The sequence below is a fragment of the Homalodisca vitripennis genome, chromosome 2, assembly GCF_021130785.1.
Source record: "Homalodisca vitripennis isolate AUS2020 chromosome 2, UT_GWSS_2.1, whole genome shotgun sequence".
In the NCBI taxonomy this organism is placed as follows: domain Eukaryota; kingdom Metazoa; phylum Arthropoda; class Insecta; order Hemiptera; family Cicadellidae; genus Homalodisca; species Homalodisca vitripennis.
Genome location: NC_060208.1, coordinates 118,145,665 through 118,434,022, shown reverse-complemented (window position 1 = coordinate 118,434,022; position 288,358 = coordinate 118,145,665). Strand labels below are relative to the sequence as shown.

General features: G+C 33.1%; 7 protein-coding genes across 12 annotated transcripts; 3 read left to right on the top strand and 4 right to left on the bottom strand.

Moving 5' to 3' along the window:
• The first annotated feature begins 24,116 nt into the window (after positions 1 to 24,116).
• Positions 24,117 to 32,567, top strand: LOC124354648 (ADP-ribosylation factor 6). Its single transcript, XM_046805271.1, has 4 exons — positions 24,117 to 24,222; positions 26,190 to 26,293; positions 27,460 to 27,658; positions 30,951 to 32,567. The coding sequence occupies exons 1-4, from the start codon at positions 24,141 to 24,143 to the stop codon at positions 31,091 to 31,093; spliced, it is 528 nt and encodes a 175-aa protein (XP_046661227.1). The 5' UTR covers positions 24,117 to 24,140; the 3' UTR covers positions 31,094 to 32,567.
• A 10,655-nt stretch (positions 32,568 to 43,222) lies between these two features.
• On the bottom strand, positions 43,223 to 44,751 carry LOC124354647 (elongation factor Tu). The gene has a single exon (XM_046805270.1). It carries the CDS (start codon positions 44,664 to 44,666, stop codon positions 43,260 to 43,262), a length of 1,407 nt encoding a protein of 468 aa, XP_046661226.1. The 5' UTR covers positions 44,667 to 44,751; the 3' UTR covers positions 43,223 to 43,259.
• Positions 44,752 to 51,878: 7,127 nt separating this feature from the next.
• LOC124354646 (F-box only protein 33) lies at positions 51,879 to 101,801 on the top strand. The gene is made up of 7 exons (XM_046805268.1): positions 51,879 to 52,361; positions 57,401 to 57,638; positions 63,030 to 63,184; positions 68,191 to 68,311; positions 77,847 to 78,024; positions 80,457 to 80,599; positions 90,840 to 101,801. The coding sequence occupies exons 1-7, from the start codon at positions 51,958 to 51,960 to the stop codon at positions 90,972 to 90,974; spliced, it is 1,374 nt and encodes a 457-aa protein (XP_046661224.1). The 5' UTR covers positions 51,879 to 51,957; the 3' UTR covers positions 90,975 to 101,801.
• Positions 101,802 to 108,693: 6,892 nt separating this feature from the next.
• Positions 108,694 to 161,363, top strand: LOC124354644 (transcriptional repressor p66-beta). Of its 6 annotated transcripts, none has more exons than XM_046805263.1 (11): positions 108,694 to 109,017; positions 116,219 to 116,774; positions 127,511 to 127,570; positions 132,050 to 132,269; positions 136,106 to 136,378; positions 137,587 to 137,722; positions 137,856 to 137,959; positions 144,185 to 144,247; positions 144,333 to 144,428; positions 153,024 to 153,231; positions 159,496 to 161,363. In XM_046805263.1, exons 2-11 carry the CDS (start codon positions 116,491 to 116,493, stop codon positions 160,065 to 160,067), a joined length of 2,016 nt encoding a protein of 671 aa, XP_046661219.1. In that variant the 5' UTR covers positions 108,694 to 109,017; positions 116,219 to 116,490; the 3' UTR covers positions 160,068 to 161,363. The 6 variants fall into 6 exon arrangements, with proteins under 6 accessions (XP_046661219.1, XP_046661218.1, XP_046661220.1 ...); XM_046805262.1 differs by having other exon boundaries at positions 108,696 to 109,017; positions 137,584 to 137,722; XM_046805266.1 differs by lacking the exon at positions 116,219 to 116,774 and adding an exon at positions 114,246 to 114,441 and having other exon boundaries at positions 108,699 to 109,017; positions 137,584 to 137,722.
• Positions 161,364 to 173,836: 12,473 nt separating this feature from the next.
• On the bottom strand, positions 173,837 to 207,193 carry LOC124354643 (neuronal acetylcholine receptor subunit alpha-7-like). Its single transcript, XM_046805261.1, has 9 exons — positions 207,114 to 207,193; positions 200,651 to 200,814; positions 194,088 to 194,132; positions 185,806 to 185,915; positions 185,135 to 185,345; positions 183,057 to 183,246; positions 181,093 to 181,245; positions 180,326 to 180,498; positions 173,837 to 175,455 (listed from the first exon to the last, which is right to left on the bottom strand). Exons 1-9 carry the CDS (start codon positions 207,172 to 207,174, stop codon positions 175,270 to 175,272), a joined length of 1,293 nt encoding a protein of 430 aa, XP_046661217.1. The 5' UTR covers positions 207,175 to 207,193; the 3' UTR covers positions 173,837 to 175,269.
• A 4,068-nt stretch (positions 207,194 to 211,261) lies between these two features.
• On the bottom strand, positions 211,262 to 233,495 carry LOC124354641 (neuronal acetylcholine receptor subunit alpha-7-like). Its single transcript, XM_046805259.1, has 9 exons — positions 233,279 to 233,495; positions 229,423 to 229,586; positions 222,764 to 222,808; positions 219,970 to 220,079; positions 219,329 to 219,539; positions 218,143 to 218,332; positions 214,531 to 214,683; positions 213,634 to 213,806; positions 211,262 to 211,572 (listed from the first exon to the last, which is right to left on the bottom strand). Exons 1-9 carry the CDS (start codon positions 233,412 to 233,414, stop codon positions 211,387 to 211,389), a joined length of 1,368 nt encoding a protein of 455 aa, XP_046661215.1. The 5' UTR covers positions 233,415 to 233,495; the 3' UTR covers positions 211,262 to 211,386.
• A 1,532-nt stretch (positions 233,496 to 235,027) lies between these two features.
• On the bottom strand, positions 235,028 to 257,871 carry LOC124354642 (5-hydroxytryptamine receptor 3B-like). Its single transcript, XM_046805260.1, has 9 exons — positions 257,444 to 257,871; positions 254,897 to 255,066; positions 252,029 to 252,073; positions 245,753 to 245,862; positions 244,606 to 244,813; positions 238,869 to 239,058; positions 237,316 to 237,468; positions 236,447 to 236,619; positions 235,028 to 235,601 (listed from the first exon to the last, which is right to left on the bottom strand). The coding sequence occupies exons 1-9, from the start codon at positions 257,574 to 257,576 to the stop codon at positions 235,416 to 235,418; spliced, it is 1,368 nt and encodes a 455-aa protein (XP_046661216.1). The 5' UTR covers positions 257,577 to 257,871; the 3' UTR covers positions 235,028 to 235,415.
• Positions 257,872 to 288,358: the final 30,487 nt, after the last annotated feature.

Below are 288,358 nucleotides of genomic sequence, written 5' to 3'. Positions count from 1 at the left end.
AATAAGACTAACGTTTTATTTAGGAAATAAGATGACCTACAAAAAAAGGTCCAGTGACTTTTTACTATATTTCCCTTAGTTTGACCGCAAAACGCGATTAAGTGAAAATAATTGGACATTTTTCGCCTAAAAATTTACATTCCGGGCTTGATAGCGGCTAAACGGTTGGTCGTAACTCAAAACAAATTTTAAACGGGATTTAGGAAATCACGTGATCTACAGAAAAGGTTCAGTGACTTCGGGGTGGAGCAGGAGGTTGCTGAGCGTTAGCTAAGCGTCAATAGTAGATAGGGACAGAGGAATAATTTATTATGTTCACAGACACAATAACCCTCTAAAAAAGGCCCAAGTGTGTCATTAACCCCCGGTAATATTAACCCCCCCCCCGGGGATTTCCTGGTATGACCTGATAACCTCCTGTACTTTCAACCCCCTGATGTGTTAACCCCCCTGGTAACATTAAACCCCCCAGGGAATTTCCTGCCATGACCTCATTGTCCGAATTTTACCAGTCCACCAAATCTCTTAACCCCCCCCCCCCCCCCCCGGGAAGATCCTGGTATGACCAGATAACCCCCTGGAGACTTATCCCCCGGTAAACGTTAACCCCCCCTGGGAATTTGTTCATATGACCAGACAATATCCTGACGAAATTAAAACCCCGTCTTGTCCTTAACCTCCTTAACATTAATCACCCACCCAGGGAATTTCTCGCCTTGACTAGATAGTCTCCTGGTGATATTAAACCCCCTGTTCGACTTAAAATACTGCCTTGAGGTCGGTTTTTATTATGTTTATACTAAACAATTCAAGATAGCTGGACCCGTGCAGACTTTTCTCCCGAGCTCATTTCTGGCTAAACCATAGGTCGTAGATCAGATCTGAGGGCACAATCGAAAGACAGAATTTAATTTCCGACAAGAAAGGTCCAGTCACTTTTTGTCGTATCTCTAACGGTTAAGCCGTTAAAACGCTCTCAAAGTCAAAAGTTTGGGAGTGAATCCGGAAAATTAAACTATGATATACGCTGACTTTAGTTACCATCAAATTCTTCCCTTGTCTTCTAATTTCGCGAACACATGTCCTATTGATTATTATCATACACCACATATCAATTGGCTGAGCGTTTAGCGAAGCGATATGACCCGTACGATTCTCGGAATCGGATAGAGCAGGGGACATGAAACCTTATGTCCGAATTTAACCAATCTCCAAATCCATCTAATCCCCAAATATTTAAGCATCCACTTGGGGGCTTGGGCGTAGCCCCCAGCGAGCCGAAGGCGAGTCTAATATATATACAAACCGCATGTGTAACTGACTGACTGACTGACTCACTCACTCACGTATACTAATTCTAACCTACTTCCAGATGAGTTAGAGACTTGAAATTTGGTACACAGATAGCTTTCCACGTGTAACCACCAGGAAAATCCGAAAAGTGAGAATTTTTTCATTTTCAACCCCTCAAAAAAATTCCCAAAAAATCGCGCATTCTTCATCATCCAATGCAGGCATTTTTTGTAAGCCCGATAGCGGGCGAACCGTTGGAGCTAGCTCGGATCTGACGGAAAATTCATAGTCAGGAATGAAGTGAACTACAAAAAAGGTCTAATGACTTTTTGCTCTATCTTCCATGGTTTAAGCGACAAAACGCTCGAACATTTGAAATTCCAGAGATTTTTTCGATAAAAATAATGTTTCAAGCCCGATAGCGGCCGAACCGTTGGTCGTAGCTCAAATCTGATTGACCCATCAAATTAGCAAATTGCGCGATCTACAGAAAAAGGTCCAGTAATCTTTTGCCCTATCTCGATTGGTTTGGCCGAAAAACGTGATTATGTACACATTTATGTTGTAACTTTTACGCGAAACTTTTGTTTTTGGGGGTCGATAGCGGCGAAACCATTGGTCGGAGGTCAAAATAAGACTAACGTTTTATTTAGGAAATAAGATGACCTACAAAAAAGGTCCAGTGACTTTTTACTATATTTCCCTTAGTTTGACCGCAAAACGCGATTAAGTGAAAATATTGGACATTTTCGCCTAAAAATTTACATTCCGGGCTTGATAGCGGCTAAACGGTTGGTCGTAACTCAAAACAAATTTAAAACGGGATTTAGGAAATCACGTGATCTACAGAAAAGGTTCAGTGACTTCGGGGAAGTTGGCTGAGCGTTAGCTAAGCGTCAATAGTAGATAGGGACAGAGGAATATTTATTATGTTCACAAGACACAATACCCTCTAAAAAAGGCCCAAGTGTGTCATTAAACCCCCGTAATATTAACCCCCCCCCCGGGGATTTCCTGGTATGACCTGATAACCTCCTGTACATTCAACCCCCTGATGTGTTAACCCCCCTGGTAACATTAAACCCCCCCAGGGAATTTCCTGCCATGACCTCATGTCCGAATTTTACCAGTCACCAAATCTCTTAACCCCCCCCCCCCCGGGAAGATCCTGGTATGACCAGATAAAACCCCCTGGAGACTTATCCCCCGGTAACGTTAACCCCCCCTGGGAATTTGTATCATAATGACCAGACAATATCCTGACGAAATTAAACCCCCCTCTTGTCTTAACCTCCTTAACATTAATCACCCACCCAGGGAATTTCTCGCCTTGACTAGATAGTCTCCTGGTGATATTAAACCCCCTGTTCGACTTAAAATGCTGCCTTGAGGTCGGTTTTTATTATGTTTTATACTAAACAATTCAAGATAGCTGACCCCCGTGCAGGACTTTTCTCCCGAGCTCATTTCTGGCTAAACCATAGGTCGTAAGATCAGATCTGAGGGCACAATCGAAAGACAAAATTAAATTTCCAACAAGAAAGGTCCAGTCACTTTTTGTCATATCTCTAACGGTTTAACCGCAAAAATGCCCTCAAAGTCAAAAGTTTTTACGAATCCGGAAAAAAATCTATGAAAAAGGTCAATTTTTAAATCCCTTGTCATTTACTTAATGTCCGGACTTAACCAGTCACCGAATTCCGCTTATCCCCGAATTTGCAAGCGTTTACTTTGGGGGCCTGGGGCGTAGCCCCCAGCGAGCCGAAGGCGAGTCTTTGTATAAACCGTGAATCGGCAAAATGGTCTTTGAGCACAGGAAAAAATCACGTCTTCCATGCTTCTATTACTATTAAATGATATTAGAATTGCACTCATAATCACTGTCAAATAAAAAAGCAACAACAGAGTTGCACAGGTTGTATAACCATTATGATCAATCTATCATCTAAACAAAAACAAACAGCTCACTTAACCTAGCATGTAGTAGCTGACAAATCGAAAAACAATGACAAAGCACTCAAACATGTGATTAATTTAAGTGCCAGTAACAAAACTAAATAGAAATGCATTTTCCCTCTTAGTAAAAGAAGCAATGAAGACCGTAGCAACAATACCTAGGGAGTATTTTCAGAACTGGAACAACCAATAAACAATAAAGAGTGACTAAAACATAAGTGACAAGACCAGGTCATTGCTACTGCACTCATCCCAGACCGCTCGGTACGAAACCAGCTTGTCTGTCTTACCAAATGGGTTAACATTGTTTCATTGGGTAAATTCAAGATTCTTTCACTTGGGGTGGGGGGGGGGGGGGGTGGGGGGGGGGGGGGGTGGGGGGGGGGGGGGGTGGGGGGGGGGGGGGGTGGGGGGGGGGGGGGGTGGGGGGGGGGGGGGACATTGAAAGATGAGTATAAGACATGTTTTTTTGTGGCTTCATCATGTTGGACTCGTACCGAAAAAACCTATTATGTGAAATTTTGTGGGAGAAAACCAACTGTAAATTCTGTGAGAGGAGCAAATATGGTCGTCTTCAGTTTTCCTAATTTTTGGTTATAATAATTTTTATTTAAAAACATTATGATTGTTTATTGAGGACTATAGATACTTTTATATTGATTGATAGTCTAGGATTTGAGATGCAAATATTAGGTATTGATGGTTACATTCTTCGATATAAAAAAACCGGGTCCACTTATCGTACCCTACCCATGATCTCAAATACAATGTTGATGTACATGTTTATTTTTATCACAAGCTGTCAGACCCTCAAGAACGTTTTACCTTCAAAATGGTTTGTAGTATAATAAGTTGAAATTTTGACAAATAGTTTGAAGTGGTTAAAGTAAATATTTACCTAAGACACCACCACAACAAGTAAATCAGTTAACCAAATTGGGAGTTATTAATTTACAATGATTTCTATACTGCCTAGTTCTTCTGTATTTATTCAATACTGTTTATCCTTCAAAATAGTATTTTAAGAGGTAAGTTTTATATTCCTTTTTTATATGTAAAAAAACACATATAGCCTAGCCCTAGATAGCTTTTAATTCATCATTAAATTATTACTTTTTTAGATATAAAATAACAGCTGATCTATAACATACTATAATTAATTTGGAATACCTATAATGTAGTTTCTGTTTGACATTTTGGTTTTTATTGTTAGATAAACTTTCAAGAATATTCATCCCAATGACCCCATCATTAACTCATCAATGGAGTAAAATACCATTGAAACCAGGAAGGTATTTCAGATGAGCATTGAATTTGTTTTGAGATCAACTATATTTTTAAAATGTAGAATGCTAGCTCCAAATTACATGCCTCATTATTGCATGCTGGGTGTTTTAGTGATTAAAAAAACCATTAAACTAATTTAGAAATCAAAACTGGTATAGGCTACATAAGTAAAAAAATTGTTAAATGCCTGATTTCATTATGTTTTAACACTTTTACTTTTAAGTGACACAGTGTCTAATGTTGGTACACACAAAGTACAATGCTTAATAACCTTTGTTACTGAACATGTTAAAGAGAAACAGATTATTTTAAACATAACAACTTAGTGTAAACACATTTACAATCATTTTACAATGTTTAATTTGAAACATAGCAACTATCAATTAATGGTTATGTACAAATGTGCTACAATACTTAGTTTTCATTGATTGTACAGGACACCTTGCACTGTTGGAATGAGTATAATGGGATTTTTTTAAACAAGCCACTATCTTCTGTTTTGTCAGTACTCTTCGAACACAATACATTTTGTGCACATTATAGTTTTGAATTGTGTAACATCCTGATAGATATCACCGAGTAAGCAAAATCTGTGTAAATTTATGGATTATGCAATATAATCAGTAAAACTTCAGTTACATAAAAGTATGGGTATTCTTTGGGACTTTACAGTGCCGTACAAGGGGATTTGGCAGTGCAAGTCTAAGTTATTTTATTTAATTTCCGTCAGAATAAAGCATCTTGAGTAATCTGCTCTATGTAATCTATTTTTATACATTTTTAAAGTGACTCCAACTGCTCAAATCGCTCAAAATGCTTGGAAATTAAAAAAAATCTTTAGTCTACCCTACAACAGAATCAAAATTTGTTGATTGGAGCTCAGCTAAATGATCACTTCACTTCAGTGCACGATACAGAGATCATAATTTAACGTAAATCTGGATTTCATAGTCTTCATGTTACATCTAAGTTGATGAAGAGGAAAACAGATAATATCTTACATAGTTTTTTATAATGAATTTAGAATAGTATCAGTCACACAATAAACAAACGTGTTTGAGATTTTTGTTGGTGTCAGTTTAGACAGCGTCAACCAATCAATGTGTGAGTATGCCACTATTGGATTAATATATATTGACAGTTTTACTGTCTCAGGTTCCTCTCACAACTGAGCTCTTCATCATAAGTTTAATCTATAAGGCATCTGTTGCAGTCAATCTGTTATCTAGCTATACCTTCACTACTGGTGTATACTGAGTGAAACGAACTATTCTCATTGTGATTCTGTGTCGTAATGAATCTGCCACAGTCGAGATGTTAAAGGTCAACACTCAAAAATCGGGAGTTGGAACGAACTAGAAATAAGACCATAAGGACAAAGACTAGAAACCATTAATAATTTAGTAGGTAGGCATACTTTGCTCTTATAACAGAAAATCTATCCATGAGTGAAACTGCTGAAGAAAAACTCTTGGCTTCAAAAATAATTTTTTTTCATTATTTTATTGTACTCATATAGTATTGTCAATAAGTTACAATAAATATATTGAAATCAAATATTTAAAAAAAAAAATGTCACTTGTTAATAATAATAATATGGTCTACATAATTATGCACTGTTTCAATCAGCCCACTTTGCTGTTACGCCTAAGAGAACTGCTGCTCATGTAAATTAACTTTTCTTTTAACTCGTTCCTTTTTATTTTCCTTGGGGCGGCCTACTGCCATGCACTTAAGCCTCAAGGGCTTTTTGCGCACCCCGGAAACACACCATGAGGCCCACCAGTCTACAACTTCAGCAGTTCAACAAACCGCCGAAAACAATCTATCAAGTCCTCCTGGGAAAATTCACCTCCCCTGTCCAAACTACCAAAGATGGCATACCGCTCTCTTGCTATTGCAGGGCAATCAAAGAGCAGGTGCTCAGCAGTCTCCTCCTGCTCATTACACACCTTCCACAAAGCGGATCCTCCTGAAGGATGCCAACTCTGTGAAGATGCTTCCTCAGTTGACCATGCCCCGTAATGAGACCAATGACCTTAGAAGACATTGATCTGTTTAATGAGAGAAGGTCCGAAGCCACCTTGGAGGAAGGTGACTGTAATACCAGGTAATTCTAAGCAATGTATGGGTCAACCTCGATTTTTCTCATATTACAATATAATGTTCCAATAGTCAATTAGAAATGACTAGAATTTCTTGCCGGAAAGCAGTTATAGGGAACAGGCAAGCGCCAGACGATCATATATTGCTTAGAATTACCTATTAGTGATCAGGGGCACTGACGTGATCTGGGCTTCAAATTTGGAACTACTCGAGTTAATTTTTTTTTCTAAAAGAGCAAGCAGCGCAAAGCGCTGCGCAGCGGGCAGGCATCGTGCATGATCCTTTTTTTTTATTAAAAAATTACTGATAAATTGTTATTACATATTACAATATAATGTAGGTAATGTATGTAAAACAATTTTAAACACATAATTACATGCCGGAAAGCAAAGTAAAACCAACCAAAAACCAACAACTAACCTTAATAGTCGTCGGAGTTGGAGTCTGGCTCAATGGGTTTTTGTTCACAGAGCGGTCACCGTACGCTGTGACAACCGTTGTAGACATGTGAAATTGCCCAAAAGATGTTGTGTACTCTAGTTTTATAATCTGAATATTTTCTTTTAAACATAAACTCAGCTAAATGTCCAACAAGATGATGTTTTCTGTTGCCGTACCTTGGGATATTGCCTCTAACTTCCCGCCACAAACGTTCTATGGTTTGGGTGTGTGCGCCGGTATAGGGATCAATGAAATTGTAACTGTGGTTAACAGTAAGATGTTGGTAATTGTTATATTGTAAACAATTATAGCTTTTCCAACAATCACTGATTACTGTTGTTCCCGGCAACACATACTTTTGTATTATTATACGTTTCTTGGCCACGTGTTGGTACAGGAACGAAAAAACAAACATTTTTGTTTCACGCTCAATACCAGCGAAAACCCAATTCCCTTCAATAATACGGCCGCCGCGATTATATTTACGTTTACCGATTTTTGCCTCGTCAATCTCTACTGTTTTGCCCACCCTTCCAATAGGTTCTGATTTTTCAACTAGAATAATCACACAAACTTCTCTGAGATAGCTACTCCAATCTACTACAGCAACATGAGACAGGTCGAGTTCATGTCTTAGCAGGTCATGTTGTGGTGGTTTTAATAACACCCAATAAGCCACAAATCGGCACACTGGTTGCGTTGTGAGATTATGGTTTTTGAAAAAAGTTAATTTATACTGAGACACATACTTTTTGCACTGGACTTTCACTTTCTTCCGGTTACTATCAGTCTTTTCTATCCTGTTCCAACATCGAAACACGTGATCCGTTTCATTTAAGGTCATTTGACCCCCGCAACTCAGACATGTTTTATTACGTGGTAAAACTCCGTGGTCGTACAAAAAATTTCTTAAAGTTACACTATCCTCAGAACAAACTATAAATGATGCGTAAACTCACACGAATTACACAAAAAAGGATAACATCCGAACGGCTGAACATCACGATAGCAACTGATTAGGACCGGCCGCCAGTGACTGATAACGCCGAGATAACGCCACGCGGACTGAAATTAATTCAGTATATACCCAGATCACGCACGATGCCTGCCCGCTGCACAGCGCTTCGCGCTGCTTGCTCTCTTAGGAAAAAAATTAACTCGAGTAGTTCCAAATTTGAAGCCCAGATCACGTCGATGCCCCTGATCACTAATAGGTAATTCTAAGCAATATATGACCGTCTGGCGGTTGCCTGCTCCCTATAACTGCTTTCCGGCAAGAAATTCTAGTCATTTCCTTTTCTAATTGACTATTGGAACATTATATTGTAATATGAGAAAAATCGAGGTTGACCCATATATTGCTTAGAATTACCTAATACCATTCTACTCGCTCTCAAACCCGGATGCAACCTCCACCTTCTCCCATGCTCCGCGTGAATCCATTTCGAGACAACCCTAGAGGATTCACGCCTTGGAACACCGCAGAACGGTTGAGGGCCCGTCATAATTGTCGCTGAGCCCTGGTTGGTCAGGGCATCAGCTCTTTCATTCCCAAGAATCCCCTCATGACCAGGAACCCAACAAACGGTTACATTGTTGATTCTGGCAAGGGAGGAAACGGCCTGATAGCAATCCCAAACCAGTTTGGATTTGATCACGCAAGAATCCAGCGCAATCAGCGCTGCCTGACTGTCCGTGAAAATATTAATCGTCTTGCTCCTATATCGCAGACGAAGATTCTCACGAGCACATTCCATAATAGCTGCGACCTCCGCTTGAAAGACTGTCGGATACGGACCCATAGGGACCACCAGCTCCCTACATGGTCTCACTCCCAGAATTCCAGCGCCTGTGCCTCTTTTTGTTTTAGAGCCGTCTGTGAACCATTCGAGCTCCGCTGGTGGAAGAGGTTTCTTTCCCTCTGACCAATCATCCCTTGAGGGTAAAATAATCCTAAAGGGTTTGTCAAAGGAAAATTTGTGGCATCTGATCAGAGATCATGTGCAGAACATCCTCCTGTATCAGAGTGCTAATTCTCCAGTGCCCACCGCTGCAGCCCGACCAGAGTCCCATCTGCTGAAGACAGTAGGCACTCCTCCTGGCCATAGCCCGAATGACAATGTCCAGGGGGGCGAGGTTAAGACAACAATCCAGAGCCGCGCCTGGCGCACTAGAAAAAGCCCCAGTGATAGCAAGGCAGGCCATCCTTTGGATACCCGCCAGACGAGCTACCACCGTCTTGGCGTCCGTTTTTGGGCACCATACGACAGCTCCGTACATTAGTGCAGGTCTGACCACGGAAACATAAAGCCAGTACAAGAGCCTCGGCTTCAGTCCCCAGGGCCCACCTATCACACGTCTCCATTGCATTAGAGATCACTTACCCCTGGCAATGACCCTTTCTAGATGAGGTCCCCAGTTTAGAACTCTATCTAGGATCATGCCCAGGTACTTGACCTCAGACTTAAGCTCAACGGGTGAGCCTTTGAATAGAAAGGGACCAATGCCCTCCATCTGTCGCCTCCTGGTAAAGGCAACCACAACAGCCTAGGTGGGGTTGACAGTGAGGCCAACCTCATCACACCAATTTCCCACCATGTTCAGAGCAGCATTGGTCAGTTCTGTGATTGTTGTGTTGAACTTGTGTGCCACTCACAAGAATCACAATATCATCTGCGTACCCTTGTGCAAAGACACCGCTGATATTCAAAGAATTTAGCAGGTCATCCACAACCAGGTTCCACAGAAGAGGAGAGAGGACGCCGCCTTGCGGACAGGCCCTCGTAGTCTTCGCACTAACACTTGCTCCCATGAGGGTTGTAACAACAACCCTGTCCGTGAGCAAGGCCCCTATCCAGTCACACACCTGACCATCAACAACCACGTCTTGAGACCGCATTGATAATCGCCTGAGTGGCTGTATTGTCAAAGGCTCCTTCAATGTCTAAAAAGACTCCTATGGCTACCTCTTTTGCCGCCAGTGTCTTCTCAATCCTGCATACCAATTGATGCAGGGCCGAGTCGCATGACCTTCCTGGAGTGTAGCCATGCTGGTTAGGATGTAGAGGTCGCTCCAAAAGAGCTCCCTCCCAAACAAACCTGGCAACCATTTTCTCCATGGTTTTGAGAAGGAAGGAGGACAGGCATATCGGCCTGAAAGACTTCTGCCGATCCATGCCTGCCCTCCCCTGCTTCGGTATGAACACCACTCTGGACACTCTCCAGGATAGTGGGATGTACCTGAGAGCCACGGAGGCTCTGAACAGTCTGCACAGCTGGGGAAGGAGAATATCCAACCCCCGCTGCAAGCAAACCGGTCTCACCCCGTCACCCCCAGGAGCTTTGTAAGGACTGAAGAAGTTAATAGCCCATTCAATCCTTCTGAAGGTCACAATTTGGTGCGCCAGACTCCACTGCAAATGGGTGGTGCGGCCCGCATGTCTCCCCTCACTGTCGGGTGGTTGATCACCCTCAAACACAAATTTCCAAATGCTGATTACATTCACTTGTAGTGCAATACATTTTTGAGGAGTTTTGCAAGCATATATTGAAATAAATAATCAATACATAAAAATTAGTAAATTGTAACATTATATTTCTTTTTTATGGATGCTAAGTTGTTTTCCGTAAATGTCAACTTAACCTCACGTACTGTGATATTAGCACCACTAAGCAGCTCGCTGATATCATCAATAGCACAAGTCAGGCCGTGGAGAGTTAACATGTACCTTGGATTATAGAAATTGATACAATATAATTATAAATTTAAGAAAAAAATTAAACTACGAAACAAAAATAAAAAATTAAAGTAAATCAGCACAATTCACCTAATATTCACTTAATTATATAATTAAAATACAGAATGTAATCATTTATGAGGCTTAAAAACAACTAAGGAAATGAGTGAGTCTACTGTATAAGTGTAATATATGACACATGGTAGCCAGATTGGTCATTGCTTTATTTCACAACTCTTAACCATTTCAACTCCAAAAATAACGTAAAGGATGAATTTTATACTCTACTCAAGCTTAAACTTTCCCATGTAAATATAAGTTGATTTTTTTAGGCAAAAAGTATTTAAAAGTTTTAATTTATCAGCTTTTAAATGTTTATGTGCCTCTCTAAAATTTAATTTTTTAAATAATCATTTCTGGTTAATGAATATTTTTATTATAATATTATATTGAAATTTGAAATATTTTATCCACATAAAATTATCATTATTGATTTTATTTTGGTGTATACAGTATTTTAAATTAATTCTCCTCCCCACCACTAGGGGACTCAGCTGGTCAGTGCTAAGCTGCTGGTATACAGCAAATTGTTTATTATGTTAGCAGCTATTAATAGTCAAAAGCAATATGAGTTTTGTAAACACTGATCTCAGAAAATTGTGTACTAACAATAGAATTATTGTAGCACCACTTATTATTGTCATATGTGAGCTCATTGCAGCCTCTAGTTGCAATCTATCATCTTATCTTATCTCTTTGTAAGGATGAGTCATACAAACCTCTTAATTTGTATACTACAAGGCTCTCTCAGTTGATATAGTAACTCTGTCAAGTGTTTTGTCAGTTACTTGGTTTATTAAAAGGCAATTATTTATTGTTTTCCTATAATTGTATGCTTTCATTCTGTAAATGTACCCGTTCAGCTTTACATGAATACCGTATCGGATAGGGAGACTTATAGCAGTATGCTAACTAAACTTTCTAGGCCCAATAACATTATTACAAGTGGAAAGTGTTGGATACAACAACAGTAAGAGTTTTGGTTGGACCTAAGCTCCTCGTAAAGTTAGGATATTTATGGCCTGTCTAATTTTTTGTTCTGAATATAGTTGAAATTTTAGAGACTTTTACATACCCTATCAACTTAATTCTAACAGTAGGTGAATATAAAGATTGCCTTATATATGGTAAGATTATTCCTATTTTTAAAAAAGGTCAAAGGAATTGCCAGATAATTATTACCCTATTATAATTGTACCGATCCTTAGTAAAATAATTGAATCTTGTGTGTTTAAGCAATTATATGATTTTATCAGTTTGCAAGCAACGTAATTTATAGAATTAATTTGGGTTTAAGCCTAATCACTCAACCACAATGGATTAGAAAATAAGCTAGTGATAGGTTCCACCTTTATTGACCTACCAAAGGAATTCTTCAAACCATTGTATTCTTTTGAATAAACTGAATTATTATGATGTAAGGAAGAAAGAGTTAACATCAATAAAAAGTTACCTGCTAGATAGAAGGGAAATGGCCACTGTTAAAAATGTTTTTCATTCGAGTGTCAAAGATTTGTTGCAGTTGTACGTCAGGGCTCTGAGCTTGGCTCCTTTTAATTTTTACTTTTATTAATGATTTTAATTTTAGTATAACATCAATGTCTGCAGGTAACATCAATGTCTGCAGGTACTTTATGCAGACAACACAACCATTCTCTGTTCTAATACTGATCTTTGTGTACTCAAATTAAACTTGGATCATTTGCTTCAACTAGCTAAAAACTGGTACTCTGCTAATTGATAAGACTGATTTATAATTTTTACACATAGAAACAACTTGGACCTGGTTACATTTCTTAAACCTGTCAAGCTTGTGGGGATTTTTCTAGATAGTAAGCTTTTGTAAAGGCACATGTTGAAAATATCTGTATAAAGTTTTCTAGATTCCTTTTTCTGCTACCATGTACACCTTTGTAATAGTACTCAGTTAAGGGGCAACTCTGCTGCTGACAAAAAAGCATTTTTGGCAAAAAAGGCAGTTAGAGTAATAGTTGATCTTACATCTTGAGAATCGTGTGGATACACTTTTTCTAGTTTTAAAATTATGACAATTGCTTATACATACATTTTTCAAAATATAGTTTTTGTTGCAGAAAACTTTAATGATTTTTCTTCACACGAATCTTTGCATGATTATAACATCAGATTTAGACAAAATCTTTTAACACCCACTATAAGATTGGATAAGACATATAATACCTACAGTTTTCAGCATATAATATTCAGTAAGTTACCATTTTGTATAAGGGATTAGTCTATAAACTAGTTCAAATTAGTTATTTCAGCTTGGTTACAGCTCAAAGCCGTTTATTCAATTAATGAGTAAATAAAAAGTAATATGCTTGACTTGTCTATGGAATTAACGTAGACCAAAGACATTTTAATTTTAATTTAGTATCATTATTGTAATATAGGATTATTTTAATCTAGTGTAATTTTGTTGTATGTAATGTAAATTACTTTGATGAAGCCTATTGTAACAAAGTGTTATTTAATGGCTAATAATCTTGAATTATTGAGTAATGTTATAACACTGTTATCACCAATACTGAAAAGTTATAAGTCTATGTGCTAAAATATTATTTCATAACTAAAAGATATACTTTTCTTTCCATTATTAATATCGTCTAGATAAATTGAAATTTAATAGGAATTTTTATTATAAAAACACATGTTAATCGCTCAACAATTGTAATGTTCTGCAAATTTATAAAGTTTAGAAAACTTTTGTTTTTTTTTTAATTGTTAAGTTGTAAATAGCAGATTATTTTGTGTTAAAAAGTATTGCAGTAAATGCAGTTACACTTCTAATTTCAAATATTTTAGAGTATGAGATTGTTTAACATGCGAGCACACACAAACCCGTGGCAAATTGTTGCATTTAAAAAATATGTTATGCAGGAATTTTGTTTTTGTCAAATAAAGGATAGGTGGCTGGGTAATTCTCAGTCTCTCTGCGTGACTTAAACCGGATCAGTTGTTGACTGGCCGCAGGGATGTGCAGTGCCTTCCTTAACTATCTTAATCTTAAACTTAATACACTTGTTTAAAAATGTATTAAGTTTTTATATATTGCAAAAACGTAATTTTTCATATACTAATAGAAAATTAATCAAGAAGACCAAGATCAGAAAGGCCGTTGATACAGCTGACTCTTAGTCACATGTTCCTAGACCAGTGGTATCTGGAAAAAGTTTGTAAATTATCATGTTTAATTACACCTCAAACCCCTTAACACATCTTTTCTTCAACAAGAGGCATAATTTTTTTTATTGTAATTAATATTTATTTCACTGAATTGTATGTAAAAATAGTAATAATATACCAAAAGCAATAAGGAAACTTATATTTAATTATTTAAACTTTCATTTAATTTATAAAACTAGTCAATAAGTACTCCTGTGGAGATACAATAGTACTCTAGATGCAGACTTCATAACAAAAGCTGATAGTGAACACACTGGTACCGCCATTGTGTTCATACTGGAGTGGCAGCTTTAGAAAAGGGGGAGAAGACAGACACCCAAGGTCGCTAGAGTTGCCAACCCATAACGGCAGCAAAAACGATATAATGGCAATAAGACATGGCAGTTCGAGGAGGAGCGTTGGTACTGTCAGGGGTGAAGTAAATGTAAAAGCTATTGGTTTCTAATACTTTTGAATAAGAACAATAAACACTGTGTGATGTAAATATTAAAGTATTAGCACTTGAATTGATTTGAATATTTCACTTAAACTTAACGAAATCAAAATGAACTGTGAGCACAATTTCAAATACTACCTCTGACTCACAGTGACATAGGTGGAATGCATGATGTAAGCAGACAAAGATGTGTTCTTGCTCATGTAGGGCGGAGCCACTGGCGAGGAGTTGACTTCAGCCAGTTAGCAGATCTGAGGGGACTATACTGTTCCATGTGGTCGCTATTTAGTAAAATTTTTAACTGCCTAATTCGTTCAATTCAGTGATAATATATATATATATATATATATATATATTATTTAGAATTGAACACATAAATATTTACTTAAATTTATAACCTCTGGATTAGTGTTTAGTTTGCATATTGTCTACAAAAGAAATTGTTTAAAAGGTTCCTGAAAAATGAAAATAAAGCGATGCAATGAATTCAGTCTTGTCGTAGGATATATAAAGTAAATATCAAAGATCAGGATTTGTTCAGTTCGGTTTAGACAACTATTCTTTCAGCTATTGCATTAAAAGTTATTGCAACAATATTTGATAAATGTGAACTCTTAAAGGATTTTACTCAGTTAAAGGTATTTTGGCTTAGGAACAGTTGAAGCGTGTAAAAGAAAAATAAACAAGTTTTCATTACTTTTTCTAATGTTAAAAGAGGGGTTTTAGCAAATAAAGAAAAAGGTTGTTTAGTAATTTTGCCAAACATTAAAAAATGAATAAAAGAATTTTGGTTGAAAAGCTTTACTGCAAAAGATTGTACTGTAAACTAAAAAGTTTTAAAGATAAACTAAAGTATTTCTTCTCAAAATATAAAGGAGTGAATGAACGAAAAAGAAAACTAAGTGGAATTAAAAATATTAGTTGTATAATAACATTAAGAAAAGTAAAAGCTTGTCCCTATTTGAGTAAAATATTAAAGTATCTATTGTACGTTAAATTTCCTTGTGATGATAAGTTTTGTACTTTGAGTGTAAATTAGATTAGTGATAGAACTTGTTAAAAGAAAAATACAATACAAGTTTTGATTCATTATAAAATAAAAGTATTCTGTTTTGTATGATACTACTTCAATGCAATTTAAACTTATTTTAAGAAAAATATAAATTGTAAATGTATGGTATATGCATAGTATTTAGAAATTTAACAATGATGTGTTTTGGGATAAGAATATTAATCTAAAGACTTGTTATCAGAATGACTAACAATTCTTATTCATATAAAACAACAATATTGAATAACTAAATTTGTACAAAGGTTTTTTTTTCAGAGCGGAATAGTTTTGAAAAAATATATTGGTATATTGGTTGTTATAACCTGTTTTATTTAGAATAGTACACATTATTTTAAATCCTGTTACATTATTTACTGAGGTCCAACTGTTTCAGCGCTTTGTTTAATGTACTGGTAAACTTTTTAGTAAGGCGATAACTATGCTTTTTAATGATTAAAATATTATATAAATAACTAAACAATACAAAGTAAGATTTAAAAAATAATTATTTGTTTATCTTAGAAAAGGGATTTTACATTTTTCAGCATTAAGATTCACTATAATATGAAAAGTACATTAATATGGATATGGTGTCTGATTTACTTAAAAATTTCATCATCTAAGACTAATTTTATAAAAATCATAGTATTAAAATTATAACTCAGTGTAATAAAAATAGATTTTTGCGTGATAAAAATAAAATGGAGTGTCGTTGTTAACTGAGTGAACACATGCTCGCAGCCGACTTGTTTTAGTCCAGCATATGAGCACACCCCTGTCTCCTTATACAAGTGTGAGTTAAAAGTATGGATACACTCTGTTTAGTTTTGGATAGATGAAGATGGAGGGATGGAACTCTGGGACACCTTTCTAGGAAATAAAAGTGAACTTTTTAATCATTGGTACAACTATGCGCAATTCCCCAAACTGGAATTTTAGGGGAGCAGCTCAAATTTTTAAATGCTACCCATTTGAAAGGTCTTGATAAAAGAAAATCTGTGGAAACAAGAGCTTTCTATCTCAACACAGTACAAAATGACAGCTCATTGAAATTAATTAAGTTAAAAGCATGGAGGGATCCTGCTCAACCTTCATTGTACAAAGATAGAAAAATAAAACTCAGGACAACCCTCCGGGTAACAAAAGCAAATAATTTTCCCAAAATGGGCACTGTAGCACTAGTAATTACAATTATGTTAAGCAAAAAACTGCTAAAGCTTACTAACCTGTGTTTTTTTCTTATTAGGTGTTCAAACTGCTCTTCCAGGACAGTTTACAATGCCCAAGCGTGTTTTAGAAACTTGAAACGGCACCCTGTATGGATTCACACGGGATTTTTTTAATTTCCACTACTATTCTGTCCCTAAGGTTTTTTTAATGCACTGGGGTTTTGTTTTATACACGTTGTTTTTAATGTGACCCCACACAAAGTAGTCAAGTGGAGATATATCTGGCGATCTTGATGGCCACTTGATACTTTTTGTTCTGCCTATCCAGCGATTTGAAAAATATTGTTTAATTATTCGTGGACATGCAGGCCATAGTGTGGAGGTAATCCATCCTGCTGGAACCATACATCATTACAGTTGTTAGTTGTTAATTAGATAGCTGGTTAAACCTGGTTTTGTACCATTTCCTGGTATACCTCAGCATTAAGGTTTCCATCAATAAAAAAGGCCCAACAAACTGGTCCCTCACAATGCCAAGCAACAAATTCAATTTTTTCAGGGTGCTGGGTATGTTGCTCTCTCATCCAATGATCAAAATTGTCCTCACTTATCTCATTTACTAAACTAATTTTGTATGCTTTATAACCACTGTCATGTAAAACTTTACAAACTGATGTTTGAGATATATCTAATATTTGAGAAACATTTCTTGTTGAGGCATGAGGATCTACAACAGACTGTAAAACGTCAAGTAACAATGCTTCTTTTGTAGCTGATTTGGACCAGGTTTGGGGCAGTCTTTAATGATGCCTGTTTCCTGGAAAACGGTTGGATTGTTTTTTTAACTCCTGATTTAGATACAGAATTTCTATTGGGATAAGTGACATTAAATAAATTCCTTACTTTATCGTAAGATCTCACCTGGTCTCATTAACCTCACATCATCAGGATTATAATACGCTCTTGTTCTCATAAACACTCCATTTCATCGTAAATCATCACGAAAACGTCTTAACTTAATTAGTTCCAACCTGAAACTTAACATGATACTAGACTTCCTCAAAACTTGATAAGGTAGGCCTGCCCTGTAGCAGGTAATAACTGTAAAATAGGTTTGAGTTTGTAAGGAAAGTGGTTGTCTATTGAAGTTCTTCTGAATGTAGATGTTCACGTTTTGCCTCAATTAATTTTTAATTAATTTCAATGAGTTGCCATTTTGTATTTGGTTGAGATAGAAAGCTTAAGTTTCCACTGTTCTTCTTTTATCAAGACCTTTCAAATGAGGTGTCTTTTAATTGGTCTTTTTATTTAAAAAATGTGTGCCCCCCAATCCCATGTTGAGGAAATGGGCAAAGTTGTAACAGTGACTAAAAAAATCACTTTTATTTCTTAGAAAGGTGTTCTGAATTCCATCCCTCCATCTTTATCCACCAAAAACTAAACAGAGTGTATCCATACTTTTAACTCTAACTGTATAATGGGGTGCAATGCTAGATACTCGGACTGGAAAATGGTACGGATAGCGTTGCCACCTAGAATCGAACAAGTGATTCAAAGAAAATCAAATGTTCTCCGCCCTAAACTTGTCTGCTTTATATACGAAGTGTGCTCTCTACAATTTACATATTTATTTTACCCGGCGCATCCCTATGCGCTTGGAGTTCGTCGGGCCGACAATGCTCGTCAGCATCCCAGAGTGTTGATTACTTAACTTGATTGTTTTCCCGCCGTAATAACCTTCCCGTTTCCAAAAAAAGAATATCTATATAAAGTTTTGCGTTTTTATTCTCTTTGTATATCACCTTGGGTTAGATCAGAAAATTTCCGTTAATACGCCCAACATTGTCTCTAATAAACATAACCTAAAAAAGTCACGTTCCGACTTAGAGCGTGGTATCGTAGTACAAAATGTATTCTCTATCTAGACTACAAACACCTAACCTTTCCCCGGATTTGTACACTCAATTCACTATTCGCCGACAGTAATGTTTAGGTAGACGCACAGTTATCATGTCCAACATCGGTCCCGCTGCTAGCCTCCCGGCTTGTTAATTACTTCCTTGTTTGTTTCCCCGCGGTCCGTAACGTGCACAACAAACTAAATACCTGTATGAAACTCTACATATTTATTTATTCTGTTTGTATGTTTACCTCATAGTTAGTAATAGCCTTTATATTCATTTTAACTGCAATGTCACAATACAGACAATTTAATGGATACAAATATATCTTTAATAATAATTTCTTTCAATAGTTAAGTTGTATAAGAAGTAATAGGATATTTTGTTGGTTATAAAACGTATACCTATAAGAAGTAGGTATATTAAATGTATATTTTAAAAGTGTACTTGAAAAAGTTGTTAATTACAACGAAATATTGTATGAAAAAATTGTAGTTTTCTTTTGAAACTGCTATAAGAGACTATATATATATATATATATATATATATAAAATGAATAACACTTATTTCTTTCACCAGAATAGATAGTTTCAATGTAGATCTATAATCCAGCTAATTTTTCAACCATTATCACAAACCTTCGCTTGAAACTTTACATTCTACACAGCTTGTAAGCAGTTCATACAGCTTCCAAACTATCGAAGCCTAATTCAAAATTTAGAGTTTCAATTTCTTGGGAAGGGTCCGGGATTATTTTATAGGTGGCTTCATCTCGTCGTTCGCCGACAGTCTAGGTAGTCCGGCAATGTTACGTTCGTTACCTTGGCCAACGTCGGTCTCGCTGCTGCTAGCACCCCAGCATGCTGTTTACGTTCTCGTTTATATATGCACTTATAGACAAATTAACTCGTTTATAGAAATATATTTCTTAATTTTCTTGTTGACATCATCTCATAGTTTTCAGACAGTCGAGGTAAACGTGTAGCGTTGTATTATCCATGTCCTGTATCGTCCTCGCTGCTAGCATCGCAGCAAGTTATTTACTTTCTCGTTTATTTCCGTACTTATAAACAACACATTATTTTTATAAAACTATTTCATAGTTTTCTTGTTGACGTCATCTCATCTTTTACAGACAGTCTTGTCGCATTGATAGAAAAAACCTAAAATTTACTGTTTAAATTGCAATTTACAGTTGTTTTTATTAAACTGTATTAGAGTCATAAAATCGTTTTATTATTTTATTTTATTCTTTTGTGAAACGTGTAGATTTCAGGTGTTGAAAACCAACAATAAATAATATATCCTCACAAAAGACAACTTTCACGGAACAAAATAAAAAAAATTATGGTTGCCTGTAAAGTCGGTTTTACGGGCGAAGATTTTACGTGACAACGTCTTTTTCTCGGTAGAATATTTATTGATATGAATATTATTAAATTGCACAATAGGAACAAGGAATTGAATGAAAATAAGAATTGCACAAATTTTAACTATAGAAATATATTTTGTTTACTAAAACATTGTACATAATTTGAAATTAATTAAAATTTGTTATTGTAAATGGTAAAGTTGAATAAAACATTTACTAAAATTGGAATTTGAAATTCTTGCTAAACACAGTTAAATTCTAACTCCGCGCGTGGTGATTGGTCGGTTTAGTTCGTTTGTTTGGTCGCACTGTTATGACAGGTTAGAGGTTATAATTTGTTATTTTAAATGTTTGACTAGCAATACGCGCTGTTTCTTCTCAATCGACTGAATTACGATTGATTGCAGAGTGATTTAAACTAATAATTAACTTAACACTATCAACATTTGTCAATAGTATGACATAACCTATAAACTCAGTTCTCAACTTTTGTGTCAATCTAACAATTAATCAATCAATCATAGTTTACGATAATGAAATATCAGTGTACAATTATTTACCTTTATTGTTGTAGTTGTTGAAAATGACGAATCTAAGCACTCCACATTTTCACGAATAAACATAGTTATCTGCTTTATCCCGTGCGGCGGACCCACAGTTATCTGCTTTATCCCGTGCGGCGGACGCACTGGACGGGCATCGTAACGTTACCGGGCGTTACACTTTTTCATGAGTGACTCCGAGCCGCAACGTAATTTAAGACGTTGTCACGTCAAAAGTAAATAAAATTTTGATTACCTATTCAAAGTTTGTGTTAGAAAAATAAAATTGTCAGTTTTCGGTCACTTATGTTCATAGTGAATCTATTAAGCAATTTTAATCCAGAAACATTGTGTTATAGATTTTACAAAATATATATGGAAAATGTCCAAAACCCTGTTGTCCTTTCAAACCTACCATCGGTTGCGACTTAAAGCTTTCAAGTTTCTGTTGAAAATGTCTGTCTCATTTAAAGGTAGATATTAAATATTACCAACGGTATTTTTTATACTGCATCATTAACATTGGACATTGATATCTTGTGCATCAATACGTGTCTGATGAATAATTTTATATAAACGTTATACAAGTTCAAAACACGTTAGTAATTTAATACAGTCACAGCTGTTCCTATAGACTCCCTCTCCCTCCGCCGCGCCGTTTAGTACGTAATGCATGTTAGAGAGAATGTAGGCGCGAACGATCAGGCATAGTCCTTATAAGAGTATAACATCTTATAATACGTATATTGAGTTATTACAGGCTGTAGACAAGTGCGAGGGTGGTGTAACGTAACCTTCCATGTCCAGTGACAGTGACACTGCTCGCGCTCCTCGGAGCCGAGCGGACGCCTAGCGAACTGTGACCGAACCGAACCACTTTCTCCCGCCTTTCTTCTTACCGTCTCCGCGCCACATCCGACCTACTTCGCCACATCTTTTCATCCGAGTTTCCCGATCGCAGCGCTTTTCTCAAAACGTTTCAAGGAGTAAAATCGTCACACTTTCATTCTGTTTCATGCCCGTCTATTTATGGAAAATGCTTTCAAATTCCAATACTGTACTTTTTTCAACAGGCTGAAAACTTTTCATTTTACGTTTGATTTACAGTAATAGCTTTTTGATAATAAAGCGAAAAGAAATGTTATTACGTGGCTGACTCTAACTTTCTCCCATTCTTTATGCTTCACAAATAAAATATGTCTGGTAGAAATTCCTAGTACTTTGTATTATCTAGTAAGCCAATTTTTGTAAGAAATCACTTCCTTGTCAGCCTCATGCAAGCCAATATTATCTCACCAGTCTCAAGATAATATTGGGAAACAAAGCTTAGCTAGGTAACCCTGTCTTGCTAGGTTCAGTATTTTTTGTGAAACATGGACTTTTTCAGAAACCCCAACATGTCAGCCCACCAAGTGAAATTGAGAATTGTACTGTAAAAAGTCAAAACTTTTATTTTTGTATGCCAGGGATTTTTTATGTTGTACTACTGTTGAGTAGATCAAATAATTTATATATAATAAATGTAATATAAATAATATATATATATATATATATATATATATATGTGTGTATATATAAATTATTTATACTCATTTTTATCCAAACACTAAAAAAACTACTATGAAAAAATTCCAGGGATTTCGTAGAGAAATCAAAATCCCTAAAGTTGACTGAAACTGACAAACTGGTAAGTTTTGATGTCGAAAGTCTATTTACAAATGTACCAGTTCCAGAAACTCTCGGAATTATTAAATCACGTCTCAAAGAAGACCAAACATTAAAGGATAGAACTAAACTTCCCGTGCCAGTAATTATGGAACTGTTAGAACTATGCACTCAATGCAATTATTTTGAGTTAGAGGGTAAAATTTACCGTCAAGATGAGGGGATGGCAATGGGTTCTCCACTGTCTCCTATTTTCGCCAATATCTTTATGGAGGAATTCGAGCGAAAAGCTTTGGCTTCAGCTCAGTTCAAACCGAAGATTTGGTGGAGGTATGTGGATGATACCTTTGTTATTTTTTCTCATGGAGACATTGAATTAAATAATTTTTTGAATCACATTAATAGTATTTCTCCTTCCATCCGCCTCACAATGGAAGTGGAAGTCCAAAACAAGCTTCCTTTTTTGGATGTGTGTGTATTAAGAGATAGGGATGTCCTTAAGACAACTGTTTTTCGAAAGATAACACACACAGGAAAATATTTAAATTATCAATCCAACCATCAAAAATCTGTCAAAGAAGGAGTAGCCTACTCGTTGTTTGATAGAGCAAAGAGCTTGTGCTCAGATAAAGATGGACTAAAAGAAGAATTTAAGAAAATTGAATCGGATCTCAGAAGCAGTGGATACCCTCAATTAGTAATTAATAAGTGCAAACGAACCAGAAGAATCATTCCTGAGTCAGAAAAACAGAATTGTGATAAATTTGCGTTTATGTCAATCCCTTATGTGCCGGGATTATCGGAGAAAATTAGAAGAGTAGGTAGAAAGTACAACATTAGAACCGCGTTTAAAACAGACAACACTCTTAGACAAAGTCTCGTAAAAACAAAACCAAAAAATGGCACACAGGATTCCAAAAACTGTGTTTACAGTATAAAATGTAGTTGCAATAGGGAATACATAGGCGAGATAAAAAGACCACTAAACGTAAGGATAAAAGAACACAAAGAAAACACGAGAAAGGGTTTCACAGAAAAGTCAAAAATTGCACACCATTGTTGGTCCGAAGACCATCATATGAATTGGGATGAAGCCCACATAATACATCGGGAACCACATTTCTTCAAAAGGAAATTAATTGAGGCAACATACATTAAATTGGCAGACCAACCAATCAGTCAACCATCAGTCGAGATTAGGCCGCTTTGGTTGCCAATTCTAAAAAATGAACTAAACAGAAAACCAAAAGTATCAAACGGATCGGATATTTGTAATAAACCAATGCGGAGTCACAATATGGTTTTAAGAAGTTCATCTCGCATGAACCAATAATAACGAAAGGGCCCATTCCTGTTCCCCTTCCCTTGTATTTCCGCCATCTTGTTTTAGCCAGCCGTCACGATTGCCATTGGCTAGTCCCTCTGGTCAGTCGTAGGTGGTTAGTAGACGAGTGAAGACGTATTGTGACCTGTATTCCGTAGTTTAGTTTTAATGATTAGTGTTTTGTATAGTTTTGTATTAAGTGCATGTCTTTAGTGTTAGTGAAGTTGACAACAACATGTAGGTTGTGATTCATGACTTAGGCGTGCCACAACGCTTTAGTAAGATTTGTTTATTTTAACCTAGTTTGTAATTATGTATTAGGTTAGTTCTTTACCTGAAGAAGAGATCAGATTGCAGATCTCGAAACGTAGTGTTACTGTTTTCTTGTTTCACTGAACGATGGCAAATGTCCGGAAAAAATCCTGTTTCCTTCACAATCCTTCCATCGTCAAAAATAACCTTTAAACATGTTATACTACTTTTGCAGATGAGGTTTGATCATACCTTGTTTAATTTTTACAAGTGAAAATGTAGTGTATGGATATGTAACAAAATATTTTTTGTTCCAGATAACTTTCCGGTTTGGGAGCGAGATGGGGAAACTGCTCTCCAAGATCTTCGGCAACAAGGAGATGAGGATATTGATGTTAGGATTAGACGCTGCCGGCAAGACCAGTATCCTTTCACTCACAGTACAGTTATAGCGTTCATTCTTGGTTGTAAAATTATATTTGAGGTTGTTGATAAGAGTATAAATGTTGAACAGATACGACTTTTTATTTTACTTTAATTATTGAGGTTTTGATTGTTGGGATTTATTACATATGAATCGACATATGACTGAGAACAAATCTCCTTTGACTCAACACCAGAAAAAGTAGTCTTCTCCTACTCTAATTATAGTAATAACTGTATCTGGCGTCTCATTTCTTAATGCAGAATTTAACGTAGCACAATCAAATACTTGATCTTGGGTCCACATAGTTAATAGTATCACCTGGAAACAGACAAAATGTTCAATCTTTATAAAATAAACTTAGTTGTGTTACGTAACATTTTCCTATTTGGTAGTAGATATAAAACACTGTTAAAAGTATATTCTACATAAATATAACCCTACCCTATATAGTAGGCATTGCACTCTAGGATGATTTGGTAAACTTAAAGAGGCTGTTTTTCTCTAAAAAAAAAGAAGGAATTATGAAAAATAATTGTACAAAATTTGATGCATCAAGCATGTCCAGTTTCATAGTTTTGAAACTTCACAATCTTCAATCAATACAATTTTTATTTACCAGTCAGACACTAATTACGATTAAGAAAAACAGTTAATTTCAATTCCTTTTCCAACATACATAATTATTTTAGTAGAGACAATGCATTCTTATTTACCTGGTAGATGAAACGTACTATTTTTATAATATATAATGTTGATCATTTCCTGATTAATAATTATACTCATTATTTACTCTAGGTACTAATGTTTCAAAATTTTAATACTTGATACATTATAGCCATTACAAATTGTATTATATACTTGTTTTATATTTTAATATTATGTACTAGTTGTATTCCACTTATTGAAATCTGATCTACCACAAGGTAATATTTTTCTGTAATATGGTGTTATATGACGGTAAAATTTAAAATAAAATTGTTATGAGTAAAAAATGCACTGTCATCAACCCATTGAGGGAGACTCATGTTATTTATCTGGTCCATATTTGATCATATGTTGTTTAATTTTGCTGAATTTCCACTAAATGTTATCCAAATTTCCTTTTTTAAATATTTAGATAGATTTAGATTTAGTCAATTGCATGTAATGATGAATAATGTACAAAAACTTACGTTATTCTGAATTTTATAAGATGTTACATAGTGATTGTGAATATAATTCAAACATTTGTAATAAATGAAAGCTTTAATGAGTGTTCCACTTGCTGCTGCAACTTGAAGGCTAATGAATTACTTAAACAAATATACATTGTTAAACCTGTACGCAGTAACAGGTTTTAAAGTTAATAATAATATTTTATTTAACGTAATCTATAAATATAAATGTAAACAATACGTGGTTCATTTTTTTTGTGAAACAAAAACAAAAAAGTGAAAAATGCAAAAGTGTCTTTTTATTTTCAAGCTAGTACTTTTCACAAATGTTCTCTTGTAAAAACCATTATGAACTACCAAATAAATATATATAAATACTTAATTAAACTTACTTTACATTTTGTTTATTTTTTAATATAAATATAACTTTTTCAATTCAACTTACTTTTATTAAATACTTTTATATTATGTTGAAAAGTGTTTCTTTTTAACAATATTCTGAATGCCATAATTTTACAAATAGAAAAATAGTAGTAAAGGTAAATTCAAACTCATATTCTAATTTAAGTTGTCATCAGGTCTGCAGAGTGCTCATTAGGTTATTGAGATTCTTTAAATAATTAAAGAATTTAACAACATAATAAATATAATAACTACACATATTACTAAAAATTAGTAGGAAAAGTTTTTGATTTGTCTTCCCATTGGTTGGCTTCTTATTTGGTGAGAAGTACGTAATATAATACTGATATTTAAATGATTAGCTCTAAGATGTATGTTACATTGCCTTTTCCTTGACAGATTAACAGCAATACTTTACAAATTGAAACTAGGTCAATCAGTTACTACAATTCCCACTGTAGGGTTCAACGTAGAGACTGTCACTTACAAAAATGTTAAATTCAATGTGTGGGTAAGTGAAATGTAATTACAATACAATAACATCTAGGGAATTGTTTGATTGCATTACATATCAACATTAGCACTTAATTGGATACATTTCGTTGAAAAAACCTGTTTGAAAATTCATTCAGGAGAAACAAAGAGGACAATAAATTAAGTACAATGAACAACACGTATGATATAGTAATATTAGCAAGAAGTTAGCTAAAAGAAACAATAAAGTTAACATTTTGGTGTTTTTTTTTCTCCAGGTTGACTCACTAGGTGATGACATTATTCTACAATAGATGACATTATTTTCAATATTTCTTATGAATGTGCCTCTATGTACCAATATATTGTAATGTGCTTTTTATGGTAGAACATTATTCTATTGTTATTAAAATTCACAATTATTTTAGTTTAGTATTTTAACTACTGTATTTTTAATTTTTCTTGGGTCCAAATATTAAGGAAATGCCCATAATATCCATATTCCGAGTACATACATAAATAAGTTCATGGCCTTGAGAACTAAAATACAAGTAATATAGTTAATAGTCCACAGTAAATAGTTGTATTGTATATGTATACAGTATACTTGTTCCAATGAAACACTAAAATGTTAAACTATGTCAGTAATACTTACATTGATAAACTGTACAATTAATTTGTTTGGTTTGTAATTTTTTTTTAACAAAGTACTTGAAGACGTATGAGACAAAGTCAACAAGTTCCACAATGACTTTTTATTTTTAAGCAGGGATTTATCAAAAGATAAATGTTTTCTCCCACAGCTGGCTCTAAATAGTGGAAAAAAACTGAGTTTGCCAGTCTCTATGCTCTCCCTTCAAAACTATCTTGTTGTTAGTATTAAGGCACTGTGGTTATTAATTGTATTATGAAATTTTATGTATAGAGAGCAATGTCCAAATATAAGATCTTGTTTTTTTGCATGAAAAATCTCAATCTAAGACCTTTGATTTGCTGAAAAACCAAATTGAGAAGATTCAGTAAAAAAACCGCTTTGTACCAAGCGGCATGCAATTTTTAAATTGTGCACAAACATGAATATGGCATTCAGTGTGAGTGCCCCTCTACATTCCACACCACAAAATAAGAAATTAATTACATTGTGAAATTAGAATTTCTCATGGGAGTATCCACAGAATGCTTGATGACTGAACATTGTTACAGGATGTTGGAGGGCAGGATAAAATAAGGCCACTGTGGCGCCATTACTATACTGGCACACAGGGACTAATATTTGTGGTGGATTGTGCGGACAGAGACAGAATAGACGAGGCCAGGCAAGAGCTGCATCGCATCATCAACGACAGAGAGATGAGGGATGCAATTATCCTGATATTTGCCAACAAACAGGACCTGCCAGACGGTAAGACGGTTAGCACCTTCTTTCTTTAGGGAATTATATCCAATAACAACGACCCACGAGGGAAGAATGGGAATACTCTTTCACGTTGAAATTTTTGGATTTTTTAGAGAGAGAGACAGCTTTTTGTACTGACTAGACTTGTGAGTTTCACACAATAAGAACATTTTTTCATCCTTTATTTTATATTGCAAAGTTTTCAAATATTTATAGGTTTTTCATAATAGAATTTTCAAATAAAAACTAAAATATTTGATCAAAACGCACTTCTGACCGAAAGTGTATTCATTTATATTTTATATATATACATAACGTATTTGATTTAGTAACATATCCACATTTAGCTTATGAAAATATGTAATACTAATTACATTGGTAAACTGTAGAAGTGGATTAGTTGGTGTGATATTTTGAACACAGTAGGCTACTTTAAACATAGTTAGGTCTACATGAATTACTTGGGTTTTTTTTTCACTTCAAAACTGAACATTAACTAAAAACAAAAAAGTTGTTACTATAACAATAGCATATTGAACTGAATATAAAATTAAAAATGGACAAAAAGAAAATTTACTGTTGGACCTATGTACAAAATATACACATCATCCCACAGTTATGTTTAGGCTTAGGCATACTCTTTTAGTTTTTTTGTATTATGATACTCGTCAAAACACAGGTTTGGAAAGAGTCCGGGTTTGCGTGGGTCTAGGGTTAGACTTAACCCTACCTGGTGCTGGTTGTTTAGTCTCATTGTAATCTAAGTCGTGAAAAAAATCAGGATCAATACCATCGTTGTCACTATCAAAATCCAAATGTGCATCCTCAATGTCTTCATCATGAAAACATTTACATCACCGCCGCCTCGGCTCATTGACACCATTTCAGTTGAAAAGTAAAACTCACTTTGCATGTTTATTTGTTGACAACTTTATAATCATAATAAATCTGTATATATTCATAAACTAACGACTTCAAAACAAATGTTTAAGCAAAGAGCAGCAGACGCTCCAATTCATTGATCAGCTGAAAATAAACACTAAGTAGGTTTTCAACTACGCATCGCACTAATGCAATTAAACCATAGAGGAAAGTAACTTGTGACTGGTTACTTAAAACCGTTTCACTAGATCGACAGAGGCATTACATCAATCAAATACGAGTCTGAATGACTTTTTTGTTAGATATTCATGCTGCAACAGATGTCAGACTGAGATAGTGATATCGAACAGTTTGCCTGTGGAGCCCTAAAGTGTAAATATAGTCAGCCATATGTATACTTACACATAAAATTGTAAAGAATACAATGACATTAAGTTAAATCGTTCATAACATTTTGTTTTGGAAATATTTACAAAAGAAGTCTAAAATAAATTGTAACAACAAAAGATTTTGGATTTTGTGTCAAATATAGTGTAACTCCCCAACACCAACTGTCGCTTGTGTGCTGTATGTGAGTGTGAAAACTTGAAAATTAAAACCAATTCCTATTGTCCTGGATATAATGGGAATTCACCCTGGGTGCTACCATCTGCTCGAACATTATGTCAGACCAGTTCAACAGGGTAAGGTCGCAATGCAGGGTGAAATTCAGTAACTCTGAGTGAAAGATGAAACTTTGTATATATTGTACATATATAAATAAGATAACCTTAAAATTCAGTGTTTCATTTTATTTTTAACTCATCCTTGTATAATTATAAATTCAGTCTTAAGATTATTTTCATGCATGAAAGATATTAATTCTTTAAAGATCAACCTATTTCAAAACAAAGTAACCATACATGCTTTTTTGTACCTAAAGCAATGTAACAAACAAGTTTTAAGGTAAAAGTTAGGATAACTATATAGTTTGGGAATCATCATATTTAGAATAAGTTATATACTTGTAGTTTTGATGTAAAACTTATTGCTAAGCAGTTGCACAATAGAATATTTAAAAAAATAAATTCTAAAAATACTTTTTTTATTTAAAAAAATTTTATTTACATGGAAACAATAGATTATTGTTCTTATAGTATTCTCTAAATATTTTTGATAAATTGACATAAATGTTTACATTTCGGCTTACAGTTATGAAATGGGATACATTACAAAGAACATCTGCTTGGCTGTTGAAATGAAGCCACCAATAAAGAGAGTACCATTGCCAGTTCTAGGATTAAACTTTTGTTTCCTAGGAAATTTACATTTTTTATCCACTGTACACAAAATCGCTTTACAAATAATAAAACTACTGTAGCGCTGTAAAATAATCCAAATAACTTTCATCTCAACATTTAAGTTCTTAATCTTTGTATAAACCGTGAATCGGCAAATGGTCTTTGAGCACAGGAAAAATCACGTCTTCCATGCTTCTATTACTATTACTGATATTAGAATTGCACTCATAATCACTGTCAAATAAAAAAGCAACAACAGAGTTGCACAGGTTGTATAACCATTATGATCAATCTATCATCTAAACAAAAACAAACAGCTCACTTAACCTAGCATGTAGTAGCTGACAATCGAAAACAATGACAAAGCACTCAAACATGTGATTAATTTAGTGCCAGTAACAAAACTAAATGAAATGCATTTTCCTCTTAGTAAAAGAAGCAATGAAGACCGTAGCAACGATACCTAGGGAGTATTTTCAGAACTGGAACAACCAATAAACAATAAAGAGTGACTAAACATAAGTGACAAGACCAGGTCATTGCTCTGCACTCATCCCAGACCGCTCGGTACGAAACCAGCTTGTCTGTCTTACCAAATGGGTTAACATTGTTTCATTGGGTAAATTCAAGATTCTTTCACTGATGAGGTAAATAATAAACAATCCATATACATGGAACCAACAAATTCTAATGTTTAAAAATAAAAATAATTTTAGGACATCGTAGCTTTATGTATTCACATTTTAGTTATAAAGACTATTTTCCTGTTTCTCTCTCTTGTAACTTAATGTGCCAGTATCACTAATTTTGATATTTTTTCCTTCAGAAGTATTCTCTTATATACCAGTTCTTTGTCAAGTGCTATTTTTAAACAGGGAACTGGTATCTAGAGTCAAGCTCTTAGAAATATACATTAATGCAGTGTTATTAGCCAATCCCAGGCATAGGCAGCAATCACAAATAGTAACCTCACTCATGTCATTTAAGTATCATTTAGTGTCATTATTGACTGCCAAATCACATCAAACAATCTAAGATCAAGTGGGTTGAGCAAGGATCCGGGACAGGAACTGGTACGTTCAGCCGTCTTGTGCCACTCATGTCACTTGTATTTCATTTAATGTTTTTGTCCACAGCCATGAAACCACATGAAATCCAAGAGAAGTTAGGCCTAACAAGGATCCGGGACAGGAACTGGTACGTTCAGCCGTCTTGTGCCACTACAGGGGACGGGCTCTATGAGGGCCTCACATGGCTCACCAGCAATCACAAACTGTGACCTCACTCATGTCACTTGTGTATCATATTATTTTGTTACTCTTGTATTATATTTTTGTATACGTTGTGATGTTTGTTGATTAATTTACACTTTATCAATGGAATAAAACCTTTCCAATGAATTGTCCAAATTGATATTCTGTAAATTACACTAAAATTGAGATGTTGACCTAGTAGTAAAATGTATCCAGTTTATTGTTAATGAAGGACAGTTTTTATAGGGTTTGGTATGTAGAGTCTCTAAAACTATAATGAATGATTTAGAATAACCATAGTTTTGCTTTGGATGAAGTGGTGTTTTATTACACATGTTTTATATAGTATAAATAGTATTTTATTTAGTACAGAAATGTACATTATGAATTATAATGAAGTAAACTTAATAAGAAAACATGTTTTATGTTTACTTATATGTTTTTATGTCGAGAGAATCTCATCTTCATGCATTATCCAAAATGTAATAATTGAGCAGGTCCAAGCATAATTAGGCTCTTGAAAATAAAAATTATTTATAAAAATTAGTTTGTCAAACAACCATTTCAACAGAACATTATTTTGAAACTTAAGTTGCAAAATGTATGGTATTCTTTATCCTAAAGCTCTTTGAAGGTTTTTATTCCATTGATTGATTCGGAATTTCCAAAAGAAGAATGCTAGAGAATAATTTGTGTAAAAGGAAGCTTTGAAGCTATGTACATTTTTGTAAAGTTGTGTATTGCACTAATATTGAAATCTTAGTAAATAAATATTGTTGATTATTTAATTTATTAGGAACTATTTATTCATTCCGCAGTATATATTTAATAGGTGTAAGCTTTTTGAGATCCAAAAAATGTTAGCTTATAAATTATTTTATTTAAATTACATTTGTTATTTTAATACATTTTAAATGAAAATGTGTGTAAATATTACTGTGTCAAATTATTTATCTTTTTATCTATAAATTCTCAGTATATTATAATAACTTGTTTATTAAGCAATCATAAATAAATTGTTATTAACTTGTTATTTATTAAATTTAAATTAATTACTAATATTTTTTAAAATTTTACTACACATTGTTTGAAATGTCATTTGAAAGGACTTATGGTATTTATCATTTGACTGGTCATGGTATTTGCATGTTAGGTCAAGCTGGACCAAATTAAATTGCAAGGGCATTTTGTAGATTTAATTAAACATAATTTTTATTATAATATAGGTATGAAGCATAATTATATAATTTGTATGAAGAAACTTAGAACAATAAAATAAAATAATAATTACATGTTAGTATATGAGTTTTTTGTTTTTATCTAATTAATAGGAAAATTGTCTATCTTAATGTTTTAAGATGGTGTTAATCTTTGTAAATTTTAATTCAGAATTTATTTAGCTGAATCTAACAAATTATTAATATTCATACTTACTGAAGAATAATGATTTTAGAAATTGTAAACAAAATCAAAATGAAATAAACAATTATCTTTTAACCATGATTGAATTTTATTTGTATAAAACTTAAAAAAATAATATGCAGATGGTTGTAGATTACCAAATTGTAGATAAATGAACAAATAATAACAAGAATGATGTAAAGATAGGTACAAATCATACTAGTAAAGAGTATGTTAGCTTTATTGTTAACTTTGAAAATGTTACATATAAACAGTACCAGCATCTAATATGTACAGAACACAATGGGTAATGGCGGGCTGTAACATCTTTTTTTCTTTCCTTTCAGATTTGTAAGTGTAATTAACATATATTAAAATGCCCTGATTTCTCATATATAAATCTGCACTGAGCACAAAACGTAATGATGTTATATTCTCTGAGAACTGTGTACCAATTCATGTACATAGGTGAATTCTTTACAATAAGGATGAACTATTTTCAAATAAAAGAATTCTGTAACATAATTGTTTGTCAAACTATATTCGTACAGAGAGAAATACCAATATTGCTCCAATACAGTAGTACCAACTACTTTGTTCTCTAATTAAATTTACCATTTGTGTGTTTAGCACGGTTCATTACCATTTTGTTGGCATTTTGGTTAAAAACCTTTTAACTCAACTAGTTCAGCTAAAAGTTGAGTGTGTTGAATGAAATATTTTGACAATGTTTGATAACATATACATCAATCATCAGAAAGCAAATAACTAACAATTTGCCTTTGAGAATTAATACTTTTCTTAAGATGTTTGATCAATTGTGTTGGATTTCTGACCTTTTCACATTTTACATATATGTGATTGAACAATTCATTCTATTGCTAGTTGAATGTGACAATTATTGTGGATTGCTTAAATTCCCAATTCTGTATGTTTATGTTCAAATATATATTTTCCATTTTACCAATATTTTATATGATAACAAATATATAAATCAACTATTAAAGATTTTTCTGTTATCCCTACAGAAGACTATATGTATATTCTTACTAAAACATATAGGGAATAATTGATTTTTGGTATGAGTTAATTCTAGATCTGGTGTGAAAAAACTTTAAAAATATTGCCCTTGAAATATGCTAATTAAAATCACTCTAATAATCTATGACACTTAGACTTTTATTTTATTTGGACTAACTGAAAAAAGAGGCCATATTCGAGTGCTTGGAGTGCAGCACTAACGTGGAATAAAATTTACCAGTTTATTTTTTCAAAATTGCAATGAATTTTTATAATTTGTCAAAGATGAAACAAATTATTGTTACTCGCCATTTGGTAAGCAAATACATCAACACCTTCACTGCTACACAAGTCAAGTACCAACTTCTGGACAGACGGAATAGCAGTAATGTGTGTGCATATTATTCAATTTGTTTAATTGTGATACATCTCTAGCTACAGAATACGCTGTTAAAACCATCATTGCGACACCCGTCATGTACTTTAGGTAGTATTAGCAGTACTTACACAGAACATGGTCATGGACTAATAATCTCGGCTGTGACGGGTAGTATATCAATTTTTTACCTGCAACAGTCTAGTGTTGCCCTAATATAGACATTTTTAGGTGCAATACTTACACAGAGAATGATCATGAATTATATTCATCTCTGCTACATTTTTATTTTATAATTTTCCTGTAGCTAACTTTTATAATGATTCACATTTCTTAATTTTTGATAGCTCATACAGCATACTAATCTTATAAATAAAAATGAATCACTAATTGGTTGCCAAGTCCTAATCTTGAGAATGAGTGAACCAATTCAGCTAACTCTTTTTTTAACATTCGTTGAAGTCCAAGGATGGTTTATATGAAAAGAAAGATCAGTAAAGTTTTCCGTGATACTTTAAAATTTGGAAATGTAGTTAGATTATTTTGTTTTTCACAATCCAATTTAATTTAGCTGACACTGTCAGCTGAAGTTAGATTGCCAAAGAGGTGGAAATATTTGTTTACGTTTAAATTTCATAAAATATTAAGTATACAGTGATTAATCAGTAGTTCCAGTGACATTTAAAAAACTATGTAGGGTACTTGAAACTGGTTGGGTTTCTTAACATTGTGAATAGAGGAATGAACACTTGCATGCCTTAACGAGTTACTCTCTCCCAGGCTACAGCCCAAAAAATAATTAAATTTCTATAACGCAAAACCTACTATAAACAATTATTTTGAAATGTTGCATGAACTTAGTAAGGATTTCCCTCTTATACCAGGATAAATAGATACTTTTTGAACTTATAGGCTTCTCAGTTCTATGTATGTAGGTACATTTGTTTCATCGGCACAACAAGATAAACTCAACAATGGCACTGGGTAATATCTTAGACCGAAAGTAGATTACAAGACCGAGAAGAAGATGCCTGTTGACCAAAATAGGGTTTTTGGCCCTATTTAAATGTTTTCTTGATAAGGGCAACTAGGCAAACTCAACCGTGGTGTTGGAAATATATATTTTTTTTTAACAAGAAAGATTTTTGATTAATTATACAGGTTTATTAGAGAAATTTAGAAAATCATCTTGTTCATCCATGCTCAACTTCAAAAAACATTTTTCCACATTATTATTCAATCTGCATTACTTGGAAAAAACTTTGTATTAATACATAATATGGGTAAGTGATATATTTTACTTACTAAAAAAAAAAGAATTGAGAAGTTCAGAAGCAAGCTGGCTTGTTTGAATTTTCTTTATAGCACCAGATCTAGAATTAAGCATGTACCACATCAGACCTTATGGGATACAAATTAAACTATCCCTTACATTTCTTAGTGGATGAATACTGAACAAACCCAAACCTAACAAAGAAAAATTCAATTTTGAAACAAGTTTCTTCAACATTTACAGAATGTTTTCGGCTTACCACTTTTTAGAAAATTAATGAATATGATTAAAACCAATGTTTTAATTAATTGGTAGTTTACATAAAAATTTCTCTTTCTCTTTATAATTGATCTTTGTTTTTTTTTTTAGGGGAAACAAGTGTTTGTTTTTATTGTACTGTTAGTATTTACAAGTATTAGAACTTTTGTGTATTGTAATTTCTATTTACAATTTTGTTTGTTGTCATGACATCAGCTTATTCATACATTCCAGCAATATTAACAATATTAGTTATTCATAGGAGTTTTTCTGAGAAAAACTATATTTTTGTCTGTGAATGAACTAATAATGATGTGTTTATAAATGTCATTAATAAAAGAAATACAACAGAGACTAGTTAAATTCCTTGTTAATATATTTGAATATGTCTGTTTGTGAAGAAATGAGTCTCAGAGGTGTGTTCAATCATAATTCTTTTTCTTATCTTTTACTATTCCCGTTCCCAGCTTTTAGTAGTAAATGATGTAATTTTTATTCCAATATTTTTATTAGATTAATGTCACATTTAAACACAATTTGTGTTCAGTATCTTAGAATGTCATATTAGGATGTTAATTTGTTTTTTTTTTTTTTACTCTTACGCCTTTAAGCAGAAGTTTTTAATTAGTTTGTAATTAACTTGTATAAATTGCAGAAATATTTCAACACTTTAGTATTTTACCAAATACTAAGATATATATTATTAGGTTGTTGGAGTGACATCACTTCAGTTGGACAAAGAACAGGCTCAACTGTATAAATACTCTTGGGGTAAAGCTACAAGTGCATGTAACAATTATATCACTGCATCTACATCCTAATATTTTTGCTAATGAAAATTAAGACATTCATGTAAATAATTTGAAATACAGATAGTATTCATGCACATTTTATTTTTGTTAATACTGTAATTAAAAAAATACAAGTGCTGAATTATTTATGTCCAAGGTTAAGACTAAATGAAACGGTTTGCCACATTCAACTCCTCTCCTAAATTTCAAATCATAATGCAGATAATTTTAAAACAATGGTGACAATTTTAAAATGCCAAAATGTAGATAGAGGGAGGTTTTATCAAATATCTTTAAAATAAATATTTTCTTTAACAAATTCTTGTTTTTAGTTTCTAAATTATGGCATACAAATTTTTTCAAAGTTAAATAGTTTTATTTTGTAGAAATTGATTAACAATCTGTTGTGGCTCTTTTCACTATTGCTGGCTATAACTCTGTAATATAATATGTATAAGGTTCATAATTCATTTATAGCATGGTGGAAATTAACCCTTATCAATCTATTCATTGTTAAAAACACAAGAACATATTACAGTTATTGTTATTTGGGCTTCTTACTGAATTATTTATGAGCACTGGTGATATCACTCCAACTGACAGACTTGTGTCTTGTTTTGTGAGAATAGTTGCTTTTGTATTGTATTGTATAGTCCTGTGTGTTGAGGGGCTCCTAATTATATAAATAATAATTATTACATAGGGTAATTAACAAAACTACTAGCCATACATACCAGTTTTTAAATTGTACTCCAAATTTGGACCAAACATTATTCATTACTTTTTTGACCTAGTTACACAGTAAAATTGTAAAAGTCTCTCAAATTTTACAATAAACAAATTTACTGATACACTAAAATAACAATACTGTTAAAAACTAGTAGATGAACATATAATAATCACAGTTCAGTTTCTATTTTTTATTCAAAATATACATTTAATATTTTTTTAAGAGTATTTATGATATATGATGTTTGTTTGGTGTTTAATTGGCTGTAAACATTTTGAAGATTTAATCAGTTTGACCTTACAACATTTTGTATATTATGATTTTTCTTTCATATGCAACAGACATTTAGCTTCGACTTACTCAAATTTTTAACCTAGATTGTTTGGAAATAATTTATTTTGAAGTAATGTTCACTGTCAAATTACTTGTTGAGACAGTCTGCATTATTTGTTAATTTTGGGAAACGTGTTTTGTTATTATTTTTACCACTCTTCTTTTTAGTTTTTGTTCTAAATGCTATTATTTGACATTTTTCCTATTCAAAATTAAATTTGGTACAATTGTATATATGTTTATTAATTTATTTTGGAAAACATATATAGATCAAGCGTTTGGATAAACAAGATATTTTTACCACCAAGTTATAGGTACTACAAAGTTTTATATGTAATAAACATTTGATGTCTAATTTATAATATTATAAAATATTTTGCATTTTAAAAGTAACATTGAAGGAAGCGAAGTAATGTATTTGAAAATCACCCAGTATTTTGTGGTTTAATCAGCACTTGAAGGGTTAAGATGAAGTTTTGTTTACATATTTTCCTGACTTTTTATTAATTTTAAATACATTTAGTCTTAAAAAAAAAAGTATTATGCAATGACAACTCGGTCATTCACCGAGATGGGAGCCCCTCTCCTCTCTCGTAGTTTATGGTGATTGATTATTACACAGCTTACTTTATAATAGCAAACCTTATAAAATACAATATTTATTTATTTTATCTAAAATTGAGATATACCCTGCATTATTGATTGTTTTTATTTATAATTAATCTTATTTATTGTTATTATAACAAAACAATAGAGTAGGTAGATTTTATGTATTTTGCAGTAAAATGTTAATGCTATTATTTTGTTTACACTAACAAGAATATACTGTAGTAGACTAATGTAAACAGCTGTATATAAAATAGTTTCTTAAAGCTCTAAGGCAGGCACATTTTTTAGAAAAGAAAATCAAATTTCTTGTTGTCACAATATTGAACATTTTTATCTAATAAATTTCAGTTATTTGTTATTATAAAGGTTTTTGTTTGAAAAATAAAATTTTTCATAGTAAAGTTTGGACTTATTGCCTCATGTTAACTCAAAAGCTGCATTTCTTTTGGCGTGTGAAATTGTGAGAGAATTCATGCAACTGCTGTCGCAAGTACTTGTTATAGCTGCATCACTGGTTTTTGCGGGAGTCAATGTTAAATCTGTTTATGAACGACGATGATATCATCGTAATTTTTAGAATATGTCCGACACTGTTATCAGGCATTTTTATAATATTTCAGACACCAGTTACGACACTCCTCATGAGAGAGCTCTTGCTCTTATTTAGACTGGCAATCTTTACTGTCAAAAAAAAATTGGCACAATTTCTTGCCAGTGTGAATATAGCTTAAAGGATAAAGTATAGATATTAGACAGCATTTTCAGACAAATCAATGAGGCATATTCCTGAAGCAAAGAATGTTTGGGCATTACAAAACTTTTATTAATTTGAACACTCCTAATTTAGTAAAATTGAATTAAAATCAGGGAAATTGATAGTTGATATTTGTTTGGTTTAGTCCACAAACATAAATTTCCTCCTTGACTGTGTTCATATTTCTTGATTGTTGGATCAATAGTCTTAATTCACCCTCTTCCTACAAATGCTAAGAATCAAGAATAATTCTTAATCTTGAACCAAGACTCAAGCATACCAAATTCACTTAGAAGTGAAAACTTACTACATTTAAACCCTGTTAGTGTGGAAGCGCATTTCAGATGTGTTTCAGGGTTTTTTATACTAGTACTATTTATTTGCAAGATATCTAAACTACAAATTTATTTGTATATAATAGGTCTTTATCTGTAATGTAACAGTGAACGCTTTTCAAAAATATCATTGATAAAGTTTGCACCATCGGTCGTAAGAAACTAACAAATACTGCATTTCTAACCAATTACAGGACTGATTTGACATGATGTTATATTATTGTTATAATTTTAAGAGAAAATAATGAATAATATATAGGCCAGTACATATTATTTGTAAATAATAGCTTCATTTCATCAGTTATAAACTGCTTTTTAATCTGTCCAAGAAAAAGCTGTGTTTAGATTTCACATTAAATTAGTTTTTCAGCCATATCACAACACATTTTATATGTATTTATTCACACATATGTGTTCGAAGATAATATGATATAGAAAAATAAAGTAAGGCAGTCGCGGGTCTGACCGACAGAAGTGATTACTTATAACAGGATGTGAATATTATACATGCAAACTAAATGGCCCATAATTTTATAGTAATTGTACAGCTGTTTTGCTGTATTAAAAATGAAACAATGAAACTGACTGTTGAACTTTTAACATCTAATAAATCTAAACATAACTAAATTAACATGTTTATAAGATCAGTTTGCAATTGGTAGTGTTATGGAAAACATGTATTCTTTTCAAGAGATGACGGGACATGCACCTGATGTATGGCCTTGCAAACTGCAACCATGCTAATACTCATCGTTTGTATAAACAAAGGTTTCCAAATAGAAATTTACTAAATGAGAAAACATTTGTAAGACTTTATGATTGTCTTAGGGAGACTGGATCATTTGCACCCTTGATTCTTGTCTGCGGTAGGCCCAAACCACTACAGCATTGGACGTAGAAGAGCAAGTGTTGAAAGCAAGACCCTAGTGTGAGCACCAGAGGAATTGCGTCAGTAGGAGGTGTTGACCACATGTCTGTTTGGCTAATTTAGAAAAACAATAACTGCATCCATACCACATTCAAAGAGTCCAAGTACTTCTTCCGACTAACTTTCCAAACAGGCTTCCTTTTTGTACCATAATGTTAGAAAAATGTGCCCGCAACCCTTTATTCATGTCAACAATGATGTTTACCGATGAAGCTGGTTTCAACAGGTATGGAATTTTAAATTTCCACAATACACACGAATGGGTAGAAGAAAACCCTATTAGAACAGTGTAATCTAGGCATCAGCAAAACGTTTCATTGAATGTAAGGGCAGGTGTTATTAGTGATGTGTTGATTGGTCCTGTATTTCTACCACAAAGACTGAATGATGAAAATTATTTTAATTTCATCCAGAATGAGTTGTTTGAATTGTTGGAGGACTTGTCCGTTGCCACAAGACATCTTACGTAGTTTATGCACGATGGAGCTCCTACGCACTTTAGCATTAATGTATGTGCATTTTTGAACAGACAGTTTATAAATAAGTGGATTGGACGTAGTGGACCAGTAGCTTGGCCACCTAGGTCACCAGACTTAAATCTTGTTGGGAACATCTAAAATCCCTGGTATACACATGTCCAATTGATACAATTAAAGATTTACAAAAATAGATAGAAGAAGGTGTCAAAACACATTAAGGCTACACCAGAAATTGAACGAGTGAGAGAATTGTTAGTACATTGACTATGTGTTGTCAGCCATGGAGGACATATTGAACATATTTATAATTAGTAAATTGTTAATTATAAACGACAGCTTGCCCTCCACTGTTATATTAGAGCTAGCTTTTATTACAAATAAATTGGACCAGATGAAGCAGTCCATGTTAGAACTCGTAAGGAGCACGTTAAATAGCTCATCTGTTACAGATTTTAGACAAACTGATATGAAAAAATATGAGAAAGCAATTCCAATATAAAACTAACCCTTATATCACAAAATAAAAACTACCTAGAAAGACAAAGAAAGTCCCTAAGAAAATCCAATGTTTTCATTGTTTCACTACAGATACAAAAATTGAAGGAATCGCAAGTGACACGGCTCTTTGATCATGATTCTCCTCTGGCAACCCCAGGTCCCAACACAACAAGAGTGGGGGAGTCGAGAGTCAATCAAACCCCATCACAAAAACAGGAGAGAAGACAGATAAATATCTTGATAAAAATAATTGGTTACTAAAAAAAGGTTCCAACTTTTATTTGTTTTATACACTGTATAGTTCCGGAATTATTCTAAAGATATTTTGTAATAGAAGAATTTACAGTACATTTGCCTAATACATTTTTGACTGTCTTAGATGAAAAAAGATTAAAGAAATTAGTAAAAGAGATAACTTACACTTTGTTATCAGTCGATAAAAGACAATTAAAAATCCAAAAAATTGCAACAATTAACTTTGTACAATAACAATTTTTCATTGATTTTTAAGAGAATTTTCATTTGATTTTATTGTTTAAACTTCATAGAAGCATACAACTTTGGACAAGAAATTTACATTGAATTACTGTTGCACCCAAAAGCACGTTAGAACCGGCAAATACATATCTACTTATATGTTTTGAGAAACAGGTTTTGTTTATTTTCTTACTTTCAACATTAATTTTTAATGTTTCAAAAACTATTTGAAATTTGTTTGTATTGACCCCCTGAATTCCACTTTGTACCTTACTCAGAGTATTAAAAACAATGTGTATTGTATACATAAACACAACAACTCTGATGTATGGTATAAAATGTAATTCAGCAGTTAATGACATATCAAATAGTTTTTGAAACATTAAAATCTTTTTTAAAGTTAAAAAAAATAAAACAAATTTCTGTGTTTTTTTGTAAGAAAAATTATTCTATAATGTGTTGCATTAGCTGTTATAATAATTTGGAAAAACACTTCACTAACAGGTACCTTTTACAGTATGCCACTACTGGTAATTTGCATGCCACTTCTAGGGTTCAGGAAGTTTTAACTGCCAATTAGATGGTAAACACACCTTAACTAGTAGGCTAATAATAAGTTGCATTTGAAATATTTGTAATTACTTATAAAGTGCATGCTAACTTATTGTGTCAACAATGAACATGGCATAATGAACTATCTCTGATAACAAATATTCATACTGGCCTAATACACAAATATTGTTATAAATTGACTTTTTTTAATTACGTCTAACAAGAATCAACTGAAATTGATTTGATCAGCATGTTCTCAATGAATAATTCTGTTTACTCAAAAAGTATCTATTTTTTCTTCTTTTTATTATAAAATGTGATCAAAACCGACTCTACATCTTTATATTCAAATAACGGATAAATACAATGTTTAATAGGCATACATCTAGACCTACCTTGTTATAATACAAGCATTTAAAACAAGACTGATAATATTTCTATATATACTCGATATTTTCTTATCTCAACCCAAATAAAAAGTAAAAATTTTACCATAACTTTGATTCACAAAGACAAAACTGTGAGTCAGTTAACACAGGACATGTTCTGTTAGGTGCTTCTTATTTTTCAACAAAAATATAAAATCTAATTAATCCTAATCTGTTTTTTTATTCAAATACGAGGTAAATAGCTGTTGTTTTTAAATGTTCAGTTTGAACCATGAATTTAATTTAATTAATTATTAATTTGGAACAAACACATCATACACAACTTGAAATTTTGTTTAATTAATCTGAGTACAAGCAACTAAAAACCTAACCTTACAATCAGTTTATCTTCGAAGATCGGTAACTTTGAACATAAGCAAGCATGCCACATAAACAAGTTTTGAGTACACTCTCTTATAAATTTTATTTATTTCCCGTCTTCATCATAAATATGAAATAAAATAATATGTAAAAATAATGCTTGTTAAAAAATATTTCTTAAGTTGGAATTAAAACTCGTCAAGATCAATCTCTGCATTAAAGTGATCCTGTTGAGCACGACCTGTTTTTACTCTTGAACTTAAGTCCAACCCTTCGGAAGTTTGCTTAGGTAGTCTATATTGTTTCTTGTTTAATATAGTTTATTTATTTCACTAACAACTAAGTTAAACTACTTCTGCATACTATTTCAAGTAGACATTTTTGCTCTAAAAGAGGTATTTGATATTTCAAAAATCATCATTAATCACCAAATAATAGGCTTTATAATAGTGGCACAATGAGTTTGATGTAAATTACAGGTCATCTTAGGCTAAAATGCTAAAAACTACTTTCCTTAAAAAAAAAAGAATAATTTTCCGATTTAGCAATAGGAACTTGCCAAGGATGAAGGATAATTAAAACAGCTACAGCATGAAACTGAAGTTAAGTTTTTTAGTTAAAATAATAAATTACATTTGTACATCAGCTTTTAGACGGCAAACTTCCACTCTTACAAGTCCTTTTTTCTCTGGTAATGTCAAAGGTTGAAGAACTTTTGAAATAATACCTGTAGCTACAGTAACATTATTTTCCCTTATAGTAAATGACTGACCCGGGCTCATTACCATTTTGTAAAGCAGAGTTAATGTTACAGAAGAATGTTCTCCAGGCATAACCATTGAAGATCCTTCAACCAAATCAATGCGGCACGACACATTCCAAGTTTGACTAAACAGTTGTTGTATATATTTATTAGTTACTGGATGCCGTCTACCACCTTCACTTCGTGACAGGAAATATACTTGAGCAACATAATGATTACTGAATGTAACACTTCCTTTGGCACATAATATCATACCTCTGTTGACATCACTTACTTTAACGCCTCTCAACAAACAACCAATATTTTCTCCAGCAATGGCTTGTTGCACAGACTTCTGAAATACTTGTATATCTGACACTACAGTTTTAATATGTCTACTAAAACCAAGAAGATCAGCTTCAATTTGTTTCTTCATCACTCCTTTTCCAATTGTTCCAACTACAACGCTACCTCTTCCTGGTACGGATAAAACGTTATCAATGGGCATCAAAAAAGGAGATGTCAAATCCCTTGTAGGTGTAGGTATATAGTTATCAACTGCATCAATCAAATCGATAATAGACTTTTCGCCTATTTTAGAAGTATCTCCTTGCAATGCAAGTAATGCTGAACCTACTATTACTGGGCAGTTATCTCCATCAAATCCAAAATCTTTAAGCATTTCTCTCATTTCTAATTCAACTAGTTCAATAACTTCATTATCTACTAAATCAGCTTTATTGATATAAACTAATATCTTACTTAAGCCAATTTGTTTTGCGAGAAATAGATGTTCCCTCGTTTGAGGCATTTGTCCATCATCCGCAGCTACTACTACTATAGCACCATCCATTTGGGAGGCGCCAGATATCATATTTTTAACATAATCTGCATGGCCTGGGCAGTCAGTATGAGCATAGTGTCTTTTGGAACTCCAATATTCAATGTGAGCTGCATTGATTGTTATTCCTCTCGCTTTCTCTTCAGGTGCTTTATCAATTTGTTCAAACGGAATATATTTAGTATTCCCATATTTAGACATTACTTTCGTAATTGCAGCTGTCAAAGTTGTTTTCCCATGATCAACATGACCAATTGTTCCTATGTTACAGTGATTTTCCCCTTGAACAGAACTATAATTCCTATTTAGAGTTGTTAGGTTAGAACATTCTCTTGTTTTACACAAACTCAACACTGGTACAGCAATTGAAAACAAATTTCTTTTACATAAAATGTTGGTAACTTCAACTTTAATATGTTTGAAACTACGAAAACAAACGCAAGAATACAGCATTGTAAATAAAAACACAATTCAATAAATTTACGAAACACATAACCTATACTTTACCATGAAAACAACTAGATAAGGGTTTTGTTGAGGCTGTGACAGGCCATAAAATATTTTTATGCAGCCTCAAAGTACTCATGCTGGAATAGTTTATTAGCATGTTTTAACACATGCATGTTATTTTCTCTTTTTTTTAACAAATTGACTGCGGTGGATCAAAATTTAGCAAATATTCGAACAGTATTTTATTATTATCAGACACATCCAGAATTAACCATTTAATAAAACTTTATCTAAATTGTTAAGACGAGTTGTCATTATCCTTGTATGTCCTGGGATCCTGTAATAAGGAGTTCCGTCCTCTAGTAGGATCCCGAGAGTATTTTTGACTGCCGTGAAAGATAGTCTTATATCAATTAATATTTTGAAAATTCATTATCTCTGTAGGCTCTGGACTGCAGTCTTCGGTTCCGTTGTCTATTAGGATCCTACAGTACGTCTGAAACAAGTTCTAATGTTTTGTTAATATTAGCAGTATAGCCCAAGAATTACAAATACTAATTTCATTTGAGAATTAAATCTCACGCTTATACACGCCTACACTCCATATGTTGTAGAAATATAAATTGTGTAGTAGAAGTAGATTGTACACAATCCCTAATTATGAATTTAAATCTTGTTCCTCAAGAATCAGTTCCTGTGGCGGCACTGTTGTTATTAATAAGAAAGATGAATCGCTTGACTGTTAATCCAGACTTGCCTGTATTGAGGGCGTATTGAAGTACTTAGCTCTCTAAGTGTGAAAGGGAGAGTATTAGTTTACAATCCTAGTATATATTTGTAGAAATCTAAAGCCCAGAACTACAGACTTATTAAAAAGAATACAATCTTTGCTAAACCACATTCTGGAAACAAATTGTTGTTTAAAGTACTAGTTATTGCCGGAGGTTTGAATTTCATTTCATTTCAACTAATCGTGAAGTGGTGGAGTTCTGTGGTCTTGAAAGTAGTTTTTCTCAGGTAACAAGAAAGGAGTCCGCATCTTATATTGACAATAAGATGCCAATGGCGCAGTGTAGTGGGTACGGCGGTTATCGCAAGATAACCAGATCAAGCAACGCCGAGCGTGGCTGCTGCTTGGACAGGTGACCGCTGAGCGATCCTGTCCTTGCAAGCGGCCCGCCTGCCCGGCCATTGGTGGTGGTTCGGAAGTCACCTTTAAGCCGTTGGTCCCCAGGTTAAGTGTTAGAGAGGGCTTCTTAGCCCTAACTTCGCCTGGTAAAATAAGACATTCTTTACTTTACTTTACTTTTTACAATATACAAACCTCTTTAACTCCTAATTGTGTCTTTTTAGTAGAGCCTGTACTCTTTGATCATTATATGCTTGTAATTAAATATCGATTCTCCAACACAAAATAATCAACCTTTATATTCAATGAACAAAGAAACTATAATTTTTCTGCATAAAACATAACGCATTCTAACATGTCACAATCAAGAATTTAAAATATTTATATTTCTGAGATGACTAATTCCATCTGTTCTAACAAACTTTCGGTCTTTCTTTTGAAAAAGCTCAGAGCACCTCCAAATTTCGTTGCCTTATATATCTACTCTGAGGTATTGAAAAAGTAATTAATTGTGCTAAACGCATGGCGAATGACAGGCTTATCTCGGGTGCGTGAATACGTCAAATGGGAGGTCTTGTTTAGGGAAGCTGGTAAAAATATAAACTTATATAGTTGTATGTGGAAAAGAAATCATTGAGTCGTTACAAGTTGCTGAACAATTAAATACTTTTTCACAAGTATAGCTAAAACTATTACTCCAAATTAAGCAGACGTAAATTGATGTTTTATCTCGAACAGGTAATGCCAGACCTGCCCCGATGGTTTATATACTACAGATTCAGTTGAATTGGAAAAGGTATTTTTTTTTATTAAAAAACGTAAACTCCACAAGATGGAATGGTATATCCACAGATGTTATAAAAATTACCATGCATTTTATTTATCAGACCTCTGGCTGGTACAATCCAGGTTAAGTGTTAGAGAGGGCTTCTTAGCCCTAACTTCGCCTGGTAAAATAAGACATTCTTTACTTTTACAATAAATGTTTCTTTCGAAGGTGGCACTTTTCCACAAACTTTATGCTAAGTAAAAACCGTATTATAAAAACAAACTGCAAGATGGTAACTACCTTCCAACATCTCTTCTGTCTGTAAGATCCAATGTATTTTAATTTTTTAATTCGTTTAATTACTTACTTAAATATATTTGAAATTTTCGCATACATTCAATTCGGATTACGTTCTAAATCTTCAACAGTGGGTGAATGTTTTTATTTATTACAACAATTTTACAGTCTATCGAAAGAAAGGATCACGTAGCATCTGTTATGCGCGATGTTTCTAAAGCATTCGATTGCGTAAATCATAATATTCTCTTAAAGAAATTTCAGCATAATGGAGTATGCTGTAAAACTAATAATTGGTTGAATTCTTATTTTTTGGGAAAAAAACACAGCGGTTATGTTATGTAAATAGTGCTGGTATTACTTGTCAGTCTCCCCGGGAAGTCAAAGATCCTGGGGGTAACTCCAGTGATTAATATTCGGCCCCATCCATTCCTGATCTACCTAACGATCTCGCACGAGCCTTCACAGGGTTATACTGTGGTCCTCTTTGCCAATGACACGACACTAACTGTTTCAAACAAAAATGTACATGAGCTCAATACCTCGTTATACACATCGTTGTAGGAAGCTGAGAGTGTGTTTTTATCAAACGGCCTAGCTCTGAGCAAATAAAAAAGTCAACTCACAAAGTTTTCCACGAAAACAAACCAGATTTATGCACCTGCAAATATATGTGTTCCTGTGTTGTCGTCGGTGAGGTTCTTGGGTGTCATGGTGGACAGTACCTTGAAGTGGAATGATCATGTAGCACTATTGGCTTCATAATTAAGCTCATCTTGCTTTGCTATCAGGGTTATTTCTCAAGTCGTCAATCCTGAGACTTTATAGACTGCTTAATGTACCTACGTCTACTCGCACCTGAGGTATGGGATGCTCTTCTGGGAAAATTCGGTGGAATGTAATAAGATTTTCATAATTCAAAACATAATTATTCGGACCATGTTTTAGCTGAAATACAGGTAGTTCTGTAAACCTTTTTTTATCCATTTGAAAATTATGACTTTGTCTTTTCTATACATTTATTTAATTCCCTACCTGTACATACAATATTCAACAAAATTCAATAAACACCAATATGAACATAACTATGAGCTGAGACACTGAAATTAAAAGTATGCCTTCTATTTAATAGATTTCATACAATAGTTCAAACATTTCTCACGGACCGACAGTGGTGCCAAATGGTGTATTCAACGATTTCAGCCGTACAAAAACGTTTTGCACATTTTGAGAATCCTGAGTAAGCGATCCCTTTTATATAAGTAAGGTCCCAACTGGGGCTGGATGTGCATCTGGCCAGCAGCCATTCCGCTTGTTGCAGAGATGCTGCATCAGCAAGGGACAAGAGTCCCAACCTACCCACTGCCTGCCTGTGCCCTGTCGTCTTTGTTCTTAGAAACTTTATTGTGGATTCAATTTAATCTTTGAACAAGGACATATCTTGCACTAAAGTTAGTTAAAAGTATTATTGGATTCACAGGATAAATCTTCAAATATTCTGTAGAATTTTTTGTAGAACCATCTGTAAATGTTTTTGAAGTGGAGAATATGTTGCATATTAAAACTCTGGCTTTGTTGCAAAGATGTGATCTGGCTGTTTTGTTTTTATGCTTATTGAGTTCAGGTAATTTTGGGTGTACTTTTAAGATATGTCATACTTTTTTCAAAATGAGAAGTTATTTGAATACAGAGCTGTCATGAACAGTAGCGTAGCCAGAAATTTCGTTCGGGGGGGGGGTTGGAAACCGGGGGATCCGGGGGACGTTTTGTGTGTTATTTGCCAATGAATTCACTGGTAAAAGGTAAATACCAAAAATATGGAGCTTTAGTAACTACGCCTTATAGAAAGTGGAAAGATGTAATAGGCGAATTAAACTCTCACAGCAACTCTAGTACCACAATTTTTCTTGTATAGCTACAGAAATTTACGAAGTTAGATTCTAGCCGAGTAGAAGGCACCAAAGTGATGTTGGATTCACTGGATAAGAAAGAAAAAAAAACAAAACAGAGCTTCACTCGAGCGTATAATTGACACAACTATATTCTGTGGAGAAAATGAAATACCCCTTCAGGGACATTGGGCCACTGACGGTCGAAACCCCTTTAGAAAAGGAGGGCAGTTTTCGAGCGTTGCTCTGGTAGGCTACAGATCAAACTAACGGTCGAAATGCACCGGAAAAACTCTACTAATTAGAAGTTCGGCTACTTTGGATTTCACTGATTGAGGTATTTATAAATGAGTTATAATGACGATTTTTTGTATCATTACATTGTAGACGAGTATATAATTATCGGAAAAAATTTTAAAAAATCACTTTCGGTCGGAAATAAAATACACATAAAAAACTCTAATGATTAGAACTTCAACTACTTCGGTTATTGAGGTAAACGTGGTATTTTTGATTGAGTTAGGACGACGATTGTTTGTTATCATTAAACGTACTCGACTACCTATATAATTATGGAGAAATAAAACACTTCCGGTCGGTAAATACCGAAGAAAAGCTCTCTACTGGTTCAAGTTTTGACGATTTTGGATTTCACTGGTTGAGAGGTTGAGGTAAAAGTAGTACTTATAATTATGTTAGGAGATTGATTTTAGGTATTAATTCAACGCCGACTAATAAATATATAATTATCGAGAAAAAAAAACAAAAATAATCACTTCCGATCGGAATATACTAAGGAAAATGAAATAATACCTCAGTCAGTGAAATCCAAAGTAGTCGGAACTTCTTATCAGTAGAGTTTTTCCGGTGTATTAACCAACCGGAAGTGATTTTTTCAATTTTCCTTCTATAATTATATAGGTATTAGTCGGCGTTCAATTGATACCTAAAATCAATGTTCTAACATAATTCTAAGTACCACTTTTATCTCAACGACTCAACCAGTGAAATCCAAAATCGTCAAAATCTGAATCAGTAGAGCTTTTCTCGGTATTTTCCGATCGGAAGTGATTTAATTGTTTTTTCTCGATAATTATATATGTATTAGTCGGCGTTTAATTATTACCTAAAATCACCGTCCTAACATAATTATAAGTACCACTTTTATCTCAACCACTCAACCAGTGAAATCCAAAATCGTCAAAACTTGAATCTGTAGAGAGCTTTTCATCGGTATTTACCGACCGGAAGTGATTTTTTTTCTCTTAATTATATAGGTATAGTGTACAGTTTAATGATAACAAAAAAATTATGGTTGCCTGTAAAGTCGGTTTTACGGGCGAAGATTTTACGTGACAACGTCTTTTTCTCGGTAGAATATTTATTGATATGAATATTATTAAATTGCACAACAGGAACAAGGAATTGAATGAAAATAAGAATTGCACAAATTTTAACTATAGAAATATATTTAGTTTACTAAAACATTGTACATAATTTGAAATTAATTAAAAAATTTTATTGTAAATGGTAAAGTTGAATAAAACATTTACTAAAATTGGAATTTGAAATTCTTGCTAAACACAGTTAAATTCTAACTCCGCGCGTGGTGATTGGTCGGTTTAGTTCGTTCGTTTGGTCGCACTGTTATGACAGGTTAGAGGTTATAATTTGTTATTTTAAATGTTTGACTAGCAATACGCGCTGTTTCTTCTCAATCGACTGAATTACGATTGATTGCAGAGTGATTTAAACTAATAATTTACTTAACACTATCAACATTTGTCAATAGTATGACATAACCTATAAAATCAGTTTCTCAACTTTTGTGTCAATCTAACAATTAATCAATCAATCATAGTTTACGATAATGAAATATCAGTGTACAATTATGTACCTATATTGTTGTAGTTGTTGTAAATGACGAATCTAAGCACTCCACATTTTCACGAATAAACATAGTTATCTGCTTTATCCCGTGCGGATCCCGTGCGGCGGACCCACTGGACGGGCATCGTAACGTTACCGGGCGTTACACTTTTTCATGAGTGACTCCGAGCCGCAACCTAATTTAAGACGTTGTCACGTCAAAATCGTCGTTCTAACTCAATCGAAAAGACCACGTTTACCTCAATCACTGAAGTCCAAATTAGTTGAAGTTCTAATCAGTAGAGTTTTAAAGTGTATTTTCCGACCGAAAGTGATTTTTTTATATTTTTTTCGATAATTATTTACACGTTTACAGTTTAATGACACCTAAAATCAACGTCGTAACTTAATTATAAGCAGTCATTTTACGTCCCCAAGACGAATTTGAACGAAGTGGTCGTTAATTTAAACTGTTCGCCGTGTTACGGCTCAGGTTACTTTGCGACGTCACGTGACCGCGCCCTATAGACATACCGTGATTACAATATACTATCTGAAAGGCCGAGCCCAAAAGTATCGTTTGATACTTTATGATTTAACGAAAGGACAATTATATTTTTAACAACGGTCACTTTAATCAATTAAATCAATCAATTTAATGTTTGTGGACAAGAGTAATGATAACTCTCCTTTTTTCTCCTGTTCCATGCTTTACTTTTTAATATGTCTTAAAATTTAGGGGGGGGGGGGTACGGACCCCCTGGACCCCCCCTTCGCTACGCCACTGGTCATGAAATTATAAGCCATGGATGGTATTTTGTTAAAAACATCAGATCATCATTGTCAAATTCAGATTGATTTGTTCACATTGATATTGTTTTAATGTTTAATTTGATGTTTAGAAGTTTGCGTGGATAAGACCTGTTGAAAACGCTTGTAATAAATGTTTAACTGAATAACAAGTATCTTTTCTTATTAGTGTGTATTTAGAAAAAAAAATGAAAGGTTATCGTGTATTGTTGTATAGTTGTACATGTTTAAGCGATAAATAATTAAATTTCAGGTTACCTTTTTGGAGAATTTGTATAGTTCAATATATGGAAAATCACAAATATTTAAGCTATTAGATTCAAAGACATGTAACTTTGATTTTAATTTAATGGAGTTTGATGATGATAGCATTTTGACAGTTTAACGCTGTCAGGCATCAGCTGGGAAGTAGAGCAAGCAAACAGCAAGCAGCTGTTTCTGGCAAGGCAAAGCACAACAAACAAGAACAGAAACCAGACCAACATTGGAAATGGAACAGGATTAAGATGAAAGTTTAGGTTGAGGTAGATAATGGCTGGTGAGGTGTCATGGAATAATTTACCAAGTGTAATTTTGAACGAAGTTTTTTCATATCTTTCTCACAATGACAAAGTTCGTGCGTCTTCGACATGCAAAAACTGGCGACTTGCTTTGAGCCATCCTAGATGTTGGCGAAAAGTTCACTTTGTAATAAAACCTTCAGACAAATCAAATAACATAGAAAGAACAAGATACCTAGTTGATTTTGCAGCTAGAAAGTTACACCATGCAAGTGTTACTTTTGATTCAATGGATGTGGTCTGTGTTCAAGAAACTTCAAATGTAGTGGAAAGTTTATCTGAAAATTCTAATCTAAGAAGATTATTTTTTAAGCCTAGTAACTGTAGTTTAGTGTGCCCTGGAGAACAAGATGATTGGCCAAAATATGTTGAAAGGTAAGGGATTTTGAGAGTAATTTCACTATTTTAATAGGGATATGTGATACATTTAAAGCGTGGGTCAATTTAAGTTTTAGATTAAGACAATTCAGTATCCTCCTTGGCTCTTAACATAGAAGTCATTGATTCTATGGAAAGTCTCAAAAATGGAAATAAGTTATACTAAGTTAAGGATATGCCTAGCAAAATCCTACATGTAAACCTTGATTCAGTTCACTTTAAAAAATATTAGACTGCTATATGGACGAATCAAGCACACAAGAGCTAAGTACGATAAGTGGTCCTGGTTTTTATATTGCATAGTGTAATCATTGAAACTTCATATAGCCTATGGCACTACAGAATAATAATCATTGTCTAACTTAATCTGATCTCGGGTAAATACCAATCAGAAAAGCCTCTGCTCATCAGTGGGGATTTCGGTGCCACCTTTGCCGTCACCACGCCCTTCTGGCTGAAAAAGAAACAAATCCCTTGAGATCGTACCTAAATGGCTGCAGTATAATAAGAGGCCAACAACACAATGGAATCATGATTATCGATTATAAATATCGATACTATCGAATACAACATTTCACCTATAGATATTCATAATTAATCATTCCCAGCTGTTTTTATTTTCTTTATGTATTGAGTAGGCTAGTGACATCAGCAAGAACAATGGTGATGACTGTGCAATTAATTATTCTCTCAAAATGTATTTTTAAACATTAAACAATTTTTTTAATGGTTGCAATGGACTTTGCTCCTTTAAATACAAAGTATCCCGTTTATAGTGAGGAGATGAAAGCTAGAATTAAAGGTGGAAATAAAATAGTGTTTCTCTGCAAGAAAAGTCAGAACAACATGACGTTGCAAAAAACACAGTTGAGAAGACTTTTTGAACATTCTAAATTTGCTATTATGAATATTATACCAAAGTTCATGTACTATTTTAGTTGAAATCAAACAATCTATGACTTTTAATTAATGAATGTAGTTTTTATGGCACCAGCACCCTGCAGAAATACCATTTCAGATTGGCTAAAGTAATTGTAAGTACTAAGCTGCTCAAACAAATAGTTGAAATAAAGTTTAGTTATTTTCTGAAACGAATACATTTCTTTTATATTTAAAAGTTTTGCTTCACTATAATACAATTTTAAAAACCTGAAAAGTAATTCTGTATGACATTATCACTCAAAATTAATTCAAAGTAAAATCGTGTTTGAAAATTAATTTCAAGAGAAATCATGTGTTTTATTATTGATTAATGGAAGCAACAACAATGATGTTGTATGTGTGTTCTTTTTTTTTACAAGGAGTCAGACATGTTTATCCATAACAAAAATAAAATAAAATGTTATTAAAAAAAATAGTAAAATGTAAGTAAATGTTATTGTTTTGTTTGTGACATTTTATATATTTAGATACTTTTTATTTATCGATAATATATTTATTTTTAAGATTTAAAACTCGCAGAACTGTATTGTTATTGACAAATTTGTATTACGTAATTTGTTTCAACATTTTGTTTTCAGTATTTTTTTGATGGTTAATGATTCGATTGTGGTTGCTCATTATACTGCAGCCACCTAAATTCAAGGTCAGACATTTAAGTACTTATAATAAATGTTTTAAAACTTATTTATAAGTGTCACGTTACAACAAATAATAAATAGGAATAAAATAGTTCTTTGCTTCATTTGAATTTGAGCCAAGCTGCATGCCAAGGATTCAATGGAACCTCCTCTAAAGTCCCTCAAGTTGATTAATCTGATCCAATTGGTAGGGCGACCAGACCGGAGAATAGTAATCAAAGAGGAGATGAACTAGTCCTCAATGCTCCCTGAGAAAAACCATCTTTAGATGTTCTGATGATAAAACCAAGAGCTGAGTTTATCTTACGGCAGATAGCATCCAAGTAACTATTGTGATGACATAATGTATTATGTCATTGGACTCAATGTTGATGATATTATGGCTCCAAAGTCTTTAACCACTGAAGACCTGAGTGGTTTTCCTCCAAGTGAATAGTTGAATAGTTTATCATGCCGTCACGTCGGGTGAAAACTACATTTAGACACATTCAGCGCCATATCATTATCGAAGCACCATAACATTGGTTAGGTTAGGTTGCAGAGACCTGAAATCAAGTTTAGAAATCTCTTCAATATAAGGTTTAGTGTCATCTGAATAGAGTAAAATCTTAAGAGTGTTTGATGACAAGAACCGAATCATTTATAACATACACATGGGATAAACAATGCAAGACTCAAAAGAGAACCCTAGGGCACTTCAGATTGTGCAGGAAAGGCTGCTGATTAACTTCCATTGTATCTTACGATAAAATAACGCTCATTCAAATAGCTGCGAAACTATTCCAGGATGGGACCAGCAATGCCCAGAGTACACATTTTAGTCAGTAGGTGTTCGTAGTTTATCCTATTGAAGTCGACACACTGTCGACCTGGTTGCCTCTGGAAAGCAGAGAGGATATCATCTTGATAAAGCACCAGATTTGTTGCAACTGATGATTACCGCTAAAGAAACCGTGCTGGGTAGTCGTAATGTGGCTCCTAACAAAAAAAGATAGTCTGGTGAGCGCAAGTGATTCAAACACTTTGGCCAAAATAGGTTGGGTTGTAATTGGCATAACTTCTGACATCAGAGGTTTTCCCATTTTTAAATATTGAAACAAGAAAGCTTCTTTTAAGACAGCGAGAAAAAATTTCTAAACGCAGAAGAGTTGGATATGTGGAGCAAGATTGCTGCTGCAATATTTCAACATTAATGGTGGGATTCCGTCAGGACCCACTTTTTGTTTTCCAGAGTAGAATCTTTTAAATTTCTTCGAGTTAGCAAAGATATCAGTAAAAGAGGAAGAGCACGCCATTATGTCATTATAGAAAGGAAGTTTACTGGGTGGTCTAAATTCTCATAAAAAGTGCTCTTATGGGTTTTCAGCAATCCTATCAAGTGCTGGTTCCAGAAGTTCTCTTGGTGTGGGTAATATGAACCCAAAGCTTTCATGTTGCTCTGCATGGCTCCCTTGATCTGGTCGATGTAATGCTAGTAGCAGAGCTTGGTTTATTCCTTACATTCAGCTCTAACACAGCAAAATTCAATATAAACTTATACATTCAAAATGGCCTAAAATAGCTATAAAAAGACATTTCCTTCGTATTTTGAAGAATAAAATCAATATTTTGTTTGCACTTCTACTGATGCCATGAATGTAATTAATAATTCAGGATTCAATGAGGTGTCAACAAGACACAAATGTCCCTCATGTTATAGATCATGGTAAATGTCTCACCAAAAATATATAATTCAAGACTGTTGGTGATCAACATTGGTAGAAAGTTATGTCCTGACATTTCTTAGCATTCAGTTTATTTCTATTACTGTATCCAACCATCAGATGCTCAAATCAGATTAGTTTGAATTTCTAAGTAATTTTGTCTTGTTTTTAGAAACAAGAATGTTCAAGAATTCTGTACAAACATAATGAAATCTTGATTGTGCATAACATCTTGCAGATTATTATGTAAATAGGAAGAAGAGATAAGGTTCCAGTATAGTTCACCTGTGAATCAACAGATAAAGAGATAAATTCAGTAGAGAGTGATAAAGCAAATCTGACTGATAAATGGCAGTTTGAAAGATAAATTGTAAGTCAATTTATTGATGTGTTGTCCGATCCCTATATTACCATTCCTCAGTAGCAAGCCAAGATCTACTGAGTCAAATACCCTCGAGAAGACCAAGTAGAATACGTCTAGTAGTTTGTAATAATGTTGAATTAATTATTTTCATTAGTCTTGCACTAATAATACTATTGTGAATGAAAATTTTTATGCAAAATTACTGTAGTTACTGTCAATAAATCCTGAATTTGGATTTTGAAAATGCAAAAAATTAATGTTATAATTAATATATACAGTTCCAAATGTTATACACACTAACGAGATCTTGAAAACAATAAAAAATACATCAAAGATTAAATGGACAACGTTGTTCATAATAAGAAGACAAACAAATCAATGTGGTTAAGTTAACTTAATTGATTCATCATTCACTTGCTTTGATCAAAAAACTGTTTTGGTCAAAATGTTTACTGTCACAGCACCTAATGTGTACTGTATTAGTACCTTTAATAGTTGTTTATAGTTTTTCATCATTATAATGAAAAATGTTCAATACCAGCAAGCAGGAGGTGTAGGGTTCAAGTCAACTTTTTTAATGCAACGACCCAAGTTTTCAAAGAAAGTAGATTTTTTTTAATGATTTCAAAAACATCATATAGCCTATGTTATACTTTGCTTGTGGGTTTCATAAAATAATTCATAAAAACTTATTTTTTGTATGGCTGTTTGAAGGCAATTTGTATTGTACTATTCAGTTGGTTAGTAAACCTAATATATATTTCACTTCATCTATTGTTGGAATCAACTGTGTAATGAAACTCAGAAATTATATGCAGTCTAAAACTTACTGTTCCTGACATTTTTGTGACTGATATGATATGATATATATATATATATATATATGTTTAATTATATTATATATATATATATATATATATATATATATATATATAATATAATTAAACATCCTTATTAAATGTTTAAATGCAACTTATTTTACTATAACTAAAAAAGAATGTAATAGATAACTTAATTATTTTATGTAATAGAAATGTAAACGTGAAGACTCGGCTTTTAAATAGCTTTTAATTTACAAAGGTTTTCAATATGGTCCCTTCTCTGCATTATGCACATCATATGATTTCAATACAACACGTTGAACAAATGAACATTGTTGTTTATGTTGCACATGTAAGCTTTGTTAGCTTAGTTTGTTCCCCAAAAAATTCAAGGGTGTCAAGTCTTGTGACAGAGCGGGCCATCAGACATCTGTAGGCATTAATTTAGTCTATAGTCTTTTTAATTTAATACTTTTCAAATTAATAGTTCTTGTAGCCTATGTACTTTACAAGTAAACAAAATGAACAATGTGAGTTGTTGTCTAATTTTGTGTTGCATTTGTTTCAGACATTTTGGGAAACCTCTGATATCTGCTGTAAAAAAGAGCCACCATTTAGAAATGCTTAGCCTTGGATGTTTGGAGGAATTGGTTTCCTCACATGCCAAACCTCTTCTGGAGAATATTGCACATAAACATGCCAGTTCCATTACTGTTCTCGGCTTGGCTTCTATAAAAGACTATCCAGATGACTATTTTATCACGGATCTGAATATTACTTTGTTGAAGCCACTAAAGCATTTACAAGTAAGTGCATTTCTTATTGATTGAATAAATTTATTATGAATCTAAAACATTATCAGTTTGTATTTATGTTAGTTTAATGTCGTTTTGAATGGAAAAATTAGTGATTTCTTAATTTTAAATTATGAATATACATCTAAATAATTTATCTTATAGTTCACTTTTATCTTGTTTATCTCTTACTAGCTGACCCGGCGAACTTTGTCCCCGCCTTAAAGGCAATATCACATGATAACATTTTTTACTTTTTAAATTAGGATAATTGTAAATAAAAAAATATAATTATTCAATGATTCTTTATTTGCCATTTATTGTAGCACCTTGTGATCTACATTTTTTTTATTAGGCGCGAAAACAAATAACGCGGATGGTCTTCCGACCCGTGGACATGCCACATTTAATTGGCCATGGGGAAAAACATGGATGTTTGAGATTAAGACCACAAACTTTCAACGATTGGCCTTGTGACTTATTTACAGTCATGACGGATCGAAAATTGAAAACCGTTTAAACTCAAATGGCATGGTGGGATCATCGGGATCCTCGGAATGAGAATTTCCTCACCTTTTGAGTATTGTGGTGTAAATCAAATTGTTCATCAATTTTACTTACCAACAAACTTGTTCCGTTGCACAGTTTTGGTTGGTATAAGTTTTCGAAGCATGATTACTACAGAACCAATATTTAGTTGTAAATTGTGCCAGGTACATCCAAGGAGTTTAAACATTCAATTGGATAGTTTGGTGGCATCATCTTCATTTGTTACACAGTCAACAGATTTGAAAGAATGCATGTACCAATGATCTCATTCTGAATTATGTAGTTTAAGTCATCTACAATCTTTATTCTTAGCTGCCAAAATTGCTCGCTCACATCAACCATTCATTATTTTTGAGGTTAGTTATGATGTTTGGGAATACTTTGTTGATGAGTTCGTCTTTCGATGAGACAAAGTTACAGATATTCCGAGGAAATGAAATCAATCCGCTCGATTCGTCGACAGGTACTCGACCATTACCGATAGTCAACAATTACTCAGAGAAATCTTCATCAGATGTAATCGTTCAGCAATGCAACTCTCATGTTTTGTTGTCAGCTGAAGTTTCCTAACATAGCGCCATAGATTCGATGATTTGAGGCAAGCGTTTATTTAGTCGGCAGCAGTCGATCTGGAATTACTGGCAATGTTTTGGCGGAAATCGCCCAGACAGTAAAATAGTTGCGCCTCCAAAACATTTTGAGTCATTACGTAGATCTTGCAATGTTAGGTTAACTGCTTCCAATGCACGTTTATGCGCTATTGTGCATTCGTCCCAGATGATGATCTTCGATTCTGATAAAACTTTCGCCATAGCGGAGCGCTTTGTAATGTTGCACGTTGGTTCTTCAATATATTGAAGATTTAACGGCAATTTTTAATGCAGAATGTGCCGTACGACATCCTTCTACAATGTGGCTGCTATTCCAGAAGAAGCAACTGAAACTGCAATGTTGGATCTTGCACGAACAGTGGCTAAAAACTACTGACATGAGGAATGTCTTACCAGTTCCACCATGTAAATATAAACGACCGTTTCCATCATCAATTGCCTTTCATTAGTGTATCATAAACTTCCTTTTGTTGGGGATTGATCAGGGGTACATTCGTTTTTAAACTACTAAATCTAATTCCTGGTAATCATATTCACGTTCTCGTTCCAATTCTCGATTAAACGCGTCATTCATTTTCATGATTTGGCGCTGGCATTCCTAAACGTGACTAACAAACTATCGCACATGAAATAGCACATGTCTTCGATCAAGAGCAAGGCCCGATGATGTATCTTCTTATTCATTTGAAGATCGGAATTTCTTGAACTGACACGAATTTGATGTAAAATATCTTCTGCCCATATTATCCTTGTATTTGTGCCACAGGTTAGATGGGTTCGATGAAAGCATGTCGAAATGATGATAGCAAATAATGTACGTATCTGACTTGGAAATGCAGAAATAACTGCTTTGAATTGTAAAAAATTAAAATTTGATTTGTATTATCTGGATAGTAAAGTCTATGCTTAACAGTGATTGCAGAAACAGTTGAAACAAAATTTGCTGTTTCTCTTAAGCTTACTCTATGCTTTAAAACTATAAATGTAAAGAAATTTAAAATGGTAATTAAATGATATAAACATAAATTTCTTTTGTTGCATTATATATGTTTACAAAGAACAGCTGATTCAATTTGAACAGGCCCTTTCACTTAATAACATATGTTTGCTGTAATGCATTTCTTACGGTATTTCCGTAACTTTTAGAGACCAGTGGGGCGGAATCCTGAATCGGGAACGGGATAAAAAGTATCCTATGTGTTTCTCCCGTTCTTTAGCTACCTCCCTACCAATTTTCAGCCAAATCGGATCAGCCGTTCTTGACTTATAAATAGTGTAACTAACACGACTTTCTTTTATATATATAGAGATTTATCTTGTACACACTTTGGAATGTATATTCCAATATGAACATATCCTATGAAGCCATATTGATTTTTAATTTTGTTGGACTTTGGAAATTTAAGCACATGTTTAAAATTGAATCTATAATCCTTAATTAATAATTTAATTCCAGATTTTTGTTAAGCATATGTCTATCCTTAATTAGAGTATCGAATTAAAGTATTAATTTTCTTAAATCTATACATTTTGAAATTTTGAAAACCTTACAAATTGCAGTTACTGGAGCAAAAACAATGTCTTAAAGGTGGAATGTTATACAAGGCTTATACAATCAAATATATTATTACATTTTATTTATTTTCTAAATGTAACATATAAGGTTTTGAAAAAATAAAAAAATTGTACTTACCTGACTAAAAAATGTGCCTAACATTCTGTAAAGAATTTAAATGTTTAAAAATAATGGAATTTTGTATCAGAATTTAAAAAAATGTATTTTGAATTTGAAAAATCTTTCCAATTGCAATACATTGTTAACTTGAAATCAGTAGGGACTGAAAACACAAAAATACTTTTAAATACTTTTTGAAGAATTAAAATTATTTAACCCTAGAAGTGTGTCCATGTTACCAAAGATAAAACGCCAGTCCATTTTTGACGTGTTGCAAGGTTTTTTTAAAAAATTCGTAAAAAATACTTAATATCAAGAAAACATATATTGTTATATATCGTTTTTCTTCTCAGAAGTTGTACTATTTGAAATAAGAATAAATGTTTTGATATTATTTGGTTTAGTATATATTTTTATGAAAATAATGAGAAATTGCAAAAAGTTTTATATGAAAATTTCAAGTTTGGACCTCTGTAAGGTATTGAAATATTACAGTAAGGTCAAAATGTTAAATGTATAAAATGTAGAGAATTTTATGCCAAATTAAAAAGTATATTAAAAATTTCTATTAAACAAAAATTGTAATTTTGCCATTTTTCTTTTTACAAAAGCGAAAATGTACAAAAATGTACAAGGGTTTGGGCTTTTCATTTTTTTACCTCCAAATGTGACTATATATTTATATGAAAAACAGTTTTCTATTGTAAATTATACATGCTATTTGAAAACACTAAAAGTAAACAACAACAAAATAAACTGTTATTTTATTATAAGCTTACAAAAAAAATCTTTTGAAAAATGAAAATATTTTGTAACAAAATTCAGAAACAAGCTACAAATTTTCACTTATACTTTATGTTTATGTAGTTTTTGAATATACCCTTAGTAAGTATGTTTGTTTGGCTAAAATAAAATATAAGATATGTTCAAATACTTTGAGAAGGAACTGAGTTATGACATTTTTTGTTAACAGTCGAACGTTAAAGAATTTACTCATAAAAAATAATCTGGTTTGCAATGTAAAAAAATATGAAAACATTTTTTTACTTGTTATATTATGTTAGCACATAATGTTTGAAAGAAATACACTCAATAATTTTTGAAATTGAGTAAAAAATAAATGTTGTGCGTCAAATATTGTAAAACCTTGCATTGTAAAATTTTTGAGAATAGCCTATATAAACAATAGATATTATAGTTCAAAATAACATTGTTTTATAATGTTTTTGTCATTTCATATGCATTTATGCAGTAGAGTATTTCAACCTGAAAAAATAGAGACCTAAATTATGAAAATCGGTAAAAAAATAAGCTCGTGGTGAAGTAAAAAGGTCAACAATGGCCGACAGGGATGGGTTGGGTTGGTCTTGATGCGACGCCGTGATTCATCTCTTTCGTTTCGCACTGCCAGAAACCTACTGAACTAAATTTACCGCTGAAAGATTGTACCGTTAGATCGTTTCTTTCACTTTACACTGTTTTTTTTTTATTTTCTTTATTGACAATAAATAACTGTGTGAATGTTATTATACTAACCAGCATAAAATATGCTGGTTTACAACTTTAAAATTGTCCCTTTTTAGAATATTCATAGTAAATCAACTATTCATTCTAATGACTTTCTGTTTACACTGGAAGAAAGAATATTTCATTCCGCGTCTATTGACATATGACAGCACTGTTTGCAGGCAATACGTAACATGCTGTGATTGGTTGAAAATGACGTATTTCTTTGACCCGGCCACCCGCGAAATTCCACTCAAATGATGACGTCTTCAGAAAACGTTTCACCACGACCGTAATATTGATGTTAAAAAAAAAAACGTTTATATGAAAATTGTAGAGTGGAATCTCACAATTTCAATGATACCAAAAACATGGTGATTGTTTAAAGATAAATAATTATTTTTAATGAAAAACTGAACCGACATACAATATGCTGGTTCCACACTTCTAGGGTTAAGGGATGGATTAATGAAAAATCAAAATTATTATTATTTTCCTCCAAAACATGAAAATGTCCTAGGTTTTGGAAAGTGAAAAGTTTTACTTTTACAAATGTTTGATACTGAAATCATTAAAGAGGTTTTACTTTTGATGTTAAAAGATGGTTCATAAGTTTTAAACGAAAATAATATTGACTATTTTCATGAACTGTTATGGATTGGATAAATAACACGATCTACTTCTGGTGTCATACAAATACAAAAATACTCCCAAAATTCAGTTATTGTTATATAATATTAAAATTGTTTGTTACAATAACAATTCAGAATTACTGTTATGGTTAGATTAACGAACCTAAATGACATATATTCTTTCCTTTCTGTTAACTTTAAAATATCATTCAAAATATGGTCTGGAGACTATGATTATTACATATTTTACAATCATGGACTTTGATATAATTAAGAGGATGACTGCAGTAGCTCACGGACAATGTACACTGTGTAGATCCTTAGCTTGGACAGCCTGCTGTACTTACTGAGTGATGTCTGGAGACTGTCCAGGCTAGTTGTCCATGTCCACAGGATCAAGGAACACTCACTAACAATATGCATTGCGTAGATTCTTAGCCTGGACTACTGCCATGTCAATGACAACCTACTGTACATACTGAGTGATTCCTGCAGACTGACCAGGCTAGTGGTCCATGTTCATGGGATCATGGAGGAGCATCCTGGGACTACTGAAGCAGCTTGGACTACACTTACTCGCAACTTGTAAGTTTTAAAGATCTTAATGTATTTACCAGCTATTGAAACATGTATTCTGTTTAATTGATTCATTTTTTTTATTTCATATTGTAAACCATCTTTAGCAATGTCTAGAACATATGATTTCAAACCATTGTATAGAATACAATAAAAACATACCTGTATTTGAACATATTTTTTTGGATTCATAGTATACTATACATTTTTCTTCAAAGTAATATTCGTAAGCATACTACTATATTTTAGTTGGTAATAAACTAGAAAACATTGTAGTTGAGTCTTAATATAAAGAATTTCAAAGGTCTGTGGAATACTTGTTGTTACATCTGGCAATTCTTTACTAAGGGTTTAGTTGTATTTAGGGTAAAGCAGCTAATATTTGCTACAAAAATATTCTTAAAACTGAAGAAAAATCTCGGTGTATCGAATATATTACAGCTTAACGTTTTTTAGACCAGTCATAAAAAAGCAGGTTTTTATGCCTGGTAAAGTAGAAGAACCAACTGACGATATCACAACAGCATGTACTTTACCGCTCTAGACTGACCTTGGGCATATCGTTTGTTCAGCGCTTTAAAATTTTTACTACCATTTTGTGTGATATATTGTTAAAAAAAGCTGAGTGGTATTCAAATTTACTATTTATAAAAACTATGCAAATGCTGTTTTGTCTTTGTTTGTATTGAATATTTATTAACATACTGAGTGATTGCAATTATGTTGTCACCGACGTACTGTAACTTTGTATTCTTTTGTACATAGTGTAAAATAATAGTGAAGAGCATTTTGTAAAAGAGCAATTTATTCTGTTGTTCCATGATAGATATCTAACAGTTGTTGTCATGATCATGAAAATGTGTCAAACAGTGTACATTTATAACCATTGTAATTTGCTCTGGTCTTAGTATTTTTGGTTTCATAGTTAATTTTGCCTTGTTTTCCGATCATGAAATACATATATATATAAACTAGCTGTTACCCATGGCTTCGCACGCAATCTTTAGAACCGAAGTCCTTATATTACTTAGTAAAAGCACTTATTATGATGTAATATGATGGGAGTCCTGTGAAAATTTTAAAAAGTAATTAGGCATACATCAGATAGATGTTATTTAAGTTCATGGTAAATAGTATCAGAGTTTAACTTAATTATTATATCATGTTTTGCATGAAGAGCATTTCTGGTTCAAATTAATTATATTTCCAATATCAAAGCTGAGCCTGCATTGTTATCCTGATCAAGAAAATACAATACTCAGGTCTCGGAAACCTACTTCATTCAATAGGCATCTATTTCCAGTCCTTCTCATATATTTCCGGTCTGAGATATTTCCAGTACCATAGTAGAATTTGCCTTAATTTCCTGTCAAAGAAAAAAGTATATGTTAGTATTCATTTCTCTGTTTTTCCATAAGCCATTGTCAAAATGTAATATCATAATGTCAAGGAAGCCCAACAGTTTAAAGTAACTTATGTGAAAACGTTCATAACTTTGTTCATTAATGATAGATTTATAACAGTATTTAATGCATTAGATGATTTTAATTCGTCACTGGTGCAATCTGGAGTAAAATTTATATATTAATGTTTTATTTAATATCTGCATTACACTACCGATTAATCACTGTTTACTTATTATTGATAAAATTTAAATGTAAACAGATATTTCAGAAAGTTTGTCGAACTATAGCTGTCAACAGCAGCTGTTAAGTGCCAGTTTAATTTGAATTATGAAACGTACAAAACTACAATTTTTTCTATACTCTAAAATATTCCAGGTAACTTTTCTTAACTTTTTCTTCATGAAAACCTTCCTCGGATTTCAATGAACATTTTACAAAATGGAATTAACCGAATTGGTCCAGCCGTTATCAAGATTTGCGCTTACCAACACATTTTGCGATTCATTTTTATATTATAGATAAATATATATATGAAAGTCATAAAGTCCTTTAATAAGTCCATGCAAAAATAAAAACTGCTTAACTTTTTTGAATACACTTTTTTTTATTTTCAACATAGTTTTACTGTAAGCTTATAGTTAGGCATTGTCCAACGCTGCCAATTCTGCAAAATATCTATTTGTTTCTGCTATCACCTCCTCTTTTGTATGAAATTTTCCCACAAGCCATTTTTTCCTATTATGGAACAAATAATAGTCGATGGAGCAAAGTATGGAGGATAGGGGGAGATGTGGTACGATTTGGAACCCTAATTCCAATAGTTTTGCAGCTGCAACTTCTGAAGCCTTAACTAGTGCATTGTCATGATGGAAAAAGAGGACACTGATGAAACAATGTTTATAGTCCTGTGGGTTGTGCTGGAACAGCTGCAAACTGTATTTACAACACTTCACATGATTTTGTTTTTGGTAAATCGTGAGCAATCGCGGCACCCATCTTGAGTTTCTCATGTCCCAATATTGGTGCAGAGTATTATGTACCCATTCACTCGAGATGCCCACAGCACTAGCAATCTTAAACACCTTTACTCTTCTATTTTCATCACTATATTACAGGTTTTTTTATTGATTTCTAGAGTTGTGACTTCAACAGGGCTTCCATAATGTTCAGCGTCTTTTGTACTCATATGGCCTGTCCAAAAATGTTGAAACCACTTATAAACTATTCTTATCAAAGGTGAAAAGTCATCATAATGTTTATCAAACTTTTGTTTAGTTTCCTGAGGTGTTTTGCCTTTTATAAAGTAATGTTTTATCAACACAAAATTCTTCTTCGTCCATTTTTTTAAAATTACTTGACTTCTTTTGATTCTAACAAATGTCAAACAAAAAGAAATAGACCTATCAGGCTGAAACTTGGTGTGCGTTCTTCCAATAGATGCTGCCAACTAAACATAACATCAATACGCACCATTAGTGTTATCGCTTGGCTTTTGTACGGACTTACTGAAAGATCTGGATATATACATAGGTCTAAGAAGCCTACTTCTGTTAAAAGAAAACTAAGATGGATCTTATAAAAGTCTTTAAATTTATAATAAAAGGTAGATAGTAACTTTATCTTTGATATATGCATTACAGTACTGACCAAGGACTGCATATTTAATATTTGCTAAAATGTACAGTTAAAAGTTTATTTTTTACTAAAACTGTACTTGTAATACTGTAAAATATCTTACCTGGATACTTTTTTACTCTGTGCTCAACAGCAGTTTTAGAAAAGTTTGAAATAAGAAGTGTTGTTACTATAAACCTTACTCTATGCTTCAAAACTATAATTATAAACAAATTGAAGATTGTAGGTAAATTAATTAAACATATGGTTGTTCTGTCATAAAACAGTGTTTACGCAGAACAATTGATTACATCTAACACACTCTTTCAATTAATATTTTGTAACTTTAAAGACAAGTTGGGATTTTTCGCTACTTTAGAGACCAGTGGGGTGTAGCCTGGAGAGATTTTCAAAATAAGAATAGGTCTATATTCATACCAGGGACCCTAAGAATGTCCATGTAAAATTTAAACAAAATGGGTTGAATAGTTAATAAAATAGTTTCAAAGTTGTGAGAGCAAAACTAACAAACAAAGTCACTTTGGCATTTATAATATTATAGGAATACATATATATATATATATATATATATATATATATATATATATATATATATATATACTATTTATGTGTAATATGTATGATTTTTCATGTTTTTTTAGTAAAAAAAACAACTTAGTTATTTTTTATTGATTTCTTTGAAATTTGGTATAGTTATACTAAACAATATACATAACAAAATAAAAATAACACCGATAGTAAAAAGAGTAACTGTATTACCTTCAAACTAATTGTCTTATTTTGAATTAAAAACTGGTTTTTTAAATAAATTTTTAATGTTATAAATATTTTAAGAATGTTTTGAATTTTAAAATATTTTGTTGAAGGCAATTTGTTTTTGCATGTTTTGGTGCTAAAAATAGTTTTCTATTTTTATTGGTATTCTAGTAATTTCTTTACAATTCTAAGAAAAACACTAATAAGTCTATGCAGTTGTTACACACCACCAATATAGCTGTGTGTAATTTTGGAACATAGTAATCTTTTGATTGGGGTCTCAAAAGAGTTAACTTCTACATTACAAGTGATTTTACTTGGTTTTAGCCATTTTGCAAAGTTTAGGTAGTATACTTTGTAAAAAGTCTGTTCTTTGTATTCCTTGTGATTGAACCTAACTTGGAGCAAATATCATAATCCTTAGCAATGTTTAATTTCTTCTTCTTTGGTTATCTTGAACAACATATCACACCCAACATTTACATTCCATTGTGAGAGAACTCCTCATTGTTTTCTACAACATTAAACACTTAAATAGTCATTAAAAATACAAACTTTCAATTATTACAGTACATGATACTATGTTGGAGACAGGAATTACTCATAACTGTATAATGGTTTAAGGACAAAGTAAGTGAAACCAGGTGTTATTGGTTTAATTTTGAGATGTACTTTTGTCGCTGCACTTCATACAGTTTTGAACAACTAAGTTACGACGGAATAGGAAGCATAAGATATTCATTACTTTTGTTTTATTACGTAAATATCTTACTTTCTTTCTTTAAAGTGTGAAATTTTTTAAATCGAATAAATAAAGTTTAATCTAGTGGTTTTTTTAAATATTGAGTGTAATATATGTTTTTAGACATTTAAAGTACATTTGGATTTATGGAGAAAATCCCTTTAATTTTACATTTCACTTCAATACAAGAACAGTATATTGGGCTATCATTTAACATTTCTTTATTTCAAAAATGTTTAGTATTTGGCCCATGGGGCTTAAGATCTGGCAACTCTGACACTTAAACCAAAGCTGGTTTGATTTTAATCTTGTCTTGTTTTAGGTCATTTTGTAAATTGTTTAACATGTACATTTGAAAACATATTTTCAAAGGTTTATTGAATGTACTCTGTCTGAATTTTGGCCTTTTTACCTAGCATGGATTTAAAATTTTAAAACAATCTTTTATAAATAAGGTAAAATTACATTTGTTTCAGGCCTAACTGTGGGCTGCGACTGACTCTGATTCACTCTTATGACGGAGTAGATGTTCTTCACTCTAAAATTTTAAAGCGTGCCATGCCCTTGACACATCTGAAGGTTTTCTTTTGTGAAAAGGTGAATAATAATAATTTATCTTTAGAAAATATTATAGTCTGTGTTGTATTAGCTGATGTCAATTCTATCCAGCATTTGCCAATTGCATGAGTTGTTACAGAAAAATTTTTTTTGAATTTTAGATGTATAAAGTGTAGATGTACACATTTTTAGATAGCTAGCTCAAATCAAATTTTAATTATTTAAACAAAATAATCACTATGGTACAGACAGTTGAGAGTCATGTTTTAAATTGGGCAACTAAGATCAAACATTCTATTTCATTCTTTGTTTAGTTTGTTATTGATGAAAAAGGTTTGAAAGGATAATAGGATTTAGAATATTTGCCATTGTTATATGTTATATTACACACAAAATTTTAAGGGTTGGAATCTATCCTCTTCACCAGGTGGGTAGGTAATCAATACATAATCGAAATTCAAGAATCAAGAATTTTTATTGTCTTTAAACACATTGTGCAATTGACAAAGTCAGATTTACAATTTAACATTTGCTTAACATGCAAGAGATCGCGCCCGCGGCGGCAGTTTGCCGCGCTTTTTTGCTTTCTTTATATTTTCGTTTGCAGTGATGCCCCAGGATAACAGGGTCTCGTTTTATCCCTCCCAGTACATCCCTGCGCCTGACCTTGACAACCGTTAGTCTGTCGCTGGCTTTTTTTTGCGAGTAGCGGAATTTTTGTTGTAGCTCTGCACCTGCCGCGGCAATATGCCTTCGCGCGATCTCTCCCGTAGAGCATTCTGTTAAATCTGCGAATATTGGAAATATTTCTAAATCTTCAATATTTTAATGTTTTTGTGATGTTGTGATTTAGTTATATTGTGTAAAAATGAATTTTGAAGAACAGAGAAGAATTATGGACCTGTTAGAATCCGTTTCAGAGCCGAATTCAAGTGAATTAGGTGTGAATGACTTGGATGTAAGTGATATAGATGAAAATGAATTGGTAAGGGATTTCGAGATTGACAGTGATTCAGAACACAGTTTCAATGAAGAACTACCTGCAGACAGTGAAGTTGAAGGTGAACCGGATGTTGAAGACATCAGCAGAACTTACCAGTACCAGGTCAGATTATTACTAATCCTAAGTATAGTGGAAGGGATACTCCAAACCCTACCATTTGGTCTGACAGGCCACAGAATAGACCAACTCGCATTAGAAGGCGAAATATTGTTACCCAGCTTCCTGGGCCTGTTAAAAATGCCAGACATACTAAAACAGAATTAGAATGCTGGATGCTATTTTACCCTGTTGAAGTTATAGAAAATATTGTCACATATACTAACCAAAAAATAAGTGAGGTCAGAGGACAGTATAACCGGGAAAGGGATGCAAGGGAAACCAATGTAGTGGAAATGAAAGCAGTGATAGGCCTAATTTACCTAGCAGGCGTACTTCATTCTAGCCATCAGAACATTTTTGATTTGTGGAATATCGATGGTCTTGGAGTTGAAATATTCAGGCTAACCATGAGTTGTAGCAGATTTAAATTTTTGCTAAAATATGTTAGCTTTGATGACAGAGAGATAGAAGGTCGCCGACAAAGGAAATCGGTTGACAAATTTTATTGCATGAGAGACATATTTGATGAATTTGTACGCTTATGCCAAGCAAACTATAGCCATAGTGAATACGTCACCATTGACGAAATGTTACCCAACTTTCGATGTAAGTCTAGTTTCAGAGTGTATATGCCAAAAAAGCCTGGCAAGTTTGGCATAAAAGTGTGGGCAATGAGTGATTCCAAGACATTTTACACATCCAACTTGGAAGTATTTATTTCAAAACAAGAAAGAGGACCCTACGAACTAAACAACTCTGCTAGGGCCTTGTAAACAGGCTGACAACACCCATTGCAAATACGGGACGGAATGTGACATGTGATAATTTCTTTACGTCTCTGCCCCTAGCACAAGACTTACTCGAAAAAAATCTAACTATAGTTGGAACTATAAGAAAAAATAAAAAAGAGATTCCTAAAGAACTAACATCAGACCCAAAAGGAAACAAAAGACCTATCAACAGCTCGATGTTTGCATTTACAAAAAATGCAGCGTTAGTATCTTATAAGCCCTAGAAAAACAAATTTGTTCTTTTACTCTCGACCCTGCATGAGACAGATGAGATCGATCAAGACAGTGGAGAAGACCAAAAGCCTACTATAATCACCTTCTACAACAGATATAAATGTGGGGTAGATGTCTGTGATGCCATGCAAAAACAGTATAGTGTATCAAGAATATCAAATCGTTGGCCATTGACAATGTTTTTCTTCATGCTCAATGTTGGAGGTATAAACGCCTACATAATTCACAAAGCAAATAATATGACACTTGAAAAAGAAAAAGTTCTCCCTCGGCGATCATTTCTAATGAATTTGGGACGACAACTCATCCTTGACCAGGCTAAAACTCGGGCAAGTCCACAGTATAAACATTGGCTGATTGGTTTAAGTTGCTATAAACAACATTAGTTTAAGGTTATTTTTCTGACAAATAGTGTTACTTATTTTATTTCTACATGCAGAATTAAGTTTTTACACACGTCTAGCACACTGTCAAACAGCCGAAGGTGAACAGTTTGAACACCTGCTACATTAAAACAGATAACTGTTTTTAGAATTTGCGTTAGTGTTGACTCATGTTACGATAAACAGGACAAGACAGTTACTGATTTTATTATTGTAAATTTGTCATAAAATCTGTTAAAATAAACGTAGATACCTCTATAGTTGAATTGATTACAAAATAGGACTGGGACCGGTGGAGGGGGTGCGGTCGATGGCTGAGAGCAGCCAATCAGCTTCGAGTAAACCGCACAGCGTTGCCGTTTTCATATCCGCACGTCACCCCTCAGTCTCAGTCTCTGCCCAGTAACCGATTCGTGCGTTTCACTTTGTAGTCTCGTGTTCTGTGCAACTGTAGTGGTGTTACCGTTGTTTAACAGTCCTTTTCAGGACTTAGCTGTGACTTAGGCCTACAGTAGTGTAACAAACTATTTTGTACTTTCATAACCTTCGTACTAGCAGTTAATTTGTCACTGAGAAATTGAACGTAAATAAATTTTGTGAAGAATTACATTTTGAGGTGTGTGCTATCAGGCTGATTGAATTAAATGTCATTATTATTTCTCTGTACCGTTCCCCTGAAGGTAAAGTAAATGTCTTTCTGGACAAGTTAGATCAACTTCTGAGATTTTTAATCAGACTTAGGCCTAAATGTAAAGTAATAATTTGTGGAGATATTAATGCTGACTTTGATATCCGAAACACCTCAAAACCTAGTGTAAATGACTTTTTGAACTGTCTCCGGCAATATAATTTGTTTTGTGTAAATAATTTGCCTACTCGTGGAGAAGCCTGTTTGGACAATGTTATTACTGACCTCTGCCCTAAAAATTACGAGCTGCATATTTTTGAACCTTTGTTGTCAGATCATAAGGCTATTCAAATTATGGTTTGGTTGGCGGAGAATAGGCCTATCAATAAGAAGACTGATGGCCCCGGTAAAATAAATTCAAGTAGGCCTTCGATTCAATTTGCAAGAAGGTATACAACTGTGAACCTGGAGGGGTTTAAATACTGTTTAAGTAAGGTAGACTGGAATTTTATTGCTCCTCAGAATTGTAACTTAACAGCAGAAGAAACTTTTGATTTGTTTTATAATACATTTTTAGAAATTTTTAATCAATGCCATCCAATGCAAGAGATAAAGATTAATAAACCTAATAATAGAACTAAAAAGCAAAATTTAAATTGGTATACCCCAGAGCTAGAGAACATGAAAAAGCAAATTTTGTGTTGTCATGACATTTATAATAGAACGAATAATGATAATTTACTCAACTTGCTGAGAACTCTTAGAAGGCGCTATAGACTGGCTATTAAAGAAGCAAAGAGACAGAGTAATGAAGATTACATAGAAAATTCAGTCAATAAATGTAGAGCAGCATGGACAATCATTAACAAGGCATCGGGGAAGGAAACCCTACGCAGTCGGTCCAGTAATATTCTGCCTGATGAATTCAACTCACACTGTGTGACAGCTATTGAAGAGATCAGTGCCAAAGTGAAAAGTTCTGTGAATAGTGCAAATCAATGTCTTAATAAGTTATTGCCTCCATTTGAGGAGTGTGTTTTTTGTCCTGTCACTGTAGATGATGTTCGTAAAATTGTTTTATCTCTAAAAAATTCCCATTCTAAAGATGTGTATGGATTAAGTAGTATTTTAATTAAAGCTGTTATTGATTATATAATTGAGCCTTTGACATATTCTATTAATTGTTGTGTATTGGAAGGGATTTTTCCAACATGTTTAAAATTTTCAAAAGTTGTACCTGTGTATAAAAATGGCTCACTTGATTGTCCGAATAATTATAGGCCTATCTCATGTGTACCAGTCTTGTCTAAGGTAATTGAGAAATTACTTAAACATCAAATATGTATTCATTTTGAAAATCTCAAATTATTTAGTTCTAGTCAATTTGGTTACCGCACTGATTGTTCAACGGTTAAAGCTGTAAATACTCTTGTAAATAATGTTCTCTTAGCTTTGGAAAATAATTGTTGGGCTCAGATCACACTTTGTGATCTGAGCAAAGCATTTGATTGTGTTAGACCTGATATACTGGTGAACAAATTGGAATTCTATGGGTTTCGTGCAAAGAATTTGAACATGTTAAGGTCCTATCTTGCAAATCGCAAACAGGTTGTTATGGTTAATGGAGCTTATTCCCAAGTGGCTGATATAAATATAGGTGTGCCACAGGGATCTGTGTTGGGTCCTGTTTTGTTTATTATATTTATTAATGATTTAAGTTTTAATGTCTCTAGTTTTACTACTATATATGCTGATGATACCACTTTGTTAAATAGTCACACAAATTTGCTTTACTTAAACAACTTGGTAGAGACTACAATGAATGAAACTGTTAACTGGTTTGAATGTAAATGGTCTCTATTTAAACGCAGAAAAAACAAAACAAATGTTAATAACTCTTAAGAATATTAATAGGCCTATATTTGAATCTGAAGTTTTTGTTAAGTTATTTGGGATAATAGTGGACAACAGGCTATCTTGGAAACAACACATTGATTGTGTATGCAAGAGATTATCTAGGGTTATTTACTTATTGTGTAATTTAAAAAAAATAGTATCACAAAGGTATATAAAAATGGCCTACTTTGCATTTTTTGAAAGTATTATTAGATATGGTTTAATAATTTGGGGTAATGGTACAGGCATTGATCAGGTGCTAGTAATCCAAAAGAAGGCTGTGAGAATTTTAGCGGATGCACCTGTGTTAGATCATTGTAAACCTTTGTTTGTAAATATTGGTGTTTTAACTGTTATAAATCTGTATATTTATGAGGTATTAGTAGATGTAAGAAAAAAGTCACACATGGTTTTGAAAAGAAATGATGTTCATCACTATAATACAAGAAATAAAGATAAGTTAAATGTAGATAGAGCTAGATTAGGTAAAACCATGAATTACCATACAACCTTAGGCATTAAAATGTTCAATTTGTTACCTTATGCTGTTCAAACTTTACCATGTCAAGTTTTTAATAATAAATTGTATTCTTGGCTAAAAAATAGACCTTTCTATAATATTAATGAATATTTTAGCTGTGAGATCGTTCATAAGGATTTTTAACTTTAGATTAGGCTAGTAATTTAAGCCTTAATATTTGACGAAGCCTATTGTAATTTTATTGAAAATTATTAATGGCCAATAAATTGTCTATTGTCTATTGTCTATTGTCTATTGTCTATGATTATATTTACATCATGAATGCAGAAAATCAAACTGTGAATCGTCGTGGGCGTCCGCGCATTCATCTTAAGCGTTTACATTATCAGAACGTAGGGACATGGTGTACCTCTGCGCACTCAAGCCAGAAAACTTGTTTGCACTGCCAAAGAATATTTCCAGCAGGAAAAAACAAACAATGGGCCACTCTTACCCATTGCCAAAGTTGTACAAAGAACTGCAAAGGCCCTGGGCATAAATAAAAATACCGTTCTAAAAATTTGTTCAGAGAAGAAGAAAAACATGTATGAGGGAGGAAGTGGAGAAGTACATACCCCAAACAAAAAGAAACTTCCACGTCAGAAACGAGTTACAAACCTGGATAATTTCCAAAAAGATGCAATCCGTCGTCATGTGTATGCATACTAGAGACGAAAGGAATATCCAACTTTAAAAAAACTAATTCAATCATTGAAGGATGCCGATTTATTTAACGGTTGCAAATCTTCTCTTTCACTTGTTTTAAAACAACTTGGCTTCAAGTACAAGTCAGTTGGGAAACGGAAAGTACTTTTTGAAAGACCAGATGTAGTTGCATGGTGCTGTAGGTTTCTTCGTCAAAATGAAGAACTTAAATTTAGATGAAGTAGTCTGGATTGACGAGACAGGGGTTAACACAAACCACTCCCAAACAAACGCTTGGGCAGATGACTCTGTTCAAGGTACAATGTCCGTACCTCTCGGTAAAGGGGGAAGAATGATTTTGCTTCACGCTGGTAGTTCTAAAGGGTTTATTCCAAACAGCCTTCTACTTTTTTTCTTCGAAAAAAAAAACGAGTGATTACCATGAAGAAATGGACCACGAAAAGTTTTTAGGCTGGTTTGTAAACAATGTTCTTCCAAATTTGGAAAATCCTCAACCATAGTATTTGATAATGCTAGGTACTACTCAAAAGTATTGGACAAGGCCCCAACAATGGCTTCAAAAAAATGTTTGATGATGGAATGGCTACAGAAATTCAACATCCCATTTGAAGCAGACATTAAGAAAGCAAAAATAAACCGAATATATTTTGAATTCTATTTCCGCATGAAAATACGACAAAACTATACATTTAAAAACCACATTCTAAATCATTTTTATGAATACTGGTTTAAAATTACATCACAATTATTATCTACCCAATTGTAATGATATTTAAAATAAAATGTGCAACCAAATATTTATGTCATTATTTAAATTAATATTTACGTGAGTTTGTTTCATTTATGAACACCAAAATGAACAGTATGAGCAAACAAGTTCATACAAGGTCATGAGTGAACTTGATCATAATTTTGTGTAAATGACCAAAAGTCACTCAAAAATATTAACCATAATGAAGAAATTAATAAAATAATAATATAATCAATTGAAGACTCAATAAACGGTCAGTGAAAGGCGCGTGGCTAGCAGATCTGCTGTACCCTGTAACGCCAAGTGACGTAGACGTGGCAACGCCGCTCCCTCTCCTATGCCGAGCGCCAGTCCTATTTTGTAATCAATTCAACTATAGTTAGCATTATTGGATTTCTTTTTTTATTCCCTTTAAAATGAGGGGTCACATGGTAGGGGTTTGTATTTGAAAATGTTTAGTTGCCCCCCTTTAGAAAATGGGGGTAAAATTTTCAACAACTTGAAAAATTAAAAAAATATGTTATAATAGGTAGGGTCAAGGTTTTACATAGATATCTCGGGCCGTTTAAATTATATCCAGGTGTGCCAGGACATAAAACTCACTCTGTATATGACAAAGATTATTGTAGTCACAATTCCCTGTGTGAAATGTTCAACTATGAATAAACCATAATTTATTGATTGATTTTTTAGGAAACTTTATTGAACAGTCTGATCACTAAGTATCAGGAAGTAATTCTTCCGTTATTTTATTCTATTATAATCACATTACTTCTAGTATTTTCACTGTTCTATCTTTCTGCTTGAATTTATTAGACAGTTATCAAATACAATGATATGTTTGTGTTGTAATACAACTTGGATGTAATTGTTTTAAAATTTTCCCTTAGCAGTATACTTTTCTATTCTTTATGTCTCTATCTATGAGTTTTGTTTAAAAGCAGAATTTAAACTTTTATCATTCATCTTTATATTATTTTATTTTTGTTGTTTGCCTCAGACATGTGATCATCATGCCTCATAAATGATTCCTTTAAAACGTATATATATTTTATTTTATAAATATAAAATTTAAACTAAATTTTGTAAATACGTTGTAACTAATACTTAATTATTAAATATATAAGCAGCAGTCTAAAACTTACCAAACGGCAGGTTGATTTTGGTCTTCTTGCAAAGGTTTACCAATCCCCTTATTCAGGGTGAAGCAGACCACCCGTCTAAGATGTATAGCGGCTGAACCGAGAAAGCTACAAAAAATACACCAAAATGTCACTTTTGGGGGGTAGTGGTTATTAAAAATGATTTCAAATCCAAAGGTAGATCAAATAAAGGTTTTGTTGCATTACTGCATTTTGAACTCCTGTTTTTGCCTTAGGTACTTAGTGAATTAATTTTTTAATGATTTTTTTACCTTCTCTCTGTTAGATTTTGTTTTTTTAAGTAATTATTATTCCTACAATTATCTATGTTCTAACTATTTCAGTCCAACAATTATGTTATTCAACTAACCATACTGTAATCCGAACTAAAATGCTGTAAAAATACTTATTAGAAATAATTTATCCATACAAAACTGATTCCATAATGACAACAAGCATGCTCGAATAAACCAACACACCACCAAATACCTCGGTTTAAACATCGAAAATACTCTTTCTTGGACACCCCATATAGATCAACTTATTAAAATACTAAGCAGTAGCATATATGTCATCAGACGAATGAACCAAATAAGTGATTCCTATACAGCAAAGATCGCTTACTTTGCCCTGTTTGATTCGCACTTAAGATATTGGCGTAGTGGCCTGGAATGGAACAACGGCCCAGAACTTACAAAAAGTATTAGTCGTACCAAAAAGAGTTGTCAGGGTCCTCACCGAACTGAACTATAGGGAAAGCTGTAAGGAAGCCTTCGGAGAGCACAAATATTTATGGTAGCATTGTTTTATATCCTCGAGACCATCATGTATGCTGCCAGTTTAATCAAACAAGACTAGTGGACCAACACCAATACTGCACTAGAAACAGACATAACTTCCCTCTGGATCATCCCCATCTAAATCTTTATGAGAAAAAGCCTGCATACAAAGATGCAGCTTTATTTAACTGGCTACCTACCCACTTAAAGAGACTTCCTGTGAATAGACTGAAGACTGCTACCACAAACTGGCTCCTACAATACTCATTGTACTCAGTGAAGGATTTCTTGGACTGGGGGAGCAATACATCAACACTGATTTCATAAACCATGTTTTTTCTTTTCTTGTTTTGTTTTGTAAAATAATGACTGTATGCACACTTGCTCTATCCTAAATTTATACTATGATTTACTGTTATGTAAAAAATATGACACTATTGCTTTCCTCTAAGAAAATGTTAGTAAAAGATTGATTAATAAAAATAAAAGCTTAGAATATCCTATTTCCAATGGTATACTGTTGATTTTGGTTTGAAATTATGTTGAACATCGTCTCAAAAAGGACAATGTAATGTGTAAACCAACAGTATTTGTTTCTTACCATTGGAACCACTTTCAATCGACAAATTTTATTAATTACCACTTTTAGTGTTAATAATAGTTTAGCAATTAATGTCCGCAGCTAAACGTGGAGGCAGTAAACCAACTGAGCTTCTACTCAGAAACTCTCCGCTCTATTTGGTGGGTAGATTCCATGTCGTGTCAAGGCAACACAACTCTCCTGCAGCGACTGGACAACGTCAATCCCTTTATCATGTGCTGCTGGCGCTGTCACCACTTGGAGGAGCTCGTGTTTCTAGGTAATCCATCTATCTTGTGTGAACTTAAGTATTTTTTTGTGGTTTTGGTTGCATAAGTTAGGTTATGATTTAGAGTTGCCTGGAGTATTTTGTATGTGGCTCATAACTAGGCTGTCTCACAGACAAATCTACCTGCCATCTCCTAATCTCCATAGCTTTCTCAGGCAGTACTGAACAATACTCATGTAAGCTACATATAGAGCACGCTCAGTTACTCTTGTGTACATTTTAGGTGTGTCAAGTTATCCTTTTACGTAAATGTTTTGGAACATACGCTTAAAATAACTTTATTTAACTATTCAAGCGTTTCTCAAACACCCTGTTTTGAGCTCATGTAAAGTTTAGATTCTAAAATATGTAAACAATTCAAATAATAATTAATATAGAATAGAATGTTATTAATAAAACTGTTCACCTCTCACTCGGCCTCGGTAAGCCTCTCATTCAGGTTCCTTCTTTAGAGAAGGAACTGTATGGATCATGGAGCTTGTAAATATCTTACACCCTTCTGTACATAAAGAGCTGTTATTCTTTTATGCTTAAGGGAGAAACATCAGTCATTATTTTTTTTATTATTTAGTGGTGCCAGTAATATAAAAAAACATTCAGGCAAAGAGATATTATTAGGAGAGGAAAGGAATAATAGGAAAATCACTGGTTCTCATAACAGTGACCCCTTTTAATTCATTAACTCCCATAAGTAAGTTGGAGGGAACAAACTATCTGACCTGATTCAGCACCTGCAGCTGTGGTGGTTATCTTGTATCATCTTTTTTTTAAGTGTGAGGAAATTGTTTGAAATTGTCTAAATTTGAACGTGTAAGCGTAATTATTCTATTTGTGTTGCAACTGATTTACTTTATTATGGTGGGTATCACTTGTTAATATTATAATTTATATTTATAGTTTAGTAGGTATATTATTGCAGTCTTTCTGGTCAGCTGTTTCTATGTCATGTATTGTCAGCTATGCCATCTTATTGTGTCAAATTTGTTGTAAAATTATAATGGTTTACTGTTGGAAATAAATAAATACCTTTTGTAGCTGTCTCAAAGAATCCTAGTGATATATTCAAATTAATATATTGATTTAATTTAATTTATGAACATATTTACTAAAAGCAAGATAATGTATATTTACAAGGTCTATTTAACCACTAGAATTCTCTGAGACACTAATCTGGAATCCTTAAGTAGCCAAGATTCAAGACACTACTTTATCAAGTACTCAGCGATGTGAGACATCCAAAGTGTACAATATAAAACAATGTTTTAAAAATACACCTTGTAAATATACATTGATCTTGCTTTTAGTAAATGTGTTCATAAAAATTAATTCAATATATTAAAATAATCTAATAAATTTTATTATTTTATTTGTAGTGAGTGATGTTTTAAGGGAAACATTACGAGATAAATTATAAACTGGTTAAAAATATTAAGATATATATTTTGCACTTACATAACTTAGAATCATAACTATTTTTGACAGAGTTAGAAGATTCTCTTTTTGTATTTTCTTTGTTTGTGATAAAATATCGGAAAATATATTCTGCAAAATATATTGTTGCACCTTTTCAATATGATGAATTTATTAGTTTTGGATTTTCATGAATGCAGAAATTAGTAAAAAAACTGAAAAATCTTAAAATAGCGTAGGTGCTTTCAACCAAAGTCCCACAGATTATGAGTTAAAACTGAACCAAAGAATAAGAACTTACTCTTTATTTACTTCATATTTAATACTCAGCCCATGTGGCATTAAAATAAGATACAACTTTTAATAGGGTTAAATTTTGTTAGTTTTTATTTCATCAAACCAAACAACAGTTTTAAATGATATAGCAATAGCAATACCTCTCCTTTTATTTTATTGTTTAAAAAAAACAACTAAATTTAAAACAGGAAGTTTTTTCAACTACCCTGTATATGGTATTTCTACTTGTCCTTTAGGTGCAGCATTGGTTTCATTGGTGGAATGGCTTTCTATCTTTTTAACATTGAACATCATTTTATTTGACATAATTAAAGAAGTAACTTGATCACATCCAGCTCTTCATGATAAGTATCTATTGATATAGAGGTTGGCAAAGTATACTCTAGTGGTGCAAGTTTCCTCTCTCTGAGAGGAGCTGCCTGGTTATGAACAGAACCTACTATGAAGGTAAAACAATAGGCAAACACGTTTTGTTTTGTTTACTGTTATGAGTAAGAGCAAGAGTCTCAATATTTACCATCCTACAATCATGTCAGTGACCATGCATGCGTTTAAGAAAGATTTTATGGATAAGATATTGGACCAAAAGTCATTTTAGGAGTAAGTGCAATGATACAGGTTTCTCAGATTCTTGTCCTAAGAAAAGAACAAAAACAGTTAAATGTTTTTATTTTAATTGGGAATTATGGTTCTTCTGATTTTGCCCTATATTCCAGGTCACAAATATCAGTTCCTGGATGTGTATGCAGTAATACGCTTGCGCGGCACGACACTACGCCACCTATGCTTAGCAGCCGCAGACATAGCATTTCACCACCACCAGGAGTGTGTTCCTCAGTTGCTAGAAGAATTGGAACAGGTACGTGCTCAACACGGGAACAGTCAGAATTGATTAACCCTTTTAGTGCTACAGAGTCTACGTCGTAGGCGCAGCATATTTTTATATGTATTGGTTCAGTTTATCCAAAAGCGATAGAGTAACGATATTTGTATATTTGATTGCCGACGACCAGCTGTTTATACGTCTTCGACGTGAAATAAAAAGAAGGTCAGTTCGGATGTTTATGTTGCGAGCGAACTGACGCTGTGCTTTTTTTACTCTGTTTTATCTTATTTTATCCATTAAATTGTGTTATAATTGTGAAATACTACTTCATTAGTATTCCAAATCATTGCAACTTAGTTTTAATTTGTGTTTTCCGTGTGTATTATATTTTACTAAGTTACAAACTATGTCTAATAAGAACATTGCGGGTTATGATGAGTTACTACACTTTTTTTATAGTTTTTAGCATAAAACAATTATTTAGGTAAAAAACTGTTAACTGAGCTTGAATTTCTACTTTTATAAATAATACTAAAGTTAATAAAGTATTTATGCTAATAATAGTAAGTGTATTACATTTCTCTAGAGCGTTTCAAACATTGTTGCGTTGTAGGGCAAAATTTGGCACGGACAACATATTATATTTTTCATCCACACTTCTTATTTGTTGTGAAAAATAAAATAAAATATATGGAATTTGTTTAGTTTTAGTTGCTCTTTCCGATGGTAGCATCAGAAAAATAATATAAAATTGTATACGTACTAAAATTGTATGCCAAAGTAAAAAAAATTTACATAATAAAGAAAATTTCTTTTTTATAACAATCCAAATATGTACAAATGTACTTCTTTGTATTTATTTCTGTTTATTGGTTATTTATATTCAATACAAAAAAAGTAACAAGATATGACCTCAAATAAGGAAATAGGAAAGAATTTACTAAAACTCTGCATTTATGCCCTAAAATGCTTAGCATTCTTGGGTATGGCAATGCGCCAAACCCCTTAGCACTAAAAGGGTTAAGGTGTATTGAGATAGCAAATTAAAAAGTTTAATCATATTCTTTATTTAACTCTATAATCAACTGGTATATTGTCTTGTTTATTACTAAAATATCAAGTTCTGTACTTACTAAAAGATAATTGAATCCTGTAAAGATTAACAATTCTTAAAACTGGTTATTACATTTTGAAAATTAAAATTAAATCTGTAAAAATTAATTAAAAAGTGACTAAGATCTGCTGATTCACCGATGCCTACAAAATTCTTATTACCTTATACTTAAACAATGTTGTGTGTTCCATGTGACTCATCCCAAATTCACGATGATGTGTCCTGAAATTTAGTCAATGACTGACTGAGTGCCAATGTAATTAAGAAATTCCTCTCTCAAGGAATATTTCCCAACTGTCTAATAACTGAAAAATACACACAAAATGTAAAAGTGGCTTATACAAACCTAACGTACTATGGTCTCCCCAAATTTTGATACTATGCCCTGAAAAACCTGTTAAGTTACAAAGTTAACTTCTTACTCCTAGACAATATAGCTTGATGAAGCTGAGATTGATATCGGGAACTGTTTTGCAGCTTTGTTGAAATTATCATTGATACATAGAGAGAAAACTACATGGACAGTAAACTTTTCATAAACTTTATTAAAGCCATCAATTATTTGGAAAATGGTTTGATGAAATAGAAAATTCATTAAATGGAAATTAGTGTTAAAGAGATATTGATTAGTTTGAGAGGAATCTAAACAGTAGAAAATAACTAGTATAGATTACATCTGTGAACAACAAAATTCTAGATAAAGTAACATTTAAACAGTGACCAGAGTAAAGTTGTGCTCCTCATATCAGTCTTTAGATCAATACTTTATAAACTTGGAAAATTAAATAAAAGTAAACTTTATTCATGATTGGAAACATCAAGTAATGTATGGTAAGGTATCGGATTGGTCCAGTTGATAAATTCTTCAACAAGAACTCATCAGCCAGGCTACAAGGTGTTTCCTCTTCTATACCACTTCTGGATTCCCTGTACTGGAAAATGCATTCACCTTAGATTCACAAGTTCATGTCATTGAACACTTATATTATTAATGTTGGTAGGCCAATTTCATGGATTTGAGTTTATAATAAACAGTATGTGCCTTTGAAGCCAAAGAGGTTGGGGTTTATTAGAAAATCATATTTCATGTTTTTTTGTTAATTTTTAATAAAATAATTTGTTTATTCATGAGACTTTTAGTTTTTTTTTTAAACATCAAGATTCAGTAAGATTCCGTTACTGAACAAAATTTGTATTAATGTAGATGAGAAGACTTTTTCTTTGGATATAAAAATAATGAATTTCTTCATGAATAAAAAAATTACATCATTGATTGTTTAATTTAAAATTAATGAGAAATGTATTCAATAAAAAAGAAATATCTACATCATATATAATTCTGGTGATTTACTTAATAAGCAGATTAAAAAAAAAATTATTACAGATTATGATGCCAACTTTTTTCTCATATTGGGGACCAGTGAGTCCAAATGTGCCTCAACACTCTATTCTTGGCTCTTTGTTGTTATTTCGAGGGCCGTTTATTTTTTCAACTGCGATGTCACGCCATGATGGCCAGACATTTGGCATGTCTGCAGTATGCACAGTAGTTGATCGCACATCTTCCCTACTACAACATTTGTCACTGCAGAATTTAGGTAGCTAGTTTACGCTGATCTGCATTCACTTAATGGCAAAATGAACATGGCTGACATTCAACATTATATGTGACAGTGTCTCCATATAAAGTGAAGTTTTTAGTGGTTAAAACAACAGAAAACCAACTAACTACTCACCATTATCATACCCTAAAACATGTAAGTTGATATAATGATACAAACTCATGAACCAATCAAGCAAGCTAAGAAATCACTAGAAATAAACTGACACCTCTCAGATGACCTACTTCTCAAAGACAGCAATATTGACAATTTAACAATACTGTAATATAAATTGTATTACAATTTAGTAATATATTTTATTGAGACTCACCAAAAAGGAAAACAAGTTTCCTTAAAACCCAACATAAAATCCTGTTTTATATTAAGCCTGAGATAAATTACAATAAAACACTGGAGTGAGGTCATGCCTTCCAGATGTGCAACACACAAATAATTACAACCCAGCACCTGTGCTGACTGCATTGGCTCGCATTCCTACGGTGCCTACCTCAACCACAACCGGACTTCCTAAATTACAACCTCTGATTACAACTTTGAACATAGAGGAGACAGACAAACCTCTACATTCAAAACTGAAATTTATTTTTAACTTACTAAGTATAAATTCTGATAGTTAAATAGCAACACTGACTAAACCTAAGGAATCAGACAGACCTCCAATAAAAAAACTTAATCTATTCACTTAATATTTTAAAATCTGGAATTAAATGCACTGGCCCCTGTAGTAGGTGGCATCATGCCAGCTGCCAAAACATACTTGAGAAAACACTAAAGAAATTGACTGCTGAACAAATTAATGTATGGGAATACAGTATATGTTCAATATTTGACGAAAACACTCTGTAACCACTATTGAGTTGAAATGAAAACTGTTAAACTCAAGTGCCTTCAAGACAAATATGTTTCTTGCAATTCTCAAAACTCAACTCTAGACCTCAAGAATCAAGACAGGACAGAATGTGAAGGTGATATCAGCCAGCTGGATCTATTTCCAGCCAATCAGTCTTCCAAGAACATTAATTACTCCAGAACACAAAATTGAACGTCTTTTGGGCAGCTCATGTATTACTAAAGAAAACAACCCACTGCCTCAAGAAACAGCTGATGCTGTTGAAGCCAAAACCATAAGCCTAAAAGAATATCTAGAGAAATCTCTTACTTTCGCTGCAGAGGTGGGAAATGCCTTACAAGTTGAACATGGAAAATTGAAACAAGACCTAAATATCATGGTAATTAATAAGCTCAACTAGCTCAACATATTACTGGCTTTAAACAATTTTAGCGATACTAAGCTTGAAATAAAAATTGAAGAACTTAAAAATGAAAAAGAAGTTCTGATCAACAGAAATATGGCTTTAATAGGAACATTAAGCCAAGTGGAACATCACCTTTTTCGATTATAACTCAAGACTTTGAGGAGCAAGATAGAGAAAAAGAACAAACTATCACTTGCTATGACAATATAATTAAAGAACTACAAGAAGTAATGAAAAATCTGAAAGTCAATCGTGATGAAGTTAATCAAAGAGCACAATCTTTAAGAGCTTTTAAAACTACAGAAATACAAACCAGTACATTAGAGACTGCTCTCACGATACCTACATCACCTCTCCTCTTGAGTTAACAAGAATGAAAATTCTTCAAGATCACATGGATGAACAGATTTCAAGAACAACTGGACAATAAAATTATAAAGGCAGTTTCAATCACACGAAATATACCTGTAACAACAAAAGTGACATGTAGACAACTGTACAATTCGACAAAAACCACAAAAATTCAAACTGAAAGAGGGAAAAATCAGTTTAGGGTCTCCTCGTAAATGGCAAAAAACCTGAGCAAAACTCAAAGAAAATAAGAATAAATAGGAAACAAGTTCATCTGACCAGCTCACAGAAACAATAGAAATTCAAAACTCCAATAGGGTTTTAAATAAGGTAGGAACACCTCCTCACTCAACCAAACCACTGAGACCAGGGGAAACTGTTGAAGATATTTTCCAGAACAGTGTGGATGAATTTAAAGCAAGAGACAAACTGCATGTTAGGCATATAAAACTAAGTAAGGGAGCAGACCAAACTATGTCACAAACTCTGACTAAAACTTTAACAACTCAACCAGTTGAAGCACAGACACCAAACACCAACATATCCATTCACAAAACACTGACCAGCCATAACAAAGCCAAGTTTTAACACCTTTCAATTATTTTGGAGAGGACATTTTTATGACAAAAGAATCCATGATCCTAACACTCTCACGCTCATCAGCTGAAGATATTGGCCACAACTCATCGGAGTCTGAAAGTTTTTGAGGCATTCAAGATCAGAAGAAAGGCCGTGACAAAAAACAACCAGCAAAAGAACAATTTATATCAAGCAGGCAGGTTAAACAATAAAATAGAAAGATTAAACCACATATTAGCAGAAATTACTCCAGATATAAATCAAAATCAAAACATCCTTTAATAACATGTTCATTGAGAACAGAAATGGTCAATTATACATAGTCATAATTCAAATCACATAGAGAAACAAATTATACATTTGTAAATGAGACAGTGAAATGTTTTAACAGATAAAGCGTTCTTTGGGATCGTTTTAGTCGTGTTGAAGGAACTCGTTGATGGAGTAAAATGGACGTTCGGCCAACCAGCTGTGAAGTCTTGATTTCAGCTTGCTTCCACTTCCTGTTCTTATGTCCCTTGGTAGACGGTTGAAGAATTTAGCACCTTTATATGTGGTTTTTTTCTCATATTGAGTGAGGCGATGTGCTGGGAGGTTGTAGAGGTTGGCATTACGTGTGCAGTAGGTGTGTAGATCCGATCCTCTCAAGAGATCTTCTTCATCCACGTACATCACAACTTCTTTGATATAGAGTCCAACAATCGTTAAGATATTTAATGATTTAAATGCTTCCCTGCAGCTGTCAAGTCGTTGCAGTCCGGCTAAAGTTCTGACTGCCTTTTTTTGAATGACCAGGATTTTCTCGATGTTTTCTGCAGAAGCTGCACCCCAGACGGCAAGGCCATACCTTAAGTGTGTTTCGAAGAGTGGAAAATATGCAGTTCTTGCTGTTGCTAGGTCGCTAATGGCCTTAATTTGTTTAATTGCATAGACACTAGTGTTTAATTTTTTACAAAGATTATTGTGTATATATTGTGTAACAGAACATGTAACAGCAGATAAAATTGGAAAACACGCGGCTACTAAACTACGTTCTTGTCTATGTCTATAGCTACAGCAGAGAAGATCACAGGAAAGGGGGAGTTGTGATATATACGACAAACATCCTGGAAAATAAAATTGAAAATATTGACATAAATGGACACTGTATTGAATTGATATGTGAAGCAGCACTCATAACTGTTGAAAACGACTGATGGTAAGCTTTTGCATGTTTTGGGAATTTACAGACCATCAGGAGCACTCCTTAACTAAGACTGGCATCATTAGATAACATATTAACTGTGCTACCAACACGGAGAAATCCAATTATTATGATGGGCAATATCGACTCTCTAAAGAACTACAAAGATAACAAACTTGCTAGAAGAAACACTCTACATGCACAGAACACAATTACCACCAACAAGAGTAACACTACATTTTACGTCTTCTATTGACTGTGTATGTTCAAATATCTCCCCTACACTCATAGATGAAAAAGTGCTACATGAAGGAATCTCGGACCACGGTGCACAACTGACCACTATTAATTTAGACACAGTCAATCTTAACTATTACACAACAAGCAGAAATTTCAATCAAGAAAACATATCCCACTTAAAATCAATAGTAGCTGAGAAATGCTGGCAGGAGTTGTACAATACTTATGAAGTAGATGAAGCCTACAAAGTTTTTAGTGGGACTACCAACCTGGCATTAGATTTAGCATGTCCTAAATCCAAAGTAAAGGCAAAGAAGAAAAAACATAGAAACTTGTAATATGATGCTGACACTTTCACTTTAAAAAATTATTCTCCTGCCAAATGTGAATTGAGGAGTGTTATTCATTTCCTGTCAGCAGAAGGGAATAGTGCAGCAGAATTTCATCAGAGAATATGCTGTGTTTACAGAAAAAACATTATGAATGATGGTATTGTACGTGAATGATGTAGAAAGTTTAAAGATAGCTGAACTGACATGCATGATGAAGGAGGTCAAGGATACAAGTCTGTCGCTACAAACAGCCTTGTTGAACAAATTGAAAAGTGCTTAGAGAAAACCGGAATTTACAATAAAAGCTTTATCCAGAGGTGTCAAAATTTTCTCTTTGCTATATTGTTACAGAACATTCAGACTAAAAAGATTTGTGCTCGCTGGATCCTAAACATGTTAACTGACATCCACAAAACTCGCCGAATGGTTTCAGCATTGACATTCCTTTAATTGAATCTTTGAATTTGATATTCGGACATCTTTAAACTTTTGACGCGATTCATGCACAACACCATCACTCATTATGTTTTTCCTGTAAACACAGCATATTCTCTGATTAATTTCTGCTGCAGTATTCTCTTCAGCTTGTGGGAAATGAATAACACTCCTCAATTTACATTTGGCAGGAGAATCAATAGAGGCAGCCATGTTTATGTGAGTGCAGTTTTGCGTAAAACTGACTACGTAAACTCAGCAGTGTTTGTCAGTTGTTGTAGCTGAGAATACATTCATGTTATTTTGGTATAGGTGGCAGATCACTTTACAGATAAGTGATTAGCTAATGAGAATTGTTCTTTTAGTATTATAAGGATTTTAAAATTAAAATTAAATTAAATTCAAAATCAACAATCCAGTTGCTAGAAACGTCTTAAAAAACATTATAATAATACCAAATGTACTAAATATACCTATTTTAATTTAAAATATACACTTTACTTTTGAAAAATCTTATAATAGAGCTTCAATTATATGTAATTTTACTTGTTTATTTGTGTATTGATCAGAAAAGTGTTACCTTGTCACAAAACAGAGATTCAGTGAAGGAAAAATTTCTCTTAGTATGGTTGGTGGTAATTCTAGTGAAAGAGTAGAGCTATTTGTGGGATTTCTCCATTGCCACTGCCACTCCATTACCAAAAGCTATCGGTAGTTCTGGTGAGTAAAATGGGTATTGTAGTAGATTTTTTTAACCCTAGAATGGTAACGTCTATTTGCCACACATAAATGGTAACGCGTAGTCTCTCAGACTACTTTAGGGAAAAAATGATAAAAATTTAATTAAAATTAAATTTATTTACAAATGACATTATTTACATCTTAGAGGTCATGTTTCCTAATTTTTGTTGATTTAAGTCTTTATTGGAAACTTTACACACAGCATTCCTCGGTGCTCCAAGCAAATATGCTTATAACATTTTGTGCACTGGAATCGAGTCATTCTCCTTTTTTTCGCTGGGCAAACTGCACAAATCTTCCTTGTTCCTGCTTCTTCAATAACACTTTGAGCCTCAGATGTTGATGGGCCAACGACATCTTCAATGTTGCGTTTGAGATTCCTTGATAAATTTGGCAGTTTTTGTCTTCCCTGAATGTGTGGAGTTGTTAGTTCAACACATATTTCTTTAGCAAATGCCCTTCTTGTCATTGGCTTAATTTTTTTGACAATGCCTGATGGACATAAATAACAAATGAGTTGATTAAAAAATGATAAAAAAAAAAAACGTTTCATCATGATCACTTTCTTGCTCGTCACAATCACTTCGTTCAAGTTCAGATAGTATTTCTCTTATTTCAAAACTAGTGTTCAGTGCATCAGCCATGGTTACTTGACCATCTACGGTAAAAATTATCACAAAAACTAACACTACATTCGCACAAAACAACTTTTCATATATTTACTCAGGAACAAAAAAGTTACATAAACGGTAACGCGTAGTCTACCAGACGACTATGGACTCACTGAAATGAACTGAGTGAATGAAATAAAATGGAACCCTATCCAGCATTGACCTTGGCTGGCAGGGGGAAGGTATTGGTGATGGGGGGTTGGTCACGTCATGCACCTACCACCTGGACCGGTTTTTGTAGCTTGCGTCGTCTGAGAGACTACGCGTTACCATTCTAGGGTTAATATAGTCATTTGAGACGGTGTGCTAACATCAAAATCTGTGTTTTGTGGGAAAATCATCATCTGAGGCCTTTGGAATTTTAAACAAAGAGAACATAATTAAATAATAGCAGTATACAAATGTTTTCATGGAGGTCACACAAACATAGAATATTACCTTCAGCATGATAACCTCTACCTCAACTTCCAGTGTAGAAACACAGTGTTCATCATACAGAAGAAACTGTGAACAAATAATAATAATTGTGCAAATAAGTACTGATACTATTATACTATTATATTTAAACTCAGAATTTCACAAGGAAGTGAAAACAATTTTAAATAGTCATTTTAACATTGAACTTGTATTCTTTTCATGGTTTCAAAAATATTAGCTCCTGATCTATAAAAGAAGTCAGAGTAAACATTTTTGAGATGGCTGATGAACAAGACAAGTTTGTGATTAAAAAGGTGATAGATTATTAAATATGATGCTTCCTTTAAATTCCTTGACTAGCTGCTGCACTAAAAGTGATGTTTTAAAATCTGACAAATGAACAAAGTCCTTTCAACAGCAGTGACAGGAAAAGTTGCAGATGGCTCGGCACTTTCAAATCAATGTGTGTAACCATAGATAGAGAAATTTCAAATGTTTTCCAGCTTACTTACTTGTTAGTGGGCCTCTGTTAAATGTACATGGGTTGTGCAGAAAGTAAAAAACATTTAAAATAAATTGAAAAAATTGTATTACACAGGTGAAAGGTAAATTCTTAAAGCTATGTATGTATTACCATTCAGATTAAGGCATTTGTCATACATACATGTGGCAAATGTTATTCAATTCAGTCTCTGTAGAAATCTTCTGTCTGTGACTTGAACTACTACTTACACCAATATGCAGTTCTGAATAATTGTCAAAAGTTGTTCACCTCAATATTGTGTACAAAGTTTTCTGAAATTTGAAAAAAAAATGTTCTGAAAGTTTGTAATCATGGAATGATGTTTTTCACGAATCACAAATTACGTCAGTGATTATGATCAACACTTCATTAGTCACTGGGTCTACCACCATAATCCTCATTTTGAACATTTATGTAGCCTCTTTTTAAATCAGTACATTGTTGCCTAATTTAACTTTCACTCACTATGCTTTTCCTTTACACATAACAAAGTTGGCAATAACTTTCAGTTGGTTTATGGATTCTTGCCAGTTAAAACTTAATCACAGAACACATCTCACAAATGGCAGGATTTCCTATAACAGAGTACATTTTTACAAATTACAGAGAGCAAAGTAGAAGGGGTCAAGTCCGCACACTATTATTACAACTGGATGCGTAATGAATGTAGGAACATTTTGACAAGGTGGTAACTCCAGACTTGCCCACATCTGCGATAGACCAAAATGTCTGTTTCTTTCTGGACAGCCCTTGTAGTTGACAACACTAGGTATATGCACACTAATAAAAACAATCATTATGTACTGTAGGACACCAGTAACTGCTTGAAGAAGCCGTGGAGAGCACTGGTGGAACCCCAAATGCATTCTGTCATCTGGAACTCTGAGGCAGGCGATTCAGATGAGTTTGTGCTTCCGATTGTACTACAAGACATCGAGCCGTAACTGCCACCATACAGCAGCCACATAATATACTTGTGTTAGCTCTGAGAAGGTATTTTCAAATTATTAGCAGATGGTTCAACTATTACCACGTCACAATGGAAAGATGTAGAGAGAAGTTATACGCATAAGTATTTTAGACGTTTTTTCCTTGGAATTGTGATTTTAACGTACTTTCATCTTTAAAATTTCACTTTTAATATTTAAAATAGCCTTTTATAATTTAGATTATGTACCATAGACTAGCTGTGAACACATATAGCACAATGTTTTTGTAAATTCCACTTCCTAAAGTGCTCTCATTCTGTGATACCTTAACCTACATGTGCAACAACACAGTGTTGGATTGATGATTCAAAAATTTCTTTTGGATAAGTGCTGTATCAATAGATAGCAACATTCTGTTTAGTTTTGATGTTTATAATCTGTCTCTCAGATTTTGAACCAAATTAAGATAAGGAAACAGATATTGTGAAAAATTCATCATTGTGTTTGTAAAGTAGGCCTTTAAATGTTAACATACATAATTTCTATATAAATTAATTTTATATAATATTAAAATTATATCATTAACTTGACAACTATTTTAAATAATAATGAATAAAACAAATATTGGGAATGAAATATGCATAGTACGCTTTATTGTTAATAATTAATTCAAAATAATAGGTTATAATTATATTTCCAGTTACATAGTTAATGTAAACTCCCTAAGCATTGTAAGCTGTATTCTGTAAGTGTATAAAACTGTAATGATGCGTTGGGTTAATCTTAATCTAATGAAGAAGTAAGTAAATGAATTGTTCATACTACAAGTGTCATCAACTCATGGTGACCGTGACATAAGAGTGGTCACCCTCTCTGATCAAGATTTAATGTCTAAAGATCTAATGAGCAGGTGCATAGGTGTAACCAGGATTAAATAATTTGGAAATTGACATCATTATTTGATCACTATTATGACTATTTCATGTGTTTTTCACTCAGTATGTTACTTAGTTTTTACTAATACTACTATAGATATGTCTATATTTTCTTATTTATATAATGTGGTGGAATGAAGGGTTTGAAAACCCTAAACCTTCCTGGTTATACCTGTTGCCAAGAGTTAAATTTCGATGACTAACAACCTAATAGTTGATGACCAAGAGACTCAGATGAGGATTTATCCTGATGACTATCACTGAACGTGGGGATGTTATATATACAATGCTTATGATTAGTTTGCTATTGGATGCCATAAGTTTAAAGGCCTGATAAATGAGGCAGGATGTGATGAAGAGACAACAATGTTTCCAAGTCATGAGCATCGCTCATATTGCAAGTTCTGATATCACACTATTTAAGAATTCTCAATGATACTTTGTTTACTCGTGTGCTTGAGATAGCCAACAATTCCATCTCTGTGAAAGGGAATAGAGGCCATAGGATCAATTAAAATCGTATTGGTTGTGAAGTATCAAACATAATATTTTCAGTACTGTAGTGTGTAATTCCATTGATCAATCACTTAAATGATGAAGAACACGTGTAACCTTTCTAGTCAGCAGTTTGCTTGCTTGTCTAGCACAATATAAGGATTAACAACTTTCCTTAAGTCATCAGACTTGATTGGAATTTTATGAGGGTATACACAAAGGTTCCTGGAAAGATGTGAGGCTGTTGCTGGTAGTGCAATGGGATGATTTTGTAATCATGTGCGTTTACTTGATGTTTTGCAGTAATACTTCTCGTCATTATTCTTATAACATGTGCAGGAAAAAGTCATACCATATAACTTCAGTGGTCCTTAGTCAATTTTCAAGCACAAATGCAAAATTAATGTTTCAGCCTTCCTCATTAATGTTAAGTTGATGGACATCCATACTGCTATTTGTTATTAATTTACAAGGGAAAACTACAATTGAAATTTTTCTATAGAACTTCCCATGTTAGAGTATTACAACAGTTTTAGTGTGTTTTTGCAGCATGAAGAAAATTTGTAAAGCAGCGTCTTGTTCACTTACAGCATTAATTGATGTTTGTGATCAAATGTAATGTCCTGAGAAGAAAACAGTGATTAAACTACTCTTATAAGTTGCGTGAAACTCTGAGAAGAGGTGCATATGAGTTCTGCACAGGCACTATTTTGGAATTTTTCGACAGGGAAAGTAAATTTTAGATGTGTACCACATTTTATGATAATGTCTCTGAAGATCTACAGAGTAATTAATTTTTTGTCCATATTTTCTTAGGGACAGGATATTTTCTTGTTTAGATTCTGCCCACTCTCAAAAACTATTGGCATGCACTGAGAACTTAAAAAGCAGAGTAGGAGGCAGTTAAATGCAGTCCATGGTAGACAATATAGTTAATATCATGTTATTCTTTAGACACATTCTTTAGTAATTGAAGAGTTATTGATTTAAACACATATTAAAAATTAGTCTTTAACCATTTAAATTGTAATAAATCCTATGTTTCTTTTCCTTTAGTTATGAGATATAACACTTCAGCATAACTATTGACTTAAATCAAAATTTATTGCTGAACTCATTGCTATGTCAGCCACTACTGTCTTCTGATTATTTCTGATAACAGAACTAAACATATTGCTACGGCTAAAACTAGGTTATATACTAAAAAGAAGGTAACAACTCACCTTAGTTGGAATTATTACTTCATTAAGAAGGGAGAATGGTGAGCTGGGAATCTGGCATGGAGAATGTTGAAGTAAATTTATGTTGCCACAACCCTCCCCAACAAAGTGTTAGATTTTCTTCCCTACAAACAGAAAGATGCCTCCAATGAACTCCTTTAGGATATTCCTTTGTCTTAGACATTCGCTATTCTTTTTCCACCCCATAGCTTTCCCCACTCTTCCTGGGGAACTTTAATAGATTTTGAAGGACATGTCTAGCTCGCACTACAGAAGAGGAATCCTGTTGAACTTTTGATCATTGAGATTCATATATACATTATTTTGTTTGCAGACAATTGTCGAACAATAACTGGTTAATGTTTGTGTCTCACTTGCATCATCAAAATTGATCTCATCATCTGAAGCCTTTTAATTTAAACTAATGCAAGCCTATACCTTCTGAGATTTTCCCCAAAGTATACAGCACCTGCAGGTTTGCTTATGAAATTCAGAATTCCACATCTCTAACATCATTTAACAAATATTTTAATTGCTCAGAAGATTCAGTAAAAGATGCAATTTTACCTAAGTGACAAGATATCTTCAATCAAAATTACAGTTAGTAACGTTTAAAAAAATATTATAGTCGTTGGAAAAATATCACTCCCACCCCCATCATCAAATTTCCCCAGTGTGTCTTAGGATGTTTGAACTTAAAGTAGATTTTCTATTTTTGTTTCAAAATCTCTTTCTTTTGCCTTCCCAATACTGAAAATAACAAAAAAACTCAAAGTTTTTAAAGATTCCAGATGTTTTTAAAATGTTGAGAATTTTAAAATCGGAAAAATATTTTAATTTAGGGCAGTTAATATAGTTGCCATATTTAAAACTCGGCAACTATAAGATTATATGTATTCCATATTTAAATAAAAGTTTACACTAAAACTAATTTTCACAGTAAAGACTTGAATGAGTGCCTGCATGTGGAACCAAATATTTTGGAAATATTTTGTGTACATGCAGAAAACAAATAAATTTATTGAAAATTTTTCAATTTGTTTTTCAGTATCAGTAGGGTAAAATAAATAGATTTTGACAACAAAATTGAAAAATCTATTTGATAACCAAATTTGTTACTGTGTGAAAACCCTCATCTCCAATTCCGTATTGTGTTAATGCAAAAGGACCAGAAGGAGTAACACTTTCAGAAGCAACAGGTCATTATTGGAATTCAGTAATCTGGATAGGGAAATGCTCCTAATTTACCGTGTAGTCTGTAATTTACATTTTAGAGAAATTTCTGTTCTTGCTCCTAGCACTTTGCCTTGGAAGCTTATGGCCTCCGATAGGGGTGTCGGGAGTGTGAATCAATTGGCTAATGTCCCCTGAGATTATTGATGGTCCCAAATACTCAAACTTCAGAAATAATCAAAGGGGTTGACCTCATTTACTTCCATGCAGATCTTTTCTAATCTGTGAACAGATTAAAATCACATACAATCAATAAAAACAGTTTGGGCACATTAATAAACTCCCTTAATTCATAATCATTGCTGTCTTTCCTTTGTAATTGTTTCTGTAACCGTCATAAAAAAAAGTTATTGCCTTATTTTACACATTTCTATGACTCAGGAAACATTACAATAACTCGTCTAATATTAATGTCATATTAATACTGTACTTCACTGGAATTCGTAAAAAAAAATTAGATAGACATTATAGGAATTTTATGACTGTTTTATTTGTCTAGTTCAACATGTATTCTTGATACGGCAATTAATTACTATGGCTATACAATTTATTTGATAGCGAATTTTAGTTAGAATTTATTTGCTTCTGCATAAACACAAACATTAAAAAAATCTCTCTTTTATAGATGAATATATGTATATATTGCAAATGTCATAAAATCTTTTTAATCAACTAAGACTTTCATTACTTGTATACTTAATTATGTAACATTGATTTACATTGTTATTCATAATTATTGCTTTTAAAATGTAGCTAGCTATTATAATCAATATGTAGAATTCTGTTATGTTACTGTACCAATGATACAACTTAGTGGCCCCCCTACTGATACTTGCTTGCTGCCCGGATATACACCCTCAATTTTACACCTTTATTAATGAAGGCTAAAACCTTTATTATTTCATTATGCTTTATGTTATGTAATAAAAATATACTTGTTTATGGAATTATGATGCATTAAAAACCTTCTAGCCTTCATTGTTTAAACCTTTGCTAATATTCAATTTTCCTTGATACATAGTGATTCTAACATTGCATTATTTGTAATCTCAATAATAAATAGTATATTAATAAATTAAAAATAATTGTTTATATATGTAAATGTAAAATAATTGTTTGTATATCTCATATTTTATACTTTTTGCTTTCCAGTGGATTGTTTATTGTTATCACTATATAGGCAGAGTCTTTTGCTTTAGCAAATACTATTTTGTTATTGTTTAGAAAATATAAATTTATTTTGATACATATATTCTTGTTGGTCTGTCATTTAGTAAGTAAGATTTATTAATGAGTTCCTGTAAGTAATGTTTGATGTTTGTCACTTGTAAACAGCTATTTCCCAATGTGTCAAATGATGTATATGTCTAGTCTTACCTACGTAGAACTGCAATATTGAAATTAAAGAACATAGCATCGCATTATGAACTACACTGTAAACTCTATTATTTTCATTAAAGCTAAGTTACTCTCTGAGAGTTACTTAATGCACAGAATATCTTTACAGTATTGAGGTTATATTTGTATTTATCTATCATTTCCATGTTTGTTGCTATTTTAGAAGAGAAGCAACAAAAGTAGAATCAGGTTCCTGCTGGTCTATACTTATTCTGGCCAAGGATTACCATAGGTTTAAAACTAGTTGATGGTTAAAATTTATTTAATCTCAGGGTTGCTCATATTTGATCCATTGATCAGGCCAGAGTTGTACCTGGTTTAAACCTGATCTGGCCTATAGTTGCTGTTGGTCTACACCTAGCCTGCCCCAGAGCTGTTGCTGGTTTAAATTTAATCTGATCTAGGGTTGATGTTGGTCTATCCCTTATCTGACCCAGAGCTTTTGTTGGTTTAAATCTGATCTAGGGTTGCATTTGGTCTACACCTAGTCTAGGCCAGAGATGTTGCTGGTTTAAATTTAATCTGATCTAGGGTTGATGTTGGTCTATCCCTTGTCTGACCCAGAACTTTTGTTGGTTTAAATTTAATCCGATCTAGGTTTATTGTTGATCTATACCTAGTCTAGGCCAGAGCTGTTGCTGGTTTAAATTTAATCTGATCTAGGGTTGATGTTGGTCATAATATAAGTATCAACCACATATTTCCACCAGATTTTCAGTTTGTATTAAGTTCAAGCCAAGGCTTTTTGCTCAAAATTTCTCCATAGATCTTTAGGCAAAAGTAGAAGACAGTGGAGGAGGACCAAGTGCTATTCCCTCATCTTAACATTAAATTTAATCCTGTAACTAAAAATAGTTATATTGAGTGAGTAGTTGCAGCAGTTCCATAATTACTCGCACAGGAAAGTTTAGTCCTTTTTTTTAATGTTTGGTCTTCTTTGAGAGTGAGTTAATGATTCTGAGAGTTTCTAGAACGGGTACAGTTTACATTGATGATTGACGATTTTAACTTCTCTACAATGCAGGTGTAAAACAATTGTGAGAATTGGAAAACAGAATTTAATGAACATTATTGTAGTATCAGAACAGTATTATTTCCTGACCTCCCTAACACTATTTCTACACGTTATGTGTTTATTTGTGTAAAACGTAAAAAATTTACAAAATATCTTGAAATAAGTTGATATTGACTTATATTTGAACATTGACAATTGAAATTTTAAATGTATATTTTTACATTGTAAGGTGATTAATTATATGGATTCAAATACTATACTGCAAGGAATAGTATGAATCAACTTGATAAGGTTTGAATTTGAAGGTTGGATTTTTTGTTTTTTGTCTGGAAGAGACTGCAACAAAGCTAGCACCTCTTCTTCCAAGGTAACTTAATTGAAATTTAGTGGCCGCTATCACTTTTTGTGGTGGATATAGGATGTAACATGGGATCTCGACAGGAGGTGGCCCCTACCACCACCCCTCATTCTGAATTTCCTGTCACTCTATAAACAGCAGAAATGTCCTTTTAGGACTATGCAATGAGACTATGCCCTGCTTTTTATCCTAAGGGAATAGAAGGGAATCAATTATTGAACCAGAAGTCACCAACATAGGTTCTACTGTTTTCATATCCTCCAAGTTATCATTATTAGGGTTTTTAATAATTCTTTTTGAACATATTTAAAAGTAAAAACTTAAATCTGCAGTACTGAGATTATTTGCAAGTGGGTCTTTAAAGTTTTTTTTTTTTTTTTTAGGAGGAGGGGAGGGGAATTATGAAAATTATTGGATCACTTATTCTTCTATCCAAAATTGTACAAGAAGAATTGATCAGCACGGGAACCATATATTTAGTGAAACAAGGCTGGTAGAAGTTTGGATTTGAAACCAGGACTAGAGAGGTCTGTGATTAATTTGTCATATTTCAACATTTACTTTACCTCTCATTGTTTTCATCAGTGTAGATTCAGTTTAACAATACAGGAAACTATTAAGAGAGTATTTATATTTTCATTTTATGAACTTATTTCATAGTTTTCTTAATACATCTCCATAACTTTCTAGGAGACTCAGTGTTTACTGGCAGTCCTCTTTGCTCCAACATCCACTGAAATAAATTTGTGTAGATGTTCACATTTTCTCATTAAATATTAACTCTATATTTTCTTCTTACTTCTCAAGATACAGTAAGTTCCTGTAAAGGATCTGCTTTATATGAATAGAAAGGCATTTCTGATTTTACTGACAATAGCTGCAGGTTGTTTCTGACAAATGGCTGTGATTATTCATAAAATTTTTCATTGCACTTTTGATTTCTATTCAGACTACATGCGTTTTGTGTAAGGGCCACAATGAACGTATCACATTATTCCACATGTTTTGGAACAGTTTTCTTCAAGATGTCATTATCTTCTTCACCAACGTCAATTATGTTCTTGAAAATGTTTATTTCTTTTTGTTGAGGGATTGGTATTTTTAAAACAATGAATTTACAAGCACATGTATGTTTAAATCATCATGAACAATGGTTATTTGACTCTCTGTTCAGACAGTTTCTCCAACATGATCAATATTTACATCAGTGGTGGATGTTGAGAGTACCAACACCAAAGGTTATGTCCAATGTTTGGGTGATTTCATAAAACAATTTACAATGAGCATCTCTAGATCTTCAAAGGGTCAAAAATGAGAATTTGAAGCCAGTACACTGTCATAAAGGCAATATTTTGAATGTGTGACAAATAAACACAACTTTAAAGGTTTCAAAAGCAGCAGTAATGAAAAAATATCAGATGGCTTAGCACCTGCACCAGCATTGCTGCCAATAGAATGAAGAAAATTTCTTTTAGCACAGGTAACAATTCCATGAACATGAACCTATCTTGTATGATCATGTTATTAAATATATTATGTTTATCAGCTTTTTACCTGGTGGTAAGCAGTAGAAGAAGTGCTTGTTTTCTGGATGTACTTTGATTTATTAGCTTTAACAAAATGGATTATATCTGTACTGTTTTCTGCTATATATTTTATTATTCTAGAACTCTAGAAGTTACTGATTTCTGAATTAATTGTATAACTTGATCATGTCTGAAAGTGTACCTCCATTTGCCTACACTTTTTACTCGAACTAACTGCTGTTCAGTGTTCAGTATACTGGGTGTTTTTGCCAAGTTGTCTCCTTCATAAAACTTTTATCATCTTGTCAAATCTTTGAATAGGAAGAGGAACAGAGGAATTTGAGCAGAGAAGACCATTTATAAACTATAGAATAGTTAATGCGCTGCACAAAACTCACCAATACGAATACATTATCAATTGTAATGCTTTATAGCACAAAGGGAATAGAACATAAATCAAGCAAATCTCTGAATGAGTTAAAGATAACAACTAATGAGCGGAGGGAAATCGCATTGTATAATCTTAATAATTCATAAACAAAGAGCTTACTGGTACTTGACAGATACTGTGTTTTAGTATTGTAACTTGTATCAGGGCAGGATATATTGTATTTGTTAAGTAATGCTTATTTTTACTAACAGAATTTTCTTTATGATGTTTAATAATTAGTAAGTGATTTATTTTTATATATATGCATTCAATTGTTATCAAAGAGAACCATGCAATAAATAAATATGCCAAGACTGCTCGAAAACATGGAATCAATTAGTTTAGTTGATCAAACCGTAGAATTTGTAGTGTAAATGTTGTCTACTGGGGTTACAACACTATCTCAATAACTGCAGGCAGTCTAGGATCAATATTGTTTAGTTCATATATTCTGTACCAATAAATGTGGCTTGTATTAATGTGGTAATTGTCCATGCCTTTACTTTGTCCAAGCTGCGAAGATGGCTAGATAATTAGGTAGCCCCATTAAAAATTACAAGATCACCTAATTCTTCACTACTTGGACAAGCAAAGTCAAAACAGAAAAGTGTCAAGGGTTGGTACCACTTTGTAGCCAATCAAGAAATTTAAATCATAAACTGTTGTGTAATAATGGGATTGATATTTGGCTTTGAAATGTTGAAAGTGGTTTATTGCTTTGTACTGAATTCTATTGGTTGTTAAGTGTTAATAGGGTGAAAAGCCCTGATCTAATGTAGTACTGTACTATTCTTGTTATGTAATGACTACTTCTATTTTACTATTGTCTTAGTATTTTGTTATTATTCAGATTATTTTATATAATTGTGTTGGGGTGGAATATTGATTGTAATTTTATTATTTTATATTGACCTGCTACCTTGTGTACAACACTTAATTTGTGCATTTTAACTCAATAATCAGATTAATATTTCTGAAATTTAAGGTGATTATTTTGCTTTCTAATTGCATTATTCAAAATTTAATACACATTACGAGGAATTTATAGTATCGTTGGTTATAAAACTTACACATTTTTATTCAATTATTTATTTAAACTGCAACAGTGTGTAATTTCTGCCAGTATTTTCAGATTATGTTCTTTTTTCGAACTAATGAGTGAAGTACCATATTTTAAAAATTAGCTCACACAATTTAGCACATTTTCACTATTTTTAGTTTACTATAGACCAAATAAGGTTTTTCAAACTGTGTAAAAGAAAATTTTGATGTCAGTCCATTATGTAGTGAATGTTATGGTAGTTAAATCTTTATGCATATCCTTTGTTTAGCAATAAAGAAGTTTATTCATTGTCTTGCAAACATGTATGCAAAGTATGCATTTATCTGTAACAGATGCAATATGATTGGAATATGATTCTATTTAAAATGACACTAATGTATACACCAGAATTTGAATAGAAACAGTATATGGTAGTGTTTGATACAAGGTAGCAGCCAATATCACTGGGCCTAAGCGCTAACATTGGAGTTTTTCTGCTCTGATATGATGGTAGTACTAAAGCCCAGTGTTAAAGTGTGAGGCCGGTTTAAAGCATTTTTGCTATTGTTGACTTTATCTGAACTCAGTATTATATTGTGTATAACCAATGTACATGTACGTAATGTACATGATGAATGTTGAGAGAGAAAGAGAGAGAATGATGATAACAACTAAACCAAACATCTGTGATATCAAGTAGTTTAAGTGATTGTGTATCTCTACGTCATGGATCACAGCACATTATGTTTTACCTTTATCTGCAGCACATCATGTAGAAGATATTTTTACAATAAGTCCAACTATTTTGAATACTCAAACTCAATATATAAGTTTTGTTTTAAAACACAATGTATTCAACTATTTGAACTATCTCTTTGCTCAAATTAGGTTCAGTATAATTAAAGCAAAGTTCTGAGACCATATTCATAAATTGTTTTATTGCGCTTTATTTAATGTTCATTCTTGAATGATTTGGTTTTAAAAAAGGGGTGTAAAACAGTTAATTGCAGTATGTGTCCATGGCGTAGGGCTTCGGCACGGGTCAGCTGTAACAACAAAGTACCTGAACTAGCAACACCATCCTAGGTTAGACAAGATATCACCATCTCTCCACACTGGATTGTAATATCTTATTGTTAGATTTGGCCTGATAAAGTCACTAAATATATGTTATTTTTTCATTTATAATAGTCTTTGTGCATTATTGACTTCCTTCTCCTTCACTGGACAGTGGCAAGATTATTAATTGGTCAGTAAAATATATGTACAAGTTATATGTAGAGCTTAGATCGTCACTTAATTTTGTATGGTGTATGGTTTGTACTAGACAAAAATCAAAACAAATAAAAACAACAACAAATAAGGAAATAATTATCAGGAATAAGAAACAAAATATATAAACAGAAAAACCTTGGGGAAGTGTGTTAGGTAAAGAGTGACGAAGACTTTTGAAAAGAATACATTGATAATTTCATAAAATAACAGATGGGAGTACTTATTGACTTTAGTTTTTCAATTAGTATTAGCTTCCATAGTAGTAGTTACACAAGTATTAGTATCTCGTGGAGGAACTGACATTAATTTTAAGCTGTACTGGATTAACTAATGTGTTTAATACTTTGAAGGAAGCATATGGATCAAAGAGTCCAAAAAATTTCCATGGCCAGCCAGCCATACTGGAGATTTCTTCCTCTTGAACAAAACAATTTCTTTGTTTTGTTTTGTGATTCCATGTATGTTTGTTTATTTATTCATTTGTGTTACATGTCATTTTATTTATTTTGACGTGTTCGATTTTTAATTACTTGACAACATGATTTGATAATGGAACAGTGCTCCCAAAACTAGCCATCTTGACATAACAAGTTGGATTGTCGCTGGAAAGATACATAACCTTATTTAATTTAATATTCAAAAATTAATCCAGGAGGCAATCAATGTATAAATGTAATGTATACCTGAATATTTGACACAATTCGTCTTTCTGAAACAACTTGAATTGTTGATGATTGTTGTTATAGTTCATTGATTTAGTTATACACTAACCACAGAGTAATAGGTTGATTTAAAATTAGTGTCAGTTTCTCCAATAGGTTGTACCGATTGAAAATTCACTCAATAACATTCAAGTGTTTCCATCTGTCTGACACTGCATGCATTTATAAAAATGTGCCCCATAAGTCCTTCTGACAATGTAATATTTGGAGGCTGTTGTCTTTACTTTTGGCACAGTAATTGCCTGGGTAAAGATGGCTCAAATCAGTTTAAGAGTAAACCAATACGGGTATGCTGTAAGTCCTGATATTCAAGAGCCTCCTGGAACTGTGCAGCAATACACATTTTAGTTCACAGGATTTTACAGTGATGGTTTTGCTTTCTATATCTTATACAAGGAGTGCTGCAGATATTGTCCATTAATTAAAAACATATTGCTTTACTTCATCACCTTGAAAACTATGCATAGATAGTTCTAGAACCATCTACAAGTCCAAGTGTGAGGTAGCTGACGCAATACCTCACTATTAACTAAAAGGTATGTAGGTGTAGATAATTCGATAATGTAATGCTGATTTTTTAACATTGGAGCAATGTCAAACTAAAAATGGTTTTATTATTTAAAACTATTAAATTACATGCAATAATGATTTCTTACACAAAATTTCATTAATATAAAAAAACAGAAAATGTTATTGAATTTTGTACAAAATTAAAAAAATTACTAGAGCACATTTTCTAAATCCATGTGTTTGAAGCAAAAAAGTTCTTGGCAGTTTTGCATGTACCATACTAAAGCGTGTGTCAGGAAGCGTTAATCCACTACTAGACGTAAAACATAAAAATAAACATACAAGGTGTGTTGAAAAAGTATCATGAATTTTGAATTTTCACGGGTTACGTATATTCGAATTTCGATTTTTTTTGTGGCGTTATGTTGGTACATATGTCTCTCACTTATGTTGACAATTTCGGCCATTTTGAATGTTCAGTTAATTGTTGACAGCTGCTTTGCTTTTCTGTTTTGGTTCGTCTTCGATTTTTACCTATTCAAAAAATGGAACAAAGAATCTGTATCAAATTTTGTGTGAAAAACAAAATTAAGTGCGCGGATGCATTCCGAATGTTGACTGTGGTATACGGAGAAGCTACTTTGGACAAAAGCAATGTTTATCGGTGGTACAAAATGTTTTCAGAAGGCCGAGAAGATGTGAACGACGAAGAGTGTGCCGGACGCCCGAGCATTTCAACAACAGACGAAAAAATTGATGAAGTGAAGAAAATGGTATTGGCCAATCGTCGAATCACCGTTAGAGAAATTGCCGAGGACCTAGGCATATCGATTGGCTTGTGCCATTCGATTTTAATCGATAACTTGAGCATGAGACGGGTCGTACCAAAATTGCTCAATTTTGATCAAAAACAGCATCGCATGAACATTGCTAATGAGATGTTGGAATCTGTCCGCAACGACCCGAATTTGCTCCAGAGGGTTATAACTGGTGACGAATCGTGGGTTTATGGTTATGACGTGGAAACCAAAGCTCAATCATCTCAATGGAAGCTGCCGCACGAACCAAGACCGAAAAAAGCACGCCAAGTTCGGTTGAATGTGAAAGTTTTGCTTACAGTTTTCTTTGATTGCAGGGGCGTGGTGCATCATGAGTTCTTGCCACAAGGTAGAACGGTGAATAAGGAATATTACCTGCAAGTTATGCGCAATTTGCACGAAGCAATCCGCCAGAAATGCCCAAATTTGTGGAAAAACAAAAATTCGCTTTTGCACCACGATAACGCCCCTGCTCACACATCGCTGCTTGTACGCGACTTCTTGGCCAAAAACAACACACTAATGATACCGCAGCCACCGTATTCCCCAGATCTGGCCCCCTGTGACTTTTTCTTGTTTCCGAAACTGAAGAGGCCCATGAAAGGACGACGTTACACCACGATTGACGAGATAGAGACAGCATTGAAGGAGGAGCTGAACAAGATACGAAAAAATGATTTTTTGAAGTGCTTCGAAGATTGGAAAAAACGTTGGCACAAGTGTATAATATCCCAGGGGGATTACTTTGAAGGGGACAAAGTAGATATTCACGAATAAATAAATAATTTTTGAAAATACACAAAATTCGCAATACTTTTTGAACACACCTCGTACTTTGAACTGGAAGTATATATTCTAAGACATTTAAAATGAGGTTTCACATGATGTATGTTTTTTCCTTCCATTTACGTTTTTTTACTCATTTTGAATTTTTCAAAATTTTAAGTTTTTTTGGAGGTTGGAAAATTGTATTAAATATTTTCATGTGACGTATAATTTTAAAGGGTATTCATTGCAAATTAAGAATTTGTTAGATCTCACTGTTTAGTTTCAAATGTTGTACAAATATCAGGGTAATATTATGTGAAACCCAGTTTTGTCTTTTTTATCTGGAATTTTGAAGTAGTAAAATATTTTTTTAAACAAACCACCAAAATGTTTTTGTCAACACAGGTTTACATTTGAACATTTTGAGGCTCAAATCCAGGATCTTTAGGTTTGGCATACCTTGATTCTTAAATTTTAAAATATTTTAAATAAATTCCCTGCATGATGTTTAGAGGAGTTACATTTTGTTTCTTTGTTACAGCTCTAATCATTCACCTAATAAACATACATCTATTATCTCAGAAGACTCCCCCCTATTTAACTTACACAGTCGTATACATCTTCAACTCTTCCTTATCTTATTTTAGAAATTTCATTTTATGTTGAAACAAATGGCTTAGAGTATATAAAAGCTTTTCAATACTACTACACAAAACAATTTTGTTGAATAACAAGGAATGAATATTTTTCAGTAAACCTATGAATGCAGATCTTTGACATTGATCATTGTCATCTAAAATAAGAAATATAAAAAAAAACAAATCAAGAGTGAATTGAAGACATTCAAATCCAGAATAGTATTTACTGAGTGGAAAAACTTTCTTTAATTTCTTTTAGCCATAGTATTAAAATACCATGAAACTCTTTCTCAATCATTTCCTCCAAAGTATTATCACTTTCAAGGTGATCAGTGCATCAACATCTGCCAGCTGGCTACCACTGAAGTACCAAGTTAATAAGTGTGAATGTCACATGTACTGTTGAAAGAGATAAATATTGTTCTTGACAGCTGTGACATAGAAAGAATTAAACTTTGAAACTATTATATGATGAAAGAAATTTTCAATTAACTGATGAAATACGTGGCCACACCTTAAACTAATGTTTGAGATCTCTTTAACAACAGATAGAATGAGCTCAGAATACTTCTTAACAAATATATAAAAATTCAAGATTAACAGACACTTCAGACATTATTTTTTAAAATATTAACATTCAAAGTAGTCAAAAATTAAAATTTTACTAGATGTATTTAGAAAAGTTTAAAATAATTTGACATGAGGTTCTTGAAAATAAATAAAAACTGCACTATCACAAATTTTATTTTAATTTGGCTAAATGACAGTCATTAGGGCGATATAGCGATTAAATCCCATGAATTGGGACTTTTTAAAAGGAAAACAACTTGCATTAGTGCAAAATATTTAAATAATCTTCCTACATATATAAAAAATAAAGTGTTAAAAATTTGTAATATTATCTAAAAGATTACTTTATAACAAAACATTATATAATTTTGAAGATTTCGAAGCATAGCTGTGCATTGTTAATGAGAGTATAAGTATATTTTGTGATTATGAAATTGTAATTATTGCAAAATAGGGTTTAATTGAATTTGTTTTTGCTGCATTATTTAGGTTAATTACATATTGGTTAATACACAATTATTGTATGATTCTTAGTAATCATTTTTACTTCATAGTAAATAATTTACACCATTCATGTACTTTTATGTACGAATATGAATAAAGAATATTTCAATTCAATTCAATGAGTTTTAGCAAAAAATACAATGCAATTTATATTTATTGTTAGGAGCTTAGGTCCATCAAATAATTTGTGTTGGGGAGTTTCGCAAGTTCATAAGCAAGGCCAAGGATATCACCAGGTGGAACAACAGCTTGACAATAACAACATTATATCTTAAATATTTCAAGATGAAATCTAAAAGTTTTTCTTAGATGCTGAAAAATGACTTAATAACCAAGTAATTTTGTTTAACTTTAAACATGTTTACATATTATATAATATAAAAAATAATTTCCCTTAGAAAACCAATTTTAATTACTGTATCTATGACTTTCATAAAAAACTACTTGACTTATGGCAATTTATGTTAAACTTTGCATTTTTATAGTGATATATATATACCTTAAAATTTTAGCTAACTAACCTAAATATGGTCATTAACTAAAAGAGTTAATGGTTTTTAAAAATAAATACTTATACATTTTGTGTCTAGAACCTCAGGAGGAGGATTTAAATCTCTCCTATTATGAAACATTACAAGCAAGTGGACTTTGTAGTAGCTCTATAGGAAAAAACCTATTTAGATTTATTTTTTAACTATATATTTTTTATTTATATTTGTATAATGTATATAATTGTTATAATATAATACAATTTGTATATTGTATTCAATATATTGTATTTAATGTGTTACATAAATGACTTGGTCTACATTCAAAATATACCTGAGGCAAAGTAAGGGGGAAAGGATATAAAGACATTACCTCAGAACATTTGAATTTAATATATTTATTAATAAAATAACTATATTTGTTAATAAAATAAACATATTACTTAAAAGTCTGCTAACTTATAGTTAAATGTACCTGTAAATATAAATTCTTAATAAAAACATACACTTTAGCAAAAATCATATCCCCTTCCCACATAAATAAACTTCTGAGCTCTCCCCTGAATAAAAACTGGGGTGAACTTGGGTTCACTACTGGGTTTCTCCCCAAACATAAAACTAAATTCTGGATATGTCCCAAAATTAACTTCAAAATCACTATCCATAATGCAGTAGGTACAGAACAAACATGGTAAATAAATAACCAAACTAAGAATTTAAAGAGGATCAAATTATACAGAAATATAATCAAACTGAAGTGATATATTCAATGAAAGAAATCCAGTAATGTCAATATAAGTAGCACATTAATGATTCAATCAAAATTAAATTATGGAATATAAAGAAAAATGTGTATACACATAAATGTATCACCTATTTTATTGTTCTCATGACTGTTAATTTCAAAATGTAATGATATTGATCAATGAGAAAATATTCTTTAATAAAAAATAACTATAATATGTGGATATTTAAATCTAATTGTGGTACAATAACATACATTGAATGAAATAATACTTACTCTTGTAATCTATTTTAGAATAATTTAATAATAAAATTAATAGATTACAAGAACATTTGGTAGAAAAATATTTTATTTGTTCAGTACAATGATAAGTAAGATGGTTATCAGTACTGTAATCTTAGCTTGAATTTAATTTTAATCTAATAAATAATATTAAACACAAAAACACAATTACAGTATTAAAATATTATAAATGTTAAAAGCAATATGAATATCATACTTAAGAGTAATAAACAATATGTTAAATATAAAAAAAAAATTAGGGATGATTTCATGGAAATATATTTCATTGCTATTTTTTGAGTCTGTATAAAATAAACGAAGAAGAGTCCTGCTTTGTCTGGGACGGTAAATATTTGGGTCATAGAGTCTGTGTCTGCTATTCTCTCTCTTGGTTTTATTTTGCGTTTCACCTGATAAATTATTGATTTGGACACCGTATTTAACATTACTTTTCTCTTTGTTTTGACGCAAAACGTACTAAGATGACAATTAAATATGTTGTAGAAAATAATCGTATTTTATTTGATAATCGCGAGAATTAAACAATAATAGTCGAGCATTACAGTTATATTTTTTTATAATGGAAAATTATTTAGAATACATTATTTTATTTGTAGCAAAGCATTGGTTTTGAGCATCGCGGTATCAGCCAATCAGCAGTGTGCCTGGAGAGGTCACGTGCATTTGTTTATTGTCATTTCATCTTGTATACGGAATCCATGTAATGCATAAGGGGACCCCGTAGCTACCAGAGTGAGAGAGAGAGAGAGCATGTTGTGTGTGAGAGAGAGTGATAGACAAGGAAGAACTGGGGAGAATGAGAGAAAAACAAGGCCACGCCATATTGAATCAGTTGTTAATTTTTGCGTGAGCTGAAAAGTATTAAGTGATTGATACCTAATGTTTATTGTGTTAAATTACAGATATCGTTCAAATCTGTGAAAGTAAATTCATGATTAACTTCTTGAAAAACATGTAGTATGAACTTTCGTTACTTGAAATTTGTAATCAACACCTTGTCGGTACTTTTGTAATCGATTTGTCAACCAGTTAACAAATTGGGACGTCCTTGATTGACCTGCTCAGGTATGTTTGTAATTAAATCATAATAAAGTCAGTTTATAATTATTAAAAATTAAATTTTAACCATTATTTTACTGCCGCATAGTTGATTTTTTAGGTTATGTTTCCCGTATTTATCCTCAAATGGAACTTGTATTGCAGGATGCTGCTACAGTAATTAAACTAGCTTAAGCTTTCATTTTGTTGGCACAAAGATGTCGCGTTGCTCTGTCAATAATGAAAATAATCATTAGATTTTAAACTATTGAATAGATTTTAAATCTTCATATACAATATTTTAATACATTCATTCAGGTTAACTGCAATTTCTATCATAACAGTCCAACATTTAGAATTGCTATGAGTTTAATACATCAGAGTGCAGTGAACTTTTGTAGAACATAGACTGCTTGTTAAATGCACCAGGTAAGAATTTGTTTCACTGGAAATTGTGTGTGTAGGAAGATACTTTGACTTTAGCATATTCTTCAATATTAAATTTAATCATATATAATCTTAACCTAAATAGATTACAGACAGTACACACTTAAGTTATTGTTTGTAAAATTTAAGTAGGCCTACCTAAGATGTTCATTACAGTAATGATCACAGTTTAGACTAATATGTAAAGAAAAACTTATTCAAATTTACCTTGGCCAAGTGCAATTATAGTTGACAAAGCCTGTTAATAAGTTACAGTACTTGTTTAATAGATCACTATTAAGACAACACAAGTGTAAAAATAGGTTAACTACACATAGACTAGGACGGTATACCTTGAACTGTAGGCTACATTGTTTTTAAATTCTTCTGATTATTAATTTGTCTTGGATGCAAGTGAAAACTGAATTATTGTAAGTTAGTTTGTTCTAATCATTGATTATCATAATTATGGAAACATCAATATTCATGAGTATCAAAAGGTAAATATTAAGGGTAATTCTAAGCAATTAATGGGTCAAACCTCGATTTTTCTCATATTACAATATAATGTTCCAATAGTCAATTAGAAAAGGAAATGACTAGAATTTCTTGCCGGAAAGCAGTTATAGGGAGGCAGGCAACTCATATTACAATATAATGTTCCAATAGTCAATTAGAGAAGGAAATGACTAGAATTTCTTGCTGGAAAGCAGTTATAGGGAGCAGGCAAACCGTGAGAATTACCTATTAGTGATCAGGGGGCACTGACATGATCTGGGCTTCAAATTTGGAACTACTCGAGTTAATGTTTTTTTTTCTAAAAGAGCAAGCAGCGCGAAGCGTTGTGCAAGCGGGCAAGCATCGTGCGTGATCTTCGTATATACTGAATTGATTCAGGCCAAAGGAATGACACAGATTCCTTTACCAGATTTTTACGGAGATTTTGTATTGGCGGATTATATTGGTTTACTTTGCTTTCCAGCATGTAATTATGTGTTTAAAATTGTTTTACATACAATACCTACATTATATTGTAATATGTAATAACAATTTATCAGAAATTTTTAATAAAAAAAAGGATCATGGACGATGCCTGCCCGCTACGCAGCGCTTCGCGCTGCTTGCTCTTTAGAAAAAAAAATTAACTCGAGTAGTTCCAAATTTTGAAGCCCAGATCACGTCAGTGCCCCTGATCACTAATAGGTAACTCTAAGCAATATATGACCGTCTGGCGGTTGCCCTGCTCCCTATAAACTGCTTTCCGGCAAGAAATTTCTAGTCATTTCCTTTTCTAATTGACTATTGGAACATTATATTTGTAATATTGAGAAAAATCGAGGTTGACCCCATATATTGCTTAGAATTACCATATTAAGATCAGCGACTACCGCTCCGATCGCTGTACAGGTTTTTCGTACTAACACAGGTTAACGTAATTTCACCGAAAAAAATAGTCCCGATTATCGCTAACATATAAAAAACCAGTTTTATGGCAGTACAATGTTGGCAATACAAAACACATAAATAACAAGATTTTCGACTATCAAACTAAAAACAATGGCCGACCATGGACGTTTTGATGAATTGACAGTAGCCACGTGACAAACAGGAAGGTTTCCGATTGGCCGGGACGGGTCACGTGACCTATAGGACGGCTTCGATTGACCGCCAGACGTACACAAACGAACCCACATGGACAAGGAATAATTAGTGAAGTTATTGACATGGCTTGCGATGGTTTCTTGTCACACGCTAAAAAAGACCCTAGCTTGCCTATTCAAAAATTCAGATCACGCGATGCTTGCCCGCTGCGCAGCGCTTCGCGCTGCTTGCTCTTTTAGAAAAAAAATTAACTCGAGCTTGCAAAGTCCAAGCCCAGATCACGCATAACTGCTTACACACACAACACTCAGACAGAACTAAACGCAGGTTTCATTACAGGCAAAAGATAAGCGACGCGCGTTTATTACTGATAAGATAAGACGAGTTTATATACTAGAATTAGTACATGGACTACTACCCTATACGAACTAATAACACCAAAAAAAACGAATAAATGCATTGTCAGTCAGGTTTTTCAAATTTTATTTTATCCAAAATTTTTTTTGGGGGGGGAGTAAACGGCTACGGCGATAATCGGGACTACTTTTTTCGGTGAAATTACGTGCCCTACGAACTAATAACACCAAAAAAACGAATAAATGCACTGTCAGTCAGGTTTTTTTTAATTTTATTTTTTCCAAAAATTTTTTTGGGGGGGGGGGATTAAACGGCTACGGCGATGATCGGGACTATTTTTTTCGGGTGAAATTACGTTAACCTGTGTTAGAATGCAAAAAATTACGGCGATCGGAGCGGTAGTCGCTGAGCTTAAGATTTACCAATAGGTTAACTACACATAGACTAGGACGGTATACCTGAACTGTAGGCTACATTGTTTTTAAATTCTTCTGATTATTAATTTGTCTTGGATGCAAGTGAAAACTGAATTATTGTAAGTTAGTTGTTCTAATCATTGATTATCATAATTATGGAATCATCAATATTCATGAGTATCAAATCTTTGATATTCATTTTTATTTTTTGTTATAGGCTATATATACATACATATATTATAAATATAAAAAGTTAAAAGTCGACAAATTACGAGGACTTGCGTTATCTGAGCTTGAATTTACATTGCCCAACGTGATCTGACATTGGAAAAGTACCGATCACTCATATATGTTATATCTAACTTTGGTACTTCTAGTAACATATTTATATCTAAATCTGCAACATCACGTTATAACAAAATGTAGATAGGGATAGAGTGGCCTAATTCTCACTGACAATGCTTTCTTTTAGGTGGCAGAAAACAAGAACCGATCGTCATAATGACATGTAATTTTCACAGTAACTCAAATTAATACTTTAATTTTGTCTTTACTTCATTTTTACAAGCAAAAATTTGGAAAAATTAAAGTCTACATTTTTATGTGCCAAGGTGTTGGTGTTGTATCAAGTCTGTTTTATCTCAAAGATTGACTAACTTTATTTAACTTGCTGTGAACATTACATGTCATTACGTAAATCGGTTCTTTTTTTCTGCATACCGAAAGGGAGCAATGTTGGTGAGAAGTCAGTCCCTGTCCCTGTTATTACTTGTTATTAACGCGATATGAGAAGGTTTGGATTAATCAATCAATCAATCATCTTTATTCATATTTGCACAGTAAATACAAGAATAGTATCATATTTTATCTTATTTCTACATATTATTATTTTTTCTTAGTAGTACACTATCACTACAATACAGAATTTTAAACAATCTAAAGATAGAACAATGCAGTTACACACTCATTTATACTTAATTACAATTTTTTATTACCACCAAACTAACATATTTTATTGCTGACATTTTAATTGTTGTGAGAAATAAACTCTTCTATAGAGTAAAAAGCAGCGTGTGCTAAGAATTTTTTCATCAAACTTAAAAAGGTATTAGGGTTTTGCTCTTTTTTTATGATTTGGGGTAAATATTCAAAAAATTTATTTCCTTTAAAAGTGGGTTTTTTTTTTTCAAAAAATAATAATTTATGAGGTTCAACCAATCTATGTGACCTAGTGTTATATCTATGGGATGTATTACCTATTGCAATTCTTTTATTGAGAAATACAAATTTAACTGACTCGTAAATGTACAAACTGTAAACTGTAAATATTAGTTTCTGAAAATAAATGTTTAACAGAGTCTGTTTAAAATTCTTTTATTAATGATAGGCCAATGTACGATGAAAATTCAACTAATTCTTCAGTTTCTGCATTTACGATTACATTAGTATCATCTGCATAAAGACAGACCTTATTGTTGATATCCTGTACTACTCCAGGTAAACCTTTTAGGTAGCACAGGAATAATGAAGTACCTAAAATCGATCCCTGTGGGACTCCATATTGTGCTTTTAAAAGGTGAGAGGAATATTTTTCTTTATACTTAATTTTTTTACTATCCAAGAAATGGTCTATTTCAACATCTTGTTTTCTTTGTGATAGATATGATTTGAACCAAGTTAACTCAGTGTTCTCCACTCCTAGATTTTGAAGCACATCCACTAACTTATTATGTTCTACGCTATCAAAGGCTCTTGACAAATCTAAGAAGATTCCAATTACTTTTTCACCTTTATCAACAGATTCAATAATCGACTCTATAAACTCAACACCGGCTGTTATAGTAGATTTGTTGGACCTAAAACCATGTTGTTCTTTGTCAAGTATCTTATTAGACTCTAGGTATTTATAAAATTGATTAAAAACTACTTTTTCTAAAATTTTTGAAAATACAGGAAGTAAAGATACAGGTCTGTAACACTTGACATCTTCCAAATTACCCTTTTTAAAAATAGGAATAACACGAGCTAATTTAAATTTTTCAGGAAATACTCCTGAAATTAGAGAATGATTAATTATATGGGTCAGCGGAGTGTTGATAAAAGGCAAGGCTACCTTAATGATCGTAATAGGGATGTCATCATTTCCTGTAGAGTATTTGTTTTCAAAAGAATGTACTATTTTTTCAATTTCGTTTTCTGTTGCCATTTCAAATTTAAATTTTGTGTCCACTGGAGGGACATTTGACAAATTCAAATTTGCAGAATATTCTGTAATTTCTGGTAACACTAAGTCTCTTTGACTGCATTAATAAAAAACTCATTGAAAGTATCACATATAGCAATTGGGTCTGTTATGTAATTCTCTTGATAAAATAATTTAATATTTGCATTACATTTTGGCTGTTTACCTGCTTCCATTAGGTTGTTATAAATATGTTACTATTAGTACCAAAGTTCAAGATAACCCAGATCGTCAACTTTTCAAACATGATCATGTTAGACGATCTTGCATGTGATCTGATGTCAGGAAAGTACAGATCGGAAATGTCCAGTGGCCCTCAGTGCGAGCTTCATTAGGCACCCCTCTGCACTTATTGTGAAAAGAAGAAAAACATCTCTCTTTTAGTACCTGAATTCTAGCTCAGATCAAGTGAGTGCTCATTAACTTTTTTAATTTATAATACGTACTTTTATATTTTCCTACTTATATAGCCTGATAACAAGTAATTCATAGAAACAGAAAATGAGAACCAATCATCATGTTGGCATGTAATTTTCATAGTAAGTCAAAAAAGTCTGTTCTTTACAATAATGTAGATTTTTTAGGTTCCTGGTAAGAAAAACTTCTAAAAATAGTGGCCTCCAAATAATACCTGACTACCAATAATTTTTAAAATGCACATACAGTATTGAATAAAAAGTAGGCTATAATGTAGTAACAAAATTGCAAATTAGCATAAAATTCAAATTCCATGGATTACTCTGATTTAGTCATTATAAACCTTTCCTTAAGTTGTTATGTGTTACTTAACAAAAACTATTGTTTTTTTTTAACATCAAAACAAATTAAATTTGAAAATATTACATGTTTTTTTATTTTACTGTATATTTTCATCCAATCTTCAATGTGATCTAAAAACTATTTACTGATTATTATGTTAGTAACTGTGATAGCTGTTCAGTAAGTTAAAAACATTTTGGAAATAAATATTTGATGAATTAAAAATCTTTACTTATATACATTAATTTGAAAAGTATGTTGTTAATGTTTTTTTCTACACAATTGCCAACAAAATTAAGGAACTTTTTCACGATTGTGTTAATATTTAAATATTGTCTCTGTACAAATCTGTTGCCTGCTCTTTCAACTAAAGGTTTATGGCAGATAATTCTGTGTAAGTACTAACAAAGGATTATACAGACTCTTGGAGCCTGTAAGGCTGTAGTTAGTGATGACAGCAACAGATAGACTAGTGTCACTAGGCCTAACTCACAGCACTGTTGCCAGTAATATCAGTCAGCCACGCTCGGTGACGATCCACTGCTTTCCTTTGATATACTTGCTTCAACACCTTCTCTGTAGTCTTGCTGGTGACTAATATTCCTGGTCTCAGTGTTTCCATTTCCTTACTATATAATCCTGGTAATTGGTCAGGATACCATTTTATATCAAGCGAAACCCAAAACATGTTTTATTCTTACCTTTGTGCAAGTTAAAATTTCATTAACCAAGAAAAATGTGTTAAAATAGTTGATTCAAATTTTGTCTGCCTTATTCTAAGTATGCAAATAAAGATCCATCAAAGAAAGAAAAGCAAAAGAATTGTGTTAAGTTGCACTCGATTAACAACTTTCATTATTTACTTACATATTTCAGATATTAAAACTTATACAATACATTTCTACTTTACTTTACAGTTGACTGCCTATAATTATTTTAAAGAGATTCTTTATATTTCCATTTTTCAAAGAAGTTTGAATTAATAAAAATGCAATTACAATAAGAAGCTCTTCTCGTCACTACAAAAAAGAATAATTTTATTTTCAATTATATACGTAACTCATCAAAAATGCTTTTTAAAAATAATTACATTATTTGTATTATTATTTATTTGTATACAAACAGTCAAAGTCAATATTTATCCAGAAACGCATGACATCCTTACCAAAATATTTTAAAACAACCTTTAAAATTATTTGTTTAATGCCATTTTAATAATATTTAACATTCCAATTTTAGAATCAGTAAAATAACCAAAACAATATACTGTAGAATAATTGTATTGTAATATGAATAAATACAATTTACACATATTGTATTAAGGTAAACCAAGCAATATTCTGATCTCTTAGAAAACGAAGGTGTATAGTAAATATGTAACTATTTACTTATTAAAAGTTCAGTAAAATATTTTTTTCTTTTTCAGGTAATTAATTGTCTATATATTTAGAGGGAAGAATAGTTGTGATGTTCTATTAGTGTAAAACTTCTTTCTCTTCTAGTTGGACTAATTACATTCTTTTCGGGTATACCTTCTGTTGGAAGGAAGCGTATTGTGGTAATAGCTACTTTTTGTGCATTCCGTATCTTGTCTACAAAAAGGTCTGACTTTAACTTAATATTTGGTTTCTCATCTATTGGTACTGTTACCCAGTGTGAACGCTGTCCATGGACATCTAAACGCATTCATGAGTGAGTATGCCACATTTCACCAAAGAAGACTTAAGTGTAATTAAAACGTGTTATGAGAAAAATGGTTGGCACGGAAAGAGGTTAGTGAGCGAATTTCCCGAGAAAGGGTGGTCTCCCCGCTCTGTGAACAAGGCTATCAAACGTCTGACCACTAAAGGCTCAATTTTTGGCAAGAAAGGGAGAAAACGTCTTGGTGCGGAAAACAACAAAAAGAAGGAAAAAGCAACAAAAATTGTGAAAGACAGTGAGACTGCGTGTTCGAGTACCGGTAGTCAGTCGGAAGTAGCAAGGTACAGTGTGACTTGCGGCTTGTGTCTACTTTATCTCTCTCTCCCTCTCGGTGTTGTCAGTAGTGTGATGAGATAGATTGTGTTTTGGTTTGTTTAGATGTTTTAACGTGGACCGAGTGATAACATGTGCCTCGTGTAAGTGTTTAAAAAACGTTTGAAAAATTCTGTTTGTTGATTTTGTGTTCTCTGTCAGTGTTGTAGTTGAAACGATTGTGTTTTCATTTAGTTCTTTATTTTTGAGAAACTGTGCATGAAGTGTTTAAGTCATGTGTTGTGTTACTTTACATTGTCAAATACAGCTTTTATTAACTTTGACTTTTAATTAGAGGTTTGTACAGTGTATGGAACAAGACATCTCTTGTTAATTTTAGTGTTTGTGTGACATGAGCTAAATATTCTGTAATGAGCTTGCTACAACCCATAAGAATCAAACTTATTAATTACTATATTTATCAATGTAGCAGAAACAATTTGATTAGTAATTATTTTATGTACAGTATTAGCCAAAATAAACAGTACTGAAATGGTAATATTTTATTATGGTAAACACAGTAACATTACATATAGATTTTACCAATAAATACAAGTCAAAGAAAGGAAAATCGGTTAAACTCGGGTATTAACATATGACCCCCGTTCAGTTTGAAGCAACAATCATACCGTTCTTGTAGGTTTTGCATCATTTTTATGAAGAGGGGTTGTTCCATTCTCCTAATACACATGGTAGTTTTTTCTTTGAGTTGAACGATGGTAGATGGTGGGTCCTCGTGGAAAATGTTTTCCTTCAACATTCTCTAGACCTAGGCGTCTGGTGTAAGATCGGGGGAGTGGGCTGGGTAAGGAAAGTTTGTTCTAAGGGAGATGAGACGGTTGCAAAATGTTTGTTGGAGGAAAGCAATGTTGTTAACGGCAATGTAACTGGTTGCATCATCTTACTAGAACCACTGTAAATTTAACGGCAGGTTTCGTCCATGACAAAATCTCCTGATTTCTCTCATAAAACGATCAAGAATGGGCCTATATTGATACTGATTTACAGTAAGAGTCTCTCTATTGTTGCCTTTAAAACATTATAGTACCACTATACCCTTTCCCAGACACAGCGCACCAAATGGTTACATGCTTACTATGCTGTAGTCTCTCTACAACAATGTCGGGATGTTCAAATCCAAGGAAACGTGTTGTCTGCTTTTTATGAAACCATTAAGGTGCACATGACATTCATCTGTAAACCATACATCACTCAGAAACTCAGGTTCTTCATAGCATATTGTTAACATTGAAGCACAGTACTGAACTCCGGCTATTTTGTTTCTACAATTCAAAGGTTGTCTAGTTTGTATCCTGAATGGAAAACCACCAATGTTTTTAGACATTCTTTGCATTGATGTATTGCTAATATTCAATTTAAGATAAGCTCGCGTTGGGCTTGTTTTCGGTGACTGTAACACTTGCTGCAAAACTCTTCTGTGTACAACTGTCATTTGTATAGACAGTAGTTGGGCGACCTGAAAAGCCCTTTCGCTGTGTCAAAACACTACCTGTTCTTCGAAATTTTTCAACAACACTAAGAATCACAGCATTATTAGGCGGGGTTTTGTGGAAATGTTCCTGAAAACATAATGCAGTGTATGACAAGCTTGGCCTACCCGCACGTCCAATTCCGTATGAGCGAAAATAATGCTCTACGCTAAAAACTTTCTGTACCGTTGTTAGCACCATGTTAGCAAAAACTAACCTCAAATAAGAAAGAAGAAATGAACACGAATCCGTGGCAACAATCTACAATTGAATCAGCTGATCGAGAAGGCAACTACAGCTGATTGAGTTTCAGTACTGTTTATTATGGCTAATACTGTATTACGTTAGTAAAAATTTGATTAAATAAGACATAAGAGGTTTACACTTTATTTATAATTTAATATTTACCAGCAGTATATCATTTTTAGGCATCCATATTTATTAAAACTAAATGAAATCCTGATTTAAAGTTTCGAAAATGTCTTGGTGGGTACAATTTTGCTTAATGAAGATTGAAGCAGCTTAATAAGTTTGTTAGAATGTATCCTACCCTCTTTCTTATGAAATATGATTAGCAGCTCCCATTATTTGCCGGGCCTTAGATAATTTCATTTTGCAAGACCCTTGATTTTCTTAGTATGACTTATTCAGTTACATAAAGAACCATAAACGACGATGTGGGTCAAAACATTGAAACCTAGCCTTAATATAAGTGTGTCACAGACCTTGTCTTAAATATTTCTTGTGAATTGTATTTATGTACCTTAAATTCACTAAATATAATCAATTGTGTGAATAAAATTTATTTATATAAAAAGTATTAAGACACGACACCACCATTGATTATCCAGTAGTAATGGTCTGTTTTCAGTAGAAGTCATGCCATATAATGCCTCAATATTGGTAATGAAACTATTAACATAGGGTGTATTTTTTTGTTTATGTAATTATAATTTATGCAAAAAATGATTGAAAAATGGAAAAGTCCTATGATGCCATAGAGGGGTTATTGTTATTAACAGTGCCACAATAATTCATGTCACAGTTTGTCAGTTAACACATTCGCTGCGGCAAAAAGCATAATTAGGGTTACCGGATGCTGAAAAATTTTTATGTAGAAAAAACTTCCCTTGTACGGTGGAAAGGCAAGATTGAAGGTCTAAATGACGTTTCCAGCCGAGTTTCCTGGAAGGTCATAATTTTCGGCCCCTACTGGGGCCGGCCGTATATTATGCTGGTCCCGTACTATCGAAAGTTGTTACAAGCGCTCTGCTGCTGATATCACTTACTTGTTTCATTGAAAGTCCATATACACTGAATAGCCTTGCCCCAAATAATCCTTCAAAAGGTGTAGGACAACCCTCTAAGTATGCCCTACACCACCTACGGTAGTATCTGATTTGCCCATGTACATGAGGAATCTAAGAATAAATCCCTGATGCTCTGTCAGTGTACAATTTAACACCAAACTTGTACCTTTTGCCCTTGATGTACTGACGGAAGTGTAATCTTCCTCTCCACAGTACCATAGCTTCATCGAGATATAACTCTTTTTGAGGGTAGTAAACATTTCTCATTTTGTCGTTGAAGTAACGTACAACGAACTGAATTTTTTCTATGGAGTTTGCAGTACCAGGGTCAAGAGCATTGTCGTTTGTTTTGCAAAAATGCAAACAACGCTTGGACAAGAACCTGTTCCTCGACATAAAATTACTAAAACACTTGAAATTGAATAAATAATTTGTTTTCCAATAGTCTTGGATTCGATTCATTTGTATTGTGCCTGTGTGCAATAAAACGCCTAAAAATGTCTTCAGCTCGGGTACAGTGATGTCTTTCCACGCATTTATTCTTGATTTCGGTATCAAGGTTGGTTTACTGTATACACAATTGAATGCATAAGACTTTGTAAATTTGCAAATATTTTCTAGGAAAACATCGTCAAGTAGGAGTGTGAAAAAATCTATTGAGGAACCAACCCCCCGGGACTGATACTAACAAAGATTCGGTTCTGACAAATTCAATAGGCCTCATACCTGTTGTTGTAATACTCCAAGTTGGAACCTCAATAACATTAGCCTCGTCGTCACTTTCAGAACAAGCAGATGAATTGTCTGAGGAAGAGTCGTTAACAACTCTTTGTATGATTTCCACAGAACCATCACTGTCGTAGTTTTGTTCATTGCTGGAGTGAAAGTTAGTCTGACCAGAGGTACCTGGCACTGCAGGATCCATTTTTATAAAAAAAACACACAAATAATGTAGAGAAAGAATAACACAGTTGATATACACAGAAACAACACACTGAACACTCAAAGATTACGATGGGCTCCTATTGAAAAAGAACCGTAATGGGTAAAAGCAAACTAAACCGATCACTGTTGGTCATAACCTAAAATGCGGCAAAGATTCAACAGTCTACAACGAATGGCTAAATCACACTAAGGCTTTGTGTGTAGAGCAGCAAGGCGGCCCCATCTGGGGACGTCCGTTCTATGCGCGCAGGTCCACCGTCCCCATATGGGGCCGGCCGCAGTGAATGTGTTAACTTCACTATACTGCATTATCAAGACAAAACATATATTACCACAATTGATTTTCTATGCAATCGCTCAATTTAGAGTTTTCTGCAAACAGACGATAATGTGAGTCAGGTGACCGAAACACCTGGTTTATAGGAGCTGAAACCTCGGTCTAAATCTAAATTTAAGACATGTATCATGTATTTGGAGGACATGTGTCGTCGTTGGTATCGGTTATGTATCATGTTCATTGAGCCTAAACAATTAGGATAAAATTGAACATTTTAGAAACAGTTTGTAAAATTAAGTTAAATAAATTGTCATCACAAAATATATTTACACAAAGTAATCTTTGATACCATTTTTATATAAGCCTAGTAAAGTAAAAATTAAAAAATATTGTTTTATGAGTAATTAGTTCCTAACTATACAGTGTTAGCAAGGAGGAGTATAGTAACTTTTTATCATTAAAAACATAACAAACCGTACTCTTGTATTTTTCACTTATTGTTAGAGTTTTCTACATTGTTTATGCCCTTGACAAAATATGAGAATAACAAGTACTCAATTGTAGAAGCAGAATATGACCACACCATTAGTAGTGTATCAGGCAAACCAGGTATTGATATTTATTTAAAAAATGTCTGTAAGACATTTCAACGAATGTAATCAAAAAGGAAAATGTATTTGACTTTATAACTCATCAATGACTTTTTGTTAACATAACATTGACATTTTTATTTGTGGGTCAGAATGGTGTGATTTAGTATCAAATTGTTTAGGACAATGTTTTGCCTCACTATATACGGGAAACAAGACTTGATTATTTTATCTTTTATCGGAGTGATATTTAAATCTGAACACTTCTTCAGTAATTGTTCAAAATCCATGCCATGTTCATTTGTTTACATCCCGTATTAATGTTATTTAAAACAAAAATATAATTTATATGAATTTCTTCAAGAAAAGCTTGTCAAATTATTAATATTTCATCAGATTTATTAAAAATTCCTTAACATTGTTAATAAAATCATACAAAACAAAATAATGTTCTCCATACTAAAAATATTTTAGTTTTACAGATGTGGAAAACAAAAAAAGAAAAAATTTAGATAAAACTGTACAGTTTTTGAAGTGACTACTTTTGGTGGGCTATGATGTATGTTTTGCAGGGGGGAAACTTAGTTTTGTGTCACAGAACTTAACGTCACGCTTGTTTGCTCTGTAACCATTAGAGGCGGGACTACTACGGCCATTTAGAGGTCAGAGAGGGTTTCTCCGTTCAGTGGCAATCCAGGCGTGTTAGTGAGAGGTTACTGTTGCTCCTTGATGAAGTGACCACTTCTTTTGGTGGGCTATGATGTATGTTTTGCAGGGGGGAAACTTAGTTTTGTGTCACAGAACTTAACTTCACACTTGTTTGCTCTGTAACCATTAGAGGCGGGACTACTACGGCCATTTAGAGGTCAGAGAGGGTTTCTCCGTTCAGTGGCATTCCAGGCGTGTTAGTGAGAGGTTACTGTTGCTCCTTGATGAAGTGACCACTTCTTTTGGTGGGCTATGATGTATGTTTTGCAGGGGGGAAACTTAGTTTTGTGTCACAGAACTTAACTTCACACTTGTTTGCTCTGTAACCATTAGAGGCGGGACTACTACGGCCATTTAGAGGTCAGAGAGGGTTTCTCCGTTCAGTGGCATTCCAGGCGTGTTAGTGAGAGGTTACTGTTGCTCCTTGATGAAGTGACCACTTCTTTTGGTGGGCTATGGATGTATGTTTTGCACGGGAAAAAACTTTTGTTTCGCGTCACATATGTTTTCCACACGCTTTCCAAGTAGAATGTCAGCTTTACCGAAACGTAAACAAACCATTATATAAACATCTGATAATTGAAAGTTGATGAAAAAAATAATGAAAAATCTGTTAAAAGAGATTTAAAGGGAATTACAAACCCAATAACATACAACATTATAAATGATAAAGAAAATAATGAAACACTTCTTTAATCTAGTAGTGTTTTACAAAGATTTGTTTTCTAACTGTTCGATCAGTTTACTCATATTATTATTGACATAAATATCCGAAATATCGCATTGTTTGGTTTTATCCCCGCTTTTGCAGACTCCTTGGTTATGGAATTCAGGTTAGGTTAAAAAACTTCCAACACCAAACCATTGTTGCAGTAAGACTAACATATATGGTAAATATTGGTTTGAATAAATACTAATTTATTTATTAATGAACCCAGTGTAAAATTTAGTAACTTACTGCATTACTTAATAGCAGTATTTAAAGCTCATCAGATTCTAAATTGAACTTCAGCACGGTTAGATTAATTCTTATTCCAGTTCACTACTAGTTTTGTCCTGATGAAATTTAAAAAAAGGATTAAAAATAAATTGATTAGATCTTTTCTAGTTAACAAAGCCTAGTGTAATTTAGTCCTGGAAGAAAATTTGTCTTTTATTGATAATAATTATAACCTTTACTCAATTACATTGGGCCTATATTTAGAAGTCAGTGATCATAGTAATATATGAAATGTAAAAGATTTTACAATAATATTTATAAAATTAATAGAAAATATAAATCTGTTTTATATACAGAATTGAATCTCTCATATGGTTTTAAAATATAAAAAAATAACCATTTAATAATTAGCAAACAAACTTTTTATAGATATATATCCATGTCCTGTTATAAGAAGTAGTCACTTCTGTCTGTCAGTCTCACGACTGCCTTTCCACTTTTTAAAATTGTGGTTTTTTATAATTTATTTGAAAATTGTGATTCTACAATACTTGGTAAGTTTTTTTTTTTTCGGAAACTACAAAACTACAGTTTTTCTGCAGTCTTTCAATGAAAAAATAATATGGTATCAAATATTCATAGGCGATTCATTTATAGCCATGTTGTCATCAATAGATCAACTACAGTACAATGTTAATTGTTGCATTTGTTTCTGTATTGGTCATCAAACTTTGCAATGAGCTTGAGTAAAAATGCTGATCCATGGAAAAATTTGCATGTGTAATCAATTGATAGTGATAGCCCTTCATGGAATTTTTAACTGAAATTATAAACTAAGTTTGCGACCTCGATGTTGAATTAAGATTAGATTAAGGGACAGGTTTTTCATTTCATCACAATTTTTTGTGAAATAATATTCAGGAGTAATAGTTATTCTTTCCATTATTATATCTAATGAATAGCTCTACAGGAATCATGCTTGAATTGGTAGAATGTACAAGCTTAAACAAACTTTGAGTATGTAATTATTGTTAATGTGTTCCTGTAACCAATGATGTGGACAGTGTAACATAATGTGGAAACTCCACCTACAGTAGAAATATGAAGAACTTGTTTAATTCAGAGATTTGATACGTCATTGTAATCACAGATTGTCAGATAATTGTATATGTATTTTACTACATTAGTTTTAAAATTGATATCATAACTGAGTAAGAATTGCTGAACTTAGGCTTAAAAAATATTTTATAGGAGATGCCTTGATCTCAAAAAAATTGTACTCCATCAGAAATATTAAAACAGCAGCATATATCTTGTCGGCATTGTTACAGATTTTCTTGCTGAAGCTGTAATTGTTAATACTTAGTTGTTGATATGTTTTTCATTGTATCTATATTTTTGACAATGGACTCTAGGACTAATTATTGTACAATCATAAATTTAGTACCAATTAAAACATTAATTTATTCAGTTTACGCACCTTATCATATTTTAATTTGTAACTTATTTATAATTGTACATAATTATGTAACATATGTTCTTGGAAGCTATATAAAATTTACTAACTAATAACTATCTTTGTTTTTTCATAGAATTTTTAAACGCATAGTCACTTAAATTGTGTGAGTGCACATGACATATGCCCCACACCCAAAGTGTGTATTAGACCTGTAATAGACCACTGGGAAGTATAGTGCATGAAACCATCAAATGCACAATCAATCTGTACATTGCTGCTTGATACCACCATACAGAATGAGTTTGTGTAGCAAAACCATCAGAATAATTGAACAAGTTTAAAAAAACTCCGCTAGGTGTTACTATATGTCAGTAACAATTAGTTTTCAGTAGAAACTTACAACAATTTCTCTGTTACAATATACAGAATCAAACGGCAAATACATGTTCAATCATTTAACTATCCCTTTGATACACTCATTAATGGAACTTTTTTTAACGACTTTGTTAACAAACATTATAAATACATAATATATTTTTAAATAATAAATTTAGTTTTGTCAAAACAAAATTCTCTATTTTGGTTTTAAATTGCATATATATAAATTATATTATTCTATTTTTAAATGCTCATGTATGATGATTGAAAACAGGTGTGCCACTAAGAAGTGAATGACAGTTTGAACGACGGTTAATTAGTATCAAACGTTAGCTCTATGTAAGTAATGTCTGTAACATAACAGTTCCCTACTTCAATCATAGTCATTCAGTTCAATAAGTTCAGTGGTAGGCTACCTTTGTCGAGGAAAAGAAAAGCCATGTAAACACTCTATTAGCATTATCATACGCAAACATTCAGTTATCAGGAGAGCAAATATTGAAACGCAAAGTTAATCCCTCTTGACACATCCTACAGACTCTGGCCACATTTTACTCTTTACCTCTGTCCTACTTTCCCTTTAACTGTTTCCCACTTCATAAAGGTGTAAAGCCTCTTTCTTTAATATTTTATATATTTACACACACACACACACACACACACACACACACACACGAATTTTACTATGCCAACATAAACTATTTATTTGAATAATTATATTCATATTTCTTGGTTTGTTTATAAATTTGTATAAACAATTATTAAGAAGGGAAGGACTAAGCTTTGACATTGTACTAATTTTGGGAAATTAAAAAATTAAGATAGCATTACCTAGTAAATTTTATCTGGTTTTTAAAAACTATAATATTTGTTATATTATCTAAAATGACACAAAAATTATAAATTAAAATGTAATGAGGTGCAATATAACTGAAAAAAAACTTGTAGTAGTTTAAAATTGTTCTCGGTCATACAAATAAAGATACAAAGTGATATTATGTTGTGCACAATATATGAGTTGCCTAATATTATTGACATTTGACATTTTGTAAAACTTATTTAAGCTAATAAATCTTAGTCTATAGACTTATCAAAATGAAAAGTACAGTTTTGACCTACCGTCACAACAAATATAACTAAAATTTGAATAAAAACATAATTATTTTTACTCAAATATATTCACAGGTTATCACTATTCACTAATTTAAACCACAACACTAAATCAGATATTATACCATAATTTACTGAATGAACACAATGCAATTTACATTTGCTAGCCAAGTAAGCATACTCTACCAAAATGGCAGAACAAGTCATATTTCAATAGGTAATGACAATGGTATAGAACCAACAAAGAAGAAAGAACAAAGATGTATTAAATATTAGCAGTTACTTGCGGCCTCACACGAAATTTTATTTTGCAAAACAGTGACACCATGAGCATATTCTTTTTAAATGGTATTATTAAGTATCTTTTGAAATTTCTCTCTGTTTCATTGCATTTTATTATTGAATTTTATTGAATAGGACCAACAATTTCAGTAACAATTGAACTATTTCAGACCAGTGTGAAGAAATCCTAAGTCTAAAGGGAGACTAAAGTCGAGTTCCTTAGCTTTTCAGTTAACACATTTATAATGTAATAAATTATGGCATTTTACTGTAGTTGATTAACATCCCAATCAAAACAAACCCAGACAAGAAAAGCTTCTGCACTTACCATGACATTTGTAAAGTGTAACCACCTGTTTAAATGTGTATAAATTATTATACTTATTATTCTTGACTTTGACAGTTGATTAAAAGAACATTTACTGCATGCTGATGTGGAGCGTAGCCTAGTGGTATTTTTGAAATAGGAATAGGCATATGTGTTAACGAGGAACCCTAAGAATATCCATGTATAATTTCAGAACGATAGTGAAGTAGTTTTTATGTGATTGAGTAACACACATATACCTTTATTCCCTTCCTCTTCATATTTGACCCCTAATCTTGCCACAAGTATATTTATTTAGTAGACCAAAATCATAGTAGAATATCCAACACTAAAATGCAGTAAATATAAAAACTTGTATTGGTCACACCTTCCGATTCTGAAAAGCTTTAAATAACTTACATGGTTAAATTCAAAATATACTGAAAGTAGAATATCAGGTTTTGAATATTTTGAATTTATGAGTGAATTTAAAGGAGGTTTTGATTAAAAACATTATTTGATTCAATTTTAATGGTAAATTGATTATACAGGATTTAAAAATTACATTTAGCCTCAAATCTAATTTTTTAATACATGATTGTTTTAATTATTTGTAGTTAATTGTATAATATTTTTTTTATATTTATCATACTTGATGATAGTATTCTTGAAACCAAAATGCTCATTGTAGGCATATAAAATGTTAAAGATGTTAATGATAAAATCATTTGGAGACTACATTATTTATATACTCGTGTTTAGCTTTATGTAGAGGTATTTTAGTTTAAAATTATTATTCACAAAATGTGCTGGGAGTGCCCACGGTATTTGAACCTGGGACACTCACCAAATGCTCAAAGAAAAGATCATAGACCACACTGTTATTATAATCAACTTTATCTTTTCCAGTGACAATATGGAGAGGATGGAAGTAGATGAAGATTCTTCAGTGGTCGATCTTAGTCTCCCGTAAGTTCTACACTTTCATTTTTATGTTTTTTACTTTTATTATGGATATATAATTTGGAAAAATTGAATAATTAATAGTGAATTTAATAAAATGTTAAAATAATGTTTTATTTGTTATTAAGTAAGACTCTTGTATAGCAATCCAAATTGAGGTGTAGAAGTATTTACCACTAGCTGTTACCCACTGTTTCATATGCAATCTTTAGAACCGAAGTCCTTATATTACTTAGTAAAAGCACTTATGATGTAAAATGATAAGAGTTCTATGAAAAGTTTAAAACCTAAGTAGTAGGCATACTAAGTAGATATTATTTAAGTTCATGGTAAATATTATCAGAGTTTAATTTAATTAATATATTATGTTTTGCAAGTGGAAGAGCATTTCTGGTCCAAATTAATTAATTACATTTGCAATGTCACAGCTGAGCCTGTATTATTATTCTGAACATAACAAATACACAGGTCTCGGAAACCTACTTCGGTCAAAAAGCGTCTATTTCTAGCCTTTATCACATTTTCAGGTCTAAGATATTTTCAGTACTATAATAGAGTTTGCCTTGTCCTGACGAAGAAAAAATATATACTTACGTAGGACCGAGAAGCCTACTTCGGTTAAAAAGTGCCTACTTCAGATCGTTTAAATTCACTTACTATGTCACATTTCAGCTTGCAATATTTCCTCGATCAAATTCTAGATACGTTCGATTATGCAGTTCTGGAAATCTACCTTGGTCAAAATCGTCTATTATCGGCTTCTGTTATCTATTTTCATTTTAAAATATTTCCAGGGACATAGTTGTTTGTTTTGTTGTCCTGATGAAGAAAATATACACATACATAGGACCTATTACGGCCAAGGGAAAGTAATACCTACTTCCTATGTACTTTCGGTATAAGGGGGAAGTCCTTATAAAGGTTATGCAATATTCCAAAATGATCGTAATTAAAGTTTTGCGTTACACTTGTCTTTTGGACTATAGCCAGGGAAAGAATGAATCGTTGGGGCATATTAGTGTTCATTTCTCTGGTTTTCCGAAAGTCACTGTTAAAATGCCATATCACAATGTCAAGGAAGCCCACCAGTTTAAAGTAAATTATGTGAAAACATTCATAACTTTGTTCATTAAGGTTCGTTACATTACAGTGTTTAAATTATATCTAAAATGCATTACATGATTTAAATTCGTCACTGGCGAATCTGGAGTAAAATTTATATATTATTTTTTATTCACTATCTGCATCACACTATTGATCAAGCACTGTTTACTTAATATTTAATCAATTTTAAATGTAAACAGATGTTTCAGTCAGTTTCTCACACTATAGCTGAAGGTGTTAACAGCTGTTTAGTACCAGTTTAATTTGTACTATGAAACGTAAAAACTACATTTTTTCTGAATTTCAAAATATTCAAGGTAACTTTTCTTATATTTTGCTGCATAAAAACCTTCCATGTATTTCAATGAATATTTTACAAAAAGAATTAACAAAATTGGTCCAGTCATTCTCAAGATTTGCACTTACCAACACATTTCATTTATAAGATTTAAATCACAATCACACAATTGCTAAATTTGACATAATGATGTTGTCTTAAGAAATCGGAAATCTATTTTAAGGAACGTTTATGATTCAACTGATTTCAAAATATTTTAAAACATGTTAGAGTGATTTTCTTTTCAAAGTTTTTAATTGATAGTACATTTGTAAACAAGATATAAATGAATCATTCAAAGGTGAAAAATCTCTTTGGCCAATATGTTTTTAAACAATATTTTTTTTATTAATTTGAAATACTGTGTCTTACTACAAAAGAGGTGAGTCAATGTGAGACAAAATGTGGCATCAGGAAGTGGTTATTTTTCTCATGTATTGTATTTTTTCACGGTTTTACTGATTTGATTGTTGTGTATTACAAAAGTACATTAACATAACGCCTGTACCAATCCAAGTATATTTAAAGTATGTTTAAAAAGCATCTAACTTTCAGTTGAAAAGGTTATGTTAACATTTTTCAACAGGTGTTCTTCTTTAATCAACTTGAAGTTTTATCATTTCATTCAATGCTCCTGCCATTAATAGAAGACAAGTCTTGAATCTTTTAGAATGAATTATAGCTGTTTTTTAGCAATTTACCTAATGTAATTTTTGAATTAAAATCGTGACCATCTTAAATAAAAATATGGAACCTTGTGTAACTGGAATGTTACGTTTTGTTGTTGGTATCAAACTATTGAATAAGATGGGGAGGATTTGACAAATTCAAATCTTCTGTTAAAATTGAAAAAACGTTATTTTTTAACTCTGGAGATCTGGCAGAAGTTGAAATTCCTATACTGGCAGGCAATATTTTGCTAGTTGTGCACACCTTCATTGAAACCTATGTAGAATGTTTGTTGTTGAAGTAAAATATACACTATTATACATTTTATTTTTCAGCACGAAACCTTAAACATTTATTTATTTATTGTGGAATTATTTTTTTAATTTAAATTTAGATTTTTCTTTTCCATTATAAGTAAAAAAAACTAAAAGTAAAACAAAAATATCCAAAATTAAAGCCTTTAAAAATATAGAAATATTTAAAAAAAATTACTTTTCAAAATATACAAAATGTTATAAAAAGGTTATTTATGCAAAACATAAAAAATTCCACTTTCCCCATAATATTGCATATTCACATTCAAATATTTGTAGATATTTTCTGTATTTTTATTATATTTTAAGACCTTTTCTATGTTATAGAGCATAAAAGTTATGAAAATAAAAATTTGTTTGTTTGTTTTTTGTATACTTTTATATGTTAAAATGTTTGTTTGCAAATCCTAAGAAGTATTTTTCCAAGAAATAAAAGTTGTAAAAATCAGACAATGTAGCGTCAGAAAATGCTTAAAATAAAGTAAATTTATTTTAATTGAAAATCATTGCCTGATAATAATTGTCTTAAGTTCACTTGACTTATTTACTAGGTTACTCGTAGTGTTTAACAAATAAAAAAATAATTGAATAAATGGTATTTGAAATCTAGGCTTAGGCCTAGGTATAAAGATTTTTATTTAACAATTTAGCTGTGAATGTTACTAAATTATTGTACAATACATGAATCGCATATTAACCATTGTTCCCAGTATAGTTTATACGTACAAGCTTAGAATTCACAAATAAAAGTTTAGAATACACAATGAGTAATGCCGGTGCATTAATATTGCGGCTAAAGTCCTCTTGAAATTATAAAGTTTGATTACAAAATAAACACATCATTTATTTATTACTTGAAGATATCTGTATCACTTGATGGCAAATTTCAAAGGAAAAGTTTGGTACTAACACAACTCTAATAATATTATGAGAAACAAAATACTAATGACTAATGAAACTAGTCGTCTAACATTACAGAAATATCGCAAAAAATGGTTTCGTTGAATGTCTTTTTTCAACATATATCACAAACAGATGTTTGAAGCAGATGATCTTGTTGAGAAAGAAATTCTGAACGCATTGATGTAGCCAAAGTCATTCTTTAACAAAATTTCCCGCAGCAGAAGTATAAGGAAAAAATCCCATTTTTATGTGTTTTCTTGAAGTGCGCGACCGGACACGGCAAACCAATATTTGTATTGTAACTTTATAATTTCTATGCATACACATTACGCATTATTATTCAATAAACTATTTATCAAATTAATCTGTGAAACATCCCAATTAATTTGGTAAAATATTTGTCCTACTTAAGTTTTATTTTCGATAGCAAAAGTTTGATTAAATAGTTGACTGCAAAATCGACTAGTGACTAGTTGTTAAACATTGGAGAAAAACATTTTTAACGACTAGTCACTAGTTGTCTAACAGATGGAGGGTTAATACAGTTCTGTAACTAATTTGCACCTTTAAAACATCAGCTTGTTGTTTGATATATTGTTTTGCTATATCTTTTCCAACACATTTTTTTCCAGAACAAAGTTTACTGTCTTCTAAGTTTAACCTTTTTAAATAGGACTTATTATGCCACTTTTTTGTAATACTAATTGTGTACTGTTTGAGTTTTCTAAATTGTTTTAATTTGAGAATTACTAAAATGTTGACACAATTGTATATACTCTATCATTTTCCCTTCATAATGCCTAAAACAAAGTAATAAGCACACTCGATAAAGAGTTAATATATCGGTTTCTAACTACAACAATGGCTCAGTCAGGTGATATGCTTACACTTCCGTAGTAGAGTAGACAAAACGATACCATCACATACTACTGTTTAGTTAAATAACAAAACTAAAAATTAGTGCTTCCCTGGAAGATTTCGTATGTTAAGTTTTCTTCATACTATTAACACAAAAGTACAATTTGACCATTTTATTGGTTGAGCTTTTGTTGCTAAAAAGGTAACTGAGGTGGTTGAGCAGTGCCTTCAGTAATATATTAGTTAATATGTCAAAAAGGTACTCTAATTAAGAGTTGTATTACTTAATGTGGGTTACAGCACCAGGAGAGAGAACCCCCCGATGACAGCAGCTCGGGTGGAGGGTTGGGGTGCACGTAGAAGCCTGAGGCCCCGCACCGAGCTGCGTAGCTATGCAGAGAGTCCAGATGTTGTAGTGGTGACAGACGATGAACCCAGACTCAACGGCTACACTAATGGAAGTGGTAGCTTAGACAGTGATAGCGATGATGGCGAGATGCCACCCCTCCCCCCAATCAAGGTATGGTAGATATCAGTTTAGGTTAGCAAAATTATTCTCTGTTGGCATTTTAACACATTTTGGGCATATATTGCTGTAAATGAAATAGTTATAAAGATCCTTTTTGGATAAGAATTGTAGACTAAGGACAGAAAATATACAGTATATAGGAACAAAAACTAAAGACTTTTGTCAGCCCTGTTTGTTCCTATTTCAATAAGCTATTTGAACTATACACTTTACTCAAGATTGGATCTTGTGTCCGCTTCTCTCCCTAACATAGCAACCCCATCATTGTTTCATCTGGCTGCAACAAATTGTCAAGGTTTTTAATCTAACCAACTGTAAGCTGAAATTGTGTAACACATTGTCTCCTGATGGTTCCGTCTGGGCTTGTGATAGAAAGGACTGAAAAGCAATGCTGGGAATATGAATGATGTGGAACATCTTCACACTTTAGACCATAGCAATACCATCACAAACCTTTGCTTCATTTTCAACCATTACTGAGTATGTGCATAGTGATGGAGCTAAAATTTGATGTTGTGTCCTCCCTAATGCCTGTCCCTAGCATAGTCAACAGAGGCTGGCAGGTCTACTTAACAAATATGAAAATTAAAACAAATCTAATAATACAGTCACTAGTTCAAGTGCTACAAGGCATGCACTTGTAACTTTTGGAATGAGCTGGCGCATTGTCTTGGTGAACAACCCATGATTTGTCCTACCACATTTTTTCTTACTCTGTGATGTAGTTTAGAAAGTACCTCAAGATAGTAATATTGATTAATTATTTGACCTTCAGGAACCTAGTAAAGGTACACAATCCCGTGGATATATATATATATATATATATATATATAAAATCATTGCTTTAAATTTTGACTTGCTCATGCTAGCTTTTTTGAAGTTGGGCTCTTGCAGTACATGGATTGGCACTTCGTTTCCAGATTATAAGTTTAAAACTATGATTTTATCATTGTTTCCAAAACATTTTGGTCATTTTGTACAAAGTGTCAGTACAAACATTTTTGTAAGCTTCTTGTTGTTCAAACATTAGAATTGTAGGCACCATTTTAAGCACACAGTTTTCGCATTTTGAATTGTTATGTAACATTTGCTATATACATTCTTTATCTCAATACCTACAATTTCGCCAGTTACGCGAATACCTAATTGACGGTCATATTGAATGAAATTACTTACTTTTTCAACATTTTCATTCGTTTTGGATGTTGAAAGGCGACCTGGGCACGAATCAACATTGTCTGCCATCTTTAAGACACTTAAACCATTCAAAAACACATGCACGCAATAAACATTCACTGCCATTACACTTCATTCAGTAAATTATAAGTTACAGTAGCAGTTTTTCCAAGTTCTTATTGAAATTTCACAATAATTCGTTGCTTTACTATTACACTAACTATTTTAACCGGCAAAAAAAAATAAACAAAAAAAACATAGGCTCATGTGTTAAAGACAACATATTACATGTATGTACATTTTAATACTGTTTGCTTAGCTATATGTAGTATAGTAAAGTTTATATCTTGGTTAAAGTGCTTAAGAAACATTTTTACAAAAAACTGAAACTTAATTCTTCAACAGTTTTGTTTGTCGTCAATAAAAATCAATTGATCAATTTTCGTGTAATTCATTTGACCATGTACTCAAAATGATCAGTAATTTCATTAGATTGTTGTAAATATTCAAAGAATAAGTTTTAACCCTTCATCGGGCGCTAAACGGAGTTTTCCTCCGTGTATTTTTTATTATTAAAAATAGTACTACTTTTCTGATGTTGGCAGTCGTTTCCCGCAGTGTACTTCACGAGCATCTTTCGGGGAAGCGAAACAATAGCCTCCCGCTTATCTTTGTCAAAATCTGTCAGTATGACGTCTACTTCCGTACGAGACTGGACGATTCCTCCGTGAGCGCCCGATTTTGTGTTTGTAGTGCTTGGACGAAATCTCCGTGAGCGCTTTATTGTGTTTATTTTTTATGTAGTACTTAATGTGTGACCTGTGATGGTTTCTTTTTAAGTTTTACAATATATTTTATTTGAATTTTGTGAAATGGAGAATGAAGACGAGAGACTTGTCAGTACAGTACCCGTGTGCTAGGGAACATTTCAGTACTGTTTATGGAGTGAACATTGTCGTTATAATAACCAGAAGGAAAATGTTTTGAAACTTTGTGTAGTATTAAAAAAAAATTTTTGAGTAATAATTGACATTACATTGTATAATAACTCAAGAATTGAAGTAAGTTGTTTTTGTAAGAAGTTAAAAATTAAGTTAATTTCCATATTATTATTACAGTAGGTTAAACATTTTTACAATTAATTGCATTATTCCTTAAAATAAATCATGTTGTTACTATACAATAACATTTTTTAAGATTTTGAATTTTTTATTTGGAAAATTCATTACATAAGAAAGTAATTTTTTTATTTAAGCGCCTGATGGTGTTTCTAATTTTAAGCGCCTGATGGAGGGTTAATTATAAATCTGATTGATTATCCCATCACTACTTTGAGACTGAAAATTGTATAATTGCACCTTCAATGGAATGCATTGACTATCGAAATACTGGGGTGGAAAAGGGTTAGGGATTTCCAGAATATGAAATCTCTGCTTAAGCAGTCATTGTCCTCAGTACATAATGGGTTGCAAATTCCAACATATGAATCATCACAACAAACCATGGAGTAAAGAGGGGATTGTAAAAATATAATTTCTTTATTTAAGACAAAGGAAATATTAAATAATACTACCAAAGACAACCATTTGCCCTCTGTTACAAATTGAATTAATAATTTGAACTGAAATTACTGGAAGAACTAAAAGAATTATTTAATTTTTAGAGTAATAATAGTGATAATACTTAAGTATTAATAATAATATTTTAAAGTCATAACAATTTTATTTCAAACTTTATGTCCAAATATGCCTTAAACGCATGTCCTGTGGGATAATTTCAGTACACTGGAATCATTCTACTACTAATATTTTTTTCATGCATTAACACATTATAATTATGTAGTGGCTTGATTATATAATTTTAGTTTTGATGTATAGCAACTAAGCCTAAGCCATACAACATTATATATCAATTCAATTTGTCCTTCACTATGGCTATTAGTAGGCCTAAATGGTTTATTCGATGTCAAATCAGGTGTAGGATAAATTTAATTACAGGTAGTAAGTAGACAAAGAGTACATAATTTAATTCGTAGCTTTATAATATTGATAAACTTATTTTTTATGTTCAAAATGGAAACGTATCCAGTATTATTACTGTAGATTATAATTACTACATTGTTTCAACCATAGCTTTATACCACATTATTAGTGGGCTTAATACCTTTGTAAAAAGAAACATTTTGGTACAATTTTTTTAATTATTTCAAAGTGACAGACTGAAACATAAAAAGGTTATAAAAATATTTCCTATTTCTATGTTTTTATAGTAAAAATTAAATATAAGACCCTGCAATTAGTTCTTTTTTTTTGTTTACCACATTTAAACTGTTTACAAAATATTTATTTTTTAAGGTTAGGCAAGTTGTTTAATATATGTTCACATGTCATGTAATTTTTAAAGAAATACGTTGCAAATAAACTATTTACAGAGTTTTTTACTTTATTAACACAGTAAAGTTTCTTCAGACAGCTTGTACTAGATCATACTAGCAAAGTTTAATAATTTTTTTTTACTCTTCCTTATAATTAGCCTTAAAACATTACTAGATTTAATTATTAGAGACCTTAATCATAAAAACTTGTTTCACAATAACAGGCTCATGAAAACATGGTGAATATTGTAAATAGTAAACGCACTTGGGGTTTTAGGAGCTGAGTCCTGCTGAGGTGCTAGAAAGGGAGAGGGTGGTGCGGCGGCTGAGAGAGGAACTTAGGAATGAGGAGATGAAGCTCGTTCTACTCAAGAAGTTACGACAGTCACAGCAGATGAAGGAGAACATAGCTGTAGTGCCCCCAACCACAGCTGCTGCTCCACCAGCCCCCTCGCCACAACCCAGCAAGCCTCCTGTAACTGCTCCTCCGCCACCACCCCTCTTGCGCAACAAGCCTCCAGCCAGTCCTGTACCACATTTGCTCAGAGGGGTCAGTACCTGTCAGTTTTATGGAATTAAAAATTCTATAAAAATTCTATAAATACTTTGGGAATTAAGAGTTTTAATCTATAAACAAATAGCACATGGCTAAGGAATACATTTTTATATTGAATTCACACAGGAATATTTCTTAATTGTAATTATGTTATAATTGTAATTGTTTAAATATTAGTTCTGGGCAAGATTTAAACTATTTCAGTTGTAGTCACTTGTCATCGTGCACCCAGCGAGTATCCACACCAAAACGTACTGTAATACTCAAAAATATGGGGGGAAATATAATTTTTTGGGTATAAAACAATTCTATTTTCAGAATATTTCCATACATTAGTTCAATACATAACTATTAAGTTATGATTATGTGAACCAAGTTGGTACTTAGCTTGTTTGTTATCCAAACTTTACTTTTCCATAACAATGTTTACATGTTACTTATGTAGGCAATGACAGTGATTACCTAAAAGTATCGAGAGTTTATCTAACCCCGTATAGGTATTACTAAAGGTTACCTTACAAAGAAATTGGTAACCTTTTATTTCGTGTAATGATTTAATCAGATTATAATTTTAGCAAGTATGTTAACATTACATAACTAAATAAATATCAAATACACATTTTTGCCATATTTCAAATAAAGAAATTAAAGTTGTGACATTTGATAGCTTTTTATAAACAGAAATCTTATGAAGAATACAAGATTTTTTTGGGTACTTACTGTTTTTATGTGATTACAAAATATCTGTAACACTATATTTCAAGATCTGCAATGTATCCTTTCGTCAGGTGGATAACTAATGTAGCCTTAATCTGAGTTAAAATAAGAGAAGTTTAGGATATAAAAGAGACATTATACGTACTAAGTTTAACTTTTTAGACAATCGACAAATCTCTTTAGTATCCATTATATATGTTTGTTCACTAAAGTAGTGTTAAAGAGTTATACTTAACATCATAATCTCTATTCACTAACTTTTCAAAGTTATGGTTAGAAATGGTTACAACTATACAAGTTCTGGTTATCACTAGGCTCTCACAAACACTGAGGAATTTGAGTTTCTTATATATAGGTAATGGTATAGTTTGTGACAGTTGTTTTATAACATTTATGATTCATTAATATTTAATGAAAGGCACTGACAATACTCTTTTTATGAATTGAACTTGCTAGAATGACTTGTTAGTGTCATGTTACAGCAGCCACCCCCAGCACGCAGTGGACCTAGTGTGCATGCTCCGCCGCCAACAGGCATGATGTTGGCTCCCCAATCAGGGCGGTCTCTGGCTCCCGGCATGCCCCCGTCCATGCATCCTACTACCCCCACATTGCAGAGAGGTGAGTTGCTTATAAAAAAAAAACAAATAAGTATTAATTTGTACATTTTAAATTACATGTGTGTGTTACATGTGGTGGGTGTTTGTGTGTATATAAAATATATAAGTTTAAATTTATGGATTCTGTTTTGTAGGAAGTAGCAGCAGTGTGTTGGCTGGCCGAGGTGTGGGGCTAAGTTTCTCTACAGAGAGAACCAAGGACTCTCGCCACTCCCCCGCCCCTCCGCCCTCACAGCAGGTACTCAATAGTTTAAATATTTAAAATGTATTTATTATTTGTAAAAAATAATATTTGTAGTTGTCTTTATATGTTACTATGTGTATTCATCCAGACTCAGGAAAACTAAACAAACAATTTTGGAATACAAAAACTCTGCTGCTTGTGAAAATTTTCAGAATTTGTATGCAATAACCTATTTATTGTGACAAAATCTTTTAAATCTAACATAACGGAAATTTTGTGGAAACAAACAAATCTGGACCGCTTGCATTGTGCTTAGTTAACCCTTTAAGGAGTATGGAAGTCATATGAAGTCTTCTTTTGATAGGCTAAAATGAGTAATGGTGAAGTCCAAAAAATTACCAAAAGGAGTAAAAAATAAAAACCTTAAATTGTATTAAAATTTTTCTATTTATATTGTAAATCTTGTTAAAAAAGGACTACATGTTCTACAAGTCAATATTTCAGTACTTTTTCAAAATCAAATGTCTTAGTTCCTAACTGCGACAGACTCTATCAATATTGACTGCTATTTGGACAACAGTAACAAACTAGATGGTTGCTCAACAAATATAAGTCACTCTCACAAGATAAATACGGCCACAGTATGCAGTATGCCTTTGATTTGTATGCACAGTATGCCTTGATTTTATAAAATCATACCTCATCAATAGAACACAAAAAGTATACATCAAAGGAAGTTGGTCACAGGAAGTCAAAATAGAGTATGGTGTCCCTCAGGGATCTGTACTTGGACCCTTACTTTTTATCATATATATAAATGATATAACATTGGCTGTTGATGCTAATACGCTTCTCTACGCTGATGACACAACTTTTTTCAATAGTAGTAATAACCTGAATGAACTAAAGAAATTAACCGACACCACAATAAACAAGGCATCAATATGGTTTAAAGAAAACGGTTTTTTAATGAATGAAACTAAAACTCAAAACATTTTGTTTACTTTAAAATCAATTCCTGAAAATAGTTTTAATTTTGAATCAAGTAGTGTAATCAAAATTTTAGGAATTCATATTGATAATAATCTTTCATGGGGACCTCACATTGATTTTCTGTGTACTAAATTATCTAGAATTATTTTTTTATTGAGACGTCTATCTTGCTGCATAAGTAAAAATTATGTTCGGACTGCATATTTTGGATACTTTCAGTCAATTTTGAGATACGGATTAATACTGTGGGAAAATAGTGCTAGAGTTCAGGAAATACTGGTGCTTCAAAAGAAAGCTGTTAGAATTGTTGGTAAAGCTGAATATCTTGATCATTGTAAACCTGTTTTCATTAACCAAGGAATACTTACAATAGTTAATTTATATTTGTTTGACTTATCTGTTTACATTTTAAATAATAAGGACTTAATAAACCATACACAAACACATAATTATAACACACGAAACAAAAATAACATTTTAATTGAATATTGTCGACTGAGCAAATCTTTGAATAGTCATGTTATAATTGGCTTGAAGGTGTATAACAAATTGAAACATTTGATAGAAAAATTCCCTCTTAAAATTTATAAAAATAAACTTTATGAATGACTATTAAAAAACCCTTTATATAATATTGATGAGTTTTTTTCTATTAACATAATAGACTTTTAATGATTGTTTTAAGATAAACTCATATCACTAGTATAATTATCAACTAGACAATTAATGTCTTATATTGTTATATATATATAATATTTATGTATTATACTTATTAAATATTATTTAGAGACAATGCTACTTAGTCTGTAGCTGAATTAGACTTTGTCAATGCATGTAACATGTTTTACGACAAATAAACGAATTTATTATTATTATTATAGTATACAAGGAATGACTAGTATAATGTGGTGGCATATTCTGACAGCAACGCGACCTTGAGTCAGTGGCTTCTACCAGGTTGTTACTGTGATCTGGTAGTAAAATCAGATTACAAGTGAATGTGAGCACAAGCATCGAAGTTAAGTATGTTGCCAATAGATGGAACCACTTTACAGACTAATCTATCTAAAGGCAATCAGTAATCGCAATGCATTTGCGATAATAGAACAATACAGAGGCTAAACGTCATATGACGTCCGTACTCTTTTAGGCCACTACAAGAATATACGTCATATGTACTACACAAATAATATTAAAATTTGACAAGACCCATGCTAGTTCAGGGTGGCTACCAACCAGAAATTTAAGGCACTGGGAAAACCCCAAGAATAAGTGAAGAATTTCATTGTAGAACTAGAAAAATCTCATAAACTGTGTATCTGTCTCAAAAACGTATGTAATCAAGAAATAATTTAAACTTCTTAAATCAGGACTTGATTAATCCCAAACATTACTATGTTTGTAAGATACATCTTACACCATATAACCTATGAAATGAAAATCTATGACATGCAAGTAATGTGTTGTGGAATCGTCAATGTGTTTATGACACCAGTTAATCCAAGGCTGCCTCTACTAGTGCATTTTATCTTGATTAATCCTACCCCTTGTTGCCTTTACGTTGCCTCCCCCTCCTCTCATACATAACCATCTAATCCATCCAATCTAATGGTTAAAGTTAGTAGACCATTGTTTCCGTTTGGTCTGTGTGCTATCACTTCTTACACGCGGTCCTATTGGTCATCAGATTACATTGTTCAAAACAAAAGAAATTTGAAATTCGTTTTGTTTTGATGCCCACAACTATTTCCAAACCTCAACTGAAGAAATATTATCACCAGTGTACCATACAGGTCAGTTCCTGGTGTTGGTTGGACTATGGTTGATATAAATCAGTTCTCAGACTAACAATTTCCCCACACATGATAGTATGTCAAACAATTCATACCAAATTGTCTAACCAGTCGTTACGTGTATGGGGAGGACCTTACCTCACATCGTGACGTTTCATAGTGCGTGACTGCAATCTAGCAAACAAGTTGTAACCTGAACCACAGCCTTCTTTGTGTGTATTTACATTGCAGCTGTAAGGCGTAGTTAGTTATGAAAGTAAACATGCATTTATGCTGTGATTTGACTCTTGTGTAAGGTATCATCCGAAGACAAAATACAAAATATTTAAAACCCAGTAATTGATTAGGTTAATTATGCCCACATTCTAGCAGCCAACTGTGAAAGTTACTAGTTGATATCTTTACCACAGATTGCAAATTAACTGCACTTTGGTAAATACAATAACAGAGCTCTCTGATGCATTCTTCACATAACAGTAGGCAAAAAGACCCATAGTGCTTATGCGGGACTGTAATTAAAATAGTGGAATTTTTCTATAGTTATTGTGTTAGTGAGTTGATTCAGTTTTGTTTCAAATTAAGTACAGAAATAGTATATTTAAAATATGTAAGGATTAAAATAGCAGCCTCTTATAATAAATGAAAAAATTTAGATTACTAATAAAGTGAATGATATTTGTTATACATTTATTGCTACTTCATTGTGTTGTAGTGATGGTAGTGATCACCACATTTTAAATTCAGTAATAAAAGATTATTTATTAGTTATACTACGATTTACAAACATTAAAGTTATAGCTAGGTCCACATGCAGTTATATTTTTACTATACTTTTCGATTAGCAAAGATTTAACCACTAAAGGGCAGTTGTCTTAAAAAACTACTTTAAAACTGTACAAGCAGTTCCAGTTTACGAATGTACTTGTATTTATTAATATAATATTTGGAAGAACCTTTGTGCTGGTATTATAGACAATGTTTCTTTTTATAAACTTGCTTATTTTCAAATTAAACTGAAAATAAAGTAATGAAGATATGTATTTAATTCTTTTTATATGATAAAATTAAACATTTAAATCTTATTTTGACTTATTTTTTAATATGACATCATACAGATAACGCTCATTGTTGTCACTACACTGAGCTAATCAGAATCTATGTCTTAGGTTAGTTATTTACCTGAAGAAGAGATTGCCTTTTATTTACCTTTACCTTATCAGATTGCAGATCTCGAAACGTAGTGTTACCGATTTTTTGTATCACTGAACCGATGGCAAATGTCTGGAAAAATCCTGTTTCCTTCACAATCCTTCCATCGTAAAAAACAAACTTCAAACAAAGAACGGAATCTCACGTTTCACTTTTTTCAGCATGTTGACCAGCATGGCATGTTGGTGATAGCTTGAAGAATGTTGTTCTTCAGTTGAGCAGAGTCCTGGCACGATCATTATAAACCAGTGATTTGAGATATCAATAATTAATTTTAATTTTTAATATTATTTATAACAAATTTTGATCTGATGTCTGCAAAACAAATGTTTTAAATGGATAACCAAAGAATAGAAATATTGTGATTTTGTAGATTATATTTTACTTCAACTTCATAGATTAATGTCTATATATATTCATGCATCACAGTGCTTGTGTTCGGACAAAAGGTGTGTCAGCAGTAAACAACCACCTATTTTTAAAACCTCTATTGTTATACTGTCTATTTTGTGTATGAAAACCCTTAGATACATCACAAACACTTTTATCTCTAAATCGTCTATGAGAAGATACTATATCTAATGCTAAAATCTCTTTCCTTGAAATTTCAAATGCAGTTGCACACTATTTTGCAGTGAATTAAATAAACAGTAAGTGTAGCAAGTTTAATGAATCACTGAAAGTTAATAGTAACATATTTATGACAGAGACAGAAAACTAGCCCAACTTTGAAACCTTGTTTTATACCCCCAAAAACTAAAGAGAGGTTTCTTTCAAACTGATATTGACATTAAAACAACAAAAAAGCAGCAATACTTACTTCCCCATATACAGTGTTTCCTTAACCTGTTGACGAGTGCAGCAAAACATACCCAAATGAGTGCGCACGGCATTTGCCGTTTGGTCCCGTATGAGGAGGCACGGCATTTTCCGTTGCAGACTAATGACTGTCAATTCGTTCTCACTGACTTACTGTGACGTCTAGCGGAGATTTTTGGAACTTTTCAGTTGTTCCTAATAGTGTCTCTGTACAGCGTTGCTAGTCCTGTATCGTGGTGGCACCTGGTGATAACTTAAAAAACCATTTTACGGAGGCGGGACACAAAACCCGCTACGCCTCCAAGGTCGCCATTTTATAAGGCCACTCCCCCAGAATAACCCAAAGAAGCGAAAACTACTCAGGCAGTGCTATGTGTGCATGCAAACACACTACTCGAACTGGACAAAGAAGAAAAGAAACCAGCTATGAATGTTCAACGTGTGGTCGCCCTTTGTATATATCCTTGTTTTGAGCAGTATCACATATTAGCAAAGTTTTAAAACGAGGATATTGCTTTTAACAATCTACAATGTATTTTTATATACATTTAAACTATAATAAACAAGTTTATTAACATTTAAAAGTTTTTTTTGTTTTACTCCCTAACAGTCTGTCACTGGTCAATGAGTCACTCAGTATGGACCGTCATAGGGGCACGGCAAATGCTGTGCGCACTCGTCAACAGGTTAATAACACCAAACCGCCCCTTCCACCACTTATTCCCACTACCCTATCTTATTAACTACTGTTCTCTTGTCCTAGAATAGTGGATTAACAAAAGCACAAGTACAGAGGGCATACCACCAACTGTATCAGGAACCAATACAAATTATCCCAGCCTGCATGAAAAAACTCCCAAAAAAATTCATTGTCAGTTCCTACCAACCTGGCCTTAACAAAACCGTATCCCTCATCACCTTACTAACTCTGTGTATCCTCAAAGAAATGCTGTAAATTATGTTTAAATGTCTTCAAAGCTATACCTCTCATCACTTCTTTGATAATTCTTAAACCTGAATCCTATGCTTGTCCTTTTCAAGTTACGTGATCCTAACAAGTGCATAGATCTCTCTCCCACTTCCTATGGTTTTCGAAAGCTCAGTATCGGACTTTTTCTATACAATGATTGGGGAACAGTCTATAATCTACCTTGTTCTGTAAAAATCTGCATCTTTATATGCCCTAAAGAAGAAGGATTAGTAACTGTGGAATTTTAGTATTTATTTGTTAATAATTCATGTGCTCCATTTCAGTGAAACTCGCCTGATCTTTTTTATTTGTCTTTCTGTCTGATTTTACAAAATCTGTTTATTAAAATAAAGGTAAAAGCCAATGCAATAAAAACCACAACTCTTGTAGAGCATCACTATAATTATTGAAATTGAGCATTATTGTTCATTTACAATGTAATTATTTTTTATAATTGGTGCAGTCAGTGTATATGAATGTTACGTCTGTTTCAAGCTGACAAGTCTGGTGGACGTCAAGTTGGGAGTTGGCATGCAGCTCTCCCAACTGTCTGAACAGGTCGGTAGTTGTCATTGTGTCTCTCACTGTTCCACTGTTGCTGTTGTTTTCATTGTGTACAATAATATGAAACTTGCACTTTTAGGACCGGCAGAGGATTGATGAGGCACAGACGCCTGCACAGAGACAGGCCGCTGCTAAGCTGGCCTTGCGCAAACAGCTAGAGAAGACTTTGCTGCAGGTAGTAACAAATTCATATATTCAAATTTTCTGGATTTACATCAACCTGTAAGAGAATCAGTCGGATTAACACATTCAAAGTAATCAGAATACAAGTGTCTATTATATGTCAGTTATTCGTAATTAGTTTTTCACGAAAATATTCTTATAATTTAATAAAAGCACTCTTCTAGTTAAAAATAGCCCACATTTTCTTTTATTATATGATCCGTCCATGAGTCACAGCGCATGTTTTAACTCTTGTTCTGAAAATGGTTATATATATACATGGTGTTTATGAACTCGCCGGTAATATTTTGAAAATTTGTTATTCCTGTCAAGACAAACAAAAAATGTAATATAAACATAAATGAGAAAGCATATTAAAGTATACAGTCTGTCTGTATCTGTTCTATAGATTTTCTTTTTTATTCCAGAAACCAGTAAAAATAAATAACTCAAATTTGACAGTTATTGTTCTTTTAGTTTCAAATCAAGATAAAAATTAATATTATTATTGTTGTAAGTTTCAGGTTGGTGGACAATTTAAAGCTTATCTTCTTATAAATAAAAATGAATCGCCAAATGTGTTGGTAAGCGCTAATCTCGAGAACGGCTGGACCAATTTGGTTAATTCTTTTTGTAAAATGTCCATTGAAATCCGAGGAAGGTTTTTATGAAGAAAAAGTCAAGAAAAGTTACCTGGAATATTGTGGAATTTAAGATCATGTGTAATAACCTAATATTGTACAATAGACACAATTAAAAAAATTATTCAAGCGCTAGAAGTTTGTTTTGCTAAAAAAACACAGGGCTTTGGAAAATATTAAGTAAAAGTTTATTTTTCACCATAAAAAGTTCTTTTTTAATTCTTTTTGAAGTTTCAATACTTTAATGATAAAAACCATTTAAAAAACATGCAAAATCATGTGTAATATAACATTAATTACTAAAACGAAATTCAAAACTTAAACATAACCTTGTTCAGGCAATTTTCAAACAAACTCTACAACACTCTCTTCATGGATACTCGGACATATAACCAGCAGAAATGTTTTCTTGAGTGACTGTCATCACTTTTTTTATTAATTTTAATATCTAAAACAACTTAGAAACATTTTAAATTAATAAAAACGTACAATTATATAACATAAAAAACGCTCCACTACTCGTCATGACACCACGATCCAATAATTGAGAAAGTGTTGTATTTTAGTTAGTTGTTTATGTCACCTAACAGCATTCAAAAGTAGAAACAATAGTTGAAAAGGTTAGTTTAGGTCGTGTATTGGCCTTTGGTATGATATCAGCCAGTATGGGTTAAGTTATAGAGATATTACAAATGAAATAGAAATCGTCTCATTCCGAGACTCCGGCGCTCTTCACGCTGGAACGTCTCGTCTTGGAGTGAGAAAGGGTTAGTTTACAGCCCAATACATAAGGAGTTATTTTCCCAATTTACATTCTGTATTAGCTATATATAGGCTTCCTCCAAATGTATGTCATATTTCATAGTTTGTGTAATACAGTAGACAAAAATTGTGATTTTATAACATTTCAGAGAAAATTGTAACTTATTGACCAAGTATTGTAAAATCAATAATTTTGTTACTATCAATACAAAACCACAAATTTTTAGACATATATTTAAATTTTATTGTATTTTATTCTTTTTCATTAAACTTTTGTTTTTCGTATTACAAATGCAAGTATTTTTATTATGGAAAACAATAATTATTATTCTTTTTATTTGTTGAATAAGTTTTGAGCTTTCTTAAAGATAACTTATCGGTCCTAGACCATAAGCAGACAACTTTAAGGGTCTTATTAAATAGCCTTTGCGGGGCGTCACCAACAACTATAAATTTGCTGTCTCAAACATTCCCAAAACTCGAATATAATCATAATTTAATACTTCGTATCATGTGTACTACGTAACATTACAATTAATAATGAAAATTATAGAGTAACTGATATTCAAATATTAAAGTTTTATATTTATTTGAATTCTATAGGTTAAATAAAATTAAAAATAAATGTATTTAAAATGAAATTATTTATCTAGGTTTTAATTAGTGTTGTATAAACTATCAAGTAAATAGAGAGGAAAGTAGCATACAAGGGCATTACTAACCTTTGTGTAGACTGTTGAGAAATTAATCTACGCTTGATAAAAATGAATAATTGAATTTTAAAATAATTCAAATACTTTTATTCACGAATATTATTTTTGTTTTAGCCATAAACATTAATTTAATTAAAATTACAAAACTTGTAAATGAAATGTATTTACATAACAGTCCACAGCAGTAAAAGTGCTAAATGTGTAATATGATTTGGGTTTGTTTGAGCACTTCCAGCCTAAAAAAATCCAGGATATGTCTTATCATAGTAATTGTGATTATATTGAGGACTTATATTAGCAATTTGATTCAATAATGACTGGTGTGTATTTGTATTTATATATATATGTAAATATAATACAATGTTTCATTACTTTTAGATTATTTTGATCAAACTGCAAACATAGACGATCCTTTTAAATCTAAAGATGTCACTTTACACAAAACAAACTATATATAAATATACTTTAAAAGAAAGTAAAATTGATGTAATTACCAAAAAGTTTAACTTAGCACCAACTCCAAAATTTTACCATATAAACGAAGCATTATTTTTCAAATAACAATTACATTGCAGAAGCAGATTAGAAGGTTCACAAATTTCTCGTAAAATTCATACCTCATTCGGATTAGGATTTCCTTTAAATCTATTCATTTCGAACATTTTTGTATCCTTCATTTGTAGACATCCTTGCTATAAACAACAATTTAACAAAATTGCAGCAAAAAGCCATAACTTCTTTGAAAAATAAATAGAATATTGTAATATTTCCTGCTGACAAGGAGGTTGTAGCTGTAATAATGAATGTAAAGGATTATATTGTGGAAGCAGAATGACAATAACAAATCCACCTATAAACTTTGAGATAGAGTTGTAATGAAGAATTTCATTTAAAAATATCTAAGTACATAGAAAAATCATGCTTTACAAGAAAACTTTAGTGACGATTCCATTAAGTTACTAATAACACAATATCCAAAAACACAAAAGTTCTACTTATTACCAAATATCCACAAGGATATTTCATATCCACCAGGCAGACCAATTGTAGCTTCAATATCTTCTTCAACTGAAAGAATTTCTTCATTTGTTGATGGCCATTTAAAATAATTTGTGACAGGTCTGCCTGCCTTCATACATAAAAAATAGTAATATTTTTTGCACATTTTGAAAAATGTATCTATTTCTTCCTAAAAATATTATATTAATAAAAATCATGTTCAATCACTGTACATAAACATTGAATTCCAACAAAGCATTGAGTTCTTGAGTTTATAAAATACTATTTAAACCAATGCCCCAAAAATACACTACATTCGTCAGATTTTCTTATAACTTTAATCAATTTCATTTTAACTATGAATTGCTCTAGATTTTATCACTTTTATCCACAGCAAAAAGGAACAGCAATAGGAACAAGAATGGCTCCTTCTTATTAGTCCGGTAAAATAAGGATGCAACCTCGGAATGAAAGATAATAAGCTAAAAATTTGCATACGTCTTTATTTTGATGGTATAAAACTTACCTCAAAAGTCTCATGTAATCACGTGTACGCGACTAAAGACATTTAAGGTCAAACTTCACGAAAATCAGTTTTTTTGCAAATATCTCATTTCCCTTACACCAAATGACTTTGAAGATGGTTAGAGAAATTGTAGAACGGAAAATTCTCTTCAACTTTTGTCTGAAGTAATTTTATGTACGTTCAACTCTTTTTGAGATACAGCGCAGAGTAAGGGACCGCTTACCTGTATATACGATAATGAGAGGTCAGCCAGTAGAATACAATAAATAAATGAGTTATATTGTTAATTATTTACTTAATATTAGTATTATTACTTAATACTATTGTTATTGTTGTTATTATTATTCAATTTTTATTATTATTTAATATACCATATTTATAGATATTAACTATAAATTATATACCTGTATTCTCTAAATAATACTTATTTTATTTTTACCAAACATACAATATTAAAACAAATATTTCAAATGAATTTTAATTATATATTTATTTATTGATAATAATCAATAATCAATTATTTGGAGGTGGATAAGACTTTGTTTCAACTACAGATGATCGAATATCTTCTCTAATATCGCCGCAGCAGCTTCTACTATTCGTAATCGTTCTTCTTCGGGTGAGCTTTTTTTTATTCTCGTATCAAGTTTTAGATAAAATATTTGACTGTGTGTCACGCAAAGATATAATAGTGAATGACCCAACCTTAGTTGCAATTATTATATCAGTCAAATACTTCTCCCTCAATTTAGAAATGATAGTCTTATCATCCGGTACGTACTCGGTAGGAATATCTTTCAACTCTTTTAATGTAAATTGTGAATCATTATTATTTTCTATATAAAAAATTCTCTTTCATGGCCTGTGTGATGTTATCATCTTTGTGATGCTTTTTATCAGTAGGTATTCGATTTAAAAAATGAGAGTAGCAAATAGCTATCATAGCAAATGATATTTAGCCTCAGCAGCTACCAAGTCATGTTCAAAAAGTATACGATTTTTAACTAATTTTCCTAACAAGTCGCCTCTTTCTTCAGCTTTCGTCAAAACGTTATTTTTAAAATCAAGAGTACTTACTTTACTCATGGTTCGTTTATACTTTTATTTTTTTTCTGCGACTTCATCAGCTACTTGACCACAAAACAAGCAATATGTTTTAAAATCAAATACCTCTTCTTGTTTTTTACGAGGTGAACTTTTTGCAGTTGGAGTTTCACCGTCTTCTGCACGTCGCTTCGATGCATCAATTCAATTTTTACTTATATACACTTTTAAACAATCAACATGCACCTTCACAGAAGTCAAAGTATTTAAATAATTTATATGACCGTCATTTCTGTCAATACTTGCAGTTTTTAATGTTTGTAAGCCATACACAACACTCACAGAAGCACTTTCTGATATTAATGTATTACAAAAAAAACAACATCAGCCATTTCAATTAAAAGATACACTCAAAATCGTACGTCTGTTAATGCTAACATGTTGTTTTCAACTAACGGATAAAATAAACTTTTATCGGTATAGAAATACTAACACAGAGAAATACCCTACCATTCCCATCATCAAGTAAACTATTTCACCACTACTACTCTACTTATACATAGAAATTCTAAACTCATTCGTTACGGTGTGTAGAAAGTAAAAAAAAAAAACCGGTCATATATAACAATGGAGCATCTGCTACAGCTTCGCAAAAACAGCAAACATCGAACAAGAGATTTGTATTTCAAGATATAATATTCATAGTAATATAGTAATATGGACGAAAAGTATTTCTTTTAATATTGTATGTTTGGTAAAAATAAAATAAGTATTATTTAAAGAATATATATAATTTATAATTAATGTCTATAAAAATGGTATATTAAATAATAAATAATAATAAAAATTGAGTCATAATAATAACAATAACAATAGTATTAAGTAATAATAATAATATTAAGTAAATAATTAACAATATAACTCATTTATTTATTGTATTCTACTGGCTGACCTCGCATTATCGTATACAGGTAAGCGGTCCCCTACTCTTTGCGCTGTATCTCAAAAAGGGTTGAACGTACATAAAGTTACTTCAGACAAAAGTTGAAGAGAATTTTCCGTTCTACAATTTCTCTAACCACCTTCAAAGTCATTTAGCGTAAGGAAAAACTAGATATTTGCAAAAAAACTGATTTTCGTGAAGTTTGAGCTTAAATATCTTAAGTCGCGTACACGTGATTATATGAGACTTTTGAGGTAAGTTTTATACCATCAAAATAAAGACGTATGCAAATTTTTAGCTTATTATCTCTCATTCTGAGGTTGCATCCTTATTTTGCCTTTTTTTACTGAGTTATATACTAATCTCGTCATTGGCAAACTTGAACATGATTTTCTAGAAAGCCAAGTATACAAACTCATATTTTGGAAATGTTACACTGGTGATATCTTCATGATATAGTATAGTAATGATAATGTAATGTTTTATAAGCTGTGAATACTTTTTGCAAGTTAATGTGGGTGATATCTGACACACACACATAAATGAAAATCTAAAGTTGAAAACTAAAATTAACGTCAAGAACACTAACACATTTCAGTACTTACATTATGACAGTTGTCATCTGTCCCATATGTAAAAAGCCATTCCAAAGAGTTTAGCAAAAAGAGCCAAAAATGTATGCAGTGAAAAATATCACTTAGAAAAACATATTGATCATTTATTATAAACTTTTTGTAACAGAGGTTATCCTTCCAAACTCCTTAGCAACAAATTGAACATTAAATCACTATAAATTGGAATAAATCAACTAAAATTTGACAGTGATGATCTAAAGTTTGTAATAAAATACCATCCAAAATATTGTTATAAAATTAACAATATTTTTGGAGTAGCATACAATTTATTGGACAGCTCTGCTTCAACTAACACAATTTTCAAACCTCTCCCAAATATAAGATTTACCCAAAATTACATGAACACAATAAGCACTTAATAAGAAAACATAACAGTTGGATTACACCGTTGCAATAAAGCCAGATGTTTATTATGAAACATGTGCTCCAACATTTACACTTGGTTCTACTTAGTTCAACACAACAATTCTTCAGAATATTTGAGAACTTATTTTGTGAATCCCAAAAAATGTATCAAATCCAATGCAAGATATGTCCTAAAGATTACATTGACTACACAATAAATTCTCTAAGAACAAGGATGACAGGACACAGGTGTTAAAAATATAAAGACAAACCATCAGTAGCAGCAAATGCATAATTAAGTCCTAAAGAAATATATTTTGTCAAACCAATAAGAAAAATATCCCAAAATTTAAGTACAGGGCGTTTCAAAAAGGACTTTGAAAATTCATATAAATTTTATTAAACAAGGAACAGACCTGGTTTTGGTGTTATTTTATAGGAAAAAACTTCAAGTTTTTTTACCTTAAACTAAAGATGTTCTATGTGGCTTCCGTTGGTTATTCTGCAGACATCCCATCGGTAGTCGATTTCTTCCCAGACTCGCACTAGCATTTCAGGTGTAACTTGCTCAGCAGCAGCGTAAATTCTTGCTCTAAGTTCAGGTAGAGTGGCCGGCAAAGGAGGGTACGTACACCATATCTTTTATGAAACCCCAGAAGAAAAAGATCTAGTGGTGTCAGGTCTGGGGAACGGGGGGGGGGGCATGCAATTGGCGCATCACGGCCAATCCAATGACCTGGGAAACGGTCATTTAGAAAATCCCGGACGTCAGTCAGATAGTGTGGTGGTGCGCCATCTTGCATAAAGAAAACATTTCGTTCTCGGTCATCCTCATCGATCTGTGGTATTAAAAATTGTTGCAACATATCAAGGTACACTATCCCATTGATGGTTCTCTCGGAAAAAAAGGGGCCGTACACTTTCCTCTTGCTCAACACACAAAAAACGTTCACTTTAGAGCTATCATGAACATGCTGTAATGTTTCTTGTGGATTTTCACTGCCCCAAATCCTACAGTTATGTGTGTTTACCTTGCCACTTAATTGAAAAGTGGACTCGTCAGAAAAGATTATGTTGTCCAAGAAATGTTCATCATCATCATCCACTCGATTTAACATATCCACACAGAAGTTCCTACGGGCAATCTTATCAGTGTCTTAAATTGCTTGTAAAAGCGAATATCGGTATGGTTTCAAGTGCAAACGTTTTCTTAACACATGCCAAACCGTCGTATGTGGTACTTGCAGCTCACGAGATGCACGCCGGGTCGATTTCATTGGGCTATTTACAAAACATTGTCTCACTTGCTCAACAACTTCGTCAGATATGCTTGGACGACCTGAGAATTTTTTATGTTTCACTGAGCACCCTGTTTCTACAAAACAACTATGCCACTCATAAATTGTAGCCCTACTAGGAGGATCTTTAGCGTACTTGGTACGAAAGTTACGCTGAACTGTTGTCGCAGACTTTGATTCTTCAAACCAAAACACACAACTAGCATGCTCCGGTCCAGTGAAGGCAGCCGTGTTTAACGTAACTGTCACTAGCGCTTGTGCGGCGCGGTTAGGCACTAGCGGACTACGCAAGTCAAAACTTGAACAGTTTTCCTTTAAAACAACACCAAAACCAGCTCTGTACTTTGTTTAATAAATTTTATATGAATTTTCAAAGTTGTAAAGTCCTTTTCGAAACGCCTTGTATAAGTAATCTAAGAACAATTTAAGAAATCCATCAGCTTGTCACACAATTTCCTGAAGACAATTTAAACCAAACTATAGATCTTTTTATTACCATCTTCTTATTTCTTATTTTGAAGATCATTTAAATGTGCGTGCGTGCGTGCGTGTGTGTGTGTGTGTGTGTGTGTGTAATTTAAATAAATATTGAATCGCAAAAAGTACTTGCTCCGCCGGTCTCGAACCCGGATCTCTCACTTGCCAGGTGAATGTGTATATATATGTATATATTATATATTCAGCAAAATTCTGTTGTTACAGATTCCACCACCCAAACCCCCACCACCAGAGATGCATTTCATCCCCAACCCTTCCAACACGGAGTTCATCTATCTGCTTGGTTTGGAGTATGTGGTGGACTACATCACTAAGGACAACAAGAGTCCTCCTCCCCCAGAGCCCTTCCGTTGTTCTCAATGCTGCACCAGCTTCACTCCTGTCTGGAAATGGGAGAAGAATATCACCAAAGGTTGGTATCTGATAGTTTACTTCATCTACTGTTGGGGTTGCAGTCTTTTTTCTCCAGAGCTTTCCCATTGCTTCACAGTGTGTACCAGCTTCTTTATATCTATCCAGAAGATGAGAAAATATCTTCAAATATATATATATATATATTTAATAAAGTTAAATTTAAGTACTGAAACACACTCAATATAGATTATTTTTTTAAATTTTAAGTAGCATATTTCAAACTACTTTCAAAGTAACAATTTCCTGTTATACCTAAAAATAAGTTTTAAAATCCCTAAAAATTAAAATCCACCATTCGTTGACATCATCTTTAAACTATCAAGTTACGATTCCATAATGTCTGGGTCATGATTTCATACAAATCAAATTATGAAATTTTAGGGCAACGCTCAGAGATTTCTGGGATAGTACATTTCTATTCCCTCCTAAAATTTCATGTATTTTATCAACAAGGATAGTACCTTTATACCCAGCCACATCTCTTCCTTCTTCTTAGGGGCAGTTTGTCAAGACGACATCTCCCAATGCTAAATCAGCATGCTAATTTTACAATGCCCACTGCTGCAGCCTAAATCAGACCAAAGCTCAGAACTGAAGACAGTAAGCACATATGCCCACAGCCTGAAATACAATGTCCAAAGGAGAAAGATTAAGACAGCAGCATCTTGGGAACTACAGAAGGCTCCCATTATACCCAGGAAGGCATCCTTTCGAAACATTTAACTTTTTATGAATTACTTAAATTCTGAAATATCATAGAACCTAGTACCGATTTTTAATCTTTAAAACAATATAGAACAACCAAGTTGTGCATTTAAAAAAAGGTGAAATTCTGAATGTTTGTGTTTTGAATCTGTTAGAGATAGGTCAAGTGATCTTGGAGAACCTGCTTTTTTACATTTTATATATAGTGTAAATCTATAAATAAGGAATTTTTAATTTAGTACTTTATTTTTGTTTTAATTTTCATAAGTATGTAAATAAAATATTGTTGTGGTTCCGTGATGTTTGCTTGTCTGAGAGATTGTATCCCTAAGGCAGTTTGCATGGTGCAAAATGTAAATGCTCCTGTTTCAAATAAATCTTGATCTAGCCTACTTAGAACAAAGATAATGTTTTGAACTATGCATGAATAAAGCTGATAAGTCAGAAACTAACGGTACCATCCAAAAGGTAATAGTTATTTTATTTTTTATAATATTTTATATAAACTTAACATGAAAATATTAGTTGGCTGCAATTATTTTTGTATTTTGGACAAGTGAATTTATAAAAAGTGAAAATTGTAATTGAATTTGTAATTAATTGTAATTATAATTGAAAATTGTCAGAGAGTTCAACTGTTTAAATCATAGTTTATTATTAATATTTAGCTGTCGTAGTTTGGTCAATATTTTAGATTATGTGAGAGTTTTAACTCATGAGTCACACGCGATTGTTGATACATACTGATACACTATAGTTCTCCATCACATATTGGGCTTAAGAGATATAGTTATTATTATTTGCAATCAAAGTAACACATTAATTATATTTATACTGTCACAAGTTAAATGATGTATAGATCGTCGATATTAGGGTTATGGAAAATTAACTAAGCTCTCTAAATAGGCAACTTTGTTCTATAAAAACTCATTGAAATTCAATTACACAAAACTTTTGTGTGAAATGTAATATTTGTTTATTAAACATGCGTAAATACTTAATTACATTAAGGGAATTACATTAAGAGAGGTCACCATCAACAAACTTAATGTATTCAAAATACATTTCAAAGGTACTTTCAAAGCATATAAAATCAAATCAAAAAAATCTTTATTCATCAGATATATACACTAAGTATACAATTGAATAGTGTCCAAAGACACGCAGTCTGTACATCTTAAAACTACTAATACAAGTACATCTAAATCTACGAGGAGGTGGAAAAGTACTTCTCCAAAGAATACAATGCCTTGTTTATCAAAAAACATTTAACTGTGTTTTTGATTATTCTCAGATTAGTTAAATTTTTTATACTAGTGGGTAGATGTTTAAAAAATTTCAGCCCCATGTATGATGGTTTTTTCTCATAATACGTTAAATTGTGATGAGTTGTTACAATGTATTTTTTATTTCTGGTGTTGTATGGATGAGGTTCAAGATTTAATTCATTACTTATTTGATTATTTTTTGCAATTAGAATCGTGTCAAAAATATATTGGCCATATATTGTTAGAATTTGTAATTCTTTAAATTTCTCCTTTACTGTTTCATTGTAATCTAGTCTCAATATAATTCTAATTGCCCTTTTTTGTAGTTTAAGAATTGTATCTATATTTGTTTTTGTCGTTGCACCAAAGAGACATATTCCAAAAGATAAATGAGAGTGGAAATTTGCAAAATATATATTTCTTAGTGTTTTTTGGTTACAAAAAAACAACATCCTATAAAGAGAAAATATCCCGAGCTTAATTTTGATCATATTTTATCCACATGTTTGTCCCAGCTTAAATGTTGATCTATGGTTAGGCCGAGAAATTTTGTGCTTTTTTTACTCCCAATTTCTTCTGAGTTGTACGTAATTAATGGTTCGGATATCTGTTTGTTGTTGTGTGTTTTAAATCTTACAAAGTTAGTTTTTTGAGCATTTAACATTAAGTTGTGCTGCTTAAAGAAAGTTCCAATATTTTGTAATTCAATGAAACTTATTATCTCAACCTGTTCAACAGTATTGGCTGCTACTTTAAGATTTGAGTCATCTGCATAAAGACACAGATTATTTTGGGGTGCACGTGTGAGTGCGCTCCCTACATCATTTATATAGCATAGGAACAGAAGAGGGCCCAAAATCGATCCCTGAGGGACACCATATCTAATCATTTCAGTTTCTGAAGAAACCTTTAAGACTCTATTTTCATGCGTTCTATGGGTAATTTCTACAAATTGGCATCTATTGTAAATGTACGATTGAAACCACTTAATTGCATTTTTTTGTATTCCTAATGATTGTAATTTAGTTATCAGGTGAGAATGGCTTGTAACAGGTCAAATTACGACATTTGAATATTCGCGGGGAATTGGCAGACTGTGACGTCAGTGAATCACATGTTGTCGGAATTGAGATTTATTTAATTAATAACGGATAAATATATTAAAACTTTATACGGGAACAAATTTAATTAATTAAAATGAATTAAACATAACCAAAATTCGTGTTTTACAAAAGTACTAAATAAAATTACGCAGAAAAGCCAATTGTGGGATAAAATGACTTGCATATTGATGACGTCATAAAGCACATGTTGCTAAAAATTTAAATAAAAAGCTTTGGAAAAATAATAAAAGAAAATAGAAAGACTTAAATTGATTAATTATAGTGAACGTGATAAATTTCGACAATTATAAGAAAAGAATCAAATTATATTTAATCGTGAAGACGCTGATTTGAACGGGAGAGGGGATGAGTATTGTTTTGAGTCGGTATGCGTAGTTTTATACGGAGAATCCTTCTTCTCTTTCTAGACTTGAAGCAAGGAGGTTGTGCTCATGTGGATCCTCCTGGGACAGTAATGATAAAATTAATAGGAAGCTGTATTATGGTGTATTGAAGTTTTAATAAGGGATGGGATGTTATGTTAGATTCTCAAGTTATCAAAGCAGGGTGAATGGAATTATATATGTATGGACAGTGTAATATAAAATAAATTGACGTCAGGGTCATTTGCTTTGACTTTTATTTGAGTATCCCATCTATAAAGAAGTGTGATAGGAACTTTAATGGAGTGATATTGAGTTTTTTTTTTAAAACCATTATTCAATCTATTTAAAAACCTGACATAGATATAGACTTGTTGTTGGTGATATCAACAACACCACAGACATTGAATTTTGATAGTTATTTGGTATCAACTTGGAATAATATGAGTTAGCCAACACGAAGTAATTTACACAACCAATGAGAGGGAGCACATTTTGAATACCGATTGGGAGAAAATTGGGACAACCAACGTGGGTCTGGAACGTGGCAGAGTTTCAAACAAACGAGGGGACCGTAGCAAAAGGACACAGCTAGCTTTGGGCAGATCTTGAGCAAGATGGCGACCAACGCGATCCGCAGCAAAATGGCGCACAACAACGTGGGGCCTCAACAACATTGAATACCGATACGCAGCAGGCTTACACTATCGAATGCCTTAGATAGGTCCATAAATATTCCTGCTGTATATTCACCTTTGTCTACTGATTCGATTGTAGACTCAACAAAAGATACAGCAGCGGTTATTACTGATTTTTGTGGTCTAAAACCGTGCTGAACATTAGTTAGTAATTTAGAATCCTCTAGGTATGTTATTAATTGTTTGTTAACTATTTTCTCATAAATTTTTGAAATTATCGGAAGAAGGGAAATTGGGCGATAGTTTGACACAGTTTCTGGACAGTTTTTCTTATGGATTGGTATGATTTTTGATCTTTTAAGCTGATTTGGGAAAATCCCTGAAACAAATGATGAATTTATTAAGTGGCTTAAAATTTGGATTAAATACTGTTTGGTATTTTTGATCACTTTTATAGGGATTTCATCATATCCGGCAGAGTTTTTGTTCTTTATTGAGTTTATGGTTTTTTCCACCTCCTATGCATCAACAAATTTGAAGTTAAAACCTTTTCTAATACATTGTGCTTGTTCCTTTTCGCTAACTTCCGTATTTTGACAATTAAATTCACCGATCTCCTGAACTACATGTACAAAGTATTTATTAAATACATTAGATACAGTTTTAGGACTATACCAACTTTTATTTCCCTCTTGCAAGGAGATGTTTTTAATTTCATTCTGACTTCAGAGTTAATAAGTGCCCACACTGTTTTTTGTATATTTGTAGATTTTTCTATTTTATTTTCAAAATAATCGGTTTTAGCTTGTGTTAATTTTATTTTATACTCACATTTTCTTTCTTTCAAGTCTTTATTTAAAAGAGCATTTGTCTTTCCGCTAGTTTTTTTAGCCAGTTGTATTAGTTCTTTTTTGTCATTTTTAAGATCTTCTGAAATCCAATTTTGTTTACAAATTTTTTCAGTAATTAAGGTTTTAGGAAAAGAAATATCAAAATAATATTGTAAAGTATTATGAAACTCGTCATATTTTTTTTCAACAGAGGCCATGTAAATGTTCTCCCAAGCTTCATTTTTAGGAGCCTATTAAATTCACTCATGTTTTGGGCTGAAAACTTGCGTATTTCGCGCTTTATAGGTAATTTTTTTTTCGACTTTTATCCTTGGATTGTGAATATGCAGCAATTGTCCGTCATGATCTGAAAGACAGGTTATTACCCCCTCTAAAGTTAGTAAGGAATCATGACAGTTTTTTACTATGAAATTATCAATTGCTGATGCAGAATTTTCTGTTACTCTTGTCGGAAAATTGATAGATACCTCATGTTGTGACTTTTTAATATATTTTTGAATAATTTTAGTTCATGGTCATTTTTTAAAACATTTATGTTAACGTTTCCCCCTATAACTATATGATCAAATTGTTTAAAAAAATAGTCAACTACTATGCTTAACCTATCTAAAAATACTACACAGTCTAACCTAGGCGATCTATATACCCCTATAGCCAACATTTTAAAGGAACCAACTCTATAGCTACAAGCACTAAACTCAAACTGTTTTCCTTCGAGTAATCTGTCTGACAAAGATTTAGGTACTTCCACCCGCTTCCAATTCAAACCCTCCTGGCAGAGCATCATGACTCTTCCTTTAGCAGTGTTCTCTCTACAGTAAAAACTGATAATTTTGTACCCTTGTATATTAAGTCTATTCACTTCATATTTTATTCATCGGAACGATGAGGTAAATTCAACTATAGCATTGAAAGTATCTTTCACCGGAAGTAGATTGCAATGGCTGGAAATAAACGGTTATTTTACAGAGTAGTTTTCCGAGGTATACAATATGTATATATTTTATACAAAAAAGCAAACTCAGCTGTGGTGTTGAAAATACAAATTATTCAAACCCGAAAAGCTCGTGCTCCTATTCCAACCAGAAATGATATGAGTCAGTTTCTTAACCTCTGATCCTCTTTACCATGAACACTAAAATAATATGTATCTGACGTATGTCTCATTTTTTGTTTAATATATTAATTGTTATAAAGAATTTTGTGTAAGTTATCATGCTTGCTTGGATCTTGGGGGTTGAAGTGGATGTGTGCATCCTTGTCCTTTTACTTCCTGTAATTTTTTTCACTGATAAAATGTGTCTTTATTCACAGGTAAAGAACCTAAGGTCATCTGTGAACAATGCGTTACGACTAATGTGAAGAAATCTTTGAAAGCAGAACATACAAATCGCTTGAAGACTGCTTTTGTAAAAGCTCTTCAACAGGAGCAAGAAATAGAACAGAGGTTAGCACAAGGATCTCCTCAGCCCGCCCCAGAGCCGACGCTGCCGCCTCCACCCCAGCCCAAGCCTAGCACTCCTGCTCCAGCCCCGAGACCTGCACCTACTCCACCAGCTCCTGCCACTCCTCCTCTGTCCAGCAAATTCAGCTCACACCATGCGGCTGCAGCATTGCACCAACAGCTTATGCGTGGTCTGCCGCCTCACCAGCCCCTTCCTGCCCACATGCTGCCCTTCTCCCCCCTCCTCTACCCCTACCAGCTTGCTATGGCTCAGGCGGCCGGAGGAAAGGGGCCCGTCGCCGCCGCCGCCGCCAACCTTGTGGAGCTACAGCGTCAGGCTGCCGATATCCAGCGACAGTATCTGCTAGACATGATACCTTCACCCTCTCCCTCTCGCACACATGGACATACTCCGCATTCCCTCAACAATTGGAAGACGTGATCCGCCACACACCCACTGTAACACGCCACTGTCCCATTTTTTTCTGTAATGGCCTAATATAATTGGAGTGCATTTATTTATGTCACTGTTAAAAAAAAAAATATTATACACACCAACCATCCAATGAATTCTACTGGTTGTTCTTCCTTTTCAATTCATTAAACTTAAATGGTTTAATTGTAAAAATAATACACAAGAAATGTTTTATTTCTTGATTTTATGCAAAATAAAAGTATGTTCACCCCTGACATATCAAGATCAAGGTATTATCAATTGTAATAATAAAAAATGATAAAATTAGAGTGTTTTTCATAGTATGAAAATAAAATAATACAAGATAATAATTGTATACAAAGTTATGGTTTTTTGTGCCATTACAAAGAATATCTTTTTGTCACATCAATTAAGTTCTTGTTTGTGATTATTGTTTATACCTCATATATTTTTTATTTTTCAGTGCGATCATTTATGTAATGTCAATTTACATCTTGTAAGAAAATTGCATTTTGTTTTATCCAATGATTGCATATATTCTATTAATTTATGTCCTTGTTTGTGGTATATCTTGACAAATTTTTCTGTTGTTTTAATCTTCCATTTCAATTTAGTATGGTTAAAAAATTATTTACTCTTGACTTCTTTAAGAATTTCTTGAGTAAAGCCTTAAAATTTAGACAAACCCAATTAAATCTTAACTATTACAAGTAATACTTGATTTTGTAATGTCAGAATCGAACAGAAAAAGTTACTTATGAATTGTGAACCACTTTTATCAACCACAATCTGTTTTCAAAATGAACAGACATATTTAAAATACTTCATTTCTTTCCCAAAGAACAAGACATTTTCTTCACCCTTTGTTTTGTGCATTATATACTGTGATTGTTCATAACATCTGTCATCTGACTGTGAATTGACAATTGTTTTAGCTTTGTTATTGTGAAGGTATTTGTATTGATTGTGTGTTATTATATTATGTAATAATTGTCCATATACAAAGTAATATATATATATTAGTTTTGTTTATTACTTAATTTATACAGTGTTGTATGTCCGCCAGGCTCTGAATGTCATATGTTAATAAGCACAATAATATATGACGTAAGACTGTAACTATATTTAAGTCATTTTTAGCATTTAGATATTAAGGTTTGTGTAAGATACTGTCTTACGGTCATTTTACAACCTTGTGTATCATGTACTATAAGGTTCTTTTTAAAAAGCAATTTTGTTTTATGAATTAAGTAATTTATTTCACACTGTAATCATTTTAAATAAATAAAACTAGGTAAATAATTGTGCAAATATAAATTTTCCCTTTCTCAGTTGTAGGTCATATGTACAGGATGGGATTAGTTGTTATGTTATTGAGAGTTATTTAAATATTTATTATGAGGTGTGTTATTACACCAGCAGATATTATCTGTTAACAATGTGTTCACAAGAAAGTATTGAGTTTCAATAATTTTACTGCCATGTTCAAGGAATCCAAACCAATTTTCATATGAGAGAAAGTTTATATTGATTCTTTTAATTTGAGCGATTCAAAATTAACTAATCCATCTCCTTATTTTTGTAATACTTCCACAATATAATTTAATATTAATATTAATACTTCCACAATATGATTTAATATTAATATTAAATTATATTGTGGAAGTATGAAAAATGTCTTATGTATTAAAATCTTGTGACTTCCATCAAGAATACAGCACAGAAAATGAAACATCTTACTCTTAAAAAATTTGTAAATATACAAGAACTGTACGGAAAGTATCCAACCTTCACCTAAATCTTTTGTTTGGAGCAAGGTATTTTCTGTAAGAGACCTGAATTCTCCAGCACACAGTATCAATGCACTGTCATCTCAGTGAGCTACAGTTTCATGTCTTATTTTGTTTAGAGCAAGTTATTTTCTGTAATAGAACTGAATTCCTCAGGACACAGTGTTAATGCACTGTCATATTAGTGAGCTGCAGTTTCATGTCTTATTTTGTTTAGAGCAAGTTATTTTCTGTAATTCCTCACACACAGTGTTAATGCACTGTCATATTAGTGAGCTAGTACGTCTTATTTTGTTTAGAGCAAGTTATTTTCTGTAATAGAACTGAATTCCTCAGGACACAGTGTTAATGCACTGTCATATTAGTGAGCTGCAGTTTCATGTCTTATTTTGTTTAGAGCAAGTTATTTTCTGTAATAGAACTGAATTCCTCAGGACACAGTGTTAATGCACTGTCATCTCAGTGAGCTGCAGTTTCATGTCTTATTTTGTTTAGAGCAAGTTATTTTCTGTAATAGAACTGAATTCCTCAGCTTACAGTATTAATGCACTGTCATCTCATTGAGCTGCAGTTTCATATTTTATCTTGTTTTGTTGCATTTTACCACATCAGAAAGTGTTGTTCGAAGAATTTGTATGAAATAGAAAGTCTTTGATGATGAGTTTATGTGTGATATTGAAACAAAAGATTGGATTTGGCTATTTAAATATGACCACATTCCATTGAAGAGAAATTTGCTTTCCAACATTCCTTCAACAACCAGAAATTTGGAAAATATTGTGAAGTTTCATATGACAAGTTTTAAAGTAGTCGTGTGGTTATAATATTTGTTCCTTGGCTTCTAACAAGATATCAAAAAATTATCAGGTACCCAACCAATCAAAATGATTGATTGCCATCAGTTCTATTAGTTTTTTTTTTTTTTTTTTTTTTTTTTTTTTTTTTTTTTTTTTTTTTTTTAACATTTCTCACCTATAGCTCTTTTCAAGTGTGATGTATAACTCTTTATCATCATTTGTTTTTAAGTTCCAGCATTCTGCCAGATCTTTTTTATCTTACAATACTCCACTTCTGCTGCTCTTTACCCATCACTCAAGGATCCTATCTCCTTTTACCCCTTTAATATCTAAACCATTTAATTGTATCTATTTTTACAGTTTATTACAAAGCAATTTCTTTATATTTATTATATGATATTCATATAATTAAAGAAATTCAGAAATATCAAAAGTTTTAACTTACACAGAGAAATCCTAAGTAAAAGAAAGGTAGAACATAAGGCTGACAATTTGATGGATTGTTCAATTAATATCAATTTGAGATCATATCCAGATAACATTCTTATATGCCTATGAGATTTAACCACGGAATAGATATAACATTTTCTTATAATTTTAGTACTGTTTCTCTCAAAATAAATTCAATTTTAAACACACACACACACACACACACACACACACACACACACACACACACACACAAATAAACAAAACAAGGATAATAAAAAATAATGTTCTGTTATATCTGTACAAAAAAGCTACAACTTAAACTTTATAAAAAATTTAGAAATTCCAGTACATTTATAAAGTTCTCAATGCAGATACCAATTATAATTGTACTGTGAAACCAGCTTCTTGTGTTATACTATCACCAAAAATCCTTTTTTCAACAAGATGTGAAAATTACTCAGAAACAGGTCAGGGCTGTAAGAAGTATGTTCAAGAATTAAAAAAGTTTTTCTTCAACTTGTCTTAACTACTATGTAACACATTATAGCCTCTGTGCTTTGTTGTTCACATTGGTTCTTCTTTAATTAAACATTGTGCACTATTTTCTCACTGAAGATTTTCATTGCCTCCATTATTATGTTGATTTGCCAAAAAATTTAAATAATCCGAGTATTGTGTCTACTCAAAAAGCAACTGGACAAATTTTACATTTAGAGAAGTGCAGTCATTTGAAAGGTCACAGAACAAAAATGCATTCGATCACACACTAACGGAGCTCACATCGAGGCAGGAGGCAGAACTGACATTCATGCACTTATGGAGGAGAGATAAATTCGTTACTTTCTGGACAACCATTGTTAAAACTTTATTTATTAACAGTTTACAAAAAATAGTACATTTTCCAGTTGTTTTATGGAACATTTTGGTATTTCCTTTTGTATAAGCACAATTCATAGGAATCAGAAAATATTAGAATCATATTCAGACCATTGGGTTTTACTACCATTGTAATAGCAATGACTAATTATATATTGTAATGTTTTAAACGCTTAATGAATTGATAATGTCATTTACTTCTGGTAAAAATTGTATTTATACCTTAGCTCTGTCACTTAAGGCTGTAAAAATTTTGCACCCATTGATCAATGTACAAGAAATCATGTCTCATTACTGAAGTTTTCACAATTTAAAATAACAACCCTGGATATACTTTTTTTCTAAAATGCCAAGTTATTTTCCAAACATTAATTAAAATATAAGTAAATTGTGTTTTTTTAATACTTTTATGTGGATTTTGTAGCTAAAGACAGATTCTAATGCTGTTTGTTTCATACTAAAAAATATAAATCTAAAAAAATAATAAATTTTAAAATAAAAAATACATTATAGTTTTTGGTTACTTCAAGAGTATGAAAATATTAAATAAAAAAATCCAAGATACGAAAAATGTAGTAAACTTCATATACTTTTTGAATTAGTAATAAATTAAATGCATACTACTGTTTTACACAAATTAAAACATATTTTTCATTCCACTTTGTTTAGCAACAAAAGTTAGTTTCAGGTACACTTTTAAAAATAGTGCAAAAAGTAAACTAAAACTTTTAACAAACTTAACCCTTTTAGCGCCAAGCATATTGAGTAGGTCACGTCACATAACGAGAGTTATTGGTGCGGGTTGACCCATCGGGCACCGCGGCATAGCTGCTGGGTATGTCACAGTAGCGCCAGAGCAATTTTACGAATTATGACACATAGATATAAATCGTTCTCATTTCACTAAATTTTATGATAAACTAATGATTTTTATCTCATTATTTTGTTATTAATAGCAGAATAATGACATGTAATGGAATTTATAAAATGTTGATCTGTTAAAATTGTATACCTTTAAAAGTTGGATACTTTTCCATTTTTTTTTTTTTTTTTTTATTAAGAGCTTAATGCCTGAAAAAATATTTACTAACAATCCTCTGTATTATAGTGTAATATATTTAATTGAGAAAAATCTGTGAACATTTGGTAAAAAATACTAACAATCTATACATTTGTATATTTATTAGTAAACAAAGTACAAAACTGACTTTTACCATAAAAAACGCATGTGTTGTTAGATAAAACATTTTTATGTGTATTGTTATTTTGTTTGAATACTATGTGAATGTCTATGCAATGCGACTTGCTACAGTACATGTTACATAAAATTCATAAATCAGTACTAATTTTATAGATATTAGTTAATAAATGGTTGTGTACTGCATGAAAATATTTTGAGCCTATATATAGGCTGTTGGCGCTAAAAGGGTTAATTTTGGGCTCTTAAAATATAAAACACATATAGAACAACAGTAAGACAATGTATATAATATTCCGTTTATTTCAATGCTAATAACTTCAAAGTGTGGCATCAACAATAGGCCAAATCTCAAGGTATAATTAAGCTTATAGTAACAGGGCCTAGATATTTAAATATTGTTATTTTTTCTAACAAACCCTCTTTCTGATAGTCATTTTGTTTCTTTTATTCAGGTAATTGTCATAAAAATACTAAGGAAAACATGATGTTCATTATAATTTCTCAATAGAAACCTGAGCTTTGGAAAGAATAATTTTTAAGAAATAATATCATAAGATAGTAAACTGGAGGCAAAATAACCACCCAAGATCAGGTAATGCACAAAATTATAAGGACACTTTATTATTATCTAATAATGTATTTACAATTAATTATTCAAACAATCACAAAAGAATTAAAACATAAAAGTCATGTAACAGTTTTATTGATATTTATAAAAAATAACAATTCTAAGTATATAACCACTGGATGGCTAACCAAACAAGTAGAACATTTGTGGTAATGCTAGAACAGCTGCCTTTCAACAGCTTATGATTTCACAGCATATTATAGGCAGAAAAATGAGAATTGTGTCAATACTTTGACTTTTTTTTAAACAACTGTAAATATATATATTCAGTAATTGAAAGTCACAAGTGCCAGAGGAAGGAGAATTCAGATGGTTGTAATGGCATTTATATTTTATTCATGGCCACAGTTTCAGACTTCTGTTTGTGTTTACGTATTCCTGTTATGTTATTACTTTTTTTTATTATAACAAGGTTACTTTATCAGTATGTAAGATGACTGTTTGTCAGAAGTGCAGAATCATAGTCGACAAAGTTTTGCCGTTATAGTCACTGTAAATGTCCCCTAAGTGTATCCAAATCCACAATGTATGTTAACATAATGTTTTCAACTTGGATTATTCTAGACTAGTGTAGAAATTTGTAGTAAAAATTCATGTTTTAGAAACAGATTAAAATTGAGATTGTTTACTCTTAGATAGTCAGTGTCAGTTCTAGTTGTAGCTGTCGTTGTCTACTTCTCCTGTGCTAGAATACGGCAGCCGGCGGCAAGTCACCTGTTCTTGCAATAATTGTGTATTATTAAGGATTCTTTTTTATAGTGCAGCTTTTGTATGCTGAATACAAAATAGTTTTATATTTCTCTTGTATATATTATATTGGTGCTCTACAATATTTTGTCTTTAGCTTTTATAAAGTTATCGATACACAATTGTTTTGTAAATAGACTTTTTTAATAATGTTATTATGGCATTATAATATTGTATATTGTTTTATCGAGTATCCAGATTTGAGAGTGTTCTTAGTTGTGTTTTTCGAGAGGAGATGATCTTGGTTCCGGTCCTATCTAATAATGTGTATGTTTTCTAACATGTTCTCAATTAAAAGATTTTAAAAAAGCAATAAGTGTTATTTTTCTTTTCAATTTCATACCTGGGATATTGTTATACAGGACTCCTCAAACTACGAATGTGAGTTCGGAAAATGATTATAAGTATGTCAACATTGCATGTAATCAAATAAAATGGACAAATATTGAAACATTTTGGCTTGCAGATGACAAATACCATAATAGTTCTGAATTTTTTGGAAATTCAATTATTTTACTCTTAGCCCATAATAAAACTATGTTTTTCAGAAATGAAATCTTATTCATTGTCACAACATTTCTGATTAAACCTCGTGGATCTGACATGCATCCTCTCTAATTCTTATAGTTCATAAATCATCACTATTCATATACCACTTTAATCCAAAAATTCTTTGGTTTCAATAGAAAAATTTGTTTCTCTCTTGGCATCAGTGGTATTTTATGTCATAAAACTTGTGTTATGATCAGAACAATTGTTTTCACCAAGCCATCTGGAATCCAAAATTGACTGTTTTAGTATTTTGTTTTAGCTGCAAAATGTATTTATTTCACAAGAGAGTTAATTCTAATCCTAATAATATTATAAATGCACAAGTGCCTCTGTTTGTTTGCTTTGCTTTCAGGCATAAACTAGTCAACCAAGTGTACTGCAATTTTACATGGCCATTCTTATGGACCCTGGGATGCTTGTAGGCCTATTCTTATTTCAAAAATCCCTCCAGGCTACACCCCCACTGGTCTTTAAAGCGTCAAAAAATTCTATCTTGGTTTCTTAAATTTTTTTCTCTTTTAAGTCTCAGCTCTTGGCTATGCTGGCGTGTATTTTTGGTCACTGTGGCTATTATTCCTATCATGATTGGACCTCCCCGGGATTTGAGTTCTATATGAATTGAAAGATGCTGTTAAATGTAATCAACTCTTATGTGTAAACATTGTATCATGGTCATATGTGTAACTAATTTAACCAATATTTTCAATTTGTTTACATTTCCAGAGTGCAAGCATAACAAAAATTGAACACTTCTTTCTTATTTCAACTTTGTGGCAACAAGGTAAACCAATTAATTTAGTTTGGATTTTATTTAATGAACTAAATAGGGAATGTGTACATTTAAGATATTTTAGTCTTTCGCCCCTATACCCAGCTCTGACGATCGATTTGCACGTCAGAATCGCTACGGACCTCCATCAGGGTTTCCCCTGACTTCGTCCTGGCCAGGCATAGTCATCTTTCGTTGTTTCCTTAGACATTGTGGAATGGCATATGTATAGTAGCTGAAGGAACAAAAACGGAAGAACTGTGCATTAGCTTTATTGAACAAACCATTCGCTCTGTGACTACAACTCGAGGAATCAAGCAAGCACAGTGAGTGTGATTATAGCAAGTGGAATCACAAAGAAATACACGAGACACTAAATGCAATTTTACAACAAAATTGTCAATGCATCCATTTCTCACTGATGAGACATACAATACTGATTAGGTTTATAAATATTGATACAATTACTAGACAAACGAAGAAATAGTATGATATTGCAAACATGGATTGGGAAGCAAGAACTTGACAACTATCATAATGTAAGTATTGAGATGTGGTAGTATTATTCATATTGATTTTTAGTTTTAAACTTTCAATAACAACATGTATATCCATACAATTTAGAAAACCAAACTATTTTAAATTCAGCCTCATTAAAATATGTAAAGGTCTATTTATATTGTTTCTCAGGGCAAAATAGAAAATTTGAAATAAGAATTACTTGCAATTTTGCTTAACAGTCCTCTTATCATGAACAGTGAAAAATGGGTACATGATATATGACTAATTCCATTTTTTAAATATCTTAGGACTCTTTCATATATTACATCACAAGTGCTTTCACTAGGAAAGCTATGAACTTAGACTTAGAGTTCCTCTACTTTGATCTAAAATAGTTCATGTTACTGCAATTGTAGGAGATATTCAAACAAATTCACACGAAATTGGAATGCGGATGTGTCAGTGGTTTATAAACGGTTTACTTTAGACCTTTTAAAATCAATATATAGTCTTGTTCTATATAACATCATGGTTTTATATGTAATGTGTTGTTATTAGTAAGCCTATATGAATCTAGAATAGTGTGTAATGCAGTGAAAGTTAGTGAGCTATATATTAGCGATAATCTCGTATCATGCTTATGGTTTATTATGACGATCTGTAGTTATAGGTAAACCGCTCGCAAGGAAACCTGCACCGAAGCAAATTTCTGAGCAGTACCGCGCAGGGAGGGTATGCTGGGGAGTGGGACCAGCACCTTCTTTTATCTGTTTATCAGTTGTTTGGATCATGTCTCGCTCGCTCAGTTTTGTTTACACTGTAGCTACTTTACCTGCTCTATAACTATATTATATTTTTGTGTGTAGGCATACACAAGTGTTGCAGTCTAAGCGTAAAATATAAATTGAACAGATTATTGTATCCAGGGAGTTTGCATTTTGTTGTGAGGTTAGCTGCGCAGGGGCAGTGGCCAATAGAGATGTGTCGTTCGGTCTTGACCCATTCAATTCGAACGGGTCAGTCAAGTGAACGAGTGATCCAGATCAGAGTGTTTTAAAAGACCCGTTCACTTTTTCCTGCCAACTTAATAAATTTAATATTTTTTTGAAATCAGATATATTATTTTTAATGATCGTTAAAACTTACAATATTATAATTAAGTTCATTTTAATACCCTTGTCCATGAGAAATAGCTTAACATCATATGGAACTAACGAAAACTATAAAGTTTATGTGTTAGGTTACATTAGGTGCCCAAAATTGTTCAGTCATTCCTTTCGTTCACTGCTAACCGATTAAGAATAAAACTGTAATCATATAACTTCACAGGGGGGAATAGGGATGCTGGGTATTATGAAAAGTGGTGGAAGTTAATCGGTTAGATAAAAAATATTGTGTTATTTATAAAAATAAATTATTTTCAAACCAGCAATATGTCTATTTAATTTGTATTAATTTATTTAAAACATTTGTAAGGGAATAACCTTACTTATGATAAATCAAAGGCATATAAATCATCCAAGTCCATTGATTATAAGTATTAACATTTACAATATTTAGTAATGTATCTGGTAACTTACAATTACATTTTATAATCAGTTTTAATATACAATTTTACATTTACTAGATTCCTGAAACAATACATTTATTGTTACATATCTATCCATTCACTGTACAATATGCTGTTTCTTCATGTATTCGAACACTTACAAACGGATCCTTTCGTTCACTCGGTCATTACATTCAGTCGTTCATTTTGTTCGGTCAACACGTTGACCAGTATAACACGCTCTAGCGGGAAGACTCAGTAACTCTGTACTGACCGGTTCAACTGAACGAAACGCAGCAGTGAACGAGACTGACTGAGCCGGATCAATCAGCTGATCTGATAGAGGTAATGCCGAGCAGTGGTGGGGATACTGGGAGAGGGCGGCATCACAGTGTCGGAGGGGTATTTACCCCACCCTGCGTGAACTCAAATCACCCAGGGTCTTTTTGTAAACGGTCTACCTATAACACTACCTAAGGCTGCCAACTGAAGCAGGATGCAACATGTGGAGTTCAGATGACAGCTGTATTCAAGAGGATTTAACTTCTACTTTAAATGTCCGGTGTCAGTATAAAAAGTCAGTCTGTTCCCATGAGTGAGTTGTCTGAGTCTGAGTGCCAGTTATAATGAAGATTGCAACATTTCAGTCTCATCCCCATGTATTGATTGGTAGTAATAGTGATATATCATATCTTGGTTATCCTACTCCTGTTAATACTAACTACAAAAGTCCCCCTGGACATTGTCATTCGAGCTATGGCCAGGAAGAGTGCCTACTGTCTTCAGCAGACGGGATTCTGGTCGGGCTGCAGCGGTGGGCACTGCAGAATTGGCACTCTGATACAGGAGGATGTTTTGCACATGATCTCTGATCAGATGCCACAAAAGTTTTTCCTTTGACAAACCCTTTAGGATTATTTTGCCCTCAAGGGATGATTGGTCAGAGGGGAAGCAACCTCTTCCACCAGCGGAGCTCGAATGGTACACAGACGGCTCTAAAACAAAAAGCGGCACAGGCGCTGGAATTCTGGGAGTGAGACCATGTAGGGAGCTGGTGGTTCCTATGGGTCCGTATCCGACAGTCTTTCAAGCGGAGGTCGCAGCCATTATGGAATGTGCTCGTGAGAATCTTCGTCTGCGATATAGGGGCAAGACGATTAACATTTTCACGGACAGTCAGGCAGCGCTGATGGCGCTGGATTCTTGCGCAATCAAATCCAAACTGGTTTGGGATTGCTATCAGACCGTTTCCTCCCTTGCCAGAATCAACAATGTAACCGTTTGTTGGGTTCCTGGTCATGAGGGGATTCCTGGGAACGAAAGAGCTGATGCCCTGGCCAACCAGGGCTCAGCAACAATTATGACGGGCCCTCAACCATTCTGCGGTGTTCCAAGGTGTGAATCCTCCAGGGTTGTCTCGAAATGGATTCGCACGGAGCATGGGAGAAGGTGGAGGTTGCATCCGGGTTTGAGAGTGAGTAGAATGGTATTACAGTCACCTTCCTCCAAGGTGGCCTCGGACCTTCTCTCATTAAACAGATCAATGTCTTCTAAGGTCATTGGTCTCATTACGGGGCATGGTCACCTGAAGAAGCATCTACACAGAGTTGGCATTCTTCAGGAGGATCCGCTCTGTGGAAGGTGTAATGAGCAGGAGGAGACTGCTGAGCACCTGTTCTTTGATTGCCCTGCAATAGCAAGAGAGCGGTATGCCATCTTTGGTAGCTTGAACAGGGGTGGCGAGTTTTCCCAGGAGGACTTGATAGGTTGTTTTCGGCGGTTTGTTGAACTGCTGAAGTTGTAGACTGGTAGTCCTCATGGTGTTTCCGGGGTGCGCAAAAGGCCCTTGAGGCTTAAGTGCATGGCAGTAGGCCGCCCCACGAAAAAAAAAAAAAAAAAAAAAAAAAAAAAAAAAAAAAAAAAAAAAAAAAAAAACTACAAAAGTGATCATTCAAAAAACTTAATGAACACCACAACAACCATTCAACTTAGACCAAAATATTTACGAAGGTGTAAAACAGTCCAAAGGCGGTTATTTACTGCATTATAACATTCAAAGTATTAAGAGTAACTTGTTGTAAAAGCGAAGAAATCTAGTAATAGTGCTTATGTAATGAAATCTGAAAATAAGGCAATGTTGAATGTAGTTAAGGACAAACTAGGTATTAATAAAAATAGAAAACATTACATTAAAATAAAGTTGAATGACTAAAAAATAGATGACCTAATTTGTATTGTTAAACTATTCAATGAACATTATACAAATGTAGTAGAGGTATTAAAGGTTCCCAAAGTTTATTTAATAAATGAACAAGATTAAATTGATTTGTAAGATTGTCCCACTTACTAACAAAACTGAGGTTAAAAATATAATTTTAAATCTATCGAACAGTAATGCATATGGATGGAATGAGATCCTCGATAAACTATTTTTGGTCAGATACAATCTCAAATGTATTAAGTGAATCGATAATCAACCATTATAGGAGTATTTTCCATTATATTTTAAAGCTATCTGAAATTCATACAATAGATAAAAAGGGTTCACTTTGTAAAATAAGCAATTATACAACAGATTTCTGTTTAGTTTTAAAAGTGCATTAAAAAAACCATTCATAATAGACTCTCTCAATTTTTTATATCTAACAATAAATCATGTAAAGAGCAGTTTGGTTTTAGAAAAGAATTAGTGCACAACTAGCTCTGCTTTTTTGTGAACAATACCATTTTGAGGCCTTGGTTGGGTCACAGTACACTGCAGGTGATTTATGTAACTTGTCTAAGGCTTGATAAACTATTGTTTAATGCACTCAGACCTGAAATACGTATATTGTTAGACCTAGCATGAGTATAGAAGATTAGTTTCTTGTGATATAATGAGTATTACAATTAATTGCGATCTCTTTACAATATTAATAAATAATAACAATTACAAAGACTGCCAGTTCAAGGGTTACATTTGTGTAGTGTTTAATTCACATTTATATACATATTAAAATATAGGTGCATATAGGATACATATTAAATCTAATAAAATATAAACTTTAGGATACAGGGCAATTGTAAAAAATAGACAAATTCTGATTTTAAGAGAATATTTCTATATAAATTTCTACTTTATAAATGTCTCAAAACGTTTTTACTTTCTTGGTAGTTATAATATTAAGACTTTGTTTAACAAATTATGTTTGCTACCTATACATGGAATTTTGTTTATTGTCTTTACAACTACCTGTATTTATTGCTTATCAATCAATTGGTTAAAAGATGCATTAAATGTTTTTATTTTTTGTTAGAAAAATATATGGAATTTTGTTTATTGTCTTTACAACTACCTGTATTTATTGCTTATCAATCAATTGGTTAAAAGATGCATTAAATGTTTTTATTTTTTGTTAGAAAAATATAATCAAATTATATTTCTGCTCATTTTAATTCAAGTTACTACCTAATTTCAATTCTCATTTTGAGAACTGATTGAGCTCTAGCAATATGTAGTTATGCCATATATGGAATTCTTCTGTAAAAAGGCTAATTTGAGATTGCATTTAATATGAAATCAAATACTCTTAATAATTGCACCACAGCTCATAGGTACTAGCAATGTAACAACTCTGCTCTTGTGTATATCTACAGTTACACAATTGAATTTAATTACTTAACCTTGAAATAAAATACTCCTTTTATCAGTCACCACAGCTCAAAGGTACCAATACCAATTGTTACCAAAGTAACAACTCTGCTTATGTGTATATATACAATTATTCCAGGAATACCTAGGAGAATGTCCCCGTTCACAACAACATTGGAGGGTTATTTACTAATATAACATTACACTGTTAAGTTTAAGTTACCTACTTAAACCATCAAACGGACAAAAACAACCCAAATTTACAGTAGTGAATTGGGAAGTAAATGAATCCATAAATAAGACACAGTATAATATAAAACTTTTATTAAAAGAGTAAATTACAGTAGACGCCCTTGACTGACCATTACAGGACCGAACCCCCAGCCGGAAAGGGGTTTGGCCGGTTAATCCGACGAACATAACCTTAATTGGTATACTGTATACGTACCAAGTACGTAATACTGTACGGGTAAAAAAAAATGTATTTAATTCATAAGGTTATTTCACTGAAAACCTAATTTCTTTTAATATTTTAAAGAACAGTGGCATATAGAATACATAATAACAATAGAGTAATACTGTACTACATTTGCCACCGATAACGTCGCTCTAAGCATTCTATGACTCCTTCGTCCATAGATTGAATGAGACTTGTGACGTTCGCTGGAAAGAAAACCAATTTTATACCGGGTGCTTCTTCACATTCAAGATCAGGTGGGTGTGTGCAAGAATTGTCTAAGATTAGAATGGCCTTTTCAGGTAATTTACGGTCCTTTAAATATTTTTTTTATTTTCGAAACAAACTCGTTCACAAACCAGTCTTTAAAGACGTTGGCATCCATCCATGCTGCCATCAGGGTACGATAAAACACAGGAAGCAATGAAACATTTATGTTTTTAAACGCTTGTGGTTTCTGGGATTTCCCAATGACCAAAAGTGGGAGCTTGTGTGATCTTGCAGCATTTGTGCATAAGGCAAGTGTAACCCGTTCTTTGTTAAGTTTAAATCCAGGAGCTGAACTTTTATTCCCAACAGAGAATTTCCTTTTGGTAGACGTTTAAAGTTCAGACCAGTCAACGATGTAAACCTGTTCTGGTGAAAGATTTACTTTGTAAATTATCTTTCCTAGTTTGATTACAAAATCGTTTGCTGCCATGATATCTGAGGACATTTTCCCTCACAAATGTTTAAAAAATTTACTCCATGTCACTTCTTCCATCTTCCTAACCATCAATCACTGGCTGAAAACACTGCGTTATTTTGTTTTTCTAGTTTCGAATGAAAAAACATTGCCTTTTCTTGTGAAAGTGGTCCAGTTATCGGAGTTCCTCTTCGCCGCTCCTGCATAAACCAAAGCCATAACGCGTTGTCAACCATCTCATTTGTTGGTTTTTTTAATGCCTCGCCGATTCATCAACACCTTTTCTGTTTCGACACTAGTGCAAAAGTCCTGTAAGGATTTGTGATTACGTCGCCAATCATTGACAGTGCTTTTCCCGACGTTAAGTTCTTCAAATATCTTTTTCACTGATTCGCCTTCGAATATAGCCGTTCGAGTTGTGACTTGTCGATGACTCCGTTTGCTTTGTGGCCGGTTTAAAGCGGCGGCCGGTTGACCCGAGGCCGGTTTAGAGGGCGTCTACTGTATATTCTTTTTAAAAAGAAGTAAATCATAACTGTCTATTTAGTCAAAAGAAAAAAATTGAGCATAATGATTCATAAACATTCATCTAATCAATTAATGCTAACTGATATGTTCAAAGGCAGCAAGCTTAGAGACAACAACAGGTAGACTGGGACTAGAAGATAAAACATAGATCTGTTGACTATGTCTATCAGCAGCTTCCACTGCTGTGTCTGGTCAGTGGTCACAAGAGAGGAGCCCTCATCATTGCCCGCTTCCATCAGCTTGGCTGCATTCTGCACAATAAAATCTGGTTACTTAACTATAAGAAAGAGTTGAGCAAGCATACAAATACTCGTAGACTAGGACCATCTGATAGTCTAGGACAGAGACATCTTGATATTTTGTATTTACAATTGTTATTTTGTTGTGGACTTGGAATATTAAATCAATAAAAGATAAAAGTTGGAATATGTATAATTAAGTATTTTAATCAAATAACCCTAGGGACAATCGAAAATGTTGCATTCCTTTCCTGTCATTCAAATAATTACTAAATTTATTGAAAGGACTATATTTCAAACACCACTAAGATTTTCTTTTAAACTAGGAGAAATAAAGTAATTAATATCTAACATAAGCCTGATTTGGAAGTTAAAGTACCTGATACCTTAACAGTTTTGATCTGAACTTTAGATAATCATCCCTCATGCAATCCATGGAATAGAGAAGAAAGTCTTTGTACAATTCACAAACTTCAAATTGTGTTCAGTTGAAAACTTCAAACTCGTATTAAAAGACTTATAGCCCGAGTATCAACATTCTGTAAACGGGAGTGTATAGTACTAACTGGGAGAAAAAAAAAATTATTTTCAAAATGGGGGTGCTCACCCAAAGCTAAAATTTTGAAATGGCAACTAATACCTTATGACACCTCAAATTGAAGCTCATAAAAATGCTGTAATTTGGTGGGGAAAAAAATTTTAATCGGCCAAGCCGTTTGGTATCAGCAGCCAATAATGTAATTTTTTACATTACAAATTAGTCTACAAACTACTGTAATACTGCTAATAACAACAAAATTACTCACTGAATACTGTTGTAAATACTTTTTAAACTTCAAATCAAATGTTCAAATTGGTAGCCATTGTTGTTCAAGCAAAAAAAACCTATTTTCAAATTCTTGCCTAACCTTTCTAAAAGTTTCTCTGGTTAAGCGTTTGCACTCAGCAGTGATCCTGTTTTTCAAGTCTTGGACACCAGTGGGATATGTTTTAAAAACTACTGATTTCAAGTGACCCCACAAAAAAAGTATAAGGGTGTTAAGTCTGGAGACCTTGCCGGCCACTCAATTGATACTCTTTTACCGATCCAGTGATCTGAGTAGTGTGCATCTAGCAATTGTCGCACAGGAATAGCATAATACGGAGGAGTTCCAGCTTGTCGAAAATAAAACATATCCGCATCTACATTTAACTGGCCTACTTCATTTACCTGGTTTTCAAGTGTTTCCACAATAAGAGGGTCAATAGTGTTTTCTAGCAAACCTAAGTACGATTCTCCATTTATGTTTCCTTCAATAAATACAGGTCCAACAATAGTGTCGCCAAGTATTTCTGCCCAAACATTAATTTTATCAGGCCATTGGGTTGATCCTTCAATGAATACATGTGGGTTTTGGTCTGACAAAAATTGGCAGTTGTGAACAAAACCGTTAAAATAAAATGTACATTCATCACTAAAGCAAATAGCACTCATTTGTTCACAGAATTCAATCCGACAGTCATAATCATCTTCATTAAGTTCATGACAAACTTTGACTTTATAAGGATGAAATTTGCTATTTTTCAACGCTTCATGAACGGAACCAATAGATAATCCAGTTTTCAACAGTAAGTTTATGAATGGATGTATTAGGGTTTTCAACAACATTATGAATCACTTCAATTTTAGATAATTCGTGAACAACTCTGTTACCAGACCTTTTCTTGTTATCAACTGAACCACTTTCAGTAAATTTTCTAACTAAATCTATGATGAACCTAGTAACACATTCCTTCCAGGATGTAGTGTGTTGAATGCGTTAGCAGTTCCATTCTCACACTTATTCTCGGATCCAAAGATAAAAATAATCCCCACTCTTTCTTGAAGGCTGTAAACCATTTTCCTTGTCAAGCAAGACATACAACATGCACCACTGTCACTAAACAAATGAAACTGCATTCCCAAATGTTTGATGCATTGAAACATGACCAGAGATAGGCGCTTACCGGACCCAGTCCCCAATAGTACTGTAGATAAGAAAGTTAAAAGAGTTATAAGACACTTGCTTGTCCCGTTTACTTACAAACCTGATAGTGAAATTAGTAATTATGTTAATATTATACAAAACCTTTTGCTTTTTGGCAATATCATTGCATACAGAGTAATGGTGTTGTGTTATTAGCAGTAGTACAGTAGTTTGTAGACTAATAATTGTAATGTAAGAAATTACATTATTGGCTGCTGATACCAAACGGCTTAGGCGATTCCAATTTTTTTCACCAAAATACGGCATTGTTTATGAGCTTCAATTTGAGGTGTCACAAGGTATTAGTTGCCATTTCACCCCCATTTTGAAAATAATTTTGTTTGTTCCCCCAATTAGTACTATACACTCCCGTTTACATAATTTTGATACTTGGGCTGTAAGTCTTTTAATACAAGTTTGAAGTTTTTAAATGAACACCCTGTATGTATTTATGTAGCACACTCATATGTCAATATTATTCTTGAATGGTACATCAATACTTGGTTATGAAAGTATTCGTATACTTGTAAAAATTTCTTTAAACTTTAACAAAATTGAAGAATAGGCTTAGGATAAATTTTAATTTGTTGCAATAATGCATCAGCACACTAAACTGTAGATTTTATTCAACAATCTCACTCTCAATAATTGCTTACCTACAAAATCTTTCCTACTATTAAGTGATCATTTTAGCCACTCTTGACTTTCTCTTTCCGACATTGGAAAATAAACTTCTTATATGTCTAAACAGGTTGTTGGAGCTTATAAAGAAGAGATACAGATGTTGGAAAAAAGTAGTGCCAATATTTCCAAGTCTGGTTCCGAAGAATTTGTTTGTTGATGAAATGTTAGGAAGAGTATTTTCGTGATTATTAAATCAAATTAAGTTTATTTGGTTTCAATTTTATGTATCTCAACACTTTTCTCTTTTATTACAGTTTTAAGCGTTATAATGTAGTGTTAATAATATGAGATCACTGTATGTATTTCGGTTCAGCAGTCAAATTTTATACTTATACTGTTTTCATGATGTTATATGCAGCTGTGGATTTTAAATGTCCAATCTGGCTTCCACCAACCCTAGTTTTGTGGTGGGCAGGCTAAAAAGTTAGTGTAAGTCACTATATCAAGTTGTTGAAGCCATCCACATATATTTTTTATGTATGCTTTGCCTTCTCGATTGATATTTGACTACTAAATTAAATAAGGTTACATAAGATTCTGTTGTCAATCTATTTCTTTATGTCAATGATGACTAGTTTCAGAAGCACTGCCCCACTATCAAATCACATCAAATCGTTAAAATCTAACAATTTTAGATAATAAATCTAATAACAATCTAAATATATATATATATATATATATATATATATATATATATATATATATATATATATATATATATATCTAACAAGTTACAATGGCTGGCTGTAATATAGACAGCTGATTGCGGAGATTAGTTGTCTCTGATTGGATGGAAATCACATCACACTATGTCCTGAAAACATTAGCCAATTCCACCTTAAGCTAAATTTAACATGATGTCACTTCGCTGGACTGATGACATTATTGATTGTCGCTGAAGGGCCTGGTGAGGCTAATCTCTTCTCGAGATGTGTGGTTATTATACTCCTACATCCCGTCATGGTTCATGTCTACTTATAACTGGCGTGCCTCAAATTCCCTCTATTTTTTATGTGTTTTAACACAACAGTAACTGTTCATTTATGTGGGTACTACAAATCTTCGCTTCATCCTTCCTCTACGCTGACAAGTGACTCTGTGTTTTTTCTACTCTCAAGTGCCCAAACATTTTGAAGACTCTTCGACAACCCTTTCTTTGGGAGGTGAAAACACTAATGCTGTGATGTGGGGCACACCAAATCTTGTATTATATTTTAAGATTGGCAGTCCTAAAATATCTACAAGTCTTTAACCTCTTTCCTCTATATACCTTCTCCTCTTCTACCCACAAATTGTGTTTAATTTAGTCTTGTTTGTATAATTGTCTCCAGTGCATCTCATAGTTTAGTCTGTCAGATTTGATTTAACTTTTACTTTATTAGTTCGCTTATGTACATAATATTAAAAGATTATATAACTCTAAGTAATTAAAATAAGTTAATTTCTTAAACTTTCAGCTAGCTTATTAACCTATTGGATGAGACCGAAAAGAAGTGATTTGTCATGAGTCGTAATTTCAAATTGTCTCGTTTTCTTTTTTCTTTTAGGCTCTAGAATGCCAAAATGACCCTCGAATCCAGGATAATAGAAGCTATACCACATTTCTCCTCACCCTTTTAAGGTCTCATCCTACCATTAATCTGTTCCAAAAATGATATGATTTAAAGGCAGAACACTTTTTAGCATACTATACCAAAATTTAAATACTCTAATTATGTCTTAAGTAAAATATATATATATATATATATATATATATATATATATTTATTAATTTTCCATCTCTCTGCTACATTTCATTATTGTCAGATTTTATTTAACTTTTACTCTATCAATTCACGTAATTAATTAAAATGAGTTAATTTCTTAAGCTTTCAACTAGCTTATTAATCTATTGGATGGAGACTGAAAAGAAGTGATTTGTTATGAGCTGCCATTTTAACTTGTCTCACTTTCTTTTAGTCACTAGAATTCCAAAATTACACTCAAACACAAGACAATACAAGCTCTCCCACATTTCTCCCCATCCTTTTTTAGGTCTCATCCTAACATTAATCCGTTCCCAAAATGACATAATTTAAATGCAGAACACTTTTTAGCATATCATACCAAAATTTAAATACTCTAATTACATCTTAAGTAAAATAAATACATTCATTAATTTTTCATCTGTCTGCTACATTTCATTATTGTACCTTTGGGTCTATGTCACTGATTAGAAAATACTGTAGTACTCGGTTGCCGGCAATAAACCGGAAGATTGACTGCAAATATGGAGGATCTGAAGTCCATGAAGCCATGGAACGGGTCACTAAAGTCTCAACAATCAACATCCCCGTCAGACACAAGCAGTCACGGTAGTAACACACTGAAACATAGCGGAAACTCTCAATTTGTCGGAATCTTCAGTTACATATTAGATTATTATTATTATTAATATATTTAATTAATTACAGTAAAAAACATTTAGAAATAAATAAATAATTCAACAAATAAATGGACATAGTGAAATTAAAAATTCATAGCGAAATCTCACCAAATTGTGAAGAGTGCTTACTGACAAAAACCTCAAGGCTGTTAATAATCATCAAAATATCTCTCATATACGTATTCAGACCAAATGTGATGAGTTACTGCAGTGTTGCTTATTTAGGAGTGGAGAGATAATTTCTTACAATGACAAAATTCGTCACCCGTTTATTGTGAACATTGTTCTTAATTAGAACAAAAGAACGCATACTCAGCTGTCTTCACTTTCTTGTTTGTTACGATACGTAATAAAAAAATCCACTGAATAAAATCATGACTAATGATGAGACTTATCTAGTAGCCATTACTGTTGTCATACTAATACTGTATGTCTCATAAAATGTTAATTTATAGTACTTTAACAGTGTTATAGTTTTACTTATCACAAAAATATAGATGCTGATCATGAACTACAATTATTATTATAGTATACCTAGGTAAGGTGTGGTATCTCCGTTGGATGGAATCTTGTAGGCCAGATACTGGAGATACAGTGGCTGTATAATCATTAAGGTACACAGAATGGCTGTTCTTTCCACTTTATCGGAAGGTATCCATAGGAGTCCCAGGGATAGAATCATCATCACTGCCAAAACATAACAGACTGCAGAGTTTTCATAAACAAAAATCTACATGAGGTATCTTGTAAGTCAGACACTGAAGATATAGTGATTGTTTTAAAATGATAATGGTCTTTTCAGACATTTGCCACCGTTATATGTTACAATAGAACATTATGTTTTGAGGCTAGAAATCTATCCTTTTCTTCAGTTGTCCAAAACCCTAAAATGTTAGTTACTATGTTAACATTTCTAATTGTTTATTTTTCATGAAAACAGTTACAAAAAAAGAATATAGAAAGTACAGATATTGGTTTAAACATATTTGGAGTTTCAAATATAAAAAATGAATTTACCAAAGTCAAAGTTGACCACAAAACAAGTTGTATGTCATAATAGCCTCAGTCATCTACCTAAGCATGGGCGCTGCCACGTTTCAAGGCTTGAAACAGTTGTCTAGAACCCTAAAAGGTTAGTTATTTCTTTTAAAAGGTTGGTTTATTTCTTTTCTTCCTTATTTTTACTGGCTTATTTTTTATTAAAACAATTTCAAAATAAGAATATGTAAACTACAGATACTGGTTTTAAAATTATTTGGAATTAAAAATATAGAAACAAAAGGTTGAGCATACATGAAAATCAAAAAATTAATGAATGTGTGTCAATGAATTTACAGTGCATCAAAGTTGACAACAGAAGAAACTAATAAGATGTATTAATTAAATTTAAAAGTGTAATTATCTTTAAAGACATAATAATTGACTAGTGATTAATAAGTTAGATAAAGCTCTTAAATAATATGTTATTTATTTATATGGTAAATTTGTTTATTGTTTTGATAAGGTGTGTGCTATTTAAAAATTAGATCGTTATGGCAGATGGTTGATGTTTTAAAGTTTAATACTATAACTAATTACATTATAAAATTTTATTTTTGTGTATGCTCAACCTATGTCTTAAGGTTTGTTGAGGAAGAGGGTGGATTCCAATCTTCAAAACGTAGATTTATATTTTTATATAATGATGGCACATGTAAACCAGTAATCCGTTTAAATCATCCATCACCAACATTAAACTTTAAATGAAGTGACTGTTTTCTTCAAACTCTAAGGTGACCAGTTAGTTAGTCTCCATTAGCTGGCTGTTTCTCTTCGTTTACACAATTGCAGATCTCTTATTCACTTAATATGTTTTCTGAAAGATCTAAGGCCTGTTAAGATTCCCATCAAAAGACTAAGACATCATCAGCATGAGGTGGATTAGAGGAGCTTTTCATGAATCAATGGATATGAGAGAAGTGAATTCCAGAAAGTTAGTAGAATTTTGCTGTAACATATAACTTAATGCAAACTGGTCATAATGGTGGCTTATGGACTACAAGCCACTCTTTGAAAAATATGTACAATGTATGATACGCTTGAAAGCACCCACAGAGATCTAGGCATGATTCAGCGAGATGGTATTAAAATCTGAATCGGAGAGGACTTCCTCCCAAATAATGTAACTTCTGATCGGCACTGTTTATAAAACCTATTAGTTAAAATAGATGAGTGGGGTCATGTCATAATTGCAATTACGGTTTGTGGTAACCTTCATTAAAATTAATGAACTAAAAAAATTTTGTTCACCTGCCATTGAAATTATATTGACTAAAATTTAAGTTTCAATTTTACGATTTACACATTCTCTATGGTAAATCTTTTCTTATATATCATAACAACGTTCCTCTTAATCAATTTATTTCTAAATTTAAAGTTTTACTTGCTCTTGAACAAAACTGGAATGAAATACCCAGTTAAAAGCTGGAAGTAATAAAGAAATTATAAAGAAAACTCACCAACTCCCGGTATCAGGTAACTGGCCACATATACAGAAGCATGACGTCGTAGGGTGAACTGATAATCAAGAGTAACCATAAACTCAGTGTCTGTGTCGTTATCAGGCCCTACCCGACTCTCATTTCTAGAGGAGCTGGTGTCAATTATTTCCCACTCATTATCTGGCAGTAGAAAATGCATGAACAATCCCTTCAACATATTAACCGACAATAAATTAATCATTCACAACCAACAACAAACTATAATAAAAAGGTCTAACATAATTAAACCAGTGCCAAATTTAAGGACATTCCTCTCATGATAGTCAAGCACTTTCTCTCCTGGAAGTGACAGACATACTCGTATTTTAGTTCTGGAATGCAGAATGCAATTAAAAGTGGATTTTCACTTACCATAAACCTTTACAAAGGCTCATAGCCAACCTTCAACCTCCAAAAGGGAAGAAGACTAAAGTTGCCTTGAAATACATGAAATTATTGTTGTAAATGAATATTCATTTACAGAGTAATAGTTTATATGGTTTTTATATAGGTTTGTTACTCAGATCCTCACTTCATGTTGTAGCTTATCGGATAGGCTACACTGGCTCCTTGATAAATAATTTATGTAATAAATATAGTTAACAAACAAGATAGAAGATTATTAAGTGGAAAACTACAGGAATTGAAAAAAATTGTGTTTAATTTACAATTGGGGTTACACAATAAAAGAGTGAAAAGTTTTTAGTTGTTAAATATATTTGATTACATTTTGATAGTGCAAAAGTTTCAGGTGTATTTTATCTTGGCTTATCAAAATATTGGTTGAGAGCTAAATAAAGCTATTTTATTAATAGCATGCACAGTCACAACAATTATAAGCCCAATTATTAAAATATTTAAAATTGGTTAAAAAAAGTAAAAACCTCCAAACAAAATATGTAATGATTGAAGTTTCTATTGACAAGTAGAATTAAAACTGGAAAGTTTCAAGAATTTATAAAAAATCAAAATATTTTCTTAACGATTTTCAGCTCAAGATGGAGAATATTGGCAAATACATAATCTGTCTCATCACTAGCGTTTTCTGCTTCCACAGAGGAAGCTTGATGCATAGAAAATGAAATACAAAAAACAACTATGGTACTGTAGGTTAGGTTGAGAAGAGGTTTTTATTGAGATTGATAACAAAAAGTAATTAACACTATCTTCTCCTGTTGTCTTTGATTGTAACTGGAAAGGAATAGATGATCTAGAAAATGGTAAAATAACTAGTTAGTTCAACAATGTGGACAGGAAATGGTACTGGTGAATCACATTTCTTCTTTCTTGCTGATCACGTCACTGCACAATAAATCGTTGATGAGAAGAAATAGATTTAGAGTTTAGTTTACTTAATAATAGTGCATAAATAGTTTCCAGAACATGGTGACATACACTTTAATCAAAGAAGATAACTTCTTCGAGACTCACAAAAACAATCTCAAAAACCTTATCAACTGAAAAAAATCTTGGTACTTTTTTAATGTATATTTTCTTTAAATAGCCACTGCTTTGTGAATTCTTTGATTGTACATATGAAGTAGAGGCTTGATTTCAATCTACAAACAATCAAAGTACTCTAAATCCAGCTGAGTGAGTTGGAAAGTGTTCTAGGGTCAATTAAACGATCCATACGAACCTATTCAATACTTTTAAAAATGTATTAGGTGATTCAAATGGACACTTAAGACTAGAACCCAATAGGGCTTAAAATTGGCCTCATTTTCAAAGAAAGGTACTAATAACTGTAAATAACATGAAGTCCCATCTTTCATGGACACACACGCTGCAAGACAATTGATGGCAAACAGAAACACGCTGTTATGAGCTGTCGTCAAAGGGATGAAAAATCACATGTGAAAGAGTAAATGCAAAGTTAGAGTAATTAGAGCACTCTCTCATTAGAGTGGTTAGATGTGTATGTGTGTGCGTGCGTGCACGCATGTGTGTATGTTTTTTTACTTTAAGGATAACAGCATTGTTCTTTTTGTAATAGCGTGAATATAAATGAAGTTCATTAAAATTATTTTAACTAATGTGCTTAATAAGTGTCTTACCTTCTCATCAAAATGGAATTTGAAGTTGAGAGTCGAACCCAGGTAACGTTTAGAACCCAGAGTAATATTGCACTTGTGGATATCATATGGCCAGTTCGCCCAGTTAGGCACGCAGTGACCTGTCATCTCTGGTGAGAGCAAAGCATAAACATTCCCTGATGACATGATCATCACAGGACCCACCTCTTGGTCCAGGTTAACCTCCTGTCTCCTGCAGCATATCAATATCACTTCAGCACAATGCACTATATTTTTGGGGGAAAAGAAATCATATACACCTCTTAATGAGCTGACCACCACAGGACCCACTTCTCTGTCTAGATTCACCTCCTCCCCCGGTAAAATATCAATATCTCGTGAGCTTATATACTGTTTATTATCCAAAATCAACAGTAAATAATAATTAAATTATTCAAAACTAATAAACTCAACAGAATAGGTAGACCAAGTTATATACATTAATTTTGCTTATGTTTATATTTATTTTCCATATAATAAATACTAAAAATAGCTTAGAGATCTAATCATAACAAAATGATGCATTATTTCAATAATGTATTTTATCTTTTACTTCTTTTCAACATCTATTTACTAAAGCTAGTAAATGCTAGTTTCATTTTAAAGGCCTAAAATACAATGAACCTCCAACTTTGGATATCAGCAAGACTTACGAATTATAGATGGAGAGATCAGGCACCCATATCATGGAAGTATCAAGCATTATCGAGCCGATGTCATCATGCTGCAGTTTGTCCCAGGAAAGGTGTACATCATTCCAGTTCTGCACAGAAATATTGCATTATTCTCTGTAGACACAACCTGTATACGTGTGTCAAGTTGAAAATGGAGAGAAGAGGAGTCCTCGTCGTTGAAGTGTGGAACATTTTATCATCGTGGTTATATTTTTTCTTCCTAGTTTAGATGCACAGTTCTATACAGTCACAGTGCACAATTCGTAATTCTTAACTGATACACCATCTACACCTTGTAAATGGGAAAAACATAAGAAGAAATTAAGGAAATATCTAACATTGTCACCTCCATACAATCACATAGATAAATGTTAATGGTAAATGGTGACTGATGAGGTCAGTTTTCGTGACAGATATTGTGTTCCACTATAATCACGTTGAAGATTTGTCTAGATGATCGCTGAACTTCGTTATGAAACCACCATTTGCTATACTTGTGTCATACAAACTAAATGTATTTTTCTAAAAATATACCACTAATAGATGTGATTAATTCAAATTCAAAGTATTTATTCCACATTGACATTTGAATAGTTACATAAGTAATACAAACAGGTGCATGGTCAAGTTTTTTAAAACTATAACTAAAATACAAGCATTGCAGTATGTACTGCATGTATTGTCTATATTGTATTATGTCTATAAAGAATAACACATCATCTTTATTTTACCCAGACTGATGTGATCATATGGTGTAATAATGAATAATTGTATGGGTTGGTATTTTAAAATTGATTAGTTATATTATTTGAAAAATCTTTCTGCATTTCATTTACACTGTAATTAGCTTTCTCTATGAGGAGGTTTTTAATACTATTTTGAAAATTATTATTTTTAAGCTCTTTTAGTGATAAAGGTAATTATATAAGCGAATTCCTATATATAGTGGACTTTTTCAAATAAAGAAGTTTTATGAATTGGAAAGGCAAGAAGAGTTTTGTATCTAGTATTATGATTATGCTGATTTTTGTATTGGTCAAAGGGGTTTGGATTTTTATGGACTAATTTCAGCAATTCAAAAATATATAAACCTGGTAGACAATAGACAATAGACAATATACTTTATTGACATGTTCTTTTGAGAACAGTACATAGCGTCAGTTATAAAAAGTAACAATTTTTAGCTGTTTTGTAAATTCTTCTTCTGTGTAAAAAGGTCTCTCTTGGAGCCATAGAGTCAGTTGTTTCTTGAAACGGTGAGGTGGTTGGTTCTTTAAGTGCTCTGGAAGGTGGTTGAAGTAGGCGGCTCCTTTATAGGATGGTTTCTTCTTGTATAGGCTCAGATGGTGTGGGGGCAATGCGAAGTCCGAGGCTTGTCTAGTGTTGTGCTGGTGCAGATCTGAGTGTTTTGGCTGTGATGTTTTTACAGTGTGGAAGATTACTTCTCTTATGTAGAGTGATACGACTGTCAATATTTAAAAAATTTTTGAAGTGTTCTCGGCAGCTGTCACGGTAGTTTAAGGCCTGCGAGGCATCTAATTGCCCTCTTCTGGTTGATCAGAACTCTCTCAAGGTTGGTTTTTGATGTTCCTCCCCAAGTGGCAATGCCATATCTCAGGTGTGATTCGAAGAGAGCAAAGTAAGCTACCTTGGCCGTGTCTGTGCCACTTATTTGTTTTATTCTACGTATAACATAGTTTCCTGCAGATAGTTTTTTGCACAGTTGATCTATTTGTGGCTTCCATGACAGTTTATCATCAATTATGATACCAAGGTGTCTGGTGGTGTTTTTTTTTTATTTCTAGGTCTGGGAGCGTCAAGTTAAGGTCTCTGCGTAGATTGCTGAAGGTCATCTGAACTGTTTTTTTGTATTATTTAAGACAAGGTCATTTCTGGTAACAGAATAGTTTTGTTTTATTGAAAGTGGCAGTTGTGTTTCTCTGGAGTGTTGCTATTGATTTATTTGCTATTGTTAGTGCTGTATCGTCTGCATACATGACGGTGTGTGACAGATGTCTCCTAGCCAGTTGAGCATGTCATTTGTGAGTAGGAGGAAACAAGACTGGCCCCAGAACCGATCCCTGTGGTATGCCCCTTTGTGTATCAGTGGTTTTTGATTGACATTTCTGTAGTATGTTGTTTTCAGTGTAATTTACTTCCACAAACATCTTTCTATCAGTCAGGTAGCTGCGGAACCAGCTTTGAGCTTTTCCTCTTATACCAAGGTTTCCTAGTTTTTGGAGTAGTTGTTCGTGATTTAGGCAATCAAAGCCTTACTGAAGTCTAGGAAGAGGGAGGTTGCTGTGCAGCCTTCTTCCACTTGATCTATAATGTATTTCTATGAATTGTATTAAGGCTGTGGATGTTGATCTGCCCTTTAAGAATCCGTGTTGTTGGTAAGTAAGAAGTTTGTTTTCCTCAAGGTAGTTTTTTAGGAGTCTGTGTAAGACCAATTTTTCTAAAATTTTTGAAAAAGTAGAAATGAGTGAAATAGGTCGATTAGCTGTTTGTGTCATTATGTGGTCCGGTTTTTGTACTTTGGGTAGACTTTAGCTAAAATTCCTTGTGAAAGAGATTTGTTAGTTATAAGGGTAAGTGGTCTTAACAGTTCGTTTTTACATGCTTTTACAAGTTTAGCTGATATGTGATCTGCTCCAGATGAGGTTTTTGGTTTTAGGGAGAGTCTATGATTTTTAAGATTTCATTAGTTGTTGCTGGTTTAAGTGTAAGTTCTGCTTTATAGGTGGAGGTAGTTCATAGTCATCTGGGTCTGGGTTCGGATTAAGATCAGAGTTTTGGAGTGTTCTGTGTGCCACAGTTGAGAAAAATGGTGTTTTTGAAACAGTTTGCCACTTCTGCTGGTTGTGTTATAATGGTGTTGTCCATGAGGAGGAGCAATTCTGTGTTGTTGTCAGTTTTTAGCCTTACACTGGTTATTTACCACTTGCCATAACGCTCTGGACCTGTTGTCAGCTTTGCTTATATATTCTGCCATATGTTCTTTACGTAGCGATTTTAGTTTAGTGTCGTAAACTCTTTTTCCTTGCAGCCGTCTCCATTTTGTCTTCGGCTCTTCCTGTGCATTGTTCCTTTTCCAAAGCTTTTATGTATTCACTTTTTAATTTGGCACATTCCGTGTCCCAGCACTGTCTTAAGCCTTTTTTATGTCTGGTTGTGCAGGTTTTTAATGGGCAGGTTTCATTTAGAATAGATTGTGTGATAGTGTGGAAGGAGTCATTACAAAGTCGTTAATGTCCTCTTGGAGCATGGAGAATGGCCCAGTTTTGGGTTTGCAGTCTGGATTTGAAAAGTTCTATTGTTTTCTTGCTGAAAATTCTTTTTCTTTCTTTGAAGTTTTCTTTTGTTTTTGATGTGATTTATTGTGGCTGATTGGGCTGTATGGTCAGAAAGTCCAGATGAGATAACCGATGTGTTTATCAATTGTTGGTCAATGTTAGTGCAATATCCAGTCTATTGGTTTAGAGGTATCTTGGTGATACGTGTGGGCGGTAGGTTCATTCTTGTTATCTGATAAGATGTTAGGAGCTCTTCGAGTTTGGATTTGTCATTGCTTTCAGTCAGGCTGTCCACATTGATGTCTCCTACAAGCACGATCTTTTTGTGTGAGTCTAGAGATCTGTCGAGTTGTTCTGTAAGTATATCAATACCTTGGTCTAAGTTTGCGTTGGGAGATCTGTAGACTCCGAGTATTCGTAGGCTTGTTTTCTTTGTTTTTATTTCGAAGAGAGCTGTCTCGCAAATAAGCTCGGTCTCATCTCCACTTGTGCATATGAGATTAGTGTGCTGTTTGAGGTCATCTTTTGAGATAGTGTGAGTCTTTTAGATTTTTTTTAAGCGGTCGGCAGATCTCTCTAAAGTTTGCACCAACTATTGCTCTCAGAACAGCTTTTTGGGCTATGAATACTTTTTCCAAATCAGGAGATGAACCCCAGAGTACAATACCGTATTTCAGAATATTGATACAAAGGCATAGTATAAAATTTTACAAGTAGAGATAGATACTAAATCTGCTAATATTTTCATTGCAAAGCGAAAAGAGCTTAGTTTGTTTACTAGATAATTAATATGAAATTTCCAATTTAAATTTTGATCAATTTTCAGTCCTAAACATGTATGTGAATTGACTAGGTTTAATCTGCTTCATTTCAAAACACTGTTATGGTTATTTTTTGTTTTTAAATGCATTATATTTGTTTTAGTTTGATTTAATAATAGTCCAGCAGAATTAAACCATTCATCAAGTTGATTTAGAGTTCTTACGATTTATTCCTCCATACTCGTTATGTTGTAAATACTAAATAAGAAAAAATTAGTATTTGGAGAGTCAATTGGTAAATTAATTATTAATGTAGACTAGAAAAAGAATTGGACCTAGAATTGAACCCTGTGGAACCCATAAGCTGTGTTTTCCCAATTAGACGTAATTGTAACTGAGTTATCATTCGTGATAGTTCTTTGTTTTCTGTCTTTCAAATATGATTCTAAATATTTTAATGCTTTTCCTTTAATTCAAATTTAAAAGAATTCAGACAAGAGCAGTTTATGGTTTACACTGTCAAAGGCCTTGGATAAGTTACAAAATATACCTGCTGTAGACCGTGACTCATCCAAAGCCCTTGAAGCACTATTGACAGAGGATGTAAGAGCTAACTCAGTGCTTCTATTTTTCCTAAATTCATTACATATTAGTTTGTTGATTTCTAAAAATGTTGTTATCCTATAATTTATTGCTTTCTTAAAAATCTTTGAAATATTGCTCAGTAACGAGATGGGTCTATAATTAGATATTTTAATAGGTGAATTTTTTTTTAAATACAGGAATTACTTCTGATAATTTTAGTTTACTCGGAAAGTGTCCATGATTAAACAATTGATTTATTATACTGGCTACAATTGGGCTTACGACTTTAACACACAGTTTTAATAGTGATAGAAGAATACTAAATTCAGGAGGATTATACATTCTAAAAATATACATGAAATATATTATTGTGTCCAAAATTAAAATAGGGACTTCTTGTACCACTTATGTATAGAAAAATATACACTAGGAATTAAACCTTGAGAATAGCCAATTTAAAAATGGCTATCTTTAACAATTTTCATTTGTCAATTAATTAACATTCAAATAGTAAATGGTTAATTTAGTGACTTTATTCCCCCACTCACAATGTGAGTTCTTTAAAATCTGATCAATCCATATTCTGTAGAATGGGTTATAAATCTTATTCTTGTTATATAATCTTATGTTTCTACTTCCACCATAAACTATAGAGGAGCGTAAACCACATTTTTAAAATGGAACATTTGCCTTCCTTTAAATTGAGATTTAAAATTCCATTCTTCCTATTATAGTTCATAAACCTAAAATTTAAACAAATTCCGAAGTAAAAATAAGATAGATTATAATTTATGTTTAAGAAGGTACTAACATTTGTGACTGCAAATCCTGTCTTTTCACTGTCTACAATTACAGAATGGCCTGAATCCAAATAAATTGAATAGAATATCCAATGAAAACATATTTCTATTAATCTCAAAACAACTGGTGACATGTTCAAATCAAAATCAGCTTTTGTCAAGGCCACCAACACTTTTTGAATCTGATAAAATAATAAAATAAACTGATTTTCTGCGAAAGTTTGTATGTAATACAATGCACGAACAATTTCAACAGGCTCTATTGAAAAAATATTGAAAAATGAACCAACTTTGAAAGGTTGGAAGAATTAAATTTCACAGTCAAAAATAGCAATTGAGGTAAAAATCAAATTATATAAATGATCCAACAGGGCATTGTTTCACTGACGAGTTTTCCATCCATCTTTGCATTGTGCGATAAATCTTGATAACACGTCATAGAGACTTGACACATAGGTTCCTCTTGGTTTATAGAAGAATATTGTATTTATTTTGTGGTAAAAAGTTCAAGGGGCAGTCCGTCTGTCTGTATGTGCGGGATCTCTTTCGCTACATTCTGTCGGGTCCTTCAATGCTCTGCTGTATTGGTTTATTTTTTAAAGCGTCTGTGTAGATTGGACACACATATGGGCCTTATAAACTGGAAAATGTCTGAACATTAACATGGGATAGCTTAGTTTTTAATTGGTAGTAAAAACAGGTACAATCTGAACAATAGAATTTTTGTAATCTAAAGCCTAATAGAATCTTAGATGTGAAGTCAAACTAGAGTAGTCCTTCCAGCTCAGTCAGATGAAGTAGGTAGATTTTGTGACAAATGGATTATTATTCATTTATTCTCAAGGGATTTTTACATGTACTGAATATTTCGAAGACTGTTGGAAAGAGAACAAAAATGATATACCAAAAAGCTAAGGAAATGTTATAATCATTACAGAACAGTTTTAGTTTGTTATAGGCTCATAAATAACAAGAGTTATGAATTTAAAACAGTTTAAATGGCCGCCATAATGGAAATAAATGGTGTACCAAGCTGGCCAATGAACTTAGTCAAGATATTTCATAGGTAAATTTTTATACCAATTTTGAAATAGTTTCAGCATTCTTATCGCCAGTTTTCTTGGTAGAATAATTCTTATAAAATTTACATGCAATCAATATCTTGAAAACTGTTCAAGATACCAAAATATTACTTATTAAAAAACTTTGAGTAAACCTTATAAGCATTCTAAAACACTTATAATTGAATTTCTTAAGTAACAGAGTTTTTAATTTTTCAAAAGTTTAAAAGTTCGACATAGTAAAACGAAATTGCTCACCAAGCTGGCCAACAAACTTAGAGCAAGACATTAATAAATTTGACATTAATGATATATCTCTTATATATAAGTTGGTTGTTCAAACAAAATTATAATTTAATTTACTACATTTGTTTGTCACTTATATTCAAACATCGGTAATCATCTCAAATTTAAAGTTCTTAACCTAGTTGCTGGTTGTGGTTCCTTGCATTAATAATATTTTTTAAACTACAATCAAAACAGACAAACTACAAATAAATTAAACATTTTAGGACATACTTTCATTTATATTATTTTAATTTTCAATAAACATTGAATCGCAAAAAGTACTTGCTCCACAGGGACTTGAACCCAGGTCTCTCATTTGCTGGGCGAGATATATAAACATAACATTTTGAAAGAGTGGTGATTTTGGGATCCTGGGGTCAAGTTCGGTGAAGTTATACAGAAATTTTCCTTAAGAGCTATCTTGAGCGCGATTGCAATAGACTAATTTTGTATACAAAGCCTACATAAACTTCACAAATCGATTTATTAGTCTCTTATATCTATTATAGTAACATTATATCATGGAAGGCCTTTATTTTTCCAATACATTACTGTTCTTGACACACAATGTGCAGTGTTTAAAATTGTTTACCAATTAGAGATGAGTTCTATTAGCCAGTGTTGTAATAGATATGAGTATGTGTTACTTCATAATAATCTCCTGATATGTAATGTCATGACAGAAGCCTCAACCTCCATTGCTTTACAGGGTGTTGATTTCATAAGACCTAGGCATAAGTTTAATGCACTACAGGTTCAGTGGTCCACAATAATTTTATTTATTTGCTTGGGATCTGCGATTGAGTGTCTTTTGGGAACCACTAACAATGAGCTACAATTATTGTAACAGAAAATCAGTTGTTTATTGAAGAATTACATTTTTTAAATAGATATTTTAGATCAGTATAGCAAACAACCAGAGTAAAGTGCAATATAGTAAACTCTCATGAGAAAAGAACTATTAAATCGTTCACAACTAAAATGTAAAAATTACATTTTCCACATTAATGGTTTAATTTTAATGAATGGTATATTATTGAATTATGTTAGAAAATTAAGTTTTTTTTCTTTTACCTATTACTTTAAGATTTCTAATTTCATAGTAAAAAAATATAAACAACCAACATTTTGATAATTATAATTTAGTGTATTACATTTATTTGTCATTTATATTTAAACATCAGTAATCATCTCAAATGTAAAGTTCTTAACCTAGTTGGTTCCTTACATTAAAAATATTTAGTAAACTAAAATCTAGACAGACAAGCTGCAAACTTAACATTTTAGGACACACTTTTCATATGGGCTATATTTTGCATGTTTAGTAGTTTACTATTTTTTTTTTTTATTAATTTGAGCAATTACTCTGTAACTAGATTTAAATTAAAATGCATTTCCAAAAATTTAATGTACATCAAATGATTTGGTAAGTTTAGAAACTAGGTTATAAATAACTACAAAGGCACTTACCATGCTTAGCCAAGCCTTCAGGTACATAGTGTTATGCATGTCATCCTGAGGAACAATGAAAAACAATCATTTTAAGTTTTTGTAGCATGAATCACACAATGTTACTACACTATAGGCATGATAGGGGATAGGGGCATTCTACTAAATCACAGTGCAATGTTTTAGGGATCTGCAAGGCACAGCTGGCAAGACTGGAACAGTTAACGTCTCTGAAACTCCATGTTCCGTCAGAACGATTTACTAAATGTGCCAAGATGATCCGGATATTCCAGCTCTCTGAAGCGGAACATGTTCCACTACCAAATGTTAAAAGAAATAATACAAATAATTACATAATTATAATTACATTAAAGCAAAGTAAAAGACTGTTGTAGTAATGGAAATCTTATGTATTGAATTGAACATTGAATTCTAATCTTATAAATAAAAATGAATCGCTAAATGTGTTGTTAAGCATCAATCTTGAGAATGACTGGACCGATTTGGCTAATTCTTATTTTAATAAGTTCACACAATGTTTAAATTAAGAAAAAGATCAGAAAAGTTTTCCACAATACTTTAGAATTTGGAAAAAAATAACATTTACACTTCACAATACAAATTTAACTGAAACTAAACCGTTATTGACACTTTCAGCCGAAATTCATAGAAGAAGCTAAAACATTTGATAACATTGAACCTTGAGAAAATTTTAAGTCTACAGTGCTTGATCAGTAGTGTAATGAAGAACTTTTACTCCAGATTGCACCAGTGACAAATTAAAACATAATTAATTGGAAATACTATTTAAAACACTGTTATAAGAAACAGTGTATATCACAAACTGATGTAAATTGGTTTAAAAATATATTAGACACTATCTCATTCATTTTATACAGCTTTTGAATTCATTAACCATCTCACTAACATCAATTAGTTTGTACGATAGTTCAGGGGCGCTGACATTCAAATGTATTCTTCATTACATGTTGATTTAATGTCTAATTACATTTTTATTGTTAACAAACAACAATATTAAAAAAATTAAAACATAAGCATTAAGATACAAATGTAATTGTATTATTTTTAACGAATATAAAATAATTATGCAACGCATGCTTTGCAATGTTTGCAAAATTAAATTAATATTGGAAAATATATTTTAATTCACTGGTGGTATTAAATGTTTACATTGTTTCTTGCAATGAAGCTGTGAATGGTTGGTTTTCTTGACATTGTGATATGTCATTTCCACAGTAGCTTAAGGGATACAGAGGCATGAATAATAACGTGCCTCAACAAGTCATTCCTTCCCAGACTACACTATGAAAAACAACAAGACTTCTACAATGCAAAACATTATATACAATAAACAATTATTTTTTATGTCGTATGAACATAGTACGGATTTCCACATATACCAGAAGAATACACTTTTTTTACCAGTCCTACGTTTATAGTATAAATAAATACACAAGAAAGAAGACATTGAAAAAAGACAAACTCAACTATGGCATAGGAAATATCTTAGACCAAATGCAGATTACAAGAGCCGGAAGTACATACTTCTTGACCAAGTAGACTACAAGTCCTGTATATGTATATACTAGCAGAATATCCGTGCTTCGCTACGGGAAAATTATTGATGAATCTTACTGCAGGATTTCAGGAGTTCTATAAATGCAAATTAATTAAATGAGTTTTCATATTATTAACTCGCCCTCCACCTCCCTAGGTAACTGTAAAATGTATATAAATTTAAACTTGATTTTCTGATAAGTAGCTGAGGAGTTGCAGATTCCAGCAACTCTGCTACACAAGGTAACAGATTACAGTTACCTAGGGAGGTGGAGAGCAAGGCACAATATCCTTGTTTAGTAAACATTCTCTCCTCAATAAATATCAAACACCGTTCTAAATTAACTCGCCGTTTTTCTCATTACTTTTGCTTCAATGTTTTCAACTCCTCCTTTTTAAATTTTCTTGTACTGATTTTACCAGAACATTTAAATCGAAGTATGGGCTTTCCCTGCTCATACTCATCAGGCTGAATAATTATCTCGCCATTATAATATACGATCAGATGGTACGGGTATATTTCGGCAGCGGCTTGGACCTCACAATGGGCAAATGTGTGATGGAGAGACATGTCAGCTCGGTGTTCAGCAACACTTCTTTAAATGTTGCCACACCGCATCAATGTGAGATTTTCAAACCTTTGCCAGTTGTTACAAACGTATTCTACAACGCTTGCTCGTATTTGAGGCGCATGGGAGACGTTGCCGTACATGTGGTATGACAGGGAATAAAAGAAGCAAGCCCCATCAGTACCCACAGGCACAATACGATGAGGTACCATCACCCCATCTACTTCAATGTGTTCCAACATAAAAGTCCGATTCGACAGTTAAAAAGTAGAAAGCGTGGAAAATAGATTAAATGCGAAATGAAAAACAATATAGTTCTCTTTGAAAAAATGAAAAAATTACAGAGAAGGGGAAACTTAAAGGAAGGAAAACCTGAAGTAAAAAAAATAAGAAAAGCCTAACAAAAAAATAGGAAAGAAACTCAAAAGTAGGGATAGTATAAAAATAGGTAGGAAGACAAACAACAAAATTATCTATAACGAAACCAAATGATATTCTTAAAACAAATTAAAACACGACTGTGTTAGGAAAACTCTAATCAACGGATGATGAAATAATGAAATAAAACCAACAACCTGAAATGATATGCGAAGAAAAAAATTTTTTCCAAACTGAACCAGAGAAATAATAGTCAGCAGAGAGTATAGAACTGTAGAGCAGCGACAGGACTGAACCACGAGACTGGACTCGACTGACCACGGACCCAGGACTGCAGCACACTGTCGAGCTGTTATCAGTAGTTACTGCAAGTAGCCTGACGGGTGTGGCGTGGCGGCCGCGGCGTGGTGGGCGGGGGTACAGTACCGACGTTATCGCTAGATAACAGAGTCGAGCAGCACGGAGAGGCTCTTCCATGAATGATTTGTCAACTGAGCCATTCTGTCGTACCTCCACCCCCACCCCCCCCCCCCTGTCAGACCACTGGTTGTGTTCAAAAGTCACCTTTGATTTGGTCCGCTCTGTTAAAATGAGACTTCCTTGCCATTTAATTTGGTACCTTTATGAAAACCAGGTTTATTAAGCATTTATAGATTATAGAAAGGTAAATTTCAATAGTAAACTGTGTAAAGGTCGTAAATGAGAGCATTGTTATTGGACGGTTTTTAAAGCAAATAGTCATAACTATGACTTATTTCTTAGTACTTTATATATTATCGAATGAATCTAATTTATTCCAATAGAGATGTCAATTTCATAATGCAATGAGCCCAGACAAATTTATTTTCAGAGGGTATAAAGTAGCGTATTTTAACAGAGCGTATCGGGCGAACATGTTTATTTTGCCACACTTATCGATATTTTACAACATAATTAAAATCCAAGAACCCTGATGAGCTTACTTTCAGAGGGCAAAAAGTACAACATTCAAATAGAGCGTATTCAACTAACGTTTTATTTGGCAGCATTCAGTGATCTACGTCAACATAAATAGCATTCTTATTAACATATTTTCTAAAATTTCCCATGGATTCATATTTATTCTAGTAGATTTTAAAGTTGCATGGTAAAAAATAGCCACACCAATATTATCCAACTAACGTTTATTTGGCTACTTTTAGCGATGTTTTACAATACTAATATTGCCTTTCCTAAGTATTTCTTTAACTTTTACTGTAGTATACTGTTTATTTCAGTAGGTTTTACAGTTCCAAACTCGAGAAATAACTATAAAAGTACTTTGGGAGTGCTCAAAGTGGCTAAATTGAGTCCAAAAATTCGTTTGCAAAGTATCCACGTTTAAACCACTTAAAAGACGAATTTTTGAAAACCCAGCCTTATTGCACATCTACATCATAAGTACGACCACCATGCCAAATTTTAGGATTCTGGGTTTTGTCGTTGTTGATATAGAGCGATGAGTGAGTGAGTGAATGAGTGAGTGAGTGGATCAGTCAGTGGTATTTGGATTTTATAGGTATCTATAGATATTCTTAATCGGGGCAATAAGGTAAACTAAAATGTCATACCGTAAATACATTAGACCGAAAATAAATTTAAACGGTCGGAAGTTGATGCTTTTTAGCCAAAACAGGCATCTCAGTCCGATAGATATACTTATTTTCTTCATCAGGACAATAAGACAAATTAAACTATGACAGTGAAACAACTTTAGACCCGAAGTAGATTAGAAGCGCTAGAAGTATAATATTTTATTTTAAACCATAGTAGGTTTCTGAGTCCTAGATGTACATTTTCTTGATCGAGACAACAAGGAACACTCAGCTTTGGCATTGGAAATGTAAATTATTCGAACTAGAAATTCTCTTAGAAGTGCAAATCCTAGATATATGAGTCAGTTACAGTATCCCCTAATGCCTCATTCTCCAAATTATGAACATTAGAGCACCTAACGTATCCCTTCTTCTGTTTGAAAAATGACAGGATTCCATCATAATTGCTTTTAATAGTTAAATGAAACATAAACTAAGGACTTCGATTTTGAAAATTACCTGTGAAGTCAAGAGGAAACAGCTTGTATTCAATGTTTTTTTTTTTGGACAATTTTTAAAACAAAATAAACATAGAACAAGCTAGTTAAATATCTTTTTCATCATTGATAACAAGATAAAGTTTCATTTGTCATCAAAAGAAGACGCTCTTAGAAGAAGTGGAATGTATCCGGTTCGTATGGAGGGACTGCCTACCTTAATAGGGATCAAACTTGAATTGATCATGTTGAGCCCACAAAACAGTACAAACATTAACAATATTACACAAGATTACCACAAGTATTTATACCTTAAGGAACGCAAAGTTTCATTTTTTACATAAGTAATAAATAGCCCTTTTTGGGATTTTACAGAATGTTCATAGGATGCATGAAAAATGTCAATAGTAACTAAGAACTATCCATAAAGTTTTAGTATGTGTCAATAAAATAAAGGTTGCTTTTCTTGTAGCCAGTATTGGTCACCACCTTGGATTTCATTTTAATATTTCAAATACTAATGGGGTCATGTTAAATATGATTTTTAATTGAATTTATATTCTGAGTTCAATGGTGAACACCCTTTCAATATATATGAACCCGTTAAAAAGGTATTAAGAAAATGCAACTTTTGAATCTGGAATAGTTTTTGTATTAAGAATTGAGTTAATGCAGACGTATTGTGACCTGTATTCTGTAGTTCAGTTTTAATGATTAGTGTTGTGTATAGTTTTTTATTAAGTGCATGGTTTTAGAGTTAGTGAAGTTGACAAACAACATGGTGTTTGTGATTCCTGACTTAGGCATGCCACAACGCTTTGTTATGATTTGTTTATTTTAACCTAGTTTGTAATTATGTATTAGGTTAGTTATTACCTGAAGAAGAGATCAGATTGCAGATCTCGAAATGTAGTGTTACTGATTTCTTGTTTCACTGAATGATGGCAAATGTCCGAAAAAATCCTGTTTCCTTCACAATCCTTTCATCGTCAAAAATAACATTCAAACAAATTTTTTATTATTATATACCTAAATAAAAATGGAAAACTGTTATTGTTGTTACAAAAATTAATTGAACAAAGTTAAAACACTCATTAATTAAAAAAAAAGAAAAATCTTTACACTTTCATAGTTCCCTCTGAAGTAACTTAAAGGTGTAAAATTTAAAACTTGATCAAGTAAGGTCCATGAGCTATGTGGAAACAAACTTTGTTTTTAACTCAACTCAGGATATAAAAATTACAGATCTGAAAGTTGCATTTGTCTTAATAGCTTTTAACAGACTGAGATATTGAACAAATCTATTCAAATTTTAAATTTTAAACTTAAATACAAGATGGTGGATCCAACATCACCACCAAAACCCCAAACTGGCTAAACTACGAGTAAAAGTAACTTTTATTTTATGGACACGTACTAAACATTAACAGGTAGTAATAAATCACTATTGGGATCTGTTATGTTTGCCATACTTTATTGACACATTATGTATATGACCTGACCTCTGAAATACACTTTCAGAATGGATGTGCCAGGGTCAAATACGAAAGACATTTCATACTACAAAAGAAAGCTATGACAAATTTACCAACTAGAGAGTCATGCTGTGATGCTCACAGTACAAATAATAAACCATTCACAGCAATTTAAGACTCAATGCAGAGATCTGTTAGTATCTGAGGTCTTTACTCAGTAAACCATTAGGTTGACTGCTTTACACTGCTGGAGTCAATAGAAAATTTAAGAAAATCAATGCATGGATGTAGAGATGATTTAAATTTAAATTATTTATGCATGCTATAAATGAGTGTTAAATTAGTAAAGAAAACACAAGATTAAAATTGAAATAACATTTTGTTTTTAACAGCAATAAACACATGGCTATTAGTGACAGGAATATTACAGACACTTACAAACAACCAGTAGCAAATTAAAAACTACAAATCGAATAACCACTGAAACTTTTACGGAAATGTTGAAATTGTGTTTAATGTTCAAAGAATACTTACAAACTCAATGATTCTTGGAGCTAACATGAACCCAACTTCGGTCTTGTTGGAGTCATGTAAGACAGGACGCAGGTACTTGTCGTAGCCACATAGCAAGGTGAGCTTAAGTTTCATCATTGGAGTCTTGGCGCTATCCTTGTTGTTGCATGGTATAATTTCATTTCCTGTAACCAAAAATGTCATTGTCAGTGTCCTGGTTATTTCCTTGTTGTTATGTACCATATGTTTGTCGCTCAATAATCGGAGGGGATTACCCGAGCAAGGATTAGGAAGCTTCTACCAAAGTGGAGACAATCCCTGCTTTAGAAGCCTGTCAAACCTTTTTCATGGTGCAAATTGGGAAGAAGAGCTACAGATTGAGATTTTCTGGTATCTTAAGGACATTTCACTTGGTTCAAGTCAGCGGAGGAACATTCCAACACATTGGCTATAGCACATTTAGCATAAATCAAAGGATTGGTTACATAACTGTGCACTCTCAAGTGAGAAAACCTTAAGCACTGGATTAAAAGGGGTGCTTGAAGAGGTTATCCAAACTCAATCCCATGGGTCATAGGCTGAACATAGATTCTACAGATAGCATTTGATGAGCCTGGATACTCAATCCTAATCTAGTAAACCGGTCCAGGATGACTAAATTGTTTGACTAACATGCAGAAACAGTGTCAAGGTCAGATAACAAATCAAAAACTCTTTGGCAAATTATAAATTCTGAAAGGAAATCAAAAGATGAGAAGTCCCTACCTTTAGCACTGGATATCCTCGGAAAACATGTACAGGAACCAAAACTGATTGCCGATCACCTTAACACGTTCTTTACCAATATAGCCCACGAAACCATTCAACTGAATGGACACACTAATTTACAGAAAATAACACCAGCAGAAAATTTCAATGTCCCAACTTTGATACTTCAACCAACAAACAGAGAGGAAATGACTAAACTCATTCAATCATTGAAGGTAAAAACCTCTACCGGTTACGACAATGTCTCTACAAGACTCCTGAAAATCTGCAAAGAGGAGCTTGTCGATCCCTTAATAGAAATTATCAATAGTTCATTTAGCCAAGGAATATTCCCATCTGCATTAAAAATAGCTAAAGTCTACCCCAAATACAAACAAGGACCCACCACACAACCTTCAAACTACCGCCCTATATCATTGATACCAACCTTCTCTAAAGTAATTGAAAAGCTTGTTCTTAATAGGATTTTAGAACATTTATCAATGAATCAACTTTTGACTCCACATCAACACGGTTTCTTACCAGGTAGATCAACTACAACTGCTTTGATAAGTCTTGTAGAGTTTTTAGCTGATCAACTCGAAGATGGAAACACTTCCACAGCCATATTCCTTGACTACAGCAAAGCCTTCGACTGCCTTAGCCACGACCACCTGCTATCAAAACTAGCTACGCTTGGAATACAAGGACAATCCCTGGAATGGTTCCGAAGCTATCTCACAGGACGAAGCCAGATGACAGAAGTGAAATACACAGCCAAAGGAGTTACACGCCAAATATGCTCAGGACTACAAGCCATCACTCGAGGAGTGCCGCAAGACTCTGTTCTTGGACCAGTCCTCTTTATCCTCTACACAAACGATTTTCCTCAGTACATGGAGGATTTCAGCAGTATACTGATGTATGCTGATGATACTGTGCTTCTGCTCGGGGAAAACAAATCAAGAAGAGCTAGAGATAGCTGCTTACACGGCTGTTAATATGGCAGTGCAATACTGCCATGGCAATGACCTTGTTGTAAACGAGACAAAAACAAAACAGCTATTCTTTGGAAGACACAAAGACACTGTAGGAGGACTGCCTGAACTGGAGGAAATCAGCACTTCAAAGTATCTTGGAGTGACAATAGATGACTCTCTGACGTGGACACACCACATTGACAACCTCTGTAAAAGGCTTAGCGCAGGACTGTACGTGATCCGCAGGATGAAACATATCAGCGACCTAAGAACAGCTAAAACTGCATACTATGCTCTCTACAAATCACATCTTCGATACGGTATTGCAGTCTGGGGAGGTACCACACTAGACAACCTGCAACGGGTCCTAATACACCAAAAGAGAGCAATTCGGATCCTTGCAAGCCTACGCACAAGAGAATCATGCAGGCAAGCCTTTCAAGAACTGAAGATTCTCACTGTGGTCAACCTATACATCCTAGAAGCTGTGACCTACGTACACCTGAAATCACCCGATGAAGTGATGACTGGAGCACAGCAACATGACTACAACACTCGGCATGCTGCAAACTACCATCTTCCAGCTCACCGCCTAGCGCCCACGGAGAAGAAGCCAACGTATGTCGGAGCGAAGCTGTGGAACGCCCTCTCCTACTAGAACTGAAGAGGAGAGACCGGCTGCAGTTTGGACACAAACTAAAACTCTGGCTTCAAGACCATCCATTTTACACGATAAATGAATTTTTAAATTGTACTGTTCTCTAAGAATATTTTCAATAAAGAATTTACATAATTGTTGTCAATGGGAACTGGAAATCTGTAAAAGCCTGGAAAGAACAAAAAAGGTAAGCAAGGCAAAAGAATTCCCAAATTCTCATGAGTGGTTGAGAACAGGCTGCTCCGAGGGCAAATAGAGGAACAAGGAAATGAAAATGACCTAAGTAGAATGCGGTTTTCTGGGTAAACGCAAATATTTCACAAAAAAAATGTTATGGTCATCCCCAAGGACAAACACCACTACAAGTACAGGACAGAAGTATAAGAATAGCATAATCAGATTAGAAAAAGTATTTTTAATGCTCGCCAAGACATGCTCGCATATGACTGCCAATTGTGTGACAGTAGGGACATGAAAGTGGTCTCACCTAAAGTTCTAATCTTAGATCTTAGAATTTCAAATTTGTAGTAGTGAGGCAGAAGTCCTCCAAGCAGTTAACTGGGCAAGAGGCTCGAACACTCTTGTCCACTGAATGAAGTTTTCTATATTTTACCCCTATCGAAAAGGGCTGGTCCTTTCCAGGAAATTTGAATCAGGTATATGCTCAAACGATTCTTAGCAGGACTCGATCAGCTCTTCTGTTTAACAGCAAACTGATGTTACCAGATTTTTAAGAATCTGGAATGTTTGGACTAAATACAAAGACTAACTAAAGTTGATGTTGTTGAATGTGCTGCAAACCAATGCACAAGGCCATTGATTGTGCTGAACAAACCAAATATTAAGTTTGGAGAGCACAGGGCACCATTTAGAAAGGGGTGCTAAATAAAGAGATACAAAAAAAATACTAAAATATATGATGCAATACAATACTTTCGATTTTGGGTTTAATATTATCCTAAATACTAAGTTCATAAACCAGTATTACTGAATGAACGGTATTCAAACTTCTTTTGGGAACTGGTACATAAACCTGGTCCCATGTTTAGGAAGAGAGCACTTGCCTTCTAATGTGGAGGATTTGTCTCATAAGGCTGTTACATCTATCAAACTATGTAACACAGACCACTGCTGATAAATGGCTATTGAGAGTAAGCAAAAAACAACAAGTCAAAATCAAAGTCATTCCAAATGATTCCACAGCCTGGTATACTGTGTAGAAATAAGTATGATATTTTGTCTGTTACTGAAAATCAAAGTGTTAATGAATACATTGTAGAATGCAGCATCGACAAAGCTAATGTTGTTAGAAAAAGCATGCTCCTAGTAAAGCATTCATGTAGCCACAAATAACCTTGAAGTGGGATATTGGGGTAGGGCAGGTTGAAATGGTAGGCATGTGAAGCGAGAGGCTCTCCATGCAATGGCAGACTGATGTACACAGCAAATACATATTTTCCTAATGCTGTAATTTTTCTCAATAATATTTTAATCAGATCTGGCATCATATAAAAAGTTCTTTTTCACTTTAATGAACAACTCGAGTCGATTTGTGCAAACTTTGGGGTTGCTTTTGTTTAGGCCATCTACGGGGTTAAGAAGCATCACTTGGCTGGGGATGATAGACGTCTATAAGAAGTGGCAATCTATCGGCTGGGAGTGCTGTTTTTGCAGTTAATTAATGAAGTCTTGGAAGTGTTGCATAGGGATATTATAACTAATGAAGATACATCCAGTGGTGGAAACAATGATGGTCTCTCCAACATTAGTCCACATGAAACAAATTCTCAGAAATCGAGAAACTCAAACTTAGGTGCAGGGGAAAAATTGGCACAAGAATGAAATGTCTGAATAACTTTGGAATTATTAGTAGTATTGTAGGTCATTGTATATAGTTCACCAATACATACAGGGGTTGGCTAGTAAACTTAGCACTTTGAAAATGTTTCTACAATCTGAGAGGCCAGATGTCTTCTGTGTATCTGAGCATCACTTAAAGGACTATGAATTCCAAACTGTCTCTCTAAACATATACATTAATATCAAATAGCACAAGATATACATTGTAAATACAATGTATTTTATCTCTTATTGTCGTGAGAATAAGCAAAAGGAAGCAGTATGTATTTTTGTCAAGTCTGTACTGCAGTCAGTTGTTCCCCTTGCTGATTTCTGCCTCGAGGGTCATTGTGAAATAGCAGCTGCTGATGTTTGTTATGATGATCAATACATAATATTGGTTGTTGTTTACAAGCTACAGCTCTTTTCCTCTTCATTTGATAAGCATAATCTTTTATATGACCACTTGTCCAGTTATCTTGAAAAGATAATTAATAACACAGGTGGGAACCAGCCAAACCACCTTATATAAAAAACTGAATTCTAAGGTGGACATAGGCGGAACCAGCCAAACCAGCTTTAATAGAAAACTGTTCTCATCAGCAAGCCCATCTACTCAGCTCCATTTTTTTAGACAACACAAAAGAGATTTTTAAACCTAGACAATATTTCATCAAAATACAAACAGACCTAGCAATAAAATTGACAGATTAAATCATTTATTGGACTCAATTGATCCTGATACGTTTATTCTTACTGAACATGGACAAGACAGTGACAAAATAAAGGATACCCGTCTAATTAGTTATTATTTAATTTCAGTAGGGAAAACATTCGGTCAGGTAGAGTTGTAATATTTAAACATCTTAAGAATTAATAATGACATTACTTGTCTAAATGTGGAAAGTATTAGTATTAGTATTCCAATGGTATGTGAAATAACTGCTGTGAATTTTGTGCTAACGAAAATGGTCATTCTATATAGTGGGAGTTTATTGTCACCCTGATAAATGTATAGAACATGTACAACAAGGTCTATACATCTCAAGAGAACTATTAGATCTCTTGCCACTGACAAAAAAACCATATAATTTTAATTGGAGGTGTCAGTATACACAAACAAGCTTATTCACTCCACAGAAGCACAACTGTTCAATAAATTGTTAAATGCTTATGGCTTGACAAGATTAAATCTCCCACCTACTATGGATGAGCCGCTTTAAAAGCAACCTATAAGGTGAACAGTGTGGGGAGGGAGTGAGAGAGAGGAGAGAGAGATGTGGAGAGGGAGAAGAAGTGCGGACTCACTTCCCCCTCCACATTCCTTTCCAACCACTCCTCTGTCGCCACTTTACCACTTGTAGGGTATGTGTTACATAACAGCTGTTTTACAAACCCAGTAATAATAACAGCAGCTGTTAACAATAAACATTTGTTTAAATACTTCTTAATTATACTAACATATTTAATAGATGCAATGCACTATTCTTAACATAAATAATAATAGTTAATTGATTGAACAAATATAGATGAAATATGTAGAAATTTCAGTAATGGATAAAAGTAAACAAAAAGAAAACAATATACTGTATATATAAACTCAATATTACTCAATAAAAAGTACTTTAATGTTCATTATTAAAATATCAAAAATTTAACAATTTAGCAAACCTTCTTGAAGGTATAGTCGAGAAATCCAAGACGAAGGTACTTTATAATGTAAAGTTTATCTCACCAAAGTTTTTTGGTCACAGCATACGATTTTGATGCTTCAAAGAAAATAAATAATCTGTAAAGAAGTTTGCTTTTAAAATGTGAACTTTTTATGTCCAAAATACTTTTATGAAGGGATGTCTAATCTGAGATGATACCTAGGAAAGAATTCTTCATACTATCTTCCTTCTGGGCAGTCTGGGATAAGAAGTTAGTCTTGGTAAAGAAACAGGAAACAGTTCTTAATGCATTATATTCCACAATGAGAAGACACAGCTAACCAAAAAAAAAGATAAAACACAGCAGTCTCACTGGACTCTGTTCAGAGCACCATCTGATGATCAGGCCCAGGAACTACCATTAGTAAGACCTCTTAAATCATTAATAAATCATCATTACATTCATTATCAAATCATTTACATGGGTAGATAAATAGTTTGTAAAATAGGACAAAGAATTAAAAAAACTTTATAAATTTGTTATAATGCTTAATAATAAGTAAATAAATCAAACAATGCAATCATAAAAGTATGTTATATAAAGTTACCGTTGGTGCAAACAGAAAGTAGATAGATGAGCCAGAGGATAGCCGTGTGCGTGCTGAGCATGGTTATACTGAAGTGTGTAAATGTACTGTTCCTCCCCCAGTCACTCCCACAACATTTGATACTATGATATAACATGATACTGATAACAGGTTATGGGTTATATCAACTGTAGCACATGCTACCTTATCATCCTTAAATTGGGCTATTTGATATGTGTCCATTTGTTTATCTAAATAACTCTCTCCCCCTTGATGTAGGCACAATATAACTCAAATTTTCTAGTTTGAACACACATTTCTCTAACACAATACTAATTCCTTGTATGAAAAATGTATTCACAAATAAAATAGTAAGTAGACCACTACTGAAATGAAAAATATGTATTACCTATTTATACATTTTTATTATAATCATATTTACATAAATCAACTAATTCATGAATAGTAATGAACAAAAAGATATAATCCAAAATATAAAGGAAATAAAAATTAACAAAAAAATGCATTTCAAACATTTGTATTTAGAACAGTTTGGTTAAAATTATATTTGCCTTTCTGAAATACTTTTAACCCGGTTGCCACACTCGGAGTCAACAAAATGTTCCTAGGATTTTCCACATTGTTAACTGATAAATAGTATCAAGGCAAAAGGTAATTGAATTTCATAAATTCACTTTTATCAACAGTAGTTTTAAAACCAGTTACATGCCTATCAAAATTTGCCAACAAACTGCAAGATGAAACACTTATCTCTATTATTATTATTATTTCTAATTTCCTCTGAAGAATTTTAATTCCAGTGTTTACATGTATATATAAAGTGATATAAAAATATGTTTTCCATGACTTTGTTCTTCTGTTTTCAGGGTATGACTTTAGCCTCTGCTCTATTATGCTCCTTGCTTTTAAGTTCAACCTCTTAAATTCCTTCATGTAATATCATAGATTTTTCAGAGTTAGTTTCATGATGTTCTAAAAGAAGCTTTAATTAACATTTTCACTTAAGAAATTTCTGTTAACAAACTGTTTAAAGAACTTTATTGTTGCATAAAGTTGCCACTTTCATTATATCTAATAGTATTATTACTTGTGAAATATTAGTAAATCCCCAAACATTTCCTACACTCTAGCAAAATATTGCCCATAACCATAGATTAATGATATAAAGTTATGTTAGTAATAAAGAAAATAATTCAAACTTAACAAGGATAATTAGTTTATTACAAAATGTAATTCACAATAGCTTATAACATTAGGATAGGAAGGTAAGCTGCAAAAACTCAGCAACAAAACAAATTAAATATCTGATTTCATAAATAAAACTGTTTATGAATAATTGTCATCACAGGTCACAAGTTTCATGTGACGATTAATTTCCTTATAAATTTAATCAAACTGAATTTTAAACCTGAAAAATTATAATAAGTGTTCATCATCTATTTGTGACCAATATGATATGATTTTATGTGTGTGTGTGTGTGTGTGTGTGAAGATTTTCTTTTTATGCAATTTGAGATCTTCAACATTATTTTATATTATAAACTTTCTCCTGGTGACTATTTTATCTATATAGTTATATAAAAGGCCCATATTCACACACACATCAGGAATTCTTCAGCTTCCCAATATCATAGAAAGTTTAAATTTGACACTTATGAAAAGAAATGTCTTGTGTTTATTCAAGACTTAAATAGAAAAACTAACAAATTTTCATAAAGACAAAATGGGGTTACAACACCTAGAAAAACTATCTTTTGTTTCTGAACTTTTCTATGTCCTATAAAGATGAAATTTGACACACACACACACACACACACACACGACTCATGACCTATGTAGAAAATTAAACAAAATTTCAGAATCAAATATCCACAGGGGTTTAAAATGGGGTAGGCCTACGTTTCAATCCCTAGAAAAACTATATTTTGGTTTTTAACTCCCCAATGTTCTACTATAATGAAATTTAACACACACTTGTCTTGTGTTCTCAATAGACTGGAAAAGATTTGTCACGAAGACCAATCATCTATAGGTGTTTAAATGGGCTGCAACCTCTAAATGAACTATATTTTTTTTTTGTGCACATCCATCTGTCCAAGAAACATGAACATTTACACAAATGTGTATTATGCCCTTGGCTGACTACCAGTACCCGAAATTCTTAAACAGGAAGTAGATTCCAATGACCAGAAGTAGTAACTTTTTGACTGTAGGAGATGTTTTAAACCAACTTCCTTGACTGGTAAACGCTTATAAACATCATAAATACCATAGGCCGGAAAAAAATTATTTTAAATATATAAATATACACTGTTTGACCGAAGACAAAGTTTTTGCCTATTTATATTTATATATTTTCTTGACCAGCAACAAGTTATTTTTAATGGTAATATGCCCCAAAACCACCTTAAACTGGACGTCAATTACAATGACCGGAAGTATTCACTTTTTTTATCTAAGTAGGCTTTACAGACAAACGTATTATATATTTTCTTGATTAAGATAACAATGTAAACACTACTATGGTAACAGAAGTAGATACCAATGACCGGAGGTAGAAGCTTTTTGAATGAATTAGACTTTTCAGACCAACATATACTGGGTGTACCAAATTTTAAGCACACTGAAGGAAACTATAAGATATACAGCAAGGATTAAAGGGACAAAGTTGTGCATAATAACAAGACCAACAGATCAATGTAATTAAGTTAATTATTGGTTGGGTTGTTCACTCGCTGCACTCAAAATACTGTTTTTGGTTAAATTTTCAAACTGTCACAGTTCTCTTATTACTACCTATAATGGAACTTTTTTACATTAAATCTGCATGATAAATGTTTAAATATTAAAATTAAAAACATTTCAATACTGCTAGTTGCAGAGTTTGAGTCAGTTTTTTAATGCAACAACCCATTTTTTCTTATAAAAATGAAGTAGATTTTTTACTGATTTCGAAAATACCACGTATTTTATACTTTCCTTGTGGGTTTCGTCTACTAATTCATAAAAACCTGTTTTTTGTACGGTTCTATGAAGGGAATTTTTATTCTACTATTTAGATTGTTGGCAAACCTGACTGATATTTCTCTGCATATAGTGTTGAATTCAGCTGTTTAGTGAAATACAGAAAATATCTAACAGTCTGTCTAAAATGTCAGTTGATTGCATACATTCAGTTTTTAAAATTAAAATCATCATATAAAAATAGTTAAACAACCTAATTATTAACACAACTTAGTTTATTCTAACTAAAAACATATAATAAATAACTTAACTGTTTTATGTATTAATAATGTGAAATTAAAGCTCAGTTTTTGAAGTAGCTCTTAATTTACAAAAGGTTTTGAATATGGCCCCTTCTCTGCATCACGCACGTTGTATAATGATTTTAACACTGTGTATTACTCTGTGCGAATAAACTTTGTTGGTGATTTATTCCCAAAGAAAAAATCCAATGGCATCAAGTATTGTGAATGTGTGGGCCAGTAGGCTTTTTTAGTTTTAGTAAAATAAATTATGTTAAACATTTAATTAGGTTGTTTTTAATTTTTATAGGATGGTTTTTATTGTTATTTTCTCACGATTATAAAATATGATATAATTTGAAAATAACATACTATTGTGCTAATTAGTACAAAATTTTCAGTAACTATTACTACATATTTAATATAATTATATAACCCTGAAATGAAAAGCTCTGTGTAATCAATCACTGCAGCTCATAGGTACCAACAAAGTAATAACTCTGTTCTTGTGTAAATCTATAGTTACATAATTAAATGTCATTACTTAACCATGAAATTAAATGCTCCTTTTATCAATTACTATAGCTCATAGGTACCAGTATAGTCACAACTGTCTTGTGCAAATATACAGTTACACAATTGAATGTCATTATTTAACCCTGAAATGAAATGCTCCTTGTAATCAGTCACCACAGCTCATACGTACCAACAAAGTAACAACTCTGCTCGAGTAAATCTACAATTGTTCCAGGTATACCTAGGACAATGTCCCCGTTCATAACAGAATTGGAGAATTACTTGCTAATATAACACTGTTACCTAAACCATCAAACCAATAGAAACAACACAAATTTATAGTAGCAATAGAATTGGGGAGTAAAAGAATCCATAAATAAGACACAGTATAATATAAAAATTTTATTAAAAGAATAAATTATATACTTTTTATAATGAAGTAAATCCTAATTTTATATTTACTCTAAAGGAAATATTTGAGTATAACAATTTTAGAAGAAACATTCATCTGATCATATAATGCTAAAAGATATGTTCAAAGGCAGCAAGCTTACAGACAACAACAGGTAGACTGGGACCAGAAGATAAAACATAGATCTGTTGACTATGTCTATCAGCAGCTTCCACTGCTGTGTCTGGTCAGTGGCAACAAGAGAGGAGCCCTCATCATTGCCCGCTTCCATCAACTTGGCTGCATTCTGCACAATAAAATCTGGTCACTTAACATTAAGAAAGAGTTGAGCAAGCTTAAAAATGTTGGTAGACTAGGACCATCTGATAGACTAGGGACAGAGATCTTATGGTAGATATGGACCTAGCATGCCCTTACATTAGAGCTCGTAAGAGATTTCTAAAAAGGAAAACAATGCCCCCAGACTAAGACGCAAGACAAAAGAAAGAAGAATTCCTAAAGGCTCAAGAAGAATATTTGTTAATAGATACTCCCAAAAACAAGACTATAGCAAGTCAAAACAAAAAAAGCATACAATCTTTATCTTAAAAAAAAAATGAAAGAAAAGGTAGACTGTAGACTTCATTAATAACTCAGAAGACAAGTCTAAATTAATCTAGTGAGTTATTAACAGAAAACGATGCAACAAAGACGTGGAGAAACAACCTCTTCACCTTACAATAAATGGGATGCTGACAGAAGATCTGATTAAAGTTGTGGAATGTAAACATTACAGATAACAGTATTATTGAACCAATACCATATAAAATTACACTGGCAAGTATCCTCAACCATTAATATAAGATGATCTAGTACTTTGGAAAACTTCTCAAGAAGTTTACAATGTTATCCAAAACTTAAAAACAAAAAATTCTGTAAGCTTTAATGAAATTTCATCAAAGCTGTTAAAATTATGCAGAATAGAACTTACACCACCACTTGTAAACACCATTAATTAATATTTGCTGAAGGGGTTTATCTGTCAAAATTTAAAAAAGCCAAGTTTACCCGAGTACAAACAAGGAGACTATAGGTCAATATCACTTCTACCCATTTTTGCCAAAGGAATTGCAAAAGTGTACCCCAGACTTATGACTCATCTGACAAGAAACAACCTCTTACCTAAAGAACAGCATAGCTTTACAGCTGAGAGATCAACAACAACTGTGATCATAAATATAGTAGAATACATTATCCAAGCCAATGAAGAAGGAAGCTCCACCACTGCAATATTTTTGGACTATAGAAAAGCATTTGATTGCATCAATCATGAAATGCTAATGAAAAAAACTTAAAACAATAGGGGACCTATCAGCTCACTGGTTCAAAAGCTACTTAACTTTAAGAACATAGGTAGTGGAAATAAACTCAAATAAAAAGGAGTAATCAGTAAAACCACTAAGCATAAGGAGAGGAGTTTCACAAGGATCAATGTTAGAACCAATCTTGTACATTATATTTGTCAGTGAATTCCCACATTACATCATTGACTATTGCACAATTATTGTGTATGCTTGCAACTGTCGTGCTGCAAAATCTTGCTATTTTTTATGTGACTGTTTGAAAAGACAGTATCTGTTCATTTATGTGGGTACTTCAAATCTTTGCTTCATCCTTCCTCTACAATGACAAGTGACTCTGTGTTTTTTTCTAATCTCAAGAGCTAAACATTGTGAAGACTCCATGGAAATGGAGTTGTTTTCACCTCCCCTTTCTTTGGGAGGTGAAAACACTTGTGCTGTAAAGTGGGTCACACCAATCTTGTTTTATATTTTACGTTTGGCAGTCCTAAACTATCTAAAAGTATTTAACCTCTTTCCTCTGTATACCTTCTGCTTTCCTACCCACTAATTATTGTGTTTAATGTAATGCTATTTATTTAATTGTGTCCAGGGCATCTCATAGTTTAGTCTGTCAGATTTGATTTAACTATTACTTTATTAGTTCGCTTATGTAAATAATATTAAAAGATTATATAACTCTCAGCTAGCTTACTAACCTATTGGATGAGACCGAAAAGAAGTGATTTGTCATGAGTTGTCATTTCAAATTGTCTCGTTTTCTTTTTTCTTTTAGGCTCTAGAATGCCAAAATGACCCTCGAATTCAGGACAATAGAAGCTATACCACATTTCTCCTCACCCTTTTAAGGTCTCATCCTACCATTAATCTGTTCCAAAATTGATATGATTTAAAGACAGAACACTTTTTAGCATATTATACCAAAATTTAAATACTCTAATTATGTCTTAAGTAAAATATATATATTTATTAATTTTCCATCTCTCTGCTACATTTCATTATTGTACCTTTGGGTCTATGTCACTGATTAGAAGATACTGTAATGCTCGGTTGCCGGCAATAAATCGGAAGATTGACTGCAAATATGGAGGATCTGAAGCCCACGAAACCATGGAACGGGTCACTAAAGTCTCAACAATCAACAGCCCCGTCAGACACAAGCAGTCACGGTAGTAACAAACTGAAACATAGCGGAAACTCTCAATTTGTCGGAATCTTCAGTTACATATTAGATTATTATTATTAATAGATTCAATTAACTATAGTAAAAAACATTTAGAAATAAATAAAGAATTCAACAAATAAATAGACATAGTGAAATTAACAATTCAAAGAAAAATCTCACCAAATGTAAAGAGCGCTAAGTAAAAGGTTTTTACTGGCAAAAACTTTAAGGCTGTTAATAAACATCTGTGATATGTTCGGATCAAATATGATAAGTTACTGCAGTGTCTGTCATTTAAGAATTGATCACCCGTTTATAAAATCTCACCAAATGTGAAGAGCGCTGACTAGCAAAAACCTCAAGGCTGTTAATAACCATCAAAATATCTCTCATATATTCAGATCAAATATGATGAGTTGCTGCAATGTTGTTCATTTATGAGTAGATGGATAATTTCTTATGATAGAATTCGCCACCAGTTTATTGTGATCATTGTTGTAGAACAAAAGAACGCATACTCAGCTGTCTTAATTTGTTTGTTTGTTACGATACGTAATAAAACAATCCACTGAATAAAATCATGAATAATGATGAGACCTATCTAGTAGCCATTACTATTGTCATACTAATACTGTATGTCTCATAAAATGTTAATTTATAGTACTTTAACAGTGTTATAGTTTTACTTATCACAAAAATATAGATGCTGATCATGAACTACAATTATTATATAGTATACCTAGGTAAGGTGTGGTATCTCCGTTGGATGGAATCTTGTAGGCCAGATACTGGAGATACAGTGGCTGTATAATCATTAAGGTACACAGAATGGCCGTTCTTTCCACTTTATCGGAAGGTATCCACAGGAGTCCCAGGGATAGAATCATCATCACTGAGAAAACAAAACAGACTGCAAAGTTTTTATAAACAAAAACCTATATGAGGTATCTTGTAAGTCAGACACTGAATAAATAGTGATTGTTTTGAAATGATAATGAGGTTTTCAGACATTTGCCACCGTTATATGTTACAATAGAACACTAAGTTTTGAGGCTTGAAGTCTATTCTCTTCTTCAGTTATCTAAAATCCTAAAAAGTTGGTTATTCTGTTAACATTTCTACTAATTTATTGTTTACTTAAACCATTACAAAATAAGAATATAAAACTATAAATGTCCGTTTTAAAATGATTTGGTATTAAAAATAAACAAACAAAAGGTTGGACATTCATATTAAAAACTAATCAATGTGTGTCAATGAATTTACCAAAGTCAAAGTTTACAACAGAACAATATTGTATGTCATGACATTAATCATATACCTAGGCATAGGTGCCGCCACATTGCGGCAAGAGGGACAGGAGCATCTTCCCCTGAAAGAAGGAACAATTTTCTATGGATACAAACTATATTTAACAATTGATATTTTAAAAACAGATCAATAGACAAAACTATAAAGAAAGGAAGAATGATGTAATCCAAAATGTTTATCATGATGTCATAAAATATGCATGCAGTTGCTTGTGTTGTTCAAAATTAAAAGGCTGCAATTATCTTTAGAGACAATAATTGGCCAGTAATTTATAGGTTTTTTTTTGTTCTCTTAGGACAAGAAGCTTGCAAATTGTACCTAGTCCTGTAAGAACCTTTGCGTTGCTTCCGGAGTGACAGGATATTCAGGATGGGTAAGGTTAGGGAGTAGGGGCTGCCTCCTATCGAGATCCATGAGGAAGAATTAGGGCACTACATCTCAAAGTCATGTCTCCCGGGAAGAAGAGGAGGCCAACTCTGAACTACCCTCTCCAGTCAAAGCAGGCAGGGGGTGGCATACCCTTGTTGAGGTAAGCAAGAACCTGTGTATAACGACTTGGATTGTAGATATTAATATTCCAGAGTATTAATATTTAAATTATCAATGAGACATCCAAGACGATATAAAACATTTTTTGATTAGTAAGCTCCTAGTGAATATTCAGTACAATTTATTACTAAATTGGTTAATTATTAAATATTATCTGGTTTGTCTAAAATGAAAATCACAGTTCTAAATAAAAACAATGGATTTATTTTAAACTGGCAAATTAATAAGTTCAACGTTTCAGAGTTATTATCACTCTATTTTCCACCAAGAATTGACAAACTGTTTAGTAAATCAAAAAGTTCCTTTGGCAAGAAATAAAAATATCAATCAAATATATCAAACTAAAAATCAGAGCTCTCTTCTAAAATAAAATAATACATTTTTGAAATAAAAATCTAATACCACTTGGAAATAACTAAAATAAAAATGTTCACTTCTAAGTACACTCACAATTCAAAAAATAAAAATGTAAACTTCTCTTTACACTAGTTGAACCTTAACTTTCAAGTCTCTGCAATTCAGATTACAACTCTCTCAAACAATTATTAATGTTCAATTAATTTCCAGTTAATAATTCACAATAAAACAGTTCCAGTTAAATATTAATAAATTACTAAATTTCCAACTTTCAATTAAAGTTATTAACAAAATTAAATTATAATTCACTTTTCTTGCAAGTATGAACCAAATGTAACTTGTATGATTCTATTATGCTCTATTGTTCATTGAGAATTAATTATGCAGATTGCTCGGTAGTTTCTATGAATTTAATTTTTTCCTATAAAAAAGACAACAAAATTAATTTAATATCAGATCAGGAAGACTATTTCAATAAAACGTACAATAAATTTGGTGCTTACCTCAAAACCCCTCGCGGAAAAAAATTAAGAAACATGGCGCACTGTTATACAACTTAACTCACTAAAATGACCAAAAGAAGGGCGAAAATTATTAGCGGGCGCTTAAATACTTCCCTTTCCAATCAACTTTGCAGGACATCCGCTGTGTTCTCTCATTGGTCCAGCTGTATCAAAGAAGGAGAACAATAGTCGCAACAAGACAAGTTCTAATCAATTCAAGGCAGTCAACCTGCCTTCCTAACAATTTAAAACTACCAGTACTAACTTGCCAAAGGATTACATGTTCGTTTTTTTACCCTGACTTTTCACAATCTAATCTAAAATTAAATCCCAATATTTTGATCCCAAAATTTTCATTTAATTTAAGTTTTAATAAAAAATAAAAAAAATCAATGTAGCTTTAAAAACGCTATACTGTGATAGTTAGGGAACAAACCCCACCAACTCCAACAGTCATCTCCCACAGTAGACTAGACCTATCGAATTGCCCATTAACCCCAGAATCTCAACATTTGCGGTTAGTGATGTGCCGCTCCTGGACATCCATAAGGTTGCCCAGATTTAAGTGACACATCGATTTTGGCTGTGCCCAGTGGTGTGTTCAACTGCAAGGTATAAACCAGCCAGAAGTGATCCCTGTTGGGTAGATTCATAGGTTAGATAAAGCTCTTAATTTATATTTTAATTATTCAAATGGTAAATCTTTTTTACTGCTTTTAAAAGATGTATCATATTTAAGAATTATATCATCATGGCAGATGGTTGATGCATTTAAAGCGTAATACCATAAAAACCAATTATATTAAGAAACTTTGTAAAGAATAATCAAAGTTGCTAAATCTAACAAGTATCCAATCAAAAAGCATTCCACAAAACATATACACTCTGCAGCATATACCGCAACATTTTGGAAGAAGAGAAACCGAGGAAAATCAGCATTGGCCTCTTGCGGCAACCCGATACATCATCTAAAAAACATAAAAGGAACATGATTATGATCGTTGGGTGAGGGAGGGGGGTAAAAGCAGATGCCTTCGACCTATGTTTTGTCCTTGATCTCAAAAAGTCTTAGTGTGTGTTTGAATTGTATTGCCTGGAGTTTCTTTGAATGTTACCATTTGTTTAGGTTTCCCAGTTTATTGATTAGTTCTTATTTTTGTGTATGCTAAACCTAATGTCTTAAGGTTCCTTGAAGAAGAAGATGGACACCAATCCTCAAAAGATAGTTTTATATTTCTATATAATGATAGCACATATCTGAAAACCCGTATTCCATTAAAATCATCCATCACCAAAATTAAAATTTAAACAAAGTGACTGTGATATAACTAAGATACACAAAAAACTATTTATTGTTGTGTATAGGTAACTGTCAAAATCAAAATCATTATGGTTTGTGGTAAACTTTATTAAAATAAATGAACTAAATAAATGTCGTTCACCTGCCACTGAACTTTACATTTCCGTCTCAAGTTTACGATTTACACATTTTCTATAGTGAATCTTTTCTTACATAGCATCAAAATGTTGCTCTTTAGTCAATTTATTAATATACAAACTCTTGAAGAAAGTAGGAATGGAATACCCCTTTAAAAGTTGAAAGTAATAAAGAAATTATAAAGAAAACTCACCAACTCCCGGTATCAGGTAACTGGCCACATACACAGAAGCATGACGTCGTAGTGTGAATTGGTAGTCGAGAGTAACCATAAACTCTGTGTCTGTGTCGTTATCAGGTCCTACCCGACTCTCATTTCTAGAGGAGTTGGTAGCAATCAATTCCCACTCATTATTTGGCAGTAGAAAATCCATGTACAATCCCTTCAACACATTAACCGATATTAAATTAATCATTCACAACCAACAAACCATAATAATATGGTCTAACACTTGAACACCAGTGCCGAATTTATGGAAATTTTCCCTCTTAATTCTAAAGCACACTCTCTTCTGGAAATGACAGACATTGCTTGAATGCAAAGTGATTTGTTCTTGAATGCAGAGTGCAATTAAATGTGGGTTTGCATTTACCACAAACCTTTACAAAGGCTCATAGCCAATCTTGAACCTCCAAAGTCAAGAAGACTTAAATTTACCTTGAAATAAGTAAAATTATAGTTGAGAATGAAAGATTCATTTCTAAAAAAAGAACTAAAAGGAAAACCAAAAGTATCAAACGGATCCGATACTTGTAATAAATCAATGCGGAGTCACAATATGGTTTTAAGAAGTTCATCTAGCATGAAACAATAATAATAATTAAAAAAGGCCCATTCCTGTCCCCCTTCCTTTTTATTTCCGCCATCTTGTTTCTTTCTGCAGTGATGATTGCCATTTCCTATTGGCCTTTGGTCAGTCGTAGGTGGTTGGTAGACAAGTGCAGATGTATTGTGACCTGTATACTGTACTTCAGTTTTAATGATTAGTGTTGTGTATAGTTTTTTTTTTTTATTAAGTGCATGTTTTAGAGTTAGTGAAGTTGACACACAACATGGTGGTTGTGATTTCTGACTTAGGCATGCCACAACGTTTTGGTGATTTGTTTATTTTAACCAGTTTGTAATTATGTATTAGGTTAGTTATTTACCTGAAGAAGAGATCAGATTTCGGATATCGAAACTTAGTGTTACTGATTTTTTGTTTCACTGAACGATGGAAAATGTCCAGAAAAATCCTGTTTCCTTCAGAATCCTTCCATCGTCAAAAATAAACTTCAAACAAAGAATACCAACATTGTTCTTTTTGTAATACCATGTATATAAGTGAAGGTCATTAAAATAATTTTAACTAACTGACACATGCTAAAAAATGTCTTACCTCTTCATCAAAATAAAATTTAAAGTTGACAGTCGAACCCATGTAACGCTTCGAACCTAGAGTAATATCGCACTTGTGGATGTCATATGGCCAGTTCGCATAGTTAGGCATGCAGTGACCTGTTATCTCCGGCGTGAACAAAGCATATACATCCCCTGATGATTTGATCATCACAGGATGCACTTCTTGGTCTAGGTTAACCTCCCGCCTCCTGTAGCACATCAATATCAATTCAGCACAACACAGTATATTTTTCGGAAATAAAAGACACCTTTTAATGAGCTGACTACCACAGGACCCACTTCTCTGTCTAGATTCACCTCCTGCCCCTGTAGCATATCAATAGCTCGTGAGCCTAATGCACTATTGAAAGGCTAACAGTAACTAATAATTAAATTATTCTAAATTAATAAAATCAGTAGAATAGGTAGAAAAAGTTGAATTGCAATAATTTTCATAGCTACTTTTTTTATATGTTTTCCAAACAATAAATACTAAATAACTTAGAAATCTAATCATAACAAAATTATGTATTATTTCAATAGTATGTTTTACCTTTTATTTCTTTTCAACATCTATTAGCTTCATCTTAAAGCTCAAAATATAATAAACCCTCAAATTTGGATATCAGCAGTACTTACGAATTGTAGATGGAGAGATCAGGCACCCATACCATGGAAGAATCGAGCATTATCGAGTCGATGTCATCATGTTCCAGTTTGTCCCAGGAAAGGTGCACATCTTTCCAGTTCTGAACAGAAATGTTGCATTATTCTCTGTAGACACAATATATGTCACCAACTGTAGTTAAAAAACTGTTTTGGTAAAAAATTTCAAACTGTTACAGCTCTCTTATTAGTATAGTAGTAATGGAACACTTTTTACATGCAATCTGCGTGAAATTGAAATTGTTTGTTTTTAAATATTATAAAAAAACATTTTTTTGAAGACCAGCAAGCAGGAGGTCTAAGGATCGAGTCAAATCTTTTTACTACAACGACCTTTTTTTCTTGATTAAAAGAAAGTAGATTTCAAAATAACATATGTGTTATACTTTTCTTGTTGGTTTCATCAAATAAATCATGAAACCCCAGTCAAGTTCACCAACCATCTAATTAGTAAAATAAAAATTCTCTTCAAACGATCATACAAAAACATGGTTTCATGATTTATTTGGCAAAATCAACAAGGAAAGTGTAACATATGTGAAAAAATCTACTTTCTTTTAATTAAGGAAAATCGTTCTTTCTTGACTAACTGGTGGGTTGATCCTGATGTATAATTGTAGTGCAGTTAATTGGTTAGAGCATTTGGACATTCATGCATGGCATGTTCAAACCGTTTTCAATAAATTCATAGGATACATTGATTGTCTTATTCTGGTTCACAAAATCACTATGAAGATAAATATGATTAGTTTACTAATTTCAAGAGTTGCATTATATTTTAATAATAGTTTATTTCTTTATACTAATGAAACTATTATATTACAAACTAGTAATATACTTATTAGATATTTATTTAAATTCTGATAAGACATTTTAAAGTGCGATTGACTTTAAAATACTGATCCCACAACTGACTGTCTTTTGGGAACCACTAATAATAAGCTATAATTAATGTAACAGAAAATCAGCTATTTTTGAAGTTACATTTTTTATAATAGCTATTTTAGATTAGTATAGCCAACAGTCAAAGTGAAGTGAAATATAGTGGTCTCTCATGAGAATAGAACTATGAGGGCGGTTTGATAAGTCTGGTAAATTTGTATAAAAGAGCAGGAAACTTTTGGAACCTGCACTGTTGTTGGTAAGCCTGATATTTCTACACAAGTTTCGAATGGTAGCTGTTATAAGTTGATTATTGCCAGCCAGCTGAAGTGGTAACTGCATAGTTAGTTCCATAGGATGGAGAAAAACTAATTTTGTGCGGTTATTAAACATTTTTATTTGAAGGGTTGGGTGAAGTTGATGTGGGTTCTACACCAACATTGAAGACCATTTACTGTTCGATCAATGATTTTAAACTTGGTTGGAGAAGCACTGAAAATTAAGCACACTCCAGTCGGCCCATTAAAGTCACCACACAGGAAACCATCGATAAGGTGCTTGCTTGGTATGGTAATGGAAGATCGAAGATTAAAAGTAAACGAGATAGCTAACATTGTAGGCATCTCAACTGAATGAGTGCTTTGCATCCTCCATGAAAAACTAGCCATGAAGAAGCTCTGTGCACGATGGAAGTCGTGCCTGCTCACTTCGACCAAAAACGGAAACGAAATAACATTTCTAGGTACTCAGGATCTCACTTTTCAAGCGCAATCCACAGGACTTCTTGCACAAATTCATAACTGTGGATGAAACTTGGATCCACCGTTACACTCCAGAGACCAAACAACAGTCCAAACAATGGATGAAGAGTGGGAAGAATGCACCAAAGAAAGCTAAGTCTGTTTCCTCAGCTGGAAAGGTGATGGCCACTGCCTTTTGGGATTCCCAGGGAATAATCCTGATAGATTATTTGGAAAAAGGCAGATCCATAACTGGGCCTTGTTATACTGCTTTGCTGGATCGTTTGAAACCGGAATTAATTGCAAAACTTCCAAGATTGGCACGTAAGAAGGTGCTGTTTCATTAGAACAATGCTCCACCCCTCACAGCAGCTAATGCAATGGCAAAAGTGCTCAACTTGGGATTCAAATTGGTTCCTCACCCACCCTATTCACCAGAATTGGCTTCGAGTGACTTCTTCTTATTCCTAAACTTAAAAATTTGGCTTAGCAGGAAGAAATTTTCATTCAATGAGGAAGCTTCCGCTGCTGCCAGACTATTTTGCAGATTTTGACAAAGCCTATTTTAGACTTTGACTAGATTTAGACAAGAGTTTGCCGATGGATTGAAAAATTGGAAACTTGTTGGACCAAGTGGAGATTTTGCCTTTAAAACAATATTTTATTCTACTTTTACCAGACTTATCAAATCACCCTCGTATTACATTGTTTACAACTCAAATATAAAGAATTGATTTTTCCACATTAATTGATTAATTTTAATGAATGGTATATCATTGAATTATGTTTAAAAAATAAGCTTTTGTTTCTTTATCTATTGCTTTAAGTTTTTGAAAATTATAATTTTATTTTTTTCTTTGTTAGTTATATTTAAACATCAGTAATCATTTAAAATTTTATTTAAAGTTCTTAACATACACGGTTCCTTACATTAAAAATATTTAGTAAAATACAATCTAGTCAGACAAACTACAAACTAAACATTTTAGGACATACTTTCATATGAACTTTTCATGATTAGTAATTTTTATAGTAATGTTGAGTATGTACTCTATAAATAGATTTTAATTCAAATGCATTTCCAAAAATATGCAGCAATGATTTGGTAAGTTTAGAAACTAGGTTATAACTACAAAGGCACTTACCATGCTTAGCCAAGCCTTCAGGTAGAGAGTCTTATACATATCATCCTGTGGAACAATAAAAAACAATAATTTCAATTATAGTTCATTCCTACTGCTGGAATATTCACAATATTAATGAATTATGAATGGGGTTATGAGAAATATAATATTTAATTGAATTTGTATTCTGAGTTCAGCGGTGAAACCCCTTTTGATATATCAAAACATTAAAAAAAGGTATTAAGAAAATGAAACTTTTGAATTTGTAATAGTTTTTTTTAATATTTAGAGTTATGTTATCATGCTTCAATGCTTCTGAAACATTAAACTTGCTATCACAACTATCAAATTATTGGTAAGTACCAAAATGAAGTAAGTGAATCATAGGAAAGTTGAGTACTAACCTGTAACAGCCCAATACACCCCTATGGATACGGTAGTAAACACAGTATTTACACCCTTACTCAAGAGTTAAATTAGCTTATATATAAAGCATTTGATCTGTAAAAGCCAGGTGTAGCTGTATAGAAACAGTAGTAAACACAGTATTTACACCCTTACTCAAGAGTTAAATTAGCTTATATATAAAGCATTTGATCTGTAAAAGCCAGGTGTAGCTGTATAGAAACAGTAGTAAACACAGTATTTACACCCTTACTCAAGAGTTAAATTAGCTTATATATAAAGCATTTGATCTGTAAAAGCCAGGTGTAGCTGTATAGAAACAGTAGTAAACACAGTATTTACACCCTTACTCAAGAGTTAAATTAGCTTATATATAAAGCATTTGATCTGTAAAAGCCAGGTGTAGCTGTATAGAAACAGTAGTAAACACAGTATTTACACCCTTACTCAAGAGTTAAATTAGCTTATATATAAAGCATTTGATCTGTAAAAGCCAGGTGTAGCTGTATAGAAACAGTAGTACACACAGTATTTACACCCTTATTTAAGAGTTAAAACTGTTTTAAAATGTATATCCAGAACAAGCAATATGAAATTTGCCAAACAATCTTTTTATTATTGTCTACATAAATAAAAATGGAAAAGTGTTATTATTGTTGATAAAAAAATTATTGAACTAAGTTAAAACACTCAACAGTTTTAAAATAATAAGCACCTTTACATCTTCAAAGTTCTCTCTGAAATAACTTAGATATAAAATTGAACCCTTTGTGATCAGACAGCCAGTACTATTGACCACACACAAAACCCAAACAGCACAGACTATTTACCGCATCAGCTGTCTCCGGCGCTCGGATGGCCAGTGCTACTGGCAAAGGTTGTTCACGTAGGCAAGTCGACTGTCATCTGGCTATGCATCAAAGCCAACTCGGAATTCAAATGTCATTTAATGTTTAAAAACCAGATTACCTTATATCAGTGTATATGTTTCATTTATACAAACATAAAAGTATTAAAAGAATTGGAATAGTACAAACATTATAAAAGTAATACTATTGGTAGATAAAACGTGAAATAATAAGACTTGTCTATGAGATTGGTTAACAAACAGGAAAACTATTTACAGTTAATTATACTTGTGTTACGTTTGAAAACACTGTCAACAAGTTTTCAATGATTTTAGTGGTTTGGCATTATTTCTTTATGAATAATATTTTAAACATACAGTTGCAACAGCATCCCTAACTTAGTGCACTATTATTATAAATTTAAATGAAATAACACAATCACTATTATTAACTTACATACCATTGAATTTATTATGAAATAAATTGCCTTTTTTAAGATGCATACTGTTATTTTTTAGAGCAAGCCAGACTTCCACACATGAATTTTATGACCTGACCAGGAGAGCCAGCCAAACTCCTACAAAAAAACTGAATCATGACTTGACCAGGAGAGCCAGCCAAACTCCTACGAAAAAACTGAATTGTGACTCGACCAGGAGAGCCAGCCAAACTCCTAGAAAAAAACTGAATCATGATTTGACTAGGATAGCCAGTTATACTACTATAAAAAAATTGAATCATGACCTGAGTAAAGAAAAATACAAAGTTTCCTCCAATGCAAAAAATATTTCTTCTAGGCGGGGTGTGAAAAAGAACATATTCAGTATTTCCCTCCAAGTCTCAAAGAATCAAGAAAGGTTGAAAAAGAAAGAACATACTTTCTCTATTGGCTCATCAATGTTGGGTAAGTCAGACAAACAAAAAATACAACTCTCAAAAATACCCCCGATGTATGCAAAACTGAAGCCTAAAAATCAAAGTGTGTGGATGAGTTTTTTACAAAAAATATTGAATTCTACCTTCAAATTATAAATCAAAATCAAAATTACACTAGAAACATTGCCTCACTAATTTCCCCACCTCCTGAGACACTGCCCCAGCTTTCACCAGTTTTTTTGGGAACGTTGGAACAGGAAATACTTCAAGCAGTCCAGGGAACATCTAAGTCTTACCCACCCATACCCACACTATCTCCCCAGGAACCTGGAATGCAGATCCTTGTGCAGGCAGAAGTACACCAGCCCAATTCTTTTTTAGGCCAAAAAGAAACACTAAGTCCAGGAAAAATACAAAGTCCACATCTATGAGAATAAACATTTTTCATCAAAATATAGATAGAATGGGGAACAAAATTGACATGCTAAATCACCTACTACACTCCAACAGTCCAGATGTAGTTGTACTAACTGAACATGGCCTTAAACAGGACACAATTTTAAATGCTAAGCTAATGAACTACACACTTGTGACTGCCTACAGTAGGGAAAAACACATTAAAGGAGGTGTAGCCATATACAAACACTCTAGGTTTACCAAAGAAACCCATAGCCTGGATGTTGAAAATTACAGCCGAGAAATGGAGTGTGAAATATCTGCAATAAAAATAAAACTCAGTAGGAAAACACATTTATGTGTCCTAGGTGTTTACAGACCGCCAAATGGATCTTTAGACACTTTTTATCATAGCTTGACAGAGATATTGGACAAAATGGACGCCTGTCAGTGTAACATCATTATTGCTGGAGACTTTAATATTGACTCCCTGAAAGACTCAAGAGAACAAAAAGAGGTAACGGAACTCCTAGCATCATACAACATAACAAGAATGACTCTCCCACCAACACGCATAACAGCCAACTCTGTGACTTCAATAGACGCTATCTGTACAAACCTGGAGACCAACAAAGTGACTGTAAATGTTTCACATACTGGACTATCAGACCACACAGGACAATTTTGTACCATAGAGCTACCTGAAAGGTGTTCAGTCAAATCGTTCACAAAACGCAGACATCTGAATAAAAGAAATCTTTCTGAATTAAAAAATCTCGTAGCTGCAGAAAACTGGGAAAATGTCTTAAACACTGACAATGTTGACGAAGCATATAATAACTTCAGTAATACCATTGTAAGAGCTTTGGACTGTACATGCCCATACAGAAAGTCGCAGATTACCCAGCGACGGTCACATATAAAGATGGTCTACAATGAAGAAACAAAGGTCCTGAAAGATGAATTTCTTAAAGCTCAAGAAAATTATAGATTGACAGGAAACCAGGAAGACAAAGCTGAAGCTGCTAGGAAAAAGAAAACCTATGACTTGAAGCTTAAACAACTTAGAAGTGAAGCAAGCACTGAACACATTGCACAGGCTAGTAACAAGAGCAAAGCAATATGGGATGTCATAAACAGTGAACGGAAAGCAACACATGAAACTTCAGAAGTAACTATGACATGCTTAAAAATTGGTGAACAGGAAGTGACAGATGCTACAAAAATTGCAAATAATATTAACTCCTTTTTTTCAAAAATTGCTGAAGAGACACTTAGGAACCAAGTGAGGCATAACTACTCGCAGGAGAACCTCACTGAAATTGCAACCCCTCTATCTATCCTTCATCCTGCAACAACTGAAGAAATACAGACAATTATAAATTCCATTAAACCAAAATCATCAGCAGGTATTGATGACATATCTTCAAAAATCATCAAAATCTGTGGAAGAACTCTTCTGACTCCAATTTTAGCTATCTGTAACAGGTCCCTTAACCAAGGCATCTTTCCCTCCAGACTTAAAATTGCTAAAATATATCCCAAACACAAACAAGGAAAGAAAGATGAACCAGCCAACTATAGACCCATCTCTCTCCTACCTACTACTTCAAAAATTATTGAGAAAATAGTTCTTGCCAGACTACTCACACACCTTCAACAAAATGGCCTCTTGACAGACAAGCAACATGGCTTTACAAAAGGGAAGTCAACAACAACTGCAATTGCTGATCTGGTAGAGTTCATAGTAGAGAACATAGAGTCCGGCAACACCATCTCCAGCGTATACTTAGACCTGAGTAAGGCATTTGATTGCCTTGGTCACGATCTCATTTTGGTTAAATTAAAAAGCCTAGGCATTATAAAAACAGCCCTAAAATGGTTCGAAAGCTACCTGAAAGGACGGACCCAAGTAGTAGAGGTGAAGAAAAATGAACATGGGCAAACAAGTACTGTGCGATCAGATCCAATACCAACAAGAAGAGGCGTACCACAAGGATCAGTCTTAGGGCCAGTACTATTTATTTTATTTACAAATGACCTACCAAAGTACATGACACCATACAGTGAAACAATTATGTATGCTGATGACACTGTGCTCTTATTAGCCAGTAATAATAACGAACATTTGGAAATTGACACATACATATCTGTCAACATGGCACAACAATACTGCATGAGTAATGACCTTGTTTTTAATCAAAATAAAACTAAACAGATGTATTTTGGAAGAAATAGAAAGGACTCAACAGCACTCCCTGATCTTCAGAATGTAAACATGCTGAAACACCTAGGTGTAACACTTGATAGTGATTTATCATGGAAAAATCATGTAGACAATCTGTGCAAAAAACTAAGCTCTGCCATATTTGCCATAAAAAGAACCTCAGCAGTCAGTTCACCAGAAGCTTCAAAAATAGCATACCATGCCCTTTTCCAAAGCCACTTACAATATGGAATAGTTGTTTGGGGGGGAACTTCAAATGCCAACCTGCAGCGCCTACTGAAATTGCAAAAGAGGGCTCTCAGAATAATGACTGGTCAAGGCCCAAGAGAAAGTTGTAGAAATACATTCAAGGATTTGAAGATTCTTACAGTTATTTCCATTTACATATTGGAAACTGTTCTCTTTTGTGTTACTAGAGACCTAACAAGGCATAGAGATCTGCATGGACACAACACAAGACATGCAGGCAACTTCCACCTTCCGGCACACAGAACAGCCACCTATGCAAAAAAAACCATCTTATGCTGGAATCAAGATATATAACACACTGCCTGAAGACTTGAAGACCAACAGCCCACAGAACCTGAAGAAGGAACTCCGGACCTGGCTCCAGGAAAGACCCTTCTACAGCATGGAAGAGTTCTTCAATTGGAGGGACAATGCATGAAGACCCAACTCATGAGGAAGAAGATATTTTTTGTCTTTAAACTTGACATGTATTCTAATCTTGATGATTATGAATAAAGAATTTCTGATTTCTGATTTCTGGTTATTTACTTTGAATAAGAATAACATTTCTACAGCTGTTTATTTTCTGTGGCTAGTGCTGCTAGCCTTCCGATTGTTGTAGGAATTTTATCTAGCCCAGCTCTACTGGCCAACCGATCGCTGGGAACGACTGCTGTAAAAATAAATACAAGCTGGCATATTAAATGGTGGCGGCCAGTACAGCTGGCTATCCGACCTGGGAGGACAGCCTATGAATACTGCACCTGATTGCAAAAGGTTAAAACTTAAATATGCAAGATTTGTGAGCTAAAAACACTTTGGTTTAATGACTCAAGATAATCAAAAGTAACAGATTAGAAAGTTACATTTTTCTTAACAGCTTTTAATGTACTGCGATATTGGAGAAAGGGTTACCCCAGTGATTTCATAATGAAATTAACAATTTAAAATTATATATTAAATAAATCAATTCAAATTTAAAATATTAAACTTAAATACCTTATGGTGTATCCCACATCGCCGCAAAAACCCCAAACTGGCCAAACTACAGGTAAAGGTAACTTTTATTTTATGGACTCATACTAAAAATTAACAGGTGTAATAATAAATCACTATTAGGATTTGTAATGGGTCCCATTTTATTCATAGACAAACTATGAATATGACTTGATATGGGGAATAACCTTCGGAACAGATGTGCCAGGGTCAAACAAGAAAGAGATTTCAGACTGCAAAAGAAAGCTATGACAAATTTAACAAATAGAGAGTCATTCTGCGATACAGTACAAATAATAAACTATTCAAAGCAATTTAAGACTCCATTAAGGGATATGTTGGTATCTGATATATTTTTCTTAGTAAATCATTAGGTTGATTGTTTTACACTGCTGAGGCCATTGGGTTTGTTAATGGAAAATTCAAGCAAATCCATACATAATTGAAATTTAAGGTAGGTATGTGTACAATAAGTTAGTGTAAGATTAGTAGAGAAATAAAAGTGTTTTGAATTGTTACGAAATGTCTTTCTGTTTCTAACAACAATAAATACATGACTATTAACAACTAATTATTGATGAAAGGAATGTTACAAACCCTTAAAAACAAACAATGGCAAATTATAAGCTACAAATTGGATAACCTTTGAAACTTATACGGAAATGTTAAAATTGTACTTACAATTTTGTTCAAAGAATACTCACAAACTCAATAAGTTTTGGAGCTAACAAGAACCCAACTTCAGTCTTGTTCGAGTCATGTAAGACAGGACGCAGGTACTTGTCGTAGCCACACAGCAAGGTGAGCTTAAGTCTCATCATTGAAGTCTTGGCACTGTCCTTGTCGTCGCATGGTAGAGGTTCATTTCCTATAACCAACAAATCTCATTTTCAGTGTCCTGGTTATTTCCTTGTTGTAGTGTACTGTATGTTTGTCACTCAATACAAGTCAAAAACGTTCTTGAGACTATTCAAGAGTTATTGAATAAAATAAACACATTTTAAGATATAACATTTAAAATAGACATACTTTGATGGCGTTAAATAAACATACCTGACTTCATTACTTTTCTTAAAGAAAATCTATATAAAGATTGTGATTGATTTATGCAACTGATTTCAAAACATGATTCTTCATACTAGGTATTATTGTAAAATAAACTAAAGGGTGATGCATTTGCAATTTTAAACTTTAAACATAATATGGTTTACAGTTGCTAAACATTTATGTTAGACACATTTAAAACCCGCCCTATGAATATAAAGGCATATCTAGAAGCCAGTTGTAAAATTTAGTTAAAAATTGTTAATAGGGTAATTTAGCTATTAAGGTTACTGAATTATTGTAGATTTTAACTGACATGACAATATAACTATTTAAAGTTTTACTAAATCTATAAAAATCAATTGAAGCATATTTTTTCCTGGTGTTATACTCATGTGATTCATGTTTGATAAGATGATAATTTTTAATACATATACTAATGAAATAATGTATGTATATATTAATTACAGTATGTATCTGCAATTTTTAAAGGGGGCTTACAATGTTCCATTTAAGGTACTTGTGACATTATTCTAACTATTTTCTGTTGCAAAATCAAGATTCTCCTATCCTATTTCAATTACTATAAAACAGTATACAGTATCTAAAGACAAACTGTAAGCAAGATATGCGGTTTTTATGTAATTTTGGTCATTACACTGAGTTAATTATCTTATAAGAAAGATTACTCCAGATAGCTTGGAAGTAATGTAATCGACATGGATTATCCAAGAAAGTGTTTTAACCAAATGAACTCCAAGGAATTTAACATTGTCCACATATCCCTGTGAAGAATCAATATCACAAGGTCTAAGGATGAATGACATTTTTTGAGTTATATTTTTATTCAAAAAGAATCCATTAGTTTCAAATCATATCAAGGTTTCATCAAAAGTATTTTGAGCTAATAGTTTTGTTTCAGGGTTGGTTCTTAAAAACATTGTGCCATCAGCATACAAGTAAGATCTGCTATGTACACGGTCTGGTTGATAGTTAATACAAATCAAAAAACAATAAAGGGCCTAGTAAAATCATTAAGAGACAACATATTTTGTACCTAGTTCTTGGAACCACTGTCCATTAATGAAAACCTTTTGTTTTCTATTAAAAGTGTGATTTGAAATAATAAAGCCGAGTTCTGGTTATGCCATAAAAGCCCAGCTTCATTAGCAGGCTAGAGTGTTCCACACAATTGAAAGCCCTGCTCAGCTAACAGAAGGTGGCCTTAGCAAAGACCTTTCTTTCAAACACCAATGATACCTCAGTAACCAGCTTATCAACTCCATAAGAAGAATAAGTATATCCAATCACCTCACTGGGTATGATAAAATTCCAGGTAAATGGTACAGGAGTGATGGATTTCATGTTTTCAAAATTTGTTGAGGTGTAAACATTTTTATAAATTTTTCCTAATGTTTTCAACCGAATAAATAAAAAAGTGCTAAACTATCTGGAGAGATTTTGGTTGCTTTGGACTCAATTTTTATTAGTTTTGATTACTTGCCCAGCAGTTTTATATTTTAACCTTTCTTTCATACTTTTTAGATCACTTATGCACCATTTGTTTTTTGTTGTTTACTAAGACTTGGTTTAACTGTTACTAACTTTGATAGGTAGGAAATATTGTTTTAAATATGCTTTCTGCAGTTAAATGTACGCAGCTAGACATATTATCCCGGTTGCAGCTCCCAAGCATGTTCACTAAACTTGTTTTGACAAAATCAATTTTGAATAAAAGTTAAGAGCAGTAGGTTGGTCTTCAGCATTGCCTCTTTCCAAATTTAAAGATAAGTTTATCAGCAAACTGTTATGACCAGAATATGGAAAATTGAAAATTTTACAATTTATCTCTTTATTTTTAGGACAGTTTATGAAAATATTATCAAGACAATTGTTTTATGAAATTGTTTTGGGTGGTTGTTGTTATTCTGGGTCATGTCAAAATTTTAATTGAAATATCTTCCGATAATAGAAATTTAATTAAAAAGAAAATTCAGCAACCTATCAAAATTTTCAAGAAATATAAATGGGTTGCCAGAAGGTGAATGATACACTGAAACAAATTTTAATTCTATTCTTAAAACCTTGAATGTTTAAGAATAAAAAGGTTGGTTTTACTGAGCTATTATAGTGTTACAACTATAGCTAAACATTGGGCTTAGGCCTATTTAGGTCCACAGATGAGGATGGTATATTACTAGTATCACTGATACACAGTGGGGAGGCTTCATTTACACCATTTTCAAAACAACGCACTTGGTTAAACACTTCACTCTGCTGGATTCCTGATATTGAATCCAAGGAATCGGAGATCAGATGACAAGGTAGAGACGCTATACTAGGTGTCTGATTGGTGAGCTGATGAGAAAACGCTGGTGTTGACAACTTTTGATGAGTGGAGGGTCCTGCTGGTGTTGTCGAAGTTGACACAAATCTTAAGGTTAGTTGATTATGCTCCTAGTTGACAACAGTATAGTAGGGGCTAGATACAATAAAATATATATCATGGACTCAGTTTAGAAACTTTATAACAAACTCCCTCAAAATCCTAAATTCAAAGTTCTTTAACAAAATTCAAAGTTTCTTTAAAACTTTACCTCCTGTTCCAGGCTATTCATTTTCTGACATGTCATAAGTTTACTTGAGCCAAGCTTCAATAATGTAAAAATATGATTAAATAAAAGGAATTAATAAATTATTATTTATTGCTTGAACAAAAGCAGAATAAATATATGAAAATGTCAGTAATGGGTAAAAAAAAGATAACAAGTGGTCAAAGTAATTTTAATTCAATATTGTAACACTCAATAATATTTTATTTAAAAAATGTTATAGTATACTGTATATATTAAGAAGTCAATAAAGGGCATTTTAACGTTAAATGCTAAAAAATTAAAATGTTGTTTATGTCAACAGCTCATTATTGTTTAATAATTATAAAAATCTTCTTGAAAGGATAGTCTAGAAATCCAAGATAGAAGTAATATTGTAAAATTTATCTCACCACAGTAAAAGTCTTTGTGACCACAATGTATGATTTTGACTCTTTAAACATACTATAACAAATCAGTAATGAAGTCTATTTTTAAAATTTGAACTTTTTTGTCCATAATACTTTTATGAAGAGATGTCTAATCTGAGACGATACCTAAGAAAGAATTCTTCACACTATCTTCCTTCTGGGCAGTCTGAAGTTAGTCTTGGAAAAGAAACAGGAAGCAGTTCTCAATATATTATATCCCACAATGAGAAGACTCATGCAATCACAGAAAACATTAAACACAGACATCTCACTAGACTCTGTTCAGAGCAACATCCAACGATCAGACCCAGGAACTACCATTAGCAACACCTATTAAATAATTATTACATGGGTAGATAAAAATTGTTCCTCAAATTAAAAAAGTTACAAAAATAATTAAAAAAACTTTATAAATTTGTTATAGTGCTTAATAATAAGTAATAACTAAAATAAATCAAACCATTTAATCATATAAGTATGTTATATAAAGTTACCGTTGGTGCAAACAGAAAGTAGATAGATGAGCCAGAGAATGGCCGTGTGTGTGCTGAACATGGTTGTATTGAAGTGTGTGAATGTAATGTTCCTCCCCCAGTCACTCCCACAACACTTGATACTATGATATACCATGATACTGATAGCAGAGTATGGGTTGTGTCAACTGTACCACATGCTACACCAATTATCTTTAAATTGGATATTTTGATATACCAGTATTTATTTGTTTATCTAAATAATTTACATTATATAACAAAATAACTCTTTTATCCTTGATGGAGGCAGAATGTAACTCAAATTTTCTAATTTGAACGCACATTTCTCTAAAATAATACTAATTCCTTGTATTAAAAAATGTATCCACATAAAAAATAGTAGACCACTACTGGAAAAACAAAAATGTATTTTGAAATTTATTGTAATAAATAAACAATGAAAATCAAACATATAAAAATACAAATTAACAAAAATTAATGTATTTACAATAATATGGTTAAAAACTGCATTTGTCTTTCCAAATTACTTTTAACCATGTTGTCGCACTTAACAATCAACAAAATGGTCTTAAGATTTCTGCGTTCCGATACATTCAATTTTTTCAGTTCATAGTGGTAGCTGATTTATAGTATAAAAAGTAATGAAAAATTGATAAAAAAGTAATTGACCTTCTTAAAATCAATGTTATCAACAATAGTCTTAAAATCAGTTACATGTTTATCAAAATTTAATAATAACTGCAATGTGAAACACTCATCTTTATTATTCAGATTTCTAATTTCCTCTGAAGAATTGTAATTCCAGTGTTTGCATGTATATATAAAGGGTTATAAAAATATATTTTCCATGACTTTGTCCTTTACAATTTTCAGGGTGACTTTAGACTTTGCTCTATTGTATTCCTTGCCTTAAAACTTCAGTCTCTTAACTTCCTTCATGTCAATATCATAGGTTCTTCTGATACGTTAAATATTTCATGTTGTTCTAATATTATTATTAATTGTTAAACATTAGTAAATCTTCAAACAATCTCCTATACTCTGGCAGAATTTTGTCCACAACCATAAATGAATTATTTACACAAATATTATAAACCGGAAAATTAATTAAAAGTGTAATTATTCATCTATCGCCAATATATGATTTTAAAGATAAATATGTGTAGTATTTTTTATGAAAATTGAAATTTTTAACATTACTTTATATTATAAACTCCCCCTGGTGACTATTTATCTCTATAATTGTATAATAGGCAAAGCCCATGTTCACTAATTCAATTACACATCACTAATTCTTCAACTTCCCGATATTACAGAAAGTTGAATTTTGGCATGTATGCCTCATGACTTAACTAATACATTTCCATAAAGCCAAAATGGAGTTGCAACTCCTAGAACAACTATATTTTGTTTCTCGACTTCTCTATGTCCAGGAAGATGGAATTTGAGAAACGCATCTTATGCTCTCAAGAGACAAATAAATGATTTTTATTAAGTTTAACCACCCATAGGTATTTACATGAGTTGCAACCCATTGAAGAATTATAGTTTTGTTTTTCCAATTGCCCAACCTCCTAGAAAGATGAAATTTGACACACACACACATGCCTTTTGACTTGTGTATAAAATCAAACAAAATTTCATAAGAATCAATCATCCACAGGTGTTGAAATGGGGTACATTGCAACTCCTAGAAAAACTATATTTTGTTTTTCAACTCCCCAATGTCCTACAACAATGAAATTTTCCGGATGTTTGCCATCGTTCAATCAGTACAAAATTTCCAGTAACTAATACTACATATTGAATGTAATTATATTAATTAGTACTCTGTTCTTGTGTAAAACTACAGAAATCCCAGGAATACCTAGGACAATGTCCCCGTTCACAACAGCAATAAAAAAGAATTTACTAATATAACATTGTTACCTAAACCATCAAACTAATTTAAAAAACCAAATTTAAAGTAGAAATAGAATTGGGAAGTAAAATAACCCTTACATAAAACACACTATTATATAAAACTTTTATTAAAAGAATAAATTATATTCTTTTTGTAAAGAAGTAAATCATAATTTTCTATTTAGTCAAAACAAAACATTTGAAGATAATAGTTTTAAAATAAACACTCATCTAATCAATTAAAGCTAACTGATACGTTCCAAGGTAGCAAGCTTAGAGACAACAACAGGTAGACTGGGACCAGAAGATAAAACATAGATCTGTTGACTATGTCTATCAGCAGCTTCCACTGCTGTGTCTGGTCAGTGGTCACAAGAGAGGAGCCCTCATCATTGCCCGCTTCCATCAACTTGGCTGCATTCTGCACAATAAAATCTGGTTACTTAACAATAAGAAAGAGTTGAGCAAGCATACAAATGCTGGTAGATTATGACCATCTGATAGTCTAGGACAGAGACATCTTGATATTTTGTATTTACAATTGTTACTTTGTTGTGGACTTGGAATATTAAATCGATACAAAATAAAAGTTGGAATACTTATAATTAAGTACTTAATAAGATAGCCCTAAGGACAATCGAAAATGTTTCACTCCTTTCCTGCCATTCAAATAATTAGTAAATATATTGAAAGGACTATATTTAAAACACCACTTAGATTTTCATTTAAATTAGGAGAGATAAAGCAATCAATATCTAAAGGATAGTAAACCTGATTTTGAAGTTAAAATATATGTACCTTAACAGTTTTGGTTCGAACTTTAGGTAAGCATCCTTAAGGCAAGCCATGGCACAAAGAAGAAAGTGTTTGTAAAATGATTTAATAATATAAGTATTCATATAGCATACATACAGCATTGCTATGCTTAAATGGTAACTTGCTTATGAAAGTATTGGTATATTTTTTTTAATTTTCTAAGAATTTAACAAAATTGTAGAACAGACCTGAGAAAAATTTGCTTATGCACTAAGTTTTGCTTAGCGTTAAGTGTTGCTAAGTGGAACAAGTGTCACACAAAGTTCTCCCACATTTCTCCTCACCCGCTTTTAGGTCTCATCCTAACCTCGATCTGTTCCAAAAATTACATGATTTACAGGCGGAACACTTTTTAGTATATTATACCAAGATTTAAATACTCTAATTACGTCTTTAGTACAATACATATTTATTAATCTGCCATCTGTCTGCTCCATTTCATTATTGTACCTTTGGGTCTATGTCACTGATTAGAAGATACTGTAGTACTCGGTTGCCGGCAATAAACTGGAAGATCGACTGCAAATATGGAGGATCTGAAGCCCATGAAGCCATGGAACGGGTCACTAAAGTCTCAACAATCAACAGCCCTGTCAGACACAAGCAGTCACGGTAGTAACACACTGAAACATAGTGGAAACTCTCAATTTGTCGGAATCTTCAGTTACATATTAGATTATTATTACTAATAGACTAAATTAGTTATAGTTAAATACATCTAGAAATATATTTAAAATTAAACAAATAAATGGACATAGTGAAATTAACAATTCAAAGAAAAACCTTACCAAATGTAAAGAGCGCTAAGTAAAAAGGTTTTTACTGGCAAAAACTTGAAGGCTGTTAATAAACATCTGTTATATGTTCGGATTAAATATCATAAGTTACTGCAGTGTCTGTCATTTAAGAATTGATCACCCATTTATAGTGAACATTGTTTTTAATTAGAACAAAAAAACCCATGCAAAGCTCTCTTCACTTTCTTGTTTGTTACAAATTTAATAATAAGATACATAGAATAAAATCATTACTAGTGATGAGGCCCTATTTCGGGTGAATACATTTTATACTGCAGAAATCTCTATACACTTGTTTTAACAATTTTCTCAAACCATTTTAGTGTTTTTTAATTGTCTGATGGCTGTTATATCTGGATGGACTTTCTATAGTACTCAACTACTAGTAATCATTACAGCAGTTGTCATACCATTACTTTATGTCTCATAAATGTACATTCTTAGTACCAATTAACAGTATTATAGTTATAAATATCATGAAAATATAGGTGCTGATCATGAGCTACAATTATTATAGTATACCAAGGTAAGGTGTAGTATCTCCATTGGTCGGAATCTTGTAGGCCAGAAACTGGAGGTATAGTGACTGGATTATCATTAATGTGCAGAGAATGGCCATTCTTTCGACTTTATCGGAAGGTATCCACAAGAGTCCCAGGGATAGGATCATTATCACTGCAAAAACAAAACAGACTGCAAAGTTTTTATCAACTATAAACATATATGAGGTATTTCGTAAGTCAGATACTAAAGAAATAGTGATTGTTTTGAAATGATAATAGGGTTTTCAGACATTTACCTTTGTTTTATGTTACAATAAAACACTATGTTTTGAGGCTTGAAATCTATCCCTTTTCTTCAGTTGTCCCAAACACTAAAATTTTAGCTATTCTATTTTGTTCTAATTGTTTATTTTGCATTAAAACAGTTACAAAAAAAGAATATATAAGAGGGGAGGGGGTAGAAAACAGTGGGGAGGGGGTACCCCCAAAAGCCCCCTCCAGTCTGAGGGGTATTTCATACCCCCAGCTCTCTTATTACTGGACCACCAAAAATATTTTCCTATATCCGCCACTGACTTCCAGTCTACTTCTGCAAATGCTGAGGTGACTAGACTGTCTCCATTCACTGGCTGTTACTCTTCATTTACAAAATTGCAGATTTCTGTTCACCTAATATGTTATCGGAGAGGGCTAAGGCCTCAGTTAACATTCCCATCAAAAGCCTAAGACATCATCGACAAAAGGTGGGTTAGAGGAGCTTTTTATTAGGGATATGAAAGAAATAAATTCCAGAAATATAATATAATTTTGCTATAACGTACGACAATACAAACTGTAAGTTACACACCTACGGAGAAGAGGATAAGAGATTTTAGGTCATTATTGTGTACTACAAGCCATTCTCTTTAAGAAAATACAAAAAAATACACTTGGAAGTGTCTACAAGGATCCAGATGGGATACAGCAAGATGGTATGAAATCTGGATTGAAGTAGACTTCCTCCCAAATAAATATAACTACTGATCGATGCTGTTTATAAAACCTATTGAATAAAATAGAAGAGTAGGTTATTGTCATAATCACAATCATTAGGATAACCTGAATTAAAATAAATGAACTAAAAAAGTCATTCACTTGCCACTGAACTTAAATTTACTAATATGTTATGAACTCCACATTATAGGGTTATCTTTATATAGAATAATAAGTTGTAAACTAAAACCCTTTTAAAATTCGTTTATTTATAAAAGATTTATTTTATTTATTTGCTTTGTTTATTATTTAGTTAGAGGTTAATGTTCACACTGAAGATGGTTTATACCGAAACACGTGTCTGAAATAAAAGAATTTTAAAAGGGTTTTAGTTTACAATTTATTATTTTTAATTTAGTAATATTTCAGTTTCAATTTTATGATTTATATGTTCTCTATAGTAAATCTCTTCTTATATAGCGTAGCAACATTTCTTTTCAATTAATTTTTTACTACAGTTTCACTTGCTGTTTAACAAACCAAAAATGAAATACCCAGTTAAAAGCTGGAAGTAATAAAGAAATTATAAAGAAAACTCACCAACTCCCGGAATGAGGTAACTGGCCACGTACACAGAAGCATGACGTCGTAGGGTGAACTGATAGTCAAGAGTAACCATAATCTCAGTGTCTGTGTCATTATCAGGTCCCACCCGACTCTCATTTCTAGAGGAGCTGGTGTCAATTAATTCCCATTCATTATCTGGCACTAGAAACTGCATGATTAATCCCTTCAACACATTAACCGACATTAATTAATCATTCACAACCAACGACAGACTATAGTAAAAGAATCTTAGATAAAACTGCACTGAGAATATGTATACATCCACTAAAGTTGAAAATAGATTGTCCTTCTTTCAATTTGTCGTTTCCAATAATTCTTTAGCACTTAATAGAACACATTATTATAATTTATATTTTTAGTTCAGTTACATTGTGTTTTACTAATTAATAATAAATTAGTAAAATTGGTTCATGTGAGACAACCATAATGTAAAAATTTTTTCAACCACCCAATACCTTGAAACATTGATGAAGACAACCCTCTAGAATTGAACTGGAGGAGCTACAACATACTGACGCATTGCAAGGAGTCGCTGTGAATCAAGTGTTGTAGAAAGCGTTAAGTCACCCACATTAAAAGTCTCTTTTCTCTAAAAATTAGTGTAATTAACTTCTTTCTCTCACTCCTGTGTGTTGGAAAGTTTTCTTTCTCACCAAAAATGCAAGAATCTAGTGCGACGTAAAGTTAATGGTAAAATATGCATATTATTCATCTCCAGTATGTACAAAATTGAAGCTCTTCCATGGAAGGACAGCCCAATAACCAATTCATGGATTTAGTCCACCCTCTCTAAGCAGACAGGTAGATATATTACTAGGCGGGATCAAGCTCAACCCGCTCTTCTTGGTGGTAGTGTCTGTTTTGTATACAACGTACCTGACATTGTTAATTTCTTTGTTTTAAATTCAACAGTTGGTCGTTTAATCCATTGTGTACTGTAACTTTAATTAATAATTTTTTATGTTGATAATAAGACAAATTGTGTTGTAAACTTCCGAGAGTATTTTGTATTGAATAATATCTTATAGGTGAATTAATTTAATATTCACAACTCCGCTCTCTTCTGGCATACAGTACAAACCATGTAATTGTATTTATAGGCAGAGCACACAAGTGCAGTGTCGTCAGCATAGGCATACATGGATGAATACATCTCCAAGTCTAACAGGTCATTTATATAAACTAAAAAAATAATCGGCCCTAAAAACTCCACCCTGAGCTGTGCCAAAGTACAATTCTAAGGGATCACTCATAACATTATTAATCTTAACAACCTGCTTCCTCCCCTTACAAAAAGACTTCAACCATGTGAGAGCCAAACCACCAAAACCATAGTATCTGAATTTATTTAATAAAATGTCTATGTCTAGTACATCGAAAGCTTTTTGAAAGTCAAGGTAAACAGCCACTGTATATTTATATTTATCTGACGCATTGACAATCGAGCTAATATGTCTTTCAACTGCTAAATCGGTTCCTCTTCCAGGAAGGAACCCATACTGATTACGAGAAAAAAACGACTTTTGGAAAAAAAATCTACAATTTTGTTTTTAATTAAAGTTTCAAAAATTTTAGCTATCACACTAATTACAGAAATTGGCCTATATGACGATACATCTGAGGGGACGCCTGATTTAAAAATAGGGACTACTGAGGCTATCTTGAACTCGTCAGGCACCCTTCCCTGTTCTAATGATCTTTTAAACATACAGTACAAAAGGGGTGCAAATATATCTAGGTTTTGCTTGATAGTCATTATATTGATACCATCAATACCAGTGCTACGCTTGTTTTTAATTGAATTAATAACATTTACGACATCTTCATAAGTACAATCAAAACATTACATTCATTAAAACTCTTCAAAAACAGATCACTTCCAAAGGCTTCAGATTTTAATTTTGAAATTACAGATGTGTAGTATTTATTAAATTCGTTAGCAACTTCAAATTCATTACCACTTACATCAACCAACCTATCCTCAACTCTAATAACACTCAGAGACTTGTTTTTATTTTTTACAATTCCTTTTATTACACTCCAATATTTTCTCGGGTCACCCTTACAGTCATCGATAAGAGAAGAATAATAATTCATTTTAACCCTCCTAATTTGTCCAGTAACATATTTTGAAAAATTATTATATTCATCCCTTAAAACTAAATTACATTTATTCCTACAGTACATTTTAAACAAGTTATTCTTCCCATTAATTAATCTAATTAGTTGATCTGTAACCCACACCTTTCTTTTCCTATTTATACTATTAAGCTTTTTTAGTTTGCAGGAGGCAACATAACAGGCATTATAAATTTTGTAAAAATTAGATACACATAAATCAACATCATTTACATCATAAACATCATTCCAGTTAGCCATCTGTAACTGCCTCCTTAACATTCTGTAATCCAATAAGCTACAGTATTTTGGGCGCTCTGCAATGTTTACAATCTCTGACATAGAAATATTTAGTGCATAATGGTCTGTAATATGAAGCACGACAACATTAGACTCAATTTTGAATTTTAAAGAATTTCTTACAAGGACATGATCTATGCAAGACTGACTATTATTTACAACTCTAGTAGGTGTGTTAATTAAACTCTCAAACCCGAATGACGAAATACTCTTTAGATGAATTATTATTCTTCAGCAAACATAGATTCATATCACCTACAATAATGGTAGGATTAATTGTCTTACTCAAAATATAATCAAAATCAGTCTTGAATTGGTTAAATGTAAATTTACACTGTCTGTAAATGCCAAACACGGATATCTGGAGGTTGTGATTGTTGTGGGTAACGGTGAGCACCAGTTCAATTATCTCGGCCGTGGGGACAAGGGTCAGCTGATAAGCGTACCGCAGAGCAGACTCCACGTACATGCAGACTCCGCCCGCCTGTCCGTCTGGACTCGGTTGTAGCAACATGTCATAGCCCGTCAACTGATACCTGTCTTCCTCACCGCTCTTAATCCAGACTTCCGTGAGAACAATTAAATTCTATGTTTCCTCCGGCAAACTCTGAAGATAAATACATAGTTCATCGAAATGTTTCCTCAAACTTCTAATATTTAACACAAATATCTTTAAATCATTGAGTTTACTGAAAACAGGATTGATCGACATAACAAAATTTTGCAAATTACAGTTTAGACTTATTTGACACTTAAAGACACTGTTGCCTGTCCACTCACACCCAACAGTCTATCGATCTGTTCCAGGGACGTGACACGAAGCGTTTTGCCACCTTCGTTCTTTTTAGCAAGTATTTTTCCTTCTTTCGTCCACACATACATCCAACCAGACAGTTTTAATTTTTTTTGCGTTAAACAGAAGATTTTTGTTGAACAGGGTCAAGTGCTCATTAACATAAACATTTGTCAATGGTACACCTACCTGAAAGTCAGTCGATTTTACTTTGGTTTTTTTCACTTTTTGTAGGAACAAATCTCGAGTCTGCCTGTTAGAGAATTGCACAATAATTGGCTTGGGACCTGCTTCACGCCTAGTAGGTATTCTGTGCATTGCCTGGATATCATTTGGCAGGTTTAAAGGGACACCAATAACATCCGAGAGTTTCTGTACAACTTCACTTACTTTTTCATTGGCTCCCTCTGGCACCCCATCAATTTGAATATTCTTATTCCTATTATACTGCTCCAAGCCCTCCAGTTGAGATTTGTACTGGGCAATATCCTCCCTAAGTTTGCAATTTTCTTTTACTAAAGAGTCTTGAGAGTCCTTCAAAGATTTAACTTGAGAGCAATAACTACTTATTTTACTGTCGTATTCGTCAATCTTTCTAGAGAAAAATTCCAATGACTCCTTAAACTCATTCATCTGGGTACCAAAATTTTTTTCGTATTGTAAAAATTGCAATTTAATCGTTTCCTCCATTTTGACTAAGAACTCTTCGTGCAATTTATCAAGAAAAGATTTACTAATAATATTAGCTTCTTTGGACGTTTTCGCTTTACTTACAGTACACTTACTGCATTTCCAGCTGTCACGCCTGTTCTGCCCCATTCTATTCCAAGTCGTCTCAAGAACATCTGCGCACTCAAAATGCAATTCACTTTTACAGATGGAACACTTTGCAAAATCATTAGTTTCCGGTAAAGGATCATTGCAACTTGCACAATCACTCATATCGTGAACGGAGACAAATAGATAAGATAACGGAGCACAGCAAGGATACGTCTGCACTGCTCGGCTGCCACACACCAACTGTGTGTGTGTGTGTGTGTGTGTGTGTGTGTGTGCGTGTGCGTGTGCGTGTGTGTGTGTACTTAAGTGGTATAAACTCCTAAGTTATTTATTAATCTTTTATAAACAAACATAAAATAATATGAACTACTAGCGGGCCCGGCGCGCTTTGCTGCGCATTTCAATAATTTTTTGCAAAAGTTGCCCGCGGCTTCGCACGCAATTTCCCGTTGAAAACAGTACACTATATTCACTTATTCTTTTTCTATCACATTCTAAACATTGCTGAGATAATTGATAGTCGTTCCATCGTGAGCCTCTTGGGCGTATTATGAAGGTATGTACCATATTCCTGCCTCTATCTAGCTGTTACCCACGGCTTCGCACGCAAATCTTAAGAACCGAAGTCCTTATATTACTTAGTAAATTTTTTTTTTACTATAATAAATTTTAGATTAAATTAGTTATATCTCCGATGCCACGATTGAGCTTGCTTTGTTGTCTCGATCGAGAGAATATGTACACACGGAGTTTTGAGAACCATACTTCTGTCAAAAAAAACAACTAAGGTTGATTTTATAACATTCTTTATATTTGTAGCCAACGTAAGATAGTAATTATGATATCTGCATTACTCTTCTGATCAAGCATGAGCATGGTTTATATTAAATAAATATTGCAGTTAAAGGTGAATTTTTACGTCAAATTTGAATTGTATTATCTGGATAGTAAAGTCTATGTTTAACAGTGATTGCAAAAACAGTTTAAACAAAATTTGTCGTTTCTCTTAAGCTTACTCTATGCTTTAAAACTATAAGTGTAATATATGTTTACAAAGAACAGCTGATTAAAAATTTGAAAAGACGTTAACATATGTTTGCTGCAATGCATTTCTTATGGGTATTTCTGTAACCAGTGGGGCGGAATCCTGAATCGGGAAAGGGATGGGCATAGCTTATAAACCTTCTCCGTGGAAAAATACATATACGTACAAATTTTCATCATGATCGGTCCAATAGTTCACGATTCCATAAAGGACAAACATACAAACATTCATTTTTATATATATAGATTAACTTTTCAAAACAAAACTGTAACAATTGATCAATTACAATACCTATTACACCAATTCAAAACTTTTTAGAATTTATTAGATGATTAAAATGAATGCTAAAAGATAGAAAACAACAGGCCTTAAATTCACTTCATTTTCAAAGAAAGGTACTAGTAACTGAAAATAACATTAAGTCCCATCATTTGTTGCACAGACACATATGCTACAAGACAATCGTTGGCAAACAAATGCGTGCTGTTTTGGGCTGTCGTCAAGGGATGAAAAATCACATGTGAAAGAGTAAATGCAAGGTTAATAATTCTAATATATTAGGTTTTTTTTTATTTTGAGTATACCAACATTATTTTTTTTGCAATAGCATGAATATAAATAAAAGTCATTACAATTATTTTAACTTACTAAAATAAAATGCTCAAAAGTCTTACGTCTTCATAAAAAAATGTAAAGTTGACAATCGAACCCATGTAACGCTTAGAACCCAGAGTAATATTGCACTTGTGGATATCATATGGCCAGTTCACGTAGTTAGGCACGCAGTGACCTGTCATCTCCGGTGTGAACAAAGCATATGCATCCCCTGAAGATGCGATCGCTACGGATCCCACTTCTTGGTTCAATTCAATCTCCTGTCTCCTGTAGCACATCAGTATCACATGATCACAATGCACTATACTTTTTGGACACAACAAACCATATACACTCCTTAATGAGTTGACCATCACAGGATCCACTCCTCTGTCTAGATTTACCCTCTGCGTCTGCTATGAATATCACATGATCACAATGCACTATACTTTTTGGACACAACAAACCATATACACTCCTTAATGAGTTGACCATCACAGGATCCACTCCTCTGTCTAGATTTACCCTCTGCGTCTGCTATGAATATCACATGATCACAATGCACTATACTTTTTGGACACAACAAACCATATACACTCCTTAATGAGTTGACCATCACAGGATCCACTCCTCTGTCTAGATTTACCCTCTGCGTCTGCTATGAATATCACATGATCACAATGCACTATACTTTTTGGACACAACAAACCATATACACTCCTTAATGAGTTGACCATCACAGGATCCACTCCTCTGTCTAGATTTACCCTCTGCGTCTGCTATGAATATCACATGATCACAATGCACTATACTTTTTGGACACAACAAACCATATACACTCCTTAATGAGTTGACCATCACAGGATCCACTTCTCTGTCTAGATTTACCCTCTGCGTCTGCTATGAATATCTCCTGAGCATAATGCACGGTTTATTCTCCAAGATTAGCAGTAATTAACAACTAAATTATTCAAAATTAATAAACTCCATAGAATACGTAGAATAAGTTAAATTGCAATAAATTCTTGATTTTTTTTATATTTGTTTACCAAATAACAAATACTAAAAATAACTTATACAATCTAATATTAACAAAATTGTGCATTATTTCAATATTATAATTATCTTTTATTTGTTTTCAATATCCATTTACACAAGTAAATATTAGTTTCATCTTAAAAGCTCAAATATAATAATCCTTCAACTTTGGATATCAGCAAGACTTACGAATTATAGATGGAGAGATCAGGCACCCATATCATGGAAGTATCAAGCATTATCGAGCCGATGTCATCATGTTGCAGTTTGTCCCAGGAAAGGTGCACATCATTCCAGTTCTGCACAGAAATATTGCATTATTCTCTGTAAACACAACCTGTATACATTGTACCCACTTCTTTCTTATTGGATTACTTAATTATTGATTACTTAATTTTAAAACAATCACTCCAATAATAAGTCACTTCTATTTCTGAGGCCTTTAATTTTCAAAGAAAAAAATCATCAGACTCATATAACTAAAATAAAAGTGGTTAAAGTAGAAATATAAACAATTTATCACTTAATTAAAGACACATGTTAAAAATAAAAGAAATATAATTTTAAAGACCAGGAAATATTTCTAATGTATATAGATAAAAAATTAATATTTAATTAGATTAAAGGCAGTAACTGTGATTTTTGGAAAGACCCAGGTTTATCATTTACTAAATCATAAAGGTTCTTCTTTATGAAAATTGTTTGTAGTATCAAGAAATTTTTTTAATTTGGATTTCTTTTAATAATTTTACTTGTGAAAAACAGTCCAGTTTGAAGTGCGTGTTTAGCCATGGCTGATCTTTCTTCTTGATAATATTTTAGACATGCTTTATGTTCCTTAACTCTCTTTTTTATACTCCTTTTTATTTGGCCAATGTATTTTAAATTACAGTTATCACAATTAATTTGATAAATTCCAGATTTTTCCCCATCATCTATTGCATTCTTTGGATTTCCTAATATATTTTTTAGTTTAATTTTGGAATTTGATCATACATTATTATTGGCATGATTTCTAAATGAGGTTGTTGAATTTACTTCCAAATTTTACACTCGACTAAGAACGACTGTTGCTAATTCTGGTGAAAAATCCATTGAAAACATCATATTAAATACTAACTGATGTCTAAACTAAATGATTTGTGCCAGATAAACAGTGATCTCATGAAATGATCATTTAAAGCAAAACCTCATAGATGCTGTAGACAAGTGTTCAGATTTAGATGTTAGTTGTAGAGATAGGTCAGCTCAATTTCTTGAACTTGAGGATTATTTTTATTTAAAAAGAAATAACAAATCTCAGTGAACAAGTCACAACCACCCAACTATATAATCCTTTTTGTTCATCAAAAACTGTTCAAATGGTGATATTAATAAATTAAAAGTTGAAAGTAAGGAAAAGATTTTATCTTTAGCTGCTGAAAGGAAGTGTCTGTTGGCAACCTTTGAGGTGCTAGAGACCGAAGTAAAGTATCTGATGGTGGAGGTATGAAGAATGGAGGCAAGGTCTGCAGAGGGGCAAGCTTCCACAGTTCTTCTCCCTGAGCTCTCTTTCGGCCAGGCAGCTGACTTCCCCACCTGTGAGTCGTCACCTCCTAGCCCTCCCGTCAACTTAAAATCGACTCCTAACAGTCCTGATAAGCAGAGTTCTACATAATTAACATTAATTAATAACCTGAGAAAGGGTTACAGGAGAGATCCAGAATATAATGGAGGGCACGAGAAGTGAGAGGCTCTCTATGCCATGTTTACCTATTCTTTACAGCTAGAAACCAAGTTTTCCAAATTATAAATTGTTTTTGAACAACATACTAATTAGGTGTGATATTTGCTACAAAGCTCTTTTGACCTTTAATAGTCAGACTTGATGAGTAATAATTTTGATGTGAACTTTGTTGAGGTGAATTGCCTAGTTAGCAAGTGATATCTCTCAGGAATGGTATCTACTTCAACCATAAAAGTACATCTTGTTTGGACACACTGTTTGTTCATGTCACATCTGCTGCCTTGCGAGGTTCTGAACAGATGCCTAGTGAGACCACGCAGAGATCTCAAGAGGAGGCCATTCCTGATCTTTACCTTGTTCCTGGGAGATGTCCTTGCTGAGGAAACGAGCCGGGGAGGGAGAACTAGATACCTCCGGAATCCCACATTTGAACATGAAGTCTCTCAACATGATATGATGTGTTCATTTGAACATGACTTTGATCTGGACATGTTTGGTGTTACCGAAACATGGTGTTCAAGTGAAACTCTCTCTGAGAACTATAAAATGCCTGGGTACACAATACTTCATAATGACCACCATGCAGACTTAGGCAGAAGAGGAGGTGGTGTTGCTACTTATCTCAGAGACACCATTGTATTTGAGCAGTATGTTGTCTCTAAATCTCTGGCCCCTGGTATTGAAAATCGTTGTGTGATTGAAGGCGAAAGGTTTTATACTGGGAGTTTGGTTTTGTGTACAGGCCACCTAATGTGAACTGTACCTGTCTTTTGGCTCTGATTCACTCTCTATTTGTGGATCTAGCTATTGAAGTGAAATCAGTCATGAAACTTGGAGATACCAACATTGATTTGGTAAATAAAGGGGGTAACGAAACACTGGCTCTTACAAGAGTACAATACAATCCAACTCGTCAAAGAACCAACAAAAGTGACGGATAATTCAATTACTTGATAGGCCATATAATAATGGCAGCCAAAATAATGGCCATATAATAATGTCAGCCAAAATTGAGAGGATTGGCGTTATTGATGCTTCTAGTACAGGGTGGAGTGCGGTAATTTGCTTTTTTGCACTGCAGGCTGTGGCGGCACTGTTGGTCGAAGAGAGGGGAGAGTGGGCGTGGCTTATAGTAGCTGACGGGAGATTTGTATTCCTCCGCGATCCAGTTGCCATCATGCAGTGGACACGAGAGGAGAGGTCGTTTTGTGTTGAAGCGTATTTTTCAAATGCCCACTCGATCATTGCAGTGCAGCGTGCTTTTTGTTTACGATTCGCTGTTCCCCCACGCGGACGTGTTCCTGGTCGGCAATCAATTGTAAATTGGGTAACTGCATTCAGAACAGCAGGGAATGTGTCATGTGTACGAAGGGGACCTCAGAGAAGGATTACAACACTGGAAAACATCGATAGAGTTAGAACAGCAGTACTGCAATCTCCAAAACGCTCTGCTCGGAAGCAATCACTTGCTCTTGGCATTTCAAGACGTTCTCTCCACCGGATTCTTCATGATGAACTGAGATTTCACTCGTATAAAATGTGCGTGGTCCATCAATTGTCAGCACAGGACTATTTGACATGGCGTACTTCTTGTGAAGACATGCTTGCAACTATACCGCGTGACGCAATTGTGTTCTTTTCTGATGAGGCACATTTTCACCTCAGTGGGTGTGTCAACAAGTAAAACATGCGCTACTGGAGTGAAACAAACCCCAGAGAAGTCCACCAGAGATCTCTGCATTCGGACTGCGTCACTGTGTGGTGCGCCATATCAAGAGTAGGCATCATTGGCCCTTACTGTTTTCAGGATAGCCATCGTGCCATAACTGTGAACTCCGAACGGTACTTGACTATGATACAGGATTTTTTTCAGCCGGCTCTTGAGGCAATGCAATTAGAGGATACATGGTTCCAACAGGATGGTGCCACTGCACACACAGCGAGGGTTACCATGAATTGTTTGAGGCAAATGTTTCCTGGACGGCTTATCTCTTTGAGGGGTGATGTGAACTGGCCGGCACGCTCACTAGACTTAGCCCCATGCGATTTTTTCCTTTGGGGTTACCTGAAGTTGAAGGTGTATATCAACCGTCCCAACACCTTGGAAGACCTAAGGAACAATATTGAGGCTGAAATTGGCAGAATACCAGTCGACATGCTTGTTAGAGTTAATGAAAACTTCAGAAAACGTATGCAGCAGTGTATGGATGCCGAAGATCGACATTTGCCAGATACATTATTTAAACCATGTAATTTAAAAATTCTCTTACTGTTCAATATAATTAAAATAAAAAGTAATTTTTTCTAAGGTTCATAATTTTTTATTTCATTTCCAAATCAGCAAATTACCGCGCTCCACCCTGTATAAAGAACTAGCAAGGAATAAGAATAACAGATGATAATCTTGTTTATTGTAGTATTATATGTAAGAAAGTGTAGATGATGTTCTTGGCAATACAAAGAGGATAATCAATGCAGCTTCTTTGTGGTTTGAGTCTCATTTTTTTTTTTATTAATGAAAATAAAACTGAAAGCATACTATTCTCTCTACGAAATACTGAAATGAAAGACTATTTTAAAGCGAGTAAAGCTTATAGGTGTACTTTAGATCATAAGCTTACATGGTATGAACATACAAATAATTTAATTTCAAAGTTGTCAAAGTGTGTTTTCTATTACGCAAACTTAAGAGCTGTGTTAGTATTAACTTAATTAAAATTGAATACTTTAGCTTTTTTCATTCTAATTTGTTGTATGCAAATATATTATGGGGTAACAGTGTAAGTGCAGAAAAAGTGTTCCTATGGTAGAAGAGGGCTATAAGAATTCTGTATTGTTTGGGTTGCTGAGATAGTTGTAAATCAAATTTTATTAATAATAATATTTTAACTCTTCCATGCATTTTTATTTTTCAAATTTTAATCTATGTACAAGAGTATTTAGAAGATTTTACAAGCTTTAATGACACACATACAGAGGGTGGACAAATTATTAGACTAGAACCAGTTTTCGGGGAAAATGATTTTATTATTAAATCATGTTTAAATGCCTGTGTACATCAAATTGCATAACTAATATTTTGTGTACATATCCTTGTTCTTTATCAACATTTTAAGTCTTTTTGGCATACTGTGGACCAATGTTTTACAGTTTTCCTTGATTTCTTCGTCACTTTAATTAAAAGTTCAATCAGCCCTTGACATGTGGTTAGCTTCTCCGTTAGCATTCTTTTCTTGAAAATTGACTACGGATTTTCCATTCGATTCATTTAGGACTGATACCTGGCCAAGGAAGCACTTTGATGTCTGATTCACTGAAATTGCCAGCTGATTTAAGAGCTACCAACTGGTTATGACTTAAACTTCAATACCTCATTTAATACTTTTCTGTAATATATTTATAATCACTGATTCCTTACTTTGCTGTTAAATGTCACACAACCACAACATTTTAAATGGCATCAGATTTTAGCATTGGATGCAATATCTTCCCAAACATTGACACATAATCAAATATAGAAAGTAAGCTTTTGAAATTCCTACTTGCCATAAGGTAGTGAAGTCGACCAACAGTCACTAATTATTTTAAAGCTCGTCTGAAACATATGTTGGTGTAGAATGCCTTTTACTCTGTGGAAGAATTCTTGCTATGAAATTGCTGTTATGGTAGGTTTGATACAGAATGAGATCGTTGACTAATAAGTGAATGTCTATTTTTGTATTAGACATAGACATAGACATACTTTATTTGCACAAGACGTTTACAATATGTACATACACATAGAAAACAGGTGCATCGTCAAACCTTATGAAAATTTAATAAGGTCAATTAGTATTAATTTACAATTACAGAGAAAATAAAATACTTATCCTAAAAACCAAGATACAAATCACTTTAAAAATATTCAAATATTTAAGAATGCTTGTGGATACTCACAATTATTCTGTATGAATGTTTGCGATTCTATAATGTATATTTCTACAATGCAGTAGAGTCATTATTATTATTTATAGGCCTATTCAATTCCTGATAACCGCTCAAACAAAAAATGTTGTTACTTTATTATCTATCATGCAATTTTAATAAATGATATACCATTGGTTTCTATGTGAAGATCAAGTTTTTTTGTTATTCTTACACATATTTAAATCAAACTAAGGCACCAACTCAGATGTGTCAGTAAGGAAATAACTAGGAGCAATCAACAGAATTTGCTTTTCTGGCTTACACATTGTAGTTTATCCAGTGATTTTGTTTGTATACAAAGCTAAATGGAAAAGGGACATGGGAACGTTTTAGATTGGAGATTATTAAATAAAATTATGTTGGAAAATTAATTTTTTGTTTTTTATTATTAATGTAAGCTTCTTGATTTCATACAACTTGGTGTAAAACATTTAAAATAACCACTATTTCAAAAATTATAATTTAAGTTTTATATTTGTTTTTTTTTCTTTACATTACAAACATCAGTAAACACCTCAAATTTAAAGTTTTTAACCCAGTAGGCTCCTTAGATTGAAAATATTTTCCAAACAGACAAACTGTAAATTCAACATTTTGGATTCATGTAAACAATTTTTATGTTTTTGTATGTTTAGTAATTTACTAATTTTTATCTTAGTTTTGAGTAATTACCCTGTAACTAGATTTGAATTAAAATGTATTTTCAAAAAGGTTCTGTGCAGAAAATGATTTGGTAAGTTTAGAAACTTGGTTATAACTACAAAGCCACTTACCATAGTTACCCAAGCCTTCATGTAGAGAGAGCTATGCATATCATCCTGTGAAACAATAAACAAAACAAATTTCAAGTTTTGGTATCATGGGAAATAATGATACTAAACAATATTATTGACAAGATTCAAGATTTACGATCTTTATTAGTCATTAAGCACATTACAAAAGTGTAATAGACATCGTCAGACATAATTTAATCACTAATTAAACAACAGAGAGCTTAAAAAATTATCTAAGAAGGCCTGTGTTTCAACTTGAACAATATTGTACTGAGTGTTCAAAATGTTAAAACCTCAGTATACAATTTACAGTTTTTTTCCCTTGGGGCAGCCTACTGCCATGCACTTAAGCCTCAAGGGCTTTTTGCTCACCCCGGAAACACAACATGAGGCCTACCAGTCTATGATTCAGCAGTTCCACAAACCGCCGAAAACAACCTATCAGGTCCTCCTGGGGAAATTTACCACCCTAGTACAAACTACCAAAGATGGCATACCGATCCCTTGCTATTGAAGGGCAATTAAAGAGCAGGTGCTCGGCAGTTTCATCCTGCTCATCACACATTCTACTGAGTGGATCCTCCTGAAGGATGCTGACTCTGTGAAGATGCTTCCTCAGTTGACCATGCCCCGTGATAAGACCCCAAGAAGACATTGATCTATTTAGTGAGAGAAGGTCCGATGCCACTCTGGAGGAAGGCGTCTATAATACCATTCTGCTCATTCTCATGCCCGGATGCAACCTCCACCTTCTCTCATGCTCCGCGCGAACCCATTTCGAGACAGCCCTAAAGGATTTACACCTTGGAACACCGCAGAACGGTTGAGGGCCCGTCATAATTGACGCTGAGCCCCGGTTAACCAGGGCATCAGCTCTTTTGTTCCCAGAGATCCCCCCATGACCAGAACCCAACGAACGGTCACAAGGGAGGAAATGGCTTGATAGCAATCCCAAAACAATCCTTCAAAGTTTTTTATTAAAGTATTAGAAATTATTAAACATAATTACAATTATATTAAAGCAAAGTCAAAGACTGTGGTGGTAATAGGAATCTTATGTATTTAATTAAACATTGAATTCTAATATTCAATTTTTCGTTTACACAAATGTTAAAACAAACAAACAAAGATACAGCTAGTTAGGTAAGGTTTTCTTCATTGATAACAAGATAAAGCTTGACCGCTCTTTAACAGAAGACACTCTTAGAGAAAATGTAATGTATCTGATTTTTAGGGGGAACTACCTGCCTTGATAGGAAACAAATTTAATTGATTATAAAGAGCCACAAAAGATTACAAACTATAATCAAAGATTACAGGTATTTCTGCCTTTCAGAACTTGCATATGTTTCATTATTAGCCCTTTCTGTCATTTTTTAGTGTTCATAAAGTACCATAGAATATATGAAAAGTCTCAATAGAAGACTTATTTGTACATTTTTTATTGAGATTACAAACTATAATCAAAGATTACAGGTATTTATGCCTTTCGGACCTTGCACATATTAGCCCTTTTTGTCATTTTTTAGTGTTCATAAAGTACCATAGAATATATGAAAAGTCTCAATAGAAGACTTATTTGTACATTGTTTTATGTGTCAGTAAACTAAAGGTTAATTCTCTTGCAGCCATGTTTAGTCCCATCTTGGATTTTATTTTAATATTTCAATTCTAAATGGGATCATGTGAAATACAGGGTGGCTGGTCATCAGTGTTACAAACATTTTTGGGGAAATTACAAAGTAAATGAAGTGTAATGATGCATGTAAGAGGTTCCAAGTCAAAAAAATTGGCTTCAAAAAGAATTATTTTAATTTTTTTCTAAAATAACCATGTTTTTAAACATATTACAGCAATTTCTCAACTACCTGTAAATGGATTTGAGTAAATGATGTAATTTTCGTATTCTACATTAAATTTTGAATAGGAGTAAGAGAACATTTTAAAGGATCAATAATAAAAACTCCATTGTTAATAGTTCCAAAATTTAAAATTTAAGTATCTGTTAAAAATAAAAAAAACATTGGTCTATTGTATTTTTCTACACCCTGTATACAAGAAGGTAGCTAAATACTTTAAAAACTGTGCCATTTTATAAGCTTTCACTTACTCCTATTCAAAATTTAATGTAGAATACGAAAATTACGTCATTTACTCAAATCCGTTTACAGGTAGTTGAGAAATTGCTGTAATATGTTTAAAAACATGGTTATTTTAGAAAAAATTAAAATAATTCTTTTTGAAGCCAATTTTTTTGACTTGGTACCTCTTACATGCATCATTACACTTAATTTACTTTGTAATTTCACCCAAAAATTTTTGTAACACTGATGACCAGCCACCCTGTATAATTTTTAAATGAATTTGTATTCTGAGTTCCCCTTTGGACACACTATGTATATGATCTGATATACGGAATGCACCTTCAGAATGGATATGTGCTAGGGTCAAACACGAAAGACATTCAGACTGTAAAAGAAAGCTATGACAAATTTACCAACTAGAGAGTCATGCTGCGATGCTGATAGTATAAATAATAAACCACTCAAATTGATTTAAGACTCGATTAAGAGATCTGTCAGCATATGATGTCAAAGCTTTAAGTTGACTATTTTACACCACCAGTACCATTAGGTTCGTTAAATAGAAAATATTAGCAAATCCATGCAGAAATGTAGAGATGATTGTGATTTAAGTGTTATAAATGACGTACAATAAATGAGTGTTAGATTAATAAAGAAAACTGTTGTTGATGACAGGAATGTTACAGACCCTTACAAACAGCAGAATATTAAAAGCTACATATCGGATAACCATTGACCTGTATGGAAATGTTAAAATTGTATTTATTGTTCAAAGAATACTCACAAACTCAATGATTCTTGGACCTAACAAGAGCTTAACTTCGGTTTTGTTGGAATGGTGTAGGACAGGACGTAGGTACTTGTCGTAGCCACATAGCAAGGTGAGCTTAAGTCTCATCGTTGGAGTTTTGGCACTGTCCTTGTTGTTGCATGGTAGAGGTTCATAGCCTGTAACTAACAAATCATTACATTTACTTATCGCAGCAATCAATTAAGTTATGTTTCAGTCTCATTGCCAGTGCCCCAGTTATTTCCCTGTTGTTGCATACCATACAAACACACCATACATTGTCACTCAATACTTGAAGGGGATTACTCGAACACTTTTACCAACAGCTACAAGTCTAGTGGACTCTCTTTCAGAAATGGCATTGTAATGTCTGACTGAGCAGGATGAGGAAATATCTACAACAGAGACAACAGCCTCTGCTTCAGAAGCCTGTCAAACTTTCTTTATGATGCAAATTTGGAATAAGGGCTGCAGAACGAGATTTTCTGGTATTTAGGGCCATGTCAGTTGGCTGAGGAATTTTCCAACAGATTGGCTAAGATAGACAAAGCATAGCATATTTTGAAAAGAGCAAGATGTTGGTTAGAAAACATGTTGTGATACTTTTGGGTCTCAAGAGGAAAATTTCAGATCGATTTATCCTTAACAACTTGCCATTTAAGGCAAGGTTCAGGTGCTTGAACCTTAAGCACTGGCTTAAAGAGGTGCTGGAGGAGGTTCGAAATCCAATTCCAAACTCGAATCCAATAGGTCATAGGCTGAACAGAGATTCCACAGTTAGCAAATGATGAGCCTGGATACTCAATCATAATCTAGTGCACTGGTCCAGGACGACTGAATTGCAGTCAACAGGGACTTTAAATCTGTAAAAAGTCTGGAAAGAACAAGAAAAGTAAGCAGGGCAAGATAATTCTAAAGGTCCCATGAGTGGTAGAGAACAAGCTGCTCTGAGGGCAAAGAGAAGAACAGGGAATCGATAGCAACCACAGAAGAACGCTGTTTTCATCAAACAACAAACCTTTGGCTTATCCAAGTTCATGGCAGATCAGTACAAATCTAATGGTTAGTTGATTAAGCTCATTATAGTACAACGATGTAGTAAGAGCAAGATAAATACATTTAAATTTACTCTCATTTAAATACATGTAAATATAGTATACAACAATACAGAGCTTGATAAAAATATACCAACCCAAAAAGAAACTTGAAAAGACATATACCAACCCAAAAAGAAAATATACCAACCATCTCACTTTACAACTTAGTGAGATGGTTACCACTGTTTATTTTTTTACATTTTTTAATATCTGGTTGTAACTGTAACGAAGCACATTGCAAGTAACTTTTGATGTCGAGTCTTGCTCGATATTTTGACTTTAAATAAGCTAATGTTGAATATCCACATTCACAGAGGTATGTGGATGAAAATGTCATTAATGACTCTGCAGCTTCCAAAGCAACTTGCAGGTGAACAGGAAGATAACTCAACCAATAATCCTCAACACTATATTTTAAAATTCCACCAATGCTTGAGAATCACATGTTTATGCCGTTCCTGAATGTGGTCAGGAAGTCCATCCACATTGACTTTAAATGGATCTCTTGCCAACTCAAATTGCCAGCTTGCTGTCGTAACACCTGGAAAATAATGTCCCATTTAATTTTTAAGTTGTACCAAATAACAGGATTTAGGAATTTTTCAACGTTATATGTTACAAGAGGTATAACACACTACCTTTTGTAACATATAACGATGGCAAATGTCTGAAATCCTGTTATCCTTTCAAACCTTCCATCGTCAATATCAAACTTTAAACAAAGAATTATACAAAATGCCGTGATACAAAAACCTTAAATTCATTGAGTAATTGCAGCAGTAGATTTATTTTCAATAGCTTTTTTGTTTTCCATTTGAAAATTTCCAGTAGAGATGGGTTTCAAATGTTTAGGCCACATCGTATCATCCTCAAAACAACATTCCAAATAATGCACTGAGGTAAATAACAACAGTTTCTGTCAATAAAAATAAATTCATATTTAATATACTCATCACAATACAGTCTTTTATTTCGTATTTATTGGCCATTTTTAGGCCTAATACAACAATATACAACTTGTCTGTCCCACTATTTACTGTTCCAACTGCAGTACACTACTAACAAACCATGCAAGCATCAAGAATCACTCAATAAACAAACTGACATGTAAGCACTACGAGAATCGCCTGCAAGTTGTGTCCCCCAACACTTTCCTATTACTCTAACACATTGACGCCTTCATGAAAATATTCTATGCCCCACAGGGGAGTGCGCCCCTAGGTTGAGAACCACTGGTTTAGAATATCATCCGGCGGTCACATCCAGGAACTACCATTAACAAGACATATATTAAATCATTATTACATGGGTAGATAAATATAGTTTCAAAAGTAGGGAAGATAACTAAAATCTTAATAAATTTGTAATAATGCTTGATAATAAATAATAACTAAAATATATAATTCAAACACAGTAATCGTATAAGGAGGTTATATTAAGTTACCACTGACGCAAGCAGAAAGCAAATAGATGAGCAAGAGGACAGTTATCTGCGTGCTGAGCATGGTGGTACTGTGTGTGAATGTAATGTTCCTCCCCCAGTCACTCCCATAACACTTGATACTATGATATACCATGATACTGACAGCTGTGGTATGTCAACTGTACCACATGCTACACCTTATCATCCTTAAATTGGACATTTAGATATGTGTCCGTTTCTTTATCTAAATAACTCTTTTCTCTTTAATGGAGGCAGAATGTAAAATATTTTTCAACTTGAACACACATTTTTCCTACACAATACTAATCTCTTGTATGAAAAAATATGTATCCACGTACAAAATAGTTAGTAGAACACTATTGAAATAGCAAATATGTATTACCCATTTACACATGTATTGTAATTATATTTACATGATTCAATTAATTCATGAATAATTAATTGATGAAATAATTTTAAAAAAATCAAAAACATAAAAAGGCAATACAAACTTTTTTAATGTTTTTCAAATATCCTTTAAACGTTTAATTGGCTAAGACTGGTTAATTAACTCATCCAAGCTATGTACAAATACTGCCTATATACAAAATTTTATCCAAATCTATCTATCTATCTAAGAAGCTGGTAACCATAGCTGATATGAACAAACATTGTGAATGACTTGAAAATTCTAAAAAATATATATAAAACCATTCCGTTTCCAAACTTTTCATTAGGTACGACTAACAAATTAATTAAGCTATATGCAAGTACAGCTTTTGTACCAATTTAAATCTGTTTATCTACTTAAATAACACAGCAGTTATTGTGTCCACTAGTTGGTGCTATATTGCACAAGCCCATACATATATATATATATATATATATATATATATATATATATATATATATATATTAGGATTATGGTGGTTTTGTATTCTGGGGATCACAATCATAAAAAATTCAAAATTGTATTTTAAATACTTGTATTTACAATACTTTGGTTAAAACTAATCACATCTAGTAAAAACTCAAAGCTGTATTTGCTTTTCCGAATTACTTTAAACCATGTTGTCGCACTTGGAGTCAACAAAATGGTCTTAGAATTCCTTCTTTCCGATACATTACATCCTTTTCCAAATGCTTTAGAGACATTGTATCTACTCCCTAAGTCTTATAGTCCAAGAGGCTTATTATCTATTTACTTTTCAAAGAGCAAAGTAAGGTTGTTAGTTCAATCCAATCATAAAAATTTACAATAGTGATAGGAGTGTATTTGGTACAGTTACACTTAAATTCACCAGATCTTGCGATAAAACAACCAACCCTTCTTGGTAACATCAATTTTGAGATCAACATCAGCAACATTTACTACATATTTTCCATTATCAGTCCACAAGGTGACGTGTGGCATCCAAATCAACCACCATACAACCGAAAGTTGAGTTTATCGTTAATAGATGACCAAAATGTATCGTACTAGTGTACAGCTGTATGTGACCAGTAATACAAACTTACCCTTACTCCAATGGAAAATTGGAACTATTACTGTAAAATTTTACTGCACACTAATTTATTGAATTTGTAAAACTTATTGCTATTATTATTGATGAAAGTTTTAATATTTGAAAACGTACTGTATGTATATCTGAAGAATTAGAAACATCACCAACTCTGACTCTTGAACTGTCTAGATTCCTCCTTTAAAGATCTATATTTAACAAAATCCAAGTTCATAATTTTAGGAATAAAATAGCCACCACTGTAGTAATTGACAAACCATATCAAGACTACAAGTAAAGAGTGATTTTCTTAAAACAGCAGTCTTTAAATCAGTCTTAAAAGCTATCTTCACTATCCAAATTTCTAAATTCCTCTGAATAATTATAATTCCAGTGTTTGCATGTACATTTAAAGCAATATAAAAATATCTTTTTTCCATGATTTCGTCCTCCACAGTTTTCTGGGTGTCACTTTAGACTGCTCTATTATATTCCTTGCTTTTAGATTGAGGGGTTTCTACTTTTTACTGTTACACATGTTGCAATTTTTATTAGATCTAATATATTTGAGTACTTGTTAAATATAAGTGTTGTAAATACCCAAACAATTCCCAACATTTTAGCAGAATTTTTCCCACAAGTATACATTAATTATCATACAAATAAATGTATCATTATAAAGTAATGTTAGTAATAAATAAAATAATTCAACACTTTAAAGTAATTTATTTAGTACAAAATGCAATTCATATCTTTTAACAATACAATAGAATTGTTAGCTAAAAACATTAGCAACAAAACAAATCAAATATTTGATTTCCTAAATAAAACTGTTTAGGAATTGTCAACATGTACATGTTGTATGTGATCATTAATTTCCTTATTCATTTAATCAAACTGAATACTTGTCAAGAAATAACGTAATTAACAAATTATCATACTATTGTAAATAATATTTTGCCTGCAGTAAATGTATTATTATTTATGACCTACCTCACTTCAACATTTCTACCAACTGTATACTTTGTTATGCCAGTTGTAATTTTGACAAGGACATTGATATCCTTAAATCAATCAAAGTTTTTATTTAAACCCTGTTTAAAAAGTTAAAAAGTGTTTTACCCTGTTGACAACTCTTTTGTAAAAACTGTAAAACACATATTATATCACATCTACACCATGAAATGCCACCAGCTAAATATCCTTGTGGCACATGTAATATTGGTGTCAAATACTCAGGAATACTGTGCACAGGACACTGCCATATGTGGTACCATTCAGCATGTGTCAATCTTTCTGGAAATAAAATAACAAAAATGTCGAAGATAGAGGTTGAGTCTTGGGTTTGTAGAGGCTGTAAAATAGGAAGTGCTTCAGAGAGGTTTTCCAACAAAGAAAACTCTTCTTCACACAATAAATCTTGCTTAGGCAGTGAAAACTTAATTGAAGTACAAAATAAAATAAAAAATCTTGACCAACAAGAAGAACAGGACCTAGAAACATCCCTAGCACTAGCTGCTGAGGCCGGCAGCTTACTAGTTCAAGAAAATGAACTTAAACAGGAACTGCTAAATGTTAAAACTGAAAATGCAAGATTGTTAACTGAAGTATGCAGATTGAAAACTGCCTTACAAAATGCAGAAGACCTGGAAGATGCTCTTAGACTCTCTGAAGAGACTGTCTCTACCCAACAAGATTGAATCCAAGAACTACAACTCGAAGTCCAGCATCTCAACAGAAAACTAAACCAGGAAATATCTGTAAAAGAGGAAATCATCCATCAAGCAGAGAGTGATAAGCTTATATCAAATAATACTCTTAGAGATATAAAAAGAGAACTGAAAGAAAACTCTCTCAAGTCTGAAAACGACATTACTTCCCTTAAATCTAAAATAGAAAATCTGTTCTCCATTGAGGACAATTTAAAAAGAGAAATGGAGGACAAAGATAACTAACTACCTTATGACCTTGAAGGCAGATTATGATCTCGTGTTAATGAAACTTAAAAACCAAGAGATTAAATCATGTATATCAACTTTCCTCAACAATGTCAAAAGTAATCTTTCACCTGACATCCTGTTACATAGCACCTATATTCACAGTAATTCCACCAATGAGCAAGTGACAGATGGTATAGAAGACAGCAATACACTGTGTAGGTCACCGGTACATACTACCAAAAAAAAGCACTGACATTTTGACAGGAGAAACTAACAAACTAAACCGGGGTGCGGCCTCATAGCGCCACAGCTCACAGCGCCACAACAAATGTGTGGCGCTATGAGCTGTGGCGCTGTGAGCATGGATCCGATTATTTATTCGGTTGTGTTGGCGCTGTGAGCACTCGACCAAATCTGTGGCGCTGTGAGCCTGGATACGATTATTTATTCGGTTGTGTTGGCGCTGTGAGCACTCGGCCCAATTCTGTGGCGCTATGAGCCAGTCTCTACTTTCTGGTGTTGCATAGCGCCACAACCTCCTATTGGTTCAAATTTATTAAATAATAACCTTGGAGGGGGACACTTGATGTAGGGGAAATATTGCTAAAAAAAGTGTTTGTGTGAGTGGCTAAACGAAGAATTATGTTGTGACATTGAGACCCATTCCTTCGTTTCACTTGTAAACAGCATCTAGGTTATGTTGATATGTGAAATGTATTGGTCTCATTGGCCGTCCCCAGATTTGATCATTACAGAGTTGTAAATGTAAAATTTCACATTTTATTTATTATCTCATTTAAGGCGCGTTCACACCGCAGTCTGCAACTAAAAAATCGGCAACTTTTGATAAAAGTCTGCATTTTTTTAAGAAACGCCAAAATCCTCGAGTTGCAGACAGAATTGCGTGTTTCCATTCAGAGTCGGTAAATATTGCAACTTTCTTTTGATCTTTGTCTGCAACAAAAGTAAACGCCAAAACTTGCCAACATTTTAGTTGCCGAATTTATCTGCCTCCTTGCGCAGGCGCGCGCGCAGCGCCTCCACTGGTCTCTCGTCGCGTCTGTCTCTGAACCTAACCTATTCGTGCGTTCTACTCGTTGTTCTCCTATTTGTGCTTTTGTGGTTGTGTTGTGGTTCAGTTGTTGTTATATTATATATTCAGTTGTGGTTCATTTGTGCTGATGATGGAGGATGCTGCTGAAGGAACCTTTCTACTAATTGGTTTGGTCTAAGGACAAAGTATTAAAACTAATAGAAATATACAGGGAAAGGCCGCTTCTTTTGAACGCCACAAACAGCTTCTACAAAGACAAAAATAAGAAAAAATTATGCTTGGCTAGAGATCGCTGATGAACTAATTACAACGAAAGCAGACGTGAAAAACAAAAATTCGAAATTTAACAACTCAATTTAAGCGAGAAAACATAAAACCAAAGAGTGGCTCTGGCGTTGATTCAGAGAAGAGGAAATGGTTTGCCCTGGACCACTTGATGTTTTTAAAAGACACTACAGCTCCTCGTCACTGTCGTGATACTGCAAAACATGATAGCACGCCTGAGGTAAGAGAGTGTACAAAGTTTATAGAGTAGATTTAATTTTACGAGCACTTCGTATTAAACAACTGTTTTAAAACATTTTTAAGTTTTGTTTTAGATTTAAAACAATACAGGAGTAATAATAACAATGCACATTACGAAAAGGCCAATAGCAGTATAGTAACAGAAAGTCTACTAAATGTCTGTTGTTTAGGTCTAATTCACTTTATTTGACATATAATCTACTAATATACCACATGTACGTTGTACAATATTCGTTTCAAAATCCAATTTAAAATCCATAAAATCTTACAAATTTTATGGATCTTCTCATATACGGCCCCTCCCCCTTCATACGTCCATGCCGCAGATGCAGCGGGCTGGGTTTTAATAATGCGCGGGAGGTTTTTACAATAGCGGTCTTTGTTACAGAATATTGATGAATCTGCTGACACGACTTTGGATACGCCAAGTCCAGGCCCGTCAACACCGCTCCAGAGCACATTGACAAAGCCACCAAAGAGAAGGCGGTATAACCCTGTTGCACAAGAAGCGCTTTCTGTAATGAAGAATTTAGGAGACAAAATAAAACGAAGGCACGAGTTTGATGCTTTTGGGGAGTACGTCGCTGGCCAATTACGTAAATGTACTGATCTACAGCAAATGGCAGTGACAAAACACAGGATTAACCAGGCACTATTTGATCTGGAAATTGCCAACCTTCCCTCGAACCAGCCAACTCCTAACATCTCTACGCCTTCAAGAATGTCATATGAAACAGATGAATCTGTGTCTTTGCTTGATAATTTTCTTTCTGACGATACAGAAACTCCAACTTACACTTTGACTAATTTGTAAATAACTTTATATAACTATTTTGTCCATTTGATTGAATAAATACAATTTTTTAAAGTAATTACAGTAATGTACTTACTTTTATGTTGTCCTTCAGCACATCTATTAATGCATCGCACACTTGTGGAACAAACTCCGAAATAGCACTTTTGGAGATTTTAAATAAGTAACTTAGGCTTGTGTAGGAATCACCACTGGCTAAAAAACGTTGTTGGCAATTTTTGTGTTGCCAACAATTAAATCTGCAACTAAAAAGTTGCAAACATTCCTAAAAATTGCCGACTTTTTAGTTGCAGACTGCGGTGTGAACGCGCCTTTATAGTTCCAACAGATTACACGAGTTGATTGGAAGCAACATATTTCGACAAAGTAAATTTAAAAGGTAAGTCAATTTAATATAGCCTCTATATACTGTATATATATGTTTAAATATATATTCTTCACTTTATTGCACATTACTTTTTCTAGATTTACAAATAAATACTTAAAATAGGCTGGCACTACCTTCCGACACCAGTTTTGGCTGTGGCATTCCTATCTTTCAGACACCCAAAACTATTAGGCCTATAAACTTATAAACCACTATTGTCTAGGTAAGGAAACCTAGCTTCATTTATTGTTCCAAAATACATATGTGAGCCTCATAATTCGTTGTGAAATTGAAAAGTAGGCCTAGGATACACCTAAAGTTAAGCGTGTTTGAGATTAACTGTGAGAGGAGCAAATATGGTCTTCTTCAGTTTTCCTAATTTTGGTTAATTTGTTTGATCACTGTTAATATTAAATTCACATTATAACTTTTTTTAACCCAAATTAAAATTAATTCTTTTCTAAATTTTGAACTACTAGCTTTATATATAATTAATTAATAATATAATTTTATATAATATATTATTTGTGCCATCTTATTTAAGCATTCACAAAATAAAGAGATGCAAATCTCAACATAAACTTAAATTATAAAAATCTCTTTTTTTAGTACAAATTATAATTTAATTATCTTGTGACCTCTTAACAGTTAATACAGGGAGAACTTCTCACTCATTTAGAGTACCTCAAAATGGATATTTCAACTAGGATCAGTAGTTATTGACTGATCATCAGAGAAGCCTATCACTTGAGCAGCTGGAAAAATGTCTGTGATATTTCTGTCTACCTCTCTGTCTGTCCACATAATATCTTGAAAACGATCTGATCTATAGGCTTGAAATTTTGCATAAAACTTTATTGACATACAGGCTAAGGCAGACCACCCGTCCGCAATGTAAAGCGGCTAAACAGAGAAACCTACTTTCTTCGTTTTAATAAAAACGCCCTTATTTTAACCCCAAAGAATTCAGAGAATTAATTGTTGTCACTAAAAAATACCCCAAAATGACACTTTTGGAGGAGTAGGGGCCAAAGATTTTCAAATGTAAAGGTAAGTCGAGCCAAAGCTCATTTTAAAGGTCACTGATTATTTTGGAAAAAAGTTTTAAATTTATTTTGTTTTTTGTATACAAGTTGGTCCAGAATGTCAAAGTTGTACATTACACAATTTGTTTTGCTGTTCAGAATTCCAAATTTTTATCCAAGGTTACCAAAGAAGTGCTTTTTCTTAAGCTATTTACAGTTGTAACTTTTCAGCACATTTCCAGTTTTTTTAATTAGTTCAAATAGATTATTTCAAACTGGTAAAACCTAACAAATTCAAATAGCAAGGTACGATTTTCATTATATAAACCGATAGCTCTCTTAAAACCAAATAACAATGCCAGTTATGTTTTAACCTATTTTTAATTAATCTGTACACAAGAATTAGTTTTAAAAATTTTAATTACAACATAAATGTAACAGTTACATGAACATCAACCCTCCACCACCCCCCAGTCTTGTTTCAAAACTGAGACCACTCCTTGACAAAATTTTGAAAGATCCAGCTGCACATATGTGAAGTATACTGCAAAATCCAGTTTTTCCGGGAAGATATCAGGCACCTTGGGAAGAACGATGTCCTCACAAGAAAATTTCTTCATTGCTGTCAGCCATTGAGCCTGGGACCAGCAGAGCGCTACGTCGAAGAATGATATCCACACAAGGAATTTCTTCTGTGCTGTCAGCCATTGAGCCTGGGACCAGCAGAGCGCTACGTCAAAGAATGATATCCACACAAGGAATTTCTTCTGTGCTGTCAGCCATTGAGCCTGGGACCAGCAGAGCGCTACGTCGAAGAATGATATCCATACAAGGAATTTCATCTGTGCTGTCAGCCATTGAGCCTGGGACCAGCAGAGCGCTACGTCGAAAAATGATATCCATAGAAGAAATTTCTTCTGTGCTGTCAGCCATTGAGCCTGGGACCAGCAGAGCGCTACGTCGAAAAATGATATCCATACAAGAAATTTCTTCTGTGCTGTCAGCCATTGAGCCTGGGACCAGCAGAGCGCTACGTCGAAGAATGATATCCATACAAGGAATTTCTTCTGTGCTGTCAGCCATTGAGCCTGGGACCAGCAGAGCGCTACGTCGAAAAATGATATCCATACAAGAAATTTCTTCTGTGCTGTAAGCCATTGAGCCTGGGACCAGCAGAGCGCTACGTCGAAGAATGATATCCATACAAGGAATTTCTTCTGTGCTGCCAGCCATTGAGCCTGGGACCAGCAGAGCGCTACGTCGAAAAATGATATCCATACAAGAAATTTCTTCTGTGCTGTCAGCCATTGAGCCTGGGACCAGCAGAGCGCTACGTCGAAGAATGATATCCATACAAGGAATTTCTTCTGTGCTGTCAGCCATTGAGCCTGGGACCAGCAGAGCGCTACGTCGAAGAATGATATCCATACAAGGAATTTCTTCTGTGCTGTCAGCCATTGAGCCTGGGACCAGCAGAGCGCTACGCCAAAAAGTGATATCCATACAAGAAATTTCTTCTGTGCTGTCAGCCATTGAGCCTGGGACCAGCAGAGCGCTACGTCGAAGAATGATATCCATACAAGGAATTTCTTCTGTGCTGTCAGCCATTGAGCCTGGGACCAGCAGAGCGCTACGTCGAAAAATGATATCCATACAAGAAATTTCTTCTGTGCTGTCAGCCATTGAGCCTGGGACCAGCAGAGCGCTACGTCGAAGAATGATATCCATACAAGGAATTTCTTCTGTGCTGTCAGCCATTGAGCCTAGGACCAGCAGAGCGCTACGCCAAAAAGTGATATCCATACAAGAAATTTCTTCTGTGCTGTCAGCCATTGAGCCTGGGACCAGCAGAGCGCTACGTCGAAGAATGATATCCATACAAGGAATTTCTTCTGTGCTGTCAGCCATTGAGCCTGGGACCAGCAGAGCGCTACGTCGAAGAATGATATCCATACAAGGAATTTCTTCTGTGCTGTCAGCCATTGAGCCTGGGACCAGCAGAGCGCTACGTCGAAAAATGATATCCATACAAGAAATTTCTTCTGTGCAACTCTTTAACTGACTATCAATCATTGTGGAGGGCAATTTAAAACAATTTGGGCACAGCTGGAGTTCTGAAAATTAATAAGAAAATCAGACCTAAACATTGTAGCATGTTTACACTTCAATTTCGAATTTTGAATAAACTTTTAATTTACTTCACCATGGAAACAATAAAGTGTCATTGTTAAAATTTCTATTTAAAAATTTTAATTTTTCCTTTCCGCCATTTATAAATAATACAGATGAATACTATTTATGCACTGGCAGTAGAGGCTACATGGTAAAGGCTATCATCATTGCGACTGCGTTTCACTTTGGAGTATTTACGTAGGTCGTTGAATTCCACTAACTACTATGACACTATGTCCCATGATCTGGTGAATAGAAATCTTTGCATAATGTATTATCATTTTAAAGCCGCGTTTACACTGGAAACAAAACATGTTTACAAACATTGTTTATAAACTTTGTTTATATTTTGCTATCATGAAATATTTTGCACGCAATGTTCATAAACATTTTAGGACAGCCACTCTTGAAGATGTCGTCTGACGAGGAGGATGTTCTTCTCCTAGCTGTCGCTACATGTGTTTTGTTATGTGACAGAGAACCCAGGAGGTCTGGGTAAGGCCTTCACTTGCGTCACAAGGTGTTTATAGTGGAAGTGAGCTATTGAAAGACCTTAAAAAAGACGACGTGGATCTGGGTGGGGAAATAAGATGTGATGGAAGCTTTAAAAATTTTTGTCGAATGACAAGTGAAGATTTTGAGTTTCTCATAACTAGTGTTGGCCACAAAAAAGGAAGGAAAAACAGTAATTTTAGGAAACCAATATCCGTCCAAGAAAGACTTGCTATTACCTTGAGGTTTTTGGCTACAGGCGATTCCTATGCTAGTTTGCAGTACTTGTTTACAGTTTCTAAAAGTACAATTTCTATAATAGTTCCTGAAGTGTGTGACGCTTTAATAGAGTGCTTGAAAGAAAACATTAAGGTAAGTGCTGGATAAATTAAGCTGGACAAATCAATTTGAATTTAGTATAATTTTTATTAATGATCCATTAGAACAGGTTAATTGATAAGCTAAGGAAAGTTATAAAAAACAGGTTCTTCTTCATGATTTTCATTTTGAGGTGGCATTACATCAAGAGAGTTGGAATTATCCTCGTTTGAGACAGATTTTGTAGTGCAACCACTTTGGTTAGAAATTGCTGAAGTCGACCGTGGCGGTGGGTAATGGAAATCAAACGCACCTCCATAAGCGTACTCTTACATTTCAGCTTTAAACAAAATATTATTTATATCATGTTTTACCATGGCATGTTCTCTTTTAGTTTGTAACTGTCGTATCACTGATGCTACGTGTTCTCCATATACGTCAAACTGATCCTTAGGCTTATTCAGTATTGATGTAATAACAGAGCAGGCATTTTCCGCCATTTTAGTTTTGCTCATTTTCTTTGCGCTGCTTACTGGCATCGCAGAAGCTGGCTGTTGCAAAACTCTTTTCCAGTTTAATTGTGCAACAGATTTTTCCTTGGGAGTACCTTCTGTTGTTTTTGTGGTAGATGCTATATCATCGTCAAGGCCGTCATTTGAAATGTTGGTATTTTCTTCTCCTCCTACCTGAAAAGAAACCTGTCACTCAGACATGTATATTATAATAGGGTCTACGTGTTATAAATACATAGAAACATGTATAATTAATACGAAAATGTTCAATTTCCAGATGCCGAAAACTAAAAAAGAGAGGCTAGCTACAGCCAATGAGTGGAATTACCAATGGCAGTTTCCGCACTGCTTGGGTAGTATGGATGGGAAGCATGTGACCATGGAGTGAGTAGTGGAAGTGAATATTACAACTATAAAGGATTCTTTAGTATTGTGTTTATGGCTGTAGTTAATGCAAACTACAATTTTATATATTTAAATACAGGATGTCAAGGGCGTTTGTCAGATGTTGGTGTGTTTGCTGCAACTGAATTGGCTGCAAGACTTGAGGAAAAATGTTTGGATTTACCAGAAAATATAGTATTACCAAATCGAGAAACTTTCAACTGGCCAGTGCCTTACATGTTTTTAGCAGACGATGCCTTTCCGTTGAAGCTAAATATAATGAAAAGATTCGCTGGTACATTCACCCGTGGTACAAGAGAGAGAATTTTTAATGGGCGCCACTCCAGGGGAAGGCGTGTTGTGGAAAACTCATTTGGTATTTTATTAGTTGTTTTTCGAGTACTGCGTAAGCCAATGCTATTGCAACCCGTAACAGCAGAATAGGTAGTTATGGCCTGCGCCCATCTACACAACTTTCTGAGAAGGAATGCATGCACCTCGTCGAGGTACTCTCCTCCCGGGACTTTTGACTCAGAGGATGAAGTAACTGGTGAACTTGTTCCTGGGGAGTGGAGATTCTTAGGATCCCCTACCGACACGTTGTTGAAATTGAAAACAGTACCAAAGAAATCTTGTGAAATAGCAAGGTCAGTTCGCAATGAACTCAGTTTCTTTTTTCTAACTAAAGAGGGTAGTGTTCCTTGGCAGCACAAATATTAAAGACAGAAAAATGAGGATCTATACAAATATTTAAATATTTGTACCCTAATAAGATTGGCTCCAAGTTTGTACTAATAGTGAAAGGGTCATGCATTAACGGTAGTATTATTGTAAATAGAAATTAACATTGACTCAGGTTGACCTGTATATCTGTAGTAATTTATTGTACTCGCACACCCCGAGTAATTAAACACAAGTAATTAAAAGGTATTAAAAGGATGATGATGAATTAAAAGGTAACAGTATGAGCTTAAAATGTTAACAATTAAAGTAATGCTAATGTTCTGTCAGTTTTAGAAATGTTAATATTTTGAAGCAATTTAAAGTAATAAGTAATGTTAATTTTAAAAGTAATGTTAAAATTAACAGTATTAGCTCAACGTTTAGCAATTAATAAAAGCTTAATATGTATGTTCAATTACCTTGTGTGTGTTTTATTAAAATAATGTTACACCAAATATTGTGTATTTAAAAAAGTTACCTGTACATGTTCCTCTTCTATAGTGTCTAATGGAGACAAGCCGGATTCTTGAGAACGGATTGAAACATTTTTGTCTTTTAAAAACAATAACAGTTTGTAGCAAAACCATTTTTTTTTTAGAATCAGAATCTCTTTATTTACATTATTATTAAGACATGTAATGGCGTCCAATAAAATTTTACAAAGAAATATATCTTCATGTCTCTTGCTTTACAAATTAGGTTTTGTAAGTTCATAATATTCTTTCACGGTGTACAAAGGTCGTTCCATCAACCAGTTCTGGAGACTTCTCTTGAGATTTTTTCCCACTGAGCCTTTTCAAATGCTGCGGCAATGCATTGTACATCTTGCATCCTGTGTATGATGGCTTCTTGCTGTACTTGGTAGTGCGGTGCGGAGGGAGAATGAAGCCTGTGGCCCTCCTGGTGTTATGTGAGTGTAAGTTCTCACCTCTTTGATTTGCCATACAGTCTGCATCTGTTATCACTGAGAGGACATATATACCTACAATGGTCAGTATTTTTAGAGACTTAAAAGCTCCTTTGCAGCTGTTTTGTGGATTTAGATCTGCTAGAATTCTGATGGCCTTTTTTTGTTGGATGAGAATTTTGTTCAGATTATTTACATATGTTCCTCCCCACACCGCAACTCCATACCGCAAATGAGACTCAACAAGTGCAAAATAGGCTGTCCTTGCTGCCTCAGGCCCTGCAATCCACTTCATCCTTCTGATCACAAAGATTCCTGTGCTGAGCTTTTTACACAGATTATTTATGTGTGCTGTCCAAGTGAGTCCACAGTCGATAGTTAGACCAAGTAGCTTTGCTTGTTTCTCTTGGAGAGTATCTGTGCTTTCTAACACTGGATCATGCTTCCTACTAAAATTTATGTGCATTGTTTTTGAAGGGTTTATAGCCAAGTTGTTCTGAAGGCAGTACTGAATTGTTTTGTTTGTTGAGCATGATATCTGTGAGTACATTTCTTGTGCATTATCATTTGCCAGAACCAATGTCGTGTCATCAGCATACATAATAGTTTTTATGTTATTGTTGCCAAGGTATATAGGGAGGTCATTTGTAAACAGTACAAAGAGGAAGGGACCCAAAACTGAGCCCTGAGGCACCCCTCTGTTCATCAAATATGGCTTAGATCTGAAAGTTAATTTCTTGCCTTTCTCTGACGTTTGAACCTCGACAATTTGACTGGGCCCTTGGAGATAACTTGCTATCCACTTTTTTGATGTGTCTTGAAAGCCTAGTGTTGACAATTTGTTTACAATCAGGTCATGCCCCAGACAGTCAAAGGCTTTACTGTAGTCTAGTAACACAGCCGAGACATGCTTTTGTTCCTCTAGCCGATCTGTTATGTACTCTACTAGACTTGTAATGGCAGTGACAGTTGACCTTCCCTTTAGAAAACCATGTTGGCTGTCTGTGATCAAGTTTTGACTTTCCAGTTGTAATAACATTCTCTTTAGTGCAATTTTCTCAATTATTTTTGAGAAAGTTGATACAAGCGATATTGGTCGATAGTTTTCTGCCCTTGTTGCTGGGCCCTTTTTGTGCTTGGGGTATACCTTGGCCACCTTTAACAGTGAGGGAAATTGTCCACTGCTAAATGATTTATTTATTATGCTAACCATAGGTGGGGCTAACTGATTTGCACAGTGCTTTACCATCTTTGATGGAACTTCATCAATGCCACAGGAGAGCTTTGGCTTCGTGATCTAATAGTTTCTAACACCTCGTTCTCCTCAGTTAGTGTCAGGCTTAGTGTGTGGTTGCATTGTGAATGTATAAATGCCTTCAAAGGTTGTTTCCACATTGTGAAAACTGATTCCTGCTTTCCTCCAAAGTTAAATCTGCCAATGTCGAAAAGTAGTTGTTAAGATGCTCAGCGATCAGCATCGGGTTTTCTTCTGTTTTCCCATCTATTTCCAAGTGAAGTGCAGCATTGGAGGAGTGGCTTCCCTGCTTCTCTGCATTTATGATGCTCCACAGTGCTTTAGGTTTGTTATTTGATTTGATTAGGTGTTCATAGGCTGCATCACGTCTCAGATCTCGAAGTTTGAGGTCATAGGTTTTCTTTTTTTCAGCCATTATTTCTTTATCTCTTGTGGTTCCTGTGAGTTCATACATGTGCAATGATTTAAGAAAATCTTCTCTTAACTTATTCACCTCATCATCATACCGGGTTTTCTGCTTCCCCTTTGGTTTTGTCCTAGCTATTTTGTTTGGGGAGGCCAGGTTTAGGGCATTGATCACAATCTTGTGAAAAGCATTATATGCCAGCTCAACATCATGAGCATTATACACTTCATCCCAGGTTTCTTTTGCAAGTTCATTTTTTAAGTAGTCAAGGTTTTGTTTGTTAAAACTTCTTTTATATGAGCTGCCTTGTTTATTGTAATTTGTTGTTGTAGTTAGGATTCTGCACAACTGCCCAGTATGATCCGACATTCCACCCTGAATAATGTCGAAGCACAATTTGTCCTCCAGTAGATTTGTACAAATGCAATCAATTGATGTTTTGGTTAAGCTTGTTATTCTGGTGGCTGGTAGTGGTAGTCTTCTAATTCCAAAGGTTGACAGTTCCTCTTCAAGTAGGCTGTTTCCAGGATTTGTAGAGTCTAATCTATCTATGTTGATGTCACCCATTAAGATTAGTGGTTTTACATCACTTCTTACAAGGTTAAGTATGTTTGATATGGCCTCTATTGCTTCCTTAGTTTTACTCGATGGTGGACGGTAAATGCCAAGAATGTGGAATGATTGCTTTTTTGAACTTACTTTAGCCAGTGCGGCTTCAAATACAAGTTCTTGACAGTAATCCTTTACATCAATTTGTTCCACTTCCAAGTCTTGCGTATCTTCAACATAAATGGCAACTCCTCCCAGCTTATGGACATGTCTACTAAATTCAGTTATTAGACTATAGCCCTTTAGGTTTATAAGTTTCAGTTTGTCTGGATCAAGGCCATGTTCAGTTACAATCAGTATTGATGGATTTGCAGGTTTAGTCTTTCTACTTTTCTTGATAGGCCTCTCACATTTTGGTGTAGAATGCTAAATTGCTGATTTACTGTGTTTGATATTTCATTCTTGAGTTTAGGAATACTCTGGGTTTGTATGCTTTCTTGTATCTGGTCTTTTTTTGGCCTTCTATTCCTAAGAAATAAGCATCCTGTACGTAGTCAGGGTTGGACGAACTGTAAATAGTTTTGTATTTATTTATGTTTTGCTCAAAAAAAGTGTTCATATGTTTCTCCTGGATTTAGAAGCTTAGCAGTTGAGGGTGGATTTGTGATCAGTTTCTGAGTGTGCACTGTCGCAGTTTTGTCATTTCCAGGAGTTTTTTTGTCAGCTAAGAGCTTAAAAATAGCAGTTTTCCCATTGCAGTTAGAGAGAAAAGATGATCGACCATTTACATCTTTGTATTTGGTTGTTTCCTGAGGAACAATATCAGGAGTTATATTTTTCATTTTACCATTCCGGGACTTGTTCTTGGCCATTTGAAGTGACACGCTAAAATGGTTCCTTCTAGCAGATGTTTTATTCCTGCTTGAGTTGTGCAAGGAGAGACAGGATGGCTTCATTCTGGGTGATTTTAATTGGCTTTGTGGCTGAGGTATAGGTTGTGTACTGAGGACCTGGGTTTGAAATTGAATTTGCAATGCTTGCATAGACCGTTCAATTTGGTCTTGACGAATTTTTAGCTCAGCCAAACCTACCAGATGAGATGGAGAAGGACTTTGGGTTGTTTTTCCTGAGTCGCATGTTTGTGTTGTTGACTCTGTATATGCCTTGGAGTCTGTTGGCAACTCAGACTTTTGGTCCAGTTTTAATTTGTTTACTATTCCTTGTAGGTGCTTAATTTCTTTTTCATAGTTTGAAATTATTGTTTCTTTTTCTTGATCATGTTCCTCAAACATTTGGATAAATTTGTCTTTCTGCAGCCTTTCGTTAGCCAGTTGCTGCTCAATCTCATTGAGAGTATCAACTAGAGTGGAGTTTCTTTGAATTAGAGCTTACATTCCAATTCCTCTATTTTTGCTTCATACTGCATTTCTTTATTGTTTTCTTGTTCAACAATCTGCCGAGTCAGTTGAGAATTTAACAGACATATTTTGCAAGATATTTTTGATTTGGTTGTTTTCAGCCAATAGGGCATTTCCTACCTCTGCTGCTAAAACGAGAGATGACTCCAAATCATCCTTGTCTTGAAAATTTTTTACTTTTTTGTGTACATCCTCTATTTTTTGTGTTATGTTTAAACTAGATCTGTCATCATTATGGTTGTGTTCTAGTTTAAGTGTGGGGTCTTCTTCTTCAGAATTATTCTGCTTAGTAACTGGGAGCAGACAACATTTTTGGCATTTCTAGGCGGTATAGCCAACTTTACAGAGCTTTTTTAGGTCACCACCTGATATTCCAGCACATTTAGCGTGAAACCAATATTTACAAGGCCCTGTGCAAGCTATTGATGAGTGCTTAGCCCCTATACCATATGTGCCACAAAGGTATTTTGGCATTTTGTTTTAGGGTTGAATGTTAAAATTTTTGGTCAAGAATGATTAAGATGGATTGGGAGAAAGTTTTCCTGCCATCATATACTTATCTATTGTAATGTGCAAAGCAACTGCAGTTTAAATTAATATTTAGCAATCTTGGTGCTTCAATATTTTATTTGGTTATAGCAACTTTAGATCAACAACAGCCCCTTCTTCAAAAATAAATAAATATTTCCTCTGTGAAATAATTATTTCATTACATACATTGCTTTCATTAAGAGGACAATATGAGTTGCAAAAAGACAGCTGTTTATTAATATACTTGACAGTACAGCATGTGTAATGCAGACAACAAACAGCTGATAACAAGTAGTTTGGTGAGTTTGAACAGCTGTTATGAGTGGTGGGGGCCAGCAGTTCTCATCAGGAAACTGCTCCAGTCAAATAAGTGATCAGTGCTACAAGAAATATCAGCTTTTAATGTTGGCTTTGTTTGTATATTAAATAGTGAAAACTGTTCAAATACGTACAAATAAATGGTTTTTCAACAAATAGAATATTGTTGCTGTGCCTCTTATAATAGGGATCTGGCTTCAAGGTTGTACTCCAAACCATGTGGTTTTAGCAGGCAAGATAATGAGTATTTAGAAAATTTAAATATTAATTTGTCTGCAGCAAATAGAGTAGTACCTATTTATTCAATGTATCTAGTATACTTCTATGATTAGTTAACATTAGAGTTCAACACCAAATCAAACCTTTGAACTGCTTTTTAAACTGTAAATTGTTGTACTTGAAAATGTAGCACTATCACTCACTTTTTCACTTTTCAATTTCCGACCAACTTCATCCGCACCAGCTCCAGACTTTGCCTTCTTCTCTCTATTGAATTGGAAAATTAAATTTTTAATTTTCTTTTCGACAGCCTCCTGACTGGTGTCGAGCGTGTTTGCTATCTCCAGCCAAGCGTCATGCTTCTGGTTTCTATTTTTATAGTGTTCGTACGAAGGATCCCACACTTCCCTTTTCCCTCTATACATATCAATCAGTAAAGTCACTTGCTCCCTGTTCCACTCCATAGCATTAGAATAATAATATTATAGAATAATATTATTGGACTACAGAATTCACAACAACACTGTACACCGTACTGGTCAGACTGCAAAACAAACTGACAACTTGTTCTACCAACAGAACGCATAAAAAATTATTGGTAGACCTGATGATTTATGTTTCTCAACAATGTTCCTATATCTAAACGTCTTGTGTTTCCGAAACATTCCACAGTGTTTATAAACACCCTTTGATCTTACCGCTTTCTACAGGAAACAAGAAACATGTGGAGAAACACCGAATTTCTGTTCCGAAACATTGTTCCAAGTAGTTATTCTTCGATTTGAGGAACATTGTTCCGAAACACTGTTTATAAACATGCTTTGTTTCCAGTGTAAACGCGGCTTTAGATCAATATAGTTTCCACTCACCAGGGAGTGATCCAAAATCCTAAATGGTGTCTTATTGAAGTTAGCAAAAATTTTAAAATTGAACTATATTGAAGATTCCATTTTTTTCTTCTAAAAGCACTTAATTTTCTCTGATTCTTGGAATGTATATATTCTTATGATTGTTACCATTATTATTAAGTTCATATTTATTTTCTCTCAAATCAATGTTTTTGTAATAAAGAATTTTAAAATGATAACCAATTTTATCTAGGATTAATTTAAAATATGTTTATAAAATTCCTTGTGTGCTGCCCTCTTGTGGATGGATCAGGTTACAAATTGCCAAACTATGAGTGTTTTTATTATTTCATGTGAACCCAAAAATGCGATGATTTGTTGCATTTAGTACACCATTGTGTTCTCCTACCCTTGCCTTAGGATATTCAAAAGTGTCTACCACTTGTTTTTAAAACACTCTGTATAATGGAAGAGCCATATAGCAAAAGTGTGAATTCCTATCAAATTTAAACATTGATTACATTCGATCTATTAGTGACTTGTGGTGAATTTTTTTATTAACAAAAACCAAATAACAATGCCAGTTATGTTTTAACCTGTTTTTAATTAATCTGTACACGTGTTTGTATGTTGTTACTTCCTACCAGTTTGGACAAGCTTGTTGTTACTTCCTACCAGTTTGGACAAGCTTATCTTCACAAACTACTGAACTTTTTGAACAAGTTTGGGAGAAATGATAATCATGTCCTATCAAATTTGATTTCTTTCAGTTAATCAGTCAGTTTTGTGCCGTGTCTGTGAAGACATGTATTGTTGTCTGTCAAATATGCCAAATACTAATGATGAAGCTTTCTCGATGTTGATGGTGTTATGTAAATGTTTACAGAATTACACAGCTGCTGCTGCTCTGTATGCCCAAGTTACCTGGACCATACACATAACTCGCGAAAGGTTTTCTAAAGACTTGCTAGTCGTGTCTGACTGACATGTACAACTGGACAAAGGGAAACAGCTCACTAAGGAATGATAAGGTACCTGACATGGGCAGTTCAGCTCAATCCACATGACCAATCTAAAAAAGAGTGGCCAATGCAGGAATTAGCCAATGATCAGTACTCAGGATCCTAAAGGACAATAAAAGGCACCCATACCATATTTCACAACATCAAGAACTGCATAGAAATTACTCCCTTCTAAGAATGAACTTTTGTTTGTAAATCCGTGATAAAATGCACAAAGATGAATATATTTTTTCGCATTTATGGTGTGATGAAGCAACCATCCGGAGCGATGGAGAAGTGAACCGTCACAATATGAGGTTCTGGGTTTTTGAGAATTCTTACGAGATGCAAGAGGTAGACAGCCAAAAGTACTGGACCCTCAATACTTCATGCAGTATTATTGGTAACCAAATTGTTGCCCATTTTTTTCCAAGGACACTCCTGGTATTGCAAGCCCAGCCTAACTTCAATAGTTATTTAGAAGTGATACTGTATCCGCAATAGACACTGTATATTGTGTCCATTCTAGTTAGATTAATAGCGTTTTTGCAACTTGTAGAGTCCTACATGAGTGAACAGTGGTGGGGGAAGGGGAGTGAGAGAGAGAGAGAGATGTGGAGAAGGATAAGCATGGACTGACTTCCTTCTCCACATTCCTTACCAACCACTCCTCAGTCGCCACTTTACCACTCTAGGGTATGTGTTACATAACAGCTGTTTTACATACTCAGTAATAATAACAGCTGTTAACAATAAAAATGTGTTAAAATACTTCTTAATTATACTAACATATTAAATAGATGCAATGGACTATTCTTAACATAAACAATAATAATAGTTACTCCATAACAACGAGAATAACAAAAAATAGCGTGATGCTCCAAAACACCAACGCATGGAAGCAAAGCAAGCACTCGGTTCCCACTTTTGTCTTGTAAGGAAAATAGATCGGCCAATGAAAGAGGGGGTGGTGGTAGGCGTGGTCGAGATCCTGCTCCCCACTCCCCCTATGCGCAAGAAATCTTTGTGCAGGTCGCTTTAAAAGCGGCTCATCTATAATAAACTTTAATTAATGTGTGAGAAGAAATATTCATGGTTAGAGAGAGTTGTGAATTTAAGCTTTCTCCAAACAGTATCGAAAGATTTTTTTGTTAAATTTGGTGTATCGAAATGAAAATTAAATTTGCAATTGATTTTATTACTAGAATAGTTGCTGTGTCTTGACCGGAGACATAATTTCTATTAGAGTTTATACATTTGAAAATATCATTGTTAGAATTTAGTATTGCAAGTTCTACTTCTTGAATCATGGATCAATTAACTGAACCTAATTTTCAAGCAGTTCCTTTTGTATTTATGGTGTATTAAATGGGATGGTGCTTCCAGATTTATAGATTAAGAGCCGGATGTAGTGATATGACTTTGGGTTTTTCCTCATAAGATCAATAATAAACCTCATGCACTAATAGGCCCCTATTCTTGATCGTAACGTCAAGGGCGTTGACTCACTTGGAATATCTAATACTCATCCAAACGCTTTCTATTTTTTCTTATTCTTTCTTCTCATATAAAGTTTATACATTTTTAATATTTAAAATATATACAAAAAACTGTGATTTTTCCAAAGTAACCAATACAAATATCTAAAAGACTAAAAGTGTTTGGATGCTAATTAACTATATCTTGAAAATAAGACATCTCTCATAATTCCACAACTAAAAGTTAGATCATGAAAATACATGAGGTTTAAAATTGTTCTTTTGTATTTTTTAACACTATTTGATAATTTAGGTATGAGAATTGTATTATTAATCTGCATTAATAATACAAATGCAGACTGCTCGGAGGCAACTTTTTGACCCACAAACTCCTGATCTTAATATACATATAATTTTTAGTGATGCCCTTTACACGAACATAATAAATTATAAGACATCCCAAATGAGCTTAGGGTAGAACTAAGCACACCATGTGTCGTAACAGGCTTCGCTTAGGTTGCATGTAAAATTTTAAACCTGTAGCTAATTCCATTCTCAAGATGTTCTGCGGATAGATAAACAGAAAGACCATAAGAAAAGTTGACAAGAAAATGACGCCTCTTAGAACTTGTTCCTGTAGAAATTAACTTTCATGCATAATTTAAGTCAACTTATGAAATCTTACTCAACATATTTTACCACATCATACATTCACATTTTTATTCATTAAATTGGGTTTCATATTAGTGTTTAAATAATAAAAGTGTACACACCATAAAACTATTTATGTGTAGGGATTGTTAGCCTACATGTGTTAATAAGTCACATGTTTGAATCTGTTATGGGTGTACTTAGTTTGTTTGCAATTTTATTTATTCTGCTATTTTCTCGTTCCCATCTTGATGTACAAATTTTCGCTAGTGCTCAGTCAAATCCTGTGAAATGACATGCATCATCTTTGAACTCAATGTTTCTCAAATGAAGCTTCAAGCACAATTTCAAGTCTAGATCAGTTCTGACATGCATTAAAAAAAACCTTAATGATAGGAAAAGAACTGCTGTATTTGTAGTGTAGCCAGCACAAACGCTAGAGGGAAAAGAAGAAAATCAACATTTTTGTGCAGAAAATGCAAAAAGGTTTACATCTGAAGTGTAACTTTTCATCACTGCTAAGTTGTTTTTTTGTTTTAAATGTTATTCCACTTAAAAATACTAGACAACTTTCAAAATGTATAACTGACAGTTTAGTTTTACTTGTGTGTTTGTTAATTTTATCTGTTTTTCATTAACTTTATAGTTTGTGTAAAATCATTAACTGGTTTTAACACTTACAAAATTGTGCCAGTTGTTAGATTTCTAAAAAATGCCACAATTTTTAATTTGCAAACATTTTACCATTAATTTTCAATAATGTGTTTGTGATTTAGTGGACATTTCAGTGAATTTATTGATTAGAGCCCAGCTATTTTTTCATCACCATAAGAAGGTTCCAATAAAAAAACCCAAAACCTTTTTCATATACGTTATTTTTTGAATAAAAATATTTTAATTTGAGACAGGCTATTTTTAGTACTTTATTTCAATAGATTGAATTTTGATCTATAATTAGGTAAAATCATTAAATTTGTTTAAAAAATAACATAGATACAAATTATTTACCAACACATTGCAAAAAGGAAGAAAATCTCTGGCACTGGCAGGTACACATTTATAATAAATGCTTGGCATTGGTAGAGTACAACTTGAAAAATACCTATGGCACTAAAAGGGTTAATATATACAGTGTTTGACAAAAGTTTATTCAGAAAAATGTATACAGGTTTCTTGATTTTTTATTTCTCATTAACTTAGTTTTCATCAAGCATTTTACATCTCAGCAACTTGCAAGGCTATCAGAAACTTGAGTAAAATGTTTCAAAAATAAAAATATGTACTTCAGGATGTAGCACAGGATTTTGACGAAGTCCTGGAACGCTGGTCTTCTATATACTGTTCAAAATTAGGCTTCCAAATTACTTGTGAAAGTTCATTTTCATTTACTTTCTGATTGATACAATATACCAGAATGAGCTGGTCTGTCTCGAGACTCAACATTGGTACATTCTAATTATATATTTTATACACAATTTATCAGTTTGTACTATTTATGCTCTCTCTTTACTTGGTGACAATACTGTACTGATCTCCAACATAGCGATATTGAAACTGTAAAAGGTGCTTCGTTGGCCACAAAGTTAAGTTATAAATTCTAAGTTAAATCAAGGCAAGCACAAATTTACTTTATTAACAAAATATCCGTTCTCAAAACTAAATGTGCTTTGCTAATTTATTAAGGTATTTTCTAGTTCTCTCCTCCAAATCATCCAGAATTATTTTAAGAATCAGTACCGATTCCCCCTGGTATAATGAAAACCGTTAAGTACAATATGAAATAAAAGTACCCACCATTTCAAACTTCTGGTTATAACTTTCCTAGAAAACCTAAAACATTTATCAGGTGCAGTACACTTTAACATTGGTCAAAGATTACTTCAAAAGAGATTCATGCCATATCTTCCAAGCAGTGTGAAACTGGCCATAGATTCCATCCATAAAAAGAACTAATCCGCTGACTTGAATCCTAACCTGGTTCATGAACTACTCCTGACCTAGTTCCTGAACTACAACTAACCTAGTTCCTGAACCGGTTCAATCACTTCAGGATTAAATTATATTATTAAAATTAAATTTTATAATTTAAAAAAAAGAACAAATACAAAAAATATCTATAGATTATACTTAATACATTACTTTGAATACATGGTCTACTGTATTATATTACTACCCTCATTTTAGACCTCTCCTATTTTTGGACAAATACCAATCTATAGATAGCCATATCTCAAAAACGTACGAGCCAATTTTGATAAAACTTTCTGTACACATTCACTACATGGTCTACTATAGTAAATAATAAGCCTCATTCTTAGGCCACGCCTATTTCCGAAGCCACAATAACTTTATAGGCCAAGTGCTGACAAAAACCAATCTATGGACAGCCATATCTCAAAAACGTACGAGCCAATTTTGATAAAACTTTCTGTACACATTCACTACATGGTCTACTATAGTAAATAATAAGCCTCATTCTTAGGCCACGCCTATTTCCGGAGCCACATCGATTTTACAAGCCTAGTGCTGACAAAAACCAATCTATGGACAGCCATATCTCAAAAACGTACGAGCCAATTTTGATAAAACTTTCTGTACACATTCACTACATGGTCTACTATACTAAAATACAAGCCTCATTCTTAGGCCACGCCTATTTCCGGAGCTACATCGATTTTACAGGCCAAGAGCTGACAAAAACCAATCTATGGACAGCCATATCTCAAAAACGTACGAGCCAATTTTGATAAAACTTTCTCTACACATTCACTACATGGTCTACTATACTAAAATACAAGCCTCATTCTTAGGCCACGCCTATTTCCGGAGCCACAATAACTTTATAGGCCAAGTGCTGACAAAAACCAATCTATGGACAGCCATATCTCAAAAACGTACGAGCCAATTTTGATAAAACTTTTTGTACACATTCACTACATGGTCTAGTATACTAAAATACAAGCCTCATTCTTAGGCCACGCCTATTTCCGGAGCTACATTGATTTTACAGGCCAAGTGCTGACAAAAACCAATCTATGGACAGCCATATCTCAAAAGCGTAAGAGCCAATTTTGATAAAACTTTCTGTACACATTCACTACATGGTCTACTATACTAAAATACAAGCCTCATTCTTAGGCCACGCCTATTTCCGGAGCCACAATCACTTTATAGGCCAAGTGCTGACAAAAATCAATCTATGTACAGCCATATCTCAAAAACTTACGAGCCAATTTTGATAAAACTTTCTGTACACATTCACTACATGGTCTACTATAATAAATAATAAGCCTCTTTCTTAGGCCACGCCTATTTCCAGAGCTACATCGATTTTACAGGCCAAGTGCTGACAAAAACCAATCTATGGACAGCCATATCTCAAAAACGTACGAGCCAATTTTGATTAAACTTTCTGTACACATTCACTACATGGTCTACTATAGTAAATAATAAGCCTCATTCTTAGGCCACGCCTATTTCCGGAGCTACATCGATTTTACAGGCCAAGTGCTGACACAAACCAATCTATGGACATCCATATCTCAAAAACGTACGAGCCAATTTTTATAAAACTTTCTGTACACATTCACTATATGGTCTACTATAGTAAATAATAAGCCTCATTCTTAGGCCACGCCTATTTCCGGAGCTACATCGAGTTTACAGGCCAAGTGCTGATACAAACCAATCTATGGACAGCCATATCTCAAAAACTTACGAGCCAATTTTGATTAAACTTTCTGTACACATTCACTTCATGGTCTACTATACTAAAATACAAGCCTCATTCTTAGGCCACGCCTATTTCCGAAGCCACAATAACTTTATAGGCCAAGTGCTGACAAAAACCAATCTATGGACAGCCATATCTCAAAAACGTACGAGCCAATTTTGATAAAACTTTCTCTACACATTCACTACATGGTCTACTATAATGAAATACAAGCATCATTCTTAGTCCGCGCCTATTTCCGGAGACACACCTATTTTACAGGCCAAGTGCTGACAAAAACCAATCTATCTAGGTTATGTGCTAAAAAAATCTAATCTATTAAATCAACTCACCTGGAAAATCGTAGAGCATATTTAGGTTAATCCTCGCATACATATTGTAGCCACTTTATACATTCTTACATTCATACTTTACATTCATTTGAAGTAACTGTAAGATACACTTACTTGTAGGTAAACACTTTTTAACACTACTTTAACACACTAACTTTTACTTTAACACACTACTTTTACACTTTTTAAACACTACACTAAACAACTAACAACAACTATTCCATACGGTTTCTTCTGCCAGTTTTCATTATAATATATTGAATGTGCAGAATACATTGCATTTAACCTACGCCAGGGACGGTTCACTGCTAAATGCCGGAGCTACCGAACCACTGTCCACTAGCGGAGAGACGGTATTTCAGTAATCAGTACTTTGTAACGGTTACTTTTCTACAGTATCTGTAACGGTTACTGAGAACTAAAAAATACAGACAACAGGTACTTTGTATCTAGTACTCTGTTACAAGGTACAAATATTTTCTCGTACGGATTACTTTACTAGTCCTGAAGTATAGAATAGAATAGAATAGAATTTATTTTTGAAAATATTACAATAACACATTATATGCATTGGTATACACAATGTACAAACCTAATGAGCAAACTTAAATAAAAATGTAACATTCTTGTAAATAAAATTAAAACAAAAACACTCGTAAATTAAAAGAAATATTTTCAAAAATAACTAGGGCCTCTAGAGGCAAGTGCCTGTGGAGAGGTTCCTTTTATTACAAAAATATTTTTTAGCTCAAAGAAAATTTCAATAAAACTTTGATTTTTTATAAGCTCCTAAAAAAATTGATTAAAAGTGTGCTGCTGCAGTTACAAAGCAAATGAAAATCCACTTAAATAAATTCAAACTAAAATTTACTGTTACTTTCTTTAATTAACTAGGAATCTATGCAGAGAAGAAAATCTAATTTATCAAAACCCAATAACCACTTCTTTAATGTTTTTGAAAATAACTTTATATTCTCACAACTAATAATTGAAGAAATTATACTAAACATTTTAGGTCCCAAAAAACAATAACTATTTGAAAAAAATGCTAAGTTAGGCTTTGGAACTGGTATTGGTTCTTGCTTTCTTAATTTGTTTTTGTAATTATTTTTTAATTCTGGTAAATTGCCACTTATGACATAAAATATTTTTAAAACTTTATAAACAAACATATATTTAAGGGGAAGAATATTTAAATCAACAAAAAGAGGAAAAGATTTCTCCATTCTTCGTTTTCGTTTTAATCAACCTTATGAATTTCTTTTGTTGAGTTAGAAGTGGCTTTAGATTTGTTTCATAGGCTCCACCCCAACAAAATATTCCATAGTCAAGCCTACTATTGACCAAAGAGAAGTACAGCATTCTTAACACTTCTTCAGTGCAAATGTATTGTAAAAAATAAAAAAATCTTAAAATATTGTTTAGTTTGCGTTTTAAAATTTCAATATGTGTCTTCCAGTTGATTTCTCTATCTAGCATGACTCCTAAATATTTTAAATTTTCGCACTGGGATACTACAGCACAGTTCTGTTGGCACTGAATGTTACTACACAAACAATTGACACATCGATACAAAATTGAATTACTAAAAATTTGCTGATCTGTTTTTAAACTAAAATTGATGTACTTAGTTTTCTGTGGGCTTAATAACATGTTATTTTTTGAAAACCACCACTGCTGTGCTTTAAGGTCTGAATTCATCTCTTGCTCTATATCATCCCAATTATTTTTCACATACGATAAAGCTGTATCGTCTGCAAAAGATGTAATATTTCCATTTAAATTTGAATCACAAAGATCATTTATGTAGATTATAAAAAGTACTGGGCCTAAAACTGACCCTTGAGGTACGCCACATTGTATAAACCCGAAGTCACTAAAAGAATTATTAATTTTGACACATTGTTTTCTCTTTGTTAAATAGCTAACAAACCAATAATAAATATTCCCCCGAATACCACATCCGTATAACTTTTGTAAAAGAATTGTGTGATCTACAGTATCAAACGCTTTTTTAATATCTAAAAATAAACCACTAACTTTCTGCCCTGAATTTATTCCTGTATACACATTATCTATGAAGCTTTTTAATGCTGCTTCAGTATTTAAACCTTTCCTAAAACCAAATTGATTGTTGCTGAAAAAATTAGTTTTTTTTTCTAGAAATTTAATTAGCTTTTTCTTCATTAACTTTTCAAACACTTTAGCAAAGGTAGAAAGTAAAGAGATTGGTCTGTAGTTATTACAGTCGGTAATTAGGCCACTCTTATGTAAAGGAATCACTACAGCTGTTTACAGAAGTACTCATAAACTGTGTTTAATTAAATAAACAGTGTTTATTAGGGAATATACTACTCAGTATTTTCAGCGTTAAAAATACTGATTTAAAGTCTTCTAGTATTTAAAACGTTACAAATATGAAATACTGATTTAGAGTTCTAGTATTTAAAACGTGAACAGTAAGGAAATAATACTGGTTTCAAGTATCCAGTGTTTGTACTCAGTATCGCCGAGTAACTCGATTTGTTATGTAAATACATCAAATGATAAATTCAAGAATATTACCATAGCCGGAGATTTTAACATCAATGTTTTGAACAAAGACAGTACATATAGGAATTGTTTTAGTATTTTAAATTCTTATAACTTAGTTTATAAAGTAAATTTTCCTACTAGAGTTACCTCCAAGTCAGAAACCAGCATAGATAACGTCCTCACTAATATTACAACTGAGAAATTAAAAACATCTGGCCTTATAACATGTATATCAGACCATGATGGGCAATTATTTGAAATTCTTGGTGTACAAAATACTCTTTATTATGTGAATTTAAGGTATTGTAGAAAGTTTTCAAAAACTAACACAGATTTATTTTTAAGGCTATTGGCTAGTGAAAATTGGTTAGAAGTTTACCAGGCTAGCGTAGAAACTAAGTATGATTTTTTTACTCAATATTTGTTCATGTTTTTTAAATTAGCGTTCCTAAATTAATATCTGTTGAAAAAGAGAAAAACCTAAATAGTTTGATTTCAGATTATGTAAAAATTAAAAAGGAAAATATTGCGCAATTGGAGAAAACATATAGGGTTTGGAAAACTAATGATTTAAAACAATTAATTAAGCAACTGAAAATTGAAAATAAAATTCAAATAAACAACGACAAAAAAAGGTTTTTTGACAGTAAAATTAAGAAATCTACAAATAAGTCAAAATCAACTTGGAAAGTTATAAAATCTGAAATCAACAATGGCACCAAGATCACTCATAACATACAATTACTCCGGGATGGCAAATCCATATCAGACCAAATTCTTGTTGGAAATATATTTAATGATTTTTTTATGATATTAATGATTTTAAGTGTTGTTGATAGAGTTGTGCTTCCAAATATTCAGAAAGATTTTGTTAATCAATCGGGTCATGAAAAACCGCCTCAAGCCTCATTTTTTTCAAATTTAAAGAGGTTGATGAAAGAATTTTAAAACGATTGTAATGGCTTTTGAAAACAAATTCTCAACAGGAATTAATGATATAAAAATTACCCTCATTAAACAGTCTTTTTCCCGCTAATCTCCAAACCATTATTACCGCTTACCAACAGCATTTTTCTAAATTAAGAATCCTTACCGTATATGGTCTATATATTTTTCAAACTATCATGCTTGTGAAATCAAATGAAGATAGTATACATAACTTAGAACTTTTTAATAAAAAAACCCACAGCTATAGGATCCAAATTCTTGTTATTTCTTAATTTTCACAAATTTGCATATTTAACAAAGTTAAAATCATTTTTAATTGAAAAATCAGTATACCCATTTAAAGAATATTTTGAGGTAACTTAGCTCATCCAACAATATATTAATTAACATGACATATTATAAATAGTAGCAAAATTGTAAAATCAGTGTTGTCATTTACATAACATTTTGAGGCAAACTTCTTTATTTAATGATTTATGTAGTCACTAAATGGATATTGTAATGTAATAGTTGACGCTATTCTGTATTTATACTATGTATAAAATTCCTATATGTACTGTCTTTGTTCAAAACATTGATGTTAAAATCTCCGGCTATGATAATATTCTTGAATTTATCATTTAATGTATTACATAACAAATCAAGTTACTCGGCGATACTGAGTAAAAACACTGGATACTTGAAACCAGCATTATTTCCTTACTGTTCACGTTTTAAATACTAGAACTCTAAATCAGTATTTCATATTTGTAACGTTTTAAATACTAGAAGACTTTAAATCAGTATTTTTAACGCTGAAAATACTGAGTATATTCCCTAATAAACACTGTTTATTTAATTAAACACAGTTTATGCGTACTTTCAGGACTAGTAAAGTAATCCGTACGAGAAAATATTTGTACCTTGTAACAGAGTACTAGATACAAAGTGCGACGATATTCGAAAAACTGAATTTGGAAAGACTGGGTCCTAAATATTAAACGAGGTCGTGAAACGTTGATTGGAAGGTAGGCATACGATATTAACACCAAAACACCGTGCCGGTTCGTAGAGGGAGCGGGCAGCCAGCTTTGATTTTGTAACTCCGACCACAGAAAACTCCAAGATGTCCTTGCCCTTTCGAAGTCAGAAGAGAAGAGAGCAAGAAACCTAATTCCAGATATCTAGAAAACCTGAAAAAAACTAGAACCAATCAAAAAGCCAGAAAGCCATAGAAACAACTAGAAAGAGAACAACCATCTGGTAAAACAGATGGCTCGACCAGCTGTAAGGAAACAGCTCCCGGTCCGTCCAAAGACCAACAAAATAAAGTGGCAAACGCCACATCCTCCCCCTCTACCCCGGGAGAGAAAAGAAAAAAACCAAAAAGGATAAGGTAGGAAGACAAGGACGGAAAGATTAGAGACTACAACTGGTACTGCTGTCGTTAGCAAACAGCTAGAAATAGCTCTAGTATGGATATCCTGCACGCTCGCGAGGCGCTCCAAAAGCGTAACGGCTAGAATCCATTCCGACTGACCACACTACTCAAGAATAAATCTTTTTAGTTTAAAGAGGCTTGAGGAAAAGCCTAGTAGTAGTAAAAAAAACTTGAACAAAATTAACTACTTTCTGTGGTAGCTACCAATAAATAAAGGTCTGAAGTGTTGACACAAGGATGGGTTTTTTCGTTTGTTTCTACATCACTAATACGCTTGGTGGTCAAAAGGCTACAAGAGGGTGTTCCAGTAAGGTTGGGAAGGAAATTAAATAAGTGTACACTTATTAGCCAAAGCTTATTAGCCAAAGCACTTCCTAAAGTCTCCACCATCCGGGTATCTCCACCCCGGAACCCAAGGGCCACTTAAGCACCCGAATGGAAACCCCGAACGGCTGGCGGAACTCCTTGGACCACCGGGAGAGTATTACTCCAGACATAAGGTCTGTATTTTTTTCTTCAAAGATGGGAGGAACAGAAGGGATGAAGAGACCATTCCAAA

Coding starts and splice junctions, on each gene's coding strand:
- LOC124354641 (XM_046805259.1), bottom strand. CDS start 233,414: ATGGTATATCATAGTATCAAGTGTTGTGGGAGTGACTGGGGGAGGAAC. Junction 229,587..233,278: donor ACTTTCTGTTTGCACCAACG/GTAACTTTATAT, acceptor TGTTGGTTATAG/GAAATGAACCTCTACCATGC. Junction 214,684..218,142: donor TTACCTGATACCGGGAGTTG/GTGAGTTTTCTT, acceptor TTGTTTTCTCAG/TGATGATGATTCTATCCCTG.
- LOC124354648 (XM_046805271.1), top strand. CDS start 24,141: ATGGGGAAACTGCTCTCCAAGATCTTCGGCAACAAGGAGATGAGGATA. Junction 24,223..26,189: donor AGACGCTGCCGGCAAGACCA/GTATCCTTTCAC, acceptor ACAGATTAACAG/CAATACTTTACAAATTGAAA. Junction 26,294..27,459: donor ATGTTAAATTCAATGTGTGG/GTAAGTGAAATG, acceptor ACATTGTTACAG/GATGTTGGAGGGCAGGATAA.
- LOC124354647 (XM_046805270.1), bottom strand. CDS start 44,666: ATGCTGTATTCTTGCGTTTGTTTTCGTAGTTTCAAACATATTAAAGTT.
- LOC124354642 (XM_046805260.1), bottom strand. CDS start 257,576: ATGGTATATCATAGTATCAAGTGTTATGGGAGTGACTGGGGGAGGAAC. Junction 236,620..237,315: donor AGATACTACACCTTACCTTG/GTATACTATAAT, acceptor ACTATGTTTCAG/TGTGTTACTACCGTGACTGC. Junction 235,602..236,446: donor TCAGTGACATAGACCCAAAG/GTACAATAATGA, acceptor TTTATTGTGCAG/AATGCAGCCAAGTTGATGGA.
- LOC124354646 (XM_046805268.1), top strand. CDS start 51,958: ATGGCTGGTGAGGTGTCATGGAATAATTTACCAAGTGTAATTTTGAAC. Junction 68,312..77,846: donor AGGTTTTCTTTTGTGAAAAG/GTGAATAATAAT, acceptor TAATGTCCGCAG/CTAAACGTGGAGGCAGTAAA. Junction 78,025..80,456: donor GGAGGAGCTCGTGTTTCTAG/GTAATCCATCTA, acceptor CCTATATTCCAG/GTCACAAATATCAGTTCCTG.
- LOC124354644 (XM_046805262.1), top strand. CDS start 116,491: ATGCCACATTTCACCAAAGAAGACTTAAGTGTAATTAAAACGTGTTAT. Junction 116,775..127,510: donor AGTCAGTCGGAAGTAGCAAG/GTACAGTGTGAC, acceptor TATCTTTTCCAG/TGACAATATGGAGAGGATGG. Junction 137,960..144,184: donor CCCCTCCGCCCTCACAGCAG/GTACTCAATAGT, acceptor GTCTGTTTCAAG/CTGACAAGTCTGGTGGACGT.
- LOC124354643 (XM_046805261.1), bottom strand. CDS start 207,174: ATGCTCAGCACGCACACGGCTATCCTCTGGCTCATCTATCTACTTTCT. Junction 200,815..207,113: donor ACTTTCTGTTTGCACCAACG/GTAACTTTATAT, acceptor TTTTGGTTACAG/GAAATGAAATTATACCATGC. Junction 185,916..194,087: donor TGAAGGCTTGGCTAAGCATG/GTAAGTGCCTTT, acceptor ATTTCTGTGCAG/AACTGGAATGATGTACACCT.